Below are 288,358 nucleotides of genomic sequence, written 5' to 3' on the forward strand. Positions count from 1 at the left end.
TCCTCCAACTTTGTTTTTCTTTTTCAAGACTGTTTTGTCTATTCTGAGTCCTTTTTCATATGAATTTTAAGGTCAGCTTGTAAATTTCTAAGAAAACCAAGCTGAAATTTTGATTAGGCCTGCAATGAATTTGTAGATCAACTTGGGGAGTATTACCATCTGTGATGGTTTGAATTGTGTCCACCGCCCCCCCAACAGATGTTTAAAACCTTTCTTCCAATACCTAAGAATTGGAAATAAGGTCATTGCAGATGTAAAGTTAAAATGAGGTCGAACTGGAGTATCCTTTTTTTTTTCTTATAATAAATTTATTTTTTATTGGTGTTCAATTTGCCAACATACAGAATAACACCCAGTGCTCATCCCATCAAGTGCCCCCCTCAGTGCCCATCACCCATTCACCCCCACCCTCCTCCCCTTCCACCACCCCTAGTTCGTTTCCTAGAGTTAGGAGTCTTTATGTTATCTCTCCCTTTCTGATATTTCCCACACATTTCTTCCCTCTTCCCTTGTATTCCCTTTCACTATTATTTATATTCCCCAAATGAATGAAAACATATATTTGTCCTTCTCCGATTGACTTACTTCACTCGGCATAATACCCTCCACGAACTGGAGTATCCTTGATCCAAAATCACTGGTGTCGGGATGCCTGGATGGCTCAGTGGTAGAGCGTTTGCCTTCAGCCCAGGGCGTGATCCCGGAGGCCTGAGATCGAGTCCCACATCGGGCTGCCTGCATAGCCTGCTTCTCCCTCTGCCTGTGTCTCTGCCTCTCTCTGTGTGTCTCTCATGAATAAATAAAAATAAAACCTTAAAACAAAAAACAATTCATTTAAAAAAAAAAACAAAATCACTGGTGTCTTATGAGAAGATGAGAGAGAGGTATACAGGGAGAAGATGGTCGTGTTAAGGTGCAGAGACAAAAATCTCTGGAGGCAGAGATTGGAGGGAGTGATGCATCTACAAGTGAAGGAATGTCAAAGATTGCCAGAATCCACGAGAAACCAGGACATGGAGATAGACTACCTCAGAACCCTCAGATACAGTGAGCCCTGTTGACACCTTGATTTTGGACTTCTGGGCTCCAGAACTGTGAGAGAATACATTTCTGTTGTTGTAAGTGAAACATGTGCTACTTTGTAATGGCAGTCCCAGGAAACTAGTACAGATTTTGATACCAGGACTGGGGTCTGGTAAGTTTGAAATCTGAAAGGCAGATTGAAGGCATGGATATCCAAGCAGGTGTTGAAGTTAAGGTTTGCAGTTTGCAGTCTGCAGTGTATGTGGGCAGGCTGGAAATGCAGGCAGGATTTGTATGTGGCAGTCTTAAGGCAGAACTCCTCCAGGATACCTCAAGATTTTGCTCCGAAGGCCTTCAAGTGACCAGGTTATGTCCACTCATATCCAGGGTAATCTCTCCTTTACTTAAAGTAAATGGATTGTAAATATCGATTGCATTTACAAAATACCTTTATAGCAACATCTAGAGAACATCTGAGCAAACAGTTGGACACCATAACTTAGCTCAGTTGACACATAAAATTGACCATGACAGTCCATTACTTGTCAATTCTGAATCCATACACATCCCTTTAATACATAATATATAAATAAACACAATAATGAAGTCATATTTCCATCTAAGATGATAGAACCATCCTGAGCATATGAAAATGCACTAACCCTTTTCCCAGGAGAGGATGCAAAGTCCATGGGTGACGTTCATGCTTCTCCCTGATGCCCAAGACATACATACATTCTTAACAAAATGAGGAAAAAATACTAATAACAACTAAAGTTTCTGCAAATGGTCACATGGTCCTTGCTGATATCACATTCCATATCTCTTTGCCCTCAGCAAGCACCCATGGCTCTTGATCTGGTGAGATGACTCAAATCTTCCTTCCTACAGGACCTGTGCCATTAGTGTCACCTGAATTGTGGTGTTTGTTTTCCACTGATTTAATCAAGGGTTTGGACATGCTGGAGACACCCTGAGACATCACCTGCGTTCCAGAGTACTCTCCCTCACCTCCACTATGAACAGGCAGTTGATTTCCTTTTGGTGTAGTTGCTCTTCATTTTCTTCATATTTTGTTAGGGTTGCTAATAATGGCTTCACTTTCTTTCCTGAGTTGGCTTGTGCTTGGCCAGTTTTGCTAAATCACACTGATTCTTTAGAGTTGACCTATATATTTAAATTATCAAGAAGGGATGGTTTTAAACCATCCTTTGTCAGTTCCTCAGGCTATGTTCTCCTGTGCAGTAATTTTGATACTGGGTTGTGCAGTGGCTTAGTTGCATCATGGGAAATGCATCTGGGAAGAAATGTAATTTGTTGGTGAAGGGTATATATATCTATTCATTGTGAATATTATGCATCCATAAACTCTTATTTCTAAGGGTTTCTATGAGAAATACCAGTGTGATGCAATGCGTGTGTAACACAAGTCTCTGTTACCGAAATCCCATACTGATGGGATTTTGCTTGGTGTTTCTTCTTTCATGGCTTCCCTGGTTCCTCTTGTTAAACGAGGAGGGACGTCCGTGCTGCTGTTCTGTGACATTTGTGGCCTCATCTGAAAGGCTTGTGCTCAGTTCCCCATTCTCGTTTCAAGCTGCATGTTTCTGTTCTCACGTGGGGCTGCCAGTACAGACTCTATCCACTTGTGCAAAGGAACCAGAGTCCTGGTGACACAAATCCATGTGCAGAAACACTTAATGTGGGGCCTCTTATCTCCCAAGCTTCCAAGGAATCTATCAGTATCTCAGAGGTAATTACCATTCAGTGAAGACTGTTCTTTTGCATCTGATCCCTGGGAATCCTGCATCCTATGTGTTGTCCTACAGGACCACTGCCCTCAAGGCCCTTCATATCAGTGTCTTTCCTTCAGGAGGTCTGATACCCTGAACTTTCCCTCAGCTCCACCCCAGGCCCCAGGCTGGAACCTGCCCCTTGGACTTCCATGCAATTGGCAGAAGGTAAAGAGCATTTGGAGAAGAATGGCATCCAATTTGAGAAGGCAAGAGCATGGGGAACCCCTCCATGGGAGGAAGGTCTTGAGGAAGGGGATGATCCTTTCACTTCATGGTGAAGTGAAGAACATGGTTGCTTGGTGTGGGATGTGCCCACAGAGCCAAAGCCCACATTCCTGTTGGTTGGGTGCAAAAGGTAGGTGGGAGACAGCTCTCCAGAGGCGTGTTGACCCATTCCGTGTGGCTAGCAACACCAATGAAATATACTGACGTAGCATGTTTTCATTTATCCTGGGGCAGTTTAAGACAGATCATCATTCCAATTTGTAGCAGTTTTCTGTAAGTATAGCACCCTGGAAAGAAAGACGGAGTTTGTTCTGAGCTGGGAATTGGAAAGGGCTGGGCTTGCCTGCCTCCTGCAGCCACAACTTGGGTTGTGGGTCCGGCCAGCCCCTGCATGTGTGGCGAGCAGACCCTCTGCCCTGAGACATGTCCTAGCCCTCCTTCTGCTCACAGAATGCTCCCAGTCCAGAGGTAATGCTCCTCTGCTAAGGAGTCACCAACACTGCTCTGCAGACCCAGAAGCCCCAAGAGATGAAGAAGAGCTGGATAAGTGAGGACACATGGAATCATGTCTGCCCAAGGTCTAACAGGCCAGGGGTGCCCATGGCCATGTTTCCTCTTCCTTTACACCATCCTGCTCTAACAAACTTATGATCTTGAGATGCTCTCAGTAGTGATGGGCACCCCTGGCTGGTGGGGAGGATGCCTTTTCTGCCTGCCCTTCCTTGTTCCAGGTGAATCTTTGCAGGTGTGTCCTCATCATCCAGGCCAGTGTGAAATGTTACATACTTAGACTCAAATCCAATATCCTGTTGGACAAAGCAGTCTCTGAAAAATGAAAGCATTTCAGAACCATTAGCTTTCACCTCTCATTTCTGCTACAACATCCCTACTTGTAGTGGCACTGCTTCACAAGACCCCTTTGTTCTGTCCTCTTGGCACATGGCATGTCGTCTTGAACTCTTCCAGGGGAGGACTATAAAATGTGCTACAGTGAGCACCAGGACACATATGCATTTCAGTATCCTGTAGAATCTTACTTAAGCCTGTTGGAAGAAGGGTTTAGGGCTAGCAGTTAGGAAGACCTGAGGAAACTATCAAGTGTAAACAACAAGTCAGAAAAGTGAATTATGGATTGGGAAAGGATGTAAAGCATACTATTGGCAACATTCAGTATGGATCAGGGCTTTGTAATGTACCTGCTCTTGATGGAGACGCTCAAAGAGCTTACCATCTCACTTCTGCACAGGATTCATGGAAATGGTCAGGGTTGAGGTAGAAAGGGAACAGTGCTCACCCAGAGAGCTAGAAACATGTATCAATAGAACAGGGTTAACAGGAATGATGAAGCAACCTCTCCTAATCTGGATTGTACAGGGAGTGACCCAGGTTCTCCCCAGGGTCATACAGAATGGTGATAGCATCTCTTTTAGTACTGATTATACAGTGAATACCACTAGGTGTTCTTCATTTATGGTAATGTTTTCCATGTCTTTGTTGTCAGCCTTTTTTAGCATCTCTTCTTCAAGTTAGGGGAGTTTTGTCTTTTAGCCTTAGTAAGCTTTTTAATCATGTATTTTTAATGGTTGTTATTAAATCCCCTTCTACTCTTTTGAAAAGAACTTGTTTTTTTTTTAAAGATTTTATTATTTATTCATGAGAGACACAGAGAGAGAGGGACAGAGACGTAGGCAGAGGGAGAAGCAGGCTCCATGTAGGGAGCCCAACGTGGAATTTGATCCTGGGACTCCAGGATCACACCCTGAGCCAAAGGCAGATGCTCAACTGCTGAGCCACCCAGGCGTCCCCATGAACTTGTTTTTTAAATTGTATTCATGTAAGTTTTAGGTCCCCACCCAGGGACCCCCTAATGAGCTGTTAAAAACAAATGAATGGAGAGATATCCAGAGTTCATGGATACAAAGGCTTAATGTTAAAAATGTACCTGTCTCTAAATCCACCCATGGGCCTAATGTGAATTTAATCAAACTATGACCTTGCAATTACTTGAGTGGCATGGCATGGCATGGCAGACAGTAATGGGTTCCCAAAGTTGTCCACATCCTAATCCCCATGTACTGTAAAAAATGTGCCTCCCATGGTAAAAGGGACTTTGCAGGTGTGATTAGGTTAAGTGCTGGGATGGGGATATCTTCATGTAGTATCCACATTGGCCCAGTGTGAAAACACAAGGGTCCTTACACAAGATAGGTAGGAGGATTCATGTTAAGAGAAGGCAATGTAACCATGGAAGTAGAGATTGAGTGATATGGTCATTGGCCAAGGCATGTGGTAGCCTCTGGAAATTGGAAGCAGCAAGGAATGGGTTCTCTTCCAAGAAGAATTAGTCCTGCAGAAACAATTGTTGATTGTAGCCCCATGAGACTCACTTCAGACCCCTGACCCCAGAACTGTCAAAGATAAATATGTTTTAAGCCATGCACATACATACACAAGTCTGGAATAGTTTTTAAAGTGCACTAAAGACTGGTCTTAAAGTTATAATTCATGTGGAAGGGTGAAATCAAATAAAAATAAGACAATTTCCATTCAAATATCAAATCTTATGACACTGTAGTAATTAAAATACAGTGGTGCTGATGCAGACACAGGAGCTGGCTGATATTGGATAACTGATGGTGGAATTGAGCACAGGATCAAGATTCAGAACTCATTGAACAGCCTTAATAACAGCTTAGACCTAGGTGAAGAGAGAGTCCATGGACCAGAATATGAGTTGGAAGAAACCACCCAGAATGGGAAGGGAAAGGGGAAATTCAGAAAGGAAGCATGAATGTACTTCAGTGCTATTGGTGTATATATATTTTTAAGGAAATAGTGCATTTTTTTGTTTTGATTTTGGTTCAAATAAAATCATAAGAAACTCTGATTCTGGCCAGGATGGAGTATCAGGGACAGATTTACCTTCCATCTGAAACCATGAAGAAATACAAAAAGAACAATTATAGGAAACTGGTTTTCAGGAGCTGAACTTCAGGCAGTACATGATTATAATCCTTGAGAGACAGGAAATAAATGGAAGTATCCCCAGGATTGTCTCAGTTTACAGGCCACAGCACAGGAAGAAGGATCCTAGATGAAATCTGGAAAAACATCTGCCTGACTTAGGACTCCAAGGTGGCCCAAAGTCTCCACATAGAGAACCAGAGGTATGAAAACCACACAGAAGTGAACTGTGGAGGATTGAAGAGGACCCCCTGTGGGTGCTCAGGTGAGCATTGATCAGCACAAATGCATACAAAAACTGCCCAAAGCCAGGTAAAGCCTCCCAGAAGAATGAGAGGGAACACTACTCAGTGTTCGTTCACACAGGGCTGGGAATAGTGGTTCCAGCCAGCCATGAAGAGCTCATAATTCACGGAGCACAGGATAGAGTGCTCGTTGAGTTCTGACTACAGAAGTGTGGAAGAATTAGCCCCAGACTGAGCACTACATAAGGCATGTGGTCAGATACCAAAAGCAAGACCTGAAAGACCTGTCTATATTCAAATAACTTTAGTGCATCCCAGATAGAGCTGGGAATGATGTGTAGGAATACAAAAATATCCTACACCCACAAGGTAAAACTCACAGTATCTGGCATCCACTCAAAGAGCACTGGGCATGTGAAAAAGTGAGGAAACACAACTCACAATGAGAATTTTTAAAAGAAAACAGAAAGTGACAAGTGTTGATGCAGATACGGAGAAATTGGAACCCTCATGCACTGTCAGTAGGAATATAAAATGGTGCAGCTACTGTGGAAAATAGTACAGCCATTCTCAGAAACATTACACATAGAATGACCATGAGCCATCAGTTCCACTGCTGGTACATAAGCCAAAGAACTGAAAGCAGGATATTGAAGAGATATTTGTACATCCATGTTCATAGAAGCACTATTCATAGTCCTTAAAATATGGAAGCCACCCATGTGTCCATCAATGGCTGAATGGACTATTAAAAGATGATCTATCCATAGGATGGAGTATTATTTTGCCTTAAAAAGGAAGGAGCTTCTGACACATGGTACAACCTGGATGAACCTTGAGAACACTGTGTTATGTGAAATAAGCTAGTCACAAAGTGACAGATACTGTAGTATTCCACTTACATGAGGCCCCTAGACTAGTCGAATAGACACAGAAAGTACAGTGGTGGTTGCTAGGGGCTGGGGATGAGAGGATGGGGAGGTATTACTTAATGGGTATAAAGTCTTAATTTTGCAAGATCACAAGGTCCGTGGTGGTGATGGTTGCACTATGATAAGAATGTAATTAATGCCAGTGAACCGTACACTTTAAAATATTTAGGATGGTAAATTTTATGTTATGTGCATTTTACCACAATAAAATAATTAGAGATGCCACAGGAAGTCTGTCCTCAGGCCCATAGCTGCAGCAAACAGTGAGCACAGCCAGGCAAACAAAACCTCACACTAAAGGCCCTTTCCCCTAATCAGTTTGACAATAGTTACAAAGCATGCTGAAGGACCAAACCCAGTGTGAAGAGACAGAATAGCAACAGAACCAGGCCTGAAGCTGGCAAAGATGCTGGAATTACCAGACCAGGAACATAAATTATGGCTCATATGCTAAGGTCTCTGGTGGATAAAGCAGACAGCATAAGGAACAGATGGGCAGTGTGAGCAGAGAGATTGAAGTGCTAAGGAGGGGGCTTAAAGGCAATGTTATAAATAAAAAAATCTGTCACAGAAATGAAGACTGCGTTTGCTGGGCTTATCAGCAGATGACACAGCCATGGGAACAGTCGCGGATGCTGAAGATGTGTCCAAACCAACAGGCAACGTGAAAAAAAAAAAAAAAAGAACAGAATGCCGCAAAACTATGGGACAATCATAAGAGATATGACATACACATGATGGGAATATCAGAAGAGGAAAGAGAGAAAGGAATATAAAACATATTTGAAGCTATAATAACTGAGAATTTCCCAAAACTAATGATAGACACCAAACCACAGATCCAGGAATCTCATAGAGTATCAAACAGGATGAATAAAAAAAATATACACCTAGGCATATCATATTCAATGCAGAAGAAAATTAAAGACAGAAGAAATCTTGAAAGGCATCAGAGGGAAAATCCTTCCCATAGAGGAGCAATGTCAAGAACTACCCTCAACCTTTCCTCAGACACTACACATGCAAGAAGAGATGGCAATGGGGTATTTAAATGTTGAGAAAGGAAAATATCCACTGACCTAAAATTATGTATTTAGTGAAATTATCCTTCAAAAGTGAAATGGAAGTTAAGATTTCCTCAGAGGGCACCTGGCTGGCTTGGTTCGTGGAGCATGCAACACTTGATCATGGGGTTGTGAGTTCAAGCTCCACTTTTAGTGTAGAAATTACTTAAAAAAAATCAAAATCTTAAAAAAAGTGTAAAGGCTGTGTCAGGCAAAAATGATCGAGGCATTTTGTCATCACAGATATTTTGAACAGTATTCACAAGTAGATGATGGTAGCCAGAAGGCAGTGAATAACATGCTCAAAGTTCTGGTGAGAAAAAAAACCTATCAACCAGGAATTTTATATCCAGCAAAGTAATCTTTAAAAAATGAAGGCATAATAAAAACATTCCCAGATAAACAAGAGCTGAAAGAATTTGGTGCTAGCAGACCTGCTTCACAAGACTTACTCAGGAAAATTCTTTGTGTTGAAAGCATGTGACAACAGATGGCCATTAGGGTGCATGTGAAGAAATTAAGCACTCTGCAATAGGTCTTCTGTAGCTCATTCTGAGAGACTACATAATGGGGGCACCTGGGGGGTGCAGTCGGTTAAGTGTCTGACTCTTGGTTTGGCTTAGGTCTTGATATCAGGGTCATAAGAACAAACCCCATGTTGGGCTCCATGCTCAGCACAGAGTCTGCTTGAGATGCTCTTTCCCTCTTCTTCTGCCCCTGCTACTACTGTGCGCGCTCTTTCTCTCTCTCTCAAATAAATAAATCTTTGAGGAAAAAAGAAGCCACATAATGCATGTATCTTCTCCTACGACCCCTTTACTCGTTTAAAAAACAGTTGCATAAGGCAATACACACACACTTGTATTTGGGGTCAGTACAAAGGAATGTCATATTTCTGATGGTAACAGCACAGCAGCCATGTACAGGTAAGGAAATCACACAGGAAGATGTGCACGAACCAGCACATTGATGTGACTGAATGCTATTGTACAGTGTAAAGGAGAAACTGCACATACAACAGGAGCATGGAGGGGAATTTCCAAAATCATCATGCCGTGGGGATTTGTTGTTAAACAGCTCTTCTCCCAGTCATGTTTCCTCTTTCATTTTCCCTGTAAAAGCAAGAAGAAACCCAGGCTCCCTGTGACACAAGTTTTGCTAAGCCTTCTCCCACTGTACAGTGAGGAGCCTCCTTCCCCCCAGTTCCCAACAGCACACTCGTCTTTAGTGTCCCCAGTGTCCACATTCCCACCACATTTCCATCAATCCAGTCTAGGCTTTTTCTACCATGTCCCCAGAGTGCTTCCAGCCACCACCCTCTGCCTGATTCCAAAGCCACCACACACTTAGGTAGATATTAAAACAGCAGCTCACGCTTGGTACTAAGATCTGTATTTGTTTCCTATTGGTGCATAACAAATGATTACAAACCTGTCAGCTTGCATAAAAACAGCTATTTGTCATCTCACACTTTGTAGGTCAGGAGTCTAGAATGGTGTGGCTGGATTCTCTGCTCAGGGCATCATTAGGGCTTCAAAACAAAAGATATTACTAGAGGTAAAAAAAAAATGACATTTGACGGGTGGCTGGGTGGCTCAGTCATATGGGCATGTGCCTTTGGCTTGGGTCATGATCCCAGGGTCCTGGGATGGAGCCCTGAGTCGGGGGGGGGGTGTGTCCTTGCTCAGTGGGGAGTCTGCTACTCCTGCTCCCCCCTTGGGCTCTCTCTCTCTCTCTCTCACACACACACACACACACTCTCTCTCTCTCAAATAAATAAGATCTTTTAAAAAGTGACATTTGAAAATAATAAAAGCATCAGTTCATCATGAATTGTGTTATGTGTCATGAAGATGCAATAGTTATATAGCCACTTGAAAACAGAGTCCCGAAATTCCTGTTTCAGGAACTGACAGAATTGAAGGGAAAAGCAGACAAACAATAACAAGCTGGATACTTTACTTATTTTTTAAAAAGATTTTATTTATTCGTGAGAGACACAGAGAGAGGCAGAGACAGGCAGAGGGAGAAGCAGGCTCCCTGCGGGGAACCTGATGTGGAACTCGATCCCAGGCCTTGGGATCATGACCTGAGCTGAAGGCAGACACTCAACCATGGAGCCCCCCCGTCCCCTAAGCTGGATACTTTAACAGCCCACTTTCAATACTGGATAAAATGACAAAGCTGAAGACCAGCAACGATGAATGAGCCTGAAACATACTGTAAGCTAACCAGACTTGACAGGTTTCTACAACACTTCCCCTGACAGCGGCAGCATACACATCTTCCAACTTATGGAACATTCTCCAGAATGGACCATATGCTAGGTCAAAAATTAAACCTTGATAAATTTAAATAAAGAAGTCATAAAAACTATGTCCTCTAGTCGAAATGAATGAAACCTGAAATGAATAATAGAATAAAATCTGGGAAATTTGAAAATATGAGGAGATTAAACAACACACTCCTCAGTAACCAGGGGGTCAAAGAAAATATCACAAGATAAGTTAGAAAATACTGTGAGCTAAATTAAAATGAAAGCACAACATCCACAACATGTCAAAGCATAAGAGATATAGCTCAAGCAGCTCTTAAAAGTAAGTATAACTTTAAATGCCCACATGAAAAGTGAGAGAGTTCTCAAACCATGTCTAACCCTCCACCTTAAGTAACATGAAGAAGCAGAAACAAAACCAACAGTGAAAAAAAAGGGGGGGGGAGAGATAATGAATATGGGAGCCAATCAATGAAATACAAAATAAAATAGAGAAAAATCAACAAAATTGAAGGCCTTAGACAAGATCAACAAAACTGACAAACTAGCTAGACTGACAATGAGAAAAAAGGAAGACTCACATAATAAAATCAGTAATTATTTACAAAAAAAAGTTTTCTGTGGGAATATTATTGACATCTGTGACAACTAATGAGAAATTGAGATGAAATGGATTGATTCCTAGAAAGGCACAGACTATCTAAAATGACCCCAGTAGAAATAGAATGTCTGAATAGACCTATTACAAGAGATTGAGTAAATTTAAGATGTTCCAGAAATAAAAACCCCAGACTAAATGCTTTTGGGGGTGAATTCTACCAAACATTTAAAGAAGTAATACTCATTCACAAAGTCTTCCAAAGATAGAAGTTGAGGGAGTGCTTTCAATTCATGCGACCCAAATATGACATCGTGATCAGAATGAAATTGTGTCATTTGCAATGAGGTGGGTGGAACTAGAGGGTATTATGCCGAGTGAAATAATTCAGTCAGAGAAAGAAGAATACCGGGTGATTTCACAGCCTCCCTTATTGTATAAACAAATTCCTTATAATAATTCTCTTTTTATCTGTCTCTCTACATAAGAAGGAAGCATTCCTTGCCTGAATATTGACAAGGACATTGGTTTCCTCTTGCCCTTAGACTGGAATGTCCACCATTGACTCTTCTTGTTCCCAGGCCTTTGGACTCAGAGTGAAACTATGCCATCAACTCTCCTGATCTCCAGTTTGACATCTGCAGGTTTTGGGACATCTCATTTCACTCATTGTGTAGAATTTAAAAAAACAAAACAAGGGAACTTAAAGGAGGGGGAAAAAAAGAGGGAGACAAACCATAGAGACTCTTAACCATTGAGAACAGACTAAGGGTTGAAAGAGGGATGTGAGTGGGCGATGGGCTAGATGGGGGTGAGGATTAAGGAGGGCACATGTGATAAGCACTGGGTGATGAACCACTACTAGATCCCACTCCAGAAACTAATATTACAATGTACAGCAACTAACTAGAATTTAAATAAAATTTTGAAAAAAGGAAAAAGATGCTGCTTGAGTTGTGTCAAAGTTTTGAATAATTTTCAAAGTTCTGAAAAAGTTGGTTGTGATAGCTTTTGAAGCTGCTTAGCAGAAAAATGGAAGATGTGATTTCACCTTTCGGAAAGGTGTGATTCTTAAGAGGTGGTGTGGTGATGGGTAATGGTATAGTTCCACACCCTGGTTGGGGGTTATCTGAATCTGTTCACAGGATCCAGATGGACAGAGCCCCACGCACATGTGGGTTTTAATTTTATTATTTTATTTTTATTTTTATTTTTTTAATAATAAAATTATTTTTATTGGTGTTCAATTTGCCAACATACAGAATAACACCCAGTGCTCATCCCATCAAGAACCCCCCTCAGTGCCCGTCACCCATTCACCCCCACCCCCCGCCCTCCTCCCCTTCCATCACCCCTAGTTCGTTTCCCAGAGTTAGGAGTCTTTATGTTCTGTCTCCCTTTCTGGTATTTCCTACCCATTTCTTCTCCCTTCCCTTCTATTCCCGTTCACTATTATTTATATGCCCCAAATGAATGAGACCATATAATGTTTGTCCTTCTAAGATTGACTTATTTCACTCAGCATAATATCCTCCAGTTCCATCCATGTTGAAGCAAATGGTGGGTATTTGTCATCTGTAACGGTTGAGTAATATTCCATTGTATACATAAACCCCATCTTCTTTATCCATTCATCGTTTGATGGACACCGAGGCTCCTTCCACAGTTTGGCTATTGCGGACATTGTTGCTAGAAACATCGGGGTGCAGGTGTCCCAGCGTTTCATTGCATCTGAATCTTTGGGGTAAATACCCAGCAGTGCAATTGCTGGGTCATAAGGCAGGTCTATTTTTAACTCTTTGAGGAACCTCCACACAGTTTTCCAGAGTGGCTGCACCAGTTCACATTCCCACCAACAGTGTAAGAGGGTTCCCTTTTCTCCTCTCCAACATTTGTGGTTTCCTGCCTTGTTAATTTTCCCCATTCTCACTGGTGTGAGGTGGTATCTCATCGTGGTTTTGATTTGTATTTCCCTGATGGCCAGTGATGCAGAGCATTTTCTTATGTGCATGTTGGCCATGTCTATGTTTTCCTCTGTGAGATTTCTGTTCATGTCTTTTGCCCATTTCATGATTGGATTGTTTGTTTCTTTTTTGTTGAGTTGAATAAGTTCTTCATAGATCTTGGAAACTAGCCCTTTATCTGATACGTCATTTGCAAATATCTTCTCCCATTCTGTAGGTTGTCTTTGAGTTTTGTTGACTGTATCCTTTGCTGTGCAAAAGCTTCTTATCTTGATGAAGTCCCAATAGTTCATTTTTGCTTTTGTTTCTTTTGCCTTCATGGATGTATCTTGCAAGAAGTTACTGTGGCCGAGTTCAAAAAGGGTGTTGCCTGTGTTCTACTCAAGGATTTTGATGGAATCTTGTCTCACATTGAGATCTTTCATTCATTTTGAGTTTATCTTTGTGTATGGTGCAAGAAAGTGGTCTAGATTCATTCTTCTGCATGTGGATGTCCAATTTTCCCAGCAGCGTCTATTGAAGAGACTGTCTTTCTTCCAGTGGATAGTCTTTCCTCCTTTATCAAATATTAGTTGACCATAAAGTTCAGGGTCCACTTCTGGATTCTCTATTGTGTTCCATTGATCTATGTGTCTGTTTTTGTGCCAGTACCACACTGTCTTGATGACCACAGCATTGTGATCAATGCCTGAAATCTGGCATTGTGATGTCCCCAGCTATGCTTCTCTTTTTTAAAATTCCCCTGGCTATTCGGGGTCTTTTCTGATTCCACACAAATCTTAAAATAATTTGTTCTACCTCTCTGAAGAAAGTCCATGGTATTTTGATAGGGATTGCATTAAACGTGTCAATTGCCCTGGGTAACATTGACATTTTCACAATATTAATTCTGCCAATCCATGAGCATGGAATATTTTTCCATCTCTTTGTGTCTTCCTCAATTTCTTTCAGAAGTGTTCTATAGTTTTTAGGGTATAGATCCTTTACCTCTTTGGTTCGGTTTATTCCTAGGTATCTTATGCTTTTGGGTGCAACTGTAAATGGGATCGACTCCTTAATTTCTCTTTCTTCAGCCTCATTGTTAGTGTATAGAAATGCCATTGATTTCTGGGCATTGATTTTGTATCCTGCCACGCTGCCAAATTGCTGTATGAGTTCTAGCAATCTTGGGGTGGAGGCTTTTGGGTTTTCTATGTAGAGTATCATGTCATCGGCGAAGAGGGAGAGTTTGACTTCTTCTTGGCCAATTTGAATGCCTTTAATGTCTTTTTGTTGTCTGATTGCTGAGGCTAGGACTTCCAGTTGCGAAGAGGGAGAGTTTGACTTCTTGGCCAATTTGAATGCCTTTAATGTCTTTTTGTTGTCTGATTGCTGAGGCTAGGACTTCCAGTTGCTACGTTGAATAGCAGTGGGGAGAGTGGACATCCCTGTCTTGTTCCTGATCTTAGGGGAAAGGCTCCCAGTGCTTCCCTAGTGAGAATGATATTTGCTGTGGGCTTTTCGTAGATGGGTTTTAAGATGTTGAGGAATGTTCCCTCTATCCCTACACTCTGAAGAGTTTTGATCAGGAATGGATGCTGTATTTTATTAAATGCTTTCTCTGCACCTAATGAGAGGATCCTATGGTTCTTGGTTTTTCTCTTGCTGATATGATGAATCACATTGATTGTTTTACGAGTGTTGAACCAGCCTTGTGTCCCGGGGATAAATCCTACTTGGTCATGGTGAATAATCTTCTTAATGTACTGTTGGATCCTATTGGCTAGTATCTTGTTGAGAATTTTTGCATCCATGTTCATCAGGGATATTGGTCTATAATTCTCCTTTTTGGTGGGGTCATTGTCTCGTTTTGGAATTAAGGTGATGCTGGCCTCATAGAACGAATTTGGAAGTACTCCATCTCTTTCTATCTTTCCAAACAGCTTTAGTAGAATAGGTATGGTTTCTTCTTTAAACGTTTGATAGAATTCCCCAGGGAAGCCATCTGGCCCTGGACTTTTGTGTCTTGGGAGGTTTTTAATGACTGCTTCAATTTCCTTCCTGGTTATTGGCCTGTTCAGGTTTTCTATTTCTTCCTGTTCCAGTTTTGGTAGTTTGTGGCTTTCCAGAAATACGTCCATTTCTTCTAGATTGCCTTTTATTGGCGTATAACTGTTCATAATGTTTTTAAAATCGTTTGTATTTCCTTGGTGTTGGTAGTGATCTCTCCTTTCTCATTCATGATTTTATTAATATGAGTCTCCTCTCTCTTCTTGTTAATAAGGCTGGCTAATGGTTTATCTATCTTATTAATTCTTTCAAAGAACCAACTCCTGGTTCTGTGGATCTGTTCCACGGTTCTTCTGGTCTCGATTTTGTTAAGTTCTGCTCAAAGCTTTATTAACTCTCTTCTTCTGCTGGATGTAGGATCTATTTGCTGCTTTTTCTCTAGCTCCTTTCGGTGTAAGGTTAGCTTTTGTATTTGAGTTCTTTCCAGTTTTTGAATGGATGCTTGTATTGCAATGGGTTTCCCCCTCAGGACTGCTTTTGCTGCATCCCAAAGATTTTGAACGGTTGTATCTTCATTCTCATTAGTTTCCATGAATCTTTTTAATTCTTCCTTAATTTCCTGGTTGATCCTTTCATCTTTTAGCAGGATGGTCCTTAACCTCCACGTGTTTGAGGTCCTTCCAAACTTCTTGTTGTGATTTAGTTCTAATTTCAAGGCATTATGGTCTGAGAATATGCTGGGGATGATCCCAATCATTTGTTATCAGTTCAGACACGATTTGTGACCCAGTATGTGGTCTTTTCTGGAGAAAATTCCATGTGCACTTGAGAAGAATGTGTATTCAGTTGAGTTTGGATGTAAAGTTCTGTAGATATCTGTGAAATCCATCTGGTCCAGTGTATCATTTAAAGCTCTCGTTTCTTTGGAGATGTTGTGTTTAGAAGACCTATCGAGTGTAGAAAACGCAAGACGGAAGTCACCAAGTATAAGTGTATTATTATCTAAGTATGTCTTAACTTTGGTTATTAATTGATATATTTGGCAGCTCCCACATTCGGGGCATAAATATATTGATGATTGTTAAGTCCTCTTGTTGGATAGATCCTTTAAGTATGATATAGTGTCCCTCTTCATTTCTCACTACAGTCTTTGGGGTAAATTTTAGTTCATCTGATATAAGGATGGCTACCCCTGCTTTCTTTTGAGGACCATTTGAATGGTAAATGGTTCTACAACCTTTTATTTTCAGGCTGTAGGTGTCCTTCTGTCTAAAATGAGTCTCTTGTAGACAGCAAATAGATGGGTCCTGCTTTTTTATCCATTCTGAACCCCTGAGCCTTTTGATGGGGTCATTAAGCCCGTTCATGTTCAGAGCTACTATTGAAAGATATGAGTTTAGTGTCATCATGATATCTATTCAGTCCTTGTTTTTGTGGATTGTTCCACTGGACTTCTTCTTAAATGGGAATTTTAAGAGTCCCTCTTAAAATTTCTTGCAGAGCTGGTTTGGAGGTCACATATTCTTTCAGTTCCTGCCTGTCTTGGAAGCTCTTTATCTCTCCTTCCATTCTGAATGAGAGCCTTGCTGGATAAAGTATTCTTGGTTGCATGTTCTTCTCATTTAGGACCCTCAATATATCCTGCCAGTCTTTCTGGCCTGCCAGGTCTCTGTGAAGAGGTCTGCTGTTACCCTAATACTCCTCTTCATAAAAGTCAGGGATTTCTTGTCTCTTGCTGCTTTAAGGATCTTTTCTTTATCTTTGGAATTTGCAAGCTTAACTATTAAATATCGAGGTGTTGAATGGTTTTTTTTTATTTTAGCGGGGGATCTCTCTATCTCCTGGATCTGAATGCCTGTTTCCCTTCCCAGATTAGGAAGGTTTTCAACTATGATTTGTTCCAATACATATTCTGGCCCTCTGTCCCTTTCCGTGCCCTCGGGAACCCCAATTAAACATAGGTTTTTCTTCCTCAGGCTGTCGTTTATTTCCCTTAATCTATCCTCATGGTCTTTTAATTGTTTGTCTCTTTTTTCCTCAGTTTCCCTCTTTGCCATCAACTTTTCTTCTGTGCACTCACTCTTTCTTCCACCTTGTTAACCCTCGTCATTAGGACTTCTAGTTTGGATTGCATCTCATTCAATCGATTTTTAATTTCTGCCTGATTAGATCTAAATTCTGCAATCATGAAGTCCCTTGAGTCCTTTTTGCTTTTTTTCTAGAGCCGCCAGTAGCTGTATAATAGTGCTTCTGAATTGGCTTTCTGACATTGAATTGTAATCCAGATTTTGTAACTCTGTGGGAGAGAGGACTGTTTCTGATTCTTTCTTTTGAGGTGAGGTTTACCTTCTAGTCATTTTGCTCAGTGCAGAGTGGCCAAAAACAAGTTGTATTGGGAAAAGGAGAAAAAGAAAGGAGAGAAAGAAGGAAAGAAAAGAGAAAAAGAAAAAAGAAAAAAAAAGGAAGAAAGGAAGAAAAAAAAGAGAAGAAAAAAAGAAAAAAAGGGTGGGGGAAGCAAACAGAAATCTAAAATCAAAATAATAATAATAATAATAATAATAATAATAATAATAATAATAAAAATAAAACAAAACAAAACCAAAAAACCACGGGGGAGTATCTTCTGATTCTGTATACTTTAAGTCCCTTGACTTCCCCTGGAACTTGTCCGTCTAGCTGGTCTTCTGGGGGAGGCGCCTGTTGTGCTGATTTTCAGGTGTTAGCACTTGGGGGAGCTGCTCTGCCCCATCCTGGTGCAGGGCTCAGTGGGGGTTGTTTACCCCGTGAGGCCCCAGGAGGAACAACCGCAGTGGCAGGGCCAGCTCTGGAGCCCTGGAGTCAGCCCCCGCAGTAACTCGGGAGCTCTCCGTCTGCAGGGCCTGGAGGCTCCGGGGCGGGCCGCTGATCTGCTCAGGTTGAGGCAGGAGCGTCCTTGCTGTCCTGGGCCCTCCCGGCCTCTGCCTGTCCCAGGGGAGGCCGGATCCTGGGGTGTGTCCCGGCGCCCTGTGCTCCGGGGCCTGTGCTGTTGGATTCGGCTCCCGCCCCGCAGCCCCCTCCGCGGAGCCGCCCCCGAGCCCCCCCGAGCTGCTCCCGCCCTGCAGCCCCCTCCCCGGAGCCTCCCCCGAGCCCCCCGAGCTGCTCCCGCCCCGCAGCCCCCTCCGCGGAGCCGCCCCGAGCCCCCCCGAGCTGCTCCGGGTCCCCCGTGCACGCTGCAGCCCTTAGGGAGCTCGGCGCACTCTCCCGGGGCGCAGGTGCCTGTTAGTGTCCCCGGGAGCCCGAGGGCATCCCCGCCCTCCTGGGTCCTGCTCCACCTGTCTGCGAGCCCCTTTCCGCCTGGGAAGGTCGGTGCAGCTCCTGCTTCTCCGGGACGGGGCTCTCCTGTCCTGGGGACTCTCGCCCCGGCCTCAGCCCGGCTACTCGCGGGGCCCCTCCCCCTTGGAGGCCTTTTGTTTCTTTCTTTCTTCCCCGCCCCCTCTTCCTACCGAGATAGAAGCACGAACTCTTCTCACTGTAGCATTCCAGCTGGTCTCTCTTTAAATCTCAGGCCAAATTCGTAGGTTTTCAGGATGAGTTGAAGGTTATCTAGGTAATTTGCTGGGGACAGGTGACTTGGGGACCCTACTCTTCTGCCATCTTGCCCCTTCCTTCCCACATGTGGGTTTTTAAAGGTGAAAGCTTAAGGACCAAAGGTATATGGCACTCTCTATTTTGTAGTTTGTAGCTTCTTGCAAGTCTATAATCTTTTCAAAGCAAAATCTTAAAAAAAAAACCCAAATGTCTTTTTAAAATGCTTGTGTTAGAAAACATAGTAAAAAAGTGAACAGAGGATATTTTTAAATTTGCAAAATATTTAAAGTTCATAAAGTGGCATCGGTTTAGGCTCGTACTATTTGTGGGATTAAAAGAATATTTGGTTAAATTCAGAGCAAAAAAAATCTCTCATTTTACCTACATGTGTGCATAAAATATATAAAATAAGCAGTTTTTATTCTGATTTTGGGTCTTATCCCCCCTGTGGATCGTAAAGACATAGGCTGATTGCTAAGAGGGGAGGGAGATTAACCTGGATTATATAGAAACTTGTGCTTAATTTCAAAATTTAAAGTAATCCTATAAAATCAGAAAACCCTTATTATTAAAAAAGGTGGTACCAGTAACAAAAGAAATCATGAAATCTGTATAAAGAATGTGGAATCGAAATGCTATTAGAGATGGCAAATGATGCTTTGCTGCCTCTTGCCCTCTGTAACGTTCAATGTGCCATTGTCTGTTTTACCGCCATTACACGTTTATATATCTGCATAGATATATATTCCACTGCTGCCGATAATGTCTCAGTGAACTGTGTCGTCATATGCCTAGTGGTAAAATGCACATTGTGGTAAAATATACCCAAGATGTATCATTTTAGCCACTTTTAAGTGTATGGCATCGAGTGCTGTGCAACTGTCACCACCACCCGTGTCAAGAACTTTTCCATCATCCTACAGAGAAAGTGCATGCCCATTAACTAGCTCCTGCCACCCCTCCTCAGCCACTGGCAACCTCTGTTCTACTCTTTTCTGGTACATTAGGCCCTTGTAAAAATAGTTATGCAAGTGGGATGACACGGGGTTTGTCCTTTTGTGTCTGGCTTATTTCGTGTAGTGTGGGGTTTCCGAGCACCAGGATCTCCTCCTGTGAGGCTGGATGGCACTGTGTTGTGTGTATCCGCGGCCGTGCACTCATTCACTCGAGTGCGGCCACACTTCAGCTACGGTGGGTGGTGCTGCCACAAACGAGTGTACAAAAATACCAGTTTGTTTGCCTGCTTTCAAGCCCACTGGATATATTCCTAGAAGTAGAATCACTGGGCCACACGAAGAGCCCAAACTGAATATTTTGGGGAGCCATCTCCCCCAGCGACACCCAGGGCTCCAGTTTCCCCGCAATCCTGCTGACACTGGTCAGTTTCTGGTTTTATTTTTCAGAGAAGACATCCAGGGGGCGCGAGCTGTCTCTCATTGTGGTTCTGATCTGCATTTCGGCCTCTGAGCGCTGGCGAGCATCTTCCTGTATTCCTTTTGGCCCTCTGAGTGTCTTCTTTGGAGAAATGTTTGTCCAGGTCCTTTGTCGGGGTTTGAATTAGGTTGTTTGCATTTTGTTGTTGTACTTTAAAGTTTTATTATATTCTGGGTATCAATCCCTAGTGAGATATGTGACTTACAAAGATTTTCTCCTATTCTGTGGGCTGCCCTCCCTCTCTTGTGATAGTGCTGTTTGATGCACAAAAGTCCCTAATTTTGATGAAGCCCAGCAAACGATATTCTGGGATCTTCAGAAAGTGCCCTTGCTGCTCCCTGAGCAGGATCAATGTGCAGCCTGACACCAGGATCCTGAGCCTGGGCTCCCCTCCCCAGCCCACACTTGGGCCTGAGTCCCATTTGCTCCAGGCCATATGTGCACCATCCCAGCTACAGTGTCAGCCTCACCTGGCTGAATCACATTCTCTGAAGTGGCCTCCTTACTCTCCCATCCACACTGGTGCTACGCCACCCCCGAGGGACTCTGGGCAGACCTCTAAGCCCCTGGCCATTCTGTGTCTCACACAGGGGCTCAGACCCCAGCCTGATCACTGAGCGCCCCAATCCCCAGGCCTGCTCTCTGCTGTCCTCATGTTCTGGCCATGAACCTGCACATCCTCTGTGGGGGACTCAGCTGTCTCAGTGGGTGCTTTATCTTTGCAACTAAGCCCTGAGCTGGGGACAGGGACACTGGCAGAACCCAGATGCTCTGCAAGATACGACCCTGTGCCCTACCTTGCTCTCTGCACAGCCCAAGCAGCATAACTCGCCTTGTGGATGAAATAGGCAGGTGGTCTACAGCTGGCCCAGAAAGGGACAAGCCCTACCATGATGCTGCATCTTCACCATGGCATGTCACTGTAAAGGGCTTCCAGAAATGAGGTGCGTGTAGCCTTCTGTCTGTAGCCTCCAGAGAATTGGCCACAATCTCCTAATATGATTGGGGAACACCCTCTCCACACCACCACCAGCTCCTATCAGAGAGCCTCCCCTCCTGGGGTGTCCACAGACTCCATGAAGTCTGAGCACAGAGCTGAGGAGCTCAAAGAATAGCAAACCCTGGAGGACAGATCTGGGGACAGAAACCAGCCTCAAGTCTCAGAACCAAGGGGCCTGAAAGAATCATACAGCCTTTAAATCCAAAGGAACCCTCAGCTCATACCACACAGTAAGGAGACAACCCAGCTGTGTGAGGTCCACAGCTGTCTGTGCAGGGGTCTGTCATTCATGACGAGGGGCTGCTGAACACTCTCCACCCACCAAGAGCTGTGTCCTGTCAAACCCACCACTAAGAAGATAGGTGGCTGCAATGGGACAGCCCCCTCCTGTGTCTCATCTATAGAACAGAACATTGCACCAAGTGAGCCGGGGCCATGCAATTCGTGGGGCATTGTGGACCAGGCAGGGGAAGGCAGGAGTATCTATGACAGGCCTGGGAAGACAGGGAGATCTAGAGGAGGAATGGGGGGAGAGAGACATCTAGGACAGGCCTGAGCACGGGGAGATCTAGGACAGGTCTGGGCATGGGGAGATCTAGGACAGGCCTGGGAACAGGAAGATTAGGACGGACCTAGTGGTGGGAAGAGCTTTTGTTTGGTTGCCAGTGACTGAGTGCCCCACTCCCCAGGCCTGCTCTCTGCTGTCCTCATGTTCTGGCCATGAACCTGCACATCCTCTGTGGGGGACTCAGCTGTCTCAGTGGGTGCTTTATCTTTGCAACTAAGCCCAGAGCTGGGGACAGGGACACTGGTGGAACCCAGATGCTCTGCAAGATACGACCCTGTGCCCTACCTTGCTCTCTGCACAGCCCTGTGCTTCAAGCCTGTCATCCTCTAAGTCATCGTACTGCAGGGGACACAGTAATGTCTGATTCCTGGGCCAGCTGTGGGCAGGCTATGGAGGCTGGAAGTCTGAGTGCTGATCCCTGGACAGCTAGGGAACTTTCTCCTCAAACGGAAGCTGCAGCCCAAGACCCAGGAGGGCCGCGTGCGGGTCAGCCAGGAGCCCAGTGTGCACAGACCTGGCCCCCGGGTGTTCTGCTGAGTCAACGCTGCTCCCACCACCTGGTGGGACCTCGGGTCAATAGCAGGGGCTGGAGGAGGATTCCTAGGTGGAGGCCGCACACAGTTGAGCCCTGCACCCAAGGACAGGGGAGCCAGAAGCTGCAGGGGGAGATGCACCCTTTGAACTCAGGGACCCATTCTCTGGTGGGAAGTGCCTGCTGGTGGGGGGGCTGGCTGAATTTCCTCCCTCTCCTGGGAGCACTCCCCTCCATCCTGGAGGGGGGGCAGGGAGGGTGTGGGAAGGGGGCTGTGAGAGGGGTCCAGAAAGGCCCGAGTTCACCCAGGACACCCTCCAGCTGCGTAGGGAGCAGTTAGCCCCCACTCTCCCCTGGGGCCACATGTGACAGAGGCCATCCGGCCCTGCTGGGAGCTCCTGTCCTCCACCTCCCTGAGCCCTGGGGTCAGTGTTCCCTGGACAGTGTGAGAAGGAGCGGGGTCAGCCAGTGGCCGCCCAGGAAGGGGGCAGCATCCCAGGAATGTTCTGCTAATCCAGCTCCTGCCCGAGGTCAGCCCTGACCCAGCCCTGGGGAGCCTGCTCCTGCAACATCATGTCCCTCTGTGCGACAGCAACACTGCCTGGTAGCTGGGCCTGTCCCTGTGTGTCCAGCATGGTCCCAGACCTCGTGTGCACCACCCGGGGCTTCTGTGTGGACCCTGGGGACTACTCAGTAGGACCCTCCTTACACAAGTGACTGTCTCAGTCACCCCCACGTCCTCCTGTCCCCCCGGGACTGTCCCCCTGACCGGCTTCGTCACCCCCACATCCTCCTGTCTCCCCCGGGCTGTGCCTCCTGACCTGCTCCGTCACCCCCATGTCCTCCTGTTCCCCCCCGGGGCTGGCCCCCCTGACCTGCCCTTCACCCCCACATACTCCTGTCCCCGCCAGGGCTGTCCCTTCTGACCTGCTCCATCATTCCCACGTCCTCCTGTCCCCCCTGGGGCTGTCCCCTCTGACCTGCTCTGCCACCCCCACATCCTCCTGTCCCCTCCGGGGCTGTCCCCCTGACCTGCTGCATCACCCCCACATCCACCTGATCCCCCAAGAACCGTCCCCACTGACCTACTCCGTCACCCCCACATCCCCTCCTATACAACACTCCAGTATCTCCTTGCCATGGAGACCCCGTCCACCCACAGCCTGGACCTTGCTCTGGCCCCCCTGCACCAGTTCTGCCCTGGGGGACCCATTATGGACAAGACAGGCCACAGCTCGGAGACCAGGAAGGGGTGCCTGGCCCACCCGGCCCTAGGGTGTCAGCACAGACCCTGGGGTCCTGAGTGCAGGCTCAGTGCATGGTTATCCCTGTGCCTCATGCCTGCACTTGGTCTGATCCTTCCCCCTCCCCTGTCTCCTGCTTGAATCCCCCTCCCACGCCTCCAGCACCCCTCCAGCCATGGCAGGCCCCTGGCCTGTCACCTTAGGGTTCCCCCATCCCAGCCCTTTGCAGGAGGCTCAGCCACAGGGGATGTGCCTGCAGCTGCTGCTTCCTCGGACCCAGCACCCAGGCCTGCAGACAGCTTGTGAGGCCACCCCAGTACTCATGCAGCACCCAGAGTCATGAGGAATGAGACTTACTTGTAGTTCAGCCACCAGGTCAGGGGAGCTTTGTCATGCACCAGAAGCTGACTGATGCATAGCTGGTAAGCAGGAGCTGGGTGGGGTGGGATCGGGCCCCTGGATGCCCTGGTCCTGCCCACACCACACCTGCTCTCCTTCTCCGACGGACCCTGTGCTGATGGCCTGAGAGCCGTGTCCCCGTGTGACCTGGGGGCGAGGAGAAACACGTGTACCCTAGGGGAGGCCTGCAGACCCAGGGCCAGCTCAGCCTGCTGGAGGGCCCTGGACACAGGACTGCCCTGGGCCTCAGTTTCCCCAGCTGTAAAGGGAGGGGCTCATGGGGTCTGCCCTGGGAGGTGGTATGAGCAGGGAGTAGGTGGCCTATTCTTTCAGATACAGCCTCCCCCTCCCACAGCTGGTTCCCATTAGAGCAAGACTTGCTCCCCCAGCTAAGTGAGCTTTCAGGCAAATAAGGAAACCCAATCCCTCATGGCTCATCCCACATTCCAGCCCTGGGAGCAGTCCAGCAGCTCCTCCTGCCTCCTCAGCCCCTCTAGGACCTCACTCTCAAGCGGCTCTTGAAGGCAGACAGGGGCTCTGGGACTAAGAGGTTGGAGGTGGCCGTTCCATCAGGAGAACTGTTTGCAGAGACTCTGTTGCATGGCCTGGCTTCCAAGCTGCTGGGCCAGGAGAGGGTCCCCATGAAGGCTGGGGTTCCCGGGATGAGAGAAGGTCCCCACCCCTAGTCCTTCAAGGACCCACCCAGTGAGAAGGAAGGGCAGAAGCTGCTCCAAGATCCCCAGCAGCTCACCCTGCTTATGTGGGCCAACCCTGAGTGCTAGGGCCACATCTCCACCAGCCCTGTCTCTCTCCAGCGCCGACTTGGCCAGTTTGACTCCTGTCTGACCCTGGCCTGGCCAAGCCCTGGAGCCCAGTCTCTTGACCAGGAAGCCACTCACCCCAAGGGTTGCTGTGTTCTCCACATGTCACACTGTGGGCTCCTTGGTATTAGACAACAGTTAAGGAACAGAGGACTGATGCTTTGGGGTGTGTGTGTGTGAGCTCTGTGTGTGCTGTATGTGTGAGCTGTGTGATCTATAGGTGTGTGCGCTGTGTATTTGTGTTAGCTGTGTGTATGAGAACTGTGTGTGAAAGCTGTGCGTGCTGAGCTGAGTGTGTGAGCTGTGTGTGTGTGAGCTGTGTGTGTGTGAGTTGTGCATGCATGAGCTGAGTGTGTGTGAGCTGTGAGTGAGTTGTGCATGCATGAGCTGTGTGAGCTGTGTATGCGTGAGCTGTGTGTGTATTAGCTGTGTGCATTGAGTGTGTGAGCTGTGTGATAGCTGTGTGTGTGAGCTGAGTGTGTGTGAGTTGAGTGTGTGTGGTGGGGGAGCATGCCCTGAGTGCTCCTCCTGGCAGTAGGTCGGATAGGCGAGGAGCGCTCAGGCCCTGGTCTCACCCCTGGTCTGACCCTCAGGAGGCAAGGCTGACACAGTTGTTCCCCCTGGAGGCAGAGGCCTGGCCGATCCCCGAGGCTTCAATCTCTAGAACAGGAGAGGCAGCTTGTGCCTCCGCCCTCAGGGGCCTGGCCTGGCTCCTCACCCTGGGTCCTCTTGGGGGGCCTGGTGGGCAAAGGGCAGCCAGGTGATGGGGTGCTGAGCTTCTGCTCTAGGCTCAGACACACAACAGGGTCCCCTTCTTATTCTGCTCCTGCCCTGAGGAGTGTGCCCTGGGGCTTCCTGCCCTGGTGGGCTGGTTGGGGTGGCACCGCCTGGCCGCTGGAACAGGTCCCGGGGCTCCCACAATTGGAGGGGGGACTGAGGCAGTAGAGGCAGGGACTGTGCGGGGCACTGGCCTGGCGCTGACCAGCCTGGGGCCCAGCACCCCCTGGGCTTCTGTGACCACATAGCGCCGGGAGCCTGGAAGGCAACGTGTCTTGCTTGCAGGTCCTGCTACTTCTCGACTCCTTGCTGAGGGTCACCACTGCCCAGGGATTCTGTCCAAACACCCACCCCTCCCCAGGTGCCCACCTCTGTGTCTGTTCATTAGTCCCCCAGGGCACGGTCCATATGGGACGTTCACACATGCAGGCACACATGTGCCTGGGCACTTGCACACCTGGGGTGACACTCCCAAGCACTCATGCCTACACATGCTGTGCCTTCCTGCACCACCTGAGCCATCTCTTTCCTTTCCTGGATTTGAGCTGCAGCCCCCTCCACAATGTCCCCTCTCTGGTCCGTGGGTGGCCTGCCATCAGGGTCCAGTCATTTGAGCCTCCTCTGTGCAGCAACTGGTCCCTCAGGTGAGCTCCCAGGGCCCTGCCCCATGCGGAGGGCAGGACTGTTGCACACACACCACCCCACTCAACAGATGCCGGCCCAGTCTAATCGGCACCAACTCACTCTGGCTCCAGCTCTCTGGGGGTCTCTGGGGTCTTGGGACAGAGGGGGGAGCTGGAAAGACGGGGCTCAGGCCCTCAAGGCAGTAGGTCACCCACCACTGCACAGGCAGCTGGCCCAGGTCACACCACAGAAGCGGGTGAGTGGGATCCGTATCCAGGGTGCGGGCTGTCAAAGCTGGGCCTCCCCACGTGCACACATGAGGTCACTGTCAAGTGCTGCATGCCTGGAGCTGCCCCTTAGCCCCAGGGTCTTGGTGCAACCGCACTCCTGCAGAGGCACCCAGGCATGAGTGGTGAGGCACCCGGGCTCTGGGCTGTGGGCGTGCAGCAGGGACTCAGGCCCAGCCCCTCAGGGAAGGTCAGCTGTGTGGAGGTGTGTGGAGGGCAGGAGGAGACAGATGCAGCACTCGACACTAGTGGGGGTTCTGCGAAGACCCTGTCCTGCAAATGGGGAGACTGAGGCCCAAGCAGGGACAGGGTATGAGAAGTAAGGCTGAATGGGCCTTGGACCCAGACACCCAAGGGAACAGCGTCATGGAAATGCAGCGCTAGGACCAGCCAGGTGGGGCTGCACGGCAGGGCACACCCAGGCATCTAGAACTTTCAGGGTGAAGGATCAGTCTCACCAACAAATGGTGCCGGATACACTGTGTCAAATTAATCCCCTAAATGAACCAAAATGGATCAGAGACTTAAAACCATAAAACTCTGAGAGGAAGATGAAGGGGCCAATCTTTACGACTGGGATTTGTCGATGGATTCTTGGATGTGGCGCTAAAAGCAGAAGCGATAAGAGAAAAATGAGCCATTTCATGAAAAACGAAAGTTCAGTTCCTCAGAAGAGATCATCAAGGGAGTGATGACATCCATCCCTGGAGAGCATCCAGGATGGAAGAAAGTGTTTGCAGATCATAAACGTGAGGAACCCAGTCTGCAGAATATACAAAGATCTCCTGCAGACCAGCAACAAACACAAACAGCTCAGTTAAAAATGGGCAAAGGCCAGGATCACACTGTCTTAATGATCATAGTTTTGTAGTACAACTTGAAAACTGGAACTGCGATGCCCCCGTATCTGGTTTTCTTTTTCAATATTCCCCTGGCTATTCGGGATCTTTTCTAATTCCTTTTTTCCCCCCTCTTTTCTTCTTTTTTATTTATTTTTATTTTTTTATAATAAGTTTATTTTTTATTGGTGTTCAGTTTACCAACATACAGAATAACACCCAGTGCTCATCCCACTAAGTGCCCCCCGCAGTGCCCGTCACCCATTCACCCCCACCCCCCGCCCTCATCCCCTTCCACCACCCCTAGTTCGTTTCCCATAGTTAGGAGTCTTTATGTTCTGCTTCCCTTTCTGATATTTCCCACACATTTCTTCTCCCTTCCCTTCTATTCCCTTTCACTATTATTTAAACTCCCCAAATGAATGAGACCATATAATGTTTGTCCTTCTAGGATTGACTTATTTCACTCAGCATAATACCCTCCAGTTCCATCCACGTCGAAGCAAATGGTGGGTATTTGTCATTTCAAATGGCTGAGGAATATTCCATTGTATACATAAACCACATCTTCTTTATCCATTCATCTTTCGATGGACACCGAGGCTCCTTCCACAGTTTGGCTATCGTGGACATTGCTGCTATAAACATCGGGGTGCAGGTATCTCGGCGTTTCATTGCATCTGTATCTTTGGGGTAAATCCCCAACAGTGCAATTGCTGGGTCATAGGGCAGGTCTATTTTTAACCCTTTGAGGAACCTCCACACAGTTTTCCAGAGTGGCTGCACCAGTTCACATTCCCACCAACAGTGCAGGAGGGTTCCCTTTTCTCCGCATCCTCTCCAACATTTGTGGCTTCCTGTCTTGTTAATTTTCCCCATTCTCACTGGTGTGAGGTGGGATCTCATTGTGGTTTTGAGTTGTGTTTCCCTGATGGCCAGTGATGCGGAGCATTTTCTCATATGCGTGTTGGCCATGCCTATGTCTTCCTCTGTGAGATTTGTTCATGTCTTTTGCCCATTTCACTATTTGTTTATTTCATTGCTGTTGAGTTTAATAAGTTCTTTAAAGGTCTTGGATACTAGCCCTTTATCTGATACGTCATTTGCAAATATGTTCTCCCATTCTGTAGGTTGTCCTTTAGTTTTATTGACTGTATCCTTTGCTGTGCAAAAGCTTCTTATCTTGAAGTCCCAATAGTTCATTTTTGCTTTTGTTTCTCTGGCCTTCATGGATGTATCTTGTAAGAAGTTGCTGTGGCCACAATCAAAAAGGGTATTGCCTGTGTTCTCCTCTAGGATTTTGATGGATTCTTGTCTCACATTGAGATCTTTCATCCAGTTTGAGTTCATCTTTGTGTCTGGTGCAAGAGAGTGGTCTAGTTTCATTCTTCTGCATGTGGATGGACAATTTTCCCAGCACCATTTATTGAAGAGACTGACTTTCTTCCAGTGGATAGTCTTTCCTCCTTTATCGAATATTAGTTGACCATAAATTCAGGGCCCATTTCTGGGTTCTCTATTCTGTTCCATGATCTATGTGATAGATAAACCATTAGCCAGCCTTATTAAAAACAAAAGAGAAAAGACTCAAATGAATAAAATCGTGAATGAAAGAGAAGAGATAAAAAACCAATACCAAGGATATACAAACGATTTTAAAAACTTATTATGAGCAGCTGTACACCAATAAATTAGGAAATCTAGAAGAAATGGACACATTTCTGGAGAACCACAAACTACCAAAACTGGAACAGGAAGAGATAGAAAACCTGAACAGGCTGATAACCAGGGAGGAAATGGAAGCAGCCATCCAAAACCTCCCAAGACACAAAAGTCCAGGGCCAGATGGTTGCCCAGGAGAATTTTATCAAATGTTTAAAGAAGAAACAATACCAATTCTACTAAAGCTGTTCCAAAAGATAGAAAGGGACGGAATACTTCCAAACTCATTTTATGAGGCCAGCATCACCTTAATTCCAAAACCAAAGACTCCACCAAAAAAGAGAATTATAGACCAATATCCCTGAATGAACACAAATGCAATATTCTCAACAAGATACTAGCCAATAGGATACAACAATATGTTCAGAAGATTATTCACGGTGACCAAATGGGATTTATTCTGGGATGAAAGGCTGGTTCAACACTCGTAAAACAATCAACATGGTAGATCATATCAACAAGAGAAAAAACAAGAACCGTATGATCCTCCCAATAGATGCTGAGAAAGCATTTGACAAAATACAGCATCCATTCCTGATCAAAATTCTTCAGAGTGTAGGGATAGAGGGAACATTCCTCGACATCTTAAAAACCATCTACGAAAAGCCCACAACAAATATCATTCTCAATGGGGAAGCACTGGGAGCCTTTCCCCTAATATCAGGAAAAGACAGGGATGTCCACTCTCACCACTGCTATTCAACATAGTACTAGAAGTCCTAGCCTCAGCAATCAGACAAGAAAAAGAAACAAAAGGCATTCAAATTGGCAAAGAAGAAGTCAAACTCTCCCTCTTAGCCAATGACATGATACTCTACGTAGAAAACCCAAAAGACTCCCCCGCAAGATTGCTAGAACTCATACAGCAATTCGGCAGTGTGGCAGGATACAAAATCAATGCCCAGAAGTCAGTGGCATTTCTATACACTAACAATGAGACTGAAGAAAGAGAAATTAAGGAGTCAATCCCATTTACAATTGCACCCAAAAGCATAAGATACCTAGGAATAAACCTAACCAAAGAGGTAAAGGATCTATACCCTAAAAACTACAGAACACTTCTGAAAGAAATTGAGGAAGACACAAAGAGATGGAAAAATATTCTATGCTCATGGATTGGCAGAATGAATAGTGTGAAAATGTCAATGTTAGACATTGGGAAGACAAAGGGAAACTCAAAATGGATGAAAGATCCAAATGTGAGACAAGATTCCATCAAAATCCTAGAGGAGAACAAAGCAACACCCTTTTTGAACTTGACCATGGCAACTTCTTGCAAGATACACCTATGAAGGCAAGGGAAACAAAAGCAAAAATGAATTATTGGGACTTCATCAAGATAAGAAGCTTCTGCACAGCAAAAGAAACAGTCAACAAAACTCAAAGACAGCCTACAGAATGGGAGAAGATATTTCCAAATGACGTATCAGATAAAGGGCTAGTTTCCAAGATCTATAAAGAACTTATTCAACTCAACAAAAAAGAAACAAACAATCCAATCGTGAAATGGGCGAAAGACATGAACAGAAATCTCACAGAGGAAGACATAGACATGGCCAACATGCACATGAGAAAATGCTCCGTATCACTTGTCATCAGGGAAATACAAATCAAAACCACAGTGAGTTACCACCTCACACCAGTGAGAATGGGGGGAAAATTAACAAGACAGGAAACCACAAATGTTGGAGAGGATGTGGAGAAAGGGGAACCCTCTTTTACTGTTGTTGGGAATGTGAACTGGTGCAGCCACTCTGGGAAACTGTGGAGGTTCCTCAAAGAGTTAAAAGTAGATCTGCCCTATGACCCAGCAATTGCACTGCTGAGTATTTACCCCAAAGATACAGATGCAGTGGAATGCCAGGACACCTACACCCCAATGTTTCTAGCAGCAATGTCCACAATAGCCAAATGGTGGAAGGAGCCTCGGTGTCCATGGAAAGATGAATGGATAAAGAAGATGTGGTTTATGTATACAATGGGATATTACTCAGTCATTAGAAAGGACAAATACCCACCATTTGCTTCAACGTGGATGGAACTGGAGGGTATTGTGCTGAGTGAAGTAAGTTAATCGGAGAAGGACAATCATCATATGGTTTTACTCATCCGGGAATATAAAAAATAGTGAAAGGGATTAAAGGGGAAAGGAGAGAAAATGAGTGGGACATATCAGAGAGGGTGACAAAATATGAGAGACTCCTAACTCTGGGAAACGAACTAGGGGTGCTGGAAGGGGAGGTTGGGCTGGGGGTGGGGGTGACTGGGTGACTGGCACTGAGGAGGGCACTTGATGGGATGAGCACCGGGTGTTATTCTATATGTTGGCAAATTGAACACCAATAAAAAATAAATTTATATAAAAATATATACAAAAAAATGGGCAATGGAGGATGCCTGGGCGGCTCAGGGGTTGATTGTCCGCCTTCCAATTAGGGCGTGACCCCTGGGGTCCTGGCATGAGTTCCACATCGGGCTCCACACGGGGAGCCTGCTTTTCTCCCTCCCCCTGCCTGTGTCTCTGCCTCTCTCTTATGGTCTCTCCTAAATAAATAAATAAAATCTTAAAAAAAAAAAAGGGCAAAGGGCTTTGACAGACATTCACAGACACAAACAGCCAGCGAGCACCCAGGAGGACGCTCGGAGGGTCATCTGTTAGGGATGGAAGCAGAGACCTTTGCACCTGCTTCAGCGGCAGGAAGAAAACGTGGTGGGGAAGATGTGGAAAGGCCCCCGCCCACTGACCAGAGGAGCTTGTGGGGCTGCAGCCATGGGGGATCCAGGGCCAGCACCTATGAGCTATTCCGCAATTACAGGCGGAATGGAGACCCTCGGCCCCAACAGAGCTGAACAGGCACGTGCACACCTGCGTGCACAGCAGCCTGTCCACGGGCCACACGGTGGAACACGGTCCACTAACGTGCTCACAGATCAGCACTCGGCATCTGCAGGGACAGTGCTGTCACCTGCCGAAGCCACTACTCTCCCGGAAACGCTGCTGGTGATAGACCACAGGCATGGAAGGCCATGTGGATGGGTTGAGGGGAGGGGCCAGAGCCTGCAGGCAGGTTGGCGGGCTTCATTCAGGGTTAGACATGATGATGTCACAGCACTGCGGATGCACCAAGTCTCACTTTGCTGTTCACGTAAAAACTGTCGATTTCACGTTTTGTGAATTTCGCTGTCTTAGCCCACCCCCCCGCCCACCCCACCCAAGGACAGGGAGGGCAAGTGTGCGGCTGTGAATTCACTGTTTTGTGAACGAGGATGGCGACACATAGTCCTCTTCCTCTGCGCTGTCCCTGGCTCTTCTACTGTCCAACGGCAGAGCTGCACCCTGGCAGCAGGGACCCTAATCAGCTAGATTAGGCTTCGGGGCCCACTGAACAGGGGATGGAAAAGGTTTGAAGGACCTGCTCCTGTCCCTGTAGAGGAGACTGCGTGTTTGGACAGGCTACACAGACACAACCAAGGGGCACAGCTGAGGGTCCTTCCAGCTGTCCCGGGGGGCTGTGGCTGGGACTCCATGACAGCATGCCAAAGCTCAGAGAGGGAGCTGCACCTTTCTGGGGATGACCATCGGCAAGCCCTGGCCTTCTCCTCTCCCAGGCCTCCTTCTCACTAACTGTTCCACCTCCCTGGGGCTGCTCCACCTCCCCGGATGCTCCATCTCACCTTGTCCAGTGAGGCTGTATGCATACCTGAGGCAGATTCTCCAGGGCACTCATCAAGTATGGATAAAGTTCTGGAGCTTATAGGTTTTGCATTCCACTTGCCGGGTGGGGAAGACAAGGATGAAAAAACCTCAGATGATGTGAGTTCTATGAAGACTGTGAAAGGATCCTGATCATGCACCTGTCCCATGAGCATCCTGGCCAGTGGGTGGGGTTTTCACTTGAGTTTTTCTTCCCTTCCTCTTCAGCTTTTCCAGGCTGCCAGGTGGTATCTGCTGGTCAAGCACCTGCACTTGTCCTGGTCTGGGGTCCCAGCTGTGGTTCCCCTCCCACTGTGTGAGTTCAGAGGCTGGCCTGACTGGAACAACACACTCACTCACAAGGCTTCCCCTTCACTGACCAGGTGGTCAGGCTGGAAAGAGCCTGGATAGGCAGGGAAATGCTTGCGACCACATGTCCACACAGCTGGGACCATCTCTTGGCTGCCAACCCTTCTTCCGTCCCAGCAAAGGGCCAAGATGGTGACACAGGGGGTGTCCAAACACAAATTCTCCACCCCTTCTCAAAGAACTCTCTCTGATCCCTAAACCACATTTATTCCAAAACAAAGCCTCCCTCCCTCCCCCGCCTGCCATGGCCCAGCGTTGGTCTTTGTAAATGCCAAAGCCACAGTGTTCATCTGGGGCACAAGAGCTGGCAATCACAGGCTGTAGGGGCAGAGCACACCCACAGACGCCTCCAGAGAGCAGCCCCAATCTGTCACCCAGAGGCACCACCGCTCATAAACGTGGCTCAAGGGGTCCCGCGCTTCGCATGGTGATGCTGTCCAAAGATGCCAGACAGGAGCCTGAGCCTGCGGCTCCCCACCTGTGAAATGTGGAGTCATCCTACCTTCCTCAGCCCAGGCACACAGTGAGCAGCTTGGAGCACAGCTGTTTATATGATTATCAGTGTATTTTCTGTTAGCTTTTATTTCTATCCCCATCTGATGTCACCATCCTTTTCTCTGATTTGCTTTCTTATAATTTTTCAGAGATGTTTTATGAATTCTTTAGAGCTCTTTTTAAAAAATTTGGAACAAGGTACATTTGCAAGCATTGAGCAAATACTGTGTGTGCATGCTTTCTGCATGTTTCCACATGTCTCTGTGTTTCTGCATAGGTCTGCATGCCTCTTTGTGCACATACACACACACACACACGAATAAATTACTGCATAATTACATCTGAGCCAGTGGGAGATGGGGAAGTCCTAGGGCAACTCGTTCACACTGGTTTTAGTGGGTTGGCGCATGTCCCAGGGGCCCATGTGATGGAAGGCATGCTTCCATGTAGTGGCTGCCAGAGGAGATTGGGACATGACCTTTCCTTGGGCCCAGCCCCGTGGGAAAGGGGTTTGTGTGGAAAAATGCAGAATATACAGAAATGCTGCATGATGCTACGAATTCATCTGACCTTCTGGGAAGACAGGACATGGACTAGCAAGCCTGTGGAGACCGGTGGCCCAGGGCAGACACGGCTCTCAGTAGGTGGACTTCTGGACTCACTCTCTGTCTGAAAGGCACAGTTTCACCTGAAAACTACCTCTGTTACCTTTTGTAGATTAAAAACTAATGAGAGGACACCTGCCTGGATCAGTCGGTTAGGCATCAGACCCTGGGTCTCAGCTCAGGTCTTGATCTCAGGGCCATGTGTTCAAGCTCCAGGTTGGGCTCCTTTTTGGGTGTGGAGCCTACTTAAAACAAATGTAACCAGAGAAGAAGACTACTTCCCAACGTGAATTTACCCCTTCCTCCCTCTCGCAAAGAAGGCTGACTAACCTAGTTTTAGGAATGCCAACCAAGGTGCGGAGGAAAGCAGACAGCTATGGCGAGGATGCTCCACCCTCGGGGCCCCAGGGAGAACCACGCTGACAGTGGGTCTGCTGTTATTCTGCAAAAATCCATGTGGAACTGGAGACCTATCCATCAATCCCATAAAACTGCAGAACAATCCCAGAGAGACCTGGCTTCCAAGCTGGATGTCAAGTCAGTCTGCATAAGGAGACGCTTACTGCTTTACACAAACGGGGGACTTAGCTCGTTGGTCATACAGAAAATTCAGGATTTCAGCTCTTCAGCTCACCTTGCAATATCAAGACACATTTTAATGAAACTCACCCAGAAACTCCAGAGAAAGGAAAACTTGTGTTGCAAAGCTCCACACAGTTGCTTTCATTTTTAATTATAAATACTATAAGTCAGCTGGGAGGTTGCAGTGCTGGCAAGCACCTGGAGCCATCTCAAAACTGTAGACACGGAGCTCCAGCATTTGTGGGTCTCAGAAGTAGCGGGCTGGTTCCAGGGCTGCAGCCGCTCAGTGGCACCGGCGCTGTCCACACTTCTGGGAAGGACCCGACAGCCTTGTGTGGAAAAAGCCTGTCCTCCCACCAAGTCCTCAGCTTGTCCAGGCCATCCAGAGACGTGACACGCGCGCACAGTTATGCGCCGTGTGGATCCCTGCCTCAGCGTCTCCAGGTGCCTCTGCGTGACTCCCTGGCCTCCTCCTCCTCTGAGGGACCCTTGGAGTTCCCTCAATGTTCTTCCAACTTTTAGTGTTCGGTAGACCTGTTTTTATGTTAAGCCAGCACCGTCCTTTCGGAAAGAAGGTTAATTAGTTGATTGGTACATGCATTTATTAGGATGGATCCTCACCAGTCGCAGATTCTGTATTTATGAATTTTTCTGCATTTTAATTCCAATTTCCAGAAGCCTGTTGCAGCTTGTTGGGTGCGCCTTTCAGCGAGGACCTGGGAACCCGGGGACAGAGTCTGGGAAAAGTGCCTGCCCCCTGGGCAGCGTGGTTCTAAGTGCGGGGTCTGTTCAGAGGCCACGCTGTGTTCTGGCTCCCACCCGGTGGCCCCGGGCAGCCTCAGGCCATTCTCGCTCTGGATTTAGCCTCCCTTCTGTCAGGGAGGCAGATTAAACCAGGGGCATCTCATCTTTGCAAACCCACTGCAACCTGCGTGCCCCCATCTGGTGCAGACAGCAGCCTCCTGTCCTTGGGGTTGCTGGCCCAAAGCCTTCCTGTGGCTGTGGCTGTGGCAGCAGCGGGGACCCTGCTGCAGGAATGAAGCAGCAGCCCTTGGGGAGTAGGGGGGCCAAGGGCGGAGGCCACGAGGGTCCTGCTGTCCCCGGGGCTGGGGGCTGGAGAGGGCCCCATCTGGAGCCTGTGCCAGGCAGCTGCTATGGCTGCCTCACTGCTCCTTCTTCCTATTGTCCGATGACCTGGCCGGCCCGGCCCGTGGTGGCATGCTGCCCATGTGGGGGCACAGACAGGAAGCCCGGCGGGCAGTTCTGGTGAACATGAACTCCTGCTGGCCACAGCCCCTGTCCGTCCAGAAGTAGTCCCTTGGGGGTACTGTAGGGGTCTGGGTCCCTGGTACGTCAGAGGGTCATGTCCCATGGCTGGCCTGGTGTCCCCAGCCCTTCCCACCCTGAGTTTCCCTGGGCGATGCGCACAGGGGCTCATACCCTGCTGGGCTGGCCCTCTGGGCAGCCTCGTGAGTGTGCAGGCCCTCTCCCGATGGAGCCATGGGAACTGAGCTTGGGATGCTCCTCCCAAGGGTGACTGCTCTTATTGGAGAATCACAGGGGAGGGTCTGAGCCACTTGGAAGGCACAGTGGCGCGTGCTCCGCTTCTTCACCTCGGCAGGCCCTGCCTCCACCGGCTGCCCTTGGCCCAGATTGCGGGCCTCCCATGGGTACTGGTCGCCGGGCCTGCGGCTCACGCTGGGGGTGGCCGGGGATTTGCAGTTGCTCCCGTGCTGACACGGTCTGACTGGTCTGCTGCTGTGGAGTCTCAGAGGATGGCCTCAGGAGCCTGCACCGCCAGGGGTGCCCAGAGGGTGGAGGTGGGGAGCCAGGGCCCACCAGCACCTGTGGCCAGCAGCACAGCTGGCTGCCGGGAGGTCGCGGTCTGACCACACTCAAATCCTAAACAGCTGTCAGTGGGCAGCCAGGGAATGGTTGCTCCACGACTTGGGCATGCCACCCAGACATGCCGCACATGGACTCTGATGCACACGCCTGTGCACACTCTCACCCCCCCACCCATGTGCATAGCGTGTACACACTCATGAGAACACACATATACCCCAAACCCATGCATACACACGCATGCATACATAGCACACACACATTCACACGAACACCATGCACGTGTACCACTTGTCCTGTGACATGTCTCCACCTAGGACTGGGAACACCACCAGCAGCAGCCCTGTGGGATCCTGATGGGCCCTGGAGCAGAACGCTCTCCCACTGGCCTCTCCCTTTCCCACCCACGCTGCTGTCTGCACTGCACCCACAGACAACACCAGGCCTGTGTCCCCGACCAAACCCAGCTCTGGAGTTGAGGGAAAGAGGCCAGACCTGGGCAGGGCTCCTGGTCAGGCTCCTACGCAAATACTGGCGTGCGAGGCCCACGCAGTGCAGGTCAGGGTCTGAGGAGGCCGTAGGTCTGGTCAGAGATGGGACCCTCCACAGGAGCCAGCAGCTGACAGCGGTCAGCCGATGCCCACCTGGGCTGTATGTGCACACGTGTGTGCACACGTGCTTGTCTGGAGGGCTCTCCAGTGTGCGCAGGCACCTCTGGGTCACCGCGTTTCTATCTCCAGGGCACTGCACAGGGCTTGGAGCCCAGGGGGTGTGGGTCCTTTGCCCCCCCCATGATGCTTACTGAAGATCTCCCCACACAGATACACAGCTCAGCACCCAGCCCTTCCCCGCCTTCCACACAGGCTGGGTTCTGGTTGCTGTGAGATGCCCCCGGAGCTCTGCACCACCCATGCCATCCCCCGTGTACCTCTGTGTCCCCTGTGGACACCCTCTGTGCACCTGGGTCCACCCGCCACTCAGCCCATGCCACTCCCCCTTCCCACTGTGGCCGTCTGCCGCCCCCACACCTTCCCAGGGCGCTAGGGCAGGGTCGAGGCGTGCCACACGCAGGGTGTGCGCTCCGCCAATGAACAAGCCAGTCGCTTCCCCAGCACAGATCTCGATCCTTTCAGCCCCAGACACATAGCAGGGCGCATGAGCATGAGTTTTTATCAGACCCTGAACATGAGGAAAGAATCAAGCTTTGAAGGAGGTATCATTTCCAAATCTAAGCAGAGATTTTTGTTTTGGAAACTTCTCCTTTGAAAATCACAGCAAGCCGATGCTGACAGGCATGCTTTCCCCTGAACTGCAGAGTGGTTTATTTGCTCAGGCTGTTCGCTCTCCGGGATGGCCTCTGGAGGTAGACATCTGCTTCTGGTGAGAGCTGCGATTCCACGGTGAGCAGCACACAGCGACGTCAGCTGCGTGGGCGCCAGCCGCCTCGTCACACAAGGGGCTGCTCGGGGACGAGCACCCAGTGTGGAGCCTTCCGGGGCAGCTGCATCCTCTCCAAGGCTGTGCCTGTCCCCTCACGGCCTCTTCTTTCCAGGGAGGGGACTGGGCAGGCCCACCCCTCCTCTCCCTGGGACCCCACTCCAGGCTTGGGACTCTCCGGGTCCTGCTCCTGTCCCCCAGCTCGGAGGCGCACCTAACCTGGGGGCTTGAGGTTTTGGGCAGAACAAAGTTCTCCCAGGGGCACAGCCCTCGGGAGCCAGGCCTCATGCTGCCGGAGTCCTACGCAGGGCTTGGACTGACCGTGTGCCAGGCTGGCGCCCTCCAAGGGGAGGGAGGACTCTGGCTGCACGGGGGTTTTGCTGGCGCACTTAGACCCTAGTTGGCGCCCCAGGGGTCACCTCTGGACCTGCCTGGGCCTCACCCACGCCACTTGCCCATCCCTGCCCATGGGAGCCCAGGCAGGGGCGCTCAGGACTTGGTCTTTGTTGGGCACTGTGGCCTGCATTACAGGGTGCCATTCATCTATGGGGCTAAGGGACCCGGGGGTGGGTGGGTAGAGTGAGCTCCGGGAGCCCCGGCCCCGGGGGCCTCTCTCTCTTCCTGCCTCCCCTCCTCCCACTGCCATGTCCACGAATGGTGGCAAATGGCACCCTCTTGGACCCAACTCACTGCCATGTGCACTGGACGGGGGTCCAAGGCCCACAGCGGCCTTCTCCTGGCTGCACTGCTGTAAACACCAGGTGCCACAAAAGAAACCATCCAATTGAAAACGTGCCAAACATGTGGAACGCATTGGCACGATTCCATGGATGGGGCTGGTGTCTCCCACCACCCAGTGCGGACCTGCGGCTGTACCTCGCTGGCCTGCTGCAGGTTCTGGTGGGGCTGTCAGCCTACAGTCAGGCTGCCCGGACAGACAGGAGAGGGTTCCTGCTGCGATGGCAGAGGACCCGGTCCCCTTAGCCGCTGGGCTTCTTCCCCCAGCACGGCCTTCATCGTGCGGCTGCAGCCTCCTCAGACACATAGGGGCAGGGGATCTCACCAGGGCTGCAGCACTAAGGGGCCCCGGCCAGGGGCTCTGTCTGCTTGGGACATGGGTTCTTCAGGATCTGCATAATCTAGATGCAGAAATGCACATTCAGAGGTGAGGACTGACTTCCTCACATGGCAAGGAATGGTCGCTGAGGGGCGAGGTGTCCACTCCCTTTGGGTACATGAGGACTGAGAGCTGGACCGCATGGACCGCAGCTCTCCTGGAAACAGGAGCAGATCCCGAGATGCCCCCAGCAGCTCTGCTCTGTTGTGCACACAGCTGCTCCCAGTAACTCAATCCAACACCCATAGGACGGCGCTGTGACAGGATTCTGCAGATTTGGGGTCCCAGATCCAGGGACCTTCAGGCAGGGCAGCATCCGAGTGGGCCTGACCTCACCACATGAGGTCCTTTATAAGCAGACCGTTCTCTCGCTGGTCACAGAAGGGGAGTTTGAAATTCCCAGCATGGGAAGATCTGGCTGCTGGCACAGACGGAGGGGACCATGGGGTGAGGGGTGCAGGCGACCTCCAGGAGCTCAGAGCGGCCTAGCTGGCAGCCAGAAATGAAAGTGGGACCTTGGCAAGCAGCCCGATTCTGACGGCAACCTGGATGTGCCTGGATGTGCCCCAGTGATGCAGCCCAGCCAACAACCTGGCTGCAGATCTTGGCCTCCAGAGCTGGGGGAAAGCATTCCTTTTGGTTCAAGCCACCCTGTTTGTGCTGCTTTGTTATGGCAGCCACAGGAAACTAGCAGATCCTGTTACCAGGACGTGGGGGGCCACCTTAACAGTACCTAAAACTGCAAGTGGCTTTGGAATTGGAGAATGGTTTGACAATTTTGACACATGAGAGAAAAAAGCCCCAGCTGCCTTGAACAGTCCTTTGGCAGAAACAGGCAGTTCGACAGGCTCTCAGAGATGGGGGACACTTGGGACAACAGCAGAGAGCTCAGCGGGACTGTGTCAAGAGCAGAACCTGTAAGTCAAGGGTGGTCGGCCTGGCCTGGTGTGTGGCCGGCCACGTGGAGGTGAATGGAAGGAGATGCCCGGAGCAGCTCCTGATGGTTTGGGAAGGTTTCAGCCTGCTAAGTTGCAAGGATCCACGGCTGGGAGAGCATGCCCTGGACAGAGCCAGCCCTTGGCTTGCGGGTGCCTGGGCCTCTCTGCGGAAGTCAGCACAGAGGCTGCGGAGCGCAGGACCCTCTGACAGTGTGGCCTGCGAGGTCGTGGAGAACGTCATATGAGCAGAAGTACTGCCTGCTTAGACCGAAAGGGACCCAGGGACATAGGGCCCTTGTACTTCCAAAATTTCAGGCAGAAAACAGGCTTTGGACATGCTCTTCCCTTCAAGAGAAGAGAGTGACCCCAAGAGCAGAGAGCAAAGCCTTGGATCACAGAGGAGTGCGGTTAGGCCTCGAAACCGACTGGACTTTGGTATATCTTGGGATCAGACCCTGCTGTCCTCCCTCCAACTCTCTTCTTAGAGCAGTTTAGGTTCATAGCAGGATTGAGTGGGAGGGACAGAGTTCCCATATACGCCTGACCCCAGATGAGCACAGGCTGTCCCGCCACCCAAATCTCACATTGGAGGCGTGCATCCATGCACACAGAAGAGCCTATTCTGACATAGCATGGTCACCCAAAGTCCGTGGCATACATAGGGGTGCATAGTGAAAGGGAATATAAGGGAAGGGAGAAGAAATGGATAAGAAATATCAGAAAGGGAGACAGAACATGAAGACTCCTAACTCTGGGAAACGAACTAGGGGTGGTGGAAGGGGAGGAGGGCAGGGGGTGGGGGTGACTGGGTGGCAGGCACTGAGGGGGGCACTTGACGGGATGAGCACTGGGTGTTATTCTGTATGTTGGCAAATTGAACTCCAATAAAAAATAAATTTATTATTTAAAAAAAAAGGAGTGGTGAGAGGGAACACTTTGCCTTGTTCACGATCTGAGCAGGAAATTTTCTTATTTCTCACCAGTAAATATGATGTGAGCCATAGATGTTTTATTTTGTTGTTTATTTTTGGCAGAAATTGAGTTTATATTTTCAGTTTTATTTTTTTAATTTATTTTAATTAAAAATTTTTTTATTGGAGTTCAATTTGCCAACATTTAGCATAACACCCAGTGCTCATCCCACTAAGTGCCCCCGCTCAGTGCCCATCACCCAGTCAGCCCCACCCCCCACCCTTTCCACTACCCCTTGTTCGTTTCCCAGAGTTAGGAGTCTCTCATGTTTTGTCACCCTCACTGATATTTTCACTTATTTTCTCTCCTTTCCCTTTACTCTCTTTCACTAATTTTTATATTCCCCAAATGAATGAGACCATATAATGTTTGTCCTTTTCTGATTGACTTATTTCACTCAGCATAATATCCTCTAGTTCCATCCACGTCAAAGCAAATGGTGGGTATTTGTCGTTTCTAATGGCTGAGGAATATTCCATTGTATACATAGACCACATCTTCCTTATCCATTCATCTTTTGATGGACACTGAGGCTCCTTCAACAGTTTGGCTATTGTGGACATTGCTGCTATATAAACATTGGGGTGCAGGTGTCCCAGCGTTTCACTGCATCTGTATCTTTGGGGATAATCCCCAACAGTGCAATTGCTGGGTCGTAGGGCAGATATATTTTTAACTTTTTGAGGAACCTCCACACAGTTTTCCAGAGTGGCTGCACCAGTTCACATTCCCACCAACAGTGCAAGAGGGTTCCCTTTTCTCCGCATCCTCTCCAACATTTGTGGCTAGGAAGCAGGAGCCTTGTTAATTTTCCCCATTCTCACTGGTGTGAGGTGGTATCTCATTGTGGTTTTGATTTGTATTTCCCTGATGGCAAGTGATACAGAGCATTTTCTCATGTGCTTGTTGGCCATGTCTATGTCTTCCTCTGCCAGATTTCAGGTTGTACTACAAAGCTGTGGTCATCAAGACAGTGTGGTACTGGCACAAAAACAGACACATAGATCAATGGAACAGAATAGAGAACCCAGAAGTGGACCCTCAACTTTATGGCCAACTAATATTCGATAAAGGAGGAAAGACTATCCACTGGAAAAAAGACAGTCTCTTCAATAAATGGTGCTGGGAAAACTGGACATCCACATGCAGAAGAATGAAACTAGACCGTTCTCTTACACCTTACACAGAGACAAACTCAAAATGAATGAAAGATCTAAATGTGAGACAAGATTCTATCAAAATCCTAGAGGAGAACACAGGCAACACCCTTTTTGAACTCAGCCACAGCAACTTCTTGCAAGATACATCCATGAAGGCAAAAGAAACAAAAGCAAAAATGAACTATTGGGACTTCATCAAGATAAAAAGCTCCTGCACATCCAAAGAAACTGTCAACAAAACTCAAAGACAACCCACAGAATGGGAGAAGATATTTGCAAATGACGTATCAGATAAAGGGCTAGTATCCAAGATCTATAAAGAACTTATTAAACTCAACAGCAAAGAAACAAACAATCCAATCATGAAATGGGCAAAAGACATGAACAGAAATTTCACAGAGGAAGACATAGATGTGTTATAGATGTTCTTTATGAAGTTGACAAAATTTCCCCCATTCCTATTTTGCTGGAAGGTGTTTTCTCTTTCTTTTCTTTCTTTCTTCTTTTTCTTTCTCTTTTCTTTTACTTTTTAATCATGATGCATGTTAGAATTTGTCAAATACTTTATTAACATGATCATACAATTTTTCCTTAGTCTGTTGTGATAGATTGTATTAATTGACTTTTGGATGGTGAACCAGCCTTGCACAACACTGGCTCAGGGTGTATAATTACTTTTATGGATTGTTGGATTTGATTTGCTAACATTTTGTTGAACATTTTTGCATCTATGCTCATGAGAGATATTCGTCTGTGGTTCCTTTGTAATGTCTTTGCTGGATTTGTATTAAGGTAATGCTGGCCTCATAGATGTGTTAGGAAGTGGGTGACATTACTATTCTGGGCAGTGTAATGAGGTAGGGCTGAGCATGTTCATGGCAGCAGGTCTTGAACTGTGGGCATCTAGGGTCAGGGTGTGAATTCACGAGGGCAGAGCACTTACTCTTCCAAACCCAGAGGTCAGAGTGCGCTTGGACAATATGCAATGATCTCCCTTCTCATGACCTAAACACTCCTGCCAGCACACAAAGTGCGGCTGCAGGTTCGGGCACCTCCCAATTTGGGTTTGTCTGGAGGGATAATACTGTTGCTACCCAGGGTATCTTGTTCCACTCCCCCAGCAATTTCTCCAGTTCCCTCTGTGACACCCTTTGTCAGGGCCATGTGCTGTGGGGTCAAGCCACTTGGGGGAGAAAGGTCGTCTGGGTTTAGCAGCCAGCCTCCGACTCCAGAAGGAGACCATTTTACTATGAGATGGGGCATAAATGGGTGGTTTTAGATCTGGACCCTGAGCAGCCTTTGCTCGTCCAGGCCCCAGTCTGGGACCTGAGACTCCTTCCCTTCTTTCCACACAGTCCTCCTTGCAGGCTCGCTCCTGCTGGTCACTTGGAATCTCACGTGCAGAGCGCGTGATACCTGCCAGTGGCGTCGGTGCCATTGTGGGGTTGCTCTGTGAGCCCTTGGAGCAATGCCACACAAGTGGCCAGATGTGTTCGATTAGTAGATGAAGCACTCACTCAGCACTTGGAGATGCTGCTGGAGCTTAGGCCTTCTACCTGTCCCCATCATCTCATTCCCCAGCAGCACCTCTCAGAGCTATTGCCACATCTGGAACCAGCATATTACATCCATTGGAAAACACAGCCTGAGGTCCCAAGAGTGACATCCAAGGGGACGTCATGAGGCTGCACATTCCTTGCTTTCCCTTGTTAACCTTAAAAATAAAATTGTTACTTTGTGAGCAAAAATGGGTGTATTCAGGGATAAGAGAAGGGCAATTTTTTCAGGACAGTAATGGTTTCTCATTGGCTGGACTGCCGAGGTGGGGAATTTCTGATAGGAGCTGCAATGCACACCTTGTCTTTTTGGGGCCTGTAACTGATGCTCTTCTCTTGGGGTTTGTAATGATAGCTCTTCATGTGAGGGACGCCGAGTGGTAGGCATGCCCTTTTGACTGCCCCCACCCCTCCCAGGGCAAGTGCCCCAGTGCTTCAGAACAAGGGTCAGCCTCACTGACCTCCTGCACCAGCTGCATGGCCAGGCAAGGGGGAACAGCCACTGGGGGCGGGGGGGGGGGGGCGGCCTGGGACAGTGGTGTTGGGCTGGTGGAGCACTTTCAGGAAAGCCTGTGAGGCCCTGACTGTTCCCCACATACAGCTGGATTTCTGCATCCTACAACCAGATGATGGACACAAGGCCTTTGCTCCCGTTAGGAAAGATGCCCCTGCTGTAACTTTCCCACCTTCCAAGCAGAAGGGTCAGCTGAGGAAAGCAACTCACCTGTTCTTCAGCTCACACTTCTCTCCCTAGGATGAAAGGAAAAGGCAGAGGTGGGGACAGGAGATGCTGAGCAAAATCTAAAGGACCCTGAGGAACCTGGTGGGGGAAGGTGCCAGAGCTTCTCTGAGGTCCCGCTGCCTGCAGTTGTACGTGATGGGACGCCAACCATGCTTTGAGGACATGCCTGTCCACACCTGCAGGAGCTCCAGCACACAGGTCAGGCTGGCAGAGCAGTCTCCACACTCGTCACCCCCGGCTCCTGCAGCAGGAGGGTACAGGGGCTCCCGTCCCTGTACCACAGCCCTCCACTCCTGATAACTGAGAGCCTGGCCCCTGCGTAGCTCTCCAGGGCTGGGAGGAGCCCCTGGATCTGCAAGTCAGTACCTTCCCTGCTGAGGAAACCCAGGGAGGAGCCTGAGGGCCCTTCTGGGAAGCAGGACCACCCTTGCCTCCAACCCTGTGGCTTTTCATTTTCAAAATGAATCAAGGAAATTACCTCCTCAACAGGCTGACTGCTGTTCCAAGTTTCCAGATGGGTGCCAAAAGTCTGAAATATTATGTGGATGTGGAAATCAGTTGCAAATGTGAAAACTGACTACAATTTGTGTGTCTTTCAAGTTTTACTCCAACCTATAGCTAATAATTACACTGGCAGCAGTGAGAATGGAGGGGGTCCTCACAGGTGAGGCTGGTAGTCTTGCGCCAGGGTTGATGCCCTAACCTGCAGAGCTGCCTCCAAGAGAGCATTTTATCAAACTCCAAACCCAACCCAACCCAAAGCCCCAACCCTCACTGACTGCACAGCCAAGTGTTTCTGTGGTGTCTGAAAATGTCTCAAGCATGTTTGTATTTTCCTCTCCTAAAATTTCCATGCATGATAATTTGGAGCCTGTAGAGAAAATCATTTGTAGAAACCATCATCAGTCACCCTCCTCCCCTCTCCTAGCTCTAGGAGGAGACTATGTGCCATTACTGCATCTGTGAACCTGGGGATGGGGTGTGGGCCTCCTGGTGACGACCCTGGACTCAGCTGCAGTCACCTGCAGTACTGCCGTGCTGTTGGCCTCCTGGACAGAAGGCCAGGTATAGCCTCCTAAGGAACACACACCGCCTGTCCTACAGCTTGCATGCATAGAACATGTCTAAAATTCAATTAGTTCAAAGAATAAAATCAAAACAAGAAAAACAGGGACGCCTGGGTGGCTCAGCAGTTGAGCATGTGCCTTTGGCTCAGGGTGTTATCCAGGGGTCCCGGGATCGAGTCCCATGTCAGGTTCCCTGCATGAAGCCTGCTTCTCCCTCTGCCTGTGTCTCTACCTGTGTGTCTCTCATGAATAAATAAAATTAACAAAAAGAAAACAAGAAAAACATTTCCTAACACATGAAATAAATGACACTCAAATGTCACAGGCAACTTTATCTGAAGACATCAAGTCCAGGCTGTGGTCTTGTAAACAGCACACCTCAGATGTTGCAACAGACATCATATGGTTCAAAACAGGAAGCAGTGAATTCTGGGCCTTTTATAGAAGTCCGCCCGTCCCTACCCGAAACAAACTGATTAACCTCAGGATTGTTTTGTCCTGATTGAAAAGCAGCAGTATCATGTCACCACAATGCTGATTTGTGCTGCTCTAAGATTCTTGCATTTTGTCCAGTTATGTTGAGTAAAACTGAATTCGAGACATTTTGTGTTTTAGGAAGCGCAAATACCTCACATGGTGACAACAGACTAACATAATCCAACCCCATCAGTGAAGAGCAAACAGATTTAGGGGCAGGAATAAAGCACATGGTGACCTCAGCCCCCACATGGACTGAACGGCAGTGTCAGAGGTCAAGGCCCATGTTAGGAAACTGAAACAGGAAGGAGGAGATGCCACAGGCTGCCTTCAAACAGCCAGCTGCTACTGACAACGGTTGCAGAATAGGGCCCCTGACACTGTCCAGATAATCTACTCACCTGATGCAGAAGAACCAGGCTCCAGCCATCCCACCACTGCTGGGGCCACCTGAGGAGCACAGGAGAGGTCACTAGCCTGACTACTCACCTACTTCCCCTGGTCCAGCATTCAGGAGAACTCAGTGTGCACTCCCAGTTACATTCTCTACAAGAGTCCAAAATGCAGAGGCAGAGCCCATCCACCCACACTAGGGAGTAGTACGAGGAGGAGTGAATACACAAAAGGGAAGAGTAGTAAGAGATACAGTTAGAGCACCTGGGGTGGGGAGCAGTGGGGGGTAGAGTTAGAGCACCTGGGGTGGGGAGCTGGAGGGGGTGACCTCAGGGCCCTCAGGGGATCAGAAAGGCATCAGCACCCTTGGGGATTCACAACAGCATTCAAGGGTGGGGCACGTTTGATTTCCCCTTGGCTGCTCAGGGCTCTCCACACAGGGATGTGGAGAGAAAGACAACGGGTCTGCGGCCCTCGCTTTGCCTGCTCCTTAGAAATACTTGAGAAGCATGTTTCCCATAGACTTTGAGGAGCCTGGGGTCAGTGTGTGTACACGCACGCATGCACGTACATGTGGGTAGGCACACGTGTGTGCATTTTCTGAGTCCCTAGTGTAAGGCCAGAGCACAGCTGTCACTCAGAACCATATGCTCCATGTCTGGGAATGTCACTCCTGGGGTGCTGTGACAAGTGGCAGCTTCTGGGCACACAGCCTGCCCACCTGCACTTGCCCTGGGCCCAGGGCACGGGCTGCCTTTCCTCCAGCATTCTTCCTCACTCCATAGGATACCATCCAGCCAACACCTCTGGGCAGTACATAACCTCTCAGTGACTGTGCTTGTTGACACATCTACACATCTGCTGTGCCCTCCCTGCCCTCTTCAGCACTGAGCATGAGCAGAAGAACTGCATGGGGCTCAGATCTCTGGAGTGGCTGTGAGCTCTGAAAGCTCCATCCTCATCCTGCCAGGAAAAGTCAGGAGCAACCACTCACACACCAGCATCAGTCAGAAACCTTGACGGGACAGGTGCAGCGGAGGTTGGGAAGTCCAGACCAAATAATGCAGCTAGAGACTAGGAACAGAATTCACCAAGAAGTGAAGAATTAGAAGACCCCTATGAAGGATACTTTTTGGAAGTGCTACTTCTTGTGTCTTTTTTTTTTTTTAAAGATTCTAAAGATTTTAAATATTTTTTAAATATTTTGAAGATTTTATTTATTTATTCATGAGAGACACGAAGACAAGCAGAGACACAGGCAGAGGAACAAGCAGGCTGGAGGGAATACGGGACTTGATCCTGGAACCCCGGGATCATGACCTGAGCCAAAGGCAGGTGCTCAACCACTGGGCCATCCATATGCCCCTTCCTGTGTCTTCTCGAACAGGTCAGCTTCCAGAAGTCACAGCACTCCAAAATTCACATCCACACCACACCTCAGAAATGAGACCTTAGTGGAAATTGTCACACGATGCAAAGGCTGATCCTGGCTCAGGACGAGCCAGATGTCCTTATGAGAAAAGGAGATTTGAGATGACCATGTGGTGACAGAGGTAGAGACTGGGGAGACATGGTCATGAGCCCAGAATGCCTGGGGCCCCTCCAGGTGGAGAGCACGGCCACGACACCTTGACTGCAGACTCCTGGGCTCCAGACCTGGGAGGGGACAGAGCTTGGTGTCCCGAGACCCTCATTTATGGTATTTCATTAGCATCCCTAGAAAACTAGCACTGTGCCTGCCCACTCACTCTTCAAACCGTCCAGGACCCAGAACGTCAGCACGGGGCCTGCCGTGCAAGTCTGATAGGGACACCTTGGCAAGGCCTAAAGGCGTCTCTGTGCACAGCCCTCCTGGATGCTACTGCAAAGCAGTCTGCAGGTGGCCTATTTGGCTGTGATAGGGGAAGGGGTCTCCCACTTCTCCACTTTGGCCTCGTCCTTCCCTGAGGGGCCCTTTCACTAAAACCAAGTTTTAGTTTCACCAAAACTAAGCAAAAAGCAGCATGACTGCACATCTTCAAAATATATTCTAAACCATGATTTCTCTTTTGTTTCTGGATAGAAATAGAGCAGTTAAAGAAAAAAAAATCAACACTTTTTAAAAGAGGTGCAGTATGTATTATTTTCACACTTGGCTACAAACTGGACAAGAATATTCTAGGTGTTCACAGAAAGACCTACAGACGTACTGGAGGTCACAGTAAAGCAAAAGACATAGGCCCGTCTTCCAGAGAAGAATGGAACGAAGTGACATGAGAGGGGCCCATGCAGAGCAGCCCACAGAGGTGAGGCAGATTCAAAAATCAGCACATTTCTTTCACAGAGTTTTAAATTGCCCTTTTACACCTAGCAAGAACAGAGAAAGAATGAAAATTCAGCTAGTGGGGATGCTGGCCATGCAAAGCAGCCACTGGGTGCAGCCAGCTGTGCGGGTAAGAGCCTTCCTGTTACTGTGGACCCTCTGAAGGGCTCCAGTAGGAAGGGGGAGCCGAGGCCTGGGGGGAGCAGGGAACTGGGACCTGAGGGGAACGGGGGAGCAGGGGAGCTGGGGCCTGTGGGGAGTAGGGGAACAGGGGAGCAGGGACCTGGGGCCTGGGGGGAGTGGGGGAGCAGGGCCACCATGGCAGGGGCTTGGGGGACTTGCTGGATCTGCAGGCAGACCTCCCTCTCCTGGAGCTCCCCCTTCCCTGCATTATGGCAGGAATCACATCACAGCAGCCCTGCACCCTGAGGCAAGCCCACAGCTCCTGGCACAGGGCCTCCACCTACTAACTGGCCCCTGGGACGACTTCCCAGATTTTTATGTAGGAAGCATGCAAGTGTTGAGGACAAAGTCCTCAGGGAAGCCACTGTCATCAGAACCAGTCACCTCTCTGCTATCCAGTCCTAGGTCAGTTTCTTCGTACGTTGGTTATGCTTGTCAATGGTTAAGGTGGTCCGGTCAATGGCTGCGGTGATGCCGTCCAGGACGTCATCCTGCCTCTCCAGCTCCGTCTCAGTGTCCAGTGCGAGACTCTTCAGCTTCCTCAGGATCTGCAAGAGCAGCATACATGGCAGGAGGGGCTGCCTTCTCTTAAGCTCTCAAAAATAGACACTATTTCTTTCCATCACTTTTGCAGTACTTAGGAAATTCTGTGAGTCAGTGGGGATGACAAACCCTCTGCCCTCCAATCCCGGGTTTGGGTCTCAGCTCTGCTGCTGACCAGCACTGACCCCCAGGGCTGCGGAGCCTGCCCTCTGGCCAGCTCCAGCCCCCTCCCTCCTGACGATGCCCCGGGGCACTGCTGTTCCAGCCACATAGCAGGGGAGGGCTGGCTCAGGGCACAACCAGGCTCCGGCTCTGACCAACCACTGTCTCTATTACCTGTATGCACCCACTAAGCCAAATCCCTTTCTTCCTGTTTGAAACATTTCACAGATACATACAAATAGCCCGAGGCCTGGAGCAGCCTCAAAGCACAGTCCGTGGGGCCCCTGTAAAAAGAGGTGGGCTGGCCTGGAAGCATAGGCCCCAGGGCTCTGGGAGACCAACATCTTTGGGACTCATGTCACATGTCAAAACGTCTCATACGCTGGTAAGAGCAGCCACTTTACTGCAATCCTACTGAGGCCACTTGCATTGAGAAATGTGCTTTAACTACATGCATGGTGAGCCTGCATTTAAAAATTTAGTATCCTCAAGGTAACAACAAAAAGGAAAGATTTTAAGAGAGATCTTAATGACCAACTACTTGCAATAAATGTTAATACCTCTTTTAGGGAAAGTTTCAGATCACTGGTTAGGTCAGGACAAAGGAACTGCAGAACATGAATCATCAGAGGAGCCCGGGGGCCTGTTCCCCATGTCAAAGGCCTCTGTCCCTTAGGGACGGATGTCAGTGTGGGCAGCCTGGGTGAGCATGAGAAGGGCCCCAGATCTAACTTTACTGGCACCACACCACGCCGCACACAGAGATCACTGTCGCAGGCACAGCCAGGGACACTGCAGCCTGAGACCTACTGTCATCATGGAGACCACACAGCACCCCAGGGGAAGGCGTGACACTCCCTATGCATTCACACAAAGTGACCCTGTGCTGCCCACCCTGTGAGAGAGCTGCTTCATCGGATACAGGAGGAATGGAAGGGAGGAGGCAGGGAGGTGGCTTGGAGTGTAGTAAGATCAACTCCTTCCTCAGGAATGGTGAGGCTGCAATGAGCTCACAAATGTGAACAAGCTGTGAAAACTATAAAGTGGGATGTGAGGCGCCCCCGCCAAGTCCTGGAAGGGCTCCGCTGCAGGAGGGACCCGGTGGTGAGGAGCGCTAGGGCCATCTGCAGTCACAGGCGCTCCTGACAGAGGCAGGACTTACCCCCCATATCTCTGCACACAAGCATCATCCCTGGGAGCTCCGTCTAGGCGCGGAGGAACAAATCCTGACCCAAGGTCGCAGGCTCAGACACCAGCCTTTTGCACCCTCTGGGAGCCGCTGAGTCACTGGAAAAACTGGACGGAGCTCTGGAAAGTATACTGTGGGGTCAGTCAGCTCTGAGGGACGGGCTAGATGACCTAATACAGGAGGTCTTTTCCATCGCGTTCCTATGACCTCATATGGCTGAGGCCCAAACAGCATAATAAACAGTCGCTGCTCACCATCACCACCGTGTGAGGCAGGTCCTCGCGCTCCGTCTTCTCTGCTCAATGACCCCTCCCAGTTGGCCTGTACTTTCAGTGTTCTAATGAGGTTGCTCCAGCAGGTACATTCACATTATGGCCCTGAGGAGACTGGCCTTGGCCACATGTTTGGTTATACCTGACTTCACACTCATGAGTGGTACCTCCACCCCCCTGCCTTGTGCTGGGCAATGAGGCCACATGCACTGTCCACCACCTCCATGTCCTTGTCAACCATGTAGTGTCCTTCAGAACCACCTGGCTCTGAACTGTGAGCAGTCACCACCATAGCTGTGTGGATGGCCGGGTGCAGCCTCGCCACAAGGCAACAGATGCTTCCTTCAGAGCGGGGCATCCACTGTCCTGTCCTGTTCCGAGACTCACACCACAGATAGAAAATCAGGACATGGGGCCAGAGAAGAAAGTAAAACCTGTCCTGAGCCTAGATGACAAGCACCACTGGTGATGCTGTGGCACCTGTGTGAATACCCATACCCATACGCTGGCCTGGGGACATGACACTGGGGGTAGAAGTGCATATCCACGCAGCTGTTTCCTGGTTTCTCATCCACAGTCATCCCTAATGAGGGCATGTAATGTCTCTGTGAACCCTTGCACTAACTGTTGCACACACGGGGCTGAGAGACATGTGCAAGACCCCGGGCTCTGCAGCGAGTGTGCACTGTGTGGCCCTGGTGTGATGAGCTCGTGGACGACAGGTGTCACAGTACCAGTGACACTGACAGGAACTCCACACATTCCTTAGAAAGGCAAAAGGGCCCTTGCCAGGGATCAGCAAGCCATTCAAAGAGCCGTGAGAGGAGGGCACCAGCCCCAGGCCTGCTCTTGGAGCCCTGAGACGCTATGGCAAAGGTCCCACATAAGGAGGGCCACACCTGTGACTTTAAATTTTTTAATGCTCACATTTTCAACAGTAGAAACAGTAAGCATTTTTTTATTTAAGTAATCTCTACATCCTGATATGTGGCTTGAATTCACGACCCCAAGATCAAGAGTCACAGGCTCCTCCAACTGAGCCATTCAGGTGCCCTATAAAAAATGGTGCTATTAATTTGAACGCATCCTGTTTAACTCAATTCAATAAAAATATTATCATTTCAAAATAGAATCAATATAACGAATTATTAACAAGATATGGTCTTCTATTATGTGAAGTTGTAGCAAGCTGCTGAGTGGTATCCTCACAGCACATCTCCACACCCTCCCCCTGAGCACCAGTCCCCCATGCCAGCCCCTGTGTGGGCATCTCCCCTCCCTATCATGGCAGCAGCAGCGGGAGGAGTCTGTGCCTCCTATGCAGAGATAACAGACACACAACTTACTTCGTGAGCAAGACCAACTGATGTGCCTATGCAAGTTGAGCATTTTATGGAGTCTATTGTGTAAACACGGGCTCGTTCCTGTTGAACTGTCTGATTCTGAAAATGTCTCACCGAGACCCCTCCTCTGTGGCCTGTGGAGAGCCCGGCTGACCCGCCAAAACTGCGCTTGAAATGAATACTACAAAAACACGTGTGATCTGCGTAGCTACCAAGTCTGCAAAGAAAATCACCGAGCAAGTCTTCAAAGTAGGAACCTCAAGTCCTGGTCCAGTGTTTTTCTCTTTAAGGAATGAATGAGAGAAATTAAATGCCATCATGTGCATGCCATATAACACGGGGTGGAAAGAATGGGGAACAGGAAGTCTGGCCAGACCTTCACACAGTTGTTACTTCTGCGGCCCAGGATGACAAGCTGTCTAGTCATCGGTGTGTCTTGCCGCCAGCCTCTGAACTATCAGCTGGCTGTCCCTGGGCTCTGCCTCAAGCCCCTGCCACACCAGTAAGTCAGCCCGGTGACCAGCCATCTCTGCAAGCACGTCCACCCGACACAGAAACTGTCCAACTGAGCTGAGGAGAAAGTGACTTTTATAAACTCCAAAGAAATACACAGGCACAGGTGAGACACAAATGTGTGCCGGCATGGTCCGGAATACTCAGCGATCTGCAGCCCGGAGGGGCAGAGGTGCTCAACTGTGTCTGCACAGCAAGCTCCGTTCTCCACGGGCAGGGTGCAGGTGTGTCCGTGACCCGGGCTGGCAGTAGGAGGCACCACGTGCTCCCCAGGACACAGCAGACATCACTACGTTCTCCTCTGCTCTGGCCACATGCCCTGACAGCTTCTACCTCCTGGCACCACAGATCTTGGGACAGCAGCACAGATACGAGCAGAGACGGACATGTTTCCACCTTGTTTATAAAAACGGAAAAACAGCTCATCCAGCAGAGGAGGTCCGCTGACCAAAGCAGATGCATCTCCATGTATGCACCTCACAGCAGCCATCAAGATGTGGGAAGCAGGGGGTCGGAGGCCCAGCTCTGCTGCGAGCTGTGCCACCAGGACCCCAGGGCGCCCAGCCTTGTGGAATCACTGCATAATGGCAGCAGGGGAGTGGCGGTGCACGGAAGCATGGGCCTTGATGTGTCCAAAACATCTTTTATGTACTGGTGGCCTCATGTAGGGTCTGAAAGAAAAGAATGTTTGGTTGTTCTTCATGATAAAGCTCCAGGATTCTGAGTATTACTGTATTAATACGAAGCACCTAAAGTGAGGTTAGTATTAGCTAGACTGTCTGCCCTGATCTTGTTATTAAGCTGACTCACTGAAAAACTGTGAATTTTCTTGCAGTGAGAAATTAGCAACCATTTAAGAACAGAGCTGGGATAAATCAAGCTGTCTGCAACTCCAAATAGTTCTTCCAGTTGGGGCCATTAATATGCTATAGAGAAGGTAAAGAGGGAAAAATTGGCTTCCAGCACAGCCACAGCTCTGGAGGCTGTAAAGAACATTCTAGGCTACAATCTGTCACATTCAGCACATACAGACCACCCCCACGTCCCACCCTGTCCCTTCTGCTGCATTCCTTGAGGCCCCAAGGGCTATCTGTGGATAGCAGCACAGGATTCTTTTCTAGGGAGGCCCCCACCACGGTCCCCACCTCAAGATCTGCAGCCTAACTGCGAGACCCTGAGAGCCCTCACTCACAGTTGGCTGATCAGCCTCCAGGGGCCTCTCTAACTCAAGGTCCAGTCAGGGCACATGCACGTGAGGACCCACAGTGCTGTAGGGGGACCCTGGAAACCAGCCCACTATCAGGTCACGATGGGATCCAAATAGGGCTCAGCCCAGAACACAAGCAAATAGAGGTAAAGGCCTAAAACCCACACATCGCATTGAAAGAAATTAAAGACAACCTAAATAATGAGGGATGTGCTGTGCTCCTGGATGGCAGGACAACAAGACGCCCCTAAGTTACCTACACATTCAATGCAGTATCAAATTTCCAGCAGCCTTTTATTCCCCCAGAAACAGAAAAACGGATGCTCAAATCCATATGGAATTGCATGGAGCCCTGAAGAGCCAGAGCAATCCTGAAAAAGAAGAATGAAGCTAGAGGACTCACTTCCCCACATCCGTGCCGTCAGGAGCATAAAATGGTATGGCCGTTATGGAAAAGAGTTTGGCAGCTCATCAAAAATCTACACCTAGAATTATCCCGTGACCGAGCAATTGCACGCCTAGCTAGCATATGCCCCCAAGGAGCAGACACAGACCCACACAGATTCTTGTGTGAATGTTCAGAGCAGCACCACGTACTGCAGGCACAGATGAATGGACACACAAACTGTCGGCCATCCACTCAGCTGTGAAAAGGAAACACAGATGAGCTCTGAAAACACAGTGCAAAGCGAGGGGGGCCAGCATGGAAGGACACACACATGACAGAGCAAGGACTGGAGGGGCCAGCACGGGGCTGGCGCTGCAGGGGACTGTCTGGGGGCAGTGGCACTGCAGGGCACTCTGCGCATGATCAGTGCCACTGAACTACACACTGAGAGTGGGCGAGATGGCAACGTTTACACCATATACATTCCCTACAATAAAAAACAGCCAGGCAACTCAGTAATAAACGACCAAACCCCCTAACACGGCAGGGGCATGTCTAGGCTGACTGAGAAGACGGGAAAGCGTCGTCTGCCCCTGGCCCTGGTGCTCCTCTGTCTGCACAGCACAGCAGCTGCCCTGGGAGATGCTCACTCAGACGCTGGCACGTCTGGAATCCTGTCAATGGACAAGACCCCGGGTTCCTTATCCGGCATTCCCGCCCTGTTCATGTTTCCGAGACAGCGGAGGGGGCAGAAAGCATCTGCACCGCCCAGGTCTGTCCTTTCTGAGTGCGGGTGAGGGGCCCTGCCAGCCCCACCTGAGCCACCACTGCCACAGACAGCATGGGCCAGCTCTTGACTGGGGCCACAGCCAACGTGTGAGAGCGCAATGGGCTGTCTAGGATCCCAGAGGAGAGCACGAAGGGCACGTGAAGCCACAGAGAGGCTGGAGAGGGGGTCCACAGTGGCAGCTCATGTTTGCCAGTGATGCAGTTCACCAGCAGAGTGTACAGAAAACCCATGGATAATACATAAGGTGGGGCATGACATTCTCCTGTGAGTCAGCTTTCCTGTCACTGTGCTCATTTGTGCAGCAGGTGGAGGGTTCTAGGGTCCCTCCTGCCCAGAGCCCTTGCTGTCCAGAGGCGGGGGCCAGGGCCAGGGCAGGCGTGCAGCCCACCCGGGACTGTGGGGCCAAGAGCAGGGCCGCACCAGTGCCAGGACCAGACGGCCCAGCTAGGGCAGGTCCCCTGATAGACGTTTGCTCCCCGAAATGTCACCTGCCATGGATGTGAGAAGTTACTCAGCACCTCTTTCCTGGTACCAAGTCCCTTCTGCTGGTTTAACAGATGACATAGGCTTGATGTATTCAGGAAGCTTTGTTAATAATTTACAAAGTAACAGATGCCCAACTGGGCCTAAGTGATGGCCAGTGTTTGCACTGGTATCAGGCCAGGAAAACAATAGCATATAACCCCCCCGCTGTGGGAACCCTGACCTGCACCCCAGTCCACACTCTGCACGCCCTGCTGTGGGAACTGTAACCTGTGCCCCAGTCCACACGGGGCACCCCCACTGTGGGAACCGTGACCTGCGCCCCAGTCCACACGGGGCACCCCCACTGTGGGAACCGTGACCTGCACCCCAGTCCACACAGGGTACTCCCACTGTGGGAACCGCGGTCCACATGCTGCACCCCCCTGCTGTGGGAACCGTGACCTAAGTCCCACCCAGTTCACACACTGCACCCCCTGCTGTGGGAACCGTGACCTGCGCCCCAGTCCACACGCCGCACCCCCACTATGGAAAAGGTCCATAGTGCAGCCCCTAAGGGGAGCCCCTTGGCAGTGCTCACTATTCATCCTGGTCTTGGGTGGGGAGAGGGGGGAAAGGTCAGGATGGACAGTCTGGGGAGCAGGGTGACTGACGGAACCTCAAACTGCATGGACCTGGCAGTGGACACAGATCTGGTGACAAACAAGCAGCAGCTCGAGCGAGGAGAGGTCAGCACCTCAGATGGGAGCCACGGTTCAGGGCGCTCTGCCAAACCTATCCCAGTGAATCTGCTTCCTGGCCTGGCTGCTGCCACCACAGGCCCTCCCCATGGACAGTGGACGCCGCAGTGAGGGCTGCTCCGGGGCCCACGTGCAGTGGTAGTTGGCACAGGGTGCAGAACCCTTCTGTCCTGGGGCAACCACACCAGCCGCGTCTCTCAGCATCCACTGTGGGCTAAGTCACCGAGACCCATTTCCACGTAAGGACGGTAATCGCATCTGCCACAGAAACCACAGCTGAACGGGAGGAGTGGTTCTCGCATTTCTGTTTTCCCCAGAAATTTACCTCATTCCTACTTACGCTGGGGCTTCAGCTACACAGCTAAGAATTCTCTAAATAGGAAACATGTGTTTTACCTCCAGAAAACGTTCTCTGGTGGACCCAGGGTGCCTGCAGGGAGGAGGACCGGTGGCTGGTGTGAAGCCCTGCTCTTCCGCAGCGGCTCTCCCCAGGCTCACCACTCAAGGGTCACCACGTCCCCACCCTGTGGCCAACGTCCTGACTCAGCACAGCAGCTGCTGTTCCCAGCACGGACACCACAGGGCTCACTAAGCTGCTGATGATGCTCAGGACCAACCCCACAGACATGCTCTCACGTGGAAGGTGGGTGAGGAAGCTCATTCCATTCCCAGCTGCTGGCATCTTCATCATGACCTCTACCATCTTGGCTTCTAGGGCAGAGGCTGCTGGTGTGAAACTGGAAGGGCCTTCTCACACTACATGGCCATCACCAGAATTAACATAAAATCCCTACATTTCCCATCAAAAAGCTGTGTCCCTGTCTTGGTCTTGACACAGCGGCAGGACAGCTTCACACGAGGGTGGGAGAAGGGTCTCAGATCCCAGCAGCCTGAGGTGTGTGGGCTCGCATCCATTCTCAAGAGAATGGGAGTGTTTCCTTATAGGATGGGGGTTTCTCAAGTCCTGAAGCCATATTCTGGAGTCAATATGTGCATCAAAAACCTCAGTCGGTAACCTGCAGCATTTGCTGGTCGCAGCTAGAAAGCAGCATTTCCGTGGTCATTACTCAAAGTGACTAAGTTAGACCCAGGGAAAGAGTGACAAATCATGCATATTTAAAATATCCCATAGCAAAGATGAGCACTTTTTTTCCAGAAAGGAAATGGCCAAGTTTAAAGGAGGCTATGCCTAGGCTGACATGTCAGTAAGCCTTTTTCTTTATTTTTTTTATTTTTTTATTTTTTTTAATTCTTTTTATTTTATTTTTTTAAATTTTTTTTTAAATTTTATTTATTATTTATGATAGTCACACACACAGAGAGAGAGAGAGAGAGAGAGAGAGGCAAAGACATAGGCAGAGGGAGAAGCAGGCTCCATGCACCGGGAGCCCGACGTGGGATTCGATCCCGGGTCTCCAGGATCGCGCCCTGGGCCAAAGGCAGGCGCCAAACCGCTGCGCCACCCAGGGATCCCAGCCTTTTTCTTTAAAAACAGGTTTGAAAGACAAATGGTCTTCCTATGTGCCCTGGTGGAAGTGTGTGGTGCCAGGGATGACACAACCTCTTTAGACCAGAGCCTGGATATGACTAAACTTCGAGCTATGAACCAGGGAAACTGAGTCAGGAAGAAGCAAACCAAAATCTCCACAGAGAAACAACTGAGTTTTTGCTACAAAAAGACTGTGAAGGTAACGGAAAGGACAGAGGGAAGCTATGTAGTGAGAAGCACTTTGCTGAGCAGCTGGAACAGGCCTCATACGGTTGTGAGCTGAACACACACACACACACACACACACACACATTCTCTCTCTCACAAACCAACAAGCACATCTCCCTGAATGAGACAATGGATTCTGACAAACCAAGGCTAGCGCAGCATAGCATGAGGGCTTTTAACAGCTTTTATGTTCTAAAGAAGTGCACTGAGATGCTGATGAACAAGGTGACACTCGGTATCTGCTTCAAAACTACTCAAAAATAAAAGGAAAAAACACTGTACTGTCCAGCAATAACACAGGAAGACAATTTAAAAGTATTTCTAGCAAATGTTGTTTAAATTTCTACTTCCCGGACAAAAAGTGGCAAGAATCTGGTGGCAAGCCCTTGAGAGCATTGGGATGAGTGAGTACTCTCAGTTGTATGTGCACCTGTGGAGTCATGCACACGCTGACATGTACAGACACACACAGACACACGCACACACAGCACACAGACACATGCACAGGATGTGCACATGCAGACATGCACACACGCAGACATGCACACACAGCACATAGACACACGCACAGGACAGGCACACACAGAAATGCAGACACGCAAACACTGCACACAGACACACACATAGGACGTGCACACAGATGCATAGACATGTACACACAGCACACACATGCACAAGACACAGATGCAGGCATGCACAGACACATGCAAACAGCACACAAACATGCACAGGATATGCACACAGACATGCTCAGACAAGCACAGTACACACACGGCACACACAAACATAGTACATGCACACATGGCACATAGACACAACACACACACACACAGAAAAACATGCACACGTGGCACACACAACATACATACACACAGTACATGCACACACTGGGACACCCAGTACATTCACACACCAGCAGACACATAGATACATGCAGAATACACGCACACATGAAGACATAGATAAGCACACCAATAGCACACACGTGTATACATGGATGGTATCATAGCACACATGAACACACAGTACATGTACACAGAGCACATGTACATAAAATGCACTTATAAGTCACAACACACAAATGTACACAGATGGGTCTCATAGCACATACACAGTACATGTACATCTCATGTACACATCTCAGGCACAGTACATCTCATAACACATACAGGGCACCACACGCACAGCACACACATGTACACACGAGTACATGTACCACACATATGCACGCATGTATATGCACAGAAAGCCCATATGAGCTTGCATATCCTGCACACACACACAGCCCACATGTATACTTGCACGTGTACATGTACAACAGGCAGAGCAGCCAGCAGGCGGGCTGTGCGCACGGAGTGTCTGTGTGCCACGGAACACAGGGACTCAGAATGGGCACCGCTCTTTCCTTTCTCCAGCTACTGAAGCAGACAGAGCTGGGGGGCACAGTGACAGGCCCCTGCAGAAGAGAGGCCAGCATCACCCAGCGAGGAGCTATGGGCAGGCAGAGGAAGCATGTCACATGCAGGGACCACGTGGTGCCGGGAGTGCACATTACCTGTCTCAGTTCCTGGGCGTCCCCCTCAGAGACGAGCGGCTCGCTCCTCTGCAGCTGAAGTGACGGGCCCTCCTGGCTCCCTGAGCAGGGCTCGTGGGGCATGGCACGGTCCATCAGTCCAGACGCTGGAATGGAAAGTCAAACAGCAGTGACATCTTCCAGGAGGTGCGAACAACGCACGAACATGCAGAACCTCACAGGGAGTGATGTTTAAGACCATCAGCTCTCTCTGGGCTGGCAGCTGTGGTGGGTCCATCTTCCTGAGCTCTGCTGTGTGGAGCTGGGCTGGGGGCTGCCTGGGCTCACTGGGACCCTGGCCCAAGCTGCCTCCTTACCCTGCTCTGGTTAGAGAGTGCACCACTGACAATGTCCCAGGTCTGGCTGTGTATTTGGTCTCTCAGGAAAGGGCTACACATGGGGAGTATCCAACAGGCCACTTGCGGAACCTGGTGAAACGCACATAAAACATGGTCCTGGAAACTGCGGCACCATCTCGTCAGCCCACAGAGCGCTGCGGTTCCCCAGAGCACAGGAAATGGCCGGCTGGCTCGGCCAAGCAAAGCTGGTGGTGTGGCCACTTTGGGGTGGGGGTGGGGGGGTGAGTCAGAGTGCTAAACGTGGCTGGGCCCTGCTCAGGGGTGTTCCCAGCACCCGCACCTGGGCAGGCTCCTGGAAGAGCAGAAGGGCAGCCTGGAGATGCAGTGATATTCAAGAGGCCCTGCATGCCCCCCACTGCATGCCACCGTCCTTTATTTAGAGAGCTGACATTCACCAAACCCTGGCACCACAGGGTCCAGGGAAGGGCATCAGTTAGGTCTACTGCCTGTTCTTCCCCATATTACAAGGCCCCTCGGATACACAGCATGGTCACGTTCATGTATCAGGATGCTGGAAAGCAGACAGCATTTGGATGAGAATCCACTGTTTGGATGCCAGCACCAACTCCTCAGAACGCGTCTCCGCTTCTGTGGAACAGGAGGCACAGAAGGGCCAACAGGATCCTGGACGTGGGGACCCTGGAGGCGGTGAGCAGAGGCTCCTTCGAGCAGAGCAGCCTGATGAATGCACTGTCAGGAAGGGAAGGGGCCCAGCTAGCCATCCCCAGCATATACCAACTGCACAAGCCCCTCCTTCTGGGGCACAGACCAGCCACCTCCAACACATACAGAAATACCCTCTCTTCTCAGTCCTCGAAGTAATCCTTACGAAGTGATACTCCCCAAGGGGTGCCTGGCTAAGCAAAGGGAGCGTGGCCTCACCCAGGATAAACGCAGGCTGCTGTGGGGACGAGAGAGGCTTCTCAAGGTCCTGCAGAGGAGAGCATTCGGGAAGCAGTGGGCGGGCACCCACGCAGAGCGCCTGTGAGGACTGCACCCCACGGAGACCCGCCACACCCGCAGCTGCATCCAGGAGGCCCTACCTGTCTTACCAAAGCCCTTACTGTATACCATGCACACAGATGTCTGCTTTTCTCGTTCATTCTTCAAAAACAATAAAAGCTGGTTGCAACCAATCAAACTGATCTCACAACCTGTGTTCTAAAATCTCCAAAGTCTCATCCTATTCCAGCTTCTAAGGGATTTAATTAGTAAGGAACTTTCCACAGCATGCAACTGTTTGGCCTTACGTGATCTAAAGTGTCACAACTAAAATGTTACATAAGGAAAGGTACCGCAGAAGTTCCGCCTGCAGTAGAAGCCGTCAGAGCTAGCTGGAAGCTATGACGGCAGAAATAGCAAACATGTGCCACCAGCTATTATTAGTCTTACAGGCCAATCCATGCACACGTTAGCAAGTCATTGGTGCTGATGTGATGACAAACAGTGGTCTCCTCACTCAGCCCAGAACCTCCTCCTTCCTTGGTGTCCACTCCACTCCACTGTCTCGTGGACTCCTGTTCTACCACCCTGGCACGCTGTCCCCAGCCAACTGGCTCTGCCCACTCTGCACCCCGCCCCCCGGAATACATCACATACACGGATGTCCTCCACTCTGCCATTCCATCAGCAGCAACTTTCGCTCACATGTCCTGGCATCATTTAGCTTGCACAGCTTTGGTATCAACGTGTTGCACCCCACAGCTTCTCTGACGCCAGCGCCCACCCTTGTGCTCCTTCAGCACCGCTCTGGTTTCCATTCCAATACCCCTATGTTCGGGAGGGACATACTGACATTTTTTAAATGTTAAACAAACGGGGTTTTACTTAACTAGAAAGCCAAAATAGCGAATTTCTCAGTACGGAACACACTAAGTCAGGGGTGTCGGTTATGACATGTTGCAGGGTCAGCAGGATCACGCCTAGCACAGAGCTCGGCACCCTGGGTGCTCTGTGTTGAGCCCTGACCCACTGACTCAGTTTCTTCAATGCCTTGAAATATCTTCGAAAAAGAATCAACTTCAGTATACAATGGTTCTGCCTCTAAAGTCATCACTTACCACAGTTAAACAAAATCAGCACAAATTGTTCCAGCTTCAAGGGAACTTAGGGATGATTTCACTTTCCAGGAACGACAGCTGGGCTGGTATGGGCAGCTGCGGACTCCAGTCCCCCTGACGTACAGACGCAGACCCTGGCCTCAGATCCCGGCCTCACTGGGGATTCAGAGCAAGAACCACCGGCCCTGCCCCAAGAACAGAAGAACCCCTCCAAGCCCATCTGGCCACGGGCAGATTTTCCTCCTTGTCCCTGGGACCCAAAAGCCTCATCAGTGACACAGGGAAGGAAACACCTACTCTACACAGGGACAGCCCCAGAAGCATACACAACTGGGGTGGGAAGCCCTACAAACATCACAAAATGCCCACGCCCTTCACAGAGCTGAGAGCTGAAACGGAGAGCGAGTAAGCAATCCCAACTGCCTACAGCCAAAGCCACTTACTGGCAAATGTTCAAACCTACACAGTGCACAGCGTGGACCTGGGGCTCCTGGAAAGAGATCAAGTGTGTGAGAGCCACACAGCTCCCAGGGGGTCGGCTGGGGTCAAGGGGTGCCCATTTCTAAGTACCCAATGGAGGTCTGCGAGTGGTCAGCGTGGTGCCTGCGTCCTAGTGACCATGCGGGTGGGGGGTGTGCCTGTGGTCAGTGTGGTGCCACGTCCTGGCACTGAACTCCACTGTCTGAAGCCCAAGTCTTCAATGAGTAGTCCTGCACTGGGTATCAGTGCCCCAGACATGTATTACTGTCTCACAGACGTGTGGCCCTGGATGCCCGGGCCTCTTCTGGGTGCTGGAGACGTGGTCATGAAGAGACAACTTGTGTCTGGTGAGGACAGAGCGCATGCCCCAGTGTGAAAGCACAACAGCCAACCAGAGGGTAGCAGTGCCGAGAGCAAGTGTAGGGCAGGTAACTGGAGGTCTCTTAATCAGGGGGCCAGAGAAGGCTTCTCTCAGAATATGGCAGTCAGCAAACAACAGAGACAAAAATAAGTACCAAAAAGATAAAAGGCCACGCGTGGGCTATGCTCTGAAGTCATCTTCCTGAAACCCATTACCCCAGGACCCTGAGAAAACACGGGTGAAGCACAACTGGGAGACATAGGAAACCTCGGCAGCACTCCTACAGGCCGTCAAGACCGTCAGGGCCAGGGGGGCCCAGGGAGTCGCCCCCCAGCACGAGGGTTCCAGATGCGGTTCTGGACAGTGAGTGCGAGAGAACCTGGACAGAACTGAGACTTCACAGAGTGATGCTGTATGCACACATGCGTGTGCGCTGTGACGATGAGAATGGCAAGGCAGGGGAATATCGGGGTCTGTACCAGCCTCCTAGCTCCTCCTCATGTCTGAAATACTCCAGGACGTAAAGAGTCCTTTAAAGATGCTGTGTGAACACACATGGACTCTGCATGGCTTCGCCCCAGGGGGCATTCCCTGTGTCATTCCCCACCCCCGAAGCCCAGGAGACCGCTGTGGCTGGCTGCTGGCTGGGCCACCGGCACTTCACATGACTGGAGGTCTCTGGAAAGTTCTTCCAGACAGGGACTCCAGGCAAACATGGGTGCTGTGGTGACGCTGCCACCTGCTGGTCACCCGTTCTACCAACACTGCTCCTGGAGAAGAGGAGTACATTTCTGAGATGTCAAGTCATGGTTTCCACCTCCACTGCTTCTGTACTTTCCACCCTGGGACAGTGAAAACACAGGTGCTGGCAAACACCATCAGGGGCGACAGAGAGGGCTGCCCAGGCCTCCTGCAGAGGTCCCAGCAAGCCAGACATGGTGCTGCTCACAAGCCCACATGCTGGCCTCTTCCCCAGCTCCCCTCTGCATAAACTCCTTGGGATGGGGTGGCCTCACCACGGGAGGACGGCCCCTCTTGCTCCGTGCAGACGCAGACCTCCTGCGGGAACCCAGCCAGAGGCTGAAGTGGGCTGAGCGCAGGATGAAAACCCATATGTCATCCTGGTTGTGGTTCCACTCATTCCACACACACAGTCCCTGACTGTGACAGGCGAGGCCACACACCCCGTCATGCGAGCCACCCCGAATCTAGGTGTTGCTGGGAAGGTGTCTGCAGAGGTGGTGGAGGCCCAGCCCCAGCTGACTTTAGGTGAGGGAAACTGTCTGTGGCTTCCCTGAGGAAGAAGACATTCGGCCTGTGGTCAGCAGCCTTGGCCTGTACCCTTCCTGAGGGCGGGCCCTGCGGAGTCTGTACTCACCTAGCTTCCTGCAGCCAGACGACGGCCACAGAGGCCCTGGCATGCACCTCCTTTTCCCCTCCAGCCCTGTCTGCACCTGGACACGTGGGGTCAGGGCCCAGCAAGCCTCTTCTCCCCTGCACAGTGCCACACTCTGTGCCACGTGTGCTCACAGCTGCCCCCTACATGGGACATTCTGTGCCATGCCCCTTCTCTGAAACCACCAGGCGGAGCTCCATGAGAACAGGGACTGTGGGTGCCTGGCACTACGCCTGGCGCAGGGAGTTCTGGTTCAGCAGCAGCAGAAGCAATGGCTGGAGGCACTCTGCATTGGGACCCAGAAGCCCTGAGTCTCTTCCTCCCACTGCCTGGCCCCTCCCACAGGAAAACAGCAGTGTGGGGGCAAGGGGTGGCCAACGGCCTGACCTGCTCAGAGTCTTAGGCTCGTGGCATTGCCCACCCTTCTCAGTCCTGCCTTGAGAGAGGGGCCAAAGAAAAATCTGGAAATGCTAAGGAAATAAGTTTTTAAATGAAGTTTTTACATTTTGGTGCTTATGGGACCAGATCTATCTTCAGGTATATTTCTTTTGAAACTTGAAGCCATCTAGAAATGTTCATGTGTTAGGGAAACAGGTTACATATTAGTGCTGAAATCAATCACTTCAGAGCAAAAAGAAACCAGAACCGTAACAAACACTTCTCTAACTGTAACAGATGTCCGGCAATCAAAGTTAATAAGAAGAGACTACTAGGCTGTTAGAAAAATCATTATAATGCAGACACAGGTCACCTATAATGCTAGCATTAAGAAATATGGTATTTTATGACTTTGGGATTTCTTTAGCTGGGCTCTAAAACAAACTTAATAGGAAAAATGCTAGATTAGACCATAGCAAAATTAAGGATTTCTGTAACGGAGAATGACGGTCTGGCAGAGGTACTGGTAGCCTCTAGAGCCAAGAAAGGATGCAAACCTACATGTGAGGAGCTCCTACAAATCACAAAAAATAAACAGCACAGTGGAAAACAACAACAACAACAACAACAACAACAAAGCCACACAATCCACAGAGAAAAATGTGTGAAGCCAGAAAGCAAATAAGGAGCGTCAGATGTTCCACATCACAATCAATGATAGACATGAAAATAAAGGCACCAGCGAGATGCTACCTGACACCATCTGGATGGCAAACTGACAAGTCAGATGACCCCAGGCTGCCCCAGGCAAGGCTGGGGCTTGGACCTGGGACTCTCTCAACCTCCAGGGCCACGCCCAATGCCACACACTCCCCACTAGGGGAGGCCTGCAAACCTACAAAAACTATGCTGCAGTTCTCAGAGATTCTGATTTCTTAAACAGGTACCCAGAAGGCAGGCTGAGATGACCCTGATTGAGGCTGAGGTCAGGGGTGGAGGGACTGGATGCCTGCCAGGGCAGGCCGGTCACACAGAGGAAAGGGGGAAATGCCTAACTTGGAGCCTGCCTCTGATCTGAAAGGGCCATCAAGCCCTCCTGCCCTCCGGGGAAACCCACATAGCACTCAGTGGGTGATAAACCTGAGCTCTGGGATTTACACACTCTGAGATGGCAAGTACTAAGTTGTTTTCATTCACAAACACATGGACAGTCACTGCTGCAGAGAAATCAGCAGCTGCTCCAAGTGACACAAGTGAACAGTGTACCCCAGGCATGCTACGTTCTGACTGCAAGTTTGGAGAAGGAGGCACACTCCAAATGCCAACGCTCACTTACCCGCCTGCCAGACTGAGCAGCCCTTCTCTATTGGGGAAGACGATCTGGCACTTCTGGGCATCAAGGCATCTTCTAACAGCTCCATCTTCTTGCTGAACTGCACCTCCAAAATGGGGATAGCCTCTGACATCTTGGCAGATATCAGGCGATAAGCTATGTCTGGCCTCCCAATGAACCGCTGTCGGATGCTAATCTCATAAGGCGTGTGAACCTTAATGTCATCTATATCTTCTCTTTCGAATCTGTGCATGAGCAAAGAACAGGAGTCATGGATTTCCAACCCAGACACAAGGATGGTGAGACTTCCTGCTTTAACATGAGATGCATTCCCCTGGGAGATAACAGCAGGAATTCGGACCACTACCCCTTCTTTTCCAAGAACTTTGGGACTAGCCATTGAGGTGCTTTCCTTGGGGTTTGTTTCTGCTGGCATCTTCCAAAGCTTGGAACTAAATGGCCACCAAGAAGGGGACTCCAGCTCCGTCAGCAACCTAAAAGACCAAACGAAACACAGTTAACTGAGTTTGAATGTTTTCTTCAAAACTGCCTTAGGGTTCATAAAGCAGCTAACCATTTTATAGTGTTCTTTTCCACAAGCACACCATGAAGCAAAGAGCAGGAATTACTACCTGCGTGTTTTAGAAAAGAAAACTGAGGCTAAGAGCAGATCTCTTAGGCTTACAGACTACAAAGCCGTCAATAGTAAACACACAACAGAAACACACATCTTCTGACTAGAAATGTTGCCCTTTTCACCCTGGGCCCTAGCTAATTCTGACTCAAAATAAATCCTGACCTCAATCTGCAGGAATCTGTCCTGTCTAATGTGGTAACAAGCACATGTGGCTACTGGGTCCCTGGAGTGTGGCTGATATAATAAGGGACTGATTTTAAACTTAACTACATGTGGCTAGTGGCTACCACAGTGGATGGCAACACTATAAAATAACTGCAAATAACACCAAGAGATCTACCTTGTGCTGAAAAAAATGGAAGCAGGAAAGGAAAAGCAAAGGAAGAAGGACCAAATGATATAAACAAAAAATAAATATCAAGATGGTAGAGTTAGACTCAGCCATATTAGTAATTATACTAAACATAAATAGACTAAATCCTCTAATTTAAAGGTGTATTGTCATCCTGGATTAAAGACATAAACCAATAAACTACAGCTATATCTTGTTCACAAGAGACGCTGAAATATAAGGACACAGACACATCAAAAGCAAATGGATTGGGAAAAAGATAGATTGTGCCAAAAGTAAACTCTAAGATAAGGGGTGTTATCAGGAATAAAGACAGGCAATGCATAATAGTAAGAGAGTCAATTTGAAAAAAAAATACAATTCTAAAACATATATCTAACAAAATTTCAAAATTCATTAAGCAAAAATTAACAAAACTAAAAGGAGAAATAGATAATCACAGTTGTAGATTTTAATATGTTTTCCTCCATAATTAACACAGCAAGAAGACAAAAATGATTAATAAGAATATAAACACTATTTAATCCACTCAGCCTGACTGATATTTATTGAAACATCACCCAACTGCTGAATGTACACTCTTTTAAAGTGTACTCAGAAGATTAAGAAAAAGACCATAACACATCTCAATAAATTTCAAGTATTGAAATCCTACAGAGCGTACCCTCTGTCCCCAAAGAAATGAAATAACAGATTAGTAGAAAATCCTCAAATATTTGGAGATTAAGCACAATTCTAAATAAAGGGAATCAGAAAATATCTGAAATGAATAAAACCAAATAATACGCAGGAAATGGCTGGATGCAAATGGAGCAGTCTTGAGTAAAATTTATGGCTCTCAATGCACGCATTTGAAAACTTCTTAGGTTTAAAATAAGTGACTTAAGCTTCTGTTGCAAAAAGTTATAAATTAAACCCAAAGAAGAAGCAAAAGCAGAAATCAATGAAATTGAAAAAAGAAAAAATGAACAAAGCCAAAAGTTGGTTCTTTGAAGTAATTTTATTATTTTTTAAAGATTTTATTTATTCATGAGGGCAGCCTCGGTGGCTCAGCGGTTTAGCGCCACCTTCGGCCCAGGGCCTGGTCCTGGAGACCAAGGATCAAGTCCCAAGTCGCGCTCCCTGCATGGAGCCTGCTTCTCTGTCTCCTGTGTCTCTGTGTCTGTGTGTCTCTCATGCATAAATAAGTAAAATCTTAAAAAAAAAAAAAAAAAGATTTTATTTGTTCATGAGAGACTCACAAAGAGAAGCAAGACACAGGCATAGGGAGAAGCAGGCTCCCTGCGGGGAGCCCGATGTGGGACTTGATCCCAGGACCCCAGTATAATGCCCTGAGCCAAAGGTAGATGCTCAATCACTGAGCCACCCAGGTGCCCCTCTTCGAAGTAATTAAAATAATTAAACCCTTACAAGAAATGATCAAGAAAAAAACAAAGAAAATGCATATTATCAATATTAGGAATAAAAACAGAGGTTTCACCATAGATACTTTAGCCCTTGAAAGGCTTCTAGGGAATATCATACCGAGCTTTACACTGATGATTGGGACAACAGTAAGTAGACAACATATTTAAAAGACCCAACCTTCTAAAATTGAAGCAAGAAGTAGTTTAAGAATATGAATACACAGGGTAGCTGGTGGTTCAGTTGGTTAAGCGCCTGCTTTTGGCTTAGGACATGATCCTAAGGTCCTGGGATTAAGCCCTGCACCTGGCTCTCTGCTCAGTGGGGAGTCTGCTTCTTCCTCTGCCCTCTGCTTCCCCCTGCTTGTGCTCATGCTGTCTCTCAGTTAAATAAATAAATCAAATCGTAAAAAAAGGAAAAAGAATATGAATACTCATAACAAACTGGCAGCAAGAGAAATTTGGCAAAATCCCATTTATAAATGTACCAAAAATAATAAATACCTTAGGGTTAAATTTAACCAAGGAAGTGAAACACTTGTACTCTGAAACCTATCAGATATTGATAAACTGAACATGACACAAACAAATGGAAATAAATACTATGCTCATGGATTGGAAGGATTAATATTGTTAAAATGTCCATACTACCTAACACAATCTACAGATTTAATGAAATCCCTTTCAAAATACCAAATGCATTTTTCACAGAGCTAGAAAAAGTAATTATAAAATTTGTATGGAACCACAAAAAACCTCAACTAGCCAAAGTGATCTTGAGAAATAAGAACAAAGCTGGAGGTATCATAATCCCAGATTTCAGGATATACTACAAAGCTGTAGTTATCAAACAGTACAGTACTGGCACAAAAACACACACAGATCAAAGGAAAAGAATTGAAAGCCCAGAAGCACATCCACACTTTCATGGTCAATCTATGACAAAAGAGGCAAGAATATACAACAGGGAAAGGACAGTCTTTTCAACAATGGTGTTGGTAAAACTAGACAGCCACATGCAAAAGAATGAAACAGGACTCTTTCTTACACCACACACAAAAATAAGCTCAAAATAGATTAATGGCTTAAATATGGGACTTGAATCCATAAAGCTCCTAAAAGAAAACGTATATAGTAATTGCCTGGACTTTAGCCTTAGTAACATACGGAACTGTCTCTTTAGGCAATGGAAACAAAAGTGAAAACAAACTGTTGGGACTACATCAAAATAAAAATCTTCTATACTGGGCACTTGGGTGGCTCAGCAGTTGAGCGTCTGCCTTTGACTCAGGTCGTGATCCTCGGGTCCTTGGATTGAGTCCCACATCGGGCTCCCCACAGGGAGCCTGCTTCTCCCTCTGTTTATGTTTCTGTCTCTCTCTCTCTGTCTCTCATTAATAAATAAATAAAATCTTAAAAAAAAAAAAAGCTTATGCACAGCAAAGGAAATCATCACTGACAAAACAAAAAGCCAACCTACTGAATGGAAAAAGATATTTGCAAATGATACATCTGATAAGGGATTAATATCCAAAATATATAAAGAACTTATACAATTAATCACCAAAACAAACAAGCAATTGAATTAAAAAATGGGCAGAGGATCTGAATAGGCATTTTTCCAAAGAAGACATCCATGTGGCCAAGAGACGTGAAAAGATCTAAACATCACTCACCATCAGGGAAATACAAACCAAAACCACAACACTCCTAACTCTGGGAAACGAACTAGGGGTGGTGGAAGGGGAGGAGGGCGGGGGGTGGGGGTGAATGGGTGACGGGCACTGAGGGGGCCACTTGACGGGATGAGCACTGGGTGTTATTCTGTATGTTGGCAAATTAAACACCAATAAAAAATAAATTTATTATATAAAAAAGAGAGATATCACCTCATACCTGTCAGAATGGCTAAAATTAACAACACAGAAACAACAGGTGTTGGTGAGGATGTGTTGAAAGGGGAACCCTCTTATACAGTTGGTGGGCAAACTGGTGCAGGCACTCTGGAAAACAGTATGGAGGGTCCTCAAAAATTAAAAATAGAATTGCCATATGATCCAATAATTCCACTACTGGGTATTTACCTAAAGAAAATAAAAACACTAGCGATAAAGATATATGCACCCCTATGTTTACTGTAGCCAAACTATGTAGCCAAACAACCCAAGGGTCTCCATACATGAATGAATAATGAAGCGCGCGCTCTCACACACACACACACAGGAATATTACTTAGTCACAAAAAAGAACGAAACCTTGCCATTTGTAACAATGTGGATGGAGCTAGAGTGTATTATGCTGAGTGAAATAAGACAGAAAGACAAACACTACATGACTTCACTTATATGTAGAATAAGCAAATAAATAAAACAAACAAAAAAGCAGAAACAGACCTGTAAATACAGAGAACTGTTGGCTGCTGAAGGGGATGGGGCCTGGGGAAGGGGCAAAATGGATGAAGGGGATGGGGTATTACCGGCTTCCAGTTATGGAATGAATAAGTCATGGGGACGAAAGGCACAGCATAGGGAATATGGTCAATGGTATTGTACTAGTGTCTCTGGTGACAGATGGTAGTTACATGTGTGGTGAGCATAGCATTAAGTATAAACTTGCCAAATCACTACAACATACATCTGAAATTAATGGAACATTGTCAACTAAACTTCAATGCAAAAAAAGGGGCATGGATGCCTTCCCCTAACTGGAACAGTGTCAGAAAAGGTACCTGAGCCACCTCGACATCCACCATTACCTGGCTGCACTAGGGTTCCTTCCCCTAAGTGGGATGGTGGTAGAGAACACCACATGAAAGGCCAGGGGCAACAAGGGAAACCTTACCAGTCCGTAGAGGGGGACGGTAACAAGACCTCCCTAATTCTCCCAGCTAGGGCACAGTGGTGAAGAAGCAAAAAATCCCACTCCCAGCCAGCAGCAACAGGTGTCTGTACCTACCCCAAGGCACGAACAAGGGCCAAATGGGGAAATGAGGGCTCTGACCCTCACATGGCAGTAAGAGGAATCAGTTTTTTTTTTTTTTTTTTTTTTTTTTTGAGAGAAAGACAGACAGTGGAGGAGGGAGGGAGAGAATCTCAAGCAGGCTCCACACTCACCATGGAGCTGAATGTGGGACTTGATCTCACAAGCCTGTGATCACAACCTGAGCCAAGATCAAGAGTTGGACACTTAATGGACGGAGTCACCCAGGCACCCCAAGAGGAATCAGCTTCTTACTCCTGGGATGCCATGTCAGGGAAAGCTCTGCAAAAACAGAAAAATAATATCCAGAGTCTTAATACCCAAAATGTCCAAGATACAATGAAGAATTACTTACAATGCCAAGAACCAGGAAAATCTCCACTGAGATTAAAAACGTAAGCAAATGCCAAAACTAGGATGAAACGATGGACTTACTCGACAAAGATTCTAAAGCACTGTCATAAAAGTATTTCCATAAGCTATTATGGACATGCTGGAAATAGATTAAGAACCAGAAAGTCTTAGCAGAGAAACAGAAGAAACAATAAAGTACCTGGGAATTTTTGAACTTAGAAATATAATAACTGATATAAAAAATGGGTAGATGTAAACTGCTGCATGAGATGATAAAAGAATCCATGAAATTAAAGATCAAAGAATAGAAATTACCCATGCGAACAACAGAGAGAAAAATACTAAAAACAATGACAACAAACCCAAAACTGAACATTCGTATCACCAGTACTCCAGCTGGAGGAGAGAGAGAGGGTAGGGCCAGAAAACCGTTCAAACAAATCTGACCATTTCCCAAATCAAGCAAAAATATATAAGCCCATAGATTCAAAAAAATAAAACCTCATTAGACCCACATAGCATAAAATCAAAAAAATTACTGTGAACTGATGTTAAATAGACAAAAGATCTTGACAGCAGTAGGAGAGATTCACCTACAGGAGGAAACCAATTCCAATGATAACATGCTTGTCAGAAACCATGGAGGCTGGAAAGAAGTGGCACAATGGTTTTCAGTGCTCCAAGAAAAGAACTGTCACTTCAAAATTCCATATTGAGTGAAACTTTTCTTCAGGAATAAAGAGGAAATTTAATTATTCTCAGAGGAAGAAAACCCACAAAGAAACTGCTGCTAGTAGGTGTGCCCTAAAAGAATGTCTCAAAGAAATGGATGAATCAGAAAGGAATCACTGAGGGCAGGAATCCTGGAACATCAGGAAGGAGGGTAGAAAAACAGAGTAAAAATATAGGGAAATAAAACAGACTTTTTTTTTCCTCTTGAGCTGGCTAAAATATGTATGGCATTTGAAGTAAAAATTACAACACTGATGTGGTTCTCAAGTAGGCAAACGAAGTCAAGAGATAATTAACTTATACATCCTTTCTATGAATCAGGCAGGGTAAAGCGACATAAAGACATAAAGACAGGTTAGGTTTCTACATAGTCCTCAATCTGGTAAAATGCCAACCACCAGCACCCTGGAACCAATTATGCATATATAATGTAATACTGAGAGCGATGAAGATGAAGAATCTATGTAAGGAGATAACATTCAAAACAGTGTAGGTAAGTCACAATGCAATCTGAAATAATATTCAGGTAACCTACAGGAGGCAGGGGGGAGAAAAGAAATGAACAGAGGGAATAAGTATCAAAAAATAAAATAGCAGATTTAAGTGTTTTTATACACTAATAATTACATTGCTAGGATGGCAAAACTGCTCCAGATTCTATCCAATTTCTATCAAAATCCCAGCTAGCTCTTGTGCAGAAACTAGCTAGTTGATCCTAAAATTCATACAGAAATGCAAGGGACCCAGAATAGCCAAAACAATCTTGAAAAAGATTGGTGGAGTTCCCACTACCTGAGTGCAAAGCTTACTATGAAGCTACAGAAATAAAGATGGTGTGGTACTGCCATAAGGTCACACACATGGATTATTGATAGAACTCAGTCCAGAAACAAACCTTTACATTAGGGTCAACTGGTCTCCAACAAGGATGACAAGACAATTCAATGGGGGAAACAGTGAGATATTGCTGAGACCACTGGATATCTACACACAAAGAAAAGAAGTTGGACCCATTTCTCATGCTATGAACTCCAAGTGGATCACAGACCTAAACAGAAAGGCTAAAAAAGAGTAAACCTCTATGACTTTGGACTAGGCAATGAATCATGTAGGACATCAAAGGCAAGTGACAAAAGAAAAACAGATACACTGGATCTCATCAGGCAGCCAGAGCAGGGCTACAGGCGCAGGAGGTGATGCAGTCAGGCCCTGGTGTCCCAGCATCCCAAGGAGGAGCTGAGGACGCAGCTACGAAGAGAGCCTGGGCACAAGAATGCCACAGTTTTCTGCCCTGGTCCCATGGTATGCTCCAGGGAGGGAAGTCCCCTTGGCAGTGTCTGAAGGTGGGAAACTGCAAAGCTCTGAAATGCTGATTTTTTGAATGGAAAAGATCAATGTTGGGATGCCTGGGGGGCTAAGCAGTTAAAGCATCTGCCTTCGGCTCAGGGCTTGATCCTGGAGTCCTGGGATCGAGTCTCATGTGCTCCCTGCATGCAGCCTGCTTCTCCCTCTGCCTGTGTGTCTGCCTCTCTCTCTCTCTCTCTCTCTCTCTCTCTCTGTGTGTGTCTCATGAATAAATAAATACAATCTTATAAAAAAAAAAAAAGAAAAAGAAAAGGATATTTGGTACTAGTATGTTGAAACCAAAAATAAAAACAACAAAGGATTTTCTCTGGTCATTAAAACAGAGAAGCCAAAATAGGAAACAGACTTTGCTACATCTGTTGGGTTGGATAAGTTTTTCCCACCATGAACGCAGAAGAAAATGGATGAATTCTGTTTTTGAATATGTATAAATGATTCTCTTGCTGTAAGTTATTTTAAGAAGAAAAAATTAATTGAACAGTCATGAGCATTATAACATGTTTTGAGAATTGTTCTAAAGTACAAAGTGGGGCACCTGGATGGCTCAGTCTGCAGAGCATGTGACTCTTGATCCTGGGGTCTTGAGTTCAAATCCCATGTTTGGCATAGATATTACTTAAAAAAAAAAAAAAAAAAAGGTTAAGCACAAAAAGTGTAAAGATTGTTATTTCCAAACTCGACTGTTCAACCAAATGACACAATCTGCACATCTTTTGTGAATATTATGAAGGTCACTGATGGGACTTAAAGTTGATAACATGAAGCCTGAGGAGAAAATATCTATTTGGGGGATGCCTGGGTGGCTCAGTGGCCTTTGGCTCAGGTCCTGATGCCGGGGTCCTGGGATCGAGTCCCACACAGGGCTCCCCACACAGAGCCTGCCTCTCCCTTTGCCTGTGTCTATCATGAATAAATAAGTAAAATCTTAAAAAAAAAAAAAAAAAGAAAATATCTACTTGGAAAGTTTAAGACAAAACTTCTTTTATTCAATCTGTTCTATTTAGTTCTAAAATAAATTGTGTTTGATTCCTTGGAGAAAAAAAAATTAAAGTTCTCTGCTTCAAAAAATACCTTCAAGAAAGTAAAATGAAGGCACCTGGGTGGCAAAGTTAGTTAAATATCTGACTCTTGATTTCGGCTCAGGTCATGATCTCAGGGTTGTGAGATTGAGCCTCCTATCAGGCTCTGTGCTCAGCAGGGGTCTGCTTGAGATTCTCTCTTTCTCCCTCTGTCTCTCCCCCTCCCAAGACTAAAATAAATAAATCTTAAAAACAAAACAAAAAAAGGGGCAGCCCAGGTGGCTCAGCGGTTTAGCGCCGCCTTCAGTCCAGGGTGTGATCCTGGAGATCTGGGATGGAGTCCCATGCCAGGCTTCCTGCATGGAGCCTGCTTTTCCCTCTGCCTGTGTCTCTGCCTCTCTCTCTCTCTCTCTCTCTGTCTCTCATGAATAAAAAAAAAATAAAATAAAAATTAAAAAAAAAAAAAGGTAAAACAACAATCCACAGAAAGGGAGCAAATACTTTCAAATCATATATACCATAAAGAGACTTCTATCCAGAATATATAAGGAATTCTTACCAACTCCATAATAAAAACACGACAACATAAAAAACACTCAAATAATCTGAAAACATATGGAAAAAAAGCACATGAAAAGATGCTCATTATCATTAGGAAAATGAAAATCAATACCCCAGTGAGATGCCACCTTGCACCCACTAGAAGAGTTATAATAAAAAAGGCTGGTGATAACAAGTGTTGATGAGGTTGTGGAGAAACTGGAGCCTTCCCAATACTGGCAGAGACATAAAATGGTGCAGCCACTTTGGAAAACAATTGGTCAGTTTCTCAAAATGTTAGAGACCCAGCAATTTCCCTCCCAAGGGAAATGAAAACAAATGTTCATACGAACACTTGTACACAAGTGTCCATAGCAGCACTATTCATAATAGCAGCAAAGCAGAAACAACAAAACATCCATCAAAATCGGTAATGGATAAACAAAATGTGATATGTTAATAGATAATACAATAGAATCTTAGTCAGAAATACAAAGCAACAAGGCACCTGGCTGATTCAGTCAGTAGAACATGTGACTCTTTGATCTCAGGGTTGTGAATTCAAGCCCATGTTGGGCATGGAGCCTACCTAAAAACAAAAGAAAGAAGAAAGAAGAAAGAAGAAGAAATATGAAGTAACAAAGTACTTCTTAAGTATATCCTTATATCCTACAACAAGGATGAACCCCCAAAAACATGGTATGTATGTTAACTCTCTAAAAAGGAGAAGACTACAGAGAAAGAGTAGATCAGTGGTGACCTGGGCAGGGTGAAAAGAGAATGACTGCCAAAGGGCTTGAGGCAACCTGTGGGAGTGACAGAAATGTCCTAAAATTGGACTATAGTGATATCTACACAACACTGTAAATTGAAGAAAAATCACTGAATTGTTCACATACAATGAGTAAATCATATGGTATGTAAATTAGAAGGCTATTTTAAAAAATCTAAGACACATCAGAATAAAACTTCAGAATATCTAGGATAGGGAGGAAAAAATAGCCACAATCCTACATGACTTAGCAATAGCATACAGCAGGAAGACAACGGAAAACATTGTCAAAATGCTGAGCTACATTAGGCTCAACTGTGAAGAGTCAACTGTCATTCCACAGTGCCATTTTCCAACATCTGAGCACTGAGGCCATACTCATAGATGCCAGTGAAAACACAACCAAACTAATTACCTCAACAACTAGATTCCAGCAAACTCCTGATATCAAAACCAACTTGTCTTCATTTCATTTAAAGAAAGATATAGAATACCAAGAAGTAGGAAGCATATAATCAGAATTTTAATATATGTAAACAAATTTGTTTTCTAGAAGTTCTATGGGGCCCTTTTGCTGCTTTTTATCATGGAGAGGCCAACACAGAGGTTTCAAACATCATGAACTGAAGCGGCTTTCCCGCCAGAGGGAACTCAAAGAGACAAGACGTATTTCCTTTTCCCTTGACAGGAGCCAGATATCTAAGATTTTTTTCAGTTCACTAGCTGAGCGGAGAGACAAGGCAAGAGAAACTTCAATGATCACACACAACAAAGAAGACATGGTTTGCAAAAATAGTTTGGAAAAGACACAAAGGTCAGCCCCAATCCTCAATAAGCAAAGACCACCAATCCCCAAGGTGTAGGAGAATTAGGTTTCCAGAGTGAGTCAGTCAGCTTGGGCTGCTATAACAAAAATACCACAAACTGGGGCACCTGGGTGGCTCAGTGGTTGATTGCCTTCAGCTCAGGCTGTGATCCCGGAGTCCTGGGATTGAGTCCTTCATCGGGCTCCCTGCACAGAGCCTGCTTCTCCCTCTGCCTGTGTCTCTGCCACTCTCTCTGTCTCTCATGAATAAATAAAATCTTAAAAAAAAAAAAATAACAAACTGCATGGCCTGAGCAACAGACTGATTTCTCAGTTATAGAGACTGGGAAGCTTAAGATTAGGGTGCCAGCAGATCTGGTTTTGTGGGAGAGCTCTCTCCCTGGCTTGGAGATAGCTGCCTTCCCATGTCCTCACATAGCAAAGAAAGGTCTCTAGCTTCTTCCACTTATCCCATTGTGGGGGCTCCACTCTCATGACCTCATCTAAACCTAATCACCTCCGAAAGGCTCTGCTTCCTTACACCATCACAATGAGGGGTGACTTCAGTATATGAGTATCAAGGAAACAAATACTTAGTCCATAACAGAGTTACCACAACCATAACAGAATGTATAGTTTCCAAGAAAAAAATTACACAACATACAAAGAAAGAAGTATGGCCATTCACAAGGCCTATTACCATTTCTGAGGAAACTCTAATATTTTGATTATTTGTCAAAGATGTTACACCAAAATCTTAAATATATTCAATGAGCTAAAGGAAACTATAACAAATAACTGAAAGGAATAAAAAAAAAATGAACAAAACAAGAATATCAGTAAAAAGACAGAAATTATGAAAAGAAACCAAACAAATTCTAGAGCTGAAAAATACAATAACTGAAATGAAAAACTCACCAGAGGGATTCAACAGCAGATGTGGGCAGGGAGAACAGAGAATCAGCAAATTTGAAGGTAATATCTTTGAAATTACCCAGTCTGACAGGCAGAAAGAAAAAGAAAAATGAATACAGCTTAAACAATCTGTGGGACACTATCAAGCATCCACAAATGTATTACAGGAATCCCAGATAGACAAGAAAGGGGCAGAAAAGTAATCCGAGGAAACACTGGGCTGAAAACTTCCCAAATCTGATGAAAGATATGAACGTACACATTCAAGAAGCTCACCAAACACCCAGGAGGATAAACTTAAAAAGATCCACACTGAGATACATTATAAAGTGTTGAAACTCAAAGACGCAAAAAGAGTTTTGAAAGCAGGAAGAGAAAAGTGACCTGTCACATTCAGGAGAGTCACAATAAGTGGTCCAATGTAATCAAGCAGCCCCCAAGGAGCTGGCTCACCAGCCTGGAGAATGGAGCCATACTGGAGACTCAGCACTGGGGTCTCCAGATTAGGCGTGCAGCAGTGGCTGTGGCCAGGCTGGCCTTGGTGAGTTGAAGTCCACATTGCTGAGCCCCCTCATAACTTCCATCCCTGTTACCATGGCCACTTTGCTCATGGGCCCACTGGGTTAGGAGATGCTGGGGAAATAGGCTGACTGGTACCCAGAGAACAGGTCATCTTATCCACATGGTTATCACAGTCCTCCTCTGCTGAAGAGACTGGTGGAGCATTCACACAGGTTACATCTTTGCCTCTTGTCCCACTAGAGAAGTGTATCCACATACTTCTACTCTAGACCTCCTTGTCGTGAAGTTTCTAATTGTGTTTCCTCCATTCCCCAAACATCCAGCCAAACCACTGGCCACAGTCAAGCAGTATGCAGTTGACCTCTGGCCATTCCTCCTTCCAAGGAAATGGCTGAGCAGAGTACCACATAGTGGTCACCAGTCTTAGGAGAGGACTCTAAACACTTCTGCCCATAGCATCTTGGTACTGCATTTACCACAGAACACAACGTGGTCAATCACTGGATGGGGTAATACCTAACCCAGCTTTACTTACGTAGAGAAGAGACAGAACGAAATCAGTTCCAATATTAGGCAGTGGTCTCTCATGGCCAGCAGGTCCCCCGGCAGCTGACACAGGGCAACTGGCTTATACATATCCCTGTAATGCTGCAGTTCATGCCCCCTCCAACCCCCTGCAGTCTGAAATACGGAAAGCTGCGGGTGTGCCTGAGAGCCACTGACATGTATGCTTGTGTAGGACAAGAGTACCGGCTGAGCTTGTAACAGGGAAAGCTATTTCCCTACTAGGGGATAAACTGGCATAGGCTGTGTGTTCCAGCCCTAAGACCCATCCTCATGAGGCTGAGAGTGGGTCAGAAGACTGTATACACAAGACTACTCACCCAACACAATGATTTTCCAGGTGCATAGACTGAAGTTCTGCCCCCTGAAAGGATTTCCCTTCACCACTGTGGACTTCTGGGTGATGCCTCCATATTGCACAAAACCATCTGTACCAGGCTCCACTATCTTCCTCCTCAGAACTGGCTATGGGGGGCACTCCCCATGTAGGAAATGCACCATAGGGGCAGGCTCAGAGAATGCAGTGCAGCAGGAGTGGGGGCCGTGGCATTTGAGCTGACCTGTCATGTGACCTAGCCTGTGCTTTCAGAGCCTGCTTGAGCCTTATCTCCCATATCCCACTGTCATTGGATGATGGAGTGTCACTGTGCATGCCCCACTTTATAGTTGGTGGGTCACACAATATTCACTTCACGAAGAAAAGCTCAGATTGCATGATAACTGGTGGTCCATGGTCAAGCATTCAGTCTCTACAAAGGTCCAGTAGCAGGTCAAGAGCGGTTTCTCAAAAACAAAACAAAACAAAAACAAAACAAAACCAACCAACCAACCAACCAAACAAACAAACAAAAACAGTTATCCATAGAAGATGGTAGGACTTTGCTCCAAAATCCCACACACATGCACTGTGACTCCCTACAAAGGTCTGCCAAAGGCTCCAAAGGGCACCTCTGTCTACTGCAAACACTTTGAGTGCTATTGGATCATGTGGCCCAAGTGGCAACCTGGACCTGCTGCAGAGCCTTCTTGTTCTGGGCCCCACTCAAAGGTTTCAAGTCACTTTGTAAACTGGCTGGAGTATCACACCCAAATGAAGAGTATGTTGCTTCCAAAATGCTAAGGGGCTCACCAGGTACTGTGTGTGTCTCTCTCTCTCTGTTAGATTTTATTTATTTGAGAAAGAGAGAGAAAAAGCACGTGTGCACCTGTGTGTGCAAGCATGTGTGATGGGCGGAGGGGCAGAGTGGGAAGGGAGAAGGGAGAGAATCTCAAGCAGACTTCCCACTGGGTGTGCAGTCCAATATGGGGCTCATTCTCATGACCCTGAGATGGTGACCTGTGTTGAAACCAAGAGTCGGCCACTTAACTGACTGAGCCACTCAGGTGCTCCAACTGAAGAGCCAGGTGCAAAAACTCTTTCTTCACCTAGAGGAGATATTTCAGCAAGCCCTGCTCACTCCACTGGATTCCCAGAAATCTCAATGAGAAGGGAAGTCCCTAATTTTGTCAGGTTTCTTTCGTACCCTCTGACATGCAAACATCTTTCCAATGCATCTAGAGTAGCTGCTAATTCTTACTCGATCCAGTCTGCATGGTGTAAGCCATGTCATAGACCAGCACGCTATCCTGTGCAGTGAAAGCCAGTCAAGGGCCCTCGGACATACACTGTGACACAGGGCTGGAGAGCTGAAATATCCCTGATGTGGGATGACGCAGATGTCCTGCTAGATGTGCGGCTGAAAGTAATCTGACTTAGCTGTCCTGACAAACAGCACAGAAAGAGAACATTTGCCAGACCGACTGCAGCATTATCAGGCTCCAGAGAAGGTGTTGTTTGGCTCAGGCATTTGGAACAGCAACTACAGTTAGAGTACCAGCTGGTTAAGTTTAGGACAGTCCACTGTTTTTTCCCAAGATCTGTCTTTTTCTGCAAAGTCGAATAAGTGAGCTGATGGAGATGAAGTAGGGCTCACTATTCATGCACCCTTCAGGTCCTTGATGGGGTGCTGATCTCTTAAATCCCTCCAAGAATGGCTTACTCTTCTAGGTAGTCTGGAGGCTTCCACTTGGCCTCTGCCACCAGAATAGCCCTTGCTGCCCCGGTCAGGGAACCAGCATGGGGTTCTGCTAGCTGCTGAGTGTGTATATTCTAATTATGTGCTCCAGTACCAGGAAAATAGCCCTGGAGTGGGTTCAGGGCCTACTGGGAGGCAGACCTGAGCTAAAACTCCACTGATCTCTTGACCCCCCAGAAGCCCCTACTCTGAATGGTATGTTACAATCAGCAGCAGTTTCAGCATCTAGTAGTCTCAAAAAAACTGAGTCCTGCTCCCCAATGCACAGCCATCCTGCTTAAATGCCACAGGTCTCTGGGAGTCAGACTACTGAGATTGTTGCTTTGGCTCTTGTGCATGATGGTGACCATCCCCACTTGTCTTCAGTGACCAAGGGCCACCACCTGGCCCTGCCACCTCAGAATCTTGTTATCCCTGCTGTAGTCCCACCGTCCCTTCTGGCCTACAGACAAGAAAGGAGCCACCCAGAACCTCAAGGACACTGGGGCCCTTCACAAATGCATTTCTCACAGTCCTGGAGGAAAATGTGTCCTCTGGACCACACCAGGTGGGCGAGTGGGTCTAATGTGGTAAGTCCAGGCTACCATTCCAAAGTTCACGCAGTGTAGGCCACTCTTCAGTGTGCATGTCACCCACTGGCCAGAACCCTCTCCGACCCCAGGTGCTGTAGTACCAAATCTAGCATCTCTCCCATTCGTTTGGTCCTGTCCCCTGTTCGGTCCTGTTCCCTGCTGCCCCCTCCTGTGATAGCTATTCCCACACAAGTCCTGCAGACTTCTGTCTGTGTTTACTGGGAGCATCATGTGGTACTTCCACAGGGCTGCATGCCTCCTGCATGTGATCCATGCGCTCAAAGATGACACTCTAGATCTCATGTTCAGAGATCCTGGCCCTGCAAACAGGAGCTCAGGGTTTCTTTCAGAGTAGAGACAGAAATGGTCAGGACATTTATGGGGCACCCTGAACTCATCCGTTCCCTCTCCTACTTTGTGCAGGGGAGTTAGGAGCAGTGAGCAAGTCTCGTTACTATGGAGAAATGGTCACTCAGAACCTTACCTTTTAAAGTGAGTAGGGGTGTCCCATGGTGGCATTCAGGCATGTCTAGAGCCAAAGGCCATGCAGTAGTTCCCTCTACACCACTGGAAATAAGAGTCAGCAGCACCTTTAAATCTATTCAGGTTAGAAATCCCAGAAACTACAGAATATGTTCAGAAAACACCCATTAGACCTAGTACCAGATTCCATATTTATCAGGGTCCTCCAGAGACATATCATCTATACAGCAAACATAAATAACATCCACACATATGACACGCATGCACACACACGTGTGGAGAAGGGGGAGAGAGAAGGAGTGGGAGAAAGAGGAGGAGGGAGAGAGAAGGAGGGAGATAAAGAGTAGGAAGGTGAGAGGAAGAGGGAGAGAGAGGAGGAGAAAGAAAGGAGGAGGGAGAGAGAAAGAAGAGGGAGAGAGTGGAGGAGGGAGAGAGAGAGAGGAGAAAGGTGAGAGAGAGAGGAGGAGGAGGGAGAGCAGAGAGGAGGTATGTGGAGACAGGGAGGATCCCTCTTCCTGAAGAGCACCGAGGACACCCTGTGTTTCCAACCTGGGACTGTGGGGAAGGAGAGCACAGAGGTTTTCAGATGGAGTGCTGTGACCTGGTTACTGGCTGGGCTGCCGGGAGGCAAGGGAGGGGTGGGGTGGGGTGGGGTGGGGTGGGGAGGAGTTGGGGTGGGGAAGAATCCTAAGAGGAGAATAACAGATCTCAGCCATGAGAATGGAAGCCATGGCAGCAGGGGCTGAAGGTGCTGGCTCTGCGGGAGGGTCAGGGGAGGCCACGCTTCCGGCCCCATCAGGTGCTGCTGGCCCCAAGGACACCAGGATGGAGTGAGATGTGAAGGGGTGGCCCTTCTGAGACAATGGGCTCTCCTAGGCACTGGAGGTGTCCGACCCCACAGGGAAGTGGTAGGGCAGCCATCGGGGGTAGAAGGATCTGATTCTCTTCAATTCAACGGGAGCTCTCTGGGTCACCATTTAAATTCTCAGGAAAAGCAACACAACACGTAAGACTAATGGCTCTGATACTTCAGGTTAGTTAGCAGTTACCCTCATTTCCCAGTGGGAACCCTAAGCAAACAGCAGGGGTTTGGGGGTTGTCACAGCAAATATGAGAGCAGCCTTGTATTACTCTTCCTAATTTCCCATTAAAGCATGGATCCAGGTATAGAAAACAGCCAAATGGTAAATCAAAAGAGACCACTTGGCCAAAGCTTGATCTATTAGACAGATGAAGCCATATGTCTGTTTTACCCAACTTGGAGTCTGGAGCCACCAGCCCCATGACCCCTGCAGACACCGTACATGCACCCTGCCACTTCTGTTTCATGGTGAGCTCTGATGAACATGGCAGGACCTGCAGTCCGTGGAGGGCTTTGCTGTGCTCCTGCTCCTCCACAGCTCGGCAAGCGGCAGAGCCCCAGCTCAGCACACTCATGTGGAAGCAGGTGCTCACTGACCTGCATCTAGGCTCCCATCCACTAGGGTGCGGGGCCACTGCCCAAGCGTGAGGACGGCATTTTACCCGCTGCATCTGCAGGGCGCCAGCGCTCCTCTGAACAACTGCAATAACTTAAAGAGAACACAGCCCAGAGCTAATCCTCAAAACATAGCAGTAGGAACTGAACACAGATACTATTCTAAATAAGTATACATTGGTCTGCTGAAAAAGATACTCCAGGATATGCTGTTTGGAAAAACAGAAGACTGGCTAAAAATGACCAATTCCAATTGTGTGTGGTTTTATCCCTACAGGAAGCCCTTCACTCACTCCTGACCACCTGCCCATCTGGGGACGGTACCAGACGCCACAGGTTCCCCCTCTTCCCCGAGACACCAGCTGCAAGTCCAGGGGTTGCCCCCACTGACCCCCCGGCTACAGACCAGAGGCTCCCACGGCTCCTCCTTGGGTCCCTGAACTTGCTTGAGTGGCTCAGATCTCAAAGAAACGTCCCATGTTACCAGCTTATTATCCAAGGCTGTGATCCGGGGCCAGCCCCGGGGCAGGTCACTCTCTCCAAGTCTCTATGTGCTCACAAGCCCCAAGCTCCCCAAGCCCATCCTCCCAGGTTTTCATGGGGCCTCATGACAAAGGCGTGATTGATTACATCACTGGGCATTGGTGACTGATCCCCTCTCCCCTCCCAGAGGTCGGGGCGGGGGGAGGGGACTGAAGTGTCCAACCCTCTGCTCCCAGGGTTGGGTCCCCTGGCCACCTGCCCCCATCCTGAGGGGCCACCCAAGGTCACCTCCTCCACACTCCCTCAGGGGCTCCTTATGAGCACCAGGACACCTCCATCGCTCTCCTCACTTGGGGAAACCCCAAGGGCCTTAGGCACTCTGTGCCAGGAGCCATGACAAAGACACACACGTACTTCGTGGTATAAACCACGCGATCAGAGAAGGCAAAGTAAACACACGTATTTTCCCTGGGGACAAAGAGAAGAGATAGGAGCAACAAAATTTTAGAACTTGGAAACCAGGCAGACTTTGCAAAACCAAGAAAGTAAGCTGTAAGGCCGCAGTGGCACAAGCCAAGAAATAAGCCAGGCTGCAGTGCAAACCCCCTATGGGGAAAAAGATCAGGGACCTCCAAAAGCTGGCGTGAAGTTGGGGCTCACAACCCAGCAGACTCAAAGTTCATTTAAGGAGAGCTTGGTGAGATTGCCGACCTCACGAACCCCGTGCTGCTGGGCCCCACTACCATCTGGCCACCACTTCCTGCTCTGCTGAAGCAGGTGTGGTGAGCTGAGAGCACGGAAATGGGAGGTACATCCCTGGCCCTTCCTGTAGGAGGTTTTCCAGCAAACTCTGAGAGGTAAGAGGACAGCAACCCAGAGAGAAACAACAGCTGCTACTAAAAGGAAGATTAAAAAAAAAAATCTTTGGGGATCCCTGGGGTCGAGGCCCACATTGGGCTCCCTGCATGGAGCCTGCTTCTCCCTCTGCCTGTGTGTCTGCCTCTCTTTCTGTGTCTCTCATGAATAAATAAATACAATCTTAATATATAAAATTAAAAAAAATAAAAAATAAATCAATCAGAAATCAAAAATATCACAAAAATGGAAGGGTAGCAGGAAGATAAAACCTTAGAAACAAGAAAAAAACATGGAGAGAGGAAAATGAGAATGCTATGAGAAGCTCAGTACAGGACGCCTGATAACCAGACAATGGGAGTTCCAGAAGGAACACAGTTGACCACTGAGGGGAAGAGCCCCACGTCACAGACAAACCCGAAGGCTCACAGGGACCCACTTGAGGACCTGTGCCAGCAGGAGATCCCCCCCGCCCAGGGGTCCATCAGCTGGTCTGCGGAAGCTGTCCGTGGTGGCCGTGCACACCCCTCCAGCTTGGGCTTTCACACTTGGGTGCTCCTTGCATTTTCCTATACTGCTACTTTGCCTATTTAAAAGCTCCTATAAGTGGTGCTCTGTAGTACGCACTTGATTTTGTTTTGTTCCTGTTGCTTTCGGGGGGATCCAGGTGGGTCTGTGTGGATATGACCAGTCAGCCTGATAAAATCCGTGTACTGCATCACAGTCAGTAGGGACCACTTACCTGCCCAGCCCCCTGAGGAGCAGCCACCACAGCTGTTCATGACCATCAGAGCTCGTCCACACAGTGGGCTTGGTCACAGGGTCTGCACATCCTTGGCCTGGCTAGGTCCTGCCAGTGGCCGAGCCAAGTCACATCCATGACAGCAGCAGGAGACTTCTTGTCCTGACCCACACGCTGACTGGCCGTCAGTGTTGTTTCATCTATCAGGGGTGCCAGCCTCCCTGTCATGGGCCTGCGTCATTTGCTTCAAGACAAGAGCATGTGCCCTGGCCTCCCTGTGCACATCCCACCCCTACTGGCTTGGAAGACGGATGGCAGCAGCTTTGGACGCAGCCACGGGGCCCAGCGCATTACCTAAAGCCTTCTACTTCTACCTGCCTGGGACACCGACAGACGCTTATCCTACTCTCCAATCAACGGCCACAGCCCATTTTTCTGTCGAATTGGCTTATTCCCATTTTGTCATATGAGTTCTTTACCTGGTTGGGTGTGAATCCTTTGGTGGGAATAGGGGCGGATGTTATAAGCATTTTCTCCTATTCTCAGGTTCATCTTCCCCTGTCCTTTGTTAAAAGAACATTTCTAAATTGCCAGATTGTTCTCCGAAAGGATTACACCAACAGACATTCCCAATAGCAGTGTGTGAAAATGCTTATTCACTGTCCTCTAGCCGGTACTGTGTACCCTTCCTTTAATTCTTATTAATGTCATCACCGAAACCTGAATTTCTGTTATTCCAATGCTGATGTAGAACCCCTGTGGAGGGCTGGGGTCAGATCTGCTCTGGGGTGCCACCTGGCAACCCACACTCCATCCAACTCATGTCTGTGTACTTTGCCCCGGGCCCCCGAGTCCAGGGGAGGATTCTCTGTGTGCCACTTCCAGGTGAGGGGAAGACAACACTGGAGATTGGGTGGCAGGCTTTCAGGGACCAGGCGTGGAAGTGACTCACATCACTCCTGCCCACAACTTGGTCCCATGACCCCGGGGTGGCATAAAAGGCAGAAACTGCCCAACTGTGTTCCCAGGAGGAAAGCTCACAAAGGGTTCATGACCTCCCACTTCATCCACCACAAGCACCCCTCCTTAGGTTAAGCACCATGGTACTGCCTGGCTTTTCACGCGCTCTCTCCCTTGGGCACATGGAGAGCCCAGAGGCCCCAGGACATAGGATAACACGGCAGGCAGACTGTAGACACAGGCAGGAGGACTTGGCAGTCTTCTATGAAGCCCTTCTGTAAAGGGATGTGTAGAAATCTTAAAGGTGCTACTCTTCCCACTAACACATCTACTTTATAAATGCTATTTTTCATTGACAGTTATTTCTATAACTAGATCATGGGTTCATCATTGCATTTCTTAGACGAACAAATCATCTTTTCTTAGTTTCTTAGTTTTCAAAAAATGCAGGAACATTGGCACACATCATACACAAAAACAAAAGCTCCTTGGGGTCCCTAACCCCAATCCCCCCAAAAGAGTGGGGGGTCTCTGAGGTAGAAGATTGGGAGTGGCTGGTGTGGCAGCAAAAGTGGCAGCTCCTGGAGCCAAAGTGAGTCAGCTCAAACCTTGAGGCTACATGGCCACGCAAAATAACAAACTTAGTATGCATGACACTGAAGAAATCACCAGCCTCTGGGCCCATTTCCCCCACATGATTAAATGCGGTAATCTTCCTTAATCACATAAAACTGAAGCTCTGCACCTGGCACACAGTGTGCCCCCCACCAACGCCTAATCGGTGTAACCGTGCACAGCATGACCCGTATGTCTGAGACACTCCCTATACCTGTCAGCCATGTCCAGGTCCGATTCCATCTTGTCCAGGCCTCTGGTGATGCTGTCCAGCTGTTCGCCCTGATGGTGGAGGACTCGGGCTGTCTCTTCTAGGCGCTTCTGAGAACAGGCCATCAGACCTGTCAGCTGCTTCCCCTTGGTCACAGGGAGCGCTGCCTCTGGTGGAGACAGCAGCAACTCTCTCCAGAAATGCTCAATGATGCTGAAGACTGCATTCCGACTGGGCTGCAAGGAGCTGAACCAGTGCTTGAGGCCGCTGTTCTCCAGGATGGTGATGGAACTGAAGACAAAGTGAGAAGCTTCCTTCTTTATCTCAACCACACTAGACAGCGGGAAGCTGACCAAGGTCTCCCCGGTTTTATCAGTCATAAATCTCAGGGAGCGAGAAGTTAATGAAAGCTTTCCAGGAACCCATCGCTTCTCTGGTTCTAAGTAGTAGGAACAAGGCCAAGAGTGCACGCAGATCTCTCTGCTCATCTGGCTCCCAAGGTGGTCTGTCCTACGGCTCGGCGTCAGCCACTCCGTCTCTGGAGGAGAGGGACAAGTTAGTGGGTGGGAGAGTCTAATGAGCGTCAGCACAGTTGGCCTACAGACACTAGGACAGTGGTGGCGAGGCTGTGCTTGGGCTGCTGAGCACACTGGGGACTCCTACCACCCAGACATGCAGGACGGAAGCCCACGTCACCCAAACCAGGGCCCACAGCCCGATGCCACTGCAACCCCAGGATCCTTCACAAGAACACTGTTTTGGCTGTGACAATCTCACCAATACACACTCCTCACACATTCCTTTTTTTTTTTTTTAAGATTTATTTATTTATGAGAGACATAGGGAGAAAGAGGCAGAGACATAGGCAGAGGGAGAAGCAGACTCCATGCAGAGAGCCCAACATGGGACTCGATCCTGGGACTCAGGGATCACGCCTGAGCCAAAGGCAGACGCCCAACTGCTGAACTACCTGGAAGTCCCTCCTCACACATTCCTACACTAACATTCTCCTCTTGAAATTTTTATCATAAAGGAAATAATGAAGGGAAAGTCTACACAAAGGCTTTTCCCTTCTTGCATGGCCCACAAATTCCATAAAGTTCTACGTAATTATCTAGCTCTACCTTCAGTTTTATACAGTTGTACATAGTGAACATATACCATCCACATCTAGTTTGCACTTTTTAAAAAAGATTTTATTTATTTATCCATGAGAGACACAGAGAGAGAGAGGCAGAGGGAGAACCAGGCTCCACGCAGGGAGCCTGATGTGGGACTCGATCCTGAGACTCTGGGATCACACCCTGGGTCGAAGGCAGATGCTCAACTGCTGAGCCACCCAAGCATTCCTACAGTTTTCATTTGTTAATGAAATATGGAAACCCAGGAATGACGGAGTAAGACAATCGTTATAGAACACTATGTCTGTCCCTCTCACTTAACCAGATGAGCCAACAAAGCTAGGAAAGGAAGAGGACCTCGTACAAGGTCAAACCACAAGTACAGGGTGTGGAATTGGCTACAACTAGGCTTGGAAATACCTTGTGCACCTCACATCTGGGCAGGGGGCCACCTATACTGGGGCCTGTCTTCCACTCTCCCGCATCCCCTGCTGCATACATGCAGTTACGGCACAACCTACTTACAAAAATGAGAGAATGAATCGCTGATGTTATCTTTTACAATACTGAGAAATGTGGGCCTTTGCAGCATGGCCAGAGCCTCAGGGAGTCTCTGAATCGTGGCCACAGGTGCCAGGCCCCACATGCCACGTGGGGCAGCTGGCAGGCAGGACTTGACTCTGACATCATCCCTGGCTCCTGGAGCTCAGCATCTACTGAAACCCTATGAATTTGTCCACAGAGTTATACTTTTAAAGACCGAGACCTCTAGTGACGGCATCAAACAAGAAAAGCTAGGCAAAACACAAAAGAGCTTGCATGGTATGGAGCTTCCTCATTATACAGAATCCGAGAGACTAGAGAGTTGGCAATGCATCGCAACACTACCGATGCGCCTAGTAGATGGCAAGCTCACAGCTCACAGTGTGAGCTTAGGGGCCTCTGCAAAGAGTCCACAAACCCACACACCAGACCTTCGGAATGGAATACCGAGTCACCTTCCTACAGGGCATGACCTGTGGGCTCTCACAGGAGTCTTCTGGCCATGCTGGGACGGTGTGCAAGTCTACCATCTGGGGCAGTGTGGCTGCCTTTCCGCTGTGACCATGTCTCTCACTGGACAGAGGGAACTGGAAAGCAAACGTGTCTTGGTCAGACTTCTCCCCCCACCTGACATTGAAGCAAATCCAGACTACAGAGTGCTGCCAGCCCGGGGCCTCTGACAGCACAGACCTGCAAGGTCCCTCGCATGAGACCTGCCAGTGCTGTTGGGCCACCAGGCCACAGGCAGTCATTCAGACTGTCAGAACCAGGGACGACTATTCAGTTTTGGGTGTTTCCCAGTTCAAGACCAAGGTCGGAGGCTGGATGCCTGGGCCCCACCACCTGAAGATGGCCTGACCCCGGTCCTCCCGGCTGAAGGGAGCCTCCTGCCATTCAGCCACCTGACCCCCACACAAGTCTCCAACCCGCAGAGAGAGTCGGGGCATCGAGTGGTTGGGGGCCTGCTGCAGCATGGAGGCTGAGTCCCTACCTCCAAGAGTCTGTGCCCCTCGGGGCACTTTGGAGCACGGCAGGGTCCGAGGACCCCAGTCTGCCACATATGTTACCATTGTGGAAAGTCACTTCGCCCTCTGGGCCTGTTTACCCACCACTAAAAACCGAAAAGGCAAGGATAACATCAGCTCTAAAATGCACTAGGATTCAAAGAGGAGGAGAAATGAAACTTCTCACTATGGATTCCAGGAAAAAGCAACAGGAGAAAGCTGTGGACAGCACTCTGCCTCCCACACATTTCCATGGCGTCTTCCTAAACAGACGGAGTAAACAAGGGTGAAGTGGAGAGCCAAAGCAAGAACAACATTCCCACACCCTCCCTCTCCCTGAGCTGCAGACTCACCTGCCACACCTGTCCCCAGATGTCCTGCCTGCCCTTGCCTGCCCTCTGTTCCCCACTACCCACTGCGGGAAACAGGGCCCCACTGCATACGAGGCCGCGCCTGGTCCTGTGCCCTTGATCACGACCCCTTCCAGCAACATCAACCTCTCCGTTCTTCCGACACTAGGGCACACTATTTTTCCAAAGGCCAGACGGTATCTTAGGTGTTGTGGGCATGTGGGCCCTGCTGCCAGGGCGCAGCTCTGCCGCTGGACAGTGGAAGCGGCCAGGGACAGCGCAGAGACAGAGGGCTATGTGTGGCCATCCTTGTTCACAAAACTGAATTCACAGCCGCACATTTGCCCTCCTTGTCCTGACCCTCTCATCAGTTTGCACAGATGCTTTAAGGTCTCCATCTTAGAAGAGACCAGCGCCGCCCCCCCCACCCCCTTGCCACAGCCCTCTCTGGCTACCGCTCCTCCAAGAGACACCCACTGCGGCTCCCACCACCAGGCCTCCCACCCCCAGACAGGCTGCTCCCCACTGCTTACTGATGCTGCTCTGCCCAGGCCTCCCCAGGCCTGCAGGTGGCCAAATGCAATGCCCACATGTGTTCTAACCCCTGTCCGACACAGCTGCCCTTCTGGAGACAGCGGGCTCCTTCTCTGGTCTCCCACCCTCCCCACCCCATGGCCAGCTCCAGGGGAGCCCCCTCACTCCCATAGCAGATCCTTCCTTGACCACGCAGCACTTGCCACAACCTCCAGGAGCCTGGGCATGTTCCTACATGGTGACAGGCTCAGTGTACACGTCAGGAGGACGGTGCCTTGGGCACAATGCCAGCACACCATGGGCACCCAGTAAACACTCACTGACTGAACCACCTAGTGACATCACACGGAAACACTGACTGTGTTCACCGTGGATGGCTTTCTTCCTTAAGTGTGCTGACCTGGGTCTTTGATCCATGGTGTATTCCTGGAGGCCTTGTTCAGTCCTTGCCTATTATAACCTGGAACCCACATCGACCTGCACTGACCTAGGGCCTGAACTAGGGCATGGAGCTGAAGTAGGATGGGAAGATCTTGGTGCAGGACTCTGAGGGATGCTCAAGGGGAGACACGAACCGGCACGTGGATGGAGTGTGCGGCATCCGGCATTTTGAACCACATACTATTGTACACGGATGTCTCCTAGTGCTTGCACCGGCCTGTGCCCTGGGTGAGACTCAGCATCAAATAAACACCCTATTTTTAGTCAGTTTCTAAAGTAACAGAACCAGCGACATTTTACACAAGTTCCAAGGACTTCTGAACACAAGGAGGTCTGGAGGCAGAACAGTGGCAGCAGTGTCTCCTGGTGCCGGCAGCCACCGTTTCCATTACCTCCATCTCCTGCTCCTCAGAAGCTCCCACTTACAACCCGGGAGGTGCCAGTGTGCTGCTGGGGTGTTTCAGGGCCACACTGTGGCCGAGTCACATGACACACACCAACCTCCTCACTCCTTGGAGAGAAGGAGCAGTCTTCCTTCCTGCTGAGGGCTGACTGTGCAAGCCCCCTTCTGCCTCCATGTTCTGACTCCATAGGTCCGAGCGGGGCCCGGAAAATGTGCATTTCTCATAGTTCCCAGGCAATGCCAGGGCTGCTTTCCAGGCGCCTTTGAGAGCCACAGCCCCATCTGTGCAGTGCTGGTGACACGTCTAGAACCAGAGGGCCACCGTGTGGACACAGCACGAAACACGGGGTCTCATTTCCTACCCTGGCTTGGCTGCCTCCACCATTCTGGGGAGCAAGTGGACCTGGTGGCCCAAAGCCTCCTGTTTCTGAGGTAACTTAGTCTCAATGACCAAGCCTCAGGAGCCAGAATCCAGGATTCTTCCCAGGAGACACCTATCTGAATTCCGTGTTTCTCCCAAGAGGCAAACTTTAAACCACATTTTCTAAATCTTCAGACAGTTATAAACGCTCTGCTTCCCAAGCTTTTCCTAACTGCCTCCTGGTGATCTGCATTCAGCACAACTGAAACCCAATAATTAAGGAAGATCTAGTCAATCCACGGTAAGATGTGGACAGTATTGGCTCAATTTTTTTTTAAAAAAGATTAAAAACAGCAAAAGCTTACATACATGTTTCCATACGTAAGAAATAGGCGGGAGGGGGTGTGTACGATGGGGGGAGAAAGGAGTGGAAAATACGAACGAATGCACAAATGCCTGGGAGGACAACTGTATCTCAAAGTCCCATCTAGGGAGGACTATGGGGGTCCCTCTCCCCACACACTGCTGTCGTGTTCTCCTAGATGGGCACCTGCTGGTCCCTGAGGAATTCTGCCTGGGAAGCAGCCTTTCCTGCGGCTCCACTGCCCCCCTGTCTGGCATTCTCAGCTCCCACCGTGGACCCTCTTCGCCCTGATGTCAGACGCTCCCAAACTCATTCTCCTGGTCCCTCCCTCCTCTCTGCCTCTCCCTCCTCGTGGTCCACCCTGTTCTTCAGGGGCAAGAGTCCCACTCAAGCCCTGCAAAGCTCAGAGTCCCAACACCCCCAGGCCTTCCTTATCACACCTGCGAAGGTAAACACAGTGGTATCTTCCTCGTCTAATAAAGGGGCGTCCTCTGCCCCCCCTTTCACTCAGAGGGTCCCTTTGTTCAGGAATGATGTAAGCCCACATCCATATTTTACAAGGCACAGTCACCAACTGCCACCTCAGAGCTCTAACACATTCCTACAGAACTGAGTCAGGAGTGTCTCACCAGGTGCAAGATGACACAGGCGCATCTGCTTTTCCCTCAAGGACCTGAGTGCTTTACCAGGTGTGAGGTGTGTGAAGGCCTGCCCACTCTGCGTGCCTATCATCTGCAGAGCCCTCACAGTAAGCAGCCCGCCTTCTTTCCTTCCCTCCCAACGGGGTTAGGCTGTGTTCCCAGGACACTTTCTCTTACGCGCTCAGACCCTTGCTGGTCACCCCCACCCAGGCCCCCCCATTCCAATCCTGCTGGAGTGCAGCCTCAGAGCCTCACCTTTGCTCCCCCAAACTCGCGTTTCAGGCCTCTATTCCCCACCAGCCACTCATCATCTCCTTAGGTCGCAAACATCTCTTCCAGGTCCCCAGCATCCCCTTGGGTCCCCCCACATCCCCTCTGGGTCCTTACCATCCCTCTGGCTCCCCAGCATCCCCTCAGATACTCCGTATTCCACCGTATTCCGGCCTCCAAGCCCCGCAAAACCTCCTCTGCACCCCCCCAGCCCCCCAGCCCCCTCTCCAGCCTCCCCGCCCACGCCCACGCCCCACACCGGCACCCCCCCCCCGCCCCGTCCACCGCCACCTCGGCAGCCCCTCCAAGCGCCGCCCTTTGCCCTGCCCCCGGGACCCCGCTGTCAGCCCGGCGCACGTCCCACGAGCTCCCCCAGCCTGGGGCGCGCTGGCAGCAGAAGGGGCTGTCCCCGAGGCAGCAGCGGTAGGCAGGGCGGACCCAAGGGACGGCCACAGACTCCGGGAGCCGCTTACCTGAATCACCGCAGGTGCGAACGCGGCGAGACTCGGGCCCGACGCCGCCTGACGGAGGGCTGCGGACCGCTCTCGCGCCCGAGCAGAAAGAGGTCCGCGGGCTGCTGTGCGCGTGCGCCCAGGGCCCGCCGCGCCGGGATCCCTGCTCCGGCCGGAACTGGGGCCGCGGTGTGTGGGTTCTGCTCGGCCGCGCTGGGCCGACCGCGGGCTCCGAGCTCCTGTGCCGCTCGGCTTTCGCTCCGGCTGGCACCGAGGCTGTGAGCTTCCGGTCTCCGCACTAGCCTCTACTCCGGAAGTAGTTTTAGCAAGTACTTCCTTTCCCCGCCCGGCTTAAGGAGCCGGGAGCCGGGAGCCGGGAGGCGGGAGGCGGGTGGCGCGTTCCCGGCCCGTGCCCCTCGCTGGGTCGCGGGGGCCCAGAAGCCGGGGCCCTCGCCGCTCTCCCGCCCCGCGCGGGATGGACCGGGAGACACGCGTGTTCGCCGAGAGCCACTTCCGAGGCCTCCGGGGGCGCCCAGCAGGCGGGGTGGGCGCGTCCCCGGGCCGCGTGGACTTCATCGAGGGGCCTGACTCCTTCTCCTACGCCGACTTTTTCAAGGGCTACCTGCTGCCCAACGTGCCGTGCGTCTTCTCCAGCGCGTTCACCGAGGGCTGGGGCAGCCGCAGGCACTGGGTGACCGCCACGGGGAAGCCCGACTTCGAGCACCTGCTCCGCCAGTATGGTAGGGGCGGGGCGCGCGGACGCTTGGGCGGGGGCGTGTGGCCCCTCGGGGAGGGGCGGGAGGGGCGGGGTGGGGGCGGGGGTGCGTCCGTAGGGCTCACGCCTCCGCGGGCAGTGGCCTTACCCTCCGGCCTTGCCCCTGGCCGCAGGAGAAGTGGTGGTCCCCGTGGCCAACTGCGGGGTGCGGGAGTACAACTCCAACCCCAAGGAGCAGATGCTCCTCCGCGACTACATCAGCTACTGGAAGGACTACATCCAGGGGGGCTACTCCTCTCCGCGCGGCTGCCTCTACCTCAAGGACTGGCACCTGTGCAGGTAAAGGCCGGATGCTGCTTCTGTACCTCACACTGAGCCTTGGATGCGCCCAGCTTGCCCCCTGGGAGGTGTGCAGTCCTGGCTCCTCCAGCGTAGCGTCCGATCGCAGGGCCCCCAGCTGGGAGCCCCGGTGGGCCGAGGGGACCACCTCTCCCGGCCTGTGTGCCAGACTTGTGCTGGCCACCCCAGGCCTCTGATTGGCGGTGGCAGCGGCACCCTTCTTGTCGGGTGCTGCGCTTGTCCGCTCAGCTTAGGCCGGTTCTCACACCCTGGCTGCCGCCCGTCCTGCACAGCCTTGCTTTGCATACTCAGGTTCTTTCAGCCACTGTTTCAGCAAGGCGGTACCCAGCCTGGGGAGACTCTCCATCAGTGAACAGTGACTCACTGACTTTAAGGAAGCTTTCCTTCTTGTGCTTGGTCCCCACCTACTCACCCTGCTCCCGCGCCAGGGGGTCCCATGATGGGGGCTCTGGGACACATGTCACACCCTCATGCAGCCTCACCCATTGGCTGCATTCCTGCTCTCAGAGGGGGTCCTTGGGTTTTGTGCCCATTCCCCTACCCAGGGCTGTGCTGGCCACCCCAGCCAGCTGGCACAGGACACACAGTAAACGCTCAATTCGTGTTGTATAAATGAGCCAACAATTGAATATTTATTTTTCTGATGTGGAAACTAAGGCTCAGCATGCTAAAGGGAGTCTGGGTTCACTTCCTTATGATTCTCTGGATCCATCCAAGAGTGCACCTCACAGATGCTCCCTGCCACGCTGCATGTTTGGCATGGAGAGCTGGCCAAGGGACAGTGGTCTTGGCCCTCAGGGACTCCTATTCTAGCACACATAGGGACTCCTAGACCCAGATGCTCCTGCATGGTGGTTTTGGGTTTCCAATAAACAAGAAGTGGGTATTTGTGTGTAACTGTCTTTTAGGTTTTGCATGGGACATGGTTGTCCTTGAAACTTATCCACTGTTTATTTGAAGGTCAGTTTTGATTGAGTATCCTGTATTTTCTCTGGAAACCCTAGAATACACAGCAGAGGAAGGCTGAGTCAGGCAGGCAGAGGTGGCTCTGGGAGTTTTGAAGGATAAGCAGAAGTGTGACCAAGGCATGGAACAGAGAGATCGGCATGGTGTTTTGGGGATCTCCCCTGTCATGACCTCTGGCCATGAGGATGTGTGAGCTACTCCAGAGCCTGTTCCAACATGTCACTGGGAGAGCTATGCTCTCCCTTGGGCTGATGAGCTCCTGTGTCTGGAGGCCCGTTGGTTTGGTTGTGGGGATCAGGCTCTTGGACCAGAGGAGTAGGGAGTTGAGGGGTAGGGGAGAGGGACCTCGATGGATGGACATGGGCCGATGGATGGACATGGGCCGTACTGCCTGGGCCACGGGTCGTGCATCCACTTGATAAGATTCGAGGGCACTGGCGGGGTGAGAGTATAGATGAGGCCACAGGTTCTGGAAAACAGCAAAATGCAGATGAGGCACTTAAAGCCCCAGCTCAACCAGAGGCTGAAATCCTGGGAATGTTGCAAGAGTGGTCTGGAATAATTGGGTTATGGGGTGCTGCCTGCATGGGTCACCCAAGCTGCGTCACAGCACCGGCAAAGCTGGCTCATGTGTTTATGACTGTGGTTCGTTCTTCGGATGGGGCTTAGGTGGGGTCACGGGCTGTAGTGGCTGTGGTCTGAGATGGCCCCACTCAGCCTTACTGCAGGCACCGGCTCCAGAAGGCACCTCAGGGTCATTCACTCGCTCTGAAACTTGCTCTCCCGTGTGTTGGGGGCACAGGTGTGGGGAGGTGAGCACTCCTGCCAGAGCCTTGTGTCACTCCATCCAGGGACTCCTTGGCAGAGGATGTGTTCACCCTGCCCATGTACTTCTCATCTGACTGGCTCAATGAGTACTGGGACATCCTGGACGTGGATGACTACCGCTTCATCTACATGGGGCCTGCCGGCACCTGGTACCATTTGTGCGCCACCCTCCTTCCTGTGCCTCGTCCCTGCCTGCCTCTCCCCCACACCCTCCCCTACCCCGTCGACTCCGGGAGAGCCTCTCTAAGATGCCCAGTCCGTGGAATAGGCTGCCAGGTGTTCCAGTCCCCAGCCTCCTTACTCACTGCCCCTGGAGCCTCTGCTTAGAGCCCTTGTGTTCTCAAGTGGGGGAGGTAGGACCCTGGGGCCCATGTCCGTGGCCAGCCTGTGCTGAAGAAGCAGATCGCCTCTGAGCCAAGAGGCACCAACAGGAGGTTTCACACAGGTCACCGTTCCATGCCGACATCTTCCGCTCCTTCAGCTGGTCTGTCAACATTTGTGGGAGGAAAAAGTGGTTCTTCTTCCCTCCGGGGCAGGAAGAAGCCCTGCGCGATTGCCACGGTGGCCTGCCCTACGATGTGACCTCCCCTGCACTCCTTGACAGCCAGCTGTACCCCATGCGCGAGCACTGCAGCCCACCCCTGGAGGTCACGCAGGAGGCGGGCGAGATGGTCTTTGTGCCCAGCGGGTGGCACCACCAAGTCCACAACCTGGTAGGGTGGGCACACCCCACCGCATGTGACTGCAGCGTGGCCCAGACAGGTCAGGGAGATGCCCTGGGGCCCCACTGGTCTGACCCCCACCCCAGAGTGTCGTCTGCCCCTTGGCCTGCCCGGTAGCCCTTCTCACCCTTGGCACGTCTCAGATGCCTTTCCAGAGAGAGGGCCAGGCCCACCCCCTCCTGATCCCACAGCAGACAAGCTACCCTCTAGGAGAGCCTGGGTATGGGACGGACAGGCTATGGGCAAGGGCCCCCGTCCCAGCCTCTGTTTCTTCCCCTCCCTTCCATATTTCTTCCTGGGCAGCAGTGGGTAGTTACCAGCCCCCTGGGATCCCTGCTTTGGGTCAGCTATGGACTCAGGAGACACCAGCCCCCTCTTCATGCTAGCATCCACTGGGAGACAGTCGGAAGGACCTCTGGACAGTGGTGGGCATGGTCTGGTATGGACTTATGGGGACACCCATGCCCCACCTTTTTCAGGATGACACTATTTCCATCAACCACAACTGGGTCAACGGTTGTAACTTGGCCAATATGTGGCACTTCCTGCAGCAAGAGCTCCGTGCTGTGCAGCAGGAGGTCAGTGAGTGGAGGGACACGATGCCTGACTGGCACCAACACTGCCAGGTAGGGTAGCCTGGAGGGGCTCTCCAGAGCTGCAGTGGAGGAGGGGGGAGAAGGGGAGGCTCAGCAGGACCAGGGCTCGGGGGGCAGGGGGGGTAGGGGGAGGCTCAGCAGGATCAGGGCTGCAATGGGAGTGGGGGGAAGCTCAGCAGGACCAGGGCTGTCCCCACCATCAGGGATGGACCACTCTTTTTTTTTTTTATTATTATTATATCACCATTAATTTATTGGTTTTGTACATTTACTGTGGTTATATCAGATTTTTTTTAATAAATTTATTTTTTATTGGTGTTCAATTTACCAACATACAGAATAACACCCAGTGCTCATCCCGTCAAGTGCCCCCCTCAGTGCCCGTCACCCAGTCACCCCCACCCCCTGCCCTCCTCCCCTTCCACCACCCCTAGTTCATTTCCCAGAGTTAGGGGTCTTTATGTTCTGTCTCCCTTTCTGATATTTCCCACACATTTCTTCTCCCTTCCCTTCTATTCCCTTTCACTATTATTTATATTCCCCAAATGAATGAGAACATATACTGTTTGTCCTTCTAGGATTGACTTACTTCACTCAGCGTAATACCCTCTAGTTCCATCCACTTTGAAGCAAATGGTGGGTATTTGTCATTTCTAATGGCTGAGTAATATTCCATTGTATACATAAACCACATCTTCTTTATCCATTCATTCGATGGACACCGAGGCTCCTTCCACAGTTTGGCTATTGTGGACATTGCTGCTAGAAACATCGGGGTGCAGGTGGGATGGACCACTCTTAAGATAGTTTGCAGTCTGGGCCCTACCCATAGTCAGCAGATACTGCTCATGCTCTGCTCTCCTCTGGCCAGGTCATCATGCGATCCTGCTCTGGGATCAATTTTGAAGAATTTTACCACTTCCTCAAGATCATCGCTGAAAGGAGGCTCCTCCTCTTGGCCAAAGGGATGGGCCATGGTGAAGTGGAGGACAGTCAGGACACTCGGCTGGGCCGCCAGCAGGCTGCTTTTGATGTCAGCCGGATTGCAGAGGTGCTGGCATCTGTGGTGGCCCACCCCGACTTCCAGAGACTGGACACTAGCATGTTCTCTCTGCAGCCAGAGGAGCTCTTGCAGCAGCTGGAAGAGGTCATGGTCACCACCGCCTCTCTTTAGCGAATGCAGCCTGGATCAGGCGGAACCCTGAGGCACCAGCCTGGGAGGCAGGCAGTCTGTTCTAGTGTCGCTTCCAGAAATAAAGCTCAGTGCTTCTGTGTGGGCTCGGACATGTCACCTTCCTGCTGAACCATTGTTGTCTCAAGTGTCTCTTAAAGGTCTAGTACTATCCTGCCTGTCTTTTGGCATCCCTCGGACTGTGATGCCTGTGCAGAAGATTCCGCTTCTTGTCTTCATGAGGCTCAGCCAGAGTGCCTTGGATCCAGTGAGGGGGGTGGAAGGTAATGCCAAATGAGATTTGCAGCACAGAGGCCTGGAGTGTGCTGGGGACTCCGGAATGGGGGCGGCATGTGGCTGGGATAGTTGATGCCCCCAGCCTTCTCTGAGCAGAGGCCAGCATCCGAGCCAGTAGGCTTCCCATCCATGGCGGGGTGAGGCAGCTGGCCTGCCTGGCAGGGCCCCCTCTGCAATGGGACCACATTTGTGCTTGCCTACATCTTCCCCTGGAGCAAGCTTCTCCGTGTAGGGTGTAGACTTGGGCCCAGGGCAACCCCTAGACCAGGGCCTCTGTCTGTATCCTAGAAGAACCACTATTTATGTAGAGCCTGCCTTCCCTCTACTGGCCTGTGCCTCCCCTGCCCCCTTGTCCCCTGCCCAGGGCCCTAAGCCAAAGAGGTCTATTTGGTCAGGGCACCAAGCCAAGCTTCGTACCTCGTCCCTCAGGCGGTCCCCGGGCATCATGGGTCTGTCATTTTCAGGTGCCACTTGGGGTCTGCTGGCACCAGGGATGCCATCTCCCTCTTGCATGTGACAGTACTGCCTTTGTCAATCTGGCTCTGAGTCCACCCTCATGGCTGGGGACCCAGCAAGGGCCAGGACCTTGCCCAAGGTGTTCAAGGCTCCCTGCAGGCCCCCTCCCACCCTTCACATGGTCTGGCCATGTTAGGTGACCAGCAAGTTCAAAACCACTCTGCACACATTGGCCCTACCCAGCTTCCTCTGCTAGGAGAAAAGGCACCATTGCACTCTGGTCCAGTTTTTGAAGGGCATACTTACCTGCAGCATTCAGCTTCCACTCCTCGCACACCCATGTGCCACTCAACAGTGACAGTAGTAGGGCTCTTCAGAGACATGGTACCCCCAAGATATATCTAGAGTGAGAGAGTGGGGTCTGGTGAGTGAGATCTGTGAGGCAGGCCACAGGCTAAGGACCCAGGGGAGAATGGATGTCGTGGTCTTGGCCCAAAGCCTGGAAACCCAGGCAGCGTCTGTGCGTTGTGGTCTGGAAGCAGAATTGCTTCCTTGGGAGACCTCTGCCCTTGCCTAAAGGCCCCCCACTGATAGGATGAGGCCCACCCAAAGTGTAGAGGGGAATCTGCTTTATCAAGCTGTGTGGAGTTCAGAGCTAACCACCTCTGAAGGATGGGGTCACGGCTGCATGGAGACTGGCATTTGAGTGACTGGCGTAGCACTGGTCTGGCCAAGCGGGTGTGTAGAGCTGACTGACAGTCACTCCCAGCACGTGCTGGAACTCGGCAGGTGTGCTGCTCTGCTCCATGCTGCCTCGACACCCAGCAACCACTCCTTGCACAGCAGCCATGGACAGTCCCAAGGCCGCCCTGCTCTTTGCACTTGCCCCAGACAGTTGTGTCTGGACATGTGCCTGTGTGTGGCTCATGTTCACCCCTTGCTCACATGTTCTGTCCCATCAGCCTCCACCACTGGCAGTCCCACTGCCATACAGTCGCTTCTGCACTCGCTGTGTGTCACTCAAAGGTGGGTGCTCATGCTACTCTCCAGTCAGCTGCATGGTTTGCATGGCCATTGTTTGTCATCCTTTTACATACAACAATCCAAGCCTGTGTGTCCCCCGTTCCCCAGCATGCCTCCCCCTGTGCTCACTTTCAGGCTTTTGGTTTGAGCACGCCCACTTTGTGCCATCAGACCATGTCTCACTGCACACTACACACTGGACCCTGGCGGACCAGGTTGTTGACTCATGGTGTGCCATTAGATGGTGCTGTACACTCACTGTGCAAGCCTCTGACCGCTGCACACACAATTTGTCAGTGTTCCTCGCATGTCCCTTCTATACCATCCAGCCCACTATGCCACCAAGAACTGCCACGTGTGGTTCCATGGGTGCTTGCTCCATGTTGCTCTATCTTATGTCCACCTATTGCACACGCACCTGCATTCCACAGCCTGCAGTCACTGACCCTGGTGGGTGTGAGCCGTGCTGTGTTCCGGTAACACTCGCAGCCATTGGGCAGGAGGGCCTAACCCCTCATTCACCCAGCTCTTAACTCTGTAGGCTGCGTATTCAGGGGATGATGTTGGCAATATGTGATGAGCACACTGGTGGTTCCCTCGCTGGCCTGGTGTAGCCCTTCAGCTCATTCTGGGAAAGGCCATGGGAGGGCACTCTGGTCAGCTCAGGGCTGCCCAAGGGTCGTCGCTTCAGCTGGTACCCATCTCTGGTCAGGCCGCATCTTTCAGCCTCCTCACCCCCATGACGTAACCAGACACAGCATCAGGCCTCAGCCAGAGAGGAGTGACCATAGTGGACCCAGGGGGTGGGGGGTGGGGGCCATCTCTGTGGCGAGCAGTTGTGCAAGGCATTGCAGGGATGCTGCAGGTCCTTGTGTACAGGAAGCAGGAATGCTTATGGAATGGGATGCAGCTGTAGCTCTAAACTCTGCATCACAAATCTTTCTCCTATATGAGAAGCCAGCGGGAAAAGGAGTTCTGAGATCAGAGAAAGAACCCCAGGAGGATTTACATCTAGGTAAGGGCCCTTGGGGAGGGTTTGCAGAGGCAAAGTCCTGCCTGCCCTTAGCCAGTTCACTGATAACCTTCCTCTGGCCTTGTCCTTTCCACATTGTGCATTCTCACCTGTTTCATTTTTGTTTTGTTTTTGTTTTTGTATGATTTTCCCCACTTGGGGCTGATAAAGTTCCAGAGTTGGACCTTGAAAACTATAATTTCTCAATTGGTGGTCAGAAGAAATCTCAGCAAGAGAAGGAGAGTATGTTCCCTCTTCCTCTAAATTGTAGCAATGCAGCTACTGTCCTGGGATAGGAAAATGGTCCTGGCAGTCTCTATTTTTAAGGGCTCCCAAATTTTAGTGGTTGCCTGCATGTGAAAGGACCTTCAATCTCTAAATGCCATGATTCTGTGGGGCCATCTCTGCTCTCATCCAGGGTCCCAATACTGACGTGTTCCCCAAGCAAGGGGCATCTGGGTGTTTCTCAGAGAAGCCAGAGAAATGTGGCTGGTCCCCCTTGCTTCTCTCACCTAAAAAAGACTAATGACCCTGCAAGACTTCCTATTGAAGGAGGAGTCTGTTTCATTTAAATGCTGGAAGTGAAAGAAGTGAAAGAACAAAATCACAACTCCCAGCTATAGTAGAAAGAGTATTCAAGTGTGGCTTTTGCTATTTATGACCAATATTGTCCAAATAAATATACCTTTTTTTAACCTGCTGTACAAAAATTAAATTACCCTCTCACCTCTTCTGATATTGTCCCTTCCCACTGACCCCATCCCCTATGGTCTCAAATCCCCTAGTGCCTGGCATTTGCAGCATTACCAGGGGATATGAGTGGAACTCAGCTGCCCCTCTCACCTGGCAAAGAGTGAGGTATGTGAAGGGGGTCTCTCCTGTCTTCAGGGAGTGGTGGGGTATGGAAGGGGGGGGCAGGACTCTCATTCACCATTGGCCTTGAGGGTGGAACCTGAGATTCCACCTACCCTGAGAAAGGTTGGAGCAGTGGGAAGCAGAGCCAGGACCCTTGGGAGGGTCATGTGCAGATGTTGTAGACATGAGGAGAGAACTGTAATCATCAGACCCAGTGTGTGAGAGTGAGTGCTCTGCAGTGGCAGTGACCCATACCTGTAAAGGGGTGAGGGGAATGCCTGGTTGCCAGCAGGGCCCTATGCCCATTAGCGGTGCTCCTTGGCCAGGGTCAGCTAGTCCTCAGACTCCCAGAGAGCAGAAGTTACCTAGGGCAGCAGGTGGTTCACAGGGTTCCAGGCTGGCCTCTCGATGGTCAGGTATCATGCCCAGCCATAGAAGAGATTCAGCAATGAGACCGGAGTCATGGTGACCTGGGCCACTCTAGTCTGTGAGTGTTCAGCTACCTGGTCAGCCATAACCTAGAGACAGTGATCCTGAGGCTGGCATTGCCAGAGGTCAGTTAGAAGATTCACTTTGTGAACTAGAAAAAAAGCAAAGTAAACATTAAAAAAAATGTTAGAGCAGAGAGTAATGTAATTGAGAGCAGAAAAGCAGTAAAGAAAATCAGCAAAAATTGTTTTTCTGAAGAAATGAAAAAAATTCTCAAATGTTTAGCTAGATTGACTAAGAGAAATTTAGACAGGACTCAAAATCAGAAACAAAGTTACAACACTACCAACCCTACATAAGTAAAAGGGTTTATTATAAGAGACTATGAACAATTAAATCGGATAATCTAGATGAATTTCACAAATTCCTAGAAGCACACAAACTACAGAACATTCTACAGTTGAATCTTATTAAACATTTAGAGAAAAATTAACACCAATTCTTCTCATCCAGCAAATAGAAGGGGAGGGAACTCTTCTAATTTCTGCAAGGCTAACACCACACTCATACCAAAACTAAAGACCTCACAAAAAAACTACAGACCAATATCCCCTATGCTGTACATGCAGAACCCCCCCCCCAATAAATAATAGCAGACATAATCCAGCAGCAACTTAAAAGATTTGTACATCATGACGAAGTGGGTTTTATCCCAGAGATTAAAGGGTTCCACCTATGAAGAGCAACCTATACCAGATTAGTAGAATGAAGGGGAAAAAAATTCACACCATCATCTCCACTGCTGCAGAAAAAGTATTGTATAAAGCCCAACATTCTTTCACGATAAGAGAACTCAATAAAGTAGAAATTAAAGGGAATGTCCTCAACATGATAGAGGACATGTATGAAAAACCTACAGGTAGCATCATGCTCAGCAGACAAAGCTTTCACCCTAAGATCAGGAACAAGGCAAAGACACACACTTTCATGACTCCTACTCAATATTTCACTGGAAGGTCTGGACAGAGCAAGTAAGCAAGAAACAGAAAACCATCCAAATTGGAAAGCAGGAGGTAAAACTGTCTATTTATAGATGACAAGATCTTATATGTAGAAGATCCTAAAGAATAGCCACATACATACATTCAACTGTTGAAGATAATGCAAACTGGTGCAGCCACTCTGGAAAATAGTATGGAGGTTCCTCAAGAAGTTACAAATAGAGCTACCCTATGACCCAGCAATTGCACTACTGGAGATTTACCCCAAAGATGTAGATGTAGTGAAATGCCGAGACACCTGCACCCTAGTGTTTATAGCAGCAGTGTCCACAATAGCCAAGCTGTGGGAGGAGCCATGATGTCCTTCGACAGATGAATGGATAAAGAAGATGTGGTCTATATATACAACGGAATATTAGCCATCAGAAAGGATGAATACCCATTATTTGCTTTGATGTGGATGAAACTGGAGGGCATTATGCTGAGTGAAGTCAATCAATTGGAGAAGGACAATCATATGATTTCACTCATATGTGGAATATAAGAAATAGTGAAAGGCATTACAAGTGAAAGGAGAGAAAATGGCTAGGAAAAATTAGAGAGGGTGACAAACCATGACTCTAGGAAGCAAACTGAGGGGTAGTGGAAGGGGAGGTGGGCAGGGGGTTGGGGGTAACTGGGTGACGGGCACTGAGGAGGGCACATGATGGGATGAGCACTGGGTGTTATACTATATGTTGGCAAATTGAATTTAAATTTTAAAAAAAAGTAAAATAAGCCAAAGAGAAGTAATTTTGGGGGAGTCTTAGCATGTTCACTAATTTTTCTGTATAAATTAATGGTAATTGCTTATTTAGATCATTTCTGCTTACAAAAGATTTCATAGGAACACTGCACTTTCAAATAGCAGGGGAAGCTGTACCCCAACACGCAGAATTAGCTTTAGTCTCCGTGCTGCACAGAAGATTCCATAAGTTATGGATTTTATCACTCAAACATTGCACCTTTGATGACCTTCACCCATTTCCCTTGATCCCCAAATCTGGCAACTACCAATCTGTTCTCAGTATCGATGGGTTCAGTATTTTTTTCCCCCATTTGATATATACATGGGATCACCTGGTATTTGTCTCTTTGCATCTGGTTTACCTAGCATAAGGCCTTCAAGGTCTATGTTTCTATGAGTTGCTTATTGTGAATAATGCTGCAGGAAACCTGCAAGTGTATCTATCTTTTTGAAGTAGTGTTTCTGTGTTCTCCAAATACTCAGTAAAGGAATTATTGAGTCATGTTGTAGTTGTATTTTATTTTTTTCCAAGAACCTCCATATCATTTGTCACAGTGGCTGCACCCATTTACCTTCCCACCAACATTGCCCAGGGTTCCCTGTCTACACATCCTTGACCACATCTGTTGTATGTCTCTGTGACAATTACCATTCCAACAGTTGTGAAGTGATACCTGACTATGGTTTTGACCTACATTTCCCTGATGATGATTAGTGATGTTGAACAACTTTTTGTGTGCCTATTAGCCTCCTGGATGCCATTTTTGGAAAGTATCTATTCACATATTCTGTCCATTAAAAATATTTTATTTATTTATTCATGACAGACACAGAGAAAGAAGCAGACACAGGCTGAGGAAGAAGCAGGCTCCCTGTGGGGAGCCTGATGTGGGACTCGATCTCAGGACCCCAGGGTCACTCCCTGAGCCAAAGGCAGATGCTTAATCGCTGAGCCACCCAGGCACCCTGTCCATTTTTTTATACAGAGGTTTTTGTTTTGCTTTGTTTTGATTTATATGACTGTTTTGTATGTTTTGGATATTAGCCTCTTCTCAGACATACGATTTGCAGTCATTCTCTCTCATTAGGTAGGTTGTCTTTTAATTTTTTCATGGCTTCCTTTGCTGTGCAGAAGATTGTAGTTTGATGTGGTCTTGTTTATTTTTTTGTTGTTGCCTTTGCTTTTGATGTCTGATCTAAAGATTCTTCACTTGGGGCAGCCCGGGTAGTTCAGTGGTTTAACGCCGCCTTCAGCCCAGGGCCTGATCCTGGAGACCCGGTATCGAGTCCCATGTTGGGCTCCCTGCATGGAGCCTGCTTCTGTCTCTGTCTCTGTCTCTGTCTCTGTCTCTGTCTCTGTCTCTCTCTCTCTCTCGTGTCTCATGAATAAATAAATGAAAAATTTTTTGAAAAAAAGACTCTTCACCAAAACCAATGTCAAGAAACTTGCTGTCTGTTTTCCTCTCAGAGGTATATGGATTCTTATGTCCAAGTTGTTCATTCATTTACAATTTTTGTGTACAGTGTAATAAAATGATCCAGTTTCATTCTTCTGCATTTAGTTTCCAGTTTTCTCAGTATGATTAACTGAAGAGACAGTCCTTACCCCTTGTATATTTTCTGCTCCTGTGTTGTAAGTTAAGACCACATATGTGTGGGTTAGTTTCTGAGTTTTGTATTCTGTTCCATTGACCCATGTGTCTGTTTTTATACCACACTGTTTCCATGCCTACAGCTTTATAATCTAACCTAAAATCCAGTAGTGTGGTGACTCCAGCTTTCTTTTTCCAGATTGCTTTGGCTATTTGCAGTCTTTTGCAATTCCATACAAATTTTTGGGCTGACTTCTCTTTTTTTGAATAATGCCATTGGAATTCAGATATTTTCATCACATCTGCAGTTGCTTTGGGTACTATGACCATGTTAACATTAACTCTTCCAGTTATTGAGTATAATGTATATTTACCTTTATCAACCCCCACCCCCACATACACAAATATTTCCCTTTTTTCCCCACCATGTTTTCAGTGTACCAGGTCTTTCACACTCTTAGTTTTATTCCTAGATTTTTTTCTTGGTGCAATTGTAAATGGCATTGCTTTCTTAATTTCTCTTTGTGAAAGTTTGTCATGAGTATATAGAAATGCAACAGGGCTCTATATATTGACTTTGTATCTTGCAGCTCTACTGAATTTGTTTACAAATTCTAAGTTTTTTGGTGGAAGTTTTAAGGTTTTCTATATACAGTATAGCGTCATATGCAAATAGTGACAGTTTTCTTTTCCTATTTGGATGTCATTCCTTCCTTCCTTCCTTCCTTCCTTCCTTCCTTCCTTCCTTCCTTCCTTCCTTCCTTTCTTCCTTCCTTCCTTCCTTCTTTTGTCTAAATGCTTTGGCTAGGACTTTAAATATTATGTTGAATTAAGATTTTTTAAAAATTTATTTATTTGTGAGAGACACAGAGAAAGGCAGAGACATAAGCAGAGGTAGAAGCAGGCTCCTCGCAGGAAACCTGATGCAGGACTTGATCCCAGGACCCTGGGATTACATCAAAGCCAAAGGCAGGTGCTTAACCACTGAACCACCCAGGCGCCCCTAAATACTATGCTGAATTAAAGTGGTGAGGGTGGGCATTTTTGTCCTGTTCTTTTTTTTTTTAAGATTTTATTTATTTATTTATGAGAGACACAGAGAGAATGAGAGGCAGAGATACAGGCAGAGGGAGAAGCAGGCTCCATGCAAGGAACCCAATGTGGGACTCCATCCTGGGTCTCCAGGATCATGCCGTGGGCTAAACGTGGGTGGTGCTAAACCGCTGAGCCACCTGGGCTGCCCTGTCTTGTTCTTTTTTAAAGATTATTTATTTATTTACTTGAGAGACAAAGAAAGAGATAGTGAGAGAGAGCATGAATGGGGAGGAGAGGGAGAAGCAGACTCGCCACTGTGTAGGAGGCCCAATGCTGGGCTCGATCCCAGGACCCTGGGATCATGACCTGAGCTGAAGGCAGATGCTTGACTGACTGAGCCACCCAGGAGGCCCCTTTGTCTTGTTCTTGATCTTAGTGGAAGACTTTTCTTTTTTTTATAAATTTATTTTTTATTGGTGTTCAATTTGTCAACATATAGAATAACACCCAGTGCTCTTCCCGTCAAGTGCCCACCTCAAGTGGAAGACTTTTCAGTGTTTCATTCTTGGCATATGATATCAACTGTGTGATTTTCATATATGGCCTTTGTTGTGGTGAGGTACATTCCCTGTATACCCCAGATCGTTTCGGGTTTGTATGATGAGTGTATGTTGAATCTTGTCAAATGTTCTTTCTGCACCTATTGTAAAAATCATAATGATTTTTATCTTTTATTTTATTAAGGTGGTTTGTTCCGATGGTTGATGTGCAGATGTTGAGTCATCCTTGCAACCCTGGAATAAAGCCTACTTGATCATGTTGTATGATTCTCTTGACATATTCTGTTTGCTGATATTTTGTTGAGTATTTCTGCATCTATGCTCATGAAGGATATTGGCCTATGAGTTTCTTTTCTTGTAGTGTCCTGTCCTGTTTTGGTAGTAGGGTAATGCCAGTTTCATAAAATGAGTTTGGAGGTTTGTCTTCCTCTCCTATTTCATAAAGAGTTTGAGAAGGGTTGGTGTTAATTCTCCTTTTACTGTCTGGTTGAACACCTCAATGAAATTGTCTGGCCTTGGACATTTTTTTGTTGGGAGATTTTTCATTATCAGATCAATCATTTTACTAGTAATCAGTCTGTTCAGATTTATTTTCCTTCAGGATTCAATCTTTCTATGTTGTTGTTCAGAACTTACCATTTCTTCTAGGTTATCCAATGTGTTGACATATAACTGTCCATAGTAGTCTCTTAATGATCCTTTGTAGCTTCATGGTATTTGTTGTAATGGCTCCTCTTTCTTTTCTGATTCATTTGAGTCCTCTCTCTTTCTTCATTGGTCTAGATTAAAGTTTGTTGATTTGGTTTATCTTTCTAAAAAAAAAAGCAGCTGTTGTTTTCATTCATCTTTTCTATTGTCTTTTTAGTCTCCATTGGATTTATTTTCACATTCCTTTTTGTTATTTCATTATTTCTACCGTACTGTTCTCCTTTGCTTGTATTTCTTTCTATTTCCTTGCCATGGAAAATTAGGTTGTTTACTCAAGAGATTTCTCATGGATTGATGAAGGCCTGAATTTCTATGAACTTCCTTCTGAGAAGTACTTCTGCTGTATCCCATAAATTTTTGAAGGTTCTCTTTTTCATTTGTCTCAGATAGTTTAAAATTTTCTTTTGATTTTTTTCTTTGACTATTGGTTATTTAGTAGCATGTTGTTAAACCTCCACATATTCTTTAAAAAAAATTTTTTTTTTACATTTTTATTTATTTATGATAGTCACAGAGAGAGAGAGAGAAAGAGAGAGAGAGAGAGAGAGAGAGAGAGGCAGAGACACAGGCAGAGGGAGAAGCAGGCTCCATGTATTGGGAGCCTGACATGGGATTCGATCCCGGATCTCCAGGATCGCGCCCTGGGCCAAAGGCAGGCGCCAAACCACTGTGCCACCCAGGGATCCCTATATTCTTTTTTTTTTTTTTTTTTTTTTATTAATCTCTGTCGTTTCTTTTTTTTAATTTATTTATGATAGTCACACAGAGAGAGGGAGAGGCAGAGACACAGGCAGAGGGAGAAGCAGGCTCCATGCACCAGGAGCCCGACGCGGGATTCGATCCCAGGTCTCTAGGATCGTGCCCTGGGCCAAAGGCAGGCACTAAAGGGATCCCTATATTCTTGAATGTCACATTTTCTTGTGACTGATTTCTAGTTTCATTCCATTGTGGTTGGACAAGATTTGAACAAGAAGGTGAAAGGAGCATTCAGATGAAAGGTTTGTCTCCTGAGGGTTTTTTTTTCCTGAGGGCATATCATGAGTTCTGCAGGGCACAGAGGAAGTTACAATGAGATGGGGGGTCAACCCTTGTTAGGATTGCTAACTATTACCATCTAGGCTATGCACTGCACACCTTTGGGGACTTTTCACACTGTAGTCCTGATAGACTTGTATTTTATTAGAAATATTTTCTAGGAGGTGCTGGGCTGGCCTTCTGTAACTCTCAGAAAGGTGCCATGTGGGCTCTTGGCTTGGCCCCAGATTGGAAACCAGGATGTATGTATCATATTGTGGGGGATCAGAGTCACTCCAACTCTGTGAAAAATGTCCATGGTATTTTGATAGGAGTTGCATGTGTATATTGCTCTGGGTGGGAGACTTCAACACTCCACTCAGAGCAATGGACAGATCTAAGCAAAAGATCAACAAGGAAATAAGGGCTTTGAATGACCTGGTGGACCAGAGGGATTTTGGAGATATATACAAACATTCCATCCTAGAGAAACAGAATACACATAATTCTCAAGGGCACATGGAACATTCTCCAGAACAGATGACATATGAGGTCACAAATCAGGTCTCAACCAACCCCAAAAGATTGGGATCATTCCCTGCATATTCTCAGACCACAATGATTTGAAACTTGAACTCAATCACAGGAGGAAATTTGAAAGAGGTTAAACACTTGGAGGTTACAGAGCATCCTACTAAACAATGATTGGGTCGACCAGGATATTAGAGGAAAATTAAAAAGATTCATGCCGGGTTTTGGAATTAAGGTGATGCTGGCCTCATAGAACGAGTTTGGAATTATTCCATCTCTTTTTATCTTTCCGAACAGCTTTAGTAGAAAGGTATTGTTTCTTCTTTAAACGTTTGATAGAATTCCCCTGGGAAGCCATCTGGCCCTGGACTTTTGTGTCTTGGGAGATTTTTGATGACTGCTTCAATTTCCTCCCTGGTTATTGGTATGTTCAGGTTTTCTATTTCTTCCTGTTCCAGTTTTGGTAGTTTGTGGTTTTCCAGAAATGCGTCCACCAAAAAGGAGAATTATAGACCAATATCCCTAATGATCATGGGTGCAAAAATTCTCAATAAGATACTAGCCAATAGGATCCAACAATACATTAAGAAGATTATTTACCATGACCAAGTAGGATTTATCACCAGGATGCAAGGCTAGTTCAACACTCCTAAAGCAATCAGTGTGATTGATCATATCAGCAAGAGAAAAAAACAATAACCATAGTATCCTCTCAATAGATGCAGAGATAGCATTTGACAAAACACAGCATCCATTCCTGATCAAAACTCTACAGACTGTAGGGATAGAGAGAACATTCCTCAGCATCTTAAAAGCCATCTACGAAAAGCCCACAACAAATATCATTCCCATTGGGCAAACACTGGGAGCCTTTCCCCTAAGATCAGGAACCAGACAGATATGTCCACTCTCACCACTGCTATTCACCATAGTACTAGAAGTCCTAGCCTCAGCAATCAGGCAACAAAAATAAACAAAAGGCATTCAAATTGGCAAAGATACAGATGCAATGAAAGGCTGGGACACCTGCACCCCGATGTTTCTAGCAGCAATGTCCATAATAGCCAAACTGTGGAAGGCGCCTCGGTGTCCATCGAAAGATGAATGGATCAAGAAGATGAGGTTTATGTATACAATGGAATATTACTCAGCCTTTAGAAATGACAAATACCCACCATTTGCTTCGACAAAACATTATATGGTCTCATTCATTTGGGGAATATAAAAAATAGTGAAAGGGAATAGAGGGGAAGGGAGAGAAAATGGGTAGGAAATATCAAAAAGGGAGACAGAACATGAAGACTCCTAACTCTGGGAAACGAACTAGGGATGGTGGAAAGGGAGGTGGGTGGGTGGTGGGGGTGACTCAGTGATGGGCACTGAGTGGGGCACTTGATGGGACGAGCACTGGATGTTATGCTATATGTTGGCAAATTGAACTCCAATAAAAAGAAATAAAAAAAAGAAATCTAGAAAACAAAAATCAAACTTCATAGATACACTGAATAGATTGATGGTTGCTAGTGGTGAGTGAAGGGGGTCAAAAGATGCACACTTCCAATTTTAAGATAAAAAAAAAAGAATATTTTATTGTAGAGTTAAAAATAGATCTGCCGTACAACCCAGCAATTGCAGTGCTGGGGATTTACCCCAAAGATACAGATGCAATGAAATTGGGATCCCTGGGTGGTGCAGCGGTTTGGCGCCTGCCTTTGGCCCAGGGCGCGATCCTGGAGACCCGGGATTGAATCCCACGTTGGGCTCCCGGTGCATGGAGCCTGCTTCTCCCTCTGCCTGTGTCTCTGCCTCTCTCTCTCTCTCTGTGACTATCATAAATAAATAAAAATTAAAAAAAAAAAAAAAAAGAAACGGCCGGACACCTGCACCCCGATGTTTATAGCAGCAATGTCCACAATAGGCGAACTGTGGAAGGAGCCTCGGTGTCCATCGAAAGATGAATGGATCAAGAAGATGTGGTTTATGTATACAATGGAATATTCCTCAGCCATTAGAAATGACAAATACCCACCATTTGCTTTGACGTGGATGGAACTGGAGGGTATTAAGCTGAGTGAAATAAGTCAATGGAGAAGGACAAACATCATATGGTCTCATTCATTTGGGGAATATAAATAATAGTGAAAGGGAATAGAGGGGAAAAGAGAAAAAATAAGTGGGAAATATCAGAAAGGGAGAAAGAACATGGAAGACTCCTAACTCTGGGAAACGAACTAGGGATGGTGGAAGGGGAGGTGGGTGGGGGTCGGGGTGACGGGTGGCGGGCATGAGGTGGGCACTTGACAGGATGAGCACTGGGTGTTATTCTGTATGCTGGCAAATTGGACACCAATAAAAATAAATTTATTATTAGAAAAAAAGAATATTGTATATTTGAAACTAGGTACGGGTATAGATATTAAGAGTTCTTATAAGAAAAAAATGTAACTATGTGGTGATGGATGTTAACTTACTGTAGTAATCATTTCACAATACGTATATTCTATGTCAAGAATATCTCAATAAAATATCTGGTAAATTAAAAAAAAAAGATTCATGCAAACTAATAAAACTGAAAGCACAATTGTTCAAAAACATTTGGGGGATCCCTGGGTGGCGCAGCGGTTTAGCGCCTGTCTTTGGCCCAGGGTGCGATCCTGGAGACCCCGGATCGAATCCCACGTCCGGCTCCCAGTGCATGGAGCCTGCTTCTCCCTCTGCCTGTGTCTCTGCCTCTCTCTCTCTGTGTGTGACTATCATAAATAAATAAAAATTAAAAAAACAAAAAAAAAACAAAAAAACATTTGGGATACAGCAGAGATGGTCCTAAGAGGGAAGTACATCTCAATACAAGCCTCCCTCAAAAAATTAGAAAAATGTCAAATGCACAAGCTAATCTTACACTGAAAGGAGCTGGAGGAAATAAAGCCTAAACCAAGTAGGAGAAAAGAAATAATAAATCTGAGAGTAGAACTCAATGAAATAGAGACCAGAAGAATAGTAGAACAGATCAAAAAAATTCTTTGGCCTTTCTTGGGCCTCAGGAAACAATTTGCTAACAGATGCCCAAAATCAATTGAGATAAAGCACAGCAGATACTTACAGACACACTTCAAAGCTCTGTTGGCTAAGTGGGAGAGCAATTCCCAGGAAGGAGCAGGAAGGCCATTAGGGTTAAGGCCATTAGGGTTAAGGTAAGGGTACAGGTTAGAGTTTAGGGTTAGGGTGAGGGCTAGAGTATGGGTTTTGGTTAGGGTTACCGTACGGGTCCAGGTACACATGGGTTAGGGCCCAGGAACTTGGAGGATCCTATCTACCACCATGGAGAAAATTTACCCACAGGCCTGATTTGAGAGCAAGGCTGAGCATGAGGCTCAGGCTTCTGGATGGTGTGAAAGGGGACCTTGAATATTATCTGGTGGTTAGGGAGCCTTTTGGATTTCTTGGTCTCCTGGTCTACCCATCATAAAAATGGGACTATTTTACCTGAATGGGTAGTCAAGATTTCTGGGGTTGCTCATGTGTCACCAGTCCCTCAGGTGTTGGCGCCAGGCTCTGGGGCTGGGTTGTTGCGCCCAAGATTGCGAATCTGAGAAACCACCAAGGAGCCGACACCAATGCAAGCACACGAGGGTTTATTAGCAAGCTCGAGCTTGGGTCCAAGTATACCAGACACAGCGGAGCAGGGACTTGGACCCCGAGGTTAAGAGGTATAGCAGTTTTATAGGGGCCAGTGGCCAGTGAGATTGTAACACACAGAGAAAGTTGCATAGTCATGTCGGCCCACACGCAGGTGGCCAATTGAATTACAATTTACCCTATAGTGACCGTTTGAACTAGCCTATCACTCTGGTCAGAATTGGCACGCAGGTTTGGTGGGCAAAAGCCGAGGTTTACACTCTTTGGCAGTTAGGGGTTCTGCATTCCTATATGAGCTGGTTTCCAGTAAGGGTGTGCTCAGTGAATTGACTAGGGTGGGAGAGTGCCTTAAGCAATAAGCAGGCCATATGGGGGTTATACATGAGATGGCAGGTGTAGCACAAAATGGAATTAGTCCTGCTCTGCTTGTCCAGGGGTAGGGGATTTTTGTTAAATTCCTTGGGTCCCACATGGTCAGGTCAGAATCCAATCTGGGTTTAGGGTAGGGACCAGGAGTTTGGAAAGTCTTATTGCTAGCATGGGGGAGACCTCCTTGGGGGCCTGAGTTGTGGGCAAGCAAGGCTTAGTGTGAGACTCAGATGCATGGCTGGTGGGTGGAGGGGGGTGCTGGATTTGGGGAAGGGTTCAGAGGTCCTTCAGATTTCTCGGGCTCTAGCTATCTTCCCCTCACAAAACTGGCACCATTTCTTTTTTTTTTTATAAATTTATTTTTTATTGGTGTTCAATTTGCCAACATATAGAATAAAACCCAGTGCTCAACCTGTCAAGTGCCCACCTCAGTGCCCAGTCACCCCCATCCCCCGCCCACTTCCCCATCCACCACCCCTAGTTCATTTCCCAGAGTTAGGAGTATTCCATGTTCTGTCTCCCTTTCTGATATTTCCCACTAATTTTTTCTCCTTTCCCCTTTATTCCCTTTCACTATTTTTTATAGTCCCCAAATGAATGAGACCATATAATGTTTGTCCTTCTCCGATTGACTCATTTCACTCAGCATAATACCCTCCAGTTCCATCCACATTGAAGCAAATGGTGGGTATTTGTCAGTTCTAATGGCTGAGGAATATTCCATTGTATACATAAACCACATCTTCTTGATCCATTCGTCTTTCAATGGTCACCGAGGCTCCTTCCACAGTTTGGCTACTGTGGACATTGCTGCTAGAAACATCGGGGTACAGGTGTCCGGGCGTTTCATTGCATCTGTATCTTTGGGGTAAATCCCCAGCAGAACTAGCACCATTTCTTTCTTGGTGGGTGGCTGGTGTTTGTGGTGTAATTCATGTTTCATCAGTCCCATGGGTTTCAGGACAAGGCTCTTGAGCTGGGTTGGGTCAGAACTCTAGTAACGAGCGTTACTAGAATACAGCTTACAACTAGCACCGAATGTAAGGAAGTTAGAAGCTATCTCAAAAGTATGTGAAAGCATAAGGCCAGTGGCCCATAACTCTGAGGAACAAGTTTTATTAGAATGCAGTTTACAACTAGCATCAAATATAAGGAAGTAAGAAGATAGTTTCTAAATTCTTGCATTACATGCGAGGTACGATCTTCATTCTAGAAATGCTTGTTTCTCAGAATGAAGTATGGGACACTGACTTTATCTAGTAACACTTGTTTCTTAGAGTTAAGTGTAGGCCACTGGCCTTATGCTTTGACACATACTTTTGAGATTGTTTCTAACTTCCTGACCTTAGATGCTAGTTGGAGCTAGCAACTTGGACCAGTTCCTGCAAATGTTCAGTGGCTATGTGTGCCCCAGCTTGTTAAATCAAACATTTTAGAAGGGAAACATAATGCATTAGACTAGATGAATTCTGCCTCATTGTTACCCTGCCCAAAACATTCAGCAAGGTCCTCTGCCTTGTCACATGACCCAAGTTACAGAGTATCACCATGCAGAACTCTGATTGCAGGTCTCTGTTCATGTGCCACTTGCTGCAGAGACAGGATAGTCAGAGGTGACCATAGGAAGAAAGACATGGAGTCTCACTGAATTTTAATATTGGGGACAGGGGGACTGAGACTTGGACTGGGACTCAAACCAGACTCGGACTCGGATACTGAGGCTTTGTCTCCTCCACTTTTTACTAAGAGAGCTAGCAGGTTAGCTATAGGAATGATTAGCTTTGAGATTCAGAAAAAAACATGTTTACTTCAAAAGGTAAAAGAATAGGCTACTGATTCAAGGAGTGGGGAGTGGAAGAGATGTATCTAGAGAACTATGGGTCGAGAGTCAATGTGTGGACTCGGTGATATGGGAGAGCTAGGTTCCTGTCTCAGGGAGTCGAAGAATGAATCTCTCAGACAATGGAGAGTGAGTGAAGGGATGGAAGTTTATTAAGCAAAGATACAGAGAAAGCTCTCAGAAGTGAGAGGGTCCCAACTGGGTGGCCACTGAGAGCTTATAGGGTTGGTATTTTATTGAAAGCCAACCAGGGAACCTAAATCTTTTACATATCTATTGATACCATCCTTGAGTAAGGACTAGTGACAGCATCTTTAATGGCTCACTTCCTTTTTACAATCCAGTAATTCTTTGTTGGTCACAGGTAGTTATAAGGAGATACCACCCCTGGCACCTGGGACAGGATGGTTTATTTATCTCTGTTTTCTTTCATCTCCACATTTTTGGGATTTTTGTGAGCCTGATTCCATGGCCCCCTACCTAGCCCTACCTAGCCACGTTTGTCCGTGAATCATCAGGACCTACCTCCCACATCCCCAGTGTGCTGAGGACTACAAGATTCAGTTCTCAGATGGGCTCCGCAGCTGGTTCCCCATACAGATATGTATATTTTTAATATAAAAAGACTTTGGGGACGCCTGGGTGGCTAAATGGTTGAGTGTCTGCCTTCAGCTCAGGGTGTGATCCCGGGGTTCTGAGATCAAGTCCCACATTGGACCCCCTGCAGGGAGCCTGCTTCTCCTCTTCCTGTGTCTCTGCCTCTCTCTGTGTCTCTCATGAATAAATAAATTTTAAAAATTCTTAAAGAAAAAAAACTTAGGACACTTTCAGTCACTAAAATTATATCCTATACCTATAAAGTCACAAGTGATACTTATTTATTGTTTCTTAATGGTCCCTTAATGTTAATTTTATTAACATCAGGTTATTTTGTATAATGCAAAAGCAGGAGTTAACAGTCATAAAATTTTGATTTCCCCTTACCTCTATTTTCATTACCAATAAAATGTATATTTAGAAGTTCAGACGCACTGTGTAATCATTGCTATTTTATTTCATTTTTTATTTAAAAAAATTTTTTTTAAGTAGGCTCCAAGCCCAGCATGGAGACAATCCAGAGCTTGAACTCACAATCCTGAGATCAAGACGTGAGCTAAGGTCAAGAGTCCCATGCCTAACCAAATAAACCACCCAGGAACCCCTCATTATTGTTATTTTAAAATCAATTGGACAAAAATAGGAATAGATGTATTCTCAACACAAGTTCTATCAAAGTATTATCTTACTTTCACCATCAATTAAATCACATTTCAATTAAAATAACTAATGTCAACTAACTGAAAATGTTAGAAATTGTCTAGCTTAAATCCAACTAGTTTTAGTTATCAATAGAATGCCTAGATACCCAATTTGGTTGCTTAAAAAAATGGTGAAAAAAAAATGGTGAACAAGTATTCCTAAAGACATCAGTATGCTCAGTGGCCATGTTGCTTAATGACACACAGCAGGCACAGAGTAGATGTGTGTGGGCCAATAGAAGAGTAGATGGTGAATGTGCAGAATCAGGTGAGTAGGCAAGGAGGAGGTGAGAAGGAGGTGAAAAGGAAGACCAAGATGTACACAAGCACTTGCTTGCACATAATGGGGGCCACCTGGTCCTGCACCAAGCAACCCTTTCACCCAGGAGCTACATGCTATAGGGGCTGGGCTGCGGGAAGCAGGTAGTTTCCCAGGAGGTTGCCAGGACTCCAGCCTCAGCCCTTAAAACCAAGAGAGACCTGGGGGATCCTGGAAGCCCTGCTACTCAGTGTCCTGCACATTCCTGTGCCTTTCCTGTAAGTCCTGTCTGTCCTCTCCATCATCACCCAGACATGCAGATTAACCCAGGTGTGGATGGCCTTTGAGGGGAGATAAGTGGCTTGAGCAGTTTAAAGGCCAGGGTATACTTGACAGGAATTGGTTTCAGTCTTGAGCCGCATGACTTCCACTCACTTGCTAAGGTGTGTCTGTGACTACTTAGAAAAACTACCCTCGGGGCCAGCAGCTTATTTGGATACAATGCATGGAGATACAAGCTTTGGACAAATTAATGTGCACCAGTTAGCCTAAACAAATGAAACGAAGAAAGAAGGAAGGAGGAAATGCAGGCAGGGAGGGAAGGAGGAAGGAAGGAGGGAAGGCAGACAGGGAGGGTGGGAGGGAGGAAGTAGAGAAGGAAGGAAGGAAAAGAAATGCGTAATGTACACATAATGAAGACAGTGAGTACGGAGACTTGCAGGTGAAGGCCATTTAGGTCTAGCAGGTTAAGACAGGAGAGGAAATGTGAGTTTAATCAGCACTTTCAGATGCTAAACCAGGAGAGACAAGTAGTGTGTTCCTAGAGGGTCAGCACTGTGTCAGCCAGCAGAGTTGGGCTGTTGGGGCTTCCAGACCTTTTGGGCTTCAGCGGGTCCCCTGAACTTGCAGAATCCCCAGGGTGGACAGTGCTTACCTTGAAAATCTTTCTGAGGTGGCAGCTTTAAACTGCTGAGTCACTCCCCACTTAGACCAGTGGCTGATGGGGTCCTGGACTTACCATAACCAGGGCCCTTGGGTGTCTATTATCAGAGGGTATTTCACCCCATCCTGCACTGCCCTGCCTGACAAGGCAGTCCAGATTCCTCTAGACGTGTCTTCAGGGTGAAGATTAGGAGATGAGCACTTGGAATTAGGCAGTGGCGTGGTACCCCCAGTAGCTCAGTCCTGGAACCCAGCCTTTCCCTACAGATGCTCTGTTTCAGATTCCATACTCCCCTGACCTGTGTCACCTATATATGACCTGTCAGCTAGCCTTTGGCTCTTGGAGTTCTCCAGGCCTGTTGGGCTCAGGCTGGTCCCCCAAACCTACATAGCATCCAGAGTGGACACAATCCCAATCCCCACACCCCCAATCTTCTTAAGGTGGCAGCTTTAAACTAGGGACTACCAGTGCCATGTGGACTGGATGCCTGATGGTGTCCTGAGTTTACAGTAATCAAGTCTCTTAGTGAAGGATATCCTAGCCAATGGGCTAGGCTGAAGCAAGGCAGTGAAATGTCTTCCATCTCTGTCTTCAGGGGGACTATGCACATTTGTGCAGGGTAGAGCTTGCAACTGGGCACGTACATACATGGTCCTGCAAGACCTGAATCCTGTGACTTGGCCCCAATAGACCCTTGCCTATTCCAGATCCTGCCCCCCAACACTGATCTGCGCAGCTGCACATGCCCAGCTCATACTCCTTCAGCAGACCTTGAGCAACGGAGCTCCCCAGGTCTGGAAAGTTAGTGCCTGTCCCCAAATGACTGCATAGTCTAGAGGATGGTGGAAGCCTAGCCTCCCCAAATCATTCTGAGGCAGCAGATGCAAATTGGTGGCACTCAGGTGCCATTTGAAGCTGTTACTCATGACCCTACATTGTGTGAATGGAGGTTTCTGTCTTCGAATTCCCCAGGAGAAGAGTTACATGGGGATTTGTACTTGAATAAAGACAGCCAGAAGGGAAGTAACACTTTATTAAAGTGAAAGTACACTCTCAAGGTGGGAGGATGAGCAAGTTCTGGGAGGTAGAACTGGCCCCTAGGTTGTTTTGGGATTCGATATCATTTGTGTCTCTCAGGGCTGGGAGGAGCTGTGATGGACAGTGGGGTGGTCTCTAGTGGAGGCTGCTTCCCATCATGTGGGAGCTGGAGTCTTTGACCCTACATGATTGGTGCCCCAGTAGAGCTCCTGGTTCCTCCATCGCAGACCCAGAATCCAGCCTTCTTGCAGAATTTATAGGTGCCCCTTTGGTGACAGGCCCTTCTCTGGCTGCGTGGTGAGCAAACCCCAGGTCCTTGCTCTGTGGAGCCCCCGCTGGAGGCCCGAGGGTGGTGCAGTATGGGCACAGCTGGTGAATTCCTTCCAACTATGGGGCCGTGCACCCCAACAGAGAGATACATGTGAACAAGAATGGATGAAGATGACTGAGAATGGGAAATGCGTGACTTCAGCCTGAGAGGCTGCCGGCTTCTCCTAGAGCTCATCTGCCTGCAAGGCAGCACAGAGCAGGTGGGGATGGATCAGGAGATGCACCCTGAGGCAGCAGCTGCAAATTGGTGAGGGTTAATCCTTATTTGGACTTGTTGCCTGATCAGGTCAAGGGTTCTTCCTGAACCAGGGAACCCCAAGGTTTCTTATTGGAAGAATCACCATCCAGCCAGCTAGCATTGCCCTGGAAATATATTCCAGTATCTTCCAATCATGCCTTGGGAAAAGTATGCTCATTTCTTTTGGTTATGCCTTGAAATTAGGCGTATTCTTTATTTCCCTAGAGACTGATCCAATGACTTGGCCTCTGTTCTAGATCCCTGGGAACCGTGAACGACACAGCCCCGCGTGTCCAGTATGTGCAGAATACATCTGTACTGGTTGCTTGGTTGGGTACCAAGTGTCTCTCCCAGCAATGACCCCAGCTGTCTCTTACTGGAGGAAATGCCAGCAAGTCACTGTCCCCTGCCCTGACTAGGAGAGCTCATTTGTGCATATAAGGCATGTGATTGTACAAACCCCTGTCCACTGCGAGCCATCTCCCGGTAACCAGCATTTGCATACCCTTGCCATGTTCCAGATCCCTGGCAACCCTGCACTGAGCAGCCCTGAATGTGCAGGTCTTGGGCAGCTGGGGCCTGGCCACAAAGAACTACATAGTATGCATGGTAGAAGGAGCCGACCTCCAGAATCTTTTTGAGTTAACAGTTTTATTTTTATTTTTTAATTTAATTTTTAATGGAACTATATTGATACACAAATTCTTAGTAGTTGGAGGTGTACATTAGCATGATTCAATATTTCTGGACATTATGAAATGATCCTTAGGGTAAGTCTAGTTACCATCCTTCACCATACAAAGTTACTAGAATTATATTGATTATATTCCCTATGTATATATTATATCCCCATGGCCTATTTATTTTATAATGGGAAGTTTGTGCCTTTTAATCCTCTTCACCTTTGTCATTTGTCCCTAGCCCCTTCTTACCAATCTGGTAACCATCAGCTTGCTTCCTGCATCTATGAGTCTGCATCTGTTTTGTTTTCTTTTTTAGATTGCTCATATAAGTAAAATCATACTAGATTTGTCTTTTTCTGACTTATTTCACTTAACATGTTACCCTTAGGTCCATCCATGATGCTGCAAATGTTAAGATTTCATTCATTTTCATAGCTGAATAATGTTACATTATGTATATAAGCTATATCTTCTTTCTTCATGTATTGACAGACACTTAGGGTTGCTTCCATATCTTGGCTACTGTGAATAATGCTGCCATAAACAAAAGGGTGCATATGTCTTTCTAGGTCGGTGTTTTTGTTTTCTTCAGAAGTCATATTGCTGGGTCATATGGTATTTCTATGTTTAATTTTTTGAGGAACTTTCTTTTTTTCTTTTGTATATTTATCTTATTGGAGTTTGATTTGTCAACATATAGTTAGTATAACACCCAGTGCTCGTCCCATCAGGTGCCCGCCCCCCCCCCACCGGGCACGTCACCCAGTCATCCCATCCCCCCGTGCACCTCCCTTTCCACTACCCCTTGTTTGTTTCCCAGAGCTAGGAGTCTCTCATGTTTTGTCACCCTCTCTGATATTTCCCACTCATTTTCTCTCCTTTCCCCTTTATTCCCTTTCACTATTTTTTTATATTCTCCAAATGAATGAGACCATATAATGTTTGTCCTTCTCTGATTGACTAATTTCACTCAGCATAATACCCTCCAGTTCCATCCATGTCGAAGAAAATGGTGGGTATTTGTCATTCCTAATGGCTCGGTAATATTCCATTGTATACATAGACCACTTCTTCTTTATCCATTCATCTGTCGATGGACACTGAGGCTCCTTCCACAGTTCGGCTATTGTGGACATTGCTGCTATAAACATCAGGGTGCAGGTATGCTGCCGTTTCACTGCATCTGTATCTTTACACTGCATCTGGTAAATCCCCAGCAGTGCAATTGCTGGGTCGTAGGGCAGGTCTATATTTAACTCTTTGAGAAACCTTCACACAGTTTTCCAGAGTGGCTGCACCAGTTCACATTCCCACCAACAGTGTAAGAGAGTTCCCTTTTCTCCGCATCCCCTCCAACATTTGTTGTTTCCTGCCTTGTTAATTTGCCCCATTCTCACCGGTGTGAGGTGGTATCTCATTGTGGTTTTGATTTGTATTTCCCTGATGGCATGTGATGCAGAGCATTTTCTCATGTGCATGTTGGCCATGTCTCTGTCTTCCTCTGTGAAATTTATGTTCATGTCTTTTGGCCTTTCATGATTGGATTGTTTGTTTCTTGGGTGTTGAGTTAGATAAGTTCTTTATAGATCTTGGAAACTAGCCTTTTATCTGATAAGTCATTTGTAAATATCTTCTCCCATTCTGTAGGTTTTCTTTCGGTTTTGTTGACTGTTTCTTTTGATGTGTAGAAGCTTTTTATCTTGATGAAGTCCCGATAATTCATTTTTGCTTTAATTTCACTTGCCTTCGTAGATGTATCTTGCAAGAAGTTGAAAAACGGTGTTGACTGTGTTCTCCCTTAGGATTTTGATGGATTCTTGTCTCACATATAGATCTTTCATCCATTTCAAGTTTATCTTTCTGGATGGTATAAGAGAAAGGTCCAGTTTCATTCTTCTGCAGTGTCTGTCCAGTTTTCCCAGCAACATTTATTGAAGAAGCTGTCCTTTTTCCAGTGGATAGTCTTTCCTGCTTTGTCGAATATTAGTTGACCAGAGAGTTGAGGGCCCATATTTGGGTTCTCTAATCTGTTCCACTGATCTACGTGTCTGTTTTTGTGCCAGTACCACACTGTCTTGATGATCACAGCTTTGTAGTACAACTTGAAATCAGGCATTGTGATGCCCCCAGCTATGGTTTTCTTTTTTAAAATTCCCCTGGCTATTCGGGGTCTTTTCAGATTCCACACAAATCCTAAGATGATTTGCTCCAACTCTCTGAAGAAAGTCCATGGTATTTTGATAAGGATTGCATTAAATATGTAAATTGCCCTGGGTAGCATAGACATTTTCACAATATTAATTCTTCCAATCCATGAGCATGGAATATTTTCCCATCTCTTTGTGTCTTCCTCAATTTCTTTCAAAAGTGTTCTGTAGATTTAGGGTATAGATTATTGACCTCTTTGGTTAGGTTTATACCTAAATATCTTATGCTTTTGGGTGCAATAGTAAATGGGATTGACTCCTTAATTTCTCTTTTTTCAGTCTCATTGTTAGTGTCCAGAAATGCCACTGATTTCTGGGCATTGATTTTGTATCCTGTCACACTGCCAAAAAGCTGTATAGTTCTAGCAATGTTGGGGTGGAGTCTTTGGGTTTTCTTTTCTTTTTTTCTTTATTAATAAATTTATTTTTAATTGGTTTTCAATTTGCCAACTTACAGAATAACACCCACTGCTCATCCCGTCAAGTGTCCCCCTCAGTGCCCGTCACCCATTCACCCCCACCCCCGCCCTCCTCCCCTTCCACCACCTGTAGTTCATTTCCCAGGGTTAGGAGTCTTTATGTTCTGTCACACTTTCTGATATTTCCCACACATTTCTTCTCCCTTCCCTTATATTCCCTTACACTATTATTTATATTCCCCAAATGAATGAGAACATACAATGTTTGTCCTTCTCCGATTGACTTACTTCACTCAGCATAATACCTTCCAGTTCCATCAACATTGAAGCAAATGGTGGGTATTTTTCATTTCTAATGGCTGAGTAATATTCCATTGTATACATAAATCACATCTTCTTTATCCATTCATCTTTCGATGGACACCGAGGCTCCTTCCACAGTTTGGATATTGTGGACATTGCTGCTATAAACATCGGGGTGCAGGTGTCCCGGCGTTTCATTGCACCTGAATCTTTGGGTAAATCCGCAACAGTGCAATTGCTGTGTCATAGGGCAGGTCTACTTTTAACTCCTTGAGGAACCTCCACACAGTTTTCCAGAGTGGCTGCACCAGTTCACATTCCCACCAACGGTGTAAGAGGGTTCCCCTTTCTCCACATCCTCTCCGACATTTATTGTTTCTTGTCTTGTTAATTTTCCCCATTCTCACTGGCGTGAGGTGGTATCTCATTGTGGTTTTCATTTGTATTTCCCTGATGGCAAATGATGCACAGCATTTTCTCATGTGTGTGTTGGCCATGTCTATGTCTTCCTCTGTGAGAGTTCTCTTCATGTCTTTTGTCCATTCATGATTGGATTGTTTGTTTCTTTGGTGTTGAGTTTAAGAAGTTCTTGATAGATCTTGGAAAGTATCCCTTTATCTGATACGTCATTTGCAAATATCTTCTCCCATTCTGTAGGTTGTCTTTGAGTTTTGTTGACTGTGTCCTTTGCTGTGCAAAAGCTTCTTATCTTGATGAAGTCCCAATAGTTCATTTTTGCTTTTGTTTCTTTTGCCTTCATGGATGTATCTTGCAAGAAGTTACTGCGGCCGAGTTCAAAAAGGGTGTTGCCTGTGTTCTCCTCTAGGATTTTGATGGAATCTTGTCTCACATTTAGATCTTTCATCCATTTTGAGTTTATCATTGTGTATGGTGCAAGAGAGTGGTCTAGATTCATTCCTCTGCATGTGGATGTCCAATTTTCCCAGCACCAACTATTGAAGAGACTGTCTTTCTTCCAGTGGATAGTCTATCCTCCTTTATGGAATATTAGTTAACCATAAAGTTCAGGGTCCACGTCTGGGTTCTCTATTCTGTTCCATTGATTCATGTGTCTGTTTTTGTGCCAGTACCACACTGTCTTGTGCAGCTTTGTAGTACAACCTGAAATCTGGCATTGTGATGCCCCCAGATATGGTTTTCTTTTTTAAAATTCCCCTGGCTGCCAACCTAGTAAGTTCTGACACTTCTCAGAGACAGCTTAACAATCTCATGTCCAAGATGCTTCTTTCCTATCAATGATAACAAAGAGAAACTTATAAATTGGTTAATTCACTAGCTGTACATTTTATCATACATTGTCACCTCAGGACATCCAAAAAGCTTAGATGTTGCAAAATAACGAAACTTCTCCACAACAAACACAGGTACTTCATAAAAACATACATATAGACCTATGGTTATAACCTAAAACTGTCTTCTAGATGTGGAGATACTAGCAAAAAGCCCTTCCCTTCACCCCTCCTCTGCTCCCTCCACCATATTAACGACTAAGTATAGGACTACATCTAGCTCTAAGAAGTGGATTAACAGACACTCCCAGAACAGTCCTTCCTAAAAACTAACAAAAGGACATTTATAAAGGGATTATTTTACTACCTCTACTTTTAAACAGAATTTTAGTCTAAAGACTCAAGGGCACAGAACCCTTCTCTTCTCACTTCTTCCCTGCCCCTGTCCCCCAGTGAACAGTCAGCATATTCTCCAAGACATCAGGTTTAACAATTCCATTCCCAAAGTAACAACCATTCCTGTAAATTAATACTTAAAGGATGTTGTTACTTTAACTCTCTACTCCTAACATGTTGTTCACTTTCAAACATCCAGAATACTAGATGTTTCAAGTTAAGTATTTAAAATTTGCCCACTACATACATAGTAGCACTGAAAGAACATTCTGGCCTAACCCTTCCTCTTCTCATCTATATCAACCTAGTGAAAAGTATAAGCATCTGTAATGCTTAGAGGGGATTTAACAATTTCACTTCTAGTTTTCAGAATAGTCTTTCCTATGAATTTAAACACAAAGTGTACACTATGTATTTGTTTACTACTTTTGTCATACACTGGCAACCTCTTTAACATCTAGAAAGACTAGATGTTGTAAATTAGGAATCATTTGTCCTTTGTAACTGTACAATATTACTTAAAATGCTTACTTGTATAGATAGATACACACACGGGACCTAGAAGTCAAACTGCAAACTGCTTGTGATTATGGATGACTTTGTTCTTTGCTTCTTGTGTTTTTCAGTTTCCTTTTATGCACATATTAACTTTTAAAAAATAAATTTTTAAAAAACCTAATAAAAAAAAATAAAATTCCCCTGGCTATTCGGAGTCTTTTCTGATTCCACACAAATCTTAAAACAATTTGTTCTAACTCTCTGAAGTGAGTCCATGGTATTTTGATAGGGATTGCATTACACGTGTAAATTGCCCTGGGTAACATTGACATTTTCACAATATTAATTCTGCCAATCCATGAGCATGGAATATTTTTCCATCTCTTGCTGTCTTCCTCAATTTCTTTCAGAAGTGTTCTATAGTTTTTAGGGTATAGATCCTTTACCTCTTTGGTTAGGTTGATTCCTAGGTATCTTATGCTTTTGGGTGCAATTGTAAATGGGATTGACTCCTTAATTTCTCTTTCTTCCATCTCATTGTTAGTGTATAGAAATGCCACTAATTTATGGGCATTGATTTTGTATCCTGCCACGCTTCCAAATTGCTGTATGAGTTCTAGCAATCTTGGGGTGGAGGCTTTTGGGTTTTCTATGTAGAGTATCATGTCATCGGCGAAGAGGGAGAGTTTGACTTCTTCTTGGCCAATTTGAATGCCTTTAATGTCTTTTTGTTGTCTGATTGCTGAGGCTAGGACTTCCAGTACTATGTTGTAAGAGTGGACATCCTGTCTTATTCCTAATCTTAGGGGAAAGGCTCCCAGTGCCTCCCCATTGAGAATGATATTTGCTGTGGGCTTTTCGTAGATGGCTCTAAGATATTGAGGAATGTTCCCCCTATTCCTACACTCTGAATAGTTTTGATCAGGAATGGATGCTGTATTTTGTCAAATGCTTTCTCTGCATCTAATGAGAGGATCATATGGTTCTTGGTTTTTCTCTTGCTGATATGATGAATTACACTGATTGTTTTACGAGTGTTGAACCAGCCTTGTGTCCCTGGGGATAAATCCTACTTGGTCATGGTGAATAATTTTCTTAATGTGCTGTTGGATCCTACTGCCTAGTATCTTGTTGAGAATTTTTGCATCCATGTTCATCAGGGATATTGGTCTGTAATTCTCCTTTTTGGTGGGGTGTTTGTCTGGTTTTGGAATTAAGCTGATGCTGGCCTCATAGAACGAGTTTGGAAGTACTCCATCTCTTTCTATCTTTCAGAACAGCTTTTGTAGAATAGGTATGGTTTCTTATTTAAACGTTTGATAGAATTCCCCTGGGAAGCCATCTGGCCCTGGATTTTTCTGTCTTGGGAGGTTGTTGATGACTGCTTCAATTTCCTCCCTGGTTATTGGCCTGTTCAGGTTTTCTATTTCTTCCTGTTCCAGTTTGGTAGTTTCTGGCTTTCCAGAAATGCGTCCATTTCTTCTAGATTGCCTAATTTATTGGCGTACAGCTGTTCATAATATGTTTTTAAAATCGTTTGTATTTCCTTGGTGTTGGTAGTGATCTCTCCTTTCTCATTCATGATTTTATTAATTTGAATCTTCTCTCTCTTCTTTTTAATAAGGCCAGCTATTGGTTTAACCATCTTATTAATTCTTTCAAAGAACCAAATCCTGCTTCTGTGGATGTGTTCCCCAGTTCTTGTGGTCTCAATTTCGTTGAGTTCTGCTCAAATCTTTATTAACTCTCTTCTTCTGTTGGGTGTAGAATCTATCTGCTGTTTTTATCTCTAGTTCCTTTATGTGTAACGTTAGCTTTTGTATTTGAGTTCTTTCCAGTTTTTGAATGGATGCTTGTATTGCAATATATTTCACCCTTAGGACAGCTTGTGCTGCATCCCAAAGATTTTGAACGGTTGTATCTTCATTCTCATTAGTTTCCATGAATCTTTTTAATTCTTCCATAATTTCCTGCTTGACCCTTTCATCTTATAGCAGGATGGTACCTAACCTCCACGTGTTTGAGGTCCTTCCAAACGTCTTGTTGTGATTTAGTTCTAATTTCAAGGCATTATGTTCTGAGAATATGCAGGGGATGATCCCAATCTTTGGTATCAGTTCAGACCCGATTTGTGACCCAGTATGTGGTCTATTCTGGAGAAAGTTCCATGTGTACTTGAGAAGAATGTGTATTCAGTTGAGTTTGGATGTAAAGTTCTGTAGATATCTGTGAAATCCATCTGGTCCAGTGTATCATTTAAAGCTCTCATTTCTTTGGACATATTGTGCTTAGAAGACCTATCGAGGGTAGAAAGAGCTAGATTGAAGTCACCAAGTATGAGTGTATTATTATCTAAGTATTTCTTCACTTTGGTTATTAATTGATTTTATATTTGGCAGCTCCCACATTCAGGGTATATATATAGAGGATTGTTAACTCCTCTTGTTGTATAGATCCTTTAAGTATGATACAGTGTCCCTCTTCATCTCTCACTACGGTCTTCGGGGTAAATTTTAACGTATCTGATATGAGGATGGCTACCCCTGCTTTCTTTTGAGGACCATTTGAATGGTACATGGTTCTCCAACCTTTTATTTTCAGGTTGTAGGTGTCCTTCTGTCTAAAATGAGTCTCTTGTAGACAGCAAATAGATGGGTCCTGCTTTTTTATCCAATCTGAAACCCTGCGCCTTTTGATGGGGTCATTAAGCCCGTTCATGTTCAGAGTTACTATCAAAAGATATGAGTTTAGTGTCATCATGATATCAATTCAGTCCTTGTTTTTGTGGATTGTTCCACTGAACTTCTTCTTAAAGGGGAATTTTAAGAGTCCCCCTTAAAAATTCTTGCAGAGCTGGTTTGGAGGTCACATATTCTTTCAGTTCCTGCCTGTCTTGGAGCTCTTTATCTCTCCTTCCATTCTGAATGAGAGCCTTGCTGGATAAAGTATTCTTGGTTGCATGTTCTTCTCATTTAGGACCCGTATATATCCTGCCAGCCCTTTCTGGCATGCCACGTTTCTGTGGAGAGGTCTGCTGTTACCCTAATAATCCTCCCCATAAAAGTCAGGCATTTCTTGTCTCTTACTGCTTTAAGGATCTTCTCTTTATCTTTGGAATTTGAAGGCTTAACTATTAAATGTCGAGGTGTTGAGTGGTTTTTATTGATTATAGGGGAGGATCTCTCTATTTCCTAGATCTAAATTCTGCAATCATGAAGTCTCTTGAGTCCTTTATGCTGTTTTCTAGAGCCATCAGTAGTTGTATGATAGTGCTTCTGAATTGGCTTTCTGACATTGAATTGTAATCCAGATTTTGTGACTCTGTGGGAGAGAGGACTATTTCTGATTCTAAATTGGAATTTAGATCCAATCAGGCAGAAATTAAAAATCAATTGAATGTGATGCAATACAAACTAGAAGTCCTAACGACGAGGGTTAACAAGGTGGAAGTACGAGTGAGTGACATAGAAGACAAGTTGATGGTAAAGAGGGAAACTGAGGAAAAAAGAGACGGACAATTAAAAGACCATGAGGTTAGATTAAGGGAAATAAATGACAGCCTGAGGAAGAAAAACCTATGTTTAATTGGGGTTCCCGAGGGCGCCGAAAAGGACAGAGGGCCAGAATATGTATTTGAACAAATCATAGCTGAAAACTTTCCTAATCTGGTAAGGGAAACAGGCATTCAGATCCAGGAAACAGAGAGATCCTCCCTTATAATCAATAAAAACCGTTCAACACCTCGACATCTAATAGTGAAGCTTGCAAATTCCAAAGATAAAGAGAAGATCCTTAAAGCAGCAAGAGACAAGAAATGCCTGACTTTTATGGGGAGGAGTATTAGGGTAACAGCATACCTCTCCACAGAGACCTGGCAGGCCAGAAAGGGCTGGCAGGGTATATACAGGGTCCTCCATGAGAAGAACATGCAACCAAGAATACTTTATCCAGCAAGGCTCTCATTCAAAATGGAAGGAGAGATAAAGAGCTGCCAAGACAGGCAGGAACTGAAAGAATATGTGACCTCCAAACCAGCTCTGCAAGAAATTTTAAGGGGGACTCTTAAAATTCCCCTTTAAGAAGAAGTTCAGTGGAACAATCCACAAAAACAAGGACTGAATAGATATCATGATGACACTAAACTCATATCTGTCAATAGTAACTCTGAACATGAATGGGCTTAATGACCCCATCAAAAGGCGCAGGGGTTCAGACTGGATAAAAAAGCAGGACACATCTATTTGCTGTCTACAAGAGACTCATTTTAGACAGAAGGACACCTATAGCCTGAAAATAAAAGGTTGGAGAACCATGTACCATTCAAATGGTCCTCAAAAGAAAGCAGGGGTAGCCATCCTTATATCAGAAAAACTAAAATTACCCCAAAGACTGTAGTGAGAGATGAAGAGGGACACTGTATCATACTTAAAGGATCTATCCAAGAAGAGGACTTAACAATCCTCTATATATATGCCCCTAATGTGGGAGCTGCCAAATATTTAAACCAATTAATAACCAAAGTGAAGAAATACTTAGATAATAATACACTCATACTTGGTGACTTCAATCTAGCTCTTTCTACCCTCGATAGGTCTTCTAAGCACAACATGTCCAAAGAAATGAGAGCTTTAAATGATACACTGGACCAGATGGATTTCACAGATATCTACAGAACTTTACATCCAAACTCAACTGAGTACACATTCTTCTCAAATGGACATGGAACTTTCTCCAGAATAGACCACATACTGGGTCACAAATCGGGTCTGAACTGATACCAAACGATTGGGATCATCCCCTGCATATTCTCAGAACATAATGCCTTGAAATTAGAACTAAATCACAACAAGAAGTTTGGAAGGACCTCAAACACGTGGAGGTTAAGGACCATCCTGCTAAAAGATGAAAGGGTCAACCAGGAAATTAAGGTAGAATTAAAAAGATTCATGGAAACTAATGAGAATGAAGGTACAACTGTTCAAAATCTTTGGGATGCAGCACAAGCAGTCCTAAGGGGGAAATACATCGCAATTCAAGCATCCATTCAAAAACTGGATAGAATTCAAGTACAAAAGCTAATCTTACACATAAAGGAGCTAGAGAAAAAACAGCAGATGGACCCTACACCCAGGAGAAGAAGAGAGTTAATTAAAATTGGAGCAGAACTCAATGAAATCGAGATCAGAAGAACTGTGGAACAGATCCACAGAACCAGGAGTTGGTTCTTTGAAAGAATTAATAAGATAGATAAACCATTAGCCAACCTTATTAAAAAGAAGAGAGAGAAGATTCAATTTAATAAAATCATGAATGAGAAAGGAGAGATCACTACCAACACCAAGGAAATACAAATGACTTTAAAAACCAATTATGAACAGCTATACGCCAATAAATTAGGCAATCTAGAAGAAATGGACACATTCCTGGATAGCCAGAAACTACCAAAACTGGAACAGGAAGAAATAGAAAACCTGAACAGGCCAATAACCAGGGAGGAAATTGAAGCAGTCATCAACAACCTCCCAAGACAGAAAAATCCAGGGCCAGATGGCTTCCCAGGGGAATTCTATCAAACGTTTAAAGAAGAAATCAAAGCTATTCTACTAAAACTGTTTGGAAAGATAGAAAGAGATGGAGTCCTTCCAAATTCGTTCTATGAGGCCAGCATCAGCTTAATTCCAAAACCAGACAAACACCCCACCAAAAAGGAGAATTATAGACCAATATCCCTGATGAACATGGATGCAAAAATTCTCAACAAGATACTAGCCAATAAGATCCAACAGTACAGTAAGAAAATTATTCACCAAGACCAAGTAGGATTTATCCCCGGGACACAAGGCTGGTTCAACACTCGTAAAACAATCAATGTGATTCATCATATCAGCAAGAGAAAAATCAAGAACCATATGATCCTCTCATTAGATGCAGAGAAAGCATTTGACAAAATACAGCATCCATTCCTGATCAAAACTCTTCAGAGTGTAGGGATAGAGGGAACTTTCCTTGACATCTTAAAAGCCATCTACGAAAAGCCCACAGCAAATATCATTCTCAATGGAGAAGCACTGGGAGCCTTTCTCCTAAGATCAGGAACAAGACAGGGATGTCCACTCTCACCACTGCTATTCAACACAGTACTGGAAGTCCTAGCCTCAGCAATCAGACAACAAAAAGACATTAAAGGCATTCAAATTGGCAAAGAAGAAGTCAAACTCTCCCTCTTCGCCGATGACATGATACTCTACATAGAAAACCCAAAAGTCTCCACCCCAAGATTGCTAGAACTCATACAGCAATTTACAGTGTGGCACGATACAAAATCAATGCCCAGAAGTCAGTGGCATTTCTATACACTAATAATGAGACTGAAGAAAGAGAAATTAAGGAGTCAATCCCATTTACTATTGCACCCAAAAGCAATTGGAATCTACCTAACCAAAGATGTAAAGGATCTATACCCTAAAAACTATAGAACACTTCTGAAAGAAATTGAGGAAGACACCAAGAGATGGAAAAATATTCCATGCTCATGGATTGGCAGAATTAATATTGTGAAAATGTCAATGTTGCCCAGGGCAATTTATGCGTTTAATGCAATCCCTATCAAAATACCATGGACTTTCTTCAGAGAGTTAGAACAGATTATTTTAAGATTTGTGTGGAATCAGAAAAGACCCCGAATAGCCAGGGGAATTTTAAAAAAGAAAACCATATCTGGGGGCATCACAATGCCAGATTTCAGGTTGTACTACAAAGCTGCAGTCATCAAGACAGTGTGGTCCTGGCACAAAAACAGACACATAGATCAATGGAACAGAATAGAGAACCCAGAAGTAGACCCTCAACTTTATGGCCAACTAATATTAGATAAAGGAGGAAAGACTATCCATTGGAAGAAAGACAGTCTCTTCAATAAATGGTGCTGAGAAAATTGTCCATCCACATGCAGAAGAATGAAACTAGACCACTCTCTTGCACCATACACAATGATAAACTCACAATGGATGAAAGATCTAAATGTGAGACAAGATTCTATCAAAATCCTAGAGGAGAACACAGGCAACACCCTTTTTGAACTTCGCCACAGTAACTGCTTGCAAGATACATCCATGAAGGCAAAAGAAACAAAAGCAAAAATGAACTATTAGGACTTCATCAAGATAAGAAGCTTTTGCACAGCAAAGGATACAGTCAACAAAACTAAAGACAACCTACAGAATGGGAGAAGATATTTGCAAATGACGTATCAGATAAAGGGCTAGTTTCCAAAATCTATAAAAAACTTCTTAAACTCAACACCATAGAAACAAACAATCCAATCATGAAATGGGCAAAAGGCATGAAGAGAAATCTCACAGAGGAAGACATAGACATGGCCAACATGCACATGAGAAAATGCTCTGCATCACTGGCCATCAGGGAAATACAAATCAAAACCACAATGAGATACCACCTCACACCAGTGAGAATGGGGCAAATTAACAAGATAGGAAACAACAAATGTTGGAGAGGATGCGGAGAAAAGGGAACCCTCTTGCACTGTTGGTGGGAATGTGAAATGGTGCAGCCACTCTGGAAAACTGTGTGGAGGTTCCTCAAAGAGTTAAAAATAGACCTGCCCTACGACCCAGCAATTGCACTGTTGGGGATATATCCCAAAGATACAGATGCAGTGAATCGCCGGGACACCTGCACCCCGATGTTTTTAGCAGCAATGTCCACAATAGCCAAACTGTGGAAGGAGCCTTGGTGTCCACGGAAAGATGAATGGATAAAGAAGATGTGGTTTATGTATACAATGGAATATTACTCAGCTGTTAGAAACGACATATACCCACCATTTGCTTCGACATGGATGGAACTGGAGGGTATTGTGCTGAGTGAAATAAGTCAATCGCAGAAGGACAAACATTATATGGTCTCATTCATTTGGGGAATATAAAAAATAGTGAAAGGGAATAAACAGAAAAGGAGAAAAAATGATTGGGAAATATTAGAGAGAGTGAGAGAGAGAACATGAGAGACTCCTAACTCTGGGAAATGAACAAGGAGGTGGTGGAAAGGGAGGTGGGTGGGGGGTAGGGGTGACTGAATGACGGGCACTGAGGGGGGCACTTGATGGGATGAACACTGGGTGTTATGCTATGTGTTGGCAAATTGAACTCCATTAAAAAAAAATAAATGCAGCCTACTGTACTCTGAGAAACAAGCTTTCCTTGCAGGTAGATTCTGACAAGCCTCTAACTTAAGGGAGTTAGAAGCTAATTCCACAGTAGGTGTGGGGCTGCGAGGGACAGGCCCTGCGCTCAACTCTCAGAAAGAAACACTGCTCAAACGCAGCTTTCAACTTGCCTCGCTCCTATAGGAGTTAGAATCTAGCTCCACTATAGGTGAGAAGGTGCCATGGAAAGCTGCTGTGCTAAACTGTGTGACACAAGCATTCCAGGCCTGCAGCTTGCCACTAGCCTCTCACCCACGGCAGATACAAGTTAGCTGCACAGGAGTGGATGGTCCATGGATATGCTATGTAGTGAACTGTGAGCAACCCACGTTCCTGGAGAGAAGCTCTGTACTACCCTCTCACCTCCTGGCCTTAGAACCTAGATCAATTGTACCTGTGGAGGCTCGCGGGAAATGTGGCCTCCTGCACTCTGAGAAGCAAGTGTTCCTTGCAGGCAGGCTCTAACATAAGGGAGTTAGAATCTATGTCAACAGGTAGCGTGGAGGCGCATGTAAATGCCCTGTACATAACTCCAAATAACAGGGTTCATTGAAGGCAGCTGTCAACTTGCCTCTATTTAAACAGAGCCTGACTCCTCTGGACAGTAGGTGGCGCAGGTGCAGTAGAAGTGAATTGTACTTAAGTCTGAGAAAGTCGTTTTTTCTGAATGGAACTTTCAACTAGGTTCTCTCATAAGGGAGCTAAGAAATATCTTACCAGGAGGCGCAAGGAAAGGCCCTGTCTTAACTCTGAGAATGGTTTCTTCCTTGTATGCGATTTCCACTAGCCTCTCACTCGTTAAGAACCTATCTGAACAGTAGGTGAGGGGAAGCAATGGAAATGCACCGTGCTTAACTCTCAGACACAAGCATTCCTTGAATGTAGCTTTCAACTAGCCTCTGACGTATGGTTCCCTCACGAATGCCCTGACTTTTGGTGGGGAACTGATGCTTGGTTCCCTTGGGGGAGATACTCTGGTCTTTGGTTGTTTGGTTTGTTTCTACAGCTTTTGGTATCTTTGCAGGAAACCGGCCCTGTTCTGATTTGATCAGAACACGTGGTCACGGTAGACGTGGTCACGCTACCTGACATCTGGAGTTGTTTTCATAAAAGGGGGATATTGGAACATCGGGTCTTTTGTGACCTCTCCACAAATAGGAGTGATACAAAGGATAGAGTTTGTTGGCATCTTGTTCGTGTCTATGTGTCTGTGTATGTGTTCTCTGTGGAAGAGGTTTCCTCTGCCTACAGGGGCTATTGCTAAAATCTGTTTGTAAAGGAACTGTCTAGCTCATGAGTTGAAAGGCAGGTGCGGGTAAAAATTGGGCACCGTACAGCTCAGAAAGTTAAAGACGAGCCCCAATGTTTTACAAGTTCCTATGATCTGGTCTGAAATTCCCTACATTTGGAACACCTGTGTGGCTCAGCAGTTGCACGTCTGCCTTTAGCTCAAGGCGTGATCCCGGGATCTAGGACCAAGTCCCACATCGGGCTCCTTGCATGGAGCCTGCTTCTCCCTCTGCCTAGGTCTCTGACTCTCTCTCTCTCTCTCTCTGTCTCTCATGAATAAAGAAATTCAAAAAATCTTTAAGAAAGACAAAAGAAAAAAAGAAATTGCCTACATTCGGACTTCTAGGTCACCTCATCAGAAAGATGCCTCCTGGGACAGGACCCAAGAGGTTGTCCAGAGACATAAGGATAGACCAAAATTTTACACACCTGACTCAACCACTGCTTCCCAATAGTCAAAATCATACAGAAGAGGGGGAGAGCAGGCCAGGCAGATGCCAGAAATCTGAAATCCACTCCTCCCCAAGCACAAGCAGCAGAACTGATGTTCAACCCACTGTCTGCTCCTCCACTTCTTTCAGAGGGTTGAAAGGCAACCCCAGATGAAGCCTGTATTACAGGAGGAAAAGACAGGAGACTGAGATGAAGGAATAGGCAGAGGTGGAGGTGGAAGAGCAGAAAGTGATGGATAAGAAAAAAGGAAAGAGGGACGCCTGGGTGGCTCAGTGGCTGAGCATCTGCCTTCTGCTCAGGGTGTGATGTCGGGGGTCCTGGGTTAAAGTCCTGCACTGGGCTCCCCGCGGCGAGCTTGCTTCTCCCTCTGCCTGTGTCTCTGCCTCTCTCTGTGTCTCTCATGAATAAATACATAAATCTTTAAAAAAAAAAAACCCAAAACTTTAAATCTACCTCAGCCCCCACTTCTGTTTCTCCCCTTCTTCCTTCCCCATATTCCCCTCCTTCTCCCCCTGCACCATGCCCCTGGCTGGAGTGGTAAACCTCTCTGCCATCCCAGGTGCCACCAGTGCCATCTCCTCCCCACCTCCCCAACCCCACCAAGGAGCAAAAATCACCCCAAGCCATTGGGCCACCTTCTTCTGAGGTTCACATTGGAGTACCTCGCAGATCAGCAGGCAGGATGGGGCCCGAGGGCTCCCCTGGACTTAAACTGCTCACTTCAGACTTTCTCATGAGAGCCTGACAATGGGAGTGGGGAACAAATCAGTTGACTTTTTAGTGGACACAGGGGCGACATATCCGGCTTTCAAGTCAATTCAAGGTTGTTGGTTTATTTTAAAAAGACGTGTCTTTGGAGCTATCAATGTCACACATCACACAGAAAACCAGCTTTATCTCCCATCCCCCCCACTCCCTCGAGTTGTAAAATCACTTGATTTTCAGTTCTGTCTGCCTTATAAGCCCTTGGGGTGGGCGGTGGGATGTGCTGCACTCCCATCACAGTTTGTGAGCCTCGAATGGTGGTAATTGAAATAGACCTTTCCGTCACCAGTAAACCACATTTGCTATCTTGTTATACAACAGGTACAAAAAAGAAAATGAGAACTACTTACACCCTTGTTAACTCTCGGACTGACCGGGACGCTGGAGGGTCCAGGCCTGAGGGAGGGCCCTACTCAACTTTGCTGTAACTCAATGGATTAGTTAAGTTGTACCTGTTGTGATTTATCCACAGAAACTACTTAAAATGGTTTATTTTGTCTGTTTTGTATACTTTTCATTGTTAAGAGAAAATAGGTAAAATAAAAGAGAAAAGGTTTATTTTTTAAAAAACATTTTATTCACAGAGAGGCAGAGACACAGGCAGAGGGAGAAGCAAGCTCCATGCAGGGAGCCGGACGTGGGACTCGATCCCAGGTCTTCAGGATCACACCCTGTATTGAAGGCAGTGCTAAACTGCTGAGCCGCCCGGGCTGCCTGAAAACAGGTTTATTAGGTAAACCTTTACAGTAGCTTCCAAAATCTTTGGTGACCTGAAACTTTGAAGTCGTGCTAGGTTAATTGATAATTGGGTTGAATTCATTGGATAGCTACGTCTTTTCAACATAAGGTAAAATACTAAAGCATGAATCACTAAGACACGCAAGGTGGTTTTTTGTTCCATTATGTTTTCATTCCTCCCCACCCTTTTTTTCTTTTTATCTTTTGTCTTATTCAGGAAACTGCAGATACTTGGATGTGTTAGTAAACATGGTTCATGCTTTCTTAAAAATTGTATTATAAACACACACACACAGTGTTTCTAAAAACTATGAAATGTGTTCATACATTTGCCAATGTAAAGAATTCTGGGACAATAGACAGTGCGCCATTCGTTCCTATTGACTTTTTACCAGAGACTGAGGTTCAAAGTGTGCCACATGGGGGACGCCTGGGTGGCTCAGCTGTTGAGCATCTGCCTTTGGCTCAGGGCATGATCAGGGGGTTTGGGATCGACTACTGCATCTGGCTCCTTGCAGGGAGCCTGCTTCTGCCTAGGTCTCTGGCTCTTTCTCTCTCTGTCTCTCATGAGTAAATAAACAAAATCTTAAAAAAACAAAGAAAGATTCTCTCTCTCTCCCTTTCTCCCTTTCCCCCTTCACACAAGTGCTCTCTCTCTAAAAAATGTAAATAAGTACAGTTAAATACAAAAAGTCTGCCACATGGAATCGAGACTGCTGGAAAACAATATGGAAAACAATTGCTTGTTTGAGAAGGTAGGAGACGTGTAGAAGAGGTACAAGGCATGAGAATACATTTTTGTTGAGGAAAAAGAAAATAATTTTGTCCTGAAATGAGCCCGGCTATTTTTTTTTTTTTTAGATTTTATTTATTTATTCATGAGACACACAGAGAGAAGGCAGAGATATAGGCAGAGGGAGAAGCAGGCTCCTTGCAGGGAGCCCAAGGTGGGACTAGGTCCCAGAAATCTGGGATCAAGCCCTGAGCCTAAGGTAGAGGCCCAACCACTGAGCCACCCAGGTGTCCCTATTTTTTCTTTTAAGATTTTTAAAAAGATTATTCATGAGAGACACAGAGAGAGGCAGAGACCTAGGCAGAGGGAGAAGCAGGCTCCTGGCAGGAGCCCCAGGTGGGACTTGATCCCGGATCCCGGGATCACAACCAGAGCTGAAGGCAGCCGCCTAACCACTGAGCCACCCACGCATCCCTGAAGGAGACTTTTTGAAACGGAATTATATATGCATGGTCAGGACTGACTGAGATTGGAAGAAGTGAGTTTTACAAGCACACTGGTATAACATTGAGATTTGCCTCTTCTCTCTGTTAAAACGCCAAAGTTTTCTTGAATTCTTAGTCTACTCTTGATAAGAGATTGTGAACAGAGAAGAAAAGACTTTTTTTCTTTACCTGCCTGGAACAACAAGGTTTTTATATTCGTTTTTACCTAATCTTTACCTAAGTAAGAGAGTGAAAACTTCTCGATATTAAAGGAGCTACATTTTGTTTTTGTTTTTAAAATTCTTTTATTGGAGTTCAATTTACCAACATATAGCATAACACCCAGTGCTCATCCCGCCAAGTGCCCTCCTCAGTGCCCATCACCCAGTCACCCCAACCCCCCACCCATTTCCCCCTCCACTACCCCTTGTTCATTTCCCAGAGTTAGGTGTCTCTCATGTTTTGTCACCCTCACTGATATTTTCAGTCATTTTCTCTCCTTTCCCTTTATTCCCTTTCGCTATTTTTTATATTCCCCAAATGAATGAGAACATATAATGTTTGTCCTTTTCCGATTGACTAATTTCACTCAGCATAATACCCTACAGTTCCATCCACGTCAAAGCAAATAGTGGGTATTTGTCATTTCTAATGGCTGAGTAATATTTTGGTGACAACTCTATAACCTCCTGTAGAATCTTCTAGGGCTACCTTGGCAAAACAGATACTGAAGTTTTCAGTTTTGTAAGGATCCATGATCCTTTGTAGGCATGTGCCTTGAAACCTTCTGAGATGTTGGTTGGTTGGTTTAGCTGGCTGGCTGGCTGGTGGCTTTTTCATTCATTCATTAATCGATTTTCAATAGATTCCCAGGAAGTCAAACCTTAAATAGAGTTTTTTGACTAATTAGCATAGTTTACCTGCTATGTGAAGTTCCACGAGAAGCATTGTCAAAAAATTATAAGCCCTCTTAGATTATATTGGGTGCGTGAATGCTGTTGTTGTTCCAAAAATGAAATGAAATTGCTAAAGTTGTAACATGTCCTGGTACAGTGTCATCACTGGACATTCGAATTGTTAAAATACTGTGTGTTACAAACAATAATCAACGTATCTTATCGACTGCATTATAATGAACTCTCATTGGGTTTTTAACCATGTCCATTTTTTTTACTGCCCTGTCACTTACAGGTGTTGTTCTAATGCTCTTGCAAAAATATGGTCCAGATTCAAGAAGATTCACGAAAAGGGCTTTTGACAAATACTGGTCTCTGGTCACCCTGAGATCATAAAACTAAAGTATGAATTGTCAGAACTAACAAAAAGCTATATTTAAACAGAACAAAAAGAAACAACATGGAACTGAATGGGTTAAGGACAATGATGACTGTTTTTAGTGACTCTTGTTCAAAACTCAGATAGGATCAGACAGCTTTAAGAAACTCAGATCAACTTTCTGGAGCCAATCAAGCCCGTTGGAAAATCTTGGCCTGACACCTTTCTTCCAGAGTTCCCCACAGCCTGACCAGGTGAGTCAAGAGTGCCACCTCCTGGCATATGAAAGCAAGAGTCAGATGCTTAACGGGACCTAGCCTCCGAGGTGCCCCTAAAAGTTACTTTGAAATGCTGAAGAATGAGTGGGATATATCAGAAAGGGAGACAGAACATGAAAGACTCCTAACTCTGGGAAACGAAGTAGGGGTGATGGAAGGGGAGGTGGGTGGGGGGTGGGGGTGACTGGGTGACGGGCACTGAGGTGGGCACTTGATGGGATGAGCACTGGGTGTTATTCTATATGTTGGCAAATTGAACACCAATTAAAAATAAATTTATAAAAAATAAATTTATAGATTAAAAAAAAGAAAAGAAAAAAAAAGAAATGCTGAAGTTCTTCCTTCTTGCCTTGCTTCTACAGGGATGACATCAGTGATCACGTCTGTCTCCCTGGAGAGGAAGAAAATATTACAGATTGCTGAATCCTGGTTTCCCACACTGCGGACAACAGGACCCCTTCCAACCTGACCCAGGAGCTCCCTTACTCTGAGCCAAGGAAAAGGGGTCTTGTTTTGTTTTTAAGTTGTGGTTAAAAATAGACATCACCTACAATGGAGCATTTTAGCTATTTCTAAGCCTAGAGTTCAGCAGTATTAGGTACATTCACATCCTCCTTGCCACATTATCTTTCCATGTTTTAAATTTTAATTTTTATATGATTTAAAAATTTTATTTCTTTACTCATGAGAGACACAGAGAGATAGACGCAGAGACATGGGCAGAGGGAGAAGCAGGCTCCCTGCAGGGAACCTGACGCGGGACTCAATCCCAAGACCCTGGGATGGTGCCCCAAGCCGAAGGCAGACACTCAACCGCTGAGGCACCCAGGTGCCCCATACATACTTAATTTTGTAAAAGTTCATTCATTCATTTTTCATTATTTCTAGACCCAATGTAGGGCTTGAACTCACGACCCTTACTGGGGACAAGAGTTGAGTGCTCTTCTCACTGAGGTCAGAGTTGAGTGCTCTTCTGACTGAGCTGGCCAGGTGCTCCTTCCATTTCATTTTTTCAAGAACCCTGGGATCATGGTTCACCATTTGTCTGGTGAGGTCTCCCCACCATCCACCTCTCCATGTGGAGGTGACATCTGTTGGGCTTGTTCATGTTTGTCCATCTTCCTTCCTCCTTTTAGAAGACAGAAGGTGTCTTGTGAAACAGCCAGTGACTATGTCAAATGAAACTGAGGATTTACCTTGGGAAGTGGGTGCAAGAGGGAGCAACAGGTCGATGGAGAACCAGTAAACTGTTGGCATTGCTTTAGAGGAAAGAGTGTGCTTGCTGGGCCCTCACCAAGGGTGGATGAGTCAGAACTGTCCCCTGGCGAGCCTCCTGTAGTCCCTCTCCCTTATCACTCCATGCCAGTGTTTGGTCTCTCAACCCAAAGACACCACCATCATGTGTTTAAGTCCCCCTCAGACTCAGCAAGCCACACCATGCCACACCCTCCCAGATGCACACCTACCCCTGGAAGGCATTAGAGTGAGATGTCATCCTCCACATCCAGGATTCCCAAAGGGTTTATTGGGGTTTCCTGGGTCAGGAAACCAGGAGGGGACTCTTTTGCCCCCAGACAATGTGAGTTCTTCAGACATCCTTTCCCCTTCCCTTTCCCTTTCCTGCTCTCCTCCTCTCTCCCTTCCCTTTCCATCCCTTTCCCATCCCTTCCTCTCCCCCCTCCCCTGAAGTTTGGAAGCTGCAGCCTGAGGGCTGGGGGAGAAAGCCTTTCAATGGAGAGATGTTCCAGGCTCTGACTTTAACAGACAGCCTTGTGCATTTTTTGTATATTTTTTTTATTATAGTTTGATTTGCCAACATATAGCATAACATCCAGTGCTCATCCTGACAAGTGCCCCCCTCAGTGCCCATCACCCAGTCACCCCAGTCCCCCGCCCACCTCCCCTTCCACCACCCCTTGTTCGTTTCCCAGAGTTAGGAGTCTCTCAAGTTCTGTCTCCCTTTCTGATATTTCCCACTCATTTTCTCTCCTTTCTCCTTTATTCCCTTTCACTATTTTTTATATTCCCCAAATGAATGAGACCATATAATGTTTGTCCTTCTCCGATTGACTTATTTCACTCAGCATAATACCCTCCAGTTCCATCCATGTTGAAGCAAATGGTGGGTATTTGTCATTTCTAATGGCTGAGTAATATTCCATTGTATACATAAACCACATCTTCTTTATCCATTCATCTTTCCGTGGACACCGAGGCTCCTTCCACAGTTTAGCTATTGTGGACATTGCTGCTAGAAACATCGGGGTGCAGGTGTCCCGGCGTTTCATTGCATCTGTATCTTTGGGGTAAATCCCCAACAGTGCAATTGCTGGGTCGTAGGGCAGGTCTATTTTTAACTCTTTGAACACCAGTTCACATTCCCACCAACAGTGAAAAAGGGTTCCCTTTTCTCCACATCCTCTCCAACATTTGTGGTTTCCTGCCTTGTTAATTTTCCACCATTTTCACTGGTGTGAGGTGGTATCTCATTGTGGTTTTGACTTGTATTTCCCTGATGGCCAGTGATACAGAGAATTTTCTCATGTGCTTGTTGGCCATGTCGATGTCTTCCTCTGTGAGATTTCTCTTCATGTCTTTTGCCCATTTCTTTTTTTATATAAATTTATTTTTTATTGGTATTCAATTTGCCAACATATAGAATAACACCCAGTGCTCATCTCGTCAAGTGCCCTCCCTCAGTGCCCGTCACCCATTCACCCCCACACCCCCACCCTCCTGGAGCCTCACAGTATAAACAACCCCCACTGAGCCTCACAGTGGCCTCACCTGATAAACAGCTTAAACATCTTTCATTGAGCCCTGCACCAGGCTGGGGGCTGAGCAGCTCCCACAAGTGCTAACACCTGAAAATCAGCACAGCAGGCCCTCCCCCAGAAGACCAGCTAGACCTATAGGGGAAAAACAAATTATTGACCTAGCAACACTGGAAAGTCCCAGGGGAAGTGGAGGGATTTACAGTATACAGAATCAGAGGATACTCCCCCTTGTTTTTTGATTTCTGTTTGCTTCCCCCCCTTTTTCTTTCTTTTTTCTTTTCTTCTCTTTTTTTCCCTCTTTTTTTTTTTCTTTTTTTCTTTTGCCCATTTCAGGATTGGATTCATTGTTTCTTTGCTGTTGAGTTTAATAAGTTCTTTATAGATCTTGGAAACTAGCCCTTTATCTGATACGTCATTTGCAAATATCTTCTCCCATTCTGTAGGTTGTCTTTGAGTTTTGTTGACTGTTTCTTTTGCTGTGCAGAAACATTTTATCTTGATTAAGTCCCAACAACCCCTTGCCCTCATAGATGTATCTTGCAAGAAGTTGCTGTGGCCAAGTTCAAAAAGGGCGTTGCCTTGTTCTCCTCTAGGATTTTTATGGATTCTTGTCTCACATTTAGATCTTTCATCCATTTTGAGTTTAATTAAGGAGTAAATCCCATTTTTAATTGCACCCAAAAGCATAAGATACCTAGGAATAAACCTAACCAAAGAGGTAAAGGATCTATACTCTAACAACTACAAAACACTTCTGAAAGAAATTGAGGAAGACACAAAGAGATGGAATAATATTCCACGCTCATGGATTGGAAGAATATTGTGAAAATGTCTATGCTACCCAGGGCAATTTACATATTTAATGCAATCCCTATCAAAATAGCATGGACTTTCTTCAGAGAGTTGGAACAAATCATCTTAAGATTTGTGTGGAATCAGAAAAGACCCCGAATAGCCACGGGCATATTGAAAAAGAAAGCCAGAGCTGGGGGCATCACAATGCCAGATTTCAGGTTGTACTACAAAGCTGTGGTCATCAAGACTGTGGTACTGGCACAAAAACAGACACATAGATCAATGGAACAGAATAGAGAACCCAGAAATGGACCCTCAACTCTATGGTTAATTAATATTCCACAAAGCAGGAAAAACTATCCACCAGAAAAAGGGCAGTCTCTTCAATAATGGTGCTGGGAAAATTGGACATCCACGTGCAGAATGAAACTAGACCATTCTATTACACCATACACAAAGATAAGCCTTGTGCATTTGAATGAAATGAATGAATGAGATCCATTGGAATGGATCACCCTGAACCTCCCTTCAGCCACCTATCACCCCATCCCCTCCGGCCCTTGAGTCCTCCAATGGATTTGGGGATGGTAGGCCAGATATGTGTTTGTGTTTATATGTATGCATGCACTGAGGGTGGTGGGGCAAACTCAAGCTGGCTCCTGCAACTCAATTCATTCTGGGAATGTTCCGTTGTTTCTGCTGAGTTGCCATTTGCTGAAAAGAGCAACGCTAAACTCCTCCCATTGTCTAGTACTTAAAAGCCTGATTTTCCCACTCATTTTCTCTCCTTTCCCCTTTAATCCCTTTCGCTATTTTTTATATTCCCCATGTGAATGAAACCATATAATGTTTGTCCTTCTCCGACTGACTTATTTCACTCAGCATAATGAGTGGGAAATATCAGAGAGGGTGACAGAACATGAGTGACTCCTAACTCTGGGAAACGAATAAGGGGTAGTGGAAAGGGAGGTGGGAAGGGGGACAGGGTGACAGGCACTGAGAGGGGCACTTGACGGGATGAACACTGGGTGTTATACTATATGTTGGCAAATTGAACTCCAATAAAAAAAGAAAATCCAGATTTTCCTGTTTTCTCGGTGAATGGACTGACCCACACCCTCCCATCCTGCCAGACCCCTTGTGCAAATATTTCCACTTGAAGAGTTCTTTCACCTCGTCCAGAAAACAAACAAAGAGCCACCCACACCCACCCCATTGCCACAGATACCCAACCAACAAAACATAAATTCATCTGGCTTCTTTCTGCCTCAATCTGCTGTAGAGAGTCACTCTCTTAGAGTCTCTTAGGCTCAATGACTTGATGCTGTCTCACTTTCTCTGGCACAATTCCATTCTCCATTAAGCCCATATTATAATTGCATGACCACACTTCTCACATGAGCTGGAGACAATATGCTAAAGTGACTGGATGGTAGTACTGTCAATTTAAGAGGACCTACATGCCAAGGCACCCATAAACATAGTCCCCAGAAATCTTTGACATTCACATGACTCTGATGCAATCATTGCTCTGGAAACTCCAGAATCTATAGCTGATCTTGTCCATGTTCTTCTAACCTTTACTCGCCCTTTGTTTGCTTGATATTTTGCTTGATTGTTCATGGAAAAATTAGATCCCATCCCACAAGAGCTGAATCTGAATCCTCTGCTCACCCTGACAACATAAAATATGTACAGGTCTGCACCCATCTTATCCTTCTCCACCATGGCCGAAGGAAATGTGGCCCACCCTCCCTCCTCCTCTCAAAAGTCAAATCTGAGATAAGACTTGCATATAAAGGAAACCAGAATAATTTTTTGAATGTTAGACACTTTTAAAAAGTAGCCGCAGCAGCAAAAAAACACACACAAAACACATCCCCCCTTCAGCAGGTGTTAGGGGGGTGTGCTGACTCTCCTCATTTCCTCCCAAGAAGCACACCTCCTCCCATGTCCCTGGAAGGTGACTTGGAGGGGAGTGCCAGGAGGGGAGTGAATGACATTCTTTTCTTCAAGGACAGGAAGTTGAGCATGAAAATGAGAATTCTGGACAAACAGATCTTGTTATTAAAAAAAAATCGTTATGTTCTTTTAGCCTCCCCACATAGTTGAGTTGCCCTTCCATATCTCTTCTCCTTGTTCAACCCAATAGACAAGCATTTAGGGTTTGCCACTCCTTGGGGTCTTTGTTTGCTCAGGAGGGCTCTGCCATGTGAAGCTTGTCAGGGACAAACTCCTCTGCTCCTTTCCCCCCACCCCCATCTTCATAGGAGTGACATCAAGGTCATCCTCCTGAGGGACACCTGGGCGGCTCAGGGGTTGAGCACCTGCCTTCCCAGGGCATGATCCTGGAGTCTTGGGATCGAGTCCTGCATCAGGCTCCCTGTATGGAGCCTGCTTCTCTCTCTGCCTCTCTGTGTCTCTCATGAATAAATAAATAAATAAAATCTTTTTTTAAAAAAGGTCATCCTTGGGGTCAGGCCCCAGACGCTGAGAGGGTGGAGGTCAAGGTGGTACCTCAGGGATGCTGTCGTTTCCAGCATCTTTGGATTTGACCTCTTTCATGGCCTTCCTCCCTTCAGGGTGCTGCCCCACTCTCAGCTGCTGTCTCAAGAAATGCCCTGGATAGGGGTGATGCCTTTGCAAGCTGCACACGCTCTTACTGAAGGATCCAGCCATCCCACTCCCTGGGATCAGTCCTGAATGACCCGGAAGAGGTGAAAGCGGAGGGCCATAGTGTCCCTAATCCTCCACCAGTCTAGCTTGTTGAGGTCATTTCTACACCCATCTGATGTGGTGCTGGCACTCAGGAGGCATGCCGATCATGTGTGGAGGCACATGCTCCTCTGACCGATGGAGCCATAGCCAGATGCCCTGAAATACGTGTTCTTGAAAAACAAATGTGAAGTCTTCACCTGTGACCTTTCTCTTGCTGAGCAGCCTTCTGCTCAGTTGCCCTCCAGGTGGAAAAAATACCAGGAATGCACATAGTTTAGCCAACTGAGGAAGAATTCCTTTGAAAGAAAACTCTTCTTTTCAAGTTTCTGATGTTCAGTCAATACTTTCAACCCACTTGATGTCCAGCCTTCCGAGTCACATGACTTGCTTGATTTCTCTCTTGTGGGCTTCTCATCAGTAGCTTTCATAATGCTCAGGATGTAGGATTTACGGGAACAGTTTCCATCCAGGGGTGGGTGGACGCTGTGAAGTGGGATCAGGGATTCACACTGGTGAAAAGAAGGCAGAGAGAGAGATGCTCAGAAATGAAACTCTTAAAAGCCCATGGCCAATTGGTGATGCTAACATGATAAAGAGCTATAGCTCTCCACTGGCGTCTTCTCTGAGGAAAGTCAAACCTCTCAGCCCAGCAGACAGAGAAGCCTGGGCAGTGGCAAAGCTGTGGGCTTCAGTGTGAGAACCAGACCCTTCTGGAGGGAATCCAGAACATGCCATCCCTCACAGCTGAGGGAGATTAGCAGCTAGGGCCAACCTCTGTGAGGGAGGGGCAAGGGCAGGGGCCAGGTACTCTTCAATAAGAAAGCAGCTTTCCTGGCCTGTAGCTGACCACAAATCTGTCACTGGTGTGAGTTAGCACAACCTCTCCTCAGTTGGTATAGAGGTGCATATTCCCTGTGACCCCCTGAACGCTAAGGAACTAGCGTTCCTTGAGTGGAACTTTCAGTTAGCCCCTCCCAGGTGGGGGTAAGTTCTAGTGCCACATTAGCCTTGAGACACAATGAAACTGGCTGTCTTGGACCCTAAGCAGAAGCTTATCTTAATTTCAGCTATCCACTGGACTCTCAATGAGTGGTTTTTGAACCCAGCTACTTAGTAAGTTTGGACGGGTCATGTAAGGTGCTGTCCACCTCTAGGAGATATAGGCCTTCCTGGAACGCCCCTCTGAAGAGCTTTTCACAACAGGAAGTTTAAATTATATGTATCATTTTTTCTCCTTTCTCCTTTATTCCCTTTCACTATTGTTTATATTCCCCAGATGAATGAGACCAAATAATGTTTGTCCTCCGAAAGACTTATATCACTCAGAATAATTCCCTCCAGTTCCATCCACATCGAAGCAAATGGTGGGTATTTGTCATTTCTAATGGCTGAGGAATATTCCATTGTATACATAAACCCCATCTTCTTTATCCATTCATCTTTTGATGGACACTGAGGCTCCTTCCACAGTTTGGCTATTGTGGACATTGCTGCTAGAAACATCGGGGTGCAGGTGTCCCGGTGTTTTACTGCATCTGTATCTTTGGGGAAAATCCCCAGCAATGCAATTGCTGGGTTGTAAGGCAAATCTATTTTTTTAGTAATAAATTTATTTTTTATTGGTGTTCAATTTGCCAACATACAGAATAACACCCAGTGCTCATCCCGTCAAGTGCCCCCTTCACTGCCCGCCACCCATTCACCCTACCCCCCGCCCTCCTCCGGTTCCACCACCCCTAGTTGGTTTCCCAGAGTTAGGAGTCTTTATGTTCTGTCTCCCTTACTGATATTTCCTACCCTATTCTTCTCCCTTCCCTTCTATTCCCTTTCATTATTTTTTATATTCCCCAAATAAATGAGAACATATAATGTTTGTCCTTCTCAAATTGACTTATTTCATTCAGCATAATACCCTCCAGTTCCATCCACGTTGAAGCAAATGGTGGATATCTGTCATTTCTAATGGCTGAGTAATATCCCATTGAATACATAAACCACATATTCTTCATCCATTAATCTTTCGATGGACACTGAGGCTCCTTCCACAGTTGGGCTATTGTGGACATTGCTGCTAGAAACATCGGGGTGCAGGTGTCCCGGCTTTTCATTGCATCTGTATCTTTGGGGTAAATCCCCAGCAGTGCAATTGCTGGGTCGTAGGGCAGGTCTATTTTTAACCCTTTGAGGAACCTCCACACAGTTTTCCAGAGTGGCTGCAGCAGTTCACATTCCCACCAACAGTGTAAGAGGGTTCCCTTTTCTCCACATCCTCTCCAACATTTGTGGTTTCTTGTCTTGTTAATTTTCCCCATTCTCACTGGTGTGAGGTGGTATTTCATTGAGGTTTTCATTTGTATTTCCCTGATGGCCAGTGATGCAGAGCATTTTCTCATGTGCTTGTTGGCCGTGTTGATGTCTTCCTCTGTGAGATTTCTGTTCATGTCTTTTGCCCATTTCATGATTGGATTGTTTGTTTCTTTGCTGTTGAGTTTAATAAGTTCTTTATAGATCTTGGAAACTAGCCCTTTATCTGATACGTCCTTTGCAAATATCTTCTCCCATTCTGTAGGTTGTCTTTGAGTTTTGTTGACTGTATCCTTTGCTGTGCAAAAGCTTCTTATCTTGATGAAGTCCCAATAGTTCATTTTTGCTTTTGTTTCTTCTTGCAAGAAGTTACTGTGGCTGAGTTCAAAAAGGGTGTTGCCTGTGATCTCCTCTAGGATTTTGATGGAATCTAGTCTCACATTTAGATCTTTCATCCATTTTGAGTTTATCTTTGTGTATGGTGAAACAGAGTGTCTAGTTTCATTCTTCTGCATGTGGATGTCCAATTTTCCCAGCCTCATTTATTGAAGAGACTGTCTTTCTTCCAATGGATAGTCTTTCCTCCTTTATCAAATATTAGTTGACCATAAAGTTCAGAGTCCACTTTTGGGTTCTCTACTGTTCCATTGATCTTTGTGTCTGTTTTTGTGCCAGTACCACACTCTCTTGATGACCACAGCTTTGTAGTACAACCTGAAATCTGGCATTGTGATGCCCCCAGACATGGTTTTCTTTTTTAAAATTCCCCTGGCTATTCGCGGTCTTTTCTGATTCCACACAAATCTTAAAATAATTTGTTCTAACTCTCTGAAGAAAGTCCATGGTATTTTGATAGGGATTGCATTAAACGTGTAAATTGCCCTGGGTAACATTGACATTTTCACACTATTAATTCTTCCAATCCATGAGCATGGACTATTTTTCCATCTCTTTGTGTCTTCCTCAATTTCTTTCAGAAGTGTTCTGTAGTTTTTAGGGTATAGATCCTTTCCCTCTTTCGTTAGGTTTATTCCTAGGTATCTTATGCTTTTGGGTGCAATTGTAAATGGGATTGACTCCTTAATTTCCCTTTCTTCAGTCTCATTGTTAGTGTATAGAAATGCCATTGATTTCTGGGCATTGATTTTGTATCCTGCCACGCTGCCAAATTGCTGTATCAGTTCTAGCAATCTTGGGGTGGAGGCTTTTGGGTTTTCTATGTAGAGTATCATGTCATCAGTGAAGAGGGAGAGTTTGACTTCTTCTTTGCCAATTTGAATGCCTTTAATGTCTTTTTGTTGTCTGATTGCTGAGGCTAGGACTTCCAGTACTATGTGAATAGCAGTGGTGAGAGTGGACATCCCTATCTTGTTTCTGATCTTAGGGGAAAGGCTCCCAGTGCTTCCCCATTGAGAATGATATTTGCTGTTGCCTTTTCGTAGATGGCTTTTAAGATGTTGAGGAATGTTCCCTGTATACCGACACTCTGATCAGGAACGGATGCGGTATTTTGTCAAATGCTTTCTCTGCATCTATTGAGAGGATCATATGGTTCTTGGTTTTTCTCTTGCTGATATGATGAATCACATTGATTGTTTTACGAGTGTTGAACCAGCCTTGTGTCCCGGGGATAAATCCTACTTGGTCATGGTGAATAATTTTCTTAATGTATTGTTGGATCCTATTGGCTAGTATCTTGTTGAGATTTTTTACATCCATGTTCATCAGGGATATTAGTCTGTAATTCTCCTTTTTGGTGGGGTCTTTGTCTGGTTTTGGAATTAAGGTGATGCTGGACTCATACAACGAATTAGGAAGTACTCCATCTCTTTCTATCTTTCCAAAGAGCTTTAGTAGAATAGGTATGGTTTCTTCTTTAAACATTTGATAGAATTGCCCTGGGAAGCCATTGGCCCTGGACTTTTGTGTCTTGGGAGGTTTTTGATGACTGCATCAATTTGCTCCCTATTGGCCTGTTCAGGTTCTATTTCTTCCTGTTCCAGTTTTGGTTGTTTGTGGCTTTCCAGAAATGCATCCATTTCTTCTAGGTTGCCTAATTTATTGGCATATAGCTGTTCATAATATATTTTTTAAAATCATTTGTATTTCCTTGGTGTTGGTAGTGATCTCTCCTTTCTCATTCATGATTTTATTAATTTGAGTCTTCTCTCTCTTCTTTTTAATAAGGCTGGCTAATGGTTTATCTATCTTATTAATTCTTTCAAAGAATCAACTCCTGGTTTTGTTGATCTGTTCCACAGTTCTGGTCTCGGTTTCATTGAGTTCTGCTTGAATCTTTATTAACTCTCTTCTTCTGCTGGGTTAGGATCTATTTGCTGTTTTTTCTCTAGCTCCTGTAGGTGTAAGGTTCGCTTTTGTATGTGAGTTCTTTCCAGTTTTTCGATGGATGCTTGTATTGCGATGTATTTCCCCCTCAGGACTGCTTTTGCTGCATCCCAAAGATTTTGAACAGTTGTACCTTCATTCTCATTAGTTTCCATGAATCTTTTTAATTCTTCCTTAATTTCCTGGTTGACCCTTTCATCTTTTAGCGGGATGGTCCTTAACCTCCACGTGTTTGAAGTCCTTCCAAACTTCTTGTTGTGATTTAGTTCTAATTTCAAGGCATTATGGTCTGAGAATATACAGGGGATGATCCCAATCTTTTGGTTTCGGTTCAGACCCGATTTGTGACCCAGTATGTGGTCTATTCTGGAGAAAGTTCCATGTGTACTTGAGAAGAATGTGTATTCAGTTGAGTTTGGATGTAAAGTTCTGTAGATATCTGTGAAATCCATCTGGTCCAGTGTATCATTTAAAGCTCTCGTTTCTTTGGAGATGTTGTGTTTAGAAGACCTATCGAGTGTAGAAAGCGCTAGATTGAAGTTATCAAATATAAGTGTATTATTATCTAAGTATGTCTTAACTTTGGTTATTAATTGATATATTTGGCAGCTCCCACATTCGGGGCCTATATATTGAGGATTGCTAAGTCCTCTTGTTGGATAGATCCTTTAAGTATGATATAGTATCCCTCTTCATCTCTCACTACAGTCTTCAGGGTAAATTTTAGTTTATCTGATATGGGGATGCCCACACCTGGTTTCTTTTGAGGACCATTTGAATGTTAAATGGTTCTCTAACCTTTTATTTTCAGGTTGTAGGTGTCCTTCTGTCTAAAATGGGTGTCTTGTAGACAGGAGATAGATGGGTCCTGCTTTTTTATCTAGTCTGAAACCCTGCACCTTTTGATGGGGTCATTAAGCCCATTCACGCTCAGAGTTACTATTGAAAGACATGAGTTTAGTGTCATAATGATACCTATTCAGTCCCTGTTTTTGTGGTTTGCTCCATTGGACTCCTCTTAAAGATGAATGTTTTTTAAAGATTTTATTTATTTATTCATGATAGTCACACACACACACACAGAGAGGCAGAGACACAGGCAGAGGGAGAAGCAGGCTCCATGCACCGGGAGCCCGATGTGGGATTCAATCCCGGGTCTCCAGGATCGCGCCCTGGGCCAAAGGCAGGCGCCAAACCGCTGTGCCACCCAGGGATCCCTTAAAGATGAATTTTAAGAGTCCCCTTTCAATATCTTGCAGAGCTGGTTTGTTGGTCACATATTCTTTCAGTTCCTACCTGTCTTGGAAGCTCTTTATCTCTCCTTCCATTTTGAATTAGAGAGCCTTGCTGGATAAAGTATTCTTGGCTGCATGTTCTTCTCATTTAGTACCCTGTATATATTCTGCCATCCCTTTCTGGCCTGCCAGGTCTCTGTGGATGGGTCTGCTGTTAATCTAATATTTCACCCCATAAAAGTTAGAGATTTCTCGTCTCTTGCTGCTTTAAGGATCTTCTCTTTATCTTTGGAATTTGCAAGCTTCACTATTTGATGTCGAGGTGTTGAGCGGTTTTTAATTGATTTTAGGGTGGGGGAGCTCTCTGTTTCCTGGATCTGATTGCCTGTTTCCCTTACCAGATTAGGAAAGTTTTCAGCTATGATTTGTTCCAATACATATTCTGGACCTCTGTCCCTTTTGGCACCCTCGGGAACCCCAATTAAACGTAGGTTTTTCTTCCTCAGGCTGTCGTTTATTTCCCTTAATCTATCCTCATGGTCTTTTAATTGTTTGTCTCTTTTTTCCTCAGTTTCCCTCTTTGCCATCAACTTGTCTTCTATTTCACTCACTCATTTTCTACCTCATTAACCCTTGTCGTTAGGACCTGTAGTTTAAATTGCATCTCATTTAATTGATTTTCAATTTCTGCCTTATTAGATCTAAATTCTGCAGTCATGATGTCTCTTGAGTACTTTATGCTTTTTTCTAGAGCCACCAGTGGCTTTATAATAGTGCTTCTGAATTGGCTTTCTGACATTGAATTATAATCCAGATTTTGTAACTCTGTGGGAGAGAGGACTGTTTCTGATTTATTCTTTTGAGGTGAGGTTTTCCTTCTAGTTATTTTGCTGAGTGCATATGGCCAAAATCAAGTTGTATTGGGTAAAGGTGAAAAAAGAGAGGAGAAAGAAGGAAATAAGCTGAAAAAAAGAAAAAAGAAAAAAAGAAGAAAATAAAGAGAAAAAAAGAAAAAAGAGGCGGGGTAAGCATACAGAAGTCAAAAAAAAAAAAAACCACAAAAACAAAAAAAACAAAAAATAATGAGGAGTATCCTCTGATTCTGTATAGTGTAAATCCCCTGGAACTTTCCAGTGTTGTTTGGTCAATAATTTTTTTTTCCCCTGTCGGTGTAGCTGGTCTTCTGGGGGAGGGGCCTGCTGTGCTGTTTTTCAGGTGTTAGCATTTGGGGGAGCTGCTCAGCTCCTTGCCTAATGCAGGGCTCAGTGAAAGATGTTTAAGCTGTTTATCCGGTGAGGCCACTCTGAGTCTCAGTGGGGTTGTTTACCCTGTGAGGCCCCAGAGGAAGTATAGCAGTGGCAGTGGCCAGCTCTGGAGCCCTGGAATCAGCTCCTGCAGTAACAACAGAGCTCTCAGTCTGCCGGGGCCTGGATGCTCCGGGGGCGGGGCCGCTGATCTGCTTAGCGTGGGGCAGGAGTGTCTTTGCTGTCCTGTGCTATCCTGGCTTCTCCTTTCCCGGGGGGAGTGCCGGATCCTGGGCTGTGTCCCCGGTGCCGTTTTCTCCCGGGCTTTCGCTGTTGGATTCCCGCTCCCAGGGCCACGCAGCCCGTTCTGCACAGAGCCTCTGCAGAACTCCCAGGGCCGTGCAGCCCCCTCCGCGCTGAGCCGCTGCGGAGCCGCCTCCAACCTGCTCCCGAGGTCAGCCGGGCATGCGTTGCAGCCCTTTAGGGAGCTCCGATGGGGGGTGTTGCGGGCTCTCCCTGGGGCGCAGGTGCTCTGTTAGTGTCCCTGGGAACCTGAGGGCATCCCCGCCCCTCCTGGGATCCTGCTCCAACTCCCGGGAAGATTGGTGAACCCCCTGCTTCCCCAGGACGGGGCTTTCTTGTCCTGGGGACACTGGCCGTGGCCTTCGCCTGGGTCCTCGTGGGGCCCCTCCCTCTTGGATGCCTTTTGTTTCTTTATTTCTTTTTCCTCGTCTTCCTACCTTGATAGAAGCCTGAACAATTCTCACTGTAGCATTCCAGCTGTTCTCTCTTTAAATCTCAGGCTGAATTAGTAGATTTTCAGGATTATTTGAAGGTTATCTAGGTAATTTGGTGGGGACAGGTGATTGGGGACCCTTCTCTTCAGCCATCTTGCCTCGCCTCTGCCTCTTTGTTGTTGATTTTAATAAATTCTTTATAGATCTTGGATACTAGTCCTTTATCTGATAGTTCATTTGCAAATATCTTCTCTCATTCTGTAGGTTGTCTTTGAATTTTGTTGACTGTTTCTTTTGCTGTGCAGAAGCTTCTTACCTAATGAAGTACAATTCATTTTTATATCAGACTGTAAATTTCCAATTTTTTTCTCTTTTCCCACCTTAACTACAATATTTTACCACCTCTTCATTTTTAAGATTCTTCCATTTTAACTTTCCTGTTTCTACAATTACATGTCCTAGATATATTTTCCACTTTTAGATTCACTTCAATATACTCATCTGAATATTGGGAGATATACAAGATACATATTTTTTTATTTTGTGTTTTTTGTTTTCTCTGCTTCATTTTGTTCTACAATGGTGGAAGTTAATACCTTCTAAATCATGACCAGCATGCACCCAGCACCAAGGGTACACCATGCTGGATCATTCTGTGAGATTGCTGTTTCCCATTCTTCCCCCCTCTTTTATCTCATTTATGTTTTGATGTTCAATGTTGGGACCTTCTACAAGTATTTCTGTTTTATATAAATTTGGGATTAAGAGTTGTCTAACATAAAGAACTTAATATACCCAGAAACAAGATGATCACCCTCTAGAACCCCTCAGGTAGATTACATTCTCTCTTCACTACAACTTCATCACCACCACCATCTCCTAGTCCCCCCTTTTTATTCTCCATTTTTTCTTTTTTCTATTCTATTCTTCCTTGGGATTCTTGGCCTTTTATACTCCTTTTTTTAAAATTTGCTTTTCACTTTATTGGTCCTTTTATTTTTTTTCTGATTTTGTTTTCAATTTTTGGTCTCTGACCTGTCAGAATCATCTAGTGTGAAATTTATTTAGGTCATGGTTGATATTCTTGACTCAGCCCACTCATACAGCCACTCTGAACTGAGCAAAATGACTAGAAGGAAGAACTCACCACGAAATAAAGAATCAGAAAGAGTACTCTCTGCCATAAAGTTATAGGATACGGATTACAATTCGACATCAGAAAGCCAGGTCAGAAGCACAGTTACAAAGCTCCTGGTGACTCTGGACAAGAATAATGATTCAAGAGACTTTATGATGCAGAATTTGTATCTAATCGGGCCGAACTTAAAAATCAATTAAATGAGATGCAATCCAAACTGGAGGTCCTAACGATGAGGCTTAATGAGGTGGAAGAAAGAGTGAATGACATAGGAGACAAGTTGATGGCAAAGAAGAAAGCTGGTGTAAAAAGAGAAAAACAATTAAAAGACCATGAGGAAAGGTTAAGAGTAATAAATAATAGCTCCAGAAGGAAGAATCTACGTATAATTGGGGTCTCAGAAAATGCCAAAAGGGACAGACAGCCAGGAAAGATATTTGAACAAATCGTGGCTGAGAACTTCCCTAATTTGGGGAGGAAAACAGGGATTCAGATCCAGGAGATAGAGAGGTTCCCCCCAAATCAATAAAAACAGTTCAACACCTAGACATTTATTAGTGAAAGTTGTAAATTCCAGAAATAAAGGGAAGATTCTTAAAGCAGCAAGAGACAAGAGATACCTAACTTATCTGGAGAGAAATACCAGATCAACAGTGGACCTCTCCAAAGAGACCTGGAAGGCCAGAAAGTGCTAGCACAATATATTCAGGGTCCTAAATGAGAAAAACATGCAGCTAAGAATACTCTATCCAGCAAGGCTCTCATTCAGAATAGAAGGAGAGATAAAGAGCTTCCAAGATAAGCAGAAACTGAAAGCATCTGTGACCACCAAACCAGGTCTGCAAGAAATGTTAATGGGGGCCCTGTAAAAGAAAGAGAAAGCCCAAAGAAATAATCCACAAAACAGACTGAATAGATATTACAATGACACTAAATTCATCTCTTTCATTTAAAAAATTTTTTTAATTTATTTATTCATGAAAGATACAGAGAGGGAGAGAAGCAGAGACACGGGCAGAGGGAGAAGCAGGCTCCAGACAGGGAGCCCGATGTGGGACAGGATCCAGGGACTCCAGGATCACAACCTAGGCCAAAGGCAGGCGCTAAACCGCTGGGACACCGAGGGATCTCCAGTATATCTCTGAAATAGTAACTATGAACGTGAGTGGAATGTATTTGATCCCATCAAAAGACATAGGGTTTCAGACTGGATAAAAAAGCAAGAAACATCTATTCACTGTCTCAAGAGACTCATTTTTTATATTTGTATATTTTTATTTTTTTTAAATAATAAATTTATTTTTTATTGGTGTTCAATTTGTCAACATACAGAATAACACCCAGTACTCGTCCCGTCAAGAGCCCAACTCAGTGCCCACCACCCAGTCACCCCCACCCCCCACCCACCTCCCCTTCCACCACTCCTAGTTCATTTCCCAGAGTTAGGAGTCTTTATGTTCTGTCTCCCTTTCTGACATTTCCCACTTCTTTTTTCTCATTTCACCTTTATTTCCTTTCACTATCTTTTATATTCCCCAAATGAATGAGACCATATAATGTTTGTTCTTCTCCGATTGATTTATTTCACACAGCATAATACCCTCCAGTTCCATCCATGTTGAAGCAAATGGTGGGTATCTGTACTTTCTTATTTATTTTTATTTTTATTATTTTTTAATTTTTAATTTTTAAAGATTTTTTTAAATAATAAATTTATTTTTATTGGTGTTCAGTTTGCCAACATACAGAATAACACCCAGTGCTCATCCCGTCAAGTGCCCCCTTCAGAGCCTGACATCCACTCAAACCCACCCCCTGCCCTCCTCCCCTTCCAACACCTCTAGTTCGTTTCCCAGAGTTACGAGTCTTTATGTTCTGTCTCCCTTTATGATATTTCCCACACATTTCTTCTCTCTTCCCTTTTATTCCCTTTCAGTATTATTTATATTCCCCAAGTGAATGAGAACATATAATGTTTGTCCTTCTCCGATTGACTTACTTCACTCAGCATAATACCCTCTAAATCCATCCACATTGAAGCAAATCGTGGGTATTTGTCATTTCTAATGGCTGAGTAATATTCCATTGTATACAAAAACCACATCTTATTTATCCATTCATCTTTCCATGGACACCGAAGCTCCTTCCACAGTTAGGCTATTGTGGACATTGTTGCTAGAAACATCGGGGTGCAGGTGTCCCAGCGTTTCATTGCATCTGAACTTTGGGGTAAATCCCCAACAGTGCAATTGCTGGGTCGTCAGTCAGGTCTATTTTTAACTCTTTGAGGAACCTCCTCACAGTTTTCCAGAGTGGCTGCACCAGTTCACATTCCCACCAACAGTGTAAGAGGGTTCCCTTTTCTCCACATCCTCTCCAACATTTGTGGTTTCCTGCCATGTTAATTTTCCCCATTCTCACTGGTGTGAGATGGTATCTCATTGTGGTTTTGATTTGTATTTTCCTGATGGCAAGTGATGCAGAGCATTTTCTCATATGCATGTTGGCCATGTCTATGTCTTCCTCTGTGAGATTTCTGTTCATGTCTTTTGCCCATTTCATGATTGGATTGTTTGTTTCTTTGCTGTTGAGTTTAAGAAGTTCTATATAGATCTTGGAAACTAGCCCTTTATCTGATAGGTCATTTGCAAATATCTTCTCCCATTCTGTAGGTTGTCTTTTAGCTTTGTTGACTGTATCCTTTGCTGTGGAAAAGCTTCTTATCTTGATGAAGTCCCAATAATTCATTTTTGCTTTTGTTTCTTTTGCCTTCGTGATGTATCTTGCAAGAAGTTACTGCGGCCAAGTTCAAAAAGGGTGTTGCCTGTGTTCTCCTCTAGGATTTTGATGGACTCTTGTCTCACATTTAGATCTTTCATCCATTTTGAGTTTATCTTTGTGTATGGTGAAAGACAGTGGTCCAGTTTCCTTCTTCTGCATGTGGATGTCCAATTTTCCCAGCACCATTTATTGAAGAGACTGTCTTTCTTCCAGTGGATAGTCTTTCCTCCTTTATTGAATATTAGTTGACCATAAAGTTGAGGGTCCACTCTGGATTCTGTATTCTGTTACATTGATCGATGTGTCTGTTTTTGTGCCAGTACCACACTGTCTTGATGACCACAGCTTTGTAGTACAACCTGAAATCCGGCACTGTGATGCCCCCAGCTATGTTTTTTTTTTTTAATTCCCCTGGTTATTCGGGGTCTTTTCTGCTTCCACACAAATCTTAAAACAATTTGTTCTACCTCTTTGAAGAAAGTCCATGGTACTTTTAATAGGGATTGCATTAAACGTGTAAATTGCCCTGGGTAACATTGACATTTTCACAATACTAATTCTGCCAATCCATGAGCATGGATATTTTTCCATCTCTTGGTGTCTTCCTCGATTTCTTTCAGAAGTGTTCTGTAGTTTTTAGGGTATAGATCCTTTCCTTCTTCGGTTGGGTTTATTCCTAGGTATCTTATGCTTTTGGGTGCAATTGTAAATGGGATTGACTCCTTAATTTCTCTTTCTTCAGCCTCATTGTTAGCGTCTAGAAATGCCACTGACTTCTGGGCATTGATTTTGTATCCTGCCACACTTCAAGTTGCTGTATGAGTTCTAGCAATCTTGGGGTGGAGGCTTTTGGGTTTTCTATGTAGAGTATCATGTCATCGGCGAAGAGGGAGTTTGACTTCTTCTTTGCCAATTTGAATGCCTTTAATGTCTTTTTGTTGTCTGATTGCTGAGGCTAGGACTTCCAGTATGTTGAATAGCAGTGGTGAGAGTGGACATCCCTGTCTTGTTCCTGATCTTAGGGAAAGGCTCCCAGTGCTTCCCCATTGAGAATGCTGTTTGCTGTGGGATTTTCGTAGATGGCTTTTAATATGTTGAGGAATGTTCCCTCTATCCCTCCACTCTGTAGAGTTTTGATCAGGAAAGGATGCTGTATTTTGTCAAATGCTTTCTCTGCATCTAATGAGAGGATCTTATGGTTCTTGGTTTTTCTCTTGGTGATATGATGAATCACATTGATTGTTTTAGGAGTGTTGAACCAGCTTTGTGTCCCGCGGATAAGTCCTACTTGGTCATGGTGAATAATTTTCTTAATGTACTGTTGGATCCTATTGGCTAGTATCTTGTTGAGAATTTTTGCATCCATGTTCATCAGGGATATTGGTCTGTAATTCTCCTTTTTGGTGGGGTGTTTGTCTGGTTTTGGAATTAAGGTGATGCTCTGCCAGCCCTTTCTTGCCTGCCAGGTCTCTGTGGAGAGGTCTGCCGTTACCCTAATACTCTTCCCCATAAAAGTCAAGGATTTCTTTTCCCTTGCTGCTTTAAGGATCTTCTCTTTATCTTTGGAATTTGCAAGCTTCACTATTAAATGTTGAGGTGTTGAACGGTTTTTATTACTTTTTTGAGGCGATCTCTCTATTTCCTGAATCTGAATGCCTGTTTCCCTTCCCAGATTAGGAAAGTGTTCAGCTATGATTTGTTCAAATACATATTCTGGCCCTCTTTCCCTTTCAGCGCCCTCCGGAACCCCAATTAAATGAAGGTTTTTCTTCCTCAGGCTGTCATTTATTTCCTTTAATCTATCCTCATGGTCTTTTGTTTGTCTCTTTTTTCCTGTTTCCCTCTTACCATCAACCTGTCTTCTATGTCACTCACTCCTTCTTCCACCTCATTAACCCTCGTCGTTAGGACTTCTAGTTTGGATTGCATCTCATTCAATTGATTTTTAATTTCTGCCTGGTTGGATCTAAATTCTGCAGTCATGAAGTCTCTTGAGTCTGTTATGCTTTGTTCTAGAGCCACCAGTAGCTTTATAATAGTGCTTCTGAATTGGCTTTCTGACATTGAGTTGTAATCCAGGTTTTGTAACTCTGTGGGAGAGAGGACTGTTTCTGATTCTTTCTTTTGAGGGGAGATTTTCCTTCTAGTCATTTTGCTCAGTGCAGAGTGGCCAAAAGCAAGTTGTATTGGGAAAGGGAGAAAAAGAGAGGAGAGAAAGAAGGAAAGAAAAGAGAAAAAGAGAAAAAAAGGAAGAAAAAAAGAAAAAAAAAGAGAAAAAAAGAGAAAGAAAAAGAAAGAGGAAAAAATTGTGTGGTGGAAGCAAACAAATCAAAAAGCAAAAGAAAAAAAAAGAAAAACAAAAAACAAAACAAAAAAAAATGGGGGAGTATCTTCTGATTCTGTATACTTTAAGTCCCTTGCCTTCCCCTGGAACTTGTCCGTCTAGCTGGTTCTGGGGGAGGGGCCGGTTGTGCTCATTTTCAGGTGTGAGCACTTGGGGGAGCTGCTCCGCCCCCTGCCTGTTGCAGGGCTTATTGGGGGTTGTTTACCCGGTGAGGCCCCAGGAGGGACAACCGCAGTGGCGGCGGCCAGCTCTGGAGCCCTAGAGTCAGCCTCCGCAGTAACTCCGGAGCTCTCTGTCTGCAGGGGCTTGGATGATCTGGGGGCGGGGCCGCTGATCTGCTCAGCTCGGGGCAGGAGCGTCCTTGCTGTCCTGGGCCCTCCTGGCCTCTGCCTGTCCCGGGGGGAGGCCGGATGCTGGGCTGTGTCCCGGCGCCCTGTGCTCCAGGGCCTGCGCTGTTGGATTCGCGCTCCTACCCCGCAGCCCCCTCCGCGGAGCCGCCCCCGAGCCCCTCCAGCTGCTCCGCGTCCCGCAGTGCACGCTGCAGCCCTTAGGGAGCTCGGAGCACTCCCCCGGGGCGCAGGTGTCTGTTAGTGTCCCCGGGAGCCCGAGGGCATCCCCGCCCTCCTGGGTCCTGCTCTAACTCCCTGCGAGCCCCTTTCCGCCCGGGAAGGTTGGTGCAGCTCCCGCTTCTCCGGGACGGGGCTCTCCTGTCCTGGGGACACTCGCCCCGGCCTCAGCCCAGCTCCTCCGGGGCCCCTCCCCCTTGGATGCCTTTTGTTTCTTTATTTCTTTTTTCCCCCGTCTTCCTACCTCGATAGAAGCGCAAACTCTTCTCACTGTAGCATTCCAGCTGTTCTCTCATAAATCTCAGGCCAAATTTGTAGGTTTTCAGGATGATTTGAAGTTTATCTAGGTAATTTGGTGGGGCCAGGTGACTTGGGGACCCTACTCTTCTGCCATCTTGCCCCTCCTCTTGTGGTGAGTTTTTCCTTCTAGTCATTTTGGTCAGTGCAGAGTGGTAAAAAACAAGTTGTACTGGAAAAGGGAGAAAAAGAGAGAAAAAAAGCTGGAGGAAGAAACAAAACAAAAAACAAGGGGGAGTATCCTCTGATTCTATATACTCTGTATCCCTTGAGTTCTCCTGGAATTTTCCAATGCTTCTTTGTCAATAAATTGCTTTTCCCCTGTCCTTCTAGCTGGTCTTCTGGGGGAGGTGTCTGCTGTGCTGATTCCGAGGTGTGCACATCTGGGGAAGCTCCCCATCCCTCTGCCAGGTGCAGGGCTCAATATGAGCTGTTTATCCTGTGAGGCCCCTTGTCAGTCCCAGGTACCAGGCGACACCAGGAGTAGGATCAACAGTGGCAGCAGCCAGCTCTCCAGGTTTGGAGTCATCTCTTGCAGTAACTACTGCAGTTCCCAGTTTGCAGGGGCCTGGATGCTCTGGGGGCAGTAGGATCATCCTTGCTCTCCTCTGTCCTCCTGGCCTCTGCCTCTCTCAGGGGGAGTGCCGGTTTTTGGGCTGTGTCCCCCAGCACCCTGGGCTTTAGGACCTGCACCGCTGGAATCCTGCTCCTGTGGCCCCGCAGACCCCTCCCCGCAGAGCAGCTGCCTGAGCAGCCATGGGAACTGTTCCTAAGGCCCCGCTGGGCATGCGCTGCAGCACTTTAGGGAGCTCCAACGGCGGTGTGTGTCGCGCAGTTCCTCTGTTAGTGCTCCTGGGAGCCTGAGTGCATCCCCGCCCCTCCTGGGATCCCGAGCTTCCTGCGAGTGCCTTTCTGTCAGGGAATATTGGTAAAGCTCCTGCTCTCAGGGACTTGGCTTTCCTGGCTGGGGGCACTCGCCCCACGGCCTTAGCCAGTTCCTCGTGGGGGCCCCCTCCCCTTTGGATGCTTTTTTATTTCTTTATTTTTTTGTTTTCCTACCTTGATAGAAACACCAACTCTTCTCACTGTAGCATTCCAGCTGTTCTCTCTTTAAATCTCAGGCCAAATTTGTAGGTTTTCAAGATGATTTGAAAGTTATCTAGGTACGTTGGTGGGGACAGGTAACTTGGGGACCCTACTTTTCCGCCATCTTGCCCACCTCCTCAACTAGCTTTTCACATCAGGGATGTAGGAAGTATCTTAACAAGGGGCACGATGGAAGGAATCTGCTTTACCTCGGAGAATCAGTCATTCTTGTATGTGATTTCCACTATTTTCACACATACTGTTTAGGAAACTTTCTGAACATTAGTTGTGGTGATACAATGTAAAGACACTGTGCTTACCACTTAGAAGGAGCATTGCATGAAAGCAGCTATCAACTAGCCTCTCACCTAGGGGAGTCAGAAGCTAACTCCAGTCAAGGTGAGGAGGCACCATGGAAATATGCTGTACTGAATTCAGAGACCCAAGCATTCTAGGCCTGCAGCTTGGGAGTAGCCTCTCACCCTTGGGAGGAGGAAACTAGCTGCACAGGAGTGGAGGGCCCATGAAAATGCTACATAGTGCACTGTGAGCCACCCGTGTTCTTGGAGAGCAGCTTTGCATTATCCTCTCACCTACTCTCCTTAAAATCTAGATCAAAAGCCCCAGTGGAGGCTCATAGGAAGTGAAGCCTACTGCGCTATGAGAAACAAGCATTCCTTGCAGGCAGCTCTTGAAAAGCCTCTAACATAGGGGAGTTAGAAACTACGTCCGCAGTAGGTGTGGAACTCTGAGGTACAGGCCCTGTGCTCAACACTCAGAAAGAAGCATTCCTTGAATGCAGCTTTCAACTAGCCTCTCACCTAAGAGAGTTAGAAGCTAGTTCCATTCTAGGTGAGGCACTGCCATGGAATAGTGATGTATGAATTCTGAGACACAAGTGGTCCTGGGCCTGCAACTTGCTACTAGCCTCTCCCCACTTAAGGATAAAGGTAGCTCCACAGTTTTGGAAGGCCCATGGAAATTCAATGTAGTGACCTGTCAGCAACTGTAAATCCTGGAAAGCAGCTTTCCACTATATTCTCTCCTCCTGGCCTTCAACTCTAGATCAAGGTACCTGTGCGGGCTCACGGAAATGCAGCCTACTGCACTCTGAGAAACAAGTGTTCAATACATGCAGCTTCTGACAAGACTCTAACATAAGCAATTAGAATCTATGTCAACAGTTGATGTGCAGGCCATTGGAAGTGTACTGTACATAACTCCAAGAAAGAAGGGTTCCTTGAATCAGCTGTTAACTTGTCTCTAAGCAAAAGATGCCTGGGGTCACCTGGGCTACTCAGTAGCTGGGTGGCTGATTTCAGGTGGTTATTCTGGGATCCGGGATTGATTTCCGCATCCATCTACTGTAAAGAGCCTGCTTCTCCCTTGCCAATGACTCTGCCCCTCTTCCTCTCTGTCTCTTTAAAAAGATTTAAAAAAAATCTTTTAAAAATGGATTAAAAAACTAAGAAAATAAAAAGAAGCCTGACCACCTCGACAGTGGGTGGCTTTGGGATCACTAGAGGTATACTGTACTTAAGTCTGAGAAAGAAGAATTCTCTGAATGCAGCTTTCATCTAGCTTTTCACGTCGGGAATTAGGAAGATTTTTTAACATGGGACACAATGGAAGGATCTTGCTTTGACTCAGAGAATTGATCATTCTTGTATACCATTTCCACTAGACTCACACATACTGGTTAAGATCCTTTCTGAATATTAGGTGTGGTGATGCAATGGAAAGGCGCTGTGCTTACCACTTAGAAGGAGCATTCCATGAAAGCAGCTATCAACATAGCCTCTCACCTATGGGAGTTAGAAGCTAGCTCCACTCTAGGTGAGGAGGTGCCATGGAAATGTGCTCTACTGAATTTGGAGACCCAAATATTCTGGGCCTGCAGCTAGTGAGTAACCTCCCACCCACGGGAGGAACAAGTGGAGTGGAGGGACCAATAAAAAGCTATGTAAAAAAAAAAAAAAAACCTATGTAGTGAATGGTGAGCAACCAGCATTCCTGAAGACCAGGTTTGCACTACCCTCTCATCTACCGGCCTTAGACCTAGATCCAAAGCACTTGTGGGAGAGATCAATGTAGATATAGACAGATATAGGTGTAGATTTAGATGTAGAGTTAGATATTACTTAGTCATGCAAAAGAATGAAATATTGCCATTTGCCATGACATGGATGGAACAGGTGACTATTATGCTAAGTGAAATAAGTCAGTCAGAGTAAGACAAGTATTATATCATTTCACTCACATATGGAACTTCAGGACAAAGTAAATGAATTTAGGAGAAACAGAAGATAAACTAAAGGAAAACAACAACAACAAAAAAACAAAACCAGAGAGGCAAACCAGGAGACAATCTCTTAACTGTAAGGAACAAACTGATGGTTACCAGAGGGGAGATAAGTGGGGAGATGGGTCAAATAGGTGATGGGAATGGAGTGCACTTGTCCTGATGAGCCTGTGTTATGTATAGAATTGTTAAATCACTATGTTGTACACTAGCAACTAACATTATATGTTAACTATATTGGAATTAAAATTTTGAAAAACTTTAAAGATTTTCAGAAATTATTAGAATCCATTGAATATTTGTATTTTCTAAGAACCTGCACAGAGAAAAAAGATCCACATTGATATTTGTAATCCCAAGAAAATATCCTTTCCTGTTCCATGTAGAATCTTTATTAAATTATAATGTTATTTAAATCAAATGCTTGAAAATAATTTGAAACCCCCGTTTGGAAAGATCTCTTCTTGAGCTAGCCCTAAGTACTCAAGAGAGAGAACTAAATTGTCACCTTCTCCCATAAGATTCATGCACATATAAGTAATTACTCAACAGCAAATTATTTTCGGTATGGAAGTCATTAAGTGGAAGATGGAGATTGAGAAAATGTAAAACACGAAACTAAAGTTGAATGTAGCTAAGACTGAGTTTGATCAGAAAAAAAGGAGGAAAAAAATAGAGAAAGACTAAGAACAAGTTTCAAAAGCTATGGAAACTTAAGCTGATCAAACAGTACTGACTATTGAAAGAAAATTGTGTAAAATTTTAAGATAACCAAATGAAAAAGAAGAAAGGGAGATAAAATGTTTGTAGTAGAAATACAATACTTTAAAATTAAGAATATCATGGAAGAAAAAAAACGGAAAGGATAAAGTACAAAGACAGAATTTATGAATTTTATGTGTATGGTAAAAAGTATGACAACTGGGTAAGTGAACAGGGTTATTCTGTGTCACTTGTATTCTATTCAATACTTGATCAATGAATGGGTAAATTTGTTGTCACAGATTTGTTCTATAATATATAGACATCATAACATTTAATTAATATCTGAAATTTCCTATGATTCAGAAACAATATAAATGTAGTTATTTTTGCTAAAATAGTGCATGCTTAAATGAAAAAAAATGTTTTTTATGTATTCAAAAATCATTTTCCAGATGTAAGAAATTAAAATTATTTACTGAACTCTGTCAGTAAATTGTTAAAAATTCAAATACTTTCTTATAAAAAAGATCAACTGATTTTTTTCTCTTTTTAAAAATATTTTATTTATTTATTTGAGACAGAGAAAAAGGGAGGATAAGCAGGGGTAGCTGCAGAAGGAGAGGGAGAAGTTTCCCCGCTGAGCTGGAAGCCCACTGTGTGACTCCATACCTGGAGGATCCTGGCATCATGACCTGAGCTGAAGACAGTCACTTAACCCCCTGTGCCACTCAGGTGTCCCTAAACTGATTATTTAATTGAGAAACCAAAAGACTATTTAAAACCAGTAAATAAAACTAAGTTTTAAGAAACTTTGTCATATGTCAAAATCCCCATAGATTTTTCATCTTAGAATTAATACTAAATATATTCAAAACACAGCAATATATGCAAGCTTTAAAATATGGAACATAGTTATCACATATATCAAGTAAATATTATTACTTCATGACATGTGACAGATTCAACAATATAATTGGAAATTAAATCTGAGAATGCCATTTCATAATATATTAATGGATATTCTATTTATTCTCTGATCTGTAGTCATTACATGGTTTTTTGATTTTGAAAATGGAAAATGATAGTATAATTATTTTATTCACATTACTTATTGATTTAAGATAGAATCCTTTCATACTAATAGATCTTAGAATGGCATTGACAATGAATTCTATTTGAATATAAATAAAAATATAATTTATTTGAACCTGTCAGACATAGCAGAGACCTATTTATTTTTTTATTTTATTTTATTTATTTTATTTTATTTTATTTTATTTTATTTTATTTTATTTTATTTTATTTTATTTTTTAGCAGAGACCTATTTAAAAAGAATCTCTAAAAGTAGCAGCTCCAAAGTGCTGTGGCTCTGCTATTGAACTTACAGAACTGACAGTCACAACTCCACTGGGGGCAGCTTCTGTAGCATCTATGTGTTTCCGTTTTCTCATCTTTAAAATTAGTAGAATAAGAATAAAACCAAAGTAATAGGATTTACAATAATCGTGTTAGAAAATAGCCTAATGACTTCCAAGTAAGCATACACTCTCGATTGGATGCTGTTAGCTGTTATTATGAATTTACATTTATATGGCAGCTCCTCAACTAAATTTTTAGAGATTAATTAAATACCAAAGACATTAACAATAGCCATCAATACTTTGAGCTAGAAAATTGTTACATATATTGGTTGGGTGTGAGTGATACAGATGTTGGATATAATAGCTTTAAGAAATTTGTGAAAGCCATTATTTAGCATATTTGCTGATGAGCACCTTTTATGTTTTTTATTGTTCTGTCTCATCCTTCAATGTCTAAATTAAGATATAATTATTTTTTTAATTAGGATAATCAATTAATAATCTAGATCCTTTATTACCAGACAAACCTGGGAAGAGTCATGTCATCACCATGATCTTCATATTCTTCATTAAAAAATATATATAAAGATATTAGATCCTTGCTCCTCAGATTAGAGTCCTCAGCCAGGGAGGCCTTCTGTAAATTTGTGTGCAGTGCAGAATCACAGGACTGACTCCAGATGAGTGAATTAGAATCTTTATTTTGACATCACCCACAAGTGATTCACACATCCATTAGATCTCGGGATTACTTCTCTAGAAGACATTGAAGTCCCATTCTGCCATAACTGAGGTATTACCTACCATGTGGACCCATATAAATATGCCTGTTGACATTAGATACATGTAATGTTTCTTCTAAGATTTATGGAGATGATATTTCTTTTGGAGGGTATAAGATGTGATAGGTGAGGATGGAGAGAGGGGACCTTCTTTCATAAGGGAATATGGAGATTGAGGCACCAGGTCCACTTAGACTTTGTTCAAACTGCTTCTCAAGTGTAGGTGTTAGCCACCTGCATGTTTGACAATAGGAGATCCTAAATAATTTTCTAATTTATATGTTCTGTCCTCAAAAAGAAGCATTCAGAAATGGATTACACAAATTTGTTTAAAGTCCTTTATTTAATGGTAACATAAGAGGAAACTGATGATCTTAATGACAAAGAGAAACGTATTTTCAATATCTGAAGTTTTTAAAAATGGACTTAATATTATATATTGCATAGTAAAAATGATCGTCATTATTTTTCTGTCACTCAATTATTCTTGATTAAATCTAAATTAACTGGTATATATTTAAGTTTTTTTTTAATTTTTTTATTTATTTATGATAGTCACAGAGAGAGAGAGAGGCAGAGACACAGGCAGAGGGAGAAGCAGGCTCCATGCACCGGGACCCTGACGTGGGATTCGATCCCGGGTCTCCAGGATCGCGCCCTGGGCCAAAGGCAGGCGCCAAACCGCTGTGCCACCCAGGGATCCCTATATTTAAGTTTTTATTTAAATTCCAATTAGTTAGGTGATGGAGATTAAAGAGTGCACTTGTCATGAGCACTGGATGTTGTATATAACCATGGAATCACTGAATATACACCTGAATCTAATATTACGCTCTGTGTTGAGTAACTAGAACTTAAAGAATCCTTTTTAAAAAATCTAGTTTTGGGATCCCTGGGTGGCGCAGCGGTTTGGCGCCTGCCTTTGGCCCAGGGCACGATCCTGGAGACCCAGGATCGAATCCCACGTCAGACTCCCGGTGCATGGAGCCTGCTTCTCCCTCTGCCTGTGTCTCTGCCTCTCTCTCTCTCTCTCTGTGACTATCATAAATAATAAATAAAAATAAAAAAAAATAACTAGTTTTGCCGGTGCCTGGATGGCTCAGTGATTGAGAGTCTTCCTTTGTCTTGGGCTGTGATCCCGGGTTCCTGAGATTGAGTCCCACATTGGGCTCCCTGCAGGGAGTCTGCTTCTCCCTCTGCCTGTGTCTCTGCCTCTCTCTGGGTCTCTCATGAATAAATAAATAAAATCTTAAAAAAAACTAGTTTCAAAATGATCTGCTTTTATCCTGTTCTCAATGTAATCATTCCAAATAAATATCAAGATGTCTTAGATTCAGGAAATAGCTGCCTTAAGTGCATTGTTCAATATGGAAATACTTTTTGGTGCAAAGAATTTACCACATTAGTAAGTTTAAACATGGCATTTGCAAGGTCAGAGAAGACAAAAGTAAGTTTATACTAATTTAAAACTTCTTATATTTTACTTCTAAACATTATTTTTGAGGTCAGAAGTTATAAATTAGAAGACCAATTCAAAATTCGAAGTGTCAAATATTAATGTGACAAGAATCTACATTCGAGACACAAAGAAAAAAAAGGAGGAAAACGTATTTTCATTTAAGGACCAGGTAGAAAATGTCTAGTAACAAAATAGTGAACTGTGTCAAGTGACATGATTATCCTTCTGTGTGTTTAGATGTGATCTATGGCTATTCTTGGGCATGTTGAGAATGGGATGATGCAGGTCCAAAGACTGCATTTGAATATTGGATCTGAAGTGTAACCATGGGTGCAGTCTTTGTAAAAAATGCTAAAACGTTTCTCACAGAAGTCTCTTCAACCACTAATTGGTGATAATAGCACATCTATATCCATATTATTAAATTACTTTATATTAGCCATACATAGTTCCAAATACAAAGCAGGCACTCAACATGTTAGACTGTTAGTCTGCGTTCAGTTACTGAGGCACGCTAATGAATCCTTTTATTTCTCTAGGACTGTGTGATTGGATTAAAAGCCTCAGTGAATGGTCTCTATTTACAGGTATACCTCAGTATTTTCAATGGGCACAGACAATGCAACCCGTCACCAGGATTTTCTCCTGCTGGGCTTTCCTGGGTCCCAGGTCCTTCAGCTATCTCTCTTTATGCTTTTTCTGGTAATGTACATTCTCACAGTGGGTGGGAACATGGCTATCTTGATGCTGGTGAGTACCTCCCACCAGCTACATACCCCGATGTACTTCTTTCTGAGCAACCTTTCTTTCTTGGAGATTTGGTATACCACAGCTGCAGTCCCCAAAGCCCTGGCCATCCTTCTGGGGAGAAGCCAAACCATAACATTTACTGGCTGCCTTTTGCAGATGTACCTTGTTTTCTCATTGGGCTGCACAGAGTACTTCCTCCTGGCAGCCATGGCTTACGACCGCTATCTGGCCATCTGCTATCCTCTACACTATGGGGCCATCATGAATAGCCTGCTCTCAGCACAGCTAGCCCTGGGATCATGGCTGTGCGGTTTTCTGGCCATTTCAGTGCCCACAGCTCTCATCAGCACCCTGTCCTTCTGTGGTTCCCGCACTATCAACCACTTCTTCTGTGACATTGCACCCTGGATCACCCTGGCTTGTACCAGCACACAGGCCGTGGAACTCGTGGCCTTTGTGATTGCTTTTGTGGTCATCCTGAGTTCATGCCTCATCACCTTGGTCTCCTACATCTATATCATCAGCACAATTCTCAGGATCCCTTCGGCCAGCAGCAGGAGCAAAGCCTTCTCCACATGCTCTTCACATCTCACTGTGGTGCTCATCTGGTATGGGTCCACCATCTTTCTTCATGTCCGCCTCTCCATCAAAGAGTCCTTGGACCTGACCAAAGCCATTCATGTCCTGAACACTGTGGTGACTCCAGTTCTAAATCCCTTCATCTACACTCTCCGTAATAAAGAAGTAAGGGAAACTCTGCTGAAGAAGTGGAAGGGGAATTAAACCACCCTCAACAAAATAAATCTGTAAATTATCTCATATCTCTCCAAGTAAGAATATGAGGGGAAGGGGAAGGCAAAATGTTCCTTGATACAGGAGAGAAAATAAACTGAAGGAAAACCAAAACAGAACAAAACCTGTATATACTTGTTCTACATTTTAATATATGATTGGAAATGGGGTTCTTGACATAAGTAAACTGGACTCTTAAGAAATAAAGAATGTGTACACTGAGTTATGTTTGTCTTTGACTTTCATTTATAAAACTTGGTGCTCTGAGAATGGTGTATTACTAAATAAACTTTAAATTCTTGTCCCTTTAAAAAATGTCCTTGATCATATAAGGAAAAACTTTTGAGAGACGTATTTTTGAAATATGAAGTAGAAAAAAATAGGGAAAGTTTGAATGAGTAAAGAGATATGTGAAATCAGAGTGTGCAAATATTTAAATATACTATTTTCTGGATAAAATACAGTAAAAAGGTATATACAAAATGATAACTATCATTTGCCACATTTGTTTAACAAGGATAGTGAACAAAGCAATCTAAAAAATCAGGTGACAAAAAGTGGATAGAGATACACAGTGGAAGTAGATACACAGGACAGCAGGAGGGTTTGAAAAAAGCAAGAGAAGTCCCTCACATAACGTTTTGTCCCTAGAAAAGAAAAAATACTAATTCCGATTATTAGCATGTCATGAAGATAATCGTGATAGTTACTTTATTTCCTTCTGGTAACATTTTTTTAGGGAGCAAGATACATTTCTTTGAACCATCAGCCAGTCAAAGGTTCATTTCCCTCTCCTTATCCCATTTTCCATGGTTGTGTGTTAGTAGCAGCAAAGAGAGGCTTAGCAGACTGAACAAGTCTAGAGATAGAATCTGTCCCATTCTGCGTTGTCTTACACATACACAAATAGGGCTGCTTGTCAAAGGAGAGAAGCCTGTGGGACTGAGTAGCAGCTAACCCTTAGATTCTGTATATTTGTGTTAATTTAAATATTTTTTAGATTACCACTCAAAAATGAAATGGGATGAGGATAGAAAAAGAAGACTATATATTTGAAAGGAATAGGACAAAAATATGTCATTGTGAGAGTCATAATATACATTTTCAAAAACTATATCTATATTTATCTATATTTAAAGTTTATCACTTAAAATACCATAATGATATGATGTACATGTGATCTGATTTACTTTATTTACTGCAAAAAATTCTAAGCTTTACAAATTTAAAAAAAAGCACAAAAAGTTGCACAGATTTTTTTGTTGACAATGAATATGTATAGCACTTTGCTTGCTTGTGGTGGTATCATTGGTATATGTACATGTCCAAAATAGTCTATATGTATATATAAATTTGTCTATTTTCTGTTGTATCAATTATACCTCAATAGGGCTCAAAATAAGAAATTACTAAGCTAATTTTTGGGGATTTCTAAGAATCAATACTTTTAACAAGAATCATATTGCTACTTTCTGACTACAAATACCAATCCTGCTTCAGTGGGTGAAACACCAACTCTCAAAAATCAAAAGGAATTGTTACTATTAATCTCAGTGAAAGTTATCTTTAATACCATGCCCACTTCTTCTGTACACCTCACTGTAACAAAACTCAGGAAATAGTTTTCAGCTTTCTTTAAAAAGAGTTTATTTATGAGAGAGAGAGAGAGAGAGAGAGAGAGAGAGGCAGAGACAGGCAGAGATAGGCAGAGGCAGAAGGAGACTCCCTGCAGGAAGCCTTATTCAGGACTCAATCATGGGACTCTAGGATCACACCCTGAGTCAAAGGTAGATGATCAACTGCTGAGCCACCCAGGCATCCCAAGTCTTCAGCTTTTAAAGTCAGTGAGGATTTACCCCAAATATACAGATGCAGTGAAACACCGTAACACCTGCACCCCAATGTTAATAGCAGCAATGTCCACAATAGCCAAACTGTGGAAGGAGCCTCAGTGTCCATCGAAAGATGAATGGATAAAGAAGATGTGGTGTGGGCGACCACGAACTAGCTGGAGTAACTGAACCAAACCAGGCCCGAACTTGCGTCCCTCATTCACTCAAAAGGCTCGAGAGCCTAAAGGGTGAATGGTTGGTAGACGCTTGAGAAAGGGCTTGAGCAATGGTTCTCAGGGCTCGCTTGTACGTAATTGCCCACATAACACAATAGATAAAACTTATTCTGACCTGGTCATAAATGTAAATAAGGGTCTGTGCTGTCCTTGCTGGTCTGTTTACCATACCTAATATTCCTTTAAAGTATGCACTTCTGGAGCAACAAGCTTATCTATTTACCAAGGTCTTCTGGCACCCGTAAGTCTGTCTTACAGGCTGAGAAAGGGGAACTTTGGAGAGTTTCACAAACCTGCTAAAAATAAACACCTTCTTGGCTTTGTTTTGCTCATGCTATAAAATTTTGTATAACCTTGAATAAAGCTGGCACTGCTTGGACATCATCCACTGTGTCCCTCCTGTCCCCATCTCTTTACTTTTTTTTTTATTTTCCTCATCCCCTTATCCTCAGGACCCTGATCGTGTTGCCACAGTGCGCATAACAATGTGGTTTATGTATACAATGGAATATTACTCAGCCATTAGAAATGACAAATACCCACCATTTGCTTCGACATGGATGGAACTGGAGGGTATTATGCTGAGTGTAGTAAGTGAATCAGAGAAGGACAAACATTATATGGTCTCATTAATTTGGGGAGTACAAAAAGTAGTAAAAGGGAATTAAGGGGAAAAGAGAGAAAATGAGTGGGAGATATCAGTGAGGGTGATAAAACATGAGAGACACCTAACTCTGGGAAACAAACAAGGGGTAGTGGAAGAGGAGGTGGGTGGAGGGTTGGGGTGACTGGATGAACGGCATTGAGGGGGGACACTTGATGGGATGAGCACTGGGTGATATGCTATATGTTGGCAAATTGAACCCCAATAAAAAATAAAAAAAAATAAAGTCAATGAGTGAAAGACTCTCGGTTTGACATAATATTGTATCAAAGATTTAATGATAAGTGAAGAAAATCAGTGAGAATAAGCAAAATACATTCATTAACTCAACTTTCTCCTCCTCTGCTGATTTAAAAAAATTTAATAATAATTTGCATGATATATTAACAAGTAAACATAATAGCTGGATATTTTATTTTTCTTTCTTTTTTACTAAAATGATTATTTTCTAAGTTTAAATTCCAGCTAGGTAACATACAGTGCAATATTAGTTCAAGGTGTAGAATTCAGTGATTCTTCATTTAACATATTACATCTGGAGGGAGGGGCAAGATGGGGGAAGAGTAGGGTCCCCAAGTCACCTGTCCCCACCAAATTACCTAGATAACTTTCAAATATTCTTGAAAATCTACAAATTCAGCCTGAGATTTAAAGAGAGAACAGCTGGAATGCTACAGTGAGAAGAGTTTGCTCTTCTATCCAGGTAGGAAGATGGGAAAAAAGAAATAAAGAAACAAAAGGCCTCCAAGGGGGAAGGGCCCCGCGAGGAGCCGGGCTGAGGCCGGGGCGAGTGTCCCCAGGACAGGAGAGCCCCGTCCCGGAGAAGCAGGAGCTGCACCGACCTTCCCGGGCGGAAAGGGGGTCGCAGGGAGGTGGAGCAGGACCCAGGAGGGCGGGGATGCCTCGGGCTCCCGGGGACACTGACAGACACCTGCGCCCCGGGAGAGTGCGCCGAGCTCCCTAAGGGCTGCAGCGCGCACGGGGGGACCCGGAGCAGCTCGGGGGGCTCGGGGGCGGCTCCGCGGAGGGGGCTGCGGGGCGGGAGCAGCTCGGGGGGCTCGGGGGCGGCTCCGCGGAGGGGGCTGCGGGGCGGGAGCAGCTCGGGGGGCTCGGGGGCGGCTCCGCGGAGGGGGCTGCGGGGCGGGAGCAGCTCGGAGGGGCTCGGGGGCGGCTCCGCGGAGGAAGCTGCGGGGCGGGAGCAGCTGGGGGGGCTCGGGGGCGGCTCCCCGGAGGGGGCTGCGGCGGGAGCGCGAATCCAACAGCGCAGGCCCCAGCACAGGGCGCCGGACACAGACCAGGATCCGGCCTCCTTCGGGACAGGTAGAGGCCGGGAGGGCCCAGGACCCCAAGGACACTCCTGCCCCAAGCTGAGCAGACCAGCGGCCCCGCCCCGAGCCTCCAGGCCCTGCATACGGAGAGCTATGGAGTTACTGCGGGAGCTGACTCCAGGGCTCCAGAGATGGGCGCAGCCACAGTGGTTGTTCCTCCTGGGGCCTCACGGGGTAAACAACCCCCACTGAGCCCTGCACCAGGCAGGGGGCAGAGCAGCTCCCCCAAGTGCTAACACCTGAAAATCAGAACAGCAGGCCCCTCCCCCAAAAGACCAGCTAGACAGACCGGGGAAAAACAAATTATCGACCAATCAACACTGGAAAGTTCCAGGGGAAGTCAAGGGACTTTCAATCTACAGTATCAAAGGATACTCCCCTTTGATTTATTTTTTGCTTTTTGATTTTTGTTTGCTTCCCCCCCTTTTTTCCCTCTTATTCTTCTTTTTTCTCATTTTCTCTTTTTTTCTTTTTTCTTTTTCTTTCCTTTTTTCTCTCCTCTCTTTTTCTCCTTTTCCCAATACAACTTGTTTTTGGCCACTCTGCACTGAACAAAATGACTAAGAAGGAAAACCTCACCTCAAAAGAAAGAATCAGAAACAGTCCTCTCTCCCACAGAGTTACAAAATTTGGATTACAATTCAATGTTGGAAAGCCAATTCAGAAGCACTATTATAAAGCTACTGGAGGCTGTAGAAAAAAGCATAAAGGACTCAAGAGACTTCATGACTGCAGAATTTAGATCCAATCAGGCCGAAATTAAAAATCAATTGAATGAGATGCAATCCAAACTAGAAGTCCTAATGACGAGGGTTAACAAGGTGGAAGAATGAGTGAGTGACATAGAAGATAAGCTGATGGCAAAGAGGGAAACTGAGGAAAAAAGAGACAAACAATTAAAAGACCATGAGGATAGATTAAGGGAAATAAATGACAGCCTGAGGAAGAAAATTCTACATTTAATTGGGGTTCCTGAGGGCACTGAAGGGCCAGAGGGCCAGAATATATATTTGAACAAATCATAGCTGAAAACTTTCCTAATCTGGGAAGGGAAACAGGCATTCAGATCCAGGAAAGAGAGAGCTCCCCCGCCACCTAAAAACAAAACAAAACAAAACAAAACAAAACAAAACAAAACAAAACGTTCAAACCTCGACATTTATTAGTTAAGCTTGCAAATTCCAAAGATAAAGAGAGGATCCTTAAAGCAGCAAGAGACAAGAAATCTCTAACTTTTATGGGGAGAAATATCAGATTAAAACAGAACTCTCCACAGAGACCTGGCAGGCAAGAAAGGGCTGGCAGGATATAATCAGGGTCCTAAATGAGAAGAACATGCAACCAAGAATACTTTATCCAGCAAGGCTCTCATTCAGAATAGAAGGAGAGATGAAGAGCGTCCAAGACAGGCAGGAACTGAAAGAATATGTGACCTCCAAACCAGCTCTGCAAGAAATTTTAAGGGGGACTCTTAAAATTCCCCTTTAAGAAGTCCAATGGAATAATCCACAAAAACAGGGACTGAATAGATACCATGATGACACTAAACTCATATCTTTCAATAGTAATTCTGAACGTGAATTGGCTTAATGATCCCATCAAAAGGATCAGGGTGTCGGACTGGATAAAAAAGCAGGACCCATCTATTTGCTGTCTACAAGAGACTCATTTTAGACAGAAGGACACCTACAGCCTGAAAATAAAAGGTTAGAGAACCACTTACCATTCCAATGGTCTTCAAAAGAAAACAGGGGTAGCCATCCTTATATTAGATAAACTAAAATTTACCCCGAAGACTGTAGTGAGAGATGATAGGGACACTATATCATACTTAAAGGATCTATCCAACAAGAGAACTTAACAATCCTCAATATATATGCCCCGAATGTGGGAGATGCCAAATATATCAATTAATAACCAAAGTTAAGACATACTTAGATAATAATACAGTTATACTTGGTGACTTCCATCTAGCGCTTTCTTCACTCAATAGGTCTTCTAAACACAACATCTCCAAAGAAACGAGAGCTTTAAATGAAACACTGGACCAGATGGATTTCACAGATGTCTACAGAACTTTACTTCCAAACTCAACTGAATACACATTCTTCTCAAGTGCACATGGAACTTTCTCCAGAATAGACCACATACTGGGTCACAAATCAGGTTTAACCAATACCAAAAGATTGGGATCGTCCCCTGCATATTCTCAGACCATAATGCCTTGAAATTAGAACTAAATCACAACAAGAAGTTTGGAAAGACTCCAAACACGTGGAGGTTAAGGACCATCCTGCTAAAAGATGAAAGGGTCAACCAGGAAACTAAGGAAGAATTAAAAAGATTCATGGAAACTAATGAGAATGAAGATACAACCGTTCAAAATCTTTGGGATGCAGCAAAAGCAGTCATGAGCGGGAAATACATAGCAATTCAAGCATCCATCCATAATCTGGAAAGAATTCAAATACAAAAGCGAACCTTACACCCAAAGGGTCTAGAGAAAAAACAGCAAATAGATCCTACATCCAGCACAAGAAGGGAGTTAATAAAGATTCAAGCAGAACTCAACTAAATCGAGACCAGAAGAACTGTGGAACAGATCAACAGAACCAGGAGTTGGTTCTTTGAAAGCATTAGTAAGATAGATAAACCATTAGGCAGCCTTATTAAAAAGAAGAGAGGGAAGACTCAAATTAATAAAATCATGAATGAGAAAGGAGAGATCACTACCAACACCAAGAAAATACAAATGATTTTAAAAACATATTATGAACAGCTATAACCAAATAAATTAGGCAATCTAGAAGAAATGGATGCATTTCTGGAAAGCCACAAACTACCAAAACTGGAACAGGAAGAAATAGAAAACCTGAGCAGGCCAATAACCTGGGAAGAAATTGAAGCAGTCATCAAAAGTGTCATGCTGAGTGTAGTAAGTGAATCAGAGAAGGACAAACATTATATGGTCTCATATAATTCTATATTCTACTAAAGCTGTTTGGAAATAGAAAGAGACGGAACTCTTTCAAAATCAATCTATGAGGCCAGCATCACCTTAATTCCAAAACCAGACAAAGACCCCACCAAAAAGGAGAATTATAGATCAATGTCCCTGATGAACATGGATGCAAAAATTCTTGACAAGATACTAGCCAATAGGATCCAACACACCATTAAGAAAATTATTCACCATGACCAAGTAGTATTTATTCCTGGGACACAAGGCTGGTTCAACACTCGTAAAACAATCAATGTGATTCATCATATTAGCAAGGGAAAAACAATGAACCATATGATATTCTCAAGAGATGCAGAGAAAGCATTTGACACAATACAGCATCCATTCCTTTTTTTTTCTTCCATAACCTTGTACATGTTTATTTTTTGTTGTTTTTTTGTTTTTTAATAAATAATTAATTTATTTTTAATTGGTGTTCAATTTGCCAACATACAGAATAACACCCAGTGCTTATCCCGTCAAGTGCCCTCCTCAGTGCCCGTCACCCATTCACCCCTACCCACTGCCCTCCTTCCCTTACACCACCCCTAGTTCATTTCCAAGAGTTAGGAGTCTTTATCTTCTGTCTCCCTTTCTGATATTTCCCATCCATTCCTGATAAAACTCTTCAGAGTGTAGGGATAGAAGGAACATTCCTCGACATCTTAAAAGCCATCTACGAAAAGCCCACAGCAAATATCATTCTCAATGGGGAAGCACTGGGAGCCTTTGCCCTAAGATCAGGAACAAGACAGGGATGTCCACTCTCACCATTGCTATTTACCATAGTACTAGAAGTCCTACCCTCAGCAATCAGACAACAAAAAGACATTAAAGGCATTCAAATGGCAAAGAAGAAGTCAAACTCTCCCTCTTCGCCGATGACATGATACTCTACGTAGAAAACCCAAAAGCCTCCACCCCAAGATTGCTAGAACTCATACAGCAATTTGGTAGCGTTGTAGGATACAAAATCAATGCCCAGAAGTCAGTAGCATTTCTAGACACTAACAATGTGACTGAAGAAAGAGAAATTAAGGAGTCAGTTCCATTTACAATTGCACCCAAAAGCATAAGATATCTAGGAATAAACCTAACCAAATAGGTAAAGGATCTATGCCCTAACAACTACAGAACACTTCTGAAAGTAATTGAGGAAGACACAAAGAGATGGAAATATATTCCATGCTCATGGATTGGGAGAATTAATATTGTGAAAATATCAATTTTACCCAGGGCGATTTACACGTTTAATGCAATCCCTACCAAAATACTATGGACTTTCTTCAGAGAGTTAGAACAAATTATTTTAAGATTTGTGTGGAATCAGAAAAGATCCCAAATAGCCAGGGGAATATTAAAAAAGAAAATCATAGCTGGGGGCATCACAATGCCAGATTTCAGGTTGTACTACAAATCCATGGTATCAAAACAGTGTGGTACTGGCACAAAAGAGAACAAACAGACACATAGATCAATGGAACAGAATAGAGAATCCAGAACTGACCCTCAGCTTTATGTCACGTAATATTTGACAAAGGAGTAAAGACTATCCACTGGAAAAAAGACAGTCTCTTCAATAAATGGTGCTGGGAAAATTGGACATCCACATGCAGAAGAATGAAACTAGACCACTCTATTTCACCATACACAAAGAAAAATAAACTCAAAATGGATGAAAGATCTAAATGTGAGACAAGATTCCCTCAAAATCCTAGAGGAGAACACAGGCATCACTGCTTTTGAACTTGGCCACTGTAACTTTTTGCAAGATACATCCATGAAGGCAAGAGAAACAAAAGCAAAAATGAACTATTGGGACTTCATCAAGATTAGAAGCTTTTCCACAGCAAAAGAAACAGACAACAAAACTAAAGGATAACCTGCAGAAAGGGAGAAGATATTTGCAAATGACGTATCAGAGAAAGGGCTAGTATCCAAGATCCATAAAGAACTTATTAAACTCAACACCAAAGAAACAAACAATACAATCATGAAATTTGCAAAAGACGTGAATGGGAATCTCACAGAGGGAGACATAGACATGGCCAACAAGCACATGATAAAATGCTCCGCATCACTGGCCATCAGGGAAATACAAATCAAAACCACAATGAGATACCACCTCACACCAGTGAGAATGGGGAAACTTAACAAGGCAGGAAACAACAAATTTTGGAGAGGATGCGGAGAAAAGGGAACCCTCTTACACTGTTGGTGGGAATGTGAACTAGTGCAGCCACTCTGCAAAACTGTGTGGAGGTTCCTCAAAGAGTTCAAAATAGATTTGCTCTATGACCCAGCAATTGCACTCCTGGGGATTTACCCCAAAGATACATATGGAATGAAACACCAGTACACCTGCACCCCAATGTTTATAGCTGCACTGTTCACAATAGCCAAATTGTGCAAGGAGCCTCGGTGTGCATCGAAAGATGAATGGATAAAGAAGATGTGGTCTCTGTATACAGTGGAATATTACTCAGCCATTAGAAATGACAAATACCCACCTTTTGCTTTGACGTGGATGGAACTGGAGGGTATTATGCTGAGTGAAGTAAGTCAATCGGAGAAGGAGAAACATTATACGGTCTCTTTCATTCGGGGAATATAAAAAATAGTGAAAAGGAATAAAGGGGAAAGAGAAAAATTGAGTGGGACATATCAGAAAGGGAGACAGAACTTGAGAGACCTCTACCTCTGGGAAATGAACTAATTCGGGGTGGAAGAGGTTGTGGGTGGGGTTGTGGGTTACTAGGTGATGAGCTGAGGGGGGCACTTGGGATGATGGGATGAGTACTGGGTGTCATTCTATATGCTGGCAAATTTAACACCAATAAAAAATAAATTAATTAAAAAACCCCAATCTAATTAAAATGAGCAGAGGACCTGAATAGACTTTTTTTTTTAAAGTAAGGCATGCAGGTGTCCAACAGATACACTAAGAGATGCTCAACCTTACAAATCATCAGAGATATGTAAGTTAAAACTACTATGAGATTACACTTTACTCTTGTCATAAAATAGCTAAAATCAAAGTCACTGGAAATTACAAGTATTGGTGAAAATTTAGGATAAAAGGAACTCTTATGCATCTTTGGTGGGAATACAACTTGGTTATGGCACTGTGAGGAGCAGAATAGAGTTTCATTAAAAATTTAAAAATAAAAAATTAATTAAAAATAGAAATACTACATGATGTAGTAATTCCACCACAGGATAATTACCCAAAGAAACAAAACCACTAAAACAGTATAACAGGAACAAAACAAAACAAAAACAAACAAAAAATATGCCAATCCAAAAAGTATGCCATATATCCAAAAGATATATGCACCCTATGTTTATTGCAGAATTATTTATGATAGCCAAGATATGGAATCCATCACATCAGTAGATGAATATTTAGAGAGGGAATGGTATACACATGCACACACACATGAATATTATTCAGACATGAAAACAAATGAGATCTTGCCATTTGTTACAACATTGGTGAATCTAGAGGATATAAATTCTAAGTGAAATAAGCCAGAGAAAGACAAATAACCATTGGATTTCATTCCTATGTGAAATTTAAGAAAATAAATGAATAAACCAAGCAAAAAAAGAGACACATAAGAAAATATTATTCAATACAGGGAAAAAATTGTTGGTTGTGAGAGGGGAAGTGGTGGGGGATAGGTGAAGTAGAAATAAATAGAGGATTAAGAAAACAGTTATATATTTTGTTAAAGATTTTATTTACTTGAGAGAGAAACACAGAGAGCAGGATTGTGAGGGAGAGACAGAGGAGAGGGAGAAGCTGACTCTCTGCTGAGCTGGGAGCCTGATATGCGGCTCCATCCTAGGACCCTAAGATCATGACCTGTGCCAAAGATACTCAACCAACTGAGGCACCCAGGTGCCCCAAGAGAACATCTATCCTGATGAGCATTGAAAAATGTATAGAATTGTTGAATCATTAAATTGTACATCAGAATATTTTTTCTTTTTCAAGTTTTTTATTTAAATTGCAGTTAGTTAACATATAGTGTAATATTTTTTTCAGATGTACAATAAATTGATTCAACAGTTACGACACCTAGTGCTCATCACAATTGTCTTTACTTATATGAGACTGTATGTTAATTATATTTGGATATACACAAATAAATACAAAACAAATTTTAAAAGCAAAGGATACTACAAATAAAGTGAACAGATCATGTATGCAATGGGAGAAATAGTTAAATACTCATAACTGACAAATATTTAGTGTACAGAATATATGTAAGATAACACAGCTCAACAACAAAAAGACAAAAAGCCCAATTTAAATATATACAAAAAACTTGAATACACATTTCTCCAAATAAGATTTTCAAATGTCCAACAAACACATGAATTCTTGTTGAGTGTAATTAGATATTATGGGAATGAATAATAAATCTTCATACCAGCTAGAATGCCTATAGTCCAAAATGGAAATTAAGTGCTGGCAAAGATGTGAAGAAATTTAAAACGTTGTACAAAGTTGATGGAAATATAAAATGGTGCAGCTGCTGTGGAAAATATATTTGCAATATGATCATTTAACTTCTGCATATGAACCCTAAAATAGAGAATGAATTTGAAACTAAATTTTATATGAACATCCCTAGCATTACTACTCACTTCTGTTAGAAGGTGAAAACAGCCAAATCATCTATCAATTGATAACTGGATAAGCAAAAAGTGGTCTCACCATATAATGGAATATAATTCATAATAAAAATGAGTATGGTACTTATACATTCTACAAAATAGGTAAACATTAAAAACATAACACTAAGTGAAAGATAAAAGTCCATTTGATTGCATTTATATTAATATCTGGAATAGGTGAAGTCATAGAAACAGAGAGCAAATTAATGGTTGCTAGAGGATGGATGGAGGGGAAATAGAGAACTGATTTCTTAATGGGTACATAGTTTCATGCTGGAATTAATAAAATATTCTAGAACTGTATAGTGGTAATATTTATGCAACATTGTGAATGTTTCCAATGTCACAAATAGTTTTATGTGTATTTGATGAGATCAGCACCTTTCTAATAATTACAATGATAACTCAATGTGCAAGACTTTTTACCAATTATTACAGAAATTTTAAAAATTAATTTATACATTTGTTTTATTGTAAGGAACTATGGTGGAATATTGAATACATATTTTTATTTTTTAAAGATTATTTATTTATTCATGAGAGACACACACAGAGAGAGGCAGAGACATAGGTAGCAAGAGAAGCAGGCTCCCTGCAGGGAGCCTGATGTGGGACTCAATCCCAGGACCTGGGGATCACGACCTGAGCCAAAGGCAGATGCTCAACCACTGAGGCCCTCAGATGCCCCTGAACACAAATTTTTCAAGAATAAAATATATCACTATATAAGTATGTTATAAAAGTGAGAAGAATATGACACAATGCAAGCTCTTCTCTTGACAAAGAAATAAATTTATTCATATAAGAATCTGCTAGTGCAGATAACAACCATGACTCCACTAAAATATTTCTTGTGGATATTTGGGTATTAGTATGAGCCAATCAAATATTTAAAAAATTAAATGCATATCCATTATAAGAAAATTCAATACTAATATCAAACTCTCATTATTTCCAATATGCTAGGCACTATTCTGAGCACTTAATGTGTACCAATTCATCAAGATCTCTATATTCCATTTAGTTTATTGGAAATAAAATTTTGTAGGATTCATCAATTTAAACGCAATACTTGGGAAAGTTCTTGACTATAGTAGGTGTGGATAATATAAATTAACTTTACTAGAATTTTCATAGAGAAATAAATATAGTATGTTGTTAATTAATAACCCAATCTATTATTAAAAATTAAATATTTTCCACTAGAAGCTTGATGCTTACATTTCTATCAGAGTGTAGTCTAATATACATTATTTTGGGCTTTTTTTTGCTTGTTTTCCTAAGTTTATTGAGATATAATTTACATAAAATATTGGGTAAGTGTAAGGTTTACAATGTGTTGATTCAATAAAATTAACATTACCATATGATTACTGTATGGTGTAAGAATGTGGCCCCAGCATGCTGGACACCTCCCCTAGGGCCTGCCCACATAATGTCCTAAAGCTAGGAGTAAGTTCTTTAATAATAAATAAATATAATATAGTAATCTCTGGATACATGTATCAAGAAAATAGAGAAAAGAATAAAATAAAATCACAAATGTAAGAGGAGTTATAAAACCTACACCTCAGAAATAGAAACCGTTATAAGAAAATATCATGAAAAATTATGTGCCCCAAAGTTGGAAAATCTAGAAGAAATGAATATTTTTAAGAAACATATAACCCACAAAAACTAAAAAAAGAAAAGAAATAGAAAATTTGAACATATTCATTACAGCAAAGTAGTTGAATCAGTAATAAAAAAACCCTCCCAACAAACAAAAGATCAGACCAGATAACTGCACAAACCCATTCTGTCATACAGTAAAAGAAAAGCTAATACTTATTCTTCTCAAACTATTCTAAAAAATTCAAAACCAGGTAAAGATACCACTAAAATAGGGAAATTCTGGCAAATATCTCTGATGAAGATAGATATAAAAATCCACAACAAATACTAGCAAACTAAAGCCAACAGTACATTAAAAAATATTTACCATGATCAAGTGGGATTCATTACTGGGTTTCTAGTGTGGCTTAATATTCTGCAAATCAATCACTGTGGTACTATAACATCAATAAGGAAAGGATAAGAACCATGGAATCATTTTATAAATTCAGAAAAAAGCATTTAACTAAATACAACATACATTCATGATTAACAAACAAAAAACCAAACCAAAACAAAAAACTCTCAAGAAAGTAGGGTTAGAGGGGACATATTTCAATGTAAAAGGCTATATGTGGAAACCCTCCCAACTAACATCATCCTTAATGAGGAACAACCAAAAGATTTCTCCTAAGGTCAGGAACAAGATAAAGATGTCTCAACACTTTTTATTAAGCATAGTACTGGAAGTTCTAGCCGACAGTGATCAGACAACAAAAAGAAATAAAAGACATCCAAACTGGCAAGGAAGAAGTTAAAGTCTCACTATTCGCTGATGATGATACTCTATATCGAAAATCTGAGGGATGCCTGGGTGGTTCTGTGGTTGAGCATCTGCCATTGGCCCAGGGCGTGATCCTGGAGTCTCAGATTGAGTCCAACATGGGGCTCCTCACAGGGAGCATGCTTATCTCTGTCTCTGTCTCTGTCTCTCTCTCTCTGTCTCTCATGAATAAATAAATAAAAAGTTTTTAAAAAAATAAAGCCTGGAAATGTCAATCAAAACACTGCTAGATATCATAAATGAATTCGGTGAGGTCTCAGGATACAAAATCAATGTACAAATATTTTGCATTTATAAAGTTCAACAATCAAGCAGCAGGAAGAGAAATTAAAAGAACAATTCCACTTATAATTGCACCAGAAATAATAAGATTCTTAGGAATAAACCGAACCACAGATGTGAAAGACCTGCACTTTGAAAACTATAAAACATTGATGAAAGAAATTGAAGGTGGCACAAAGAAATGGAATGACATCCATGATCCTGGATTGGAAAGAAATATTGTTAAAATGCCTATACTTCCCAAAGCAATCTATGTACTTAATGTAATCCCTATTAAAATGCCACAAGTATTTTTCATAGAGTAAGAACAAACAGGTCTAAAATTTTTGATAGAAGCACAAAAGAACCTGAATAGTCAAAGCAATTTTGAAAAAGAAAAGCAAAGCTGTAGACATCACAATTCTGCACTTCAAGCTATATTCCAAAGCTGAGGTCATCCAGACATGATAGTTAGTACTGGCACAAAAACACATGTAAATCAATGGAACAAAATAGAGAACCCAGAAATGGGCCTCAACTCTATGGCCAACTCATCTCCAACAAAGCAGGAAAGAATATCCAATAGGAGAAAGGCACTTCCTTCAACAAACGGTGTTGGGAAACAGGACATCAACGTGTAAAAGAATAACATGGGGCTACCTTCCTATACCACAGACAAAAATAAATTAAAAATGAATTAAAGACCTAAATGTGAGACCTGAAAGAATAAAAATTATAGAAAAGAAAACCAGCAGTAACTTATCCGAAATCTGCTGTAGCAAGATTTTTCTTTTTTTTATAATAAATTTATTTTTTATTGGTGTTCAATTTGCCAACTTACAGAATAACACACAGTGCTCCTCCCATCAAGTGCCCCCCTCAGTGCCCATCACACATTCACTCCCATGCCCCGCCCTCCTCCCCTTCCACCATCCCTAGTTCATTTCCCAGAGTTAGGAGTCTTTATGTTCTGTCTGATATTTCCCAAACATTTCTTCTCCCTTCCCTTCTATTCCCTTTCACTATTATTGATATTCCTCAAATGAATGAGACCATATAATGTTTGTCCTTCTCCGATTGACTTACTTCACTCAGCATAATATCCTCCAGTTCCATCCATGTTGAAGCAAATGGTGGGTATTTGTCATTTCTAATGGCTGAGTAATATTCCATTGTATACATAGACCACATCCTTATCCAATCATCTTTCGATGGACACCAAGGCTCCTTCCACAGTTTGGCTATTGTGGACATTGTTGCTAGATACATCAGGGTGCAGGTGTCCTGGCATTTCATTGCATCTGTATCTTTGGGGTAAATCCCCAGCAGTGCAATTACTGGGTCGTAGGGCAGGTCTTTTTTTAACTCTTTGAGGAACCTCCACACAGTTTTCCAGAGTGGCTGCACCAGTTCACATTCCCACCAACAGTGTAAGAAGGTTCCCTTTTCTCTGCATCCTCTCCAACATTTGTTGTTTCCTGCCTTGTTAAGTTTCCCCATTCTCACTGGTGTGAGGTGGTATCTCATTGTACTTTTGATTTGTACTTCCCTGATGGCAAGTGATGCAGAGCACTTTCTCATGTGCATGTTGGCCATGTCTATGTCTTCCTCTGTGAGATTTCTCTTCATGTCTTTTGCCCATTTCATGATCGGATTGTCTGTTTCGTTGGTGTTGAGTTTCATAAGTTCTTTATAGATCTTGGAAACTAGCCCTTTATGTGATACGTCATTTGCAAATATCTTCTCCCATTCTGTGGGTTGTCTTTTAGTTTTGTTGACTGTATCCTTTGCTGTGGAAAAGCTTCTTATCTTGATGAAGTCACAATAGTTCATTTTTGCTTTTGTTTCTTTTGCATTCGTGGATGAATCTTGCAAGAAGTTACTGTGGCCGAGTTCAAAAAGGGTGTTGCCTGTGTTCTCCTCTAGGATTTTGATGGAATCTGTCTCACATTTAGATCTTTCATCAATTTTGAGTTTATCTTTGTGTATGGTGAAAGAGAGTGGTCTAGTTTCATTCTACTGCATGTGGATGTCCAATTTTCCCAGCACCATTTATTGAAGAGACTGTCTTTCTTCCAGTGGATAGTCTTTCCTACTTTATCAAATATCAGTTGACCATAAAGTTGAGGGTCCACTTCTGGGTTCTCTATTCTGTTCCATTGATCTATGTGTCTGTTTTTGTGCCAGGACCACACTGTCTTGATGACCACAGCTTTGTAGTACAACCTGAAATCTGGCATTGTGATGCGCCCAGCTCTAGTTTTCATTTTCAATATTCCCCTTGCTATTCGGGGTCTTTTCTGGTTCCACACAAATCTTAAAAAAGTTTGTTCTCACTCTCTGAAGAAAGTCCATGGTGTTTTGATAGGGTTTGCATTAAACGTGTAAATTGCCCTGGGTAACATTGACATTTTCACAATATTCATTCTGCCAATCCATGAGCATGGAATATTTTTCCATCCCTTTGTGTCTTCCTCAATTTCTTTCAAAAGTCTTCTATAGTTTTTAGGGTATAAATCCTTTACTTCTTTGGTTAGGTTTATTCCTAGGTATCTTATGCTTTTGGGTAAATTGTAAATGGGATTGACTCCTTAATTTCTCTTTCTTCAGTCTCATTATTAGTGTCTAGAAATGCCATTGATTTCTGGGCATTGATTTTTATCCTGCCATGCTACCAAATTGGTGTATGAGTTCTAGCAATCTTGGGGCGGAGGCTTTTGGATTTTCTACGTAGAGTATCATGTCATCGGCGAAGAGGGAGAGTTTGACTTCTTCTTTGCCAATGTGAATGCCTTTAATGTCTTTTTGTTGTCTGATTGCTGAGGCTAGGACTTCCAGTAGTATGTGGTGAGAGTGGATATCCCTGTCTTGTTCCTGATCTTAGGGGAAAGGCTCCCAGTGCTTCTCCATTGAGAATGATATTTGCTGTGGGCTTTTCGTAGATGGCTTTTAATATGTTGAGGAAAGTTCCCTCTATCCCTACACTCTGAAGAGTTTTGATCAGGAATGGATGCTGTATTTTGTCAAATGCTTTCTCTGCATCTAATGAGAGGATCCTATGTTTCTTGTTTTTTCTCTTGCTGATATGATGAATCACATTGATTGTTTTACGAGTGTTGAACCAGCCTTGTGTCTCGGGGATAAATCCTACTTGGTCATGGTGAATAATTTTCTTAATGGTGTGTTGGATCCTATTGTCTAGTATCTTGTTGAGAATTTTTGCATCCATGTTCATCAGGGATATTGGTCTGTAATTCTCCTTTTTTGTGAGGTCTTTGTCTGGTTTTGGAATTAAGGTGAAGCTGGCCTCATAGATTGATTTTGAAAGAGTTCCGTCTCTTTCTATTTCCAAACAGCTTTAGTAGAATAGGTATGGTTTCTTCTTTAAACGTTTGATAGAATTCACCTGGGAAACCATTAGGCCCTGGACTTTTGTGTCTTGGGAGGTTTTTGATGACTGCTTCAATTTCCTCCCTGGTTTTTGGCCTGTTCAGGTTTTCTATTTCTTCCTGTTCCAGTTTTGGTAGTTTGTGGCTTTCCAGGAATGTGTCCATTTCTTCTAGATTGCCTAATTTATTGGTGTATAGCTGCTCATAATGTGTTTTAAAAGTCGTTTGTATTTCCTTGGTGTTGGTACTGATCTCTCCTTTCTCATTCATGATTTTATTAATTTGAGTCTTCTCTCTCTTCTTTTTAATAAGGCTGGTTAATGGTTTATCTCTCTTATTAATTCTTTCAAAGAACCAACTCCTGGTTCTGTTTATCTGTTCCACAGTTCTTCTGGTCTCGATTTCATTGAGTTCTTCTCGAATCCTAATTAACTCTCTTCTTCTGCTGGGTGTAGGATCTATTTGCTGTTTTTTCTCTAGCTCCTTTATGTGTAAGTTTAGCTTTTGTATTTGCGTTCTTTCCAGTTTTTGAATGGATGCTGGTATTGCGATGTATTTCCCCCTTAGGACTACTTTTGCTGCATCCCAAAGATTTTGAACGGTTGTATCTTCATTCTCATTAGTTTCCATGAATCTTTTTAATTCTACCTTAATTTCCTGGTTGACCCTTTCATCTTTTAGCAGGAAGGTCCTTAACCTCCTCCTGTTTGAGGTCCTTCCAAACTTCTTGTTGTGATATAGTTCTAATTTCAAGGCATTATGGGGTGAGAATCTGCAGGGGACGATCCCAATCATTTGGTATCAGTTCAGACTCGATTTGTGACCCAGTATGTGGTCTATTCTGGAGAAAGTTCCATGTGCACTTGAGAAGAATGTGTATTCAGTTGAGTTTGGAAGTAAAGTTCTGTAGCTATCTTTGAAATCCATCTGGTCCAGTGTATCATTTAAAGCTCTTGTTTCTTTGGAGATGTTGTGCTTAGAAGACCTATCGAGGGTAGAAAGAGCTAGATTGAAGCTACCAAGTATAAGTGTATTATTATCTAAGTATTTCTTCACTTTGGTTATTAAATGATTTAAATATTTGGCAGCTCCCACATTCGGGGCATATATATTGAGGATTGTTAAGTCCTCTTGTTGGATAGATCCTTTAAGTATGATATAGTGTCCCTCTTCATCTCTCACTGCAGGCTTCGGGGTAAATTTAGTTTATCTGATATAAGGATGGCTACCCCTGCTTTCTTTTGAGGACCATTTGAATGGTACATGGTTCTCCAACCTTTTATTTTCAGGCTGTAGGTGTCCTTCTGTCTAAAATGCGTCTCTTGTAGACAGCAAATAGATGGGTCCTGCTTTTTTATCCAGTCTGAAACCCTGCGCCTTTTGATGGGGTCATTAAGCCCGTTCACGTTCAGAGTTACTATTGAAAGATATGACTTTAGTGTCATCATATCTATTCAGTCCTTGTTTTTGTGGATTGTTCCACTGAACTTCTTCTTAAATGGGAATTTTAAGAGTCCCCCTTAAAATTTCTTGCAGAGCTGGTTTGGAGGTCACATATTCTTTCAGTTCTTGCCTGTCTTGAAAGCTCTTTATCTCTCCTTCCATTTTGAATGAGAGCCTTGCTGGATAAAGTATTCTTGGTTGCATGTTCTTCTCATTTAGGACCCTGAATATATCCAGCCAGCCCTTTCTGGCCTGCCAGGTCTCTGTGGAGAGGTCTGCTGTTAATCTGATCTTTCTCCCCATATAATTTAGGGATCTCTTGTCTATTGCTGCTTTAAGGATCTTCTCTTTGGAATTTGCAAGCTTAACTATTAAATGTCGAGATGTTGAATGGTGTTTATTGATTTTAGGGGGGATCTCTATCTCCTGGATCTGCATGCCTGTTTCCCTTCCCAGATTAGGGAAGTTTTCAGCTATGATTTGTTCAAATACACGTTCTGGACCTCTTTCCCTTTCAGTGCCCTCGTGAACCCCAATTAAATGTAGGTTTTTCTTCCTCAGGCTGTCATTTATTTCCCTTAATCTATCCTCATGGTCTTTTAATTGTTTGTCTCTTTTTTCCTCAGTTTCCCTTTTTGCCAACAACTTGTCTTCTATGTCACTCACTCGTTCTTCCACCTCGGTAACCCTCGTCGTTAGGACTTCTAGTTTGGATTGCATCTCATTCAATTGATTTTTAATTTCTGCCTGATTAGATCTAAATTCTGCAATCATGAAGTCTCTTGAGTCCTTTTTGCGCTTTTTTCTAGAGCCACCAGTAGCTGTATAATAGTGCTTCTGAATTGGCTTTCCGACATTGAATTGTAATCCAGATTTTGTAACTGTGGGAGAGAGGGCTGTTTATGATTCTTTCTTTTGAGGTGAGGTTTTTCCTTCTAGTCATTTAGGTCAGGGCAGAGTGGCCAAAAGCAAGGTGTTTTGGGAAAAGGAGAAAAAGAGACTAGAGAAAGAAGGAAAGAAAAGAGAAATAGAAAAAAGGAAGATAAAAAAGAAAAAAAAACCAGAAGAAAATGAAAGAAAAATAAGGAAAGGAAAAAAAAGGGTGGGAGAAGCAAACAGAAATAAAAAAAAATCCACGGGGATTATCTTCTGATTCTGTGTACTTTAAGTCCCTTGATGTCCCCTGGAACTTGTCCGTCTAGCTGGTCTTCTGGGGGAGGGGCCTGTTGTGCTGATTTTCAGGTGTTAGCACTTGGGGGAGCTGCTCAGCCCCCTGCCTGGTGCAGGGCTCAGTGGGGGTTGTTTACCCCGTGAGGCCCCAGGAGGAACAACCCCAGTGGCTGCAGCAGCTCTGGAGCCCTGGAGTCAGCCCCCATAGTAACTCCAGAGCTCTCCGTCTGCAGGGCCTGGAGGCTCCGGGGCAGGGCCGCTGATCTGCTCAGTTCCAGGCAGGAGCGTCCTTGCTGTCCTGGGCCCTCCCGGCCTCTGCCTGTCCCGGGGGAGGCCGGATCCTGGGCTGTGTCCCGGAGCCCTGTGCCCGGGTTTGCGCTGTTGGATTCGCGCTCCCGCCCCGCAGCCCCCTCCGCGGAGCCGCCCCCGAGCCCCCCGAGCTGCTCCCGCCCCGCAGCCCCCTCTGCGGAGACGCCTCTGAGCCCCCCACCAGCTGCTCCCGCCCCGCAGCCCCCTCCGCGGAGCCGCCCCCGAGCCCCTCCAGCTGCTCCCGCCCCGCAGCCCCCTCCGCGGAGCCGCCCCCGAGCCCCCCGAGCTGCTCCGGGTCCCGCCGTGCGCGCTGCAGCCCTTAGGGAGCTCGGCGCACTCTCCCGGGGCGCAGGTGCTGTTAGTGTCCCCGGGAGCCCGAGGGCATCCCCGCCCTCCTGGGTCCTGCTCTAACTCCCTGCGAGCCCCTTTCCTCTCGGGAAGGTCGTTGCAGCTCCTGCTTCTCCGGGACGGGGCTCTCCTGTCCTGGGGACACTGGCCCTGGCCTCAGCCCGGCTCCTCGCGGGGCCCCTCCCCCTTGGATGCCGTTTTTGTCTTTCTTTTTTCTCCATCTTCCTACATTGATACTGAACTCTTCTCACTGTAGCATTCCAGCTGGTCTTTCTTTAAATCTCAGGCCGAATTCATAGGTTTTCAGGAATACTTGAAGGTTATCTAGGTAATTTGGTGGGGACAGGTGACTTAGGAACCCTACTCTTCTGCCATCTTGCCCCTCCTTCTCTAACCGGAAATTTTCCTTTTATCTTTTCTGGAACACCTTGAGAAAAATAACTATTACATCTTTTCTACATGTTTGGTAGAATTCACCTATGAACTCTTCCTGTCCTGGAATTTTGCTTGTTGTGATATTTTTTTTGTTGGGATATTTTTAATTACTGATTCAATTTCTTTGCTGCTTGTTAGTATGCTTAGATTTTCTTTGTCTTCCTGTTTTTGTTTTGGTGGTTTAATTTTCTATGTCTTTATCTATTTCTTCCTGATTGTCCAATCTGTTAGCATACAGTTTTTCTTAATATTCTATTATAATTTTATTTCTTGGTGTTGCTTATTATTTATTCTCTTGTACTTGTGATTTTATTTATTTGAACTTTTCTTCTTGAGAAGTCTGGCTAGGGGTTTATCATATTTATTGCTTTGTTTCTAATGAAATTGGTTTCATGATTGGTCTGTTTTATCATTTTTGTCTGTGATTGTTTTAGTTTCTATACCTTTTATTTCTGCCCTAATTTTTATTAGTATCTTATGATAGTTTTAGGTTCTTTACTTTTTAAAATTTATTTTTTACTTTATTTTATTTTATTATTATTATTATTATTATTTAGAAAGAGACAGTGAGAGAGAGAACAGAAATGGAGGTGGAGGGGCAGAGGGAGAAAAAATCTTAAGTAGACTACCTACTGAGCATGGATCCTGACATGGAGCTCCATCTCATGACCCTGAGATCATGACTTGATGAAATCAGGACTCGGATGCTTAAAGACTGACCCATCCAGGCACCCAGACATTCAAAGTGATTATTTTTTTATAAGATTTTATTCATTTATTCATGAGAGACACAGAGAGAGAGGCAGAGGCACAGGCAGAGGGAGAAGCAGGCTCCATGCAGGGAGCCCGATGCAGAACTCGATTCCAGGATTCCAGGATCACTCCCTAAGCCGAAGGCAGATGCTCAACCACAGAGCCACCCAGGTGTCCCATTCAAAGTGATTATTGATAGATATGTATTTATCGTCATTTTGTTATTTTTTACTGTTGTTCGTTTTAAAACTCCTTTAGGGATGCCTGAATTTTTTTCTTAAATAAACATTGGGGTCCATGTGTCCCTTTGAACTAGTATTTTTGTACACTTTGGATAAATACCTACTAGTGCAATTGCTGGGCCATAGGGTAGCTCTATTTTTAACTCTTTGAGGAACCTCCACACTGTTTTCCAGAGTGACAGAACATGAGAGACTTCTAACTCTGGGAAATGAGTAAAAGGTAGTGGAAGGGGAGGTGGGGGTCAGGGCGGGGGTGATTGGGTGACAGGCACCAAGGCGGGCACTTGATGGGATGAGCACTGGGTGTTATGCTATATGTTGGCAAATCAAACTCCACTAAAAAACATTCAAAAAATAGTTTTTCTATTTTTAAGGATAAATCAGCCTTAAAAAAAGAGAAGTACATAAAAAGAAGGCAGCTTTTTTCCATGTAGCTTTGAAGCTAGAAAATGAATGTGAACACTCTACTCCTAGGGAAATTCTAATAAAAACAAGAAGAATGGGAGGGGCAGCAGGATGGCGGAAGAGTAGGGACCCCAAATCAGCTGTCCCCACCAAATTACCTAGATAACCTTCAAATCATCCTGAAAATCCACGAATTAGGCCTGAATTTTATGGTAAACTAATATTTGATAAAGGAGGAAAGACTATCCATTGGAAGAAAGACAGTCTCTTCAATAAATGGTGCTGGGAAAATTGGTCATCCACATGCAGAAGAATGAAACTAGACCACTCTCTTGCACCATACACAAAGATAAACTCAAAATAGATGGAAGATCTAAATGTGAGACAAGATTCCATCAAAATCCAGCGGAGAACACAGGCAACACCCTTTTTGAACTCAGCCACAGTAACTTCTTGCAAGATACATCCATGAATGCAAAAGAAACAAAAGCAAAAATCAACTATTGGGACTTCATCAAGATAAGAAGCTTTTGCACAGCAAAGGATACAGTCAACAAAACTAAAAGACAACCTACAGCATGAGAGAAGATATTTGCAAATGACGTATCAGATAAAGGGCTAGTTTCCAAGATCTATAAAGAACTTATTAAACTCAACAGCAAAGAAACAAACAATCTAATCATGAAATGGGCAAAAGACATGAACGGAAATCTAAAGGGGAAGACATAGACATAGCCAACATGCACATGAGAAAATCCTCTGCATCACTTGCCATCAGGGAAATACAGATCAAAACCACAATGAGATACCACCTCACACCAGTGAGAATGGGGAAAATTAACAAGGCAGGAAACCACAAATGTTGGAGAGGATGCAGAGAAAAGGGAACCCTCTTACACTGTTGGTGGGAATGTGAACTGGGGCAGCCACTCTGGAAAACTGTGTGGAGGTTCCTCAAAGAGTTAAAAATAGACCTGCCCTACGACCCAGCAATTGCACTGCTGGGGATTTACCCCAAAGATACAGATGGAATGAAACGCTTGGATACCTGCACCCTGATGTTCATAGCAGCAATGTCCACAATAGCCAAACTTTGGAAGGAGCCTCGGTGTCCATCGAAAGATGAATGGATAAAGAAGATGTGGTTTATGTATACAATGGAATATTACTCAGCCATTAGAAATGACTAATACCCACCATTTGCTTCAACGTGGATGAAACTGGAGGGTATTATGCTGAGTGAAGTAAGTCAATCGGAGAAGAACAAACATTATATGGTGTCATTCATTTGGGGAATATAAATAATAGTGAAAGGGAATAGAAGGGAAGGGAGAAGAAATGGGTAGGAAATATCAGAAAGGGAGACAGAACATGAGAGACTCTTAACTCTGGGAAACGAACTAGGGGTGGTGGAAGGGGAGCAGGGTGGGGGGTGGGGGTGAATGTGTGACGGGCACTGAGGGGGGCACTTGACGGGATGAGCACTGGGTGTTATTCTGTATTTTGGCAATTTGAACACCAATAAAAAATAAATTTATTATTAAAAAAATAAAAACAAATTTAGCCCCAGTCGCCTAATGGATACGGCACTGGCCTCCTAAAACAAATTTATTTTCCATTACATATTTCCAAATGAAGGCAAAGAAAAGATGTAATACAAAGATGGAAAATGATACAACTGTAAGACCGAACAAAAGAAAGGTTCACTTGGTGGCTCAGTGGATTGGCCCCTGCCTTCCGCCCAGGGTGTGATCCTGGAGTCCTGGGATTGAGTCCCATGTCGAGCTCCTTGCATGGGGCCTGTCTTCTGCTTGTGTCTCTGCCTCTCCCTCTCTCTCTGTGTCTTTCATGAATAAAATCTGTAATGAATAAAATCTTTAAAAAAAAAGAAAGCTGGCACCATTATTCTACAATACATAGGAAATAAGGCAAACGGCACTTTCTTTCTTAAAGAAGAAACTTTCATAGTGACAGAGGGACATTTCCACCACAAATGTATCATAAAACAAACTTTCTGTGCACACTACAGTTTCAATGTAGATATGTGACTTCATGTGACAGATGTAAAAAGAGAATGTGACAATGGGTGGTATTTTAAGTAAAAAATCCAGATGACAGAACAGTCAGAAATGCCAACAGAGCAAAGATCAGGGGAAGCAAACTGGCAGAGACCCATCCTGCTTACCTCCTCCTTCCTTCCCTGAGCCTTAGAGCCTCTGCCTACCCCTTCCTTGTGGCAGAGGCAAATGGTACTAGTTGGCTTGCAGCAGTGTCTTTGCTGGCCCAACTTAGCTCAGTATCCCAGAGAAGACCCTTGTACACTAAATTTTTAAATTTAGGTTATCCTGGTCCACTGTCCAGTCACTCATAGCATCTGGAACTGTCACATATTTTAAGGTATTTATTCAAAGTGACATATTGACAATAATTTTCAGAACTGTAAGAGGAAGTGGGCCATTTACTTTCAAAAATACTACCAGAGAAAGTTACGTCCACTAGTTCAGCAGCAAACACTCTTTAAAGTCTAAGTGTTGAGTTTCTAGTTGGCCATGTAACTACTATTACATATAATCCATTCCCATTCCTTCCTTTCTTTTTTGACATACTTGGCTAATATTTAGGAATGCCATGTTTCTTATAAACATTAAATAGGAACTTAGATCACTGCCTGGCCATTTTAAAAGACTGTTGAAAATGATCTAATATCACCTGTGTGCTTTTTCTCTGAGATAAACAAATAGAGGCAAGAAACCTATGTGGTAAACATGAAATTTCTGCTTGAATTCCAATGGACATTGGAAATCGTGAGGATATTGTATAGAGACACAGAGATGTTTCCTTGTGAGTAAATTACACACATAAGTTGCATTTCTGTATGAAAGTGCATAAAAACATCAAAACAATGGAAAGAACAGATTTTTCAAATCATTTGATTCAATTCAGAAATAAATTTAGCTAAGGAGCTTGTTATATTTGTTAGAACCGAACGTTACATAATAGTTTATTCACAGACTTCCTCTCCCTCACACTGTAGAGGACTAAATGAACTTTTATGACCTTTGTTCTGACCTGTGCCTTTGAATCCATTCCCTGCCACTCCTTCCTATGCCTGTTTTTTTTTTTTTTTTTAATTGAGAAAGAGGTTTTCATTGACCTGGTAGATACAATTGCTTTTATTTTTTTATTTTTATTTTTATTTTTTTAAATAATAAATTTATTTTTTATTGGTGTTCAATTTGCCAACATACAGAATAACACCCAGTGCTCATCCCGTCAAGTGCCCCCCTCAGTGCCTGTCACCCAGTCATCCCCACCCCCCGCCCTCCTCCCCTTCCACCACCCCTAGTTCGTTTCCCAGAGTTAGGAGTCTTCCATGTTCTGTCTCCCTTTCTGATATTTCCTACCCATTTCTTCTCCGTTCCCCTTTATAACAATATCTATTGTTATATCTGAGCTTTGAATACATTTTATCTCTGTTAGACATTCCCAGGATCTCTCTTACTCACTTTTTTTACTCTGTGAAGTTACTATCTTGGGATACAACTTGGTGTTACAGAGAAATGATGATGCATCGTAATTTTTTAAAAAATATTTTATTATTATTTATTCATGAAAGAGAGAGTGGCAGAGACACAGGCAGAGAGAGAAGCAGGCTCCTTGCAGGGAGCCCCATGTGGGACTTGATCCCAGGACCCCAGGAACATGCCCTGGGCTGAAGACAGACATTCAATCTCTGAGCCATCAAGGTGTTCCAGATGCATTGTAATTAGGAATCAGTTCCATGTTTTAATTCTCTCCTGAGATCCATATTAACCTAGCTGTGAGAAACTCAGTCTGGATGCTATCCCCTTAGGCCCCTTGTTTTTGAGTCAGGAAACATTGTGATTGATCTTAAGTATAATTAATAATACTTAGGCAGACATAAAAGCAGTCTGTTGACTGCAATTGAAAAGAACTATTATCTTTATTTTCAAAATTTTCTAGTAATTTAACACAGGTCACTGTTCAAACGTGATACCCTGCAAAGAATTAGCGTGAGTATTTGTAGATGTTCTGTCTAATTTTTATAGTTAGAATGAAATTATTATGTCCTAGGTAGAAATATGTTTGAACCAAGTAACTTATGTTCTTTTTTATGTATATTACAAGGAAAAAATATCCATCCATGTAGTATAATTCAGTCCAAAAGAGGGGATACTAATTTGATTATAAATGTATTTATATTGTCTGTCTTCTTCTTCTTGTTTTTCATATTTAATGTAATGTGCATGAAATGGAGTTTAGAACAAAGTCAACCAAATTTAGGTACTAATATACCATTACTGGTGTGGGAGGAATACTTAATACATCTGGAATATCTTTAATTTTTTTAGAATTTCTCACTTTAATTAACATCAAGATTTAATTAGCAAGATTGTTTAAGGTGGGTTTTCAAGACCTCTCAATGTATCAAAATGATCTAGGCTACTTTAAAAATATTTCAGAAATGTGACTTTATTTGATGTGTACATTACACCCATCATATACAAGAATCTGTGATAGACTCTTATTTTGTACGATTCTATGGTTTATTAACAGTTTTCAAGCACACAACTCATTACTATAGGAGAACTTAGAATCCAGTTGATTGTTTGCAGAAGAGTTTGTTCAGTGGTCCCATTTCTTCCCTCCTACTCCATGCAAAAGCTTCCCAATTGTATTGTGCCTCTGCGATAGACTTAATGAAGGAGAATGAGGAATTTGAAGTTGAATTTGCAAAATTACATTTTCCCAAAATTGGAAAATGAAATGCTTTGCAAGTAAATGTGTGGCTTAGAATGTCAGGAATAGGCATTGCACTGGCTTCTGGTGTTCCAGGGTGACCACCTGAGCCAGTTTGCTTGAGACAGTGTTTCCTAAGACATGAGATCTCAGTGGCAAAACAGGGGCAGTCCCAGGCTAAGCAAGATACTTTATTACCCTGCTGAGAGTAGGGCCATAATGTGTACCCCATTATTTACACAGTCCTCTAACTCTCACCAGTTTCTATCTTTTTGCAGTGAATTCCATTTCCCATCACACTGAGCTTTCATTATTGCTTCTCCTTGTTATGTTAAAAATCTTTGAAAATTGAAAAGTGGCCATTTCATCTCTTTTCCACATGCTTTGTTCAGGGAGAATGAAACATTCTTGAATTAGAAACACCACCGAAACTTTGCTGATGGGAAGTGGCCTAAAATGAAAAGGCATTCAGGAATGGGAGCACCTACAGTACAGTGTGGCACCCAGGTCCTGTCAGACAGGGTGGCTGCTCTGGTGAGTTCCAAACTACTTACCTTAAGCAGGGCAGGACATTTAAAATTTCATTGATATTGTTCATGCCAGTAATAGAGACAAAGACATTTGAAAACACTGATCATGATGATGATCTAATTGATAACCCAGCAGAAGATACTGTGCCCTGAGATTTGCATCAGGATAACATGATCTCATAAATCACAACATGAGCAAGTTCCCTCATTGGATTTCCTGGATTCAGATCTCCATGTCACCAGTGTCTGATTGTATAACAATGAGCAAGTCTCTTAACTGTAACAAACTTTGTATGATAGACTTCATGATATTTAAAATTTTGACAGTAACATTCATCCTTTTTAACTAATCTTGTTCTCAGGATTAAACAAAATAGCAGAATAAATAACATATAAATAAAACATCAATATGAACTTCTGATAAATGATCTGAGCCCTAAGAGTCAGCAAACACAAAACGACCTCAATTGTCTCTAGGAAGAGGTTCATGATGCTCACTTGTCACAGTGCCTGCATCCTGTCAAATGAGTAAAATTAACTTGCCTAAATTATTTCTACACATGGTTTTATTTACTATATGAATTTCATTTTATTCCAGTGACTAGTTATTACAAGCAGATTTTATGTTAAATATAATTAAATGGATATTTTTCTACAAACCAATCAGTGCTTGAAACCAGAGCCTCAGCTAAAAATGAATGACAATTCTGTTACATTCTATGTTACCTTTAGGGCTATCTTTCTAAAACTTGGGGGGAAAACATATAACTCCTCTCAGAAATTTCCAAATTATCCTTTATGCTTATAGAAGAACACAAGAAGTTATTATAATAATCCGAACAAGCCCTATCCATTTGCATTCCACAGAAATTCTGTACAAACTGTCATTGTATTCTAGTGAAACTACTTGCATTTCTCAGTTACATTATGCTTGTTATTTTTGCTTGGAAATTATTATCCCTTTTCTTTTATCGTTCCTTTGACATTCACTGAAAATTGCTCACATTTCCAGAATAATACTAAATTCAATGTTTTGATTAAATTTTCCATGATCCTGCCCAAGATGAAATTACTTGTGCTATGTTACTACACAAAATTGTTTTATATCTATAATTTCCCCATAATCTCAATGCATGTTGATTGTTTTATCATTATCCCTGAGAAAATTGAGGACATATATTGCATTTGCTACATCATTTTAATTAAATATAATAGCATAATAACTAGTATGAAGTGTGAGCTCTAAATATTTATTAAATAAAGTCATCTTAATGATAATCACATTTCTTTATTTCTTTCTTCTTTCTTCTTTCTTTCTTTCTCTTTCTTTCTTTCTTTCTTTCTTTCTTTCTTTCTCTCTCTCTCACTCTCTTTCTTTCTTTCTTTCTTTCTTTCCTTTCTTTCTTTCATCTTTCCTTATTTTAATACATTTTCCTTTAGTTTTTTTTTTGATTGGAGTTCAATTTGCCAAAATAAGCATAACACCCAGTGCTCATCCCAACAAGTGCCCACTTCAGTGCCCGTCACCCAGTCACCCACACCCCCAGCCCACCACCCTTTCCACCACCCCTAGTGCCTTTCCCAGAGTTAGGAGTCTCTCATGTTCTGTCTCCCTCTTTGATATTTCCCACTCATTTTTTCTCCTCTCCCCTTTATTCCCTTTCATTATTTTTTATATTCCCCAAATGAATGAGATCGTAAAATATTTATTCTTCTCTGATTGACTTATTTCACTCAGCATAATACCCTCCAGGTCCATCCACGTCGAAGCAAATGGTGGGTATTTGTCGTTTCTTTTTTTATTTTTATTTTTTAAAATAAATTTATTTTTTATTGGTGTTCAATTGTCAACATATCAAATAACACCCAGTGCTCATCCCGTCAAGTGCCCACCTCAGTACCCATCACCCAGTCACCTCCACTTCCCACCCACGTCCCCTTCCACTACCCCTAGTTAGTTCCCAGAGTTAGGAGTCTTTCATTTTCTGTCTCCTTTTCGGATATTTCCCACTTATATTTCCTCCTTTCCCCTTTATTCCCTTTCACTATTTTTTTTTATTTCCCAAATGAATAAGACCATATAATGTTTGTCCTTCTCCGATTGACTTACTTCACTCAGCATAATAACCTCCAGTTCCATCCAAGTCGAAGCAAATGGTGGGTATTTGTCCTTTCTAATGGCTGAGGAATACTCCATTGCACATAAACCACATCTTCTTTATCCATTCATCATTCGATGGACACCGAGGCTCCTTCCACAGTTTGGCTAAGTGGATATTGCTGGTATAACTATCGGGATGCAGGTGTTCCGGCATTTCATTGCATCTGTATCTCTGGGGTAAATCCCCAGCAGTGCAATTGCTGGGTTGTAGGGCAGATCGATATTTACCTCTTTGAGGAACCTCCACACAGTTTTCCAGAGTGACTGCACCAGTTCACTGGTCTGGTTTATTCCTAGGTATCTTATGCTTTTGGGTGCATTGTAAATGGGATTGACTCCTTAATTTCTTTTTCTTCAGTCTCATTGTTAGTGTCTAGAAAGCCATTGACTTCTGGGCATTGATTTTGTATCCTGCCATGCTGCCAAATTGCTGTATGAGTTCTAGAATCTTGGGGTGAGTCTTTGGGGTTTTCTATTTACAGTATCAGGTCATCTGCGAAGAGGGGGAGTTTGACTTCTTCTTTGCCAATTTGAATGCCTTTAATTTCTTTTTTGTTGCCTGATTGTTGAGTCTAGGACTTCTAGTACTATGTTGAATAACAGTGGTGAGAGTGGACATCCCTGTCTTGTTCCTGATCTTAGGGGAAAGGCTCCCACTTTTTCCCCATTGAGAATGATTTTTGCCATGGGCTTTTCATAGATGGGTTTTAAAATGCAGAAAAATCTTCCCTCTACCCCTACACTCTGAAGAGTTTTAATCAGGAATGGATGCTTTATTTTGTCAAATGCTTTCTCTGCATCTATTGAGAGGATCCTATGACTCTTGTTTTTTAATTTTATCTTTTTATTTTTTAATAGTAAATTTATTTTTTATTGGTGTTCAATTTGCCAACATACAGAATAACAACCAGTGCTCATCCCGTCAAGTGCCAACCTCAGTGCCCGTCACCCATTCACCCCACCGTCCGCCCTCCTCCCCTTCCACCACCCCTAGTTCGTTTCCCAGAGTTAGGAGTCTCTCATGTTCTGTCTCCCTTTCTGATATTTCCTACCATTTCTTTTCCCTTCCCTATTATTCCCTTTCACTATTATTTATATTCCCCAAATGAATGACACCATATAATGTTTGTCCTTCTCTGATTGACTCATTTCACTCAGCATAATACCCATCCATGTTGAAGCAAATGGTGGGTATTTGTCATTTCTAATGGTTGAGTAATATTCCATTGTATACAAAAACCACATCGTCTTTATCCATTCATCTTTCAATGGACACCGAGGCTCCTTCCGCAGTTTGGCTATAGTGGACATTGCTGCTAGAAACATCGGGGTGCAGGTGTCCCGGCGTTTCATTGCATCTGAACTTTGGGGTAAATCCCCAACAGTGCAATTGCTGGGTCGTAGGTCAGGTCTATTTTTAACTCTTTGAGGAACCTCCTCACAGTTTTCCAGAGTGGCTGCACCAGTTCACATTCCCACCAACAGTGTAAGAGGGTTCCCTTTTCTCCCCATCCGCTCCAACATTTGTGGTTTCTTACCATGTTAATTATCCCCATTCTCACTGGTGTGAGGTGGTATCTCATTGTGGTTTTGATTTCTATTTCCCTGATGGCAAGTGATGCGGAGGATTTTCTCATGTGCATGTTGGCAATGTCTATGTCTTCCTCTGTGAGATTTCTGTTCATGTCTTTTGCCCATTTCATGATTGGATTGTTTGTTTCTTTGGTGTTGAGTTTAATAAGTTCTTTAGAGATCTTGGAAACTAACCCTTTATCTGATAGGTCATTTGCAAATATCTTCTCCCATTCTGTAGGTTCTCTTTTAGTTTTGTGGACAGTTTCTTTTGCTGTGCAAAAGCTCTTATCTTGATGAAGTCCCAATAGTTCATTTTTGCTTTTGTTTCTCTTGCCTTCATGGATGTATCTTGCAAGAGTTACTGTGGCCAAGTTTAAAAAGGGTGCTGCCTGTGTTCTCCTCTAGCATTTTGATGGAAACCATTTTGAGTTGATCTTTGTGTATGGTGGAAGAGAGTGGTCTAGTTTCATTCTTCTGCATGTGGATGTCCAATTTTCCCAGCACCATTTATTGAAGACACTGTTTTTCTTCCAGTGGATAGTCTTTCCTCCTTTATCGAATATTAGTTGAGCATAAAGTTGAGGGTCCACTTCTGGATTCTCTATTCTGTTCCATTGATCTATGTGTCTGTTTTTGTGCCAGTGACACACTGTCTTGATGACCACAGCTTTGTAGTACAACCTGAAATCCGGCACTGTGATGCCCCCAGCTATGTTTTTTTTTTAATTCCCCTGGCTATTCGGGGTCTTTTCTGATTCCACACAAATATTAAGATGACTTGTTCTACCTCTCTGAAGAAAGTCCATGGTATTTTGATAGGGATTGCATTAAACGTGTAAATCTCCCTGGGCAACATTGACATTTTCACAATATTAAATCTGCCAATCCATGAGCATAGAATATTTTTCCATCTCTTTGAGGCTTCCTCAATTTCTTTCATAAGTGTTCTATAGTTTTTAGGGTAAGGATCCTTTACCTCTTTCGTTCGGTTTATTCCTAGGTATCTTATGCTTTTGGGTGCAATTGTAAATGGGATTGACTCCTTAATTTCTGTTTCTTCAGTCTCATTGTTAGTGTATAGAAATGCCACTGACTTCTGGGCATTGATTTTGCATCCTGCCACGCTGCCAAATTGCTGAATGAGTTTTAGCAATCTTGGGGTAGAGGCTTTGGGTTTTCTATGTAGAGTATCAAGTCATTGGTGAAGAGGGAGAGTTTGACTTCTTCTTTGCCAATTTGAATGCCTTTAATGTCTTTTTGTTGTCTGATTGCTGAGGCTAGGATTTCCAGTACTATGTTGAATAGCAGTGGTGAGAGTGGACATCCCTGTCTTGTTCCTGATCTTAGGGGAAAGGCTCCCAGTGCTTCCACATTGAGAATGATATTTGCTGTGGGCTTTTTGTAGATGGCATTCAGATGTTGAGGAATGTTCCCTCTATCCCTACACTCTGAAGAGTTTTGATCTGGAATGGATGGTGTATTTTGTCAAATATTTTTTCTGCATCTATTGAGAGGATCATATGATTCTTGGTTTTTCTCTTGCTGTTATGATGAATCACATTGATTGTTTTACTAGTGTTCAACCAGCCTTGTGTCCCAGGGATAAATCCTACTTGGTCATAGTGAATAATTTTCTTAATGTATTGTTAGATCCTATTGGCTAGTATCTTGCTGAGAATTTTTGCATCCATATTCATCAGGGATATTGGTCTGTAATTCTCCTTTTTGGTGGGGTCTTTGTCTGGTTTTGGAATTAAGATGATGCTGGTCTCATAGAACGAATTTGGAAGTAGTCCATCTCTTTCTATCTTTCCAAAGAGCTTTAGTAGAATAGGTATGGTTTCTTCTTTAAACGTTTGATAGAATTCCCCTGGGAAGCCATCTGGCCCTGGACTCTTGTGTCTTGGGAGGTTTTTGATGACTGTTTCAATTTCCTCCCTGGTTATTGGCCTGTTCAGGTTTTCTATTTCTTCCTGTTCCAGTTTTGGTAGTTTGTGGCTTTCCAGGAATGTGTCCACTTCTTCTAGATTGCCTAATTTATTGGCGTATAATTGTTAATAATACGTTTTTAAAATCATTTGTATTTCCTTGGTGTTGGTAGTGATCTCTCCTTTCTCATTCATGATTTTATTAATTTGAGTCTTTTCTCTCTTCTTTTTAATAAGGCTGCCTAATGGTTTATCTATCTCATTAATTCTTTCAAAGAACCTGGTTTTGTTGATCTGTTCCACAGTTCTTCTGGTCTCTATTTCGTTGAGTTCTGCTCCAATCTTTATTAACTCTCTTCTTGTGCTGGGTGTAGGATCTATTTGCTGTTTTTTTCTCTAGCTCCTTTATGTGTAAGGTTAGCTTTTGTATTTGAGTTCTTTCCAGTTTTTGGATGGATGCTTGTATTGTTATGTATTTCCTCCTCAGGACTGCTTTTGCTGCATCCCAAAGATTTTGTATGGTTGTATCTTCATTCTCATTAGTTTCCATGAATCTTTTTAATTCTTCCTTAATTTCCTGGTTGACCCTTTCATCTTTTAGCAGGATGGTCCTTAACCTCCACGTGTTTGAAGTCCTTCCAAACTTCTTGTTGTGATTTAGTGCTAATTTCAAGGCATTATGGGGTGAGAATCTGCAGGGGACGATCCCCATCTTTTGGTATCGGTTCAGTCCTGATTTGTGACCCAGCAAGTGGTCTATTCTGGAGAAAGTTCCATGTACACTTGAGAAGAATATGTATTCATATTCTTTTTGCATTTGGATGTAAAGTTCTGTAGCTATCTTTGAAATCCATCTGGTCCAGTCTATCATTTAAAGCTCTTGTTTTTTGGAGATGTTGTGCCTAGAAGACCTATCGAGTATAGAAAGTGCTATCTTGAAGTCACCAATTATTAGTGTTTATTATCTAATATGTCTTAAATTAGCTTTGGTTATTAATTGATATATTTGTCAGCTCCCACATTCGGGGCATATATATTGAGGATTGTTAAGTCCTCTTGTTGGATAGATCCTTTAAGTATGATATAGTGTCCCTCTTCATCTCTCACTACAGTCTTCGGGGTAAATTTTAGTTTATCTGATATAAGGATGGCTACTCCTGCTTTCTTTTGAGGACCGTTTGAATGGCAAATGGTTCTCCAATCTTTTATTTTCAGGGTGTAGGTGTCCTTCTGTCTAAAATGAGTCTCTTGTAGACAGCAAATAGATGGGTCCTGCTTTTTTATCGTCTGACACCCTGTGCCTTTTGATGGGGTCATTAAACTCATTCATGCTCAGAATTACTATTGAAAGATATGAGTTTAGTGTCATCATGATACATATTCAGTTCCTCGTTTTGTGAATTTTTCCATTGCAGTTTTTCTTAAAGGGGAATTTAAGAGTCCCCCTTAAAATTTCTTTTAGACCTGGTTTGGTGGTTACATATTCTTTCAGTTCCTGCCTGTCCTGGAAGCTCTTCATCTCTCCTTCTATTCTGAATGAGAACCTTGTTGGATAATGTATTCTTGGTTGCATGTTTTTCTCATTTAGGACCCTGAATATATCCTGCCAGCCCTTTCTGGCCTGCCAGGTGTCTGTGGAGTGGTCTCCTGTTAACCGAAAACTTCTCCCCATATAAGTTAGGGATTTTTTGTCTCTTGTTGCTTTAAGGATCTTCTCTTTTTCTTTGGAATTTGCAAGCTTAACTATTAAATGTCGAGGTGTTGATCGGTTTTTATTGATTTTTAGGGGGGGAATCTCTCTATTTCCTGGATCTGCATGCCAGTTTCCCTTCCCAGATTAGGAAAGTTCTCAGCTATTTTTTGTTCAAATACATATTCTGGACTTCTGTCCCTTTTGGTGCCCCCGGGAATCCCAATTAAATGTAGATTTTTCTTCTGAGGCTGTCAGTTATTTCCCTTAACCTATACTCCTGATCTTTTCTTTTTCTTTTTTTTCTTCAGTTTCCTTCCTTACCATAATCTTGTCTTTCTTCTCTGTCACTTGCTCGTTCTTCTGCCTCATTAACCCTCATCGTTAGAACCTCCAGTTTGGATTGCATCTCATTTAATTGATTTTTAATTTTGTTCTGTTTAGATCTAAATTCTGAACTCATGAAGTCTCTTGAATCCTTTTTGATTTTTTCTAGAGCCACTAGTAGCTTTATAATTGTGCTTTTAAGTTGGCTTTCTGACTTTGAATTGCAATCCAAATTTTTTCACTCTATGGGAGAGAGGACTGTTTCTGATTCTTTCTATTGAGGTGAGTTTTTCCTTCTAGTCATTTTGCTCAGTGCAGATTGGCCAAAAACAAGTTGTACTGAAAAAAGGAGAAAAAGAAAGATGAGAAAAAAGGGAAAAAAATAAAGGAGAAGGACAAAAAGAAAAAAAAGGGGATGGAGGAAGCAAACAGAAAACAAAAAACAGAGGGCAGTATCCTCTGATTATATGTACTCTAAATCCCTGGACTTCTGCTGGTGCTTTCCAGTGCTGTTTGGTCAATAATTTGTTTTTCTCCTGTTCGTCTAGCTGGTCCTCTGGGGGCGGGGCCTGCTGTGCTGATTCTCAGGTTATTGAAATTAAATTCTCATTTAATTAAATGAATCACATTTAAGTCTCAGCTTCTCAGCTCCCTGCCTGGAGCACGGTTCAGTGGGAGTTGTTTATCCTGTTTATCCTGTGATGCCACTGTGAAGCTCAGCGGGGGTTGTTTATCCTGTGAGGCCCCTGGAGGAACAGCAACAGTGGTGGGGGCCAGCTCTCCAGCCCCGGAGTCAGCTCTTCCAGTTACTATTGCAGCTCCCAGTCCGCAGGGGCCTGGATGCTCCGGGGCAGGGGCTGCTGATCTGCACAGCTCGGGGTCACCCAGCGGCAGGAGAATCTTTGCTGTCCTAGGCCCTCCTGGTTTCTGTCTGTCCCAGGGGGAGCACAGGATCTTGGGCTGTGTTCCCCGGGCCCTGGGCTCTGAGGCTTGCTTCACTGGGTCACGCTCCCAGGCTGTCCTGACCTCTCCTCGCGCAGAGCCACCGCTGAACTCCTCCCTGGCCGCCACTGGGCGGCCCTTTAGGGAGCTTGGCCACCAGGTGTGGTGCGCTCTCCCCGGGGCGCAGGTGTCTGTTAGTGTCCCAGGGATCCTGAGTGCATACCCGCGCGCCTCCTTGGATCCTGCTCCAACTCCCTGCCAGCGTCTTTCCTTCTGGGAAGATTGGTGAAGCTCCTGCTTCTCTGGGACGTGGCTTTCCTGTTCTGGGTGCTCTCGCTGCAGGGCCTTAGCTGCTCCTCGCAGGCCCCTCCCCTTTGGATGCTTTTTTATTTATTTCTTTTTTTCCCGTCTTCCTACCTTGATAGAAGCGCGAACTCTTCTCACTGTAGCATTCCAGCTGTTCTCACTTTATTTTTTTTTTTATTTTTTATTTTTTTAATTTTTACTCACTTTAAATCTCAAGCTGAATTCGTAGGTTTTCATGATGATTTGAAAGTCTCAGGATGATTGAAAGTAATGATTTGAAAGTATTTATATTTGAGTGTATCTGGTGGGGACAGGTGGCTTGAGGACCCTACTCCTCCGCCATCTTGCCAGTCTTCTCTGATAATCACATTTAATTGAAGTAGCTTTTATGTTGTCTTAACACAATGTACTTAATCTTTCATTGTAATAATTATTCAATAATTTCAAATGTAGTACTGGAATTTCTCCTATTAAGCATTAAAAATAGCCTCTTAATTATTTTTTTTTAATTTTTTATTGGAGTTCAATTTGCCAAAATATAGCATGCCTCCTAATTAATTTACAGATTCCAACTGTTAAAACTATGATTTTTTTTAAAGATAAAAAGACTAGTTTGGATTCCAAATAATAATCATTATCACATTTAATTGGCAGTTCAGTGAGGAATAAGAATTGGGCTAAGGCTTTGCATTCACTGTTTAATCCATAGAGCAACTCAAAATTTACTACTGTTTTTATTTTCCAGTAAACTAATGAGGATAGACAAAACTCAGAAAATGTACTTTGAAAATGCAATGTTAGCAACAAATGTGTAGAATCAAGACTTATGCTCTATGTATTAATATATTTCTAATTAATTTCACTGATTTTTATACTTCCAAATTTAAATCAATAGAAAATATGAGGTAGATTAAACATAACTAAAGCAATATAAATAATTTGAGATGAAAGGAACAGAAAAGGACATGACCAAGAGTCAATGACTTTTATCTTATAAAACCTAGAGAAATATGTTTCCCTGTTGATTTGAGCAGGCCTGGCTTGATTGATTGATTTAACGTATTCTGTGGCCTTTTAGGGTTGAAGATAGCATACAAACCAGGCATTCCTCACTTGCAGAGTATCAATAGAAACCACTGACAACACATTAGACTCCTCTGGATTGATGATGGTATCTATCTGTTTCTGCTCCAAGTCAATAATCCATATTCTGAACTAAGCTATTATAGTCAATATACAGCTTCTTCTCTCTGTGAACTGCATGATGGTCCCGTTGGATCTGGCCTCATCTACTATCCCAGTTCATAGAACCAGCTGTGAATGGGATAGGACATTCCAAAAAGAGATGAGGAAAGGAATTCCTGGGTACCCTCACTCTTTTGTTTTAACACAGAGATAGTGAACCAGAGGTGAATTATCCAATATCTTTGCAAACTTTCACCATTTTATGAATTTTTGTATTGTGTCTTAGGATTAAATTTCTCCTTCACATCAAGCTTCAGGGAAACTGATGAATAACAATTAATAGATAAATAGCATTTTTTTTACATTTTTTACATTTTTTACATTGATAGGTAACAATTCCCCAAAGGAAAGTTGAAGCTTTATTCATAAAGGAAAGTAAGGTTTATATTTGAGTGTATATTTTGGTGGGTAAGATCATATTGACTGACAAAGGACTGCTATCTTATAGATTCATCTCAAAATCATTTATAACATATCTCTGATTCAAATGAAATAACCAGACCAGGGCCTCCTAATATAATTTGAAAATATATACAATACTCAGTATTTCAAAGATTGGTTGTTATTCATTTCAATATTAGATATTTTAAATACTAAAATACTTTAATTGAACTTAAAATATCAACTATCTCATCTATATTCTCCTGTTGCAAGTCATATCTCATTCAGAATAAAGCTCTCATGTTCTTTAAAGTACTTTTTATTATCATTCGGTTTTTGTGTATGTTTGGCATACTACTTGTAATTTACCTGAAAGCATATAGCAGAGAGTTTAATAGAAATTTGTTAAAGGTCAGACAATCTAGGTGTAATAAAGGAAATTTTTAGCTTTTAATGTTTGTGAGTCCTGCCCCTGGGCTCCCAGGGAAGCAAACTTTCACCAAGGTCAGAACGGCTTCACCAAACTTCAAAGCATGGGCTCTTTTTCTGCTGTAAGCACACACTGTATATCTACTTCATTAACAAATAGCCTAAAAAATTTTAAAAACTAAATAAAAGAATAAAAATCTCCCTAAGTTCTCTTCCCATACCCCTGAAGCTTGCAAAATTGCATGCGCTAAAAACAAAATAAAGTTTGTAATTTCCTAAACATCCTTCCTCATGATAATTTGTAACTCCTGATGTAACAACAACAACAACAACAACAAAAACTTATAACCCCGTATTAAATATTCCTTCTCTCTAGAGCTCTCTTCTTTGAGAAGACTGTGTATCCCAGACAGCAGTCCTTGCTTCAGCTAAAATAGAATCTCTTTCTTACTCTCTCCCACCCCACCCATGAAATTCTAAGTTTTGTTCATTTTGCATCAACAAGCATCAATCCTGGATCTTCCTCTTAAGAGATATACTATCTTGGATTCAGTTATTTCTTTTTTTGTTGTTTTCTTTTTTTTCTCTGCTTTTTATTTTTTATTTTTATTTTTTATTTTTTTAATAAATTAATTTTTTATTGGTGTTCAATTTACCAACATACAGAATAACACCCAGTGATCATCCCGTCAAGTGCCCCCCTCAGTGCCCATCACCCATTAATCCCCACCCCCTGCCCTCCTCCCCTTCCACCAACCTTAGTTCGTTTCCCAGAGTTAGGAGTCTTTATGTTCTGTCTCCCTTTCTGATATTTCCCACACATTTCTTCTCCCTTCCTTTATATTCCTCTTTTTTTATAAATTAATTTTTTATTGGTGTTCAATTTACCAACATACAGAATAACACCCAGTGCTCATCAGTCAAGGGTCCCCCTCAGTGCCTGTCACCCATTCACCCCACCCCCGCCCTCCTCCCCTTCCACCATCCCTAGTTCATTTCCCAGAGTTAGGAGTCTTTATGTTCTGTCTCCCTTTCTGATATTTCCCACTCATTTCTCCTCCCTTCCCTTATATTCCCGTTCACTATTATTTATATTCCCCAAATGAATGAGAACATACACCGTTTGTCCTTCTCCGATTGACTTACTTCACTCAGCATAATACTCTCCAGTTCCATCCATGTTGAAGCAATTGGGTATTTGTCATTTCTAATGGCTGAGTAATATTCCATTGTATACATAAACCACATCTTCTTTATGCATTCATCTCTCGATGGACACTGAGGCTCCTTCCATGGTATTTTGATAGGGATTGCATTAAACGTGTAAATTGCCTGGGTAACATTGACATTTTCACAATGTTAATTCTGCCAGTGCATGAGCATGGAATATTTTTCCATCCCTTTGCGTCTTCCTCAATTTCTTTCAGAAGTGTTCTATAGTTTTTAGGGTATAGATCCTTTACCTCTTTGGTTAGGTTTATTCCTAGGTATCTTATGCTGTTGGGTGCAATTGTAAATGGGATTGACTCCTTAATTTCTCTTTCTTCAGCCTCATTGTTAGTATATAGAAATGCCATTGATTTCTGGGCACTGATTTTGTATCCTGCCACGCTACCAAATTGCTGTATGAGTTCTAGCAATCTTGGGGTGGAGGCTTTTGGGTTTTCCACGTAGAGTATCATGTCATCGGCAAAGAGGGAGAGTTTGACTTCTTCTTGGCCCATTTGAATGCCTTTTATGTCTTTTTGTTGTCTGATTGCTGAGGCTAGGATTTCCAGTACTATGTTGAATAGCAGTGGTGAGAGTGGACATCCCTGTCTTGTTCCTGATCTTAGGGGAAAGGCTCCCAGTGCTTTCCCATTGAGAATGATATTTCCTGTTGGCTTTTTGTAGATGGCATTCAAGATGGTGAGGAATGTTCCCTCTATCCCTACACTCTGAAGAGTTTTGATCAGGAATGGATGCTGTATTTTGTCAAATGCTTTCTCTGCATCTAATGAGAGGATCCTATGGTTCTTGGTTTTTCTTTTGCTGATATGATGAATCACACTGATTGTTTTACGAGTGTTGAGCCAGCCTTGTGTCCCGGGGATAACTCTTACTTGGTCATGGTGAATAATTTTCTTAAAGTACTGTAGTATCCTATTGGCTAGTATCTTGCTGAGAATTTTTGCATCCATGTTCATCAGGGATATTGGTCTGTAATTCTCCTTTTTGGTGGGGTCTTTGTCTGGTTTTGGAATTACGGTGATGCTGGCCTCATAGAACGAATTTGGAAGGACTCCATCTCTTTCTATCTTTCCAAAGAGCTTTAGTAGAATAGGTATGGTTTCTTCTTTAAATGTTTGATAGAATTCCCCAGGGAAGCCATCTGGCCCTGGACTCTTGTGTCTTGGGAGGTTTTTGATGACTACTTCAATTTCCTCCCTGGTTATTGGCCTGTTCAGGTTTTCTATTTCTTCCTGTTCCAGTTTTGGTAATTTGTGGCTTTCCAGGAATGCGTCCATTTCTTCTAGATTGCCTAATTTATTGGTGTATAGCTGTTCATAATATGTTCTTAAAATCATTTGTATTTCCTTGGTGTTGGTAGTGATCTCTCCTTTCTCATTCATGATTTTATTAATTTGAGTCTTCTCTCTCTTCTTTTTAATAAGGCTGGCTAATGGTTTATCTATCTTATTAATTCTTTCAAAGAATCAGCTCCTGGTTCTGTTGATCTGTTCCACAGTTCTTCTGATCTCTATTTCCGTGAGATCTGCTCGAATCTTAATTAACTCTCTTCTGCTGGGTGTAGGGTCCATCTGCTGTTTTATCTCTAGCTCCTTTAGGTGTAAGGTTAGCTTTTGTATTTGAGTTCTTTCCAGTTTTTGAATGGATGCTTGTATTGCGATGTATTTCCCCCTCAGGACTGCTTATGCTACATCCCAAAGAATTTGAACAGTTGTATCTTCATTCTCATTAGTTTCCATGAATCTTTTTAATTCTTCCTTAATTTCCTGGTTGACCCTTTCATCTTTTAGGAAGATGGTCCTTAACCTCCACGTGTTTGAAGTCCTTCCAAACTTCTTGTTGTGATTTAGTTCTAATTTCAAGGCATTATCGTCTGAGAATATGCAGGGGATGATCCCAATCATTTGGTATCAGTTCCGACCTGATTTGTGACCCAGTATCTGGTCTATTCTGGAGAAAGTTCCATGTGTACTTGAGGAGAATGTGTATTCAGTTGAGTTTGTATGTAAAGTTCTGTAGATATCTGTGAAATCCATCAGGTCCAGTGTATCATTTAAAGCTCTTGTTTCTTTGGAAATGTTGTGCTTAGAAGACCTATCGAGGGTAGAAAGAGCTAGATTGAAATCACCGAGTATAAGTGTATTATTATCTAAGTATTTCTTCACTTTAGTTATTAATTGGTTTAAATATTTGGCAGCTCCCACATTCGAGGCATATATATTGAGGCTTGTTAAGTCCTCTTGTTGGATAGATCCTTTAAGTATGATATAGTGTCCCTCTTCATCTCTCACTACAGTCTTTGGGGTAAATTTTAGTTTATCTGATACAAGGATGGCTACCCCTGCTTTCTTTTGGGGACCATTTGAATGGTACATGTTTCTCCAACCTTTTATTTTCAGGTTGTAGGTGTCCTTCTGTCTAAAATGAGTCTCTTGTAGACAGCAAGTAGATGGGTCCTGCTTTTTATCCAGTCTGAAACCCTGTGCCTTTTGATGGGGTCATTAAGCCCATCACGTTCAGAGTTACTATCGAAAGATATGAGTTTAGGGTCATCATGATATCTATTCAGTCCTTGTTTTTGTGGATTGTTCCACTGAACTTCTTCTTAAATGGGAATTTTAAGAGTCCCCCTTAAAATTTCTTGCAGAGCTGGTTTGGAGGTCACATATTCTTTCAGTTCCTGCCTGTCTTGGAAGCTCTTCGTCTCTCCTTCCATTTTGAATGAGAGCCTTGCTGGATAAAGTATTCTTGCTTGCCTGTTCTTCTCACTTAGGACCCTGAATATATTATGCCAGCCCTTTCTGGCCTGCCATGTCTCTGTGGAGAGGTCTGCTGTTACCCTAATATTCCTCCCCATAAAAGTCAGGGATTTCTTGTCTCTTGCTGCTTTAAGGATCTTCTCTTTATCTTTGGAATTTGTAAGCTTCACTATTAAATATCGAGGTGTTGCACGGTTTTCATTGATTTTAGGGCGGGTTCTCTCTGTTTCCTGGATCTGAATGCCTGTTTCCCTTCCCAGATTAGGAAAGTTTTCAGCTATTATTTGTTCAATTATGTATTCTGGCCCTCTGTCCCTTTTGGCGCCTTCAGGAACCCCAATTAAATGTAGGTTTTTCTTCCCCAGGCTGTCGTTTATTTCCCTTAATCTATCCTCATGGTCTTTTAATTGTTTGTCTCTTTTTTCCTCAGTTTCCCTCTTTGCCATCAACTTGTCTTCTATGTCACTCACTCGTTCTTCCACCTCGTTAACCCTCGTCGTTAGGACTTCTAGTTTGGATTGCATCTCATTCAATTGATTTTTAATTTCTGCCTGATTGGATCTAAATTCTGCAGTCATGAAGTCTCTTGAGTCCTTTATGCTTTTTTCTTGAGCTACCAGTAGCTGTATAATAGTGCTTCTGAGTTGGCTTTCGACATTGAATTGTAATCCAGATTTTGTAACTCTGTGGGAAAGAGGACTGTTTCTGATTCTTTCTTTTGAGGTGAGGTTTTCCTTCTAGTCATTTTGCTCAGTGCAGAGTGGCCAAAAACAAGTTGTATTGGGAAAAGGAGAAAAGAGAGGAGAGAAAGAAGGAAAGAAAAGAGAAGAAGAAAAAAGGAAGAAAAACGAAAAAAAAGAAGAAAAAGAGAAAGAAAAAGAAAGAAAGGAAGAAAAGGGTGGGGGAAGCAAACAGAAAGCAAAAAGAAAAAAAAAACACGGGGAAGTATCCTCTGATTCTGTACACTGTAAGTACCTTGTCTTGCCCTGGAACTTTCCAGTGCTGCTTGGTCAATAGTTTGTTTTTCCCCTGTCCATCTAGCTGGTCTTCTGCGGGAGGGGCTTGCTGTGCTGATTTTCAGGTGTTAGCACTTGGGGGAGCTGCTCTGCCCCTGCTTGGTGCAGGGCTCAGTGAAAGATGTTTAACCTGTTTATCTGGTGAGGCCACTGTGAGGCTCAGTGGGGGTTGTTTACCCTGTGAGGCCCCAGGAGGAACAACAACAGTAGAGGCAGCCAGCTCTGGAGCCCTGGAGTCAGCTCCCGCAGTAACTCCGGAGCTCTCCGTCTGCAGGGCCTGGAGGCTCTGGGGCGGGGCCGCTGATCTTCTCAGCTCGGGGCAGGAGCGTCCTTGGGGTCCTGGGCCCTCCCGGCCTCTGCCTGTCCTGGGTGGAGGCCGGATCCTGGGCTGTGTCCCGACGCCCTGTGCTCCTGGGCCTGCGCTGTTGGATTCAAGCAGCCCCCTCCGCGGAGCCGCCGCCTGAGCCCCTCCGAGCTGCTCCGGGTCCTGCTGGGCGCGCTGCAGTCCTTAGGGAGCTCGGCGCACTCTCCTGGGGCGCAGGTGTCTGTTAGTGTCCCAGGGAGCCCCAGGGCATCCCAGCCCTCCTGGGGTCCTGCTCTAACTCCCTGCGGGCACCTTTCCACTCCGGAAGGTTGGTGCAGCTCCTGCTTCTCCGGGTCGGGGCTCTCCTGTCCTGGGGACATGCGCTCCGTCCTCAGCCCGGCTCCTCGCGGGGCCCTTCCCCCTTGGAGGCCTTTTGTTTCTTTATTTCTTTTTCCCCGTCTTCCTACCTTGATAGAAGGGCAAACTCTTCTCACTGTAGCATTCCAGCTGTTCTCTCTTTAAATCTCAGGCCGAATTTGTAGATTTTCACGATGATTTGAAGGTTATCTAGGTAATTTGGTGGGGATAGGTGATTAGGGGACCCTACTCTTTTGCCATCTTGCCCCTCCTCTGCTCGGATTCTGTTATTTCATCTATCAGTGCGCTGTTTTCTTTTTTTTTAGATAGTGCGCTGTTTTCTTATCAACTGTATAGAGATAGCAATATTAAAGTCTACCATGGTTGTGATGAAATGATATATCATACCTACAGAAGATCTAAGAGAGAGTCTGTCACATATCATAGATCCAAGTAATGACAGCTGTTACATCCCTTCACCATCAGAAAACAAGAAACAAAATGAGGGAGTCTCAAGGTGCCTTATAGGTTTGACAAATACTTTTCTGCTGATCTGAATAGCTACACATAGATTATCCCATTAAATTTAGCAAATTAATAATTCAGCTTTCAGGGCTTAGGGGAACAAATCATACTGTATGCAGCCTCACAAATGACTTATTTCCTCTGTTTAGGTAACAGAGGTACAGTATAATCTCTGAAAAGTCAAAGAACAATTTGAAGCTTAAAGTTACTAGTAAATTAACAAATACCTTGGATGCTTCTACTATATGGACTAGGTCAAAATAGTCCCCTCATTCATGTATACATATAAAAAACTGACTATGCATAAAAACAGATCTATCTAAATAAATAAACAAAATATAATATGGGTGACAAATGATAGTGTTTGGGAGAGAATAAGAATAATAATTTATCTCATAAAAAGGAGAAACCTCATTTTTTGAATATTTTATTTATTAATTCATGAGAGACACAGAGAAAGAGGGAGAGGCAGAGACACAAGCAGAGGGAGAAGCAGGCTCCTTGCAGGGAGCCTGATGAGAGACTCGATCCCAGGAACCTAGGATCATGACCTGAGCTGAAGGCAGGTGCTCAACCACTGAGACACCCAGATGCCCTCTTATGTTGTTGGTGAGAATGAAAGCTGGTGCAGCTACTCTGGAAAACAGTGTGGAAGTTCCTCAGGAAGTTAAAAATAGAGCTACCATATGACCCAGCAATTGCACTCCTGGGTGTTTATCCAAAAGATACAAACATAGTGATTCAAAAAGGCACCTGCATCCCAATGTTCACAGCAGCAATGTCCACAATAACCAAACTGTAGAAGGAGCCACACTGTCCATCGAGAGAAAAATGAATAATGAAGATATGGTCTATATATACAATGTAATATTACTCAGCCATTAGAAAGGATGAAATCTTACCATTTGCAAAGATGTGGATGGAGCTAGAGGGCTTATGCTAAGCCAAATAAGTCAAGCAGAGAAAGAAAATTATTATATGATTTGACTCATATGTGTAATTTAAGAAACAAAACATAGAATATTAGGGAAAGAGAGGGAAAAATAAGATAAAATCAGAGAGGGAGAGAAACCACAAGAGACTCTTAATCATAGGAAACAAACTGAGGGTCACTGGAGGAGAGGTGGAGAATGGAGTACCTGAGTGACGGGCATTAATGAGGGCACATGATGTTGGAGCACTGGGTGTTATATGCAACTCATGAATCACTGAACTCTACCTCTGAAACTATACATTATATGTTAATACATTGAATTTAAGTTAAATTAAACAAAGAAGTGAAACAGAAAAAAATTGATATTTCTTAACTCATTTAAAAATAACAACAGTAAACTTCCTACATGGTAACACACACAGACAAGAAAAAAAAAAAAGAATTTCCCTCAAAATCTCCTGGCTACTTTCCAAAATAACTTTTTCAAGTTGCCACTTTGTTTGAGTATCCTTAAGAAACTTTCACATTGTCTGTATAATATCTATAATATCTAAGATCTGTCCTAATTTATATCATTTTTGGAAACAAAAAAAAGATTCTCTAAGAATATGAAGCTTATGGACTTTTAATGGCCAGTTTACAGCTATACTAAAATAAGGATGCAATCCTAGATCTTCTATTTTTATGTCAAATATTCTTAGCATTATATGATAGCACAAGTTAGTCATGCAATTTTGGAAATGTTCTTCTGCAATTAAAAAATATCAGGCAAGTAATTGATTAAATTGGTTAGTTTTTAGACACCAATAGATTATTCAATGGTCTCAGAATATCCAGGCTTAGGATATTCTGTGGGACATTTTTCCCCTGAAGTCTTCCTGCTGTTACTAACCCTGTCAGATTCTTTTGTTCTAGATATTTCTGCTCCTGTATGTTACAAGAAAGATAGTATGTAGTTAACAACTAGGAAGCTGTGTAACTATTTGTATTCTATTTCATATACCTGTGAATTTTGTTCAAATAAGTTTCATCTCAAAATGGTAATATTGAAATACTTAAATATATTTATTTTACTTATCTTTTCTCAACCACTGGCTTCAGTTTAATGGATTCATTAATTGAAGAACCTGCATCAAAAAATGATATCCAGCTGGAGAATAGAGGGTATTGCCTAGAAGACAGAACTCCATCTGAAGGGAATTTTTGCTACAAAGTTGTATCACATCAACTAATAAATCACTAAGTTCACACACATACACACACACACACACACACACACACACGCTTCCAGATCATTTTTTGTATATTTTTTTATTGGAATTCAATTTGCCAACATATAGCATAACACCCAATGCTCATCCCGTCAAGTGTCTCCCTCAACTCCCATCACCCAGTCATCACATCCCCCCGCCCACCTCCCCTTCCACTACCCCTTGTTCATTTCCCAGAGTTAGGAGTCTCTCATGTTCCCAGATCATTTTAATTCCCAGTTGCTCATTCTCTACAATGTCTGTCACCAAAGCAGGATGAATAAGAGCATTGTAACGGAATTTTTGATTCTGGGCTTCACCCAAAAACCTGAACTGCAAAGAGCTCTCTTCATTGTCTTTCTCCTCATCTACCTTGTGGCCTTACTTGGCAATGCACTGATTGTCATTGCCATAATCTGTAACACCACCTTGCATACACCCATGTATGTTTTCCTTCTGGCACTGGCTATTGTGGATATCATCTGCACAACAAGCATTATACCCAAGATGCTGGGGACCATGCTAACAACGGGAAGGAGTATTTCCTATGAAAGCTGCATGTCACAGCTCTTCTTCTTCACGTGGTCCCTGGGGGCCGAGATGGTTCTCTTCACCACAATGGCCTATGACCGCTATGTGGCCATCTGTTTCCCTCTTCGCTACAGAACTATGATGAACCCCCATATGTGTGTGGCCTTGCTTGGCATTACCATGGTGATTGCTGTAACCAATTCCTGGGTACACACTGGTCTTATCCTGAGGCTGACTTTCTGTGGGCCAAATATCATTGACCACTTCTTCTGTGAGATACCTCCACTTCTGTCTTTGTCCTGCAGCCCTGTGAGGATCAATGAGGTGATGGTGTATGTTGCTGATATTACCCTGGCCATAGGTGACTTCACGCTCACCTGCATCTCCTATGGTTTCATCATTGCTGCCATTCTCCGCATCCACACGGCAGAAGGCAAGAGGAAGGCTTTCTCAACATGTTCATCCCACCTCATAGTGGTGTCCCTTTACTACTCTCCTGTGATCTACACCTATATCCGCCCTGCTTCTAGCTACTCATTTGAAAGGGACAAGGTGATAACTGCACTCTATACTCTCGTGACCCCAACATTAAACCCAATTGTGTATAGTTTCCGAAATAAGGAGATGCAGACAGGGATTCAGAAGGTATTTGCATTTCTGAGACATTAGTGGTTTCAAAAGGTTTTTTATATCAGCTTGACTCCAGAATCGTCTCCTAGAATGTCTCATATTTTACTGATCAATTGTAAACATTTCCTTCCCCTATTCCCTATTCCCTCTTAGGAGTGTTTCATTCCATTAAGAATCATTGCCTTAGCTCCTGATTTCTAAAATGCACTGACTTTCTTAATATTTCATTACTGATTTATACTTATCACTTTGCATATTTCTAAAATATTTTCTTTCATTAAAACTTTCACAACAAACCACAGTAAATGTAAAGTGTTTCTCTCATTCTTATTCTTTTCCCAGCTTTTTCATTGTCCCCACAATTGTAATATAGTGATTTAAAAAAATTTTTAGAGAGATTTTATTGATTCATGAGAGAGAGAGAGAGAGAGAGAGAGAGAGAGAGGGAGGCAGAGACACAGGCATAGGGAGAAGCAGGCTTCATGCCGGAACTGGTGGAAGGACTTGATCCTGGGACTCCAGGATCACGCCCTGGGCTGAAGGCAGACACTCAGCCATTGAGCCACCCAGGGATACCCTGTCCCCACAACTTTATATTTTTAACTTTAACAATGTCTTTAGGGGATCCCCGGGTGACTCAGCGGTTTTGCGCCTGCCTTTGGCCCAGAGCGCGATCCTGGAGTCCTGGGATCCAGTCCTGCGTCGGGCTTCCGGCATGGAGCCTGCTTCTCCCTCTGCCTGTGTCTCTGCCTCTCTCTCTATGTCCAGCATGAATAAATAAATAAATAAAATCTTTAAAAACATTTAAGAATGTCTTTAATGTAATATATGTACCACCTCACATAAATATATATCATGATATATATCCGAACGTCTTTCTAAAAACATGTACATACCTTCTCCTTCCTATATACGTAGATACACAAGCATTTGCCTAGAAGCATACATAAAAATCATATATATTAAAATATTTATACTCACAAAGAAATATTACTTTGAATATAAAATTGATCAGTCTATGAATCAAATCAGTTTTCTCATTTCTGTAATAAGAAAATACATTCCATTACTTTGAAACTTATTTGTGACTCAGGAAGCACCATTTCCCTTGAAATGAATTATAATTAGGGTTCTGCTGCAATGTTTTCAAAATACAGGCACTTTTGTCATACTAATCTTCCTGAAACTATCTAGCTCATGTCACTGTTGCTTGCTTTAGAATCTACTTCATGAAAACAATAATCATGTATTATTGTTGACATCCTTTTATGAAGGATGAGTTTGGGTCAGAAAATAAAAGAAATTTGTTTAGGAGCTATATAGAATAAACATTGTTAAACTGTGATTGGTAAATAAGTAGCAGTACATCATATTAATTAGGAAAAGAAGGTACCTTTCTTTCTGAGCTTTGGGCTCCATTTCTGGGCTTTGGGCTCCATTTTTATTTTTGCCTGTGCTCAGAGTGGACTTGTTTTTATCTTGCTCTATCAGGTGACAATCTTCTGATGCTATTGTTCTGTGATTTTTTTTGATGATAGGCAGAACACCATGTCCTACCTGTTTAGCCAGACAAACTGGGCAGACATTACTCAGAGGTCATTCTTTTTTTTTCTTTCTCATTTCTTTAAAATTAAGCTCACAAATTACTGTCTTAATTATGTTCTCTTCCTTTTTGAAAAGATCCAGCTACATAGAAGCCAAATAAACAAAAATGATTATTTCCTTTAGAAAGACAAATATGAAACAATTTCCTGAAAGTGTCCCTTGTTATGAACTTAGGTGATTATAAGCATATTTTGAAAAAAGTTAGATAATCATTTGAAACATTCAAATGTACTTTCATTCTGAATTTTTAAGTGGAAAATTTTAAAAGGAAATGAATTCTGGACTCCCTCCTCTCAGAATTTGTTGCATTGTGGCTTCTATATTATTTTTGTTTATTATTATATTGTGAATGCATTTTGTAATATGTATATAAAGGGATACTACATCTATATATTTTGGAGTATTTTGCATGATTTTCTAACTAACCAATTATACTGTTTTGTACAACTCATGCAACATAAAAGAGAATGAATTATGTATAGCTAGACATCTAGAATATTTATGTTTGTTATTCAAGGGAGATCATAGGATGTCTGAAGTTGGAGTTGTATCTCCCCATATTTCTTGCCCAGTACCTTGTACCTTTTAGCATTGCAAACATCCACCTTAAATTTTAAGCCTATTGAGCATTTTTTTTCTTTTTTAGTTTAAGAGTAAATGCCAATATTGGTTTCAGTGTTCTGTGACATTGATGTGCGGATATCTGAATGTGGGATGGGGAGAACTGGGGTATTTAATGGATTTCCTCTACATTGTATCTAGTACTTGATATAGTGTATGATAAATATTCCAGAATGATTTGGGCTAGTTACCTAAGAACACAGTTTTGATGAGGCAGGCATTCTGGGTTTGGACCTCATGTAGATTATTTTAGATTTCATGGCAGAAATAATCTATTCTACTGAACATAAATGTATTCTAAAGCTGTGCTAAGTTTCTATTATATTCAGTTACAGATAATACAGAATAAACCAGTGTATAGACTTGTGCCTCATGCAATGGAAGTCTGGTGTGCCACCATGAATTGTGACTATCTCCACTCAAGGATATTAGCAAAGAACTAGTATCCTTTAAGTTTGTTTGTTAGTTTTTTTGTTTTGTTTCGTTTTGTTTTGGTTTTGATTTTGTCCTGCTATACTTTGTTTTCCCTAGGGTCATAATGGCTTCTGTATTTCTAGCATCTGAATCATGACCCAGGCAGAATGAAGGCTAAAGGTGAAGACACAAAGGGCATGTGAATCTTCACCTATTATTTTAAACTCTTGGTTCAGGGACCCCTGGGTGGTTCAGCTGTTAAACATCTGTCTTTGGGTCAGGTTGTGATCCTGGAGTCCTAGGATCAAGTCCCACATGGGGCTTCTTGCATGGAGTCTGCTTTTCCCTCTGTGTATGTCTCTGCCTCTCTCTCTTGCTGTGTCTTTTGTGAATAAATAAATAAAATCTTTACAAAAATAAACTCTTGGTTCAGCTTTATTGAGGTAAAATTAATAAATAAACCTGTAAAATATTCAAAAGTGCATCTCATGATTTTGTAATAAAGGAATCACTCAATAACCATGCACTTACATCACACTGGTCATAACTATATCATTGTCATTGCATCATCTCAAACATGTAGTTAATTTCACACTTGTCTTAAAATTGTAACATCTACAAAGACAGTATGTGTGTTAAGTGAACTTAGAACTAGGAGTATTACAAACATGAGTACCTGACTGTATATATGTCATGTGATACAACCGAAATGCAAATAATTTCAAAAAGTTTTTAATATTTTCAGCAAAGATATGTGATTTGTGAGATAAAATACATAAACCTTCCACATACACCATCCATTTTTTAACAATAAAAAATTTACAAGATTTTTAAAATACCAGAACTCATGATGTATTTTACCTTTAAACTATGCTTAATCCATAGTTTAGTCTATTAAAAAGAGTTAGAAATAACAACTAATACACTAACAATGAACAATATCACCTCTGAGATTGTGCTATCTTAAAACTCTTTCCTATTAAAAAAATCACAAATCCTTAGAGCAATCATAAGCTACAGGTAAGGAGTAGAATTTGTGTACAGTAATCTGAAAATTTGTGGTTACAACAGAACACATGAATGTGGCCAAATAGGGTCATGGCAAATAACCCCAGACAATAAGTTACATGCTTCTACTGTCAAAGATTGGATATTTGTGTATAAATATGGATAGTGATCTCATGAATTTAACATAGCAAATATGTTTAAATTAAGGAGTTTCAAATTACCTGAAAACGTTTTGATAAACATAGGAAGATTTTAGGGAACAAATTCATTAAAACCAGTAAAAGAAAAAAACCCAGCATTTTTCATTTACTATATAATCTGTGTAGCCGGACATTAAGGTTGCCAAATAATTGGCTTATGTAGGGTGGGTGGGTTGTTTTCAAGAAAGATTTCAGAAGAAAAATAAAAATGTCAATAGCATCGCTTTGAAAACTGTAATGACTGCATAAATCTAGGCAATAGTTTATTTATTTATTTATTTATTTATTTATTTATTTATTTATTTATTTATTTAATTGGTGTTCAATTTGCCAACATATAGCAAAACACTCAAGGCTCATCCCATCAAGTGCCCCCCTCAGTGCCGGTCACCCAGTCCCCCCACACCCGGCCCACCTCCGTTTCCACCACCCCTTGTTCGTTTCCCAGAGTTAGGAGTCTCTCATGGTCTGTCTCCCTTTCTGATATTTCCCACTCATTTTCTCTCCGTTCCCCTTAATTCCCTTTCATTATTTTTTATATTCCCCAAATGAATGAGACCATATAATGTTTGTCCTTCTCCAATTGACTTACTTCACTCAGCATAATACCCTCCAGTTCCATCCACGTTGAAGCAAATGGTGGATATTTGTCATTTCTAATGGCTGAGTAATATTCCATTGTATACATAGACCACATCTTCTTTATCCATTCATCTTTCGATGGACACCGAGGCTCCTTCCAAAGTTTGGCTATTGTGGACATTGCTGCTAGAAACATCAGGGTGAAGGTATCCAAGCGTTTCATTCCATCTGTATCATTGCGGTAAATCCCCAGCAGTTCAATTGTTGGGTCGTGGGGCAGGTCTATTTTTAACTCTTTGAGGAACCTCCACAAAGTTTTCCAGAGTGGCTGCACCAATTTACATTCCCATCAACAGTGCAGGAGTGTTCTCCTTTCTCCACAGCCTCTCCAACATTTGTGGCTTCCTGCCTTGTTAATTTTCCCCATTCTCACTGGTGTGAGGTGGTATCTCCTTGTGGTTTTGATTTGTATTTCCCTGATGGCAAGTGACGCGGAGCATTTTCTCATGTGCTTGTTAGCCATGTCTATGTCTTCTTTGGTGAACTGTCTGTTCGTGTCTTTCACCCATTTCATGATTGGATTGTTTGTTTCTTTGCTGTGGGTTTAAGAAGTTCTTTATAGATCTTGGATGCTAGTCCTTTATCTGATACATCATTTGCAAATATCTTCTCCCATTCTGTAGGTTGTCTTTCAGTTTTGTTGACTGTATCCTTTGCTGTGCAAAAGCTTCTTATCTTGATGAAGTCCCAATAGTTCACTTTTGCTTTTGTTTCTCTTGCCTTCATGGATGTATTTTGCAAGAAGTTACTGTGGCAAAGTTCAAAAAGGGTGTTGCCTGTGTTCTCCTCTAGCATTTTGATGGAAACTTGTCTCACATTAATTATCTTTCATTCTTTTTGAGTTTATCTTTGTGGATGGTGTAAGATAATGGTCCAGTTTCATTCTTCTGCATGTGGATGTCCAATTTTCCCAGCACCATTTATTGAAGACCCTGTCTTTTTTTCAGTGGATAATCTTTCCTTCTTTGTTGAATATTAGTTGACCGTAGAGTTGAGGGTCCACTTCTGGATTCTCTATTCTGTTCCATTGATCTATGTGTCTGTTTTTGTGCCAGTACCACACTGTCTTTATGATCACAGCTTTGTAGTACAACCTGAAATCTGGCATTGTGATGCCCCCAGCCATGGTTTTCTTTTTTTAAATTCCCCTGGCTATTCGGGGTCTTTTCTGATTCCACATAAATCTTAAAATAATTTGTTCCAACTCTCTGAAGAAAGTCCATGGTATTTTGATAGGGATTGCATTGAATGTGTAAATTGCCCTGGGTAACATTGACATTTTCACAATATTAATTCCGCCAATCCATGAGCACGGAATATTTTTCCATCTCTTTGTGTTTTCCTCAATTTCTTTCAGAAGTGTTCTATAGTTTTTAGGGTATAGATCCTTTACCTCTTTGGTTAGGTTTATTCCTAGGTATCTTATGCTTTTGGTGCAATTGTAAGTGGGATTGACTCCTTAATTTCTCTTTCTTCAGTCTCATTGTTAGTGTATAGAAATGCCACTGACTTTGGCCATTGATTTTGTATCCTGCCATACTCCCAAATTGCTGTTTGAGTTCTAGCAATCTTGGGATGGAGTCTTTTGGGTTTTCTATGTATAGTATCATGTCATCTGCAAAGAGGGAGAGTTTGACTTCTTCTTTGCCAATTTGAATGTCTTTTATTTCTTTTTGTTTTCTGATTCCTGAGGTTAGGCAATGGTTTTTAAAGTTTGCCGAAAACTTTAAAATAGAACTACATATATAGGTCATCTTGCCAAAAAAATGACAATGTCATCAAAACCTTTACATTTAACAATTAATTAAAAGTAATTACATTGGTTTAGAGGAAGATGACATCATGAATACATATCCAGCAAAATTCAGACTACAAGAATATTTTCACTACATGCTGTCCAGTTTCTTCAACAGTAATGCAATGGCAAAATTAAAAATAAATATATAAGATACAGGCAAATTGATAGGACAAGAATCTTTGGAGGGGTTATCAATTAATTGTAAAGTATCTGTATTTATATCCTAATTCAGGCAAACATAATTTATAATTTATAAGTCAGTTATAAAAATATCAACTGGAGGACACTGGGAAGATCTCAGAGTAGGAGGAACCTAAGCTTGTCTTCTCACACAGACACAATTAGATTGCACAGTGTCCATAACTCAGAAAAGGATCTGAAAACTGGCAAAACAAACTCCATAGCTAATGGTAGGGAAGAAGCCACATTAAAAAGCATAGGAAAGGTGGAGATATGGTGGGGGGTTAAAAGGATCCTGGCCAACTGTGATGAGAAGGAAGTCAGGGGAATGGAGAAGGACAAAAATAGATGACCACACCAGGGAGCGACATGAGGAAGACAAATTTCCATGACATTTGGTTTTGAAAGTGACAGGGGCCACATTTCCTTGATTCTTCCAACCAGCATGGCTTAAAGGTTGGACTTAAAGCCAGTGGGCATTAGGAAGCTGAGTCTCTATGCTTAAAGAGAGAGCACAGAAAACAGCCATGGAAACACAACATAGAAGCAGCCTTTGAAAAACGCTTGGGGTATATGGGGGGGACAGTTATTTATTCATTCAGAGTGAATCCCAGAGAGACAGGGATCATAGGGAGACCCCCTCCTGGAACAAAAGAGCTGGCAGTGGCCATTTCTCTCCTCCATTCCTCAGCATACACACAGGGCTACCTAAGGGAACAAGTGCTGTGATGAAATTCATTAACTAAGTTCCTTACACAAAGCCCTGCTCTGCTGCCATTCATCAGATCAGCCTTTTCTAGTCATGCTTGCCTCAATCCCAGTACTATGGGTGCCCTCCCCCAAAAGACTTGTGAAAATGTTGCAAAATAATGTCTCCCAACCCAAGTATTTTGAGAGGCTTTGGGCCTGGAGGCAGCAGCCAGTTGCCACTCAAGGAAAATGAGTACACCTTATTAAAACTGTATCCACATGGGGTTTGCTGAGCATTTACAGCCACCCTGGTGTCTGCAGCATCTGCAAGTCCCCTGTGGAAGATGAGTACATACAGGTTGAGGACATCATGCCCCCACCCATGTGCACTTTGTAAAATGGCCCAGACAGACCCACTTTCTGCAGCTTCATGTCTCCTTTGGAAGAGGAACAGCATGCACACTTTGTGAATTCTGTGGGCCCACCAGAGTGAGCTTTCTGAAGTGGCCCTGGCCAGCCCTGGTCTCCATAGGGGCTGCATGTCCCCTGTGAAAGAGAAACAGTGTCACTGTTAAAAGTGTGCACCCTGCCTACTAGTTTAAAGAGCATGAGACATAGCAGACTTTGATAACACCCAAAACCAGACACAGACCACTAGACAAAATGTGGAGAAGGAAGAAAATGTCCCAAATGAAAGAACAGGACCAAAGCACAGTAACAGACAGATGTAGGCAAAAAAGATAAAAGTAACATACCTCATAAAGTCTTTAAAATGATAATTATAAGGATACTCACTGAACTTGAGAAAAAGGTGGAGGATACCAAGTAATCAAGCTGGACATGTGAGAGAAAAAAATATGCAAAACAAGAATAGAGTGGATCCCTGGGAGGCTCAGCGGTTTAGTGCCTGCCTTTGGCCCAGGGCACAATCCTGGAGTCCCGGGATCGAGTCCCACGTCGGGCTCCAGGCATGGAGCCTGCTTCTCCCTCCTCCTGTCTCTCTCTCTCTCTCTCTCTCTCTCATCAATCAATCAATCTTAATAAAACAAGAACAGACTTAGGAAACTCAGTAATTGAATCAAGTTTAATAACATTTACATTATAAGAATCGAAGAATTGAAGAATTAAAGATGAAAAAAGAAAGAAAAGGGGACAGAAAATATATTTGAAGAAATAATATCTGGAAACTTTCAAAATCTAAGAAAAGAAACAGATATCCAGATTCAGTGGGCAAAGAGAACCCCCCCCAAAATCTACCCAAAAGAACCACATCAAGACACATAATAATTAAAATGGCAAAAAGTAGTGATAAAGGGCCAATTTTAAAAGCAGCAAGAGAAAATAAAGAGTTTACATGTAAGGGAATCCTGATGAGGCTGTGAGTAGATTTTTCTGCAGAATTATTATAGGCCAGAAAGGAATAGCATAATATAATGAAAGTTATGAAAGGGAAAAATCTGCAGACAAAAAAATACCCCATTGAGCAAAGCTATCATTCAGAATAGAAACAGAAATAAAGAGTTCCTCAGAAAAACATAAAGTAAAGAAGTTCATAACCACTAAATCAACTCTAAAAGAAATGTTAAAGGAGAATCTTTGAGTGGAAAGGAAAGACCACAAAAAATAGTATGAAAAGAAGGAAACACAAAAGCAATATAAATAAGTATATCTGTAAATATCCTTCAAAGGATTCACAAGATGAAAAAAAAGATACAGAATATGATGCCAAATGTTTAAAATGTGGGAGGGAGGTACAGCAGAGTCAATGGATGCAAGCTTAAGCAATCATCAACTAAATATAGGCTGCTATATACAGAAGATGTTATATACATATCTGATGATAACCACAAATCTAAAACATTAATAGATATGCAAAGAGGATAAATAAATCCAACTATATCAATAAAAAAGGTCAGTAAACCATGAAAAAGAGTAAGAAAAGAAAGATTCAGAGAAAAATTACAAAAACAACCACAAAATCAAAAGTAACCAACTGGCAATAAATGCATACATATCAACAATTACTTTCATTGCAAAAACACTAAATATTCCAATATAAACACGTAGGATTCTTACATGTTCTGTCGTTCTCCAATTGACTTACTTCACTCAACATAATACTCTCCAGTTCTATCCATGTTGAAGCAAAATGTGGGTATTTGTCATTTTTTTTAACTGGAGTTCAATTTGCCAAATATAGCATATCACTCAGTGCTCACTCATCAAGTGCCCCCCTGTGTACCCACCACCAGTCACCTCAAACCCACACCAACTTGCCTTTCCACTACCCCTTGTTCATTTCCTAGAGTTAGGTGTTTCTCATGTTTTGTCACCCTCACTGATATTTTCACTCAATTTCTCTCCTTTTCCCTTTATTCCCTTTCACAATTTTTTATATTCCCTTTCACAATTTTTTATATTCCAAATGAATGAGACCATATAATGCACTGAAACATTGGGGTGCAGGTGTTCCAGCATTTCACTGCATCTGTGTCTTTGGGATAAATCCCCAGGAGTGCAGTTGCTGGGTAATTAGGGCAGGTCTATTTTTAACTCTTTGAGGAACCTCCACAAGGTTTTCCAGAGTGGCTGCACCAGTTCACATTCTCACCAACAGTGCAAGAGGGTTCCTCTATCTCCACATCCTCTGCAACAATTGTTGTTTCCTGTCTTGTGATTTTCACCATTCTCACTGGTGTGAGGTGGTATCACTTTGTGGTTTTGATTTGTATTTAACTGCTGGCCAGTGGTCTTCAGCATTTTCTCATGTGCTTGTTGGCCTTGTCTATGTCTTTGTCTGTGAAAATTCTTTATTTTTATTTTTATTTATTTATTCATGATAGTCACAGAGAGAGAGAGAGAGGCAGAGACACAGGCAGAGGGAGAAGCAGTCTCCATGCACCGAGCCCGACGTGGGATTTGATCCAGGGTCTCCAGGATCATGTCCTGGGCCAAAGGCAGGTGCTAAACCGCTGTGCCACCCAGGGATCCCTGTCTGTGAAAATTCTGTTCATGTCTTTTGCACATTTCATGACTGGATTGTGTGTTTCTTGCTGTTGAGTTTAAAAAGTTCTTTTTTTTTCAATTCTGTCTTAGTGCTCAACATACCCTCGTTGACGGTTTCTGTTTTTCGATTCTTTTATACATTTATTTTTTATTGGTGATGAATTTGCCAACATATAAAACAACACCCTGTGCTCATCCCATCAAGTGCCCCCCTCAGTGCCTGTCACCCAGTCATGCCCACCTCCCCTTCCACCACCCCTAGTTCGTTTCCCAGAGTTAGGAGTCTTTATGTTCTGTCTCCCTTTATGATATTTCCCACACATTTCTTCTCCCTTCCCTTATATTCCCTTTCACTATTATTTATATTCCCCAAATGAATGAGACATACACTGTTTGTCTTTCTCCGATTGACTTACTTCACTCAGCATAATACCCTCCAGTTCCATCCACGTTGAAGCAAATGGTGGGTATTTGTCGTTTTAAATGGCTGAGTAATATTCCATTGTATACATAGACCACATCTTCTTTATCCATTCATCTTTCGATGGAACCCGAGGCTCCTTCCAAAGTTTGGCTATTGTGGACATTGCTGCTAGAAACATCGGGGTGCAGGTATCGCGGCGATTCATTGCATCTGAACTTTGGGGTAAATCCCCAACAGTGCAATTGCTGGGTTGTAGGGCAGGTCTATTTTTAACTCTGTGAGGAACCTCCTCACAGCTTTCCAGAGTGGCTGCACCAGTTCACATTCCCACCAACAGTGCAAGAGGGTTCCCTTTTCTCCGCATCCTCTCCAACATTTGTGGTTTCCTGCCTTGTTAATTTTCCCCATTCTCACTGGTGTGAGGTGGTATCTCATCGTGGTTTTGATTTGTATTTCCCTGATGGCAAGTGATGCGGAGCATTTTCTCATGTGCATGTTGGCCATGTCTATGTCTTCCTCTGTGAGATTTCTCTTCATGTCTTTTGCCCATTTCATGATTGGATTGTTTGTTTCTTTGGTGTTGAGTTTAAGAAGTTCTTTATAGATCTTGGAAACTAGCCCTTTATCTGATACGTCATTTGCAAATATCTTCTCCCATTCTGTCGGTTGTCTTTTAGTTTTGTTGACTGTATCCTTTGCTGTGGAAAAGCTTCATATCTTGATGAAGTCCCAATAGTTCATTTTTGCTTTGTTTCTTTTGCCTTCGTGGATGTATCTTGCAAGAAGTTACTGTGGCTGAGTTCAAAAAGGGTGTTGCCTGTGTTCTCCTCTAGGATTTTGATGGACTCTTGTCTCACATTTAGATCTTTCATCCATTTTGAGTTTATCTTTGTGTATGGTGAAAGAGAGTGGTCTAGTTTCATTCTTCTGCATGTGGATGTCCAATTTTCCCAGCACCATTTATTGAAGAGACTGTCTTTCTTCCAATGGATAGTCTTTCCTCCTTTATCGAATATTAGTTGGCCATAAAGTTCAGGGTCCACTTCTGGATTCTCTGTTCTGTTCCATTGATCTATGTGTCTGTTTTTGTGCCAGGACCACACTGTCTTGATGACCACAGCTTTGTAGTACAACCTGTAATATGGCATTGTGATGCCCCCAGCCATGGTTTTCTTTTTTTAAATTCCCCTGGCTATTCGGGGTCTTTTCTGATTCCACACAAATCTGAAAATAATTTGTTCTAACTGTCTGAAGAAGTCCATGGTATTTTGATAGGGATTGCATTAAACGTGTAAATTGCCCTGGGTAACATTCACTTTTCACAATATTAATTCTGCCAATCCATGAGCACGGAATATTTTTCCATCTCTTTGTGTCTTCCTCAATTTCTTTCAGAAGTGTTCTATAGTTTTGAGGGTATAGATCCTTTACATCTTTGGTTAGGTTTATTCCTAGGTATCTTATGCTTTTGGGTGCAATTGTAAATGGGATTGACTCCTTAATTTCCGTTCTTCGGTCTCATTGTTAGTGTATAGAAATGCCACTGACTTCTGGGCATTGATTTTGTATCCTGCTACGCTACCAAATTGCTGAATGAGTTCTAGCAATCTTGGGGTGGAGGCTTTTGGGTTTTCTATGTAGAGTACCACGTTATCGGCGAAGAGAGAGAGTTTGAGTTTTTCTTTGTCAATTTGAATGCCTTTAATGTCTTTTTGTTGTTTGTTTGCTGAGGCTAGGACTTCCAATACTATGTTGAATAGCAGTGGTGAGAGTGGACATCCCAGTCTTGTTCCTGATCTTAGGGGAAAGGCTCCCAGTGCTTCCCCATTGAGAATGATATTTGCTGTGGGCTTTTTGTAGATGGCATTCAGATGTTGAGGAAAGTTCCCTCTATCCCTACACTCTGAAGAGTTTTGATCAGGAATGGATGCTGTATTTTGTCAAATGCTTTCTCTGCATCTAATGAGAGGATCATATGTTTCTTGGTTTTTCTCTTGCTTATATGATGAATCACATCAATTGTTTTACGAGTGTTGAATCAGCCTTGTGTCCTGGGAATAAATACTACTTGGTCATGGTGAATAATTTTCTTAATGTGCTGTTGGATCCTATTGGCCAGTATCTTGTTGAAAATTTTTGCATCCATGTTCATCAGGGATATTGGTCTGTAATTCTCCTTTTTGGTGGGGTCTTTGTCTGGTTTTGGAATTAAGATGATGCTGGCCTCATAGAACTAATTTGGAAGGATTCCATCTCTTTCTATCTTTCAAAACAGCTTTAGTAGAATAGGTATGGTTTCTTGTTTAAACGTTTGATAGAATTCCCCTGGGAAGCCATCTGGCCCTGGACTCTTGTGTCTTGGGAGGTTTTTGATGACTGCTTCAATTTCCTTCCTGGTTATTGGCCTGTTCAGGTTTTCTATTTCTTCCTGTTCCAGTTTTGATAGTTTGTGGCTTTCCAAGAATGCGTCCATTTCTTCTAGATTGCCTAATTTATTGGCGTATAGCTGTTCATAATAGGTTTTTAAAATCGTTTGTATTTCCTTGGCGTTGGTAGTGATCTCTCCTTTCTCATTCATGATTTTATTAATTTGAGTCTTCTTTCTCTTCTTTTTAATAAGGTTGGCTAATGGTTTATCTATCTTATTAATTCTTTCAAAGAACCAACTCCTGGTTCTGTTGATCTGTTCCACAGTTCTTCTGGTCTCGATTTCGTTGAGTTCTGCTCGAATTTTAATTAACTCCCTTCTGCTGGGTGTAGGGTCCATCTGCTGTTTTTTCTCTAGCTCCTTTATGTGTAAGGTTAGCTTTTGTATTTGACTTCTTTCCATTTTTTGAATGGATGCTTGTATTGCAATGCAATCCCTTTCACTATTATTTATATTCCCCAAATGAATGAGAACATATAATATTTGTCCTTCTCTGATTGACTTATTTCACTCAGCATAATACCCTCCAGTTCCATCCATGTTGAAGCAAATGGTGGGTATTTGCCGTTTCTAATGGCTGAGTAATATTCCATTGTATACATAAACCACATCTTCTTTATCCATTCATCTTTCGATGGACACCGAGGATCTTTCTAAAGTTTGGCTATTGTGGGCATTACAGCTATAAACATCGGGTACAGGTGTCCTGGCATTTCACTGCATCTGTATCATTGGGGTAAATCCCCAGTAGTGCAATTGCTGGGTCATAGGGCAGATCTACTTTTAACTCTTTGAGGAACCTCCACACAGTATTCTAGAGTGGCTGCACCATTTCACATTCCCATCAACAGTACAAGAGGGTTCCCCTTTCTCCACATCCTCTCCGACATTTATTGTTTCTTGTCTTGTTAATTTTCCCCATTCTCACTGGTGTGAGGTGGTATCTCATTGTGGTTTTGATTTGTATTTCCCTGACGGCAAGTGATGCAGAGCATTTTCTCATGTGCATGTTGGCCATGTCTATGTCTTCCTCTGTGAGATTTCTCTTCATGACTTTTGCCTATTTCATAATTGGATTGTTTCTTTGCTGTTGAGTTTATGAAGTTTTTTATGGATCATGAATACTAGCCCTTTATCTGATACATCATTTGCAAATATCTTCTCCCATAGTAGATTGTCTTTTATTTTTGTTGAGTGTATCCTTTGCTGTGCAAAAGCTTCTTATCTTGATGAAGTCCCAATAGTTCTTTTTTCCTTATGTTTCTCTTGCCTTTGTGGATGTATCTTGCAAGAAGTTACTGTGGTTAAGGTCAGAAACGGTGTTGCCTGTGTTCTTCTCTAGGATTTTGATGGCATCTTGTCTCACATTTAGATCTTTCATCCATTTTGAGTTTATCTTTGTGTCTGGTGCAAGAGAGTGGTCTAGTTTCATTCTTCTGCATGTGGATATCCAATTTTCCCAGCACCATTTATTTAAGACACTGTATTTTTTCTAGTAATTAGTCTTTACCCCTTTGTCGAATAGTAGTTGTCCATCAAGCTGTGGGTCCACTTTTGGATTCTCTATTCTTTTCCATTGATCTATGTGTCTGTTTTTGTGCCAGTACCACACTGTCTTGATGACCACAGCTTTGTAGTACAACCTGAAATCTGGCATTGTGATGCCCCCAGATACAGTTTTCTTTTTTAAAATTCCTCTGGCTATTCGGGATCTTTTATAATTCCACACAAATATTAAGATGACTTGTTCCAACACTCTGAAGAAAGGCCATGGTATTTTGAGAGGGATTGCATTAAACGTGTAAATTGCCCTGGGTAACATTGACATTTTCACAATATTAATTCTGCCAATCCATGAGCACAGAATATTTTTCCATCTCTTTGTGTCTTCCTCCATTTCTTTCAGAAGTGTTCTATAGTTTTTAGGTTATAGATCCTTTATCTCTTTGGTTCGGTTTATTCCTAGGTATCTTATGCTTTTGGGTGCAATTGTAAATGGGATTGACTCCTTAAATTCTCTTTTTTCAATCTCATTGTTAGTGTATAGAAATACCACTGATTCTGTGGATTGATTTTGTATCCTTCCATGCTGCCAAATTGCTGTATGAGTTCTAGCAATCTTTGGGTGGAGTTTTTGGGTTTTCTATGTAGAGTATCATGTGTCAGTGAAGAAGGAGAGTTTGACATCTTCTTTGCCAATTTGATGCCTTTAATCTCTTTTTGTTGTCTGATTGCTGAAGCTAGGGCTTCTAGTATTCTGTGGATTAGCAGTGGTTGGGACTGGACATCCCAGTCTTGTTCCTGATCTTAGGAGAAAGCCTCCCAGTGCTTCCCCATTGAGAATGATATTTGCTGTGGGAAAATGCATGCTGTATTTTGTCAAATCCTTTCTCTGTATCTATTGAGAGGATCCTATGATTCTCGTTTTTTCTCAGCTGATATGATCAATCACATTGTTTGCCTTACGAGTGTTGAACCAGCCTTACATACCATGCTTTAATCCCACTTGGTCATGGTGAATAATCTTCTTCATGTATTGTTAGATCGTATTGGCTATTATCTTGTTGGGAATTTTTGCTCCATGTTCATCAGGTATATTGGTCTATAATTCTCCTTTGGGGAGACCCCTTGGTGGGGTCTTTGTCTGGTTTTGGAATGAAGGTGATGCTGGTGCTGGCCTCATAGAACGAATTTGGAAGTACTCAATCTATTTCTCTCTTTCCAAACAGCTTTAGTACAATAGGTACGGTGTCTTCTTTAAACGTCTGATAGAATTTCCCAGGGAAGCCATTTGGCCCTGGACTTTTGTGTTTTCGGAGGTTTTTCATGATTGCTTCAACTTCCTCCCTGGTTATTGGCCGTTCAGGTTTTCTATTTCTTCCAGTTCCAGTTTTGGTAATTTATGAATGTATAAAGAAGATGTGGTTTATGTATACAATGGAATCTTACTCAGCCATTAGAAATGAGAAATACTCACCATTTGTTTCAACGTGGAATGAACTGGAGGGTACTATGCTAAGTGAAATGAGTCATTCGGAGAAGGATAAACATTGTATGTTCTCATTCATTTGGGGAATATAAATAATAGTGAAAGAGAATAGAAGGGAAGGGAGAAGAAATGGGTAGGAAATATCAGAAAGGGAGACAGAACATAAAGACTCCTAACTCTGAGAAACGAACTGGGGATGGGGTGGGGAAGGGGAGTAGGGCGGGGGGTGGGGGTGAATGGGTGATGGGCACTGAGTGCGGCACTTGACGCAATGAGCACTGGGTGTTATTCTGTATGTTGGCAAATTGAACACCAATAAAAAATAAATTTATTATTTAAAAAAATTGTGGCTTTCCAGAAATTTGTCCATTTCTTCTAAATTGAAATATTTACTGGTGTATAGCTGTTCATAATATGTTTTTAAAATTGTTTGTATTTCCTTGGTGTTGGTAGTGATCTCTCCTTTCTCATTCATGATTTTGTTAATTTGAGTCTTCTCTCTCTTCTTTTTGATAAGGTGTCTAATAGTTTATCTCTCTTATTAATTCTTTCAAAGAACCAACTCCTGGTTTTGTTGATCTCTTCCACAGTTCTTCTGGTCTTGATTTCGTTGAGTTCTGCTCCAATCTTTATTAACTCTCTTCTTCTGCTTAGTTAGGATCTATTTGCTGTTTTTTTCTCTAGCTCTTTTAGGTGTAAGGTTAGCTTTTGTATTTGAGTTCTTTCCAGATTTTGGATGGATGCTTTTATTGCGATGTATTTCCCCCTCAGGACTGCTTTTGCTGCATCGCAAAGATTTTGTATGGTTGTATCTTCATTCTCATTAGTTTCCATGAATCTTTTTAATTCTTCCTTAATTTCCTGGTTGACCCTTTCATCTTTTAGGAAGATGGTCCTTAACCTCCACGTGTTTGAAGTCCTTCCAAACTTCTTGTTGTGATTTAGTTCTAATTTCAAGGCATTATGGTCTGAGAATATGCAGGGGACAATCCCAGTCTTTTAGATACGGTTACAACCTGATTTGTGATCCTGTATGTGGTCTCTTTGGAGAAAGTTCCATGTGCACTTGAGCGGAATGTGTATTCAGTTGAGTTTGGATGTAAAGTTCTGTAGATATCTGTGAAATCCATCTGGTCCAGTGTATCATTTAAAACTCTCGTTTCTTTGGAGATGTTGTGTTTAGAAGACCTATCGAGTGTAGAAAGCACTAGATTGAAGTCACCAAGTATAATTGTATTATTATTCAAGTGTGTCTTAATTTTGGTTTTTAATTGATTGATATATTTGGCAGCTCCCACATTCGGGGCATATATATTGAGGATTGTTAAGTCCTCTTGTTGAATAGATCCTTTAAGTATGAGATAGTGTCCCTCTTCATCTCTCACTACAGTCTTTGGGGTAAATTTTAGTTTATCTGATATAAGGATGGCTACCCCTGCTTTCTTTTGAGGACCATTGGAATGATAAATGGTTCTCCAACCTTTTATTTTCAGGCTGTAGGTGTCCTTCTGTCTAAAATGAGTCTCTAGTAGATAGCAAATAGATGGGTCCTGCTTTTTTATTCAGTCTGACACCCTGCGCCTTTTAATGGGGTCATTAAGCCCGTTCACATTCAGAGTTACTATTGAAAGATATGAGTTTAGTGTCATCATGACACCTATTCAGTCCCTGTTTTTGTGGATTGTTCCATTGGACTTCTTCTTAAACGGGAATTTTAAGAGTTCCCCTTAAAATTTCTTGCAGAGCTGATTTGGTGGTCACATATTCTTTCAGTTCCTGCCTGTCGTGGCATCTCTTTATCTCTCTTTCCATTTTGAATGAGAGCCTTGCTGGATAAAGTATTCTTGGTTGCATGTTCTTCTCATTTAGGACCCTGAATATATCCAGCCAGCCCTTTCTGGCCTGCCAGGTCTCTGTTGAGAGGTCTGCTGTTACCCTAATACTCCTCCCCATAAAAGTCAGGGATTTCTTTTCTCTTGCTGCTTTAAGGATCTTTTTTTTGTCTTTGGAATTTACAAGCTTAACTATTAAATGTCGAGGTGTTGAATGGTTTTTATTGATTTTAGGGGGGATCTCTCTATTTCTTGGGTCTGAATGCCTGTTTCCCTTCCCTGATTAGGAAGGTTTTCAGCTATTATTTGTTCAAATACGTATTCTGGCCCTCTGTCCCTTTCGGTGCTCTCGGGAACCCCAATTAACCGTAGGTTTTTCTTCCTCAGGCTGTTGTTTATTTCCCTTAATCTGTCTTCATGGTCTTTTAATTGTCTGTCTCTTTTTTTCCTCAGTTTCCCTCTTTGCCATCAACTTGTCTTCTATGTCACTCACTGGTTCTTCTACCTCTTTAACCCTTGTCGTTAGGACTTCTAGTTTGGATTGCATCTCATTCAATTGATTTTTAATTTCTGCCTGATTGGATCTAAATTCTGCAGTCATGAAGTCTCTTGAGTCCATTATGCTTTTTTCTAGAGCCACAAGTGGCTTTATAATAGTGCTTCTGAATTGGCTTTCTGACATCATAATCCAAATTCTGTAATTCTGTGGGATAGTGGACTCTTTCTGATTCTTTCTTTTGAGGTGAGGTTTTCCTTCTAGTCATTTTGCTCCGTGCAGAGTGGCCAAAAACAAGTTGTATTGGGATAATTAGAAAAAGAGAGAAGAGGAATAAGGAAAGAAATGAAAAAAAGATAAATGAAAAAGGAAGAAAGAAAGAAAAAAAAGAGAAGAAAAGGAGAAAAAAAGGAAAAAATGGGGCTAGGGGAAGCAAACAGAAATCAAAAAGCAAAACAAAACAAAACAACAAAAACAAAACAGAATAAGGGGGAATATCCTCTGATATTCTATACTGTAAGTCCCTTTACTTCCCCTGGAACTTTCAGTGCTCCTTGGTCAATAATTTTTTTTCCCTGTCCGGTTAGCTGGTTTTCTTGCGGAGGGGCCTGTTGTGCTGATTTTCAGGTGTTAGCAGTTGGGGGAGCTGCTCAGCCCCCTGCCTGGTGCAGGGCTCCGTGGAGTTTGTTTACCCTGTGAGGCCCCAGGAGGAACAACCCCAGTGGCAGCAGCCAGCTCCAGAGCCCTGGAGTCAGCTCCCGCAGTAACTACAGAGCTCTCTGTCTGCATGGCCTGGAGGCTCTGGGGCGGGCCCACTGATCTGCTCAGCTCGGGGCAGGAGGGTACTTGCTGTCCTGGGCCCTCCTGGCCTCTGCCTGTCCCCGGGGGAGGCCGGCTCCTGGGCTGTGTCCCCGGCAGCCAGTGTTCCCAGGCCTGAGCTGTTGGAGTCGTGCTCCTAGCCGCCCAGCCCCTTCCGCGGGGTGCCATCACCAGCGCCGCCTCTGAGCTGCTACCAGGTCCAGCCGTGGGCATTCTGCACCCCTGTCGGGAACTCGGCAGTGGGGTGTGGCATGCTCTCCCTGGGGTTCAGGTGCTCTGTTAGTGCCCCTGTGAACCTGAGGGCATCCCTGCCCGTGCTGGGATCCTTCTCTAACTCTCTGCGGGTGGCTTTCCGTCAGGGAAGATTGGTGCAACTCCTGCTTCTCCAGGGGGGGTCTTTCCTGTCCTGGTGGCACTCCCTCCGGCCTTAGCTGGCTCCTCGTGGGTCCCCTCTCCCTTGGATGCTTTTTGTTTCTGTATTTCCTCTTTCCCCCGTCTTCCTACCTTGATAGAAGAGTGAACTCTTCTCACTGTAGCATTCCAGCTGTTCTCTCTTTAAATCTCAGGCCGAATTTGTAGATTTTCAGGATGATTTGAAGGTTATCTAGGTAATTTGGTGGGGACAGGTGACTTGGGGACTATACTCTTCCCCCATCTTGCCCTGCTTCTTCTAATTATGGCTGGATTATATTTAAATTCTGCAGTTATGAATTCTATTGATTCATTTATGTTTTTTTCCCATAGGCACCAGTAGCTTTATAATTGTGCTTCTGAATTGGCTTTCTGACATCGAATTGTAATCCAAATTTTGTAACTCTGTGGGAGAGAGGACTGTTTCTGATTTTTTCTTTTGTGGTGAGTTCTTCCTTCTAGTCATTTTGCTCAGTGCAGAGTTGCTAAACAAGTTGTACTGGAGAAGGAAGGAAAAAGGGGGAAAGGTGGGGAGAACAAACAAACAGAAAACAAAAAACAAGGAGGGGTATCCGCTGATTCCATATAAATCCCTAGACTTCCTGTGGAGTGTTCCAAGCTGCTTGGTTAAGAACATGCTCTTTCCCTTACCTTCCATCTGGTCTTTGGAGGAGGGGCCTTCTCTATCGATTCTCAGGTGTGTGCACCTGGGGGATCTGCCCCACCCCCTACCTGATGCATGGTTCAGTGAGAGCTCTTTATCCTGTGAGGCCGCTGGGCCCTGGCAGCCTCGGTCCATCCCAGGCACAAGGTGATACCAGGAGGAACAAGAACAGTGGCAGGGTGCAGCTCTCCTGCCCTGGAGTCAGCTCCATCAGTAACTACCATAGCTCCCAGTCCTCACGGGCCTGGATGCTCCAGCGGTGGGGGGTGCTGAACTCCACAGCTCAGGCCTGCCTGGCTGCAGGAGAGTCTTCATTGTCCTGTGTCTTCCTGGCCTCCGCCTGTCCTGGGGGGAGCGCCGGATCTTGGGCTGTGTCTCCCAGCGCCCTGGGCTCTGGGGCCTGCACCACTGGAATCGCGCTCCTGCGGCTGCACAGCCCCCCCGTGTAGAGCCACAACCTTACCGCCACCTGAGCTGCTCCCGGGGCCCCGATGGCCATGCTCCAGCCCTTTAGGGAGCTTGACCCGCAGTGTGTGGCGTGCTCTCCCCCAGGGTGCAGTTCCTCTGTTAGTGCCCCTGTGGCCTGAGGGCATCCATGCCCTTCTAGGGATCCTGCCATAGCTCCCTGCGAGCGCCTTTTCATCACGGAAGATTGGTAAAGGTCCAGCTTCTCCGGGACTGGGCTTTCCTGTCCTCGGGCCTGCGCTGCACGGACTTAGCCCAGCTCCTTGCGGGGGGGGGGGGGGTTCCCCCTTGGATGCTTTTTTATTTATTTTTCTGTCTTCCTACCTTGATAGAAGCACAATCTCTTCTCACTGTAGCATTCCAGCTGTTCTCTCTTTAAATCTCAAACCAAATTCTTAGGGTTTCCGGATGATTTGACAGTTATCTAGGTAAGTTGGTGGGAACAGGTGACTTGAGGATCCTACTCTTCCACCATCTTGCCCCGCCCCCTATTTGTAATTTCTAATTACTGAGCAATATTCTTCTGCCCTTCATCTTTCTTTTTTTCTTTTTTTTTAAATTTATTTTTTATTGGTGTTCAATTTACTAACATACAGAATAACCCCCAGTGCCCGTCACCTATTCACTCCCACCCCCTGCCCTCCTCCCCTTCTACCACCCCTAGTTCGTTTCCTTTACGTTCTGTCTCCCTTTCTGATATTTCCCACACATTTCTTCTCCCTTCCCTTATATTCCCTTTCACTATTATTTATATTCCCCAAATGAATGAGAACATATAATGTTTGTCCTTCTCCGACTGACTTACTTCACTCAGCATAATACCCTCCAGTTCCATCCACGTTGAAGCAAATGGTGGGTATTTGTCATTTCTAATAGCTGAGTAATATTCCATTGTATACATAAACCACATCTTCTTTATCCATTCATCTTTCGTTGGACACCGAGGCTCCTTCCACAGTTTGGCTATTGTGGACATTGCTGCTATAAACATCGGGGTGCAGGTGTCCCGGCGTTTCACTGCATCTGTATCTTTGGGGTAAATCCCCAAGAGTGCAATTGCTGGGTCGTAGGGCAGGTCTATTCTTAACTCTTTGAGGAACCTCCACACAGTTTTCCAGAGTGGCTGCACCAGTTCAGACTCCCACCAACAGTGTAAGAGGGTTCCCTTTTCTCCGCATCCCCTCCAACATTTGTTGTTTCCTGCCTTGTTAATTTGCCCCATTCTCACTGGTGTGAGGTGGTATCTCATTGTGGTTTTGATTTGTATTTCCCTGATGGCAAGTGATGCAGAGCATTTTCCCATATGCATGTTGGCCATGTCTATGTCTTCCTCTGTGAGATTTCTCTTCATGTCTTTTGCCATTTCATGATTGGATTGTTTGTTTCTTTGGTGTTGAGTTTAATAAGTTCTTTAATAGATCTTGGAAACTAGCCCTTTATCTGATACGTCATTTGCAAATATCTTCTCCCATTCTGTAGGTTGTCTTTTAGTTTTGTTGACTGTATCCTTTGCTGTGCAAAAGCTTCTTATCTTGATGAAGTCCCAATAGTTCATTTTTGCTTTTGTTTCTTTTGCCTTCGTGGATGTATCTTGCAAAATATTACTGTGGCCGAGTTCAAAAAGGGTGTTGCCTGTGTTCTTCTCTAGGATTTTGATGGACTCTTGTCTCACATTTAGATCTTTCATCCATTTTGAGTTTATCTTTGTGTATGGTGCAAGAGAGTGCTCTAGTTTCATTCTTCTGCATGTGGATGTCCAATTTTCCCAGCACCATTTATTGAAGAGACTGTCTTTCTTCCAATGGATAGTCTTTCCTCCTTTATCGAATATTAGTTGACCATAAAGTTAAGGGTCCACTTCTGGGTTCTCTATTCTGTTCCACTGATCTATGTGTCTGTTTTTGTGCCAGTACCACACTGTCTTGATGACCACAGCTTTGTAGTACAACCTGAAATCTGGCATTGTGATGCCCCCAGATATGGTTTTCTTTTTTAAAATTCCCCTGGCTATTCGGGGTCTTTTCTGATTCCACACAAATCTGAAAATAATTTGTTCTAACTCTCTGAAGAAAGTCCATGGTATTTTGATAGGGATTGCATTAAACGTGTATATTGCCCTGGGGAACATTGACATTTTCACAATATTAATTCTGCCAATCCATGAGCATGGAATATTTTTCCATCTCTTTGTGTCTTCCTCAATTTCTTTCAGAAGTGTTCTATAGTTTTGAGGGTATAGATCTTTTACATCTTTGGTTAGGTTTATTCCTAGGTATCTTATGCTTTTGGGTGCAATTGTAAATGGGATTGACTCCTTAATTTCTCTTTCTTCAGTCTCATTGTTAGTGTATAGAAATGCCACTGACTTCTGGGCATTGATTTTGTTTCCTGCCACGCTACCGAATTGCTGTATGAGTTCTAGCAATCTTGGGGTGGAGACTTTTGGGTTTTCTATGTAGAGTATCATGTCATCCGGCGAAGAGGGAGAGTTTGACTTCTTCTTTGCCATTTTGAATGCCTTTAATGTCTTTTTGTTGTCTGATTGCTGAGGCTAGGACTTCCAGTACTATGTTGAACAGCAGTGGTGAGAGTGGACATCCCTGTCTTGTTCCTGATCTTAGGGGAAAGGCTCCCAGTGCTTCCCCATTGAGAATGATATTTGCTGTGGGCTTTTCATAGATGGCTTTTAAGATGTCGAGGAATGTTCCCTCTATCCCTACATTCTGAAGAGTTTTGATCAGAAATGGATGCTGTATTTTGTCAAATGCTTTCTCTGCATCCAATGAGAGGATCGTATGGTTCTTGGTTTTTCTCTTGCTGATATGATGAATCACATTGATTGTTTTACGGGCGTTGAACCAGCCTTGTGTCCCAGGGATAAATCCTACTTGGACATGGTGAATAATTTTCTTAATGTACTGTTGGATCCTATTGGCCAGTATCTTGTTGAGAATTTTTGCATCCATGTTCATCAGGGATATTGGTCTGTAATTCTCCTTTTTGGTGGGGTTTTTGTCTGGTTTTGGAATTAAGGTGATGCTGGCCTCATAGAACTAATTTGGAAGTACTCCATCTCTTTCTATCTTTCCAAACAACTTTAAGAGAATAGGTATGGTTTCTTGTTTAAACATTTGATAAAATTCCCCTGGGAAGCCATCTGGCCCTGGACTCTTGTGTCTTGGGAGGTTTTTGATGACTGCTTCAATTTCCTCCCTGGTTATTGGCCTGTTCAGGTTTTCTATTTCTTCCTGTTCCAGTTTTGGTAGTTTGTGGCTTTCCAGGAATGCGTCCATTTCTTCTAGATTGCGTAATATATTGGCGTATAGCTGTTCATAATATGTTTTTAAAATCATTTGTATTTCCTTGCTGTTGGTAGTGATCTCTCCTTTCTCATTCATGATTTTATTAATTTGAGTCTTCTCTCTCTTCTTTTTAATAAGGCTGGCTAATGGTTTATCTATCTAATTAATTCTTTCAAAGAACCAACTCCTGGTTCTGTTGATCTGTTCCACAGTTCTTCTGGTCTCGATTTCTTTGAGTTCTGCTCGAATCTTTATTAACTCCCTTCTTCTCTTGGGTGTAGGATCTATTTGCTGTTTTTTCTCTAGCTCCTTTATGTGTAAGGTTAGCTTTTGTATTTGAGTTCTTTCCAGTTTTTGAATGGATGCTTGTATTGCGATGTATTTCCCCCTTAGGACTGCTTTTGCTGCATCCCAAAGATTTTGAACGGTTGTATCTTCATTCTCATTAGTTTCCATGAATCTTTTTAATTCTTCCTTAATTTCCTGGTTGACCCTTTCATCTTTTAGCAGGATGGTCCTTAACCTCCACGTGTTTGAGGTCCTTCCAAACTTCTTGTTGTGATTTAGTTCTAATTTCAAGGCATTATGGTCTGAGAATATGCAGGGGACAATCCCAATCTTTTGGTATTGGTTCAGACCCGATTTGTGACCCAGTATGTGGTCTATTCTGGAGAAAGTTCCATGTGCACTTGAGGAGAATGTGTATTCAGTTGAGTTTGGATGTAAAGTTCTGTAGATATCTGTGAAATCCATCTGGTCCAGTGTATCATTTAAAGCTCTCGTTTCTTTGGAGATGTTGTGCTTAGAAGACCTATCGAGTATAGAAAGAGCTAGATTGAAGTCACCAAGTATAAGTGTATTATTATCTAAGTATTTCTTCACTTTGGTTAATAATTGATTTATATATTTGGCAGCTCCCACATTCGGGGCATATATATTGAGGATTGTTAAGTCCTCTTGTTGAATGGATCCTTTAAGTATGAGATAGTGTCCCTCTTCATCTCTCACTACAGTCTTTGGGGTAAATTTTAGTTTATCTGATATAAGGATGGCTACCCCTGCTTTCTTTTGAGGACCATTTGAATGGTACATGGTTCTCCAACCTTTTATTTTCAGGCTGTAGGTGTCCTTCTGTCTAAAATGAGTCTCTTGTAGACAGCAAATAGATGGGTCCTGCTTTTTTATCCAGTCTGAAACCCTGCGCCTTTTGATGGGGTCATTAAGCCCGTTCACATTCAGAGTTACTATTGAGAGATATGAGTTTAGTGTCATCATGATATCTATTTAGTCCTTGTTTTTGTGGATTGTTCCACTGAACTTCTTCTTAAAGGGGAATTTTAAGAGTCCCCCTTAAAATTTCTTGCAGAGCTGGTTTGGAGGTCACATATTCTTTTAGTTGCTGCCTGTCTTGGAAGCTCTTTATCTCTCCTTCCATTTTGAATGAGAGCCTTGCTGGATAAAGTATTCTTGGTTGCATGTTCTTCTCATTTAGGACCCTGAATATATCCAGCCAGCCCTTTCTGGCCTGCCAGGTCTCTGTGGAGAGGTCTGCTGTTACCCTAATACTCCTCCCCATAAAAGTCAGGGATTTCTTGTCTCTTGCTGCTTTAAGGATCTTCTCTTTATCTTTGGAATTTGCAAGCTTCACTTAAATGTCGAGGTGTTGAACGGTTTTTATTGATTTTAGGGGGGGGATCTCTCTGTTTCCTGGATCTGAATGCCTGTTTCCCTTCCCAGATTAGGAATTTTTCAGCTAGAATTTGTTCAAATACATATTCTGGCCCTCTGTCCCTTTCGGCGCCCTCGGGAACTCCAATTAAACATAGGTTTTTCTTCCTCAGGCTGTCGTTTATTTCCCTTAATCTATCTTCATGGTCTTTTAATTGTTTGTCTCTTTTTTCCTCAGTTTCCCTCTTTGCTATCAACTTGTCTTCTATGTCACTCACTCGTTCTTCCACCTCGGTAACCCTCGTCGTTAGAACTTCTATTTTGGATTGCATCTCATTCAATTGATTTTTAATTTCTGCCTGATTAGCTCTAAATTCTGCAGTCATGAAGTCTCTTGAGTCCTTTATGCTTTTTTCTAGAGCCACCAGTAGCTGTATAATAGTGCTTCTGAATTGGCTTTCTGACATTGAATTGTAATCCAGATTTTGTAACTCTTTGGGAGAGAGGACTGTTTCTGATTCTTTCTTTTGAGGTGAGGTTTTCCTTCTAGTCATTTTGCTCAGTGCAGAGTGGCCAAAAGCAAGTTGTATTGGGAAAAGGAGAAAAAGAGAGGAGAGAAAGAAGGAAAGAAAAGAGAAAGAGAAAAAAAGGAAGAATAAAAAACGAAAAAAAAAGAAGAAAAAGAGAAAGAAAAAGAAAGGAGAAAAAAAGGGTGTGGGGGAAGGAAACAAATCAAAAAGCAATGCAAAACAAAACAAAACAAAACAAAAAAACAAACAAACAAACAAACAAAAAAACCAGGGGGGAGTATCTTCTGATTCTGTGTACTTTAAGTCCCTTGGCTTCTCCTGGAATTTGTCTGTCTAGCTGGTGTTCTGGGGGAGGGGCCCGCTGTGCTGATTTTCAGGTGTTAGCAGTTGGGGGAGCTGCTGTGCCCCTGCCTGGTGCAGGGCTCAGTGGGGGTTGTTTACCCCGTGAGGCCGCAGTAGGAACAGCCCCAGTGGCGGGGCCAGTTCTGGAAACCTGGATTCAGCCCCCGCAGGAACTCTGGAGCTCTCTGTCTGCAGGGCCTGGAGGCTCCGGGGCGGGGCCGCTGATCTGCTCAGCTGGGGGCAGGAGCATCCTTGCTGTCCTGGGCCCTCCCGGCCTCTGCCTGTTCCTGGGTGAGGCCGGATCCTGGGCTGTGTCCCGGCGCCCTGTGCCCTGGGGCCTGCGCTGTTGGATTCGCGCTCCCGGCCCGCAGCGCCCTCCGAGGAGCCTCTTCCTCTGCCCGAGCCCCTCTGAGCTGCTCCGGGTCCCGCCGGGTCCCGCCGTGTGCGCTGCAGCCCTTAGGGAGCTCGGCGCACTCTCCTGGGCGCGCAGGTGCCTGTTAGTGTCCCCGGGAGCCCGAGGGCATCCCCGCCCTCCTGGGTCCTGCTCCAACTCGCTGCGAGCCCCTTTCCCCCCGGGAAGGTTGGTGCAGCTCCTGCTCCTCCGGGACGGGCCTCTCCTGTCCTGGGGACACTCGCCCCGGCCTCAGCCCAGCTCCTCGCGGGGCCCCTCCCCCTTGGAGGTTTTGTTTCTTTATTTCTTTTTTCCCGTCTTCCTACCTTGATAGAAGCGCGAACTCTTCTCACTGTAGCATTCCAGCTGTTCTCTCTTTAATTCTCAGGCCGAATTCATAGATTTTCAGGATAATTTGAAGGTTTTCTAGGTAATTTGGTGGAGACGGGTGATTTGGAGACCCTACTCTTCCACCATCTTGCCCCTCCCCCGCCATTCATCTTTCGATGGACTTCAGGGCTCCTTCCACAGTTTGGCTATTGTGGACATTGCTGCTATAATGACTGGGGTATAGGTGTCCTGCTGTTTCACTGCATCTGTATCTTTGGGGTAAATCCCCAGCAGTGCAATTGCTGGGTCGAGGGGCGGATCTATTTTTAACTCTTTGAGGAACCTCCTCACAGTTTTCCAGAGTGGCTGCATCAGTTCACATTCCCACCAACAGTGCAAGAGGGTTCCCCTTTCTCCACATCCTCTCCAGCATTTGTTTCCTGCCTTGTTAATTTTCCCCATTCTCACTGGTGTGAGGTGGTATCTCATTGTGGTTTTGATTTGTATTTCCCTGATGGCCAGTGATGCGGACCATTTTGTTATGTGCTTGTTGGCCATGTCTTTGTCTTCCTCTGTGAAATTTCTGTTCATGTCTTTTGCCCATTTTATGATTGGATTGTTTATTTCTTTGATGTTGAGTTTAATAAGTTCTTGGTAGATCTTGAAAACTAGCCTTTTACTGATAGGTCATTTGCAAATATCTTCTCCCATTCTTTTGGATTGTCTTTTAGTTTATGGACTGTTTCTTTTTCTTTGTGCAAAAGCTTCTTATGTTGATGAAGTCACAATAGTTCCTTTTTGTTTTGTTTCTCTTGCCTTCATATCTTGTAAGAAGTTGGCTGTGGCCAAGTTCAAAAAGGGTGTTGCCTGTGTTTTCCTCTAGGATTTGATGGATTCTTGTCTCACATTTAGATCTTTCATCCATTTTGAGTTTATCTTTTTGTATGATGTAAGAGAATGGTCTAGTTTCCTTCTTCTGCACATGTCCGCCCAACTGTCCCAGCACCATTTATTGAAGAGACTGTCCTTTTTCCAGTGGATAGTCTTTCCTGCTTTGTCGAATATTACCTGACCATAGAGTAGAAGGCCCATTTCTGGATTCTCTATTAAATAAATAAATTATTTTAAAAAGTTGTAGATCTTGGTATACATTCAGATGTTTGACTGATTTGTAAGATTTCACCTAGCTTCTTAGGAAAGTATGTGTGTGTGTACTCATCTCACAAGCTCTACCAATGTCAGTAGATACCAATGGTGATTATTCTCAAAAATAAATTATTTGAAAAAGAAGGAAATAGCAAATAACTGACAAATGAAATATAACTCATTTTGTATATATTAAAATAAATAAAATCTGTTCTGTTTAAAAAAAAAAAAACCCTGAACAAACAGAGAAAGGAAATAATAAAGTCTCTTTCCAGAAATAAAAGACACAACAACTAAGAACAATAGGAGAACAGATTAATGGATCCAGGGGTAAGTTCCTTCGAAAGATAAAGAAAATTAATAAAACTCTAATGAGGACTCAAATGAACAAAAACAGAAATAACAGAATAATAGCACTGAAATCACAGAAATACACTAGTTCTAACAGAATGTTACAAAAAAAAGTCAACAAATTGAGCAATTTCGAGTAAGTGGATATGTTCCAAGAATCATACGAACTACCAAAACTGAACCAGAAAGAAATAGAAAATGTGAACAGATCAATTACTACCAATCAGCGGGGAGCCTGATTCTCCCTCCCTGTCTTTCACCTACCTCCACTAATGCTCTGTCTCTGTCTCTCTCTCAAATGAATAAATAAAATCTTTTTTTTTTTATAAAAGAAGAGTTAACATGTATTCTTTTCAAACTATTCAAAAAATAGAAGAGGAAAGAAGACTGCCAAATCCATTTTATGAAACCAGCATTACCCTGATACCAAAACAAGATAAAGGCAAGATGAAAAAAGGAACTAAAGTCCAATATTCCTGATGAATAGAGATGCAAAATCCTCAAGGAAATAGTAACAAACCAAACTGAACAATACATTAAAAATATTCAAACTGAGCAATATATTAACAAATATAGCATTTGTTCCCTGGATGAACATGTTCCCCAATAATGACAAATTATTCAATATGACACATGAAGTCAATAAAAGAACATACAAAAATACATATTATCAACTCAATAGATGCAGAAAAAATATTTGACAAAGTACAACATTCATTGTTGATAAAAGCTCTCAACATAGTGTGTACAGGGGAACATACCTCAACACAATGAAGGTCTTATATGAAAAACCTACATCTAACATCATATTCAAAGGAGAAAAACTGAGAACACTTCCTCTAAGGTCAAGAAAAAGGGTATTATTATTATAGTATATTGTAGTATTATTCTACATACTACCAGAAGTTCTAGACACAACAATCAGACAACAGCAACAACAAAAGAAAAGGCATGCAAATGAATAAGGAAAAAGTAAAACTTTCACTATTTTCAGATGACATAATGCTTTATAGAGGAAACCCTAAAGAATCCACCAAAAACATTACTAGAAGTGATAAATTAATTAATCAAGTCACACGATATAAAGAAAATGTATAGAAATCTGCTGTATTTCTATACACCAATGATGGAGCAGCAGAAGGAGAAGTTAAGAAAACAATTCTAAAAAGAAAATAAAGCAATTCTATTTACAATTGCACCAAAAAATAGTAAGATTCCATGAATGAAATTGACCAAAAAGGTGAAACACCTGTACTCTGAAAGCTATAAAAGATTGGTTAAAGAAACTGAAAATGACACAAGGAAATGGAAAGACATGGGATGCCTGGGTGGCTCAGTGGTTGAGCATCTGCCTTTAGCTTAGGGCATGATCCCACAGTCCTGGGATTCAGTCCTGCATCAGGCTCCCCACAGGGAGCCTGCTTCTCCTTCTGCCTGTGTCTCTGCCTCTCTCTCTGTGTCTCTCATGAATAAATAAATAAAATATTTTTAAATAGAAAGTCATTCCATCCTGAGGAATTGGAAGAATAATTATTAAAATGTCCATAATACTGAGAGGAATCTATACATTTAATGCAATCCCTATCAAAATGCTAGCAGTATTTTTCACAAAACTAGAGAAAAAATAATTTAAAGTTTGTATGGAACCACAACAGAACCCAAAGTGTCAACACAATCTTGAAAAATAAAAACTATGGAACTCTTCTGAAAGTAATTGAGGAAGACACAAAGAAATGGAAAAATATTTCATGCTCATCGATTGGAAGAATTAATATTGTGAAAATGTCAGTGCTACCCAGGGCAATTTACACATTTAATGAAACCCTTATCAAAATACCATGGACTTTCTTCAGAGAGTTGGAACAAATCATCTTAAGATTTGTGTGGAATCAGAAGAGACCCCGAATAGCCAGGGGAATATTAAGAAAGAAAACCATAGCTGGGGGCATCACAATGCCAGATTTCAGGTTGTACTACAAAGCTGTGGTCATCAAGACAGTGTGGTCCTGGCACAAAAACAGACACATAGATCAATGGAACAGAGTAGAGAATCCAGAAGTGGACCCTCAACTCTATGGTCAACTAATATTCGACAAAGCAGGAAAGGCTATCCACTGGAAAAAAAAGACAGTGTCTTCAATAATTGGTGCTGGGAAAATTGGACATCCACATGCAGAAGAATGAAACTAGACCATTCTCTTGCCCCATACACAAAGATAAACTCAAAAATGGATGAAAGATCTAAATGTGAGACAAGATTCCATCAAAATCCTAGAGGAGAACACAGGCATCACCCTTGTTGAACTCAGCCACAGTAACTTCTTGCAAGAGACATACATGAAGGCAAGAGAAACAAAAGTAAAAATGAACTATTGGGACTTCATTAAGATAAGAAGTTTTTGCACAGCAAAAGAAACAGTCCACAAAACTAAAAGACAACCTACAGAATGGAGGAAGGTATTTGCAAATGACGTATCAGATAAAGGTCTAGTTTCCAAGATCTATAAAGAACTTATTAAACTCAACAGCAAAGAGACAAACAATCCAATCATGAAATGGGCAAAAGACATGGACAGAAATCTCACAGAGGAAGACATAGCCATGGCCAACATGCATATGAGAAAATGTTCTGCATCACTTGCCATCAGGGAAATACAAATCAAAACCACAATGAGATACAACGTCACAGTAGTGAGAATCGGGAAAATTAACAAGGCAGGAAACCAAAAATGTTGGAGAGGATGTGGAAAAAGGTGAACCCTCCTGCACTGTTGGTGGGAATGTGAACTGGTGCAGCCACTCTGGAAAACTGTGTGGAGGTTCCTCAAAGAGTTAAAAATAGACCTGCCCTACGACCCAGCAACTGCACTGCTGGGGATTTACTCCAAAGATACAGATAGAGTGAAACGCCGGGACACCTGCACCCCGATGTTTCTAGCAGCAATGTCCACAATAGCCAAACTGTGGAAGGAGCTCAGTGTTCATCGAAAGATGAATGGATAAAGAATATGTGGTTTATGTAGACAATGGAGTATTATTCAGCCATTAGAAACGACAAATACCCACCATTTGGTTCGACGTGGATGGAACTGGGGGGTATTATGCTGAGTGAAATAAGTCAGTCGGAGAAGGACAAACATTATATGGTCTCTTTCATTTGGGGAATATAAAAAATAGTGAAAGGGAATAAAGGGGAAAGGAGAAAAATGAGTGGGAAATATCATAAAGGGAGACAGAACATGAAAAACTCCTAACTCTGGGAAACGAACTAGGGGTGGTGGAAGGGGAGGTGGGCGGGGGGTTGCGGGTACTGGGTGACCGGCACTGAGGTGGGCACTTGACGCAATGAGCACTGGGTGTTATTTTATATGTTGGCAAATTGAACACCAATAAAATATAAATTTATAAAAAAATGAAGTGGAGGTATTATGCTGATTGAAGTAAGTTAATCGGAGAATGACAAACGTTATATAATTTCACTCATTCATGGAATATAAAGAATAGTAAAGAGATTGAAAGAGAAAGTATTGAAAATGAATACGAAAAATCTGAGAGGGTGACAGTACATGAGAGACTCGTAACTCTCAGAAATGAACAAGGGGTAGTGGATTGGGAGGTGGGCGGGTGTATGTGATGACTGGGTGATGGGCACTGAGGGGGCACTTGATGGGATGAGTACTGGGTGTTTTGCTATATGTTGGCAAATGGAACTCAAATAAAAAATATACAAATCACTGAAAAAAAAAGCAATATTTAGAAAGATACTAGCTGGGGTTTGAAAAAAGCATAAAAGACACTAGAGGATTCCTTGCTGAAGAAATAATAGAACTAAATTCTAGTCAGGCTAAAGTAAAAATAGTATTTCTGAGATGCCATTAAAAATGGAGGCTCTACCTGGGTATTATGCTATATGTTGGCAAATTGAACTCCAATAAAAAAATTAAAAAACAAAGTAATAATAAATAAGTAAATAAGTAAATAAATAAATATTTATTGATCGATTATTTTGCCAAACTCTTGCAAAAAAAATGGAGGCTCTAACTGGGTGTTATTCTATATGTTGGCAAATTGAACTCCAATAAAAAGAAATATATATGTTAAATGGAAGCTCTAACAGCTAGTGTAAATGATGCAGAATTGAATGTCAGTGATATAGAAGACAAAATATTGGAAAGTATGGAAGCTGAAAAGGAGGCAATAAAATCTACTGGATCATGACAGGAGTCTTGTAGTCATCAGTGAAATAAAAACCACAGTAATAGTTGAATCATAGGGGTTTCAGAAGATGAGGAAAGAGAGAGGAGTAGGTTATTCGAGCAAGTTACGGCTGAGAACTTCCCTAAACTGGGAATGGAAACAAGTATTCATGTCCGGGAGGCACAGAGAGCCCCCCTCAAAATCAATAAAAATACGTCAACACCTCAAACACGTATAGTGAAGCTTGCAAGTTTCAGAGATAGAGAGGAAATCCTGAAAGCAGCATAGGACAAGAGGTCCTTAATCTACAAGTGTAGAAACAGAAGGGGCACAGTAGACCTGTCCACAGAGATGTGGCAGGCCAGAAAGGACTGGCGAGTTTTATTCAAGTTGTTAAATGGGGAAAATATGCAGATAAGAATACAAATGACAGCAAGGCTGTCATTCAGAATAGGAGAGATAAAGAGCTTCCAGGACAAACAGAAACTAAAAGAAACTGTGAAACACAGCCAGCCCTGCAAGAAATATTAAAAAGGATACTTTATGGAAAGAAAAAGCCCAAAATTAACATACCGGAAAGGATGTGACAATCTAAAGAAACAGTGAATTTACAGGTAACACAATGGCCCTAAATTCATGTCTTTCAATAGTTACTATGAATGTAAATGGGATAAATGCTCCAGTCAAAAGACACAGGGTTTCAGATTGGATTTAAAAAGCAAGATCCATCAATATTCTGTCTATGAGAGATTCATTTTAGACCCAAAGACACCTCCAGATTGAAAGTGAAAGGATGCAGAAGCATTTATCATCCTAATAGACATCAAAAGAAAAGTAGGATCTAATCCTTATATCATACAAATTTGATTTTAAGCCAAAGGTTGTAATAAGAGATGAAGAGGGACACTATATCATACTTAAAGGATCTATCCAACATGAATATCTAACAATTGTAAATATTTATGTTCATTACTTGGCAACTTCCAATTATATAAACCAATTAATAACAAAATTAAACACATTGATAGCAGTACAGTAATAATATGGGACTGTAACACCCTATTCACTGCAATGGACAGATTATCTAAGCAGAAGATCAACAAGGAAACAAAGGCTTTGAATGACACGCTGTACCAAATGAACTTCACAGATATATACAGAACATTCCATCCGAATGCAATTGAAGTCTTAACCAGTATTGAAAGATTGAAATTATTCACTGCATATTATCCGGCCACAATTCTTTAAAACTTGAGCTCCACTCCAAGGGGAAATTTGGAAGGAACACAAATACATGGATGTTAAAGGATTTCCTACTAAGAATGAATGAATCAACCAGGGAATTAATAAAGAATTGAAAATAATTCATGGATGGGATGCTTGGGTGGCTCAGCTGTTGAGTGTCTGCCTTCGGCCGGGGCATGATCCCGGGATCCGGGATTGAGTCCCACATAGAGCTCCTTGCAGGGAGAGCCTGTTTTTCCCTCTGCCTGTGTCTCTGCCTCTCTGTCTCTCTGTATCTTTCATGAAAAAATGAATAAAATCTTAAAAAAATTCATGGAAACAAATGAAAATTAAAACACAACAGTTCAGAAATTTTGGGATGCAGCAGAGGCAGTCCTAAGAGGGAAGTATTTAGCAATATAAGGCCTTTCTCAAGAAACCAGAAAAATTTCAAATACACAAACTAGTCTTATACCTAAAGGAGATGGAGAAAGGACACTTAATAAAGCCTAAACCAAGCAGAAGAGGAGAAGATTAAAGCAGAAATAAATTAATTAGAAACCAAAAGAACAATAGGCAAATCAACAAAACCAGGAGCTGATACTTTGAAAGGATAAATAAGATTGATAAACCCCTAGCAGATTTATCACACAGTAAAGAAAAAGAACCCAATTATAGAAATCACAAATGACTGAGAGATCACAACCAACACTGAAGAAATACAAACTAGTAAAAGAACATATTATGAGAACTATATGTCAACAATGAAACAATCTGGAAGAAGTGGATGCATTCCCAGAAACATGTAAACTACTGAAGCTGAAACAGGAAGAAATAGAAAACCTAAACAGACCCCTAACCAGCAAGGAGATTGAAGCAGTCATAAAAAATCTCCAAATGAACAAGAGTCCAGGGCCAGATGGCTTCCCAGGGGAATTCTATCAAACATTTAAAGACATTGGGGTGCAGGTGTCCTGGCGTTTCACTGCATCTGTATCTTTGGGGTAAATCCCCAGCAGTGCAATTGCTGGGTCTAGGGCAGATCTATTTTTAACTCTTTGAGGAACCTCCACCCAATGTTTATATCAGCAATGTCCACAATAGCCAAACTGTGGAAGGAGCCTCGGTGTCCACTGAAAGATGAATGGATAAAGAAGATGTGGTCTATGTATACAATGGAATATTACTCAGCCATTAGAAACGACAAATACCCACCATTTGCTTCAACGTGGATGGAACTGGAGGGTATTATGCTGAGTGAAATAAGTCAATCGCAGAAGGACAAGCATTATATGGTCTCATTCATTTGGGGAATATAAAAAATAGTGAAAGGGAATAAAGGGGAAAGGAGAAGAAATGAGTGGGAAATATTAGAGAGGGGTGACAGAACACGAGAGACTCCTAACTCTGGGAAATGAACAAGGGGTGGTGGAAAGGGAGGTGGATGGGGGGTAGGGGTGACTGAGTGATAGGCACTGAGGGGAGCACTTGATGGGATGAGCACTGGGTGTTATGCTTTATGTTGGTAAATTGAACTCCAATAAAAAGAAATAAAAAAAACATTTAAAGAAAAATTAGGGCAGCCCAGGTGGCTCAGTAGTTTAGCGTTGCCTTCAGCCCAGGGTGTGATCCTGGATTGAATCCCATGTCAGGTTCCCTGAATGGAGCCAGCTTCTCCCTCTTCCTATGTCTGTGCCTCTCTCTCTGTGTGTGTCTCTCATGAATAAACAAAATCTTTAAAAATAAATAAATAAGAAATAATAATACTCTTCTGAACCTATTTCAAGAAATAGATATGGAAGGAAAAATTCCAAACACTTTCTATGAGGCTAGTGTTCCCTTGATCACCAAAGAAGACAAAGAACCAGTAAAAATGAGAATCACAGACTAATATCCTTGATGAACATAGATGTCATTAGTCTCACCAACATACTAGCCAACAGTACATTAAAAGGATTATTCACCATGTCCAGTGGGATTTATTTCTGGGTTGCAAGAGTAGTTCAACATCCACAAATCAATCAATGTGATAGACTACATAATAGACAAGAACCATATGATCCTCTCAACTGATGCAGAAAAATCATTTGATAAAATACAACATCCATTCTTGATTAAAACTCTTCAAAGTGTAGGGACAGAGGCAATATGCCTCCATATCATCAAAACCATCTACAAAAACCCGCAATGAATATCATTCTCAAAGGGGAAAAACTGAAAGCTCTTCCCATAACATTAGGAACATGACAGGAATGTCCACTCCCACCCATGTTCTTCAACATAGTACTAGAAGCCCTAGCCAGAGTAATCATAAAACAAAAGGAAATAAAGGCATCCAAATGGGCAAAGAAGAAGTCAAATTCACTCTTCAGAGATGACATCATACTCTATGTGGAAACCTAAACCTAAAAGACTCCCTATCCTAAAATTGCTAAATCTTATGTAAGAATTAAACAACATGGCAGGATATAAAATCAATGCACAGAAATCAGTTGCATTTCTACATACTAAAAATGAGATAGAAGAAAGATGAATTAAGGAATTGATCACATTTACAGTTGCACAATAAAACAGAAGATATGTAGGAATAAACCCAACCAAAGAGGTACAGGATCTGTACTCAGATAACCATATAACACTTATGAAAGAAATTTAGGTAGACATAAATAAATGAAAAAAAATTCATGCTCATGGAATGGAAAAAAAACTGCCAAAATGTCTATACTACCCAGACCAATACATTTAATGCAATCCTTATCTAAATACCATTGACATTTTTCGGAGACCTGAACTAAATAATCCTAAGATCAGTATAGAACCAGAAAAGACACTGAACAGCCAAAGAAATGTAAAAAAAAAAAACCAAAGCTGGAGGGTCACAATGCCTGACTTCAAGCTGTATTAAAAGCTGTGATCATCAAGACAGTATGGTGCTAGCACAAAACCAGACACACAAATTAATGGAACAGAATAGAGAACTCAGATATGTATCCTCAACTCTATGGTAAGCTCATCTTTGACAAAGCAATAAAGAATATCCACTGGAAAAAAGACAGTCTATTCAACAAAAGGTGTTGGGAAAACTAGAGAACTGCATGCAAAAGAATGAAACTTGACCATTCTTTTACACCATACACAAAAATAAACTCAAAATTGGTGAAAAACTTAAAGGTAAGAAAGGAATTCATCAAAATCCTAGAGGAGAACACAGGCAGCAACTTTTTTGACCTCAAGTCACAACAACTTTTTGCTAGATACGTCTCCAAAGGCAAAAGAAAGAAAGGGATAAATGAAGTATTGGTACCTCATTGAGATAAAAACCTCTTTCACAGCAAAGGAAATGGTCAACAAAATCAAAAGATAACCAACAGAATGGGAAAAGATATTTGCAAATGACATATCAGATAAAGGGCTAGTATCCAAGATCTATAAAGAACTTATTAAACTCAACCTCCCCCCAAAATACAGTCAAGAAATGGTTAGAAGACATGAATAGACATCTTTCCAAAGATGACACCCAGATGGCAAACAGACACATGGAAAAATTACTCAAAATCACGCAGCTTTGGGAAATACAAATCCAAACCTTACCTCACAACAGTGAGAATGGCTAAATTAATCAGTCAGAAAACAATAGATGTTGGTGAGGATGCAGAGAAAGATGAACCCTCTTACACTGTTGGTGGGAAGGCAAACTGGTGCAGCCACTCTGGAAAATAGTATGGAGTTTCCTTAAAAAGTTACAAATAGAAGTATCCTACAACCAAGCAATTGTACTCTGGAGTATTTATCCAAAGGATACAAATATTGTGTTCTGAATGGGCATCTTCACGCCAATGTTTATAGCAGCAATGTCACAGTAGCCAAATTATGGAAAGAGGTGAGATGTCCATCAACAGATGAATGAATAAAGAAGAAGACAATGAGTCCAGTTACCATCCCTTATTAATCTTTTATGGGACATTTCAAGGTCAGAAAGTTGACAAGAAAGGCTATTATTACTTCTAAGAACTGGGCCAAACTCTCCTGTCTCTGGATCTGCCATATCCACATATCTGAATGGGGAATGAGATTCAAATTATCAATACAGGGATCCCTGGGTGGCGCAGCGGTTTGGCGCCTGCCTTTGGCCCAGGGCGTGATCCTGGAGACCCGGGATCGAATCCCATGTCGGGCTCCCGGTGCTTGGAGCCTGCTTCTCCCTCTGCCTATGTCTCTGCCTCTCTCTCTCTCTCTGTGACTATCATAAAAAATAAAAAAAAATTGTAAAAAAAAAAAACAAATTATCAATACAAAGAATGAGTTTTCAATTTAAATTCCAGATGACTGCTGGGAGAAAGTTACAGAGCTGTTGGATAGAAACAGTAAGCACAGATGATGAGAGTCAGAACCCGTGTGTGTGTGTGTGTGTGTGTGTGTGTGTGTGTGAGAGAGAGAGAGAGAGAGAGAGAGAAATTGAGAGTCTTTCATATGATTAAATATAAAGTTTTAAAAAGTCCCAAACTACCATAGTAACAACACTTTGTGTTTGTAGAATTTATATTGTGGATGAGAACATTTTTGCAACACATATGCAGAGATGCACACACACTTTAAACAATGAAATAGAAGCATAACTTTTATATTAACAGAATCAGGACTTAAGAGATAAATCAGGAAGGATAAAATAAGAAAAGCAGATATAAAATAAAGAAAACCATAAATCTTAGAAATGTAATTAATTAAAATAAAAATAAAATAAATGGAATGCATTCTGGATCCAATACAGTGAAAGGATTATTTATTTAATTAGAAGACAATAATGATATATGTGCCCAGTATGTAGCAAAGAAAATAAGAAATATGAAATGTTACAATATGGGGGGATTGGGAGTTATGACTTGTGGGTGATTAAAATATCTATGGAGTTTACAATCTTAAATAAGATACCCAAAGCCTAAACACTATATAATACACTGGGAAATTTTACAATTTCCCACATTATGATTAATTAAATATTTGAAGTATCATTAACATTTGTTATATCATGATATAGTAATCATAAGCATATTGCTATTATCTTACACATGCATGGAATTGAAATACTGTTTTACATAAACACAAGGAAGAAAGTGGGGATGGGAGGATTGTGAGAGACCTAAGACATTTCAATTTCAAAACATAAGTTTGAGAAGTTGGGAAGGTTGTACTGTGACACAGTCAAAATATTAAGATAAGCTGAGTCTGAATCTGGATTTGTCCTCAAGATGCTGAAATAAGTGCATTATGAGGGGAATAGAGTTCATCCTTATCAGTTTATTCCAGTGTTGCTCATTATTAAGCACAAAAGCCAAGTAGAACACGAGCATAGTTGTTAAATGAGCCCACAGCCGCCAATGAAAGCTCATCTTTCTGTTCTACTACCTCAAATTAATGAGTAAACAATTGTCCTCCCATTCTCAATACACTTGTCATCACAGACACAATGTGTTTAATGATAAACAAATGGTTTGTACATCATATCTGAGAAGTACATCTGATCTCAGGAGAAATGTAAAACTTTTTCTCAAAGTTACTGTTTGTTTCCACTGTTGCTGATTGAGTAAATGTGGATCTTCATTACCATCAGAATGCCACAGAGAGCTGATTTAGAGACCGAAGGGATGTGGTAAGAAGCTCTCTTCTCCTGGGATAGACTACAATGCTTGTCATTTCTTCTGTTTCATTATAATTTCTAATGGTTGTGCTGCAGCTCTCTAACAAGTCCCTGAGGACATCCAGAGCAGAGCTTTCACTGGCAGGGCTCTCAGCTCCAGGAAGTTAATAAGTAAAAAAAAAAAAAAAAGCTGCTTTGGAGCCTTCCTGCCCCATTTAAAAGGCAATTTAAATCTTTGCTCAGTCCCCATGACTTTAATTATTCTCTATTTAAATAGTTTCACCGGGAGGCCAAGTGATTATCACGTTGGAGAAACCAAACCACCTCAGGGAGCTTATGGTGGAATGTATCCATATGTATCCATTGAAAGAAAGCCATCACTTTAAATTCAAACTATTAGGTAGTGCAAATGCTTTATTGATTCTCAACAAGTTGTTTTTGTTTTTGTTGTTGTTCTTGTTTGCATACACCCTAACTCCCCTTTGAAAAACAGACAGGATGCATATTCGGAGACCTCCATTATTACACAAACTTCAGGAGGAAAGATACATTTATCAACCCAACCATCACTAAAAATCAATTTTTTAAATAAATTTATTTTTTATTTATTTTTTTAGGTATTTTATTTATTTTATTTTTTTAATAAATTAATTTTTTATTGGTGTTCAATTTACCAACAGACAGAATCCCGTCAAGTGTCCCCCTCAGTGCCTGTCAACCATTCACCCCCACCACCCGCCCTCCTCCCCTTCCACCATCCCTAGCTCATTTCCCAGAGTTAGGAGTCTTTATGTTCTGTCTCCCTTTCTGATATTTCCCACACATTTCTTCTCCCTTCCCTTATATTCCCTTTCACTATTATTTATATTCCCCAAATGAATGAGAACATACACTGTTTGTCCTTCTCCGATTGACTTACTTCACTCAGCATAATACCCTCCAGTTCCATCCATGTTGGAGCAAATGGTGGGTATTTGTCGTTTCTAATGGCTGAGTAATATTCCATTGTATACATAAACCACATCTTCTTTATCTATTCATCTTTTGATGGACACCGAGGCTCCTTCCACAGTTTGGCTATTGTGGACATTGCTGCTAGAAATATCGGGGTGCAGGTGTCCCAGCGTTTCATTGCATCTGAATCTTTGGTGTAAATCCCCAACACTGCAATTGATGGGTCGTAGGGCAGGTCTATTTTTAACTCTTTGAGGAACCTCCACACAGTTTTCCAGAGTGGCTGCACCAGTTCACATTCCCACCAACAGTGCAAGAGGGTTCCCTTTTCTCCGCATCCTCTCCAACATTTGTGGTTTCCTGCCTTGTTAATGTTCCCCATTCTGATTGGTGTGAGGTGGTAACTCATTGTGGTTTTGATTTGTATTTTCCTGATGGCAAGTAATGCAGAGCATTTTCTCATGTGCTTGTTGAACATGTCTATGTCTTCTTCTGTGAGATTTCTCTTCATGTCTTTTGCCCATTTCATAATTGGATTGTTTGTTTCTTTAGTGTTGAGTTTAACAAGTTCTTTATAGATCTTGGAAATCAGCCCTTTATCTGATATGTCATTTGCAAAAATCTTCTCCCATTCTGTAGGTTGTCTTTTTGTTTTGTTGACTGTATCCTTTGCTGTGCAGAATCTTCTTATCTTGATGAAGTCCCAATAGTTCATTTTTGCTTTTGTTTCTTTTGTCCTCATGGATGTATCTTGCAAGAAGTTACTGTGGCCGAGTTCAAAAAGGGTGTTGCCTGTATTCTACTCTAGGATTTTGATGGAATCTGTCTCACATTTAGATCTTTCATCCATTTTGAGTTTATCGTTGTGTATGGAGAAAGGGAGAGGTCTAGTTTCATTCTTCTGCATGTGGATGTGCAATTTTCCCAGCACCATTTATTGAAGAGACTGTCTTTCTTCCAGTGGATAGTCTTTCCTCCTTTATCGAATATCAGTTGACCATAAAGTTCAGGGTCCACCTCTGGGTTCTCTATTCTGTTCCATTGATCTATGTGTCTGTTTTTGTGCCAGTACCACATTGTCTTGATGACCACAGCTTTGTAGCACAACCTGAAATCTGGCATTGTGATGCCCCCAGATATGGTTTTCTTTTTTAAAATTCCCCTGGCTATTCGGGGTCTTTTCTGATTCCACACAAATCTTAAAATAATTTGTTCTAACTGTCTGAAGAAAGTCCATGGTATTTTGATAGGGATTGCATTAAACGTGTACATTGCCCTGGGTAACATTGACATTTTCACAATATTAATTCTGCCAATCCATGAGCATGGACTATTTTTCCATCTCTTTGTGTCTTCCTCAATTTCTTTCAGAAGTGTTCTATAGTTTTTAGGGTATAGATCCTTTCCCTCTTTGGTTAGGTTTATTCCTAGGTATCTTATGCTTTTGGGTGCAATTGTAAATGGGATGGACTCTTAATTTCTTTCTTCAGTCTCATTGTTAGTGTGTAGAAATGCTACTGACTACTGGGCATTGATTTTGTATCCTGCCACACTGCCAAATTGCTGTATGAGTTCTAGCAATCTTGGGGTGGAGGCTTTAGAGTTTTCTGTGTTGAGTATCATGTCATCGGCGAAGAGGGAGAGTTTGACTTCTTTGACATTTTGAATGCCTTTAATGTCTTTTTGTTGTCTGATTGCTGAGGCTAGGACTTCCAGTACTATGTTGAATAGCAGTGGTGAGAGCGGACATCCCTGTGTTGTTCCTGATCTTAGGGGAAAGGCACCCAGTGCTTCCCCATTGAAAATGATATTTGCTGTGGGCTTTTCGTAGATGACTTTTAATATGTTGAGGAATGTTCCCTCTATCCCTACACTCTGAAGAGTTTTGATCAGGAATGTATGCTGTATTTTGTCAAATGCTTTCTCTGCATCTAATGAGAGGATCATATGGTTTTTGGTTTTTCTCTTGCTGATATGATGGATCACACTGATTGTTTTACGAGTGTTGAACCAGCCTTGTGTCCCGGGAATAAATCCTACTTGGTCATGGTGAATAATTTTCTTAATGTTGTGTTGTATCCTATTGGCCAGTGTTTTTTTTTTTAATTTTTATTTATTTATGATAGTCACAGAGAGAGAGAGAGAGAGAGAGGCAGAGACATAGGTAGAGGGAGAAGCAGGCCCCATGCACCGGGAGCCTGACGTGGGATTCAATCCTGGGTCTCCAGGATCGAGCCCTGGGCTAAAGGCAGGTGCTAAATCGCTGCGCCACCCAGGGATCCCCTATTGGCCAGTGTTGTTGAGAATTTTTGCATGCATGTTCATCAGGGATATTGGTCTGTAATTCTCCTTTATGGTGGCGTCTTTGTCTGGTTTTGGAATGAAGGTGATGCTAGCCTCATAGAATGAATATCGAAGTACTCCATCTCTTTCTCTCTTTCCAAACAGCTGTAGTAGAATAGGTATGGCTTCTTCTTAAACGTTTGATAGAATTCCCCTGGGAAGCCATCTGGCCCTGGACTCTTGTGTCTTGGGAGGTTTTTAATAAATGCTTCAATTTCCTCCCTGGTTATTGGCCTGTTCAGGTTTACTATTTCTTCCTGTTCCAGTTTTGGTAGTTTGTGGCTTTCCAGGAATGCGTCCATTTCTTCTAGATTGCCTAATTTATTGGTGTATAGCTGTTCATAATATGTTTTTAAAATCGTTTTTATTTCCTTGGTGTTGGTAGTGATCTCTCCTTTCTCATTCATGATTTTATTAATTTGAGTCTTCTCTCTCTTCTTTTTAATAAGGCTGGTTAATGGTTTATCTCTCTTATTAATTCTTTCAAAGAACCAACTCCTGGTTTTGTTGATCTGTTCCACAGTTCTTGTGGTCTCGAATTTGTTGAGTTCTGCTCGAATCTTTATTAACTCTCTTCTCCTTCTGGGTGTAGGATCTATTTTCTGCTTTTTCTGTAGCTCCTTTCGGTGTAAGGTTAGCTTTTGTATTAAGTTCTTTCCAGTTTTTGAATGGATTCTTGTATTGTGATGTATTTCCCCTTCAGGACTGCTTTTGCTGCATCCCAAAGATTTTGAACGGTTGTATCTTCATTCTCATTAGTTTCCATGAATCTTTTTAATTCTTCCTTAGTTTCCTGGTTGACCCTTTCATCTTTTAGCAGGATGGTCCTTAACCTCCACATGTTTGAGGTCCTTTCAAACTTCTTGTGGGTTAGTTGTAATTTCAAGGCATTCTGGTCTGAGAATATGCAGGGGACGATCCTAATCTTTTGGTATTGGTTCAGACCCGATTTGTGACCCAGTATGTGGTCTATTCTGGAGAAAGTTCCATGTGCACTTGAGAAGAATGCGTATTCAGTTGGGTTTATTTATTTATTTATTTATTTTTTTCAGTTGGGTTTAAATGTAAAGTTCTGTAGATATCTGTGAAATCCATCTGGTCCAGTGTATCATTTAAAGCTCTCGTTTCTTTGGAGATGTTGTGTTTAGAAGACCCATTGAGTGTAGAAGGCACTAGATTGAAGTCACCAAGTATAAGTGTATTATTATCTAAGTATGTCTTAACTTTGGTTCTTAATTGATTGATGTATTTGTCAGCTCCCACATTCGGGGCATATATATTGAGGATTGTTAAGTCCTCTTGTTGGATACATCCTTTACGTATGATATAGGTCCCTCTTCATCTCTCACTACAGTCTTCAGGGTAAATTTTAGTTTATCTGATATAAGGATGGCTACCCCTGCTTTCTTTTGAGGACCATTTGAATGGTAAATAGTTCTCTAACCTTTTATTTTCAGGCTGTAGGTGTCCTTCTGTCTAAAATGAGTCTCTTGTAGACAGCAAATAGATGGGTCCTGCTCTTTTATCCAGTCTGAAACCCTGTGCGTTTTGATGGGGTCATTAAGCCCGTTCACATTCAGAGTTACTATTGACAGATATGAGTTTAGTGTCATCATGATATCTATTCAGTCCTTGTTTTTGTGGATTTTTCCACTGGACTTCTTCTTAAAGGGGAATTTTAAGAGTCCCCCTTAAAATTTCTTGCAGAGCTGGTTTGGAGGTCACATATTCTTTCAGTTCCTGCCTGTCTTGAAAGCTCTTTATCTCTCCTTCCATTTTGAATGAGAGCCTTGCTGAATAAAGTATTCTTGGTTGCATGTTCTTCTCATTTAGGACCCTGTATATATCCTGCCAGCCCTTTCTGGCCTGCCAGGTCTCTGTGGAGAGGTCTGCTGTTACCCTAATACTCCTCCCCTTAAAAGTCAGAGATTTCTTTTCTCTTGCTGCTTTAAGGATCTTCTCTTTATCTTTGGAATTTGCAAGCTTACTATTAAATGTCGAGGTGTTCAATGGTTTTTATTGATTTTAGGGGGATCTCTCTATTTCCTGGATCTGAATGCCTTTACCCTTCCCAGATTAGGAAAGTTTTCAGCTATGATTTGTTCCAATACATATTCTGTACCTCTGTCCCTTTTGGCGCCCTCAGCAAACCCAATTTAATGTAGTTTTTCTTTCAGGCTGTCATTCATTTCCGTTAATCTATCCTCATGGTCTTTTAATTGTTTGTCTCCTTTTTCCTCACTTTCCCTCTTTGCCCATGTTGTGTCCAACTTCGGGAAACAGAGAAACCACCAAGAAGCCAACACTGATGCAAACACACGAGGGTTTATTTACAAGCTCAAACCTGGGTCCAAGTATACCCGACGCAGGGGAGCAGGGACTTGGACCCTGAGTCTGAGAGGCTTAGCAACTTATAGGGACCAGTGGCCAATGTGATACGCAGAAAGTTGCACAGTCATGCTGGTCCACTGAGCCGGATTTCCGATTAGGGTGTATCCTGGTCTTTGACTAGGGCGGGGCAGTGCCCTAAGTAATAAGCGCAAGGCAGGTGCAGCACAAAACAGTAAGTGCTTCACTCATTCATCCCCACCCCCTGCCCTCCTCCCCTTCCACCACCCCTAGTTCGTTTCCCAGAGTTAGGAGTCTTTATGTTCTATCTCCCTTTCTGATGTTTCCCACACATTCCTTCTCCCATCCTTTATATTCCCTTTCACTATTATTTATATTCCCCAAATGAATGAGAACATACACTGTTTGTCCTTCTCCGATTGACTTACTTCACTCAGCATAATACCCTCCAATTCCATCCATGTTGAAGCAAATGGTGGGTATTTGTCGTTTCTAATGGCTGAGTAATATTCCATTGTATACATAAACCACATCTTCTTTATCCATTCATCTTTCGATGGACACTGAGGGGGGCACTTGTCCGGTTGAACACTGGGTGTTATTCTGTATGTTGGTAAATTGAACACCAATAAAAAATCAATTTATTAAAAAAAAGATTTTTCAGAAAGCTTCACTAGTGTGAAGTATGGTATAGTATTTGGAAGAAAAAAAAAAAAAAAACAGTCAGTCCTGCTCTGTTTGTCCAGGCATAGAGGATTTTGTTAAATTTCCTGGGTCCCACACCATCAACTTGTCTTCTATGTCACTCACTCGTTCTTCCACCTCATTAACCCTGGTCGGTAGGACCTCTAGTTTGGATTGCATCTCATTCAATTGATATTTAATTTCTGCCTGATTGGATCTAAATTCTGCAGTCATGAAGTCTCTTGACTTTCTGCTTTTTTCTAGAGCCACCAGTAGCTTTATAATAATGCTTATGAATTGGCTTTCCGACATTGAATTGTAATCCAAATTTTGTAACTCTGTGGGAGAGAGGACTGTTTCTGATTCTTTCTTTTGAGGTGAGGTTTTCCTTCTAGTCATTTTGCTCAGTGCAGAGTGGCCAAAAACAAGTTGTATTGGGAAAAGGAGAAAACGAGAGGAGAGAAAGAAGGAAAGAAAAGAGAAAAAGAAAAAAGAAAAAAGGAAGAAAAAAAGAGAAGAAAAAAAGAAAAAAAGGGTGGGGAAACAAACAGAATTCAAAAAGCAAAAAAAAAGAAAAAAACAAAACAACAACAACAAAACAAAAAAAAAACCACGGGGGAGGTGGGAGTATCTTACGATTCTGTATACTTTAAGTCCCTTGACTTACCCTGGAACTTGTCCGTCTAGTTGGTCTTCCAGGGGAGGGGCCAGTTGTGATTTTCAGGTGTTAGCCCTTGGGGGAGCTGCTCTGCCCCTGCCTGGTGCAGGGCTCAGTGGGGGTTGTTTACCCTGTGAGGCCCCTGTAGGAACAACCACAGTGGGCGGCTGCCAGCTCTGGAGCCCTGGAGTCAGCTCCCGCAGTAACTCCGGAGCTCTCCATCCACAGGGACTGGAGGCTCCGGGGCAGGGCCACTGATCTGCTCAGCTCCAGGCAGGAGCGTCCTTGCAGTCCTAGGCCCTCCCGGCCTCTGCCTGTCCCAGGGGAGGCCGGATCCTGGGCTGTGTCCCGGCGCCCTGTGCTCCGGAGCCTGCGCTGTTGGATTCCGCTCCCGCTCCGCAGCCCCCTCCGCAGAGCTGCCCCCGAGCCCCCCCGAGCTGCTCCGGGTCCCGCCGTGCGCGCTGCAGCCCTTAGGGAGCTTGGCGCACTCTCCCGGGGCGCAGGTGCTGTTAGTGTCCCAGGGAGCCCGAGGGCATCCCTGTCCTCCTGGGGTCCAGCTCCAACTCCCTGCAGGCCCCTTCGTGTCCCGGAAGATTGGTGCAGCTCCTGCTTCTCTGCGACGGACCTTTCCTGTCCTGGGGGCACTTGCCCTGGCCTTATCCTGGCTCCTCGTGGGGCCCCTCCAACTTGGATGCCTTTTGTTTCTTTATTTCTTTTTTCCCGTCTTCCTACCTTGATAGAAGCACGAACTCTTCTCAGTGTAGCATTCCAGCTGTTCTCTCTTTAAATCTCAGGCCGAATTTGTAGATGTTCAGGATGATTTGAAGGTTATCTAGGTAATTTGGTGGGGACAGGTGACTTGGGGACCCTACTCTTCCACCATCTTGCCCTGCCTCCTCCTAAACATTCCTAAAATTTCATTTCTAATAATATTTCTGTTCAAATTTTACATTTTTTTCCTGATTCAGATATGGCAAATTATTTGTTCTAGTAATTTACCCAATTCTGGTTTCCCCAATATATTTTTTCATAAATATTCTCTAAAAATTATTTTAGGGTTTCCATTGCTATTTATTCAATCTTGTTTATGATTTTATTTATTTGAGCCCAACCTTCCTCAAAGAGCCTCTCTAAAATTTATCAATGTTATTGATCTTTTTAAAAAAAGTTCCTACTCCGAATAGCCAGGGGAATTTTAAAAAAGAAAACCATATGTGGGGGCATCACAATGCCAGATTTCAGGTTGTACTACAAAGCTGTGGTCATCAAGACAGTGTGGTACTGGCACAAAAACAGACACATAGATCAATGGAACAGAATAGAGAACCCAGAGGTGGACCCTGAACTTTATGGTCAACTGATATTCGATAAAGGAGGAAAGACTATCCACTGGAAGAAAGACAGTCTCTTCAATAAATGGTGCTGGGAAAATTGCACATCCACATGCAGAAGATGAAACTAGACCACTCTCTTGCACCATACACAAAGATAAACTCAAAATGGATGAAAAAATCTTAATATGAGACATAATTTCATCAAAATCCTAGAGTAGAACACAGACATCACCCTTTTTGAACCTGGCCACAGTAACTTCTTACAAGATTCATCCATGAAGGCAAGAGAAACAAAAGAAAAAATGAACTATTGGGACTTCATCAAGATAAGAAGCTTTTGCATAGCAAAGGATACAGTCAACAAAATGAAAAGACAACCTACAGAATGGGAGAAGATATTTGCAAATGACGTATCAGATAAAGGGCTAGTTTCCAAAGTCTATAAAGAACTTATTAAACTCAACAGCAAAGAAACAAACAATCCAATCATGAAATGGGCAAAAGACATGAAGAGAAATATCACAGAGGAAGACCTAGACATGGCCAATCAAGCACATGAGAAAATGCTCTGCATCACTTGTGATCATGGAAATACAAATCAAAACCACAATGAGATACCACCTCACACCAGTGAGAATGGGGAAAATTAACAAGGCAGGAAACCACAAATGTTGGAGAGGATGTGGAGAAAGGGGAACCCTCCTGCACTGTTGGTGGGAATGTGAACTGGTGCAGCCACTCTGGAAAACTGTGTGGAGGTTCCTCAAAGAGTTAAAAATAGACCTGCCCTACGACCCAGCAATTGCACTGTTGGGGATTTACCCCAAAGTTCAGATGCAATGAAACGCGGGGACAACTGCACCCCGATGTTTCTAGCAGCAATGGCCACAATAGCCAAACTGTGGAAGGAGCCTCGGTGTCCATCGAAAGATGAATGGATAAAGAAGATGTGGTTTATGTATACAAAGGAATATTACTCAGCCATTATAAACGACAAATATCCACTATATGCTTCGACGTGGATGGAACTGGAGGGTATTATGCTGAGTGAAGTAAGTCAATCGGAGAAGGGCAAACATTATATGGTCTCATTCATTTGGGGAATATAAAAAATAGTGAAAGGGACTAAAGAGGAAAGATTACCATTACCACCCCCCCACCACCATCCAGAACATGTTGTGAGCTTGCTTAGTAAATTTCCTTCACACATACTGCATGTGCTGTTAAAACCGATACTTGTATGCTATTATCCTGGCTAAGCACAGGGACTCAGTTTCCTCCTATTCTCAGGTTCTCTCAGAGTTCAGCCCGCTAATTTATTTAAAGTTCCCAGAGTTAAGCCAAGGTGATGGTAAACATTCAGAAAGTTAAGCCCTCTGTTCTTCAAAGCCAAGTATTATAGGGATCCATGTTCCTGGTGTGGTTGCTCCAAGCTTGGAGTGCCTGGGGTGGTTTCTGATTCTCTCTCTTCTCCATACTTGTGTACCTCCTGTGTGTGGTTAGTCTTACCGTGGGTTTGGTTCCCAGCTACATCTCCACACCTCTTACCCTTTTTAATGTGGCTCCCTGTGTATGAGTAATTGTGGAAAGTCTCCCCTCTCAGTCTTTGGATTGTTTTAAGAGTTAATTACAGTGATGTGGCTGTTATCTTGGGTCACTCCTGGGACTAGGTGATCCAGGATTCTTCTACTACACAATCTTCTCAGAGCCTCAGATTGACATTATTTCCAACTCTGATTTTCCCTCTTCACATTGCTTTTGCTGCATCCAATAATTTTGGTACATTGTATTTTATTTTAATTTGCTTAAGGCAAATAATAATTTGTATTGTGATTAGTTCTTTGACAAGTTTGTTGTTTAAGAGTATGTAAATCAATTTGCAGATATTTTTTGAATCTCCAGATTTGCTTCTGTTATTGGTTTTTAACTTATCTCATTATGATCGGAAAACTAGCATGCATGACTTCAAACTTCTTAAAATGTTAATAAATGTTTATTGGTCTTAAATATTGTCTATCTTGGAAAATGTCTCATGTTCACTTGAAAATCAGTGTATACTGGTGTCATTTTATGAATAGATCTATATATGTATTTTTGGTTTAAGTGATCTATAGTATTGCTGAAGACTTTTATTCCTTAATGATTTTCCCTCTGATTTTCTATCCATTTTTGAATATGAGATATGTAGGTCTTCTAATACTATTATAGAACAGCCCACTATTTATTTCTGTCATTGTTGCTTTCATGTATTTAATATCTCTGGGGTTTGTATACATATATTTAAACTGTCTTCTTGATAAATTGTCAGTTTTTACTATTATAAATGTCCTTTTTCCTTTTTAGAAATCTCACAGAGGAAGACATAGACATGGCCAACATGCACATGAGAAAATGCTCTGCATCACTTGCCATCAGGGAAATACAAATCAAAACCACAATGAGATACCACCTCACACCAGTGAGAATGGGGAAAATTAACAAGGCAGGAAACCACAAATGTTGGAGAGGATGCGGAGAAAAGGGAACCCTCTTACACTGTTGGTGGGAATGTGAACTGGTGCAGCCACTCTGGAAAACTGTGTGGAGGTTCCTCAAACAGTTAAAAATATACCTGCCCTACGACCCAGCAATTGCACTGTTGGGGATCTACCCCAAAGATACAAATGCAATGAAACGCCGGGACACCTGCACCCCGATGTTTCTAGCAGCAATGGCCACAATAGCCAAACTGTGGAAGGAGCCTCGGTGTCCATCGAAAGATGAATGGATAAAGAAGATGTGGTTTATGTATACAATGGAATATTACTCAGCTATTAGAAATGACAAATACCCACCATTTGCTTCAACATGGATGGAACTGGAGGGTATTATGCTGAGTGAAGTAAGTCAGTCGGAGAAGGACAAACATTATATGTTCTCATTCATTTGGGGAATATAAATAATAGTGAAAAGGAATATAAGGGAAGGGGGAAGAAATGTGTGGGAAATATCAGAAAGGGAGACAGAACGTAAAGACTGCTAACTCTGGGAAACGAACTAGGGGTGGTGGAAGGGGAGGAGGGCGGGGGGTGGGAGTGAATGGGTGACGGGCACTGGGGGTTATTCTGTATGTTAGTAAATTGAACACCAATAAAAAATAAATTAAAAAAAATAGAGGCTATTTTTAGAAGTATACTTTGTGTGTTATTAGTATAAATATAACTGTTGTCTTTTGTTACTACTTGAGTGTTGATTTTTTTTATCCTTTTATTAAATCTAAAGAAAGTTTCCTGTAGGTAGCATACATTTATTGTCTCCTTTTAAATCAATTTTGTCAATCTTTATCTTTTGAACAGGGCATTTATCGTTATTACAGGTAGAGAAAGAATTGCCAATGCTCTTTTAAGTGATTTCTGGATATCATACAGCTATTTTTGTGCCTTATAACCTTTTGTAATGCCTACTTTTTTGTTCTGCTGATTTTTTTTATAGTCGCACACTTTTTCATCTCATTTAGTTTTGTCTATATTTTACTGATATATTTCTTGACATTACCATAGTGTATTTATTTGTTACAGCTATCATATATTTTAGTAACACAACCAGGGTCATAATTAATAATAGAAATTCATTCTCTATGGCAAGTTATGTTACTGATGTAATAGATGTCAGTTTTATATGTGTGGACTCATTCACATATATTTACAGTGATTTCAACTTTTGTCTTTCAAATCTTATAAAGGAATGAAAAGTGCAATTCCATGTGTTTTATTCCAGTTCCCCAAATACATGACTACTTTTCAATTTCCTTAGAGTCTCATGTTGGCTTTTCTTTTTAGAAGCTGTAGATATATATTGCATTTTTCTTCATGTAATCTCTTGCTTATAAGCACAACAAATTTTACTTCTTACTGGTCTAATGCTCACTGCAACTGCCATTGTTGTCAGTGCCTCTAAACTATACCACATTTCCCATCAGTGTCCTGAGCCAGGGAGATAGACACTAATCATGTGGGAAGTCCTCACACAAGTCAGTACTTTTTAAGCAAGTAAATTATTCTTCTGTCTAAAAGATGGAACTAAGCACTAAGAAGTGTCCTCCTCACAGAACCATAATGCTCCAAGGAAGGATGAAGCAAGGGGAAACAAAATGCCACAAAATTTCTTAATATTTTGAGTAAAGGCTTTTTCTGGGTAGGCATTTACTCGGTTTTTGCAGGTTTTTTTATAATAATAAATTTATTTTTTATTGGTGCTCAATTTGCCAACATACAGAATAACACTCAGTGCTCATCCTGTCAAGTGCCCCCCCTCACTGCCCGCCACTCATTCACACCCACCACCCACCCTCCTCCCCTTCCACCACCCCTAGATCGTTTCCCAGAGTTAGGAGTCTCTCATGGTCTGTCTCCCTTTCTGATATTTCCCACCCATTTCTTCTCCCTTCCCTTCTATTCCCTTTCACTATTATTTATATTCCCCAAATGAATGACACCACATAATATTTGTTTTTCTCAGATTGACTTATTTCACTCAGCATAATACCCTCCGGTTCCATCCGCATTGAAGCAAATGATGGGTACCTGTCATTTCTAATGGCTGAGTAATATTCCATTGTATACATAAACCACATCTTCTTTATCCATTCATCTTTCGATGGACACCGAGGCTCCTGCCACAGTTTGGCTATTGTGGACATTGCTAGAAACATCAGGGTGCAGGTGTCCCAGCGTTTCATTGCATCTGTATCTTTGGGATAAATCCCCAGCACTGCAATTGCTGGGTCATAGGGCAGGTCTATTATTAACTCTTTGAGGAACCTCCACACAGTTTTCCAGAGTGGCTGCACCATTTCACATTCCCACCAACAGTGTAAGAGTGTTCCCTTTTCTCCGCATCCTCTCCAACATTTGTGGTTTCCTGCCTTATTAATTTTCCCCATTCTCACTGGTGTGAGGTGGTATCTCATTGTACTTTTGATTTGTGTTTCCCTGATGGCCAGTGATGCAGAACATTTCCTCATGTGCTTGATGGCCATGTCTAGGTCTTCCTCTGTGAGATTTCTGTTCATGTCTTTTGCCCATTTCATGATTGGATTGTTTGTTTCCTTGCTGTTGAGTTTCATAAGTTCTTTATAGATCTTGGAAACTAGCCCTTTATGTGATACGTCCTTTGCAAATATCTTCTCCCATTCTGTAGGTTGTCTTTGAGTTTTGTTGACTGTATCCTTTGCTGTGCAAAAGCTTCTTATCTTGATGAAGTCCCAATAGTTCATTTTTGCTTTTGTTTCTTTTGCCTTCGTGGATGTATCTTGCAAGAAGTTACTGTGGCTGAGTTCAAAAAGGGTGTTGCCTGTGTTCTTCTCTAGGATTTTGATGGAATCTTGTCTCACATTTAGATCTTTCATCCATTTTGAGTTTATCTTTGTGTACGGTGAAAGAGAGTGGTCTAGTTTCATCTTCTGAATGTGGATGTGCAATTTTCCCAGCACCATTTATTGAAGAGACTGTCTTTCTTCCAGTGGATAGTCTTTCCTGCTTTATCGAATATTAGTTGACCATAAAGTTGAGGGTCCACTTTTGGATTCTCTGTTCTGTTCCATTGATCTATGTGTCTGTTTTTGTGCCAGTACCACACTGTCTTGATGACCACAGCTTGTAGTACAACCTGAAATCTGGCATTGTGATGTCCCCAGCTATGGTTTTCTTTTTTAAAAATTCCCCTGGCTATTCGGGGTCTTTTCTGATTCAACACAAATCTTAAAATAATTTGTTCTAACTCTCTGAAGAAAGTCCATGGTATTTTGATAGGGATTGCATCAAGCGTGTAAATTGCCTCGGGTAACATTGACATTTTCACAATATTAATTCTGCGAATCCATGAGCATGGAATATTTTTCCATCTCTTTGTGTCTTCCTCAATTTTTTCAGTAGTGTTCTATAGTTTTTAGGGTATAGATCCTTTACCTGTTTGGTTAGGTTTATTCCCAGGTATCTTATACTTTTGGGTGCAATTGTAAATGGGATTGACTCCTTAATTTCTTTTTCTTCAGTCTCTTTGTTAGTGTATAGAAATGCCACTGATTTCTGGGCATTGATTTTGTATCCTGCCACGCTGCCAAATTGCTGTATGAGTTCTAGCAATCTTGGGGTGGAGGCTTTTGGGTTTTCTATGTAGAGAATCATGTCATTGGCGAAGAGGGAGAGTTTGACTTCTTCTTTGCCAATTTGAATGCCTTTAAAGTATTTTGATGTCTGATTGCTGAGGCTAGGACTTCCAGTACTATGTTGAATAGCAGTGGTGAGAGTGGACATCCCTGTCTTGTTCCTGATCTTAGGGGAAAGGCTCCCAGTGCTTCCCCATTGAGAATTATAATTGCTGTGGGCTTTTCGTAGATGGCTTTTAAGATGTTGAGGAATGTTCCCTGGGATCCCTGGGTGGCTCAGCGGTTAAGCATCTGCCTTCGGCCCAGGGCGTGATCCTGGAATCCCAGGATCAAGTCCCATGTCGGGCCCTGCGTGGAGCCTGCTTCTCCCTCTGCCTGTGTCTCTGCCTCTCTCTCTCTCTCTCTCTCTCTCTCTCTGTCTCTCATGAATAAATAAATAAAATCTTAAAAAAGGAATGTTCCCTCTATCCCTACACTCTGAAGAGTTTTGATCTGGAATGGATGCTGTATTTTGTCAAATGCTTTCTCTGCATCTAATGAGAGGATCATATGGTTCTTGTTTTCTCTTGCTGATATGATGAATCACACTGATTGTTTTACGAGTGTTGAACCAGCCTTGTGTCCCGGGAATAAATCCTACTTGGTCATGGTGAATAATTTTCTTAATGTACTGTTGTATCCTATTGGCTAGTATCTTGTTGAGAATTTTTGCATCCATGTTCATAAGGGATATTGGTGTATAATTCTCCTTTTTTGGTGGGGTCTTTGTCTGGTTTTGGAGTGAAGGTGAGGCTGGCCTCATAGAATGAGTTTGGAAGTACTCCATCTCTTTCTCTCTTTCCAAACAGCTTTAGTAGAATAGATATGGTTTTTTCTTTAAACGTTTTATAGAATTCCCCAGGGAAGCCATCTGGCCCTGGCCGTTTGTGTCTTGGGTGGTTTTTTGATAACTGCTTCAATTTCCTCCCTGGTTAAACCTGAACCTGAAATCCTGTTCAGGTTTCTATTTCTTCCTAATACAGTTTTGGTAATTTGTAGCTTTCCAGAAATGCATCAATTTCTTCTAGATTGCCTAATTTATTGGCGTGTAGCTGTTTATAATATGTTTTTTTAATAATAAATTTATTTTTTCTTGGGGTTCAATTTGCCAACATACAGAATAATACCCTGTGCTCATCCCGTCACTTGCCCCCTTTAGTGCCCATCACCCTGTCAGCCCCAACCCCTGCCCTCCTCCCCTTCCACCACCCCTAGCTCAGACACCCATATATATGATTTCAGACTGTCGCTCCAGTGGTGGAAAAGGAAGCATTTGTTCAGTAAGTAAGGTTGGGGCCTACCCTCTAGCTGGGAGGAAATAAACCATGAACAATGACCACATAATTACATTGGGTTGAATATGTGGTAGAAAAATTTGCTGTATTGTAGGATTGGTTTTAAATTGTTCTCTGTCTGGATAGTTTGTTTTCTGTTTGCCTCTGAGTCTTTAATAGAACTAGCTCACCCTGGGACAACTCTTGTAGGATTTACATGCACACTACAGGAAAGCATTGAAAGATATGCCTTTCTTCTGACTCCATCTTAGTTTATGTAGAATGGTAATCAGAAAAAGGGAATAATAACCACAAAAACAACTCTCAAAACAAAAATTAATATATATCTAGTGTTGTGTGTCAAACAACATTGTAAATTGATTGCCTGTATTTACTAATTTAATTATCCAAAATCAGCCTCAGCTCTACATGCAATCATCACTCACATTAAAAAAAGAGGAGTAAACTTCAGAATGAAGAAAACAAACAATAATTCTGATTATCCTATTTCTGCAAGTAAACCATCCTCCCCCAGCTCCATTCCACCACCACATTCCACTTTCATTCTCTTGCCAAATGTTGATAAACTAAGGATATATCTCCATGTTTATACTACTACTACAAAAAACAAAAACAAAAACAAAACTTTTTTTTTGCTTTTATTGATGGGATTACTCACATTTCATAAGTATCTTTTTTCATAAGTATCTTAAGTAATTTACATTCATTGGTTCATAAAAAACTTAAAATATCTTTTGCATACAATGTCAGATGACAATAAAATAATGACAATAATGGTAACCATTGCTAAAAAGTAGTAGACCTATGTTCAGAGACTGATTTATCTTGAAGTTAAGAAGCCAATATTAGGACTTTATTTTTCCTCACCCCCTTCAAAGGTCATATCTTAATTGTGTATTGCATTTTTTTTCTTAAGGTAAGCAAAGAATACTGGACATGTTAGGCCACTAAAGTATTTTTGTTCTATGATAGGCTAAAATTATTTCCATTGGTTACTAGCCTTGAAATATGGGTTGATTACTTATGGGACTCAAAATTCATTTAAAATCTGAGATCTCTATTTCATAATTTATCTCTTTCCTTCTTTTTTTTTATTTAATTTTTTATTGGTGTTCAATTTACTAACATACAGAATAACCCCCAGTGCCCGTCACCCATTCACTCCCACCCCCCGCCCTCCTTCCCTTCTACCACCCCTAGTTCGTTTCCCAGAGTTAGGAGTCTTTACGTTCTGTCTCCCTTTCTGATATTTCCCACACATTTCTTCTCCCTTCCCTTATATTCCCTTTCACTATTATTTATATTCCCCAAATGAATGAGACCATATAATGTTTGTCCTTCTCCGACTGACTTACTTCACTCAGCATAATACCCTCCAGTTCCATCCACGTTGAAGCAGTAACTGCGCGCCCAGGAGAGTGCGCCGAGCTCCCTAAGGGCTGCAGCGCGCAAGGCGGGACCAGAGCAGCTGGAGGGGCTCGGGGGCGGCTCCGCGGAGGGGGCTGCGCGGCCCGGAAGCGCGAATCTGTATCTCTTTCCTTCTGAGGACAGATGTTCAAAGGTTGATTGCTGAAATATTCTTTGTGGAGAAAGTATTTTCACAACTAATATTCTTTGCAGAAAAAGTCTTTTTGCAACTCTTTTAAAGAAAAGTAAGAGTCAATATTTTCAACTAAAAATATTTAAAATAATTGAGAGAAATGAAGATAGGATTATATACATGTGCTCATTAATGGGAACTTTTTTTAAATTTTTTTTTTTTATTTATGATAGTCACACACACACACACACACACACAGAGGCAGAGACACAGGCAGAGGGAGAAGCAGGCTCCATGCACCGGGAGCCCGACGTGGGATTCGATCCCGCGTCTCCAGGATTGCGCCCTGGGCCAAAGGCAGGCGCCAAACCCCTGCGCCACCCAAGGATCCCTAATGGGAACTTATTAATGTTTTATATTCAAAGAGATAAAATGTAAAGTGATGCTCTTGCATATTAATTCTGAACTCTAAATTATATTACCTTGACTTTGAAGTTCCTGCAATTTTATTTTATATTGTATTTTATTTTTTTGTTTTGTTATGTTTTGAAATCTGAGTACAGAGGTTGCCATATATCATCCCACAAAATTAGTTAAGGGAGTTGACTCGTTAAAATCCAACTTCACTTTCATTTCTAACAATTAAATTATTGGCAGGGATCCCTGGGTGGTGCAGTGGTTTAGCGCCTGCCTTTGGCTCAGGGCGCGATCCTGGAGACCCGGGATCGAATCCCACGTCGGGGTCCCGGTGCATGGAGCCTGCTTCTCCCTCTGCCTGTGTCTCTGCCTGTCTCTCTCTTTCTCTGTGTGACTATCATAAATAAAAAAAAAATCAAAAAAAATAAATTATTGGTAAATTTATTGAATTATTCAATTCAATAAATACTATTGCTATAGAAAGAGATTAAGTGAGCACCATGCTTGGGCACAATTTTCTTATTTGGTAATTATAGAAATCTGAATCCTACTTCATTAACTATGCCAATATTTTTAAGACTGTTGTTTTTTGGTTTTTGTTGTTTTTTTGTTTTTTTTTTTTGAGTGGCATATATTTTTTTTTATCTGTTTTTCTCCACTAAAGTTAGGGTTCTCTTTCAAGGATAAGTGAGTCACACACATTCAGGATTTGTCAACACTGAATCCCTGAGAATATTTTCTGTAAGAATGGAGGTTTTATATGTCCTGGCACTGAACTCCCAAAATCTTCTGACTTGCCATTTTTCCCCTGGTTCTGCACAGGGCCCCAGACCTTTCCTTTTCCTTTCTGTTTTATTTCCTGTGACCATGTCTTTTTTTAATTTTTTTTATTGGAGTTCAATTTTCCAATATATAGCATAACACCCAGAGATACAGATGCAGTGAAACGCCAGGACACCTGCACCCTGATGTTTATAAGATTGTTGTTTCAAATACAATGTAGTATTTAAATCTAACATCCCCATGTAGTGAAATTCCTCAGAAATTATTATTCTGAACACAAAAAAATCAAACTATATATCAATTGATTATTAATTACGTGGAGTCCAAAGCATATACATGTTTTAAAGGTAAAGTACAGTGAAATAGTACTTCCTAAAATCCTGTCATTTAAATCTGGTGATTTGATTGTTTATATTGTCAACAAATATATTTGGGCACTTGCCCAGAACACATTTTTTTTTTCTTCTTCAGAGCACTGACACCAGCTTTAATGCAGAAGCAACTGCAATGTATAAAATGTGATAATTGTGGACTAGAGACCCAGTTTTCCCAAAGGGGCTGTTGGAAACAGAATATGAGTTTCTGCTGTGATTAGGCAGTCAGTCCACTTGCCCTGAGTGATTAAAAGTCTTACATAAGGAAAATAAAATTACTACATATGTTTAAATCGTATTTTCTACTAAGTTTACCATGCTAAATGATTGAAGACTTATTTTCTAAGCCAAAATATCTATAATTTTACAGACTCAGTGCCTTAACAGTTCCTAAAATGTAATTCAAATTAGAAACTTAAACATTTTTGAATTTCATTTGGAACTAACTTTCTTTTTCTTTCTTTCTTTCTTTCTTTCTTTCTTTCTTTCTTTTTCTTTCTTTCTTTCTTCTTTCTTTCTTTCTCTTCTTTCTTTCTTTCTTTCTTTCTTTCTTTCTTCTTTCTTTCTTTCTTTCTTTCTTTCTTTCTTTCTTTCTTTCTTTCTTTCTTCTTTTCTTTTCTTTCAGATTTTATTTATCTATTCATGAGAGACCCATAAAGATAGAGGCAGAGACATAGGCAGAGGGAGACGCAGGCTCCATTCAGGGAGCCCAACGTGGAACTGGATCCTGAGACTCCAGGATCATGCCCTGAGCCAAAGGTAGACACTCAACCACTGAGCCACCCAGGTGTCCCATCGTTTTCTTTTTCTTTTTAAAAAAATTTTACTTAATTTATTTTTGTGTGAGAGAGACAACAGCAGGAGCCGGTGGGAGGGGTAGAGGCAGCAGGCTCCCTGATAGACACGTAACCTGATGTGGGACTCAGTTCCTGGACCCTGGGATCATAATTTGAACTAAAGACAGACAGTTAACTGCCTGAGCCACCCAGTCACCATTTCATTCTCTTTTTCAATGTTTTGTTTTAAAAGCAAAATTCTAGAAGAATGAGATACAGATCTATATAAGGGCCCATATACCTCAAAGAAAATGACTTTTAGATTACTTATTTTATAAAATTAAAGACAATTTCTAAATCTGCTCATCTAGAAGAAAATATGGTACTATCAGGAAATACATTTTTCTTTAATTTCATAGGCATGGCTTGATGAAAGAAGTCTTCTTTCAGTAACGATCATTCAGCTGCCAAATAGGTACTTACTCTGCTGAGTCCTCTTGAAGTAAGTCAAAAGAAATTAGAGTGCCTTGATGAGTTTAGTAAAGCTTACATAAAAAAGAAAACATGCAATTAAACTCAGATATACTATTTAAGCAAATATATTTCATTTTAATGATTATATACAGTGAATTATATTATGCTTCTGATATGTGCATATTCTCAATTGAGACTGAGATAGGTGATCAACATATTACTTAAATGACTTCTTTAAAAAGAGTATAGAGGTTTGTAACAGATTTGTTTTGTCTTATATTGAATTTGTTCATCCTAGGTAACAAAAACAGAGGGGATGGAGAGATCTTGACATAGCGAGATAGGATGAGAGTTTGGAAGAAGGATGTATCTTCTCCCTAAGAGACTATAACCCTAGAACATGCTTGCATTCTGAATTAGATAGTAAAAATACCTGTCTTTCTCATTTAAAACTTAACATTTTTATTAGGCATAGTAAAAATTTATACCTAACAACATTTGAAATAATAAAGATATGTAAAATAGAGGAAGTATTTCAGAAAATAAAAATACAGGGTAAGAATGTTATGCACCTATATTAAAATAAAATGTCTATATATTTTATGGTTCCATAAAATTCATGGATATTATTACTAATTCTGTGTTGATATTTTTCTTATTATTGCCTTAATAACATGAAGAAGATAACATAGTTTCTATATGTTTGGCTCCTATTTCTATTAATTTCTTTACTTTCTATCTCTTGATATGAATTTTCTGATAACTTATTTAATGTAATGGCTTTACATTACATGTAAATGTAATGTAATTTAATGTAAAGCTATTACATTAAATGAAATTTATATTAAATATTTTAATATGAGCAGAAATCAAAATTGAAGGGGAAACATGGAGAATTAAAAATGCAAATATGTGTGTGGACTATGATACGAATCAGATTTATTATGATGAAACTAACTGTAGATATAATTGCTCATTGGTAATGTTTTGGTTGAAATTTTTGACTTTCAGTTTATGGAACCCATAATATTTACTCTCATATCTCATAACTCTTACACTCAAATCTACCATGATAAAAGTAAACTTTAATATTGTCTATATTTCCTGCCAAGTTTCCAGTTTTGATTTAAAACATTCTTAAGATGATGTTATTTTATTTTTTTACCTCATACTGAAATCCAAGCCATTAATTAATCTGTTAAGGCTACAATTGTAATTCTATTTATTTCTGATTGAGAATCATATTTTTTTTAATAATAAATTTATTTTTTACTGGTGTTCAATTTGCCAACTTACAGAATAACACCCAGTGCTCATCCCGTCAAGTGCCCCCCTCAGTGCCCGTCACCCATTCACCCCCACCCCCCAGCCCTCCTCCCCTTCCACCACCCCTAGTTCGTTTCCCAGAGTTAGCAGTCTTTATGTTCTGTCTCCCTTTCTGATATTTCCCACACATTTCTTCTCCCTTCCCTTATATTCCCTTTCAATATTATTTATATTCCCCAAATGAATGAGAACATACAATGTTTGTCCTTCTCCGATTGACTTACTTCATTCACCATAATACCCTCCAGTTCCATCCACGTCGAAGCAAATGGTGGGTATTTGTCATTTCTAGTGGCTGAGTAATATTCATAAACCACATAAACCACATCTTCTTTATCCATTCATCTTTCGATGGACACCGAGGCTCCTTCCACAGTTTGGCTATTGTGGACATTACTGCTATAAACATCGGGGTGCAGGTGTCCCGGTGTTTCATTGCATCTGAATCTTTGGGGTAAATCCCCAGCAGTGCAATTGCTGGGTCGTAGGGCAGGTCTATTTTTAACTCTTTGAGGAACCTCCACACAGTTTTCCAGAGTGGCTGCACCAGTTCACATTCCCAGCAACAGTATAAGAGGGTTCCCTTTTCTCTGCATCCTCCCAACATTTGTGGTTTCCTGCCTTGTTAATTTTCTCCATTCTCACTGGTGTGAGGTGGTATCTCATTGTGGTTTTGATTTGTATTTCCCTGATGGCCAGTGATGCAGAGCATTTCCTCATGTGCATGTTGGCCATGTCTATGTCTTCCTCTGTGAGATTTCTATTCATGTTTTGCCCATTTCATGATTGGATTGTTTGTTTCTTTGGTGTTGAGTTTAAGAAGTTCTTTATACATCTTGGAAACTAGCCCTTTGTCTGATATGTCATTTGCAAATATCTTCTCCCATTCTGTAGGTTGTCTTTTAGTTTTGTTGACTGTATCCTTTGCTGTGCAAAAGCTTCTTATCTTGATGAAGTCCCAATAGTTCACTTTTGCTTTTGTTTCTTTTGCCTTCGTGGATGTATCTTGGAAGAAGTTACTGTGGCTGAGTTCAAAAAGGGTGTTGCCTGTGTTCTCCTCTTGGATTTTGATGGAGTCTTGTCTCACATTTAGATCTTTCATCCATTTTGAGTTTATCTTTGTGGATGGTGCAAGAGAGTGGTCTAGTTTCATTCTTCTGCATGTGGATGTCCAATTTTCCCAGCACCATTTATTGAAGAGACTGTCTTTCTTCCAGTGGATAGTCTTTCCTCCTTTATCGAATATTAGTTGACCATAAAGTTCAGGGTCCACTTCTGGGTTCTCTATTCTGTTCCATTGATCTATGTGTCTCTTTTTGTGCCAGTATCATACTGTCTTGATGACCACAGCTTGTAGTACAACCTGAAATCTGGCATTGTGATGCCCCCACATATGGTTTTCTTTTTTAAAATTCCCCTGGCTATTCGGGGTCTTTTCTGATTCCACACAAATGAGAATCATAATTTTTAAACTATAGTTATGAAGATATCATAAAGGCTGTCAGTCCTCAATATATCTTATATTAAAGTGAATTGAATTTTTAAATTGGAATTTTATCTGTATCTAGAAAATATTTTGAATATTGAAGGCAGAGTATGGGATTAAGCAGATTTTCTTTGGGAAAAAGAAGATGCATGATGTCTTTTATGTGCTTCTAATCTCAATATTTACTTTAGCACATTTTCTACATCAATCTGGTGAATTATTTACTATTTGTAATATATTATAAATTGCATAGCTTAAAATTAACTTCTTGAAATTTATGGAAAGGTTTTAATAGCATTCAATGTTTTAAATACTTAGCATAGTATTATCTTTTTAAAAAAAGCTTTATTTAAATTCAGTTAATTAACATACAATGTATTATTAGTTTCAGAGATACAGTTCAGTGATTCATCAGTCTTCTATAACACTCAGTGCTCCTTACTTCAGGTTCTCTCCTTAATGCCCATCACCCAGTTATCCCATCCCCCCATCTACCTCCCCTCCAGTGACTCTCAGTTTGTTTCCTATGATTAAGAGTCTCTTATGCTTTGTTTAATTCTCTGATTTCACTTGGATTTATTTTTTCCTCTCTTCCCCTATGATCCTCTGCTTTGTTTTCTAGCTGGGTATTTTATATATATATATATATATATATATATATATATATATATATATATTTCCATTATATATATATCTGTATATATACACATACATATGATACTCATATATATGAGTATTTCTCATATATATATGAGATTTCTTTTTTTCTAGTTGAGTATTATTCCCTTATACACACACACACAGATATATATAAATGGAGGATATATATAATATCTTCTTTATCCATTTTTGGAATTAGAGGTGGCAAAAAATCTGGTTAGATAACCCTGTATATGCTTTATAAAGGCCTAAAAATTCTGTACTTATTGAAATGTTTTGTATTTATGCTATATTATACCTGAATAGACTAAAGTTGAGTGATTCAGCATTATGGAGAGTTTTTACAGTCTTTTTCAATGGTTCAAGGACTTACCACAATATTATCTGTGGAATTGGGGACACAAAGAAACCTGAATAAGGAATCTAGTGTAAACTAAGGAAAAGACCTAAGAATCCTATACTTGTTCAAAAGAAAATAAGAAGGTGAAACATATTTTTCAATCAAGACAGAAATTTAAAGTATTTTAATACTAGCATAAATTCACTGGGGGATTGATTGGAATAAATTCATAGGATAATTGAAAGAAAAAATGTGTGGGCTAAGAAAATTAATTGAGCAACCATATATTCCATAAAGGTGTCTTGTTGTAAAGACTGATTAAGCTCTGATAATACTGGAATTACTCTCTGAAAGTTACTCTAATAAAGTTAATTTTGTTTCATATCATTTTAAAAGAAGTCTATGGTCTGGATATTTCACTTGGCTGAGGAAGTGGTATGGAGGCAATATAAGGCGTTCAGTAATTATCATTTTCTTTTCTCTTAAAGGACAGTCAGGGTCTTACATGAATTCTAGCAATATGATCTTCTGTGATGTCTCATTTTAAACTATGAAGATGTGAAATCAAAGTGTAGAAACAGACTTTATACTCTCTGGTCTTTTCCAATATGGTCAAATGGACACGTTCCTCTTTGTCGCCATTGTAATCCTTTTTTCTGTAGCTCTGATGGAGAACATCATACTGGTCCTTCTAATTCAGGTGGACACCAGACTCCACACTCCAATGTACTTTCTACTCAGCCAGCTCTCCTTTATTGACATGATGTACATATCCACGACCGTGCCCAAGTTGACCACTAACTTCCTGTCAAACAGTAAGAATATTACATTTTTGGGATGTGAAATTCAAGCCTTTGTATTCTTGGCCCTTGGTGGGACTGAAGCTCTTCTCCTTGGTTTCATGTCTTATGATCGATATTTAGCCATCTGTCACCCTTTACGTTATCCTATCCTTATGAGCAAGAAGATCTGTTGGTTCATGGTTACAAGTGCATGGACCAGTAGTTCTACCAATGCTTTAGTACATACACTGTATGTATTTCAACTTCCATTTTGTAGGTCTCGGATTGTTAACCACTTTTTCTGTGAAGTTCCATCTCTATTGCCACTGGTGTGTCAGGATACTTCCCAGTATGAGTATACAATCCTCCTGAGTGGGGTAATTATTCTGCTGCTACCATTCTTGGACATCCTAGCTTCCTATGCCCAAGTACTTACTGTTGTGTTCCAGATAAGCTTAGGTAAAGGACAGACAAAAGCTGTCTCCACTTGCTCCTCTCACCTGATTGTAGCAAGCCTATTCTATGTGACTACTCTCTCTACTTATACCAGGCCACACTCCATGCATTCTCCAGAACAAGATAAAGCAGTGGCAGTGTTTTACACCATCATCACACCTCTTCTGAACCCATTTATCTATAGCCTGAGGAATAAAGAGTTTACTAGGGCCATGAGAAGATTGTTGGCATAATGAATATTTGCATGGGAAATGTCATTTTGGGCACCTTTCATTAATGGAGACTGACCAACATTGATCACTTTGCCTAGAATATTGTTTTGGAGTATATAAAATTTAAGAAATATTTATAAGATGCATTGATAAATATCTTGATTCCTGCTGGCTTCTGAATGGTTTAATCATAGGTGTTGAAACTGTATGTTTTTCCATATTTGTATGTGGAAAAATGGTTTTACTGTCAACATTATTTAGCTTCTAACATTACATTTAAATTGTCAACTCAATGTTTGCATCTTAAAACATGTTTTTAATGTCCTTTTAAAAATCATTTATTCATGAGAGACAGAGAGAGAGAGAGGTAAAGACATAGGCAGAGGGAGAAACAGACTCCCCATGGGGAACCTGATGTGGGGCTGGATCCCAGAACCCCAGGATCACACTGAGTGAAAGGCACTCAGCCACCAAGCCAACCCAGTGCTCCTTTGTAATGTCCTCCTAAGGTTTGACTTCAATTAGTAGGAAACATATTCTACTCAAGAATATAGTACTAAAAGTATCTTTGTTAAAAAAAAACTGTAAGATAGATCAGAGTAAGTAATTCACTCATTCATGCTTTCACTCAACAACCGATTTAAGGTTTTAAATATGTGTGTTGCAATGCACAGACACTGACGATATGGCATTAAACAAAGGTAAGAACTGATAGAATTCTCTGCTCTCATTAAGTTTACATTCCAATGCAGGAAGACATAGAATCAATAAAATAAAATAAAATCGACATTAAAACTCTGGAGTATATCACAAAGTAGTAATTATTAGGTAAAACCCTGAAAATTGACAAAGACCAGAGAGTTTTGCAATTTTATATAAAACAGTCCACTGTAGGGGCAAATATGACAATGATATTTGGTCAAAAATTGAACTGAAATGAATAAATAATTCAAATGGATATTTCATTAGGAATGTTATAGCCTTCAGAAGAAGCCAATGAAAATGTCTTGAAGAATAAACAAGGATAGCTCATGAATAAAAATCAAGGTGTAAAATCAAAGGCAATGAAAATCAAGACATAAACTGTAGGAAATTTGTAAAGATAATGGAGCCTGGATCTGAAATGTTAGGTCATTGTAAGGATTTGGGTTTTAATCCAAGAAAACTGGCAATGATTGCTATGCTTCTAGAGCCAACTGAAGTTCATAATTAGGTGTCCATTGCAGTAGTGCAGTTGTTACAAGATACTGCCTTGCATAGAAGTGGCAATGGTAGAGAAGCAAGAACTGGTCAGTCTCTGGAGATTGGTAAAAAGCAGACACTTGAGACTTGTGGCAAAATATGATGTGAAACATGACATAACTAGAGAAGTAGAAAATTGGAAGGCTCCTGGCTCTGTCAATATAGCATGGGGCCCCACACTCAGGGTTGTGAATTCTAGCCCCACATTGGGTATAGAGATTACTTAAAGATAATTAAAAAAAAGAAAAGTAGATAATTTGGCTAAGACCTCTATAGAATACATCACTTCTCCAAATATATTATTTTACATACAAGTGATAGTTTCCACTTTCAGCAATTTATTATTTTTAATGATTTGGCCTGTATGCCCCATATATACTTTCTAATTATTAACTTAATTTAATTTAATTTTTTTACTATTATTTGTTGGTGAACATAAGCATTTGTCTTCAAATACAAATCATCTATCCCACCTAACCTATGGTAACCATCAGTTCATTATGTATCGTTAAGATTCTGTTTCCTGTTTTGCCTCTTTCTTTTTTTATTTATGCTTCTTTGTTTTGTTTCTTAAATCCCACATATGAGTGAAATCATATATGGTATTTGTCTTTCTTTGACTGACTTGTTTCCCTTAGCATAATATAGTCTAACTCCATTCACATCCTTGCAAATGACAAGATTTCATTTTTTTCTGATAGCTGAGTAATATTCCATTTTACCTATACACCATATCTTTTTTGTCCATTCATCAGTCAATGGACATTTGGGCCCTTTCCATAATTTTGGTATTGTGGATAATTATAGAAACAATGAAGTGGCATGTTTACTAATGGATAAATGAATAATAAATTAGTATTTTTGTATCCTTCGGATAAGCATCTAGTAGTACAACTGCTCAATCATAGAGTATTTCTATTTTTACTTTTTGAGGGATCTATGTATTGGTTTGCCATAGTAACCACACCAGTTTCCATACCCACCAACTATAAAAGAGTTGTACAGTTCTTTCTTACAACTTTCTTTCTCCATATCCTCTCCAACACCATTTTTCACATCCTCTCCAACACTTATTGTTTCTTGTGTTGTTTATTTTAGCTTTCTGACACATGTGAGGTGATACCTCATTGTAATTTTGATTTATATCTCCCTGATAATGAATGGTTTTGAGTATCTTTTCTGTGTCTAGTGGTCATCTCTATGTATTCTTTGGGGGGGGGAAGTCTATATATGTCTTTTGCCCATTTTTAAAAATTTGATTATTAATTTCTTGTGTGTTGAGTTTTATAACTTCCTCATATATTATGGATACTAACATTTTATCTGGTATATCATTTGCAAATATCTTCATTCTATCTATAGGTTGACTTTTGATTTTGTTGATTGTTGTCTTTGCTGTGCAATACATTTTTTATTTTGTTGAAGTCTCAATAGTTTATTTTGCTCTTATTGCCCTTGCCTAAGGAGAAATTTCTAGTAAGCAGTTGCTATGGCTTACACCAAAGACGCTACTTTTTGTGTTCTCCCCTAGGATTTTAATGGTTTCATGTTTCATATTTAGTCCTAAGTCTTTATTCCATTTTTGAATTTACTTTTGTTTTTGATGTAAAAAGGTCTAGTTTCATTCTTCTTCATGTTGCTGTCTGGTTTTCCCAACACCATTTGTTGAAGAGATTATCTTTTTTCCATTAGGTAGTCTTTCTTACTTTGTCAAAGTTTAATTAACAATAAACTTGTGAGTTTATTCCCAATCTTTTTTATTCTATTCTATTGATCTATGTGTCTATTTTTTTGTCAGTATTTTTTATTGTTACAGCCTTGTAATATAACTTGAAGTCCAGAATTGTGATGTGTCTAGCTTCCCTTTTCTTCTGAAAGATTGTGTTTCGGTATTTGTGGTCTTTTGTTGCTCTGTAGGATTGTTTCACTTCTCTGAAAAAAAATGCTGGTATTTTGATAGGGATTGCAGTATGTATGGA

The 288,358-nt window shown here is 43.4% G+C and overlaps 5 protein-coding genes across 7 annotated transcripts; 4 read left to right on the forward strand and 1 right to left on the reverse strand.

The window, feature by feature from the left end:
* Positions 1-48,433: 48,433 nt before the first annotated feature.
* SNAP47 (synaptosome associated protein 47) lies at positions 48,434-94,286 on the reverse strand. 2 transcript variants are annotated; one of them, XM_038556450.1, is made up of 6 exons: positions 89,662-89,683; positions 87,546-88,080; positions 77,987-78,067; positions 66,114-66,604; positions 59,726-59,850; positions 48,434-49,371 (listed from the first exon to the last, which is right to left on the reverse strand). In XM_038556450.1, exons 2-6 carry the CDS (start codon positions 88,028-88,030, stop codon positions 49,225-49,227), a joined length of 1,329 nt encoding a protein of 442 aa, XP_038412378.1. In that variant the 5' UTR covers positions 88,031-88,080; positions 89,662-89,683; the 3' UTR covers positions 48,434-49,224. The 2 variants fall into 2 exon arrangements, with proteins under 2 accessions (XP_038412378.1, XP_038412379.1); XM_038556451.1 differs by lacking the exons at positions 77,987-78,067; positions 89,662-89,683 and adding an exon at positions 94,048-94,286.
* A 98-nt stretch (positions 94,287-94,384) lies between these two features.
* Positions 94,385-99,497, forward strand: JMJD4 (jumonji domain containing 4). Of its 2 annotated transcripts, none has more exons than XM_038556452.1 (6): positions 94,385-94,766; positions 94,915-95,080; positions 96,919-97,053; positions 97,341-97,608; positions 98,097-98,243; positions 99,085-99,497. In XM_038556452.1, the coding sequence occupies exons 1-6, from the start codon at positions 94,502-94,504 to the stop codon at positions 99,385-99,387; spliced, it is 1,284 nt and encodes a 427-aa protein (XP_038412380.1). In that variant the 5' UTR covers positions 94,385-94,501; the 3' UTR covers positions 99,388-99,497. The 2 variants fall into 2 exon arrangements, with proteins under 2 accessions (XP_038412380.1, XP_038412381.1); XM_038556453.1 differs by having other exon boundaries at positions 94,387-94,766; positions 96,919-97,044.
* Positions 99,498-100,985: 1,488 nt separating this feature from the next.
* Positions 100,986-171,143, forward strand: OR6F1 (olfactory receptor family 6 subfamily F member 1). Its single transcript, XM_038557524.1, has 3 exons — positions 100,986-101,163; positions 101,296-101,389; positions 170,198-171,143. The coding sequence occupies exons 1-3, from the start codon at positions 100,986-100,988 to the stop codon at positions 171,141-171,143; spliced, it is 1,218 nt and encodes a 405-aa protein (XP_038413452.1).
* A 47,874-nt stretch (positions 171,144-219,017) lies between these two features.
* On the forward strand, positions 219,018-219,941 carry OR13G1 (olfactory receptor family 13 subfamily G member 1). The gene has a single exon (XM_038556359.1). The coding sequence runs from the start codon at positions 219,018-219,020 to the stop codon at positions 219,939-219,941; it is 924 nt and encodes a 307-aa protein (XP_038412287.1).
* Positions 219,942-284,192: 64,251 nt separating this feature from the next.
* Positions 284,193-285,158, forward strand: OR2AK3 (olfactory receptor family 2 subfamily AK member 3). Its single transcript, XM_038557525.1, is given in 1 exon segment — positions 284,193-285,158. A coding segment is annotated over 1 exon segment (966 nt).
* Positions 285,159-288,358: the final 3,200 nt, after the last annotated feature.

Source organism: Canis lupus, chromosome 14, assembly GCF_011100685.1.
Source record: "Canis lupus familiaris isolate Mischka breed German Shepherd chromosome 14, alternate assembly UU_Cfam_GSD_1.0, whole genome shotgun sequence".
NCBI lineage: Eukaryota > Metazoa > Chordata > Mammalia > Carnivora > Canidae > Canis > Canis lupus.

Coding starts and splice junctions, on each gene's coding strand:
- SNAP47 (XM_038556450.1), bottom strand. CDS start 88,030: ATGAGCAGAGAGATCTGCGTGCACTCTTGGCCTTGTTCCTACTACTTA. Junction 78,068..87,545: donor GACCTGGACATGGCTGACAG/GTATAGGGAGTG, acceptor TCTGCCTGTCAG/ACTGGGTAATTTCAAAGATA. Junction 59,851..66,113: donor CTGCTCAGTCTGGCAGGCGG/GTAAGTGAGCGT, acceptor TTTCCATTCCAG/CGTCTGGACTGATGGACCGT.
- JMJD4 (XM_038556452.1), top strand. CDS start 94,502: ATGGACCGGGAGACACGCGTGTTCGCCGAGAGCCACTTCCGAGGCCTC. Junction 97,054..97,340: donor GCCGGCACCTGGTACCATTT/GTGCGCCACCCT, acceptor GGTTTCACACAG/GTCACCGTTCCATGCCGACA. Junction 97,609..98,096: donor ACCACCAAGTCCACAACCTG/GTAGGGTGGGCA, acceptor CACCTTTTTCAG/GATGACACTATTTCCATCAA.
- OR6F1 (XM_038557524.1), top strand. CDS start 100,986: ATGGACAGTCCCAAGGCCGCCCTGCTCTTTGCACTTGCCCCAGACAGT. Junction 101,164..101,295: donor TCGCTGTGTGTCACTCAAAG/GTGGGTGCTCAT, acceptor GCTCACTTTCAG/GCTTTTGGTTTGAGCACGCC. Junction 101,390..170,197: donor GACCAGGTTGTTGACTCATG/GTGTGCCATTAG, acceptor CTCTATTTACAG/GTATACCTCAGTATTTTCAA.
- OR13G1 (XM_038556359.1), top strand. CDS start 219,018: ATGAATAAGAGCATTGTAACGGAATTTTTGATTCTGGGCTTCACCCAA.